Raw genomic sequence first — 209,800 nt, 5'->3', positions numbered from 1 at the left:
AGCATGGCCAGCCCTGACTCCAGCCTTCCAAGCTTCTCTGTGTACCAATAAGCACTGGCTGTATTAGAGCATGTCAACAGAGGACACATCTGTGAGTGTCCCGTCCAGTAGTGAAGGGACCCATAGAGCTCTAGGACTTCTTCCAGGCCCAGCCCCTCCTTCCTGTATAGCCCACCATTGTTGAGTGTTTGTGACATCTCCCCTTTGTGCTCCCAAATGCTTCTGTACCCAAGGCTGTATCCATGAGCACAGCCCTGTGTCTTCCCACTACATGTCCAGGGGCTCCTACATGTAAGTTTAAGTGTGCCTAGAGTAGGCTGTGTTGGCCTAGCTCACCCCTGTCTTGGTAGTCAGATTGGGGGGGTGGTCAGATTGCAGTCAACTCTGCATCCCATCGTGGAGGTTTGGACTCCTTCCCAGTCTTATTCTTCAGGAGCAGTGTGTATTGTCATAAAGATGTAGTCATGTCATTAGACATACGGACAGAGGGTTCAGGGCTATCCTGAGCTATAGAATTGGTCCACGGAGCTATAGAATTGAGGGTTGTATACAGTTTTATTTTGATGGTACCAGAAACTTTTCCAATGTGGTTACAATAGTTTACACTCTAACAACAAGACAAAAATAACATTTTCCACTCCTGCTGGGCAGGCTTTCCTCTAAAATACACCAAATAGTCGAGTACTCATATACATTTGAGGCAAGACTTTGGCATAGAAGACAGACTAACAAATTAGTTTCCACCAAAAGGAAAAGAGCATGATTTGCTATTAATCAACTAAATGGGGGTTCTTTCACGCTCTGCTTAGGGATAATCTGTGATAGATGAGGAGACGCTCCCCCAATGCTGACAGTGCAGGGCCCTTGAGTGCCAGAGGCCCAGGGACTAGGATGGCAGACCCAGAGGCCAGCAGCTGCTTTCAGGGCTTATTGTTGCAGACTATAGATGCTGCAGGCATGTGGGCCTAAACACTCTGATTATCACAGTGGGCTTAAACCACCAGCAGCTCCACATCTTGGCAGCAGTGAGAAGTGCTAGCTATACCCGCTGGTGTTAGAACGGTCCAGAGTGCTAGTGCACTCAGCACCACAGTGAGTAGTATCACAGCCTAGGGGGACAGACTCTTGGCACCTACAGTTTGTCAGCTCTCTGAAACTTCTAGCAAGCTAGGCCTGCAATTTCTCTTCTCTGGTTCTTACCAACCCTCTGCTTTTCGTGCATTTATTTAATGTATGTAAGTGGGGGTTTTTTTGTTTTGCCTACATGTATATTTTTGTACTACATGCATGCCTCATGCCTATGGAGGCCAGAAAAGGGAGTCAGATCCCTTGCAACTGGAGTCATAGACAGTTGTGAAGCGCCATGTGGGTTCTGGGAAGTAAACTGCAGTCCCCTAGAGGAGCAGCCATTGCTCCCAACTGCTGAGCCATCTTCCGGCTCCCTTCTCCCTTTCTTTGGCCTTAGCTCATGGCCTGCCCTCTCTTGGCTCCTCTTGCCTCTCCTCTTGTCTCTTGTTATCTTTACTGCTTTGCTCCCCATCATGTCCACCCAGGCTGCTCTCTGGAACTCTTCAGCTGCCTCGGCTCTGTGGCCACCGTTGCTCTGGTGGCTTCTGCCACTCTGCTCTGAGTTCATCAGCCCTCGCTTCACTTCGTGTTCAGCAGTTCCACTTTACTAACAGTATAAAGATGAAAACCAGGCACGGCAAGCTCCTTAGCTCTGAGCCATCCCGCAGCCTCTGACTTTTGGTTTGAGTTTGGCCAGGTAGACTCCCGAGTTTTCAGATATTTGGCTGTTAATCCCCTGCGCACAGTCAGAATAAACTCCTAAAGAACAAATCTAATAAAACGAGCCACTGGGAAGGGAAGGGACAGGTGTTAGGAGCAAGGGAGTGTTTGTGTGTCTTGTGGCTCCTAGGACAACATGTGGCCTCAGTTGTCAAGTTTATCCTCTTAAAGTCTCAGGGCAAGAAGTCTAAAATGTGCAGGACTGTTTGTCGTCCCTTCCCCCCCCCCCCGCCCAAAAAGCACCAGAGAGAGTCCTTTCTGCCTCTTCCAAGTCCGGGGAGCTCCGGGTAACCGTTGGCTTTTTGGGTGCACCTCTCCGATCCCCGACTCGAGACATGTGGTCTCCTTTTGGGTCTTACAAGGACACTTGTGTTTGGATTTTGGACCCACCGAACAAGCCGGGGTCATCTCCATACCAGACCCTTCTCTTAATTACACCTGAAAAGATCCTCTTCTCAGATAAGGTTCCCCTCACAGGCTTAAGGGGTCAGTGTGTACACATTGCATGGTCTGCGTTCTGTTCCCACAGATGGTGTGAGAGATGAAAGGGCCCTCATGGAAGGACGCTGGGGAACGATGTTGAAGGAGGATGCGGGGTGGAGCAGCCTCTGTTGAAGGAGGATGCGGGGTGGAGCAGCCTCTGTTGAAGGAGGATGCGGGGTGGAGCAGCCTCTGTTGAAGGAGGATGCGGGGTGGAGCAGCCTCTGTTGAAGGAGGATGCGGGGTGGGAGCAGCCTCTGTTGAAGGAGGATGCGGGGTGGAGCAGCCTCTGTTGAAGGAGGATGCGGGGTGGAGCAGCCTCTGTTGAAGGAGGATGCGGGGTGGAGCAGCTTCTGTTGAAGGAGGATGCGGGGTGGAGCAGCTTCTGTTGAAGGAGGATGCGGGGTGGAGCAGCCTCTGTTGAAGGAGGATGCGGGGTGGAGCAGCTTCTGTTGAAGGAGGATGCGGGGTGGAGCAGCTTCTCTTGAAGGAGGATGCGGGGTGGAGCAGCTTCTGTTGAAGGAGGATGCGGGGTGGAGCAGCCTCTGTTGAAGGAGGATGCGGGGTGGAGCAGCCTCTGTTGAAGGAGGATGCGGGGTGGAGCAGCTTCTGTTGAAGGAGGATGCGGGGTGGAGCAGCCTCTGTTGAAGGAGGATGCGGGGTGGAGCAGCCTCTGTTGAAGGAGGATGCGGGATGGAGCAGCTTCTGTTGAAGGAGGATGCGGGGTGGAGCAGCTTCTGTTGAGAGTATATGCCACACCAGCCCACTTGGAAGGGCTTGTGCAGGGAAGTAGCAGTCGCGGCTAGAGCAAGGCAGTACTGGATCAGTGGCTGTCAGGCTCATTGGTTTTTAAAGTGGACACACCGATGGCATTTACATGATAAGTAATGGCATATCCGGGCAACTGGGCTCCTTGGGAGGGGAGCTTGAGGACAGACCTGCCCTGACCACTGTCCTCCTCAGGCTTCAGAAGCCCTCTGCTGGTTGGTTTTTTGTCAACTTGACACGAGCCTAGACATTTGCTAAGAAGAAATCTTAATTGAGAAAATGTATCTGTAAGTTTGGCCTGTAGGCAGGTATGTAGGGGCGATTTATTTATTTATTTGGTTTTTGAGACACAGTCTCTCTCTGTGTTAGCCTTGGCTGTCCTGGACTTGGTTTGTAGACCAGGCTGGCCTCGAACTCATAGCAATCCACCTGCCTCTGCCTCCTGAGTGCTCGGATGGGGCATTTTATTAATTAGTAATTGATGTGGGAGAGCCCAGCCTGCTGAGTGGGGCCAGTCCTGGACAGGGAGTCCTAGATTGTATAAGCAAGCTGGCTGAGCAGGCTGTGGAAATCAAGCAGTGTTTCTCTTCCGCCCCCCCCCCCCCCGCACCTTTTTCCCCCAACCTCTGATTCAGTTTTTGCCTCTAGGTTCCTGCCTTGAGTTCCTGTCCTGACTCCCCTCTGTGATGGAGAGAATTGAGAGTTACAATCTGAAATAAGCCCTCTCTTCCCCAAGTTGCTTCCGGTCTTTATCACAGCGATGGAAGCCCTAGCTAAGACAGGTCCCTAGCTGCGGCCCCTACTCACCTACCCTGCCTCTCCTCTCTGCATCAGCTCCACAGCTGGTTCCTGCTCCTTAGACAACACCAGGCTGGAGGTGGCCCCTGCAACCATGCCTGTCACCCCCATGGCCACCAGAGAGAAGATCCGGTCCAGGTTCCATGGCAGCCATGACCTGATCCATCGCCTGTTTGTCTGCATCTCAGGTGCGAGATCTGGACCTAGGACGTGAGCTTGAGGACAGGTGGGGTGCGCCTCGAGAGAGAAGGAACAGCGGGGCTGGCCCAGTTCTCCCCGGCTAAAGTAGAATGCAATATAGTCTGAAGAGCAAGCCTAGGGGTGGGACTGGGCCTGTTTTACAGGGAGGAGGGAGTTCTGTAAGGGAGGCTGGGTTAGCACTTTCTTCTAGGGGTGGCTGGGAGTGATGGGCTCAGGAGAGCAAAACAGCCAGGCCCCAGATACCACCCCAGGGTGGGATTCACCCTGGCATCCATGGTCATGCCGAGCCTGTTCTGTGACCCTGTAGTCAAAGTTACTCAGGGCGGTGTATTGTGGGGTACTGAGAGATTGTGGCCATATCTGGATTCCCTTGTTTCTGTGATGCCCACAGGTGCTGCCATAGGCACAATGTAATGGCTATGAACCCTGGATAAGTCATATACCAGTGAGAACAACAATTGGGGGCTTGGGCAGGAAGCTTTCATCCTTTTACAACCTCTCTTGGTTCCTGAGTTTGTACTTCTGTCAAGGGAATCCTCTCCCAGGGGGTTGGGACCTGCTGATCCACGAGCGATGGGTACATGGGTACATCCTATATAGCACTTGGCAGTGTGGTCTCCCAATGTGGTTGGCTCAACCCAGCCTGCGTCTTCCTGTCTCTTCTCTATCAGGTGTAGCTGACCAGCTGCAGACCAACTATGCCAGCGACCTGAGAAGTATTCTCAAAACCCTGTTTGAGGTCATGGCCACCAAGCCAGAAACGGACGACAAGGAGAAACTAAAGAAGGGTGAGAGAGCCGCTGCAGGACAGGCTCCGGGGCTCGTGCCAGCCATATGCAGAACATCGCCCCACTCCGAGACAACCACATACCCCAGCATTTACCAGACCAAATGTGCCAGCTTGTGGACTGGCGGAGATGAGTGAATAGCTGGGAGAAGTGGCTCTCCGTGCCACTTTGCAGCTGTGTCCCTGGCTCTGGGCTCTCACATAGGCTGTAGCAGGCCGTCCAACATGTCACTGTGGATAGAGGTTGGGAACCTTCCTTCCTTCTTAGACTAAACCAGATGGCTAGATGAGGCACAGCGTTAGTTACACTCGCCTGTCAAATTATTCAGAGGCCAGCCCAGCCCAAGTGAAAAAGAGGGGACACGGGCCCATCTCTCTATGAGAAGGTGACAATATCCACTCCCTGCCGCCTCATATTCATATATATTCAGCTTACTCACACAAATTTGCTCTCACGTTTATATATAGGTGCATACATGCACACACTTTTATATGTATTCCTTACACACAAACAGGTAAATGGATATTTGGAAAGGAGGGGAGTTTGCCCTTGGTCCCTGTAGGGTTCCTGGTAGGAAATGGGGCTAGACCCCTTCTCTGACTCCTGGTGCTCATCTGAGGTACGTGTTTGGGGAGAGCTACATCTTTGTACAAGGGCTTCTGGCCATATGGGATAGCCCAGCAGGTCCTAGAAGTCCGGCCCAACCAGGCAGGAGGAACTTCTGCATCAACCAACTCTGCCGCCTGGCCAGATTCTGAGCGGCAATCTAGGCAGGACTGCCTGCCTCCTGGAAGTCATGAATCAATTTGGTGATGAGGACAGGCACTTTGGCCACACTCTGGGCACGGTTCTCAGATGCCGGGGCGTTAGATCCCTGCTTTAGGGACCACAGACCGGGAAATCTTACCAGTCAGTGTTGGGGCCTCAGGGCTAGATGCTCATGCAAGAGGGGCTACAAAGTGCCCCCAGGTCTACCACACTGTACAAAGAACGGACCCTTTAATAGGAAAGTCTTTCCTCAAACGTTTTGATAATAAGCAGGTTTGATCAGAAAAAAAAAAAAAAAAAAAAATAGGAAAGTCTTTGCCAACATTAGCATCCTACCTGCTGAGGTGACTTGCTCTGTGCGCTGAGAGATGGTGGGGGAGGCTTGTGGGAAGCTGGAAAGTTGGGGGCCACCTAAGTGCTCCCTAAGGACGATAAGTTACACCTACTGCATTGCTTACCAACCCCAGTGGCTTCCCTCTCTCTTCCAGTAACCCAGACCCTGAGGAGCGCGGCCTTGGAGGACTGTGCGTTGTGCCAGGAGACGGTGTCGTCCTCAGAACTGGCGGCCAAGACCCGGGATGGGGACTTTGAAGGTAGGTGGGAAGCTCTGGTATGGGCCTGGCATGCTGTATGCTGAGCAGAGGGAGCTGCTCTCTATGTATTCATCTGCACATCCCGGCCATCGGGGGACACAGATTCCCATGGGAGATCGTCTCTTTTTCTGTGCCTCCTCCCTTGTACTAGGTATATATAGCCCCTTTACTGCTGTGTCACCTTGGGCCTGCTAGTTGCAGCTCAGCCTGGGAGGTCCACGTTCAAGGATGGGAGCAAGGAGCAATACCCAGTACCCCAGCGCTTTACCTGCACTGAAGGAGTCTCACACGGCAGCCTCAGGACACTCTGGGACATTCATGGGGCCTCTGAGGAGTGCAGAAGCTTTCCTTGTGAGGAGGAGTGGGCCTCAGACTAATCTAGTCACACGGAGTCTTCCCAGAGTGGGCTGGAAGCTAGGCATGTCAGGAGAGAGGAATCCTGGCCTGTTTGGGAATCCTGCAGTGCATCTCCGGGAGAGGGCCCAAGGCTTGTGGAAAAAATATGCTAGTCAAGTGTTGAATGGGGTGCCCGGGTCATGGAGGTCTGGATTAGTGTGTAGCCAGATGGCTGAACAGAGTGACTAGAGATGACAGGGCCTGAGCTAGGGCATGCATGGCCATTGATTCTGCTGTACATCCTGAGTCCCGGTGCCGTGGCCTGGGGTCTGCAACTGGGGTGTGACTCTGTCCACTGGTATTGTAACTGGTTGCTGGCTGTGACCGACAAGTCTAGAGCAGGACCAGAAGAGCGGGGTGCCGAGGCATCTATCTGCCAGCCAGGCCTCTACCGTTCCCCTCCCCCCCCCAGCCCACCTGCTGCACACGCCTGATGTTCTGCTGCTCTCCTTGTGACAGACCCTCCTGAGTGGGTGCCAGATGAGGCCTGTGGCTTCTGCACCTCCTGTAAAGCCCCGTTCACAGTCATCCGCAGGAAGCATCACTGCCGCAGCTGTGGGAAGGTGGGTGGGGCCCCACTGGCCCTCTGCATCTTTGGGGGTGGGGTGGGGACTGTCCCCAGGTACAGCATCAGGGTTTAGAAGTTAGTGCTCAGGAACTCGGTCATGCTTTTGTGGCCCTTGTGTTTAGAGCCTTGCTCTAGGCTCTAGGCTCTCTGACTCCATGTGGCTTTAACCTGGTCCCTCCCAAGTGAGGACAAGGGTTTGAGAAGGAGTCTGCAATAGCTATGGTGAAGGGTCTAGTTGCTTTCAAAAGGCCTACCCAGAGTTCCCTGAAAACTCCAGCTCCATAGAGTGCAGGGTCTGGGCCAGGCAGACTCCTGCCCACAATTTCCCTTCCTGTCTTGGGTGAGAGAGCTGTGGAAGAGGGGCTGAAAACGGGCCTCTCTGCTCACTGCCTTCTCTCCCTCCTTGGCTTTCAGATCTTCTGTTCCCGTTGCTCATCACACTCTGCACCACTTCCGCGCTATGGACAGGTGAAGCCCGTCCGTGTGTGCACACACTGCTACATGTTCCATGTTACACCCTTTTACAGTGACAAGACGGGCATGTGACGCTGTGCCTGGCATGTCCCAGCCGAGCAGGCTGGAGAGTCTAGGACAGAGGCACCGTGTCTGCCTTGAGTCTTATCTATCCAGGGTCTCCAGGAAGGAGGTGCTGTGCCTGCTATGTGCCCTGTCCAGGCTATGCTGCAAGAGGGCCTCATTGCATCCTGTCAAGCCACAGCTGCTGCAAGCCTGCCCAGGCTTTAGATGTCCAGAGCCTCTGTCTGCTCTCCCTGGCCTCCCAGCTATGGAGACACCAATCCTGGCATGCAGCCAATGAGAGGTCCGCTTTATTCAGAGGAGGGATCCAGGGATGATGCTCACTCAGTTGCTGTTCCCAGGTCAGGTTACCTAGCCAGGCAGGGTTGAACTCTCCTCTCTTGCCCATTGAGCTTTGTCCCAGCTGTGCATACAAAGGCAGGAGAGGGCCAATTCTGTGTGTTCTCTTCTGTAGCCAAGAATCTGGAAGCAGAGGCTAGGGGGCACTAGGCCCCAACATCACAGCAGGACTCCCTGCTGTTTACCACCCACCTTGTTCCCTAGCGCCTCACCACCTGCCTCAGGACCCTCCTCAACAACATGCATCTCATTTCTTTTTGAAGAGGGGAGGGGATGCAGGAAGCAGACACAGTGGTCTCCTGGGGAAGCAGGCATGATCTCCACCATTGCCGCTTGCTGGAGGAGCAGAGGATGGCCCCTCTTACCGTAGGCTGAGCTCTCAGGTGTTTGGGACTGGACCCATCAGGCAGCTGCCCACTTGGCTAACATTTCCTTCCTCCTCTGCATCCACTGGGACTCCAACCCACTTCCTCAGACCTCAGTGCGGCCTGGACAGGCTGAGACGCACAGACAGCTCCTCAGGCTTCAATCTCAGGCTTCACGTTGCAATGATGATTACAGTTTTTATTTTTAGAGAGATGACACACCTACTGCTTCTTTTATAGGATGAAATCCAATCGCTGCTCAGCAGTGGAATACACATGCACAAAAATGGCTTCTGTGCGGGGGTCGGGCGTGGGGCGGGGAGAGTATATAACAGAGGGAATATTATGTATTGAGATTATTTTTATTTTCTAAATGCTGTAATTCGAAACCATTTCCATAAATCTATTTAAGGATTGCACATGCTCTGGTGTCTTCTATGAACACTGAGTCCTTGTCGCTGTTGGGTAGGTGATGGTGTTGATACTGATGTGGATTTTCTTCTGGAAGACTGCGGCATCTGTGCCTTGGGGAAGGTTGAACAGTGGAAGTTGTCCTCCTGTTATCACTCAGGAGGGGCTGGCTAGCCTCTGCCCCTGTATGCCTATCCTCCATCTTGGCATGGTACCTAGCTCCCTAGTTGTTCTGTTAGGTACCTGCCCATCCTGCAGCTAAGACCTCTGGCCTATGCTAGGGGAAGGGGGACGTCAGGTGCCTTCGGCCACTCCACCTTGGTGGTGTTAGACTTATATCTATCTGTACTAACTAGCAGCCTTGGGACTGCCTCTGTGACTACTCTGGGGAAAATACAAAAGGCTGGCCCAGGCCAGGATTGCCATGAGTCCTTGGGTCTTTTTAAGTGCCCAGTCCCTTGAAGGTGGCTGCCAGGATGACAACAGGTGGGGTGCACGACTGTGAGAGGCAGCAGTGGCTATCACACCTGCTCTCTGGTGAGAATGTGTTTGAAGTGAAGTTCCCTGAGTGGAACCGAGCCCAGCGAGCATAAGAAAGGAGAGTCCAGGTAGGTTGGTGACTCTCACTTCCCAAGGTTGGACCCCATCACTCTGCCCACCCGGACAGAATGCAGAAAAATGAGCCTTGCCTTATCCATGCCCACCCCCTATGTCTGTGTGGCTGGCTGGATAGCTGTACCACAGTGGCATTTCAAGCTGTTGAAGAAGGCTTTCTGCTGCCGCTGACCAGGAAGCCAGGCCCTGCAGGAAAGCCCGTGTGGAATATACCGCAGTGTGCACCTTCGTATTCACAGGCATTTATTTTCCAGACCTGAAACATGGTGACCTTTTCTTCTACCATGTCATAGGGAAAAGGGAGTGAAATTCAGAACAGAGCACCTGCCCTCCAGAGGGGCCTGAATCAGACAGTGTGTGTGTGTATGTGTGTGTGTACTCACACGTGTGTGCACACGTGCTTCCTCACATGATCTGCTCATGAGAGGCCTTATGAGGCAGCCTTGGCCTATCTATGTGAGTTGAACGAGGGATACTGCTCCGTGAATTGCTCTGTTGCAAGGCCTGGGGCTTCAGGTGCCCTTCAGCGAGGGTGAAGGAATGTTGGGCCTTCCGTGATAAACTTAGGATATCTGGCCACTCCACACTTCTGTGGAGCTATCCCCACATGAAGAGCAGGGCTAGGATTAAGACACTTCAAGAAGGCCCCAGAAGCCTCATCCATGGCTGGGGGTTGTGTCTGGGAGATCCTAGAAGAACAGGGACATGGAGTGTGTTCGGAGATCTAGGCATGGAATCAGCTCTTGAGCTAGGCTCAGGCCTGTCTTCATGTCATCCGTCCTGAGCTTTAGTTTCCCCACTATCACCACCATTGTCCTTCCAGATTTTTATATAATCCCTATGCCTCTACTTCAAGAGGGCACGATCCCTTGTCATGGACAGGCAGCCTGGAGCCCATGAAGGTCACACAGCAGCTGAGCCGAGCTGTGTGCTTCAGGGCGAGTCCCTCAAGAGGTAAACACGGAAGTGTCCGGTGAAGTGAAGGCCCAAAGACTGGTCCAACCTAGCTTTACTGGGAACCATCCTTGGAATTTGGGAGTTGTGCCAGCTCCTGACCACCTCGATACACTTGGCAGCTGGTAGCAGGGCTCTCACTCTCTGGCCACTCTCAGAGTCCTGGAAAGGGACCCTCAGCATTCCCCCAACACCTCTACCCCAGATTGCAGTGGCATGTAGGAGCCCACAGGCACTCAGGGACCAGACTGCTTACAGCTCTACCTGGGACGAGCTGGAAAGCTGAACAAGAGTCTAGAGCAGAGATTGCTGTGCCTGGTCTTCTTCACTAAAGAGTCCCACTTTGTCACCTCCATAGGGCCTACCCAAGTGCCCATAGAAGTGCTTCTGGGGCCCCACCTGTACCCATTAGATTTCAGAAGTCCCTTTGATACGTAGCCTCCTTTTTGTGTCTCATTTGTACAGCTAGCTTGTCCTCAGTCCCCATCTGCCTCTCCCCAGGACCCCAGGATAGCCCTGGCTGGGAGGAAGCATGGTGTCTCCACTGCACACTCAGCTGAGTCCTGAGGGAAAAGGTAGCCATAAGCCAGATGTACATTGACCCTGGGGCATATGGCATGACCTGGGATTCTGAAGGACTTTTGGTCTCCATGTGGCCATGATAGTTCTTGTGGCCAGGTGAAGCATGGCTTTGACGCTTGGTTCTTTTCTTCCTTCTAGGTCCTTGACCCAGGCAGAGTTCTGGCTGCAGCCCCTAATTGCCACCAGGGGGCACTCCATGCCTCTTCAGCAAAGCTTTACTTCTGGGAGTTGGGGGGGGGGATGGAGGGGTGGAGGGGGTTGTGCTTCCATGCAGGGGCCACCCCACTGTAACTAGCACCCCAAGAGCAGATAGAATCCCAGCACAGACAGACGAAATGGCCATGCCCTAGTTTTCAAGGGCCTGCAGATGGGTGCAGGGGCCACAGGGGGCCTATCGCTGACACAGCAATGGCAGACAGCAAGGAGACGGTGCCCTAGAAGCTCTGGGAGGCCAGGAGGAAGAGTCCAGGCTAGAATTGGGTACCTTTCACAGGGAGGGTTGGGGCAGGGCTAACAGCATCCTTGATTTGAGAGATTCTGTGGCCTCTGTGGGCCTGGTGCTGTCAGGACTTGCAAAGGAAGCTGGGGGAGTTAGGAAGGACCCAAAGTGCCACACTTGTGCCATCCCTAGCTCCAAAGCCTAGAATCCACGCTTCCTCTTAGGCTCACAAGGAAGCCTTGTTTGATAGCTGTCCTGACTCCCGTCCCCCAATGCACAAAGAACACAGCACAGCCCCTTGGGTTCATGTCTGACCTCCAAGAAGGAGGACCCCTTCTTCCCCAGTCATATGAGTCCGGGAACAGAAGCGGGGCCAGGCTGAGTCTTCCCTGTGCCTCTTGGCCAAAGCCCAGGTGCTTCAGCTGCCAGAGGTTCCGGCCCTCCAACTGTGGAGCCCCCATGGCAGTGAGGGAGCACACCCAGCCACATGCTTTGTTCATGGATTTCTTCTTATTTTTCTTCTGTGAAAGCATTGGAAAGATTTGGACCTTTGGGGCCACAAAATGTGTTTAAAATATAAATTGTTAACTTATGCATGGCCCATTAGTATAATGGGGGGATGCAATGAAAAAGAGAATACTCCACAACAAATCATTCACAAACACAATGAGCTGTTTTGTTTTAAATTTAAAGATGATGTTGACATATTAGTTTCCACAGACAGCTAATTACATCTTGGTGCACTTTGATTTTCCTGTCTTCCTTTGGTATTCTGAACACAGTGTTTTCTTGCATGTCAAACTTTCTGGAAGGCCTCCAAGTGCTCAGAGGCCAGGCCTGGTGCTTGTGATTGGCCAGCCTGGCAGCCTCAAGCTCCACCCCATCTTCTGACCGGCTGTGGCTGGGTGAGCCTTCCCCTATGGGCTCCATTTCCCCGTGGGTGTGGCCAGGGCTTTGCAGTACTTAACTGGGGTGCTGCTCATACCCCTTCTGTTTCCTAGGCACTATCTTATGCTCAGCCTGCTAGTACCCAGGGTTTTTCACGCATCCTTCAATGTGTCTCTAAGGCCTCCAAAAGCTAGAGGTCGCCATTCTTATTTTATAGTTAGGGAAACCGAGGCTCAGAAAGCCAAATTCTCACATCCTTACTTAGCATCCAGAATTGCCTTCAGTCAGGGACGGAAACAGAACCTTCGTACTCTCTTCCCTGCTGTGGGCACACCACGAGGCTGCCAGTGCAGGTGGCAGAGGCTTCTAGAAAACTGAGCTCATCATGGCTTCCTGTAGATCAAGCCCTCTCCTCCAGGAGCTGCCCACTAAGGGTCTGAGGAGAGGCAGGTGCTGGCTATAGGAATCTGACAAGTGAGGTAGGATGTAAGCAAAATGCAAGCAAAACGGGATGCTAGGGCTGGGGCCTGGTGGCTGCTGGGTGTCTGCTCCAAAGAGTGACCAGGCCAGAGGTGGAAGAGGAGCGGGCAGGGGCAGGTCATCAGACAGGGAGATGGAGTAGGCCTCACCAATCTTTCTATTCAGGCTCTGTGGGACACTCCGTGGTGCTCCTAAGGAGCCTGGGCAATAGTGCCATACCTGGATAGGGAGGTATAAGGGTTCTGCCTACTGTAGGCTGGTGACCCTGGTCCCAGAAAAAGGAAGCCAGAGCCAGGAAGGTGGAAAAAGACCTCAGAGCAGCCTTCTAGAGTTTTCTCAGCACTGGGGGGGGGGGGGGGGGGGTGTAGGTGAGGAGGGGGTAGGGGAAAGAATCAATCAGCCCCTTTCCTCCCTGGACCAAAAGCTCTTCAGTCAACCCTCTAAATGCTCCAGAAGTGGGTGCTAGCCTCATTCCTAGTCAGAGAAACTGAGGTGGGAGAGGCCACTAGGGAAAAGCCAGGCAGATTGAAGACTTGCTATCCCTGGTCACCTAACCCAAAATTGCGGAGGCTCTGTGACCTTTCTCCTGGGTCATGCTAAGTCCCCTCCGTGGGTGAAGGAAGACAGGGCTGAGGACTTAGGGGCCATGCACTACCAAGAGTGGAGGTATCTTCCTTCTTACTCCCCACCTTGGACTTTGCAGTTACCATTGGGAAAGTTGGGGCTCTGTCTAGAGAAGGCACTGGTCTCCTCTGAATGGGCCTGGCAGGCCACAGTGACCTGTGATGAGGAAGAGGGTCTTGGTCAGCCAGCCCGCTGCTTCCTTTTCTCAAATCCTGGGAACTTTCTGGGCACTGATGCACACAGGCATGACTGGTGCCTCTGCTCCATCGCATACACTGAAGTCAGCGGGTGTAGAGACCCCTCTGGTCTACACGGAACCAGCTTGCCCTTTGCACTTGCGAGTCAGTTCCTGTACTGAGCAGCGCCTTCCAGATCTCCTCTGGGGATCCAGATCATTCTGTAGCCTCCTTGAGCAGCGGGCTTGCTGTCCTGTCCCCGGGACTCCTCCACAGCTGACCTTCACTTATCAGCTCACCACTGACCACGTCTCCCAGCTTTTGCATCCTCACCAAGAGGGAGAGCTCTTCTGGCACCCAGAAAGAGCTTTTGTCCTGGATGCAGCTGGTGGGAGCTAGTGTCCTAGGGTGAGATTAAAAATTTCCCAGGCTGGGAGGCTGTGGTCACCCTTGTGCTCCACTTCAGCACACTGGAACATCCTGTCCAAAAAGCAGGAGGCAGCAGGCTGGGGAGGTCAGTCTTGCTTTAGCAGTTGGAGGTGATTCACCAGCCTGCCAAATCAAGGGTACACCCTTCAAAATGCTGCCTCCCCCCCCAGTGCTAAGATCAGGAGCCCCAAAGCTCAGCATGGGTCTCAATGCTCCAGAAAAAAATGCACATTCTTTTTTTTTTTTTTTTTTTTTCCACAAACCTGGCTAGCCAGTACAGACTAACTGGTTCTATCTGCCCTGGTTCTGAGATGGTGAGTGCTGGTCCAAGAGGCACCCCAGCCAACACCAAGGCCTTCTTTCGGTGTCTATACAGGACTGTTTATGGCAGCATAAGGTTCCTCTTTTGGTTTTACGTCTGAGCACCTGTTATTCTTAATCCTGCCCCACAGGTCAGACATCTGTGGCTCACACCCAGGCTGGGGAGGGGAGGTGGCTCTGGTTTCCACATTCCCAGATTGTTAACAGCCCTGAGTGTGGGAGCACTAATCTCCGTATATATTTTTTTTCCTATTTCAAGGGGACACTGCAAGTTTCCTTATCTGCATATTGGGCATATGGAGATCTACAAGGAAGTGCATATAATGCATCCACTTTGGTCCTAAAGTTCAGCATTGGTAATTTTTGTTGTTTGTTTCTCCACTTTCCATTTTTAGGGGCTGCTTCCAGCCACCTCGTGCCACAGAATCTCTCCTCTTCATCCTTAAAAAGCAGGGAGAATCAAGGGGTGGGAGGAGTAAGGTACAAAGGATAGTGTTAGGGCATCTTGAAGTGCCTGTCCCCCATGTGTCTATAAGCCAGCCTGAGGGGTCTAGGTCATTAGGGCTTAGGGCAGCCAAGACAGCCAGGTGCTTGCTGAAGAGCTCACCCTCTGTCTGTCACCAGCGCCTGGCTCTTGGAATGGCTCTAACCTTAGACTAAGCACCACAAACAGTCTACGCCCCCTCTCGCTCGTGGAAGCACATCTTGGTGACCCTCCCTTAGGCCTGGTGAATCTTCCTTTGATTCCTGATGACCTCCAGGAAACTGAGTGATCATGCCTACATTGGGTCTGACCATCTTCCGATAAACTTTTAGGTTCCAACCTTTTGCGTCCCTGCCCCAAGATTTAGCTTTCCCTGAAGCCACTATTCATGCGAGGACAGGTGCCTTTTGCCGTCCTTTAGTGAGATCCCAGCTCCCGTCCCAATCAGGCCCCACGCCGGGTCCTCCACCGAGACTGTGGTACAGCTGACTCTGGGCAACAGGTCGTTGCGCATGACGTGCATGGGCACGACAAAGCGCCGGGCCGCGTGTCCGCAGCGCATCCTGCCGGGTGTCTCCCGAGACACGGTCCACGTCCTCCTGGCCCCAGCGTAGGCCGGGCAGCGGTCCCACGGCTCTGTGCTTCCTCTCGGCAACGCGTCCTGCCCCGGCGCCCTCATTGGCCCCACGCCCCGTCGCCGGCCATTGGTCCGCGGCCCCAATTTACATAGACCGATCTGGCCCAATCGGTGTGCAATGCCTACTTAACATGCACGACGACCGCCAGTCAGCAAGCACTGGGGCCGGGCCACCACGTGCTGTTGCTAAGCTTGGGCTTCTAAATTGTTACTACTGGGGCCAGCCTATCCTAGCCAAGCTTCGCATCTGTCAACATTCTCAGCCCTGCCCGAGGCGTTCGGCCAGTCCTCATTGGCCGAGGCTACCCAAGGACCCGCCCCCTAGGCCAGAGCGCCCACACCCATTGGCTGCATCGACCGCCCCTCGCCGTATGTGTCAATTTGAGGGCCTGGGGCGGAGGGTGGCGGCCCAGCGCTGGAGTCCGCGAGTCGGGCTGGTGTGCCGCCAGGCGCGGGGCGTGCGGCGAGCAGAGCCGGCAGGAGCGCGCCGGGCAGCTGCCGCCGCCGTCCCGTGCGCGGGCGGCAGGATGGAGCTGAACTCCCTGCTGTTGCTGTTGGAGGCGGCCGAGTACCTGGAGCGTAGGGACCGAGGTAGCCAGCACCCCCTTTGTGCCAGGGTGGGCGGGTAGCGGGTGGGCGCAGGGGGCCGCTGACCGCATCGTCTGTCCCGCAGAAGCCGAGCACGGCTACGCCTCCATGCTGCCCTTCGACGGGGACTTCGCCAGGAAGAAAACAAAGACTGCTGGCCTGGTGCGCAAGGCCCCGAACAACAGGTACCGCCCCTACCCCCCACCTCCCACCCCCGCGCGCTGTGCCCAGCCAGCTCGGGCCAGCCCCGCCCGAGTGTCCCCGTCCTCTCCGCGTCCCCAGCGCAGCCCTACGCGTACCAGGGCGGACGGCCTGGAGGAGGTGCGGGCCCCGCCCGCGCGTCGCCATCTTCCCGCGGCCGCGCCTCCCGCCGCCGTAAACAGTGCCACGCGTACAGCGCCCGCGCTCGCCCAGAGCCGTTCTGGACTTTTCCAGACCAGAGAGGAGTTGTCAGTTGGTGCCTACCGCTACTCCCTCACTTGGGCCGAATTGGTGACTCCTCCCTTCCTTGCACTTCTCGGAGCTGGCTTCGCTTTTGGGCCGAGCACCTTGCCCCTAGGAGCCTGGACAGAGACCCTTCCCTGGGTACCTACCAGTCTTGCGCAGCCTACTGACAGGGAGACTCCCAACTACACGTTCATGGCTGGCCTTGTTGTGAAGAGCTGCAGGGAGCTATTTCTACTAAGAGTCCAAAGGCCCAACTCTCTTTGCCCTGGTCTTATGCCTGGAAGAAGCCCTGAAGCTGAGGTTTAGGCATGGCTAGGACTCCTAAGGGTTCCACCTTCCTGCCTTCAGTAGGGACCGTGGCACACCTGACACTGTCTAAGGAGACAATATTGGCCCAGCCACTCCTGCGTGGTCAGTCTGGGAGCTTCCCTGGCAGGCTGGGGGCTTCAGGGCCCCTTGGCAGAGGGTGCAGCTCATTCCTGTGGCCTGCCTCCTCTTGGGAAACAGAGAGGCTGGCACAAGGACCCATTTCTGTGGTGTCCTAGGCCTAGCAAGGAATTGGTTGAATTTCCAACTGCCCAAGCCCCAGTCCCTGGCCTGCTGCTTTGAACCACAGTTTGCAGCAGGACATTAAGTGTGTTGGAGGCCTCACTGCTCCAGGCTTCTACAATGAGATGGCCCGGCCCCTGCTTCTGTCTGCCCCTAAACCCCAGGTTGGGAGCTCAGGTTCCTGTGGCACGGAGTACCCACAGCTGAAAGGAATGGTAGCATTCCTGACCTGAGGCCCTTGAATACTCCTGCTTAGACACAAGTAAGCAATCTGACCTAGCCTTGTAAAAGAAGCCTTATTTTGATCTCCACTTTACAACTGAGGAAGCCAAGGCATAGACAGATTGAGTTACCTGCCTAGGGCCACTTAACCACCTGTTCCCGAATGAGGTTCTAGCTTCCATCTTCTGCTGGGATGGAGAACTGGGTACGAGGCGCAGGGGATGCAGAGGGCCTCCCTGACTTAGGTGCACCTCCCCTAAAGCTTCCTTGGACAGCATGTACTCTGTCAAGGCCTTAGAGGTGGTAGACAGCCCTTCCCTCCCTGGGCACTGCTCTGGAGGCTGTCCTCAGCCGGCTCAGTCAAGAAGCTGGGGTCTTTCAAGTGGAAGGGCAGTTCTGAACCTGTAAGGTGACTGTGCCCTGGCAAATTGAAGGACAGGCCCAGGTATAGCAGGCTCGGGTGGGCAGGAGGGAAGCACTGAGGTAAGGCAACAGAGGCCCTGTGATTAGTTCTTAGGAGTCTCTGTAGGTCTCTAATGGCAGCGACTCCATGGGAGAGGGCTGGAGCCAGCCTTTCAGGGTCAGGTCAAGGTGATGCCCAAACAGCATCTGGCACTAACATGGCCTCTCCTCGGGCACAGGTGCTTCTAGAACCTGCATGACAAGCTCCCCCACAGGACTACTGGACTCAGGAAAAGTTCCAAGAAAGGCCATCCCCTATGCTGCTGAAGGGTGGCCCTCTAGTCCAGAGCTGGGAGTAAGACAAATGTCACCCTTGGGTGCAGGAGGTGGGGGCTGTCTTAACACCAAAGGCCCCTGCTGACCTCAGCCTTCTACACAAACTAGCAGACCTACAGACCCAGTTGGGCTGCAGTTGAGGCTGAAGGACTTCCCCAGAGGCCAGTGAGGAGCTTCTACACTGCCTTCTTAGCTCTGGTTGGCCCATGAAGGGACTCTGACCCAGCCCCAGTGACTTGAAAGGCCCCCAGGGGACTACACAGGAGAGTGCAGGAATCAGCAGGCCCTGATGGGTCAGCTAGTACCCTGATGGCCTCAGTAGGTGACAGGGAAGGCAGAGTATGCATGTTCTTTCAAGTTCCGGAGCCTCAGAGGAAGGGCCCGGTGGGCAGTGGTCTGCAGAAGCACAGGTGGGACTTGGTCTGGGTGTGTCCTGAGCTTTCTGCTCGTTATGTGCAGCAATCTGGGGACCTAGAAGCCCTTGTTGGTTTGTGGCATTCCCTTAGAGTGCGAGAGATACCTGGAAACCTGAGTGGCACCTGTGGTGTTTAGAATTCTGAGTGAGTGGGCTCGTTCAGTAGGGTTCAAGCAGCCCATGGGAATTACTGTTTCCAGAGGAGGTAAACTTGGCCTCAGGGTAATATGTTTTAGCATAATATAGCTCCTGAGAGAAGTGGAAACGGCCATCTTCTATGTCCTGCTTGGTACCTACCAGCCCAGAATGCCTGAATTTCTTACAAATGCCCTGGTGAGATAACTTGGCTTTAACAGCTCTGTCTTGGATATTCCTATCTGTAAGACAGAGTGGCCATGGGACACAGGATTGTCTCATTTCAGACTGCCTTAGTGTGTGTGTGTGTGTATGTTACTTATTAGGACACAGCTGGACTCAGGGAAAGGGGAGCAGAGAAGGAACCTGGCTGGGCTCTTAGACATCCCCAATAACTACCCCTGTTCCTTAGGACTCTCCACTCATTTTGGAAGGGACCCTGTGTCCTCCTGCCATCTAGAGCCATGAAAAGCCTCACTGGTTGGTCTGTGTGGCCATGGACCCCTTATATCTATGTGTATCTCTGTGTCCTGCCACCCCTAATTCTCAAAGTTCAGAATAAGGTTACCTTAGCCTTTGGTAGGCAGCTGTATACCTGCCCTAGCTCTCAGCATTCAGAGATATCATGGACCTAGATCCTCCGAGCCACAGTGTAAGGAAGGGCTCCTGGCTCTCTACAAAGAGCCACTGTTACTTGTGCTCTGGTTGTTGGGCCTCCAAGTGAGCCCTGTCTTTCTATCTCTCTAAACAGGTCTTCACACAACGAACTAGAAAAGCACAGGTAAGTGGCACCCCTATTCCCATGTGAGCTACTGGATATGGCTTCCCCCAGCCCCCACTCTGAGGGGTTATTTTTGCTGGCCTGACCTGTCTGGGTTTCCAGGCTGTGCTCTAGCCTCTGAAAAGGCCAGTTCTAGAGGGGTGTAGGGTCTGTTCACAAGTATTTTTGGATTGACAGGCAGTGGCTGGACTCAGGCCCTATTCTTTGGTGTTCAGCCTGGGTGGGTACTAAGCACTGGAAGCACAGCACCTTGTGCTGGTAGCAGTTTGAGTTGGCTCCCTGGACGAGGACATGGGTGTGACTGGGTGTGCCTAAGCCCCTTTGGAAGCTTTGTTTCAGCTCTCAGGACAGTGACCTAGGTGCAGGATTCAGCCCTCTCCCCCCTTGCCTCTGTGTCTTTTGGAACCTGCTTTCTAAGGACCTGTGGTGTTCTGCATGGCCGAGTGAGCATCAGAAGGGCAGTAGGCCCAGGCATTCTCCCTGCACCCTGACTCTAGTCAGCTCCTGGTGTGGCTGTCGGCCATTGGGGCTGCTTCATGTTGTCTGTCATTTGTGTCTTCCCTCTGACAGTGGTGACAAGGTGTGGCTGAGCAGCAGCCTAAGTGGAATCAGAGGTATTTTAGGCTAGGCAGCCCCATAAGCAGTAGCCCCCATGCCAGGACAGGGAAAGCCCCTGAGACACACTAGGCAATAGCTCTATCCTGACCTCTGCTCCTATCTATAGAATGGACCAGTTCTATCTTGCTCTCTTGCTGTTTAAAGGGTGGGGTACATAACTCTGCATCCTAGATGAGCCCTTCTGGGTGCACTAGAAAGGTCTGGAGCCCAGCCAGTTCTTTCCCTCCCCCCTCCCCCATGTCTGCGCGCCCAGTTCAGAGCCAACTTCCGCTCTCCCGGGATTCAGGACTTCAGTTGGGGCGGGTGGCTGGGCAGGGACAGAACACCATGTTCCCTGAGGAGATGCATTTCCTGCACTGGCTTGTGTGTTTGGGGGGTTCCCAAGGGGCTAGGCCACAGGCATGGAAGCCAGTATGAGGCTGGCTTGGGGTTTCTCCTAGGTCAGAAGAGACTAACCCATCTTGTCCAGACTCAGGAACATTGGCCCAGCCTATGGTGAGGGCTTCCTGGAGGCGGCGTTTGGGAGGACAGCTGATAGTGAAGACAGATGGGGAATATGCCATTGACTGAAGAGTGGGTAGTAAGGTATGGAAACGTCTAGGGAGGATAAGGGTTGACCTCTGCAAACATCCACTGACCTTGGCCTTGGTCTCTGCCATCTTCCACAAGCCTATTGTTAGATTGGGTCTCATGGAGGCCCTTAATTTAAGACAGGGTGAAATAGGTTGGACATCTTGGGGCTGTCTGCCACCCAGCTCAGGGCAGGGTCTTTCCACCTAGCTGCTCAAGGCATACATATAGATAACCCTCAGCAGTCCACGGGCCTAAGGCTTGGGTCCTGGTAGGGACATCAGCCCTGCCCTGCCCAGCAGGCCATAAGAGGCATACCCTGGACCCTGCCTTCACTGGAAGTGTCCCTCAGAGAATGTAGGTGGGCCTGTGGGACTTCCCATTTTGGAGCTTTGAATAGTGCCCAGCCAACCTCTAGGCCCCACCACCTCTGTAGGTGAGTAGCTCTGCCACATGTGCCAAGGCTGGCACTTGCTGCTGACCTCAGGGTCCTTCTAGGCTCAGCTCTAGTCTTTGGTCTCAGCTAGTACTGATGAGAGCTCTAGGTGTTCATCCTGGCCCTTGACACTCCTGGAATGTTCTGGTACATTTCAGAGGTCAAGTCTAAGCCCTCAGCTAGGCCTCTAACCCTAACCCAGGCACAGGGATGGTTGTTCAGGCCTTCTATGGTACCCTTTGGCATTATCTTGCATGGATGCCCACAAGTGCCTGATGCAGCCATGTGGAACCACACAAGGAATACATTTGTTAGCAACAGCTAGAAGATGCTAATAAATAGAAAAAAAAATGGGACCCCCCCCCCCTTGCCCCATCCTACTGACTGGTGGAATCCCTCACTGCCTTTCTTTTTACAGTAGCCTGGCCTGGAACTTACATCTGCCATCCAGCCAGGACTCTGACCCACATGTTCTGACAGACCCTGGCATGGAGCCAAGTCTTTGCCCCCAGCTTTTGCGCCTTCCTTTGAGGAGTAGGGGGTGTTGGCAAGACAGTTAAGTGTGGCAGTGTCGGAGGCTTGGCTGTGAGGAGGCGGGAGGGGCTGTTGATGGTGGCAGTGAAGAAATTCCAGGGGCAAGTCTGCCTCTGTGAGAAGCACAGGGGTTTGACAAGTCTGGGATGCGTAGGGACAGTCGTAAGGATCTTGAGTCTGGTGTGCCATAGTGCCTTTAGAGAGGATCTAGTGAGATCCTAGGCTCTGGAGAGGGCCTTCCCCAGGTAAAAATTGCTCTCTGCTGTGTGACAAGTACACCTGGTGAGAAGGGTTTCTGGCAGCTTCACTTGCTGCATTCCAGAGATGGCTTCAGGACAGTGGAGTCTATCTCGGGAAGGCTCCCCTCACCAACTGTAGTCTCAGCCCTGGGTAGTGACTCTTCAGGGTTTGGGTTGACACATTGCTTTTACATTACTTGTATATGGTCAGGTGACTTTTTATCGTCTTCTTGAAGAAATACCTTTTTCTAAAGTATTATTCATGTACTCCCTGTACCCAACCCAGGGACCTTAGCCTGGCTCCTGGGAGGTCCCTGAGATGATAAAGGGCCTTTGTTACCCACTGTCCCTACCTGGCTCCTTCATCCAATAGCATGTAAGTGCTCCAGATCTGTGTCCATGTGCCCCCAGCCCTCCTGGCCTCAGAGCCTGTAGAGGTCCACAGCCGTATGTCCCAGGTTCATTCTGACCTGAGCATTGTTGAGCTGAATCTTCAGATGCCCAGGGATGGTTCATAGCACCCGGATTCTAGAAGTAGAAGTACTGCCCAGTGGCCTGAGCCAAAGCCGGTGGCGTTTCTCCCACAGGAAGCGTGACAGATCCCCGTGTGCCCCCCAAGTGAGTTCAGCTACCTCTTTACATTCCAATTGGTACGGGGGGGGGGGGGGATTTGAGTCGTCTGTTTGAGTCTTCATTTCCCGGTCCCTCGTGAGATGAGAGTCCGTCTCCATGTTAGATTTGCCCTTTGTTTTCTGCAACTCGCCTGTTTGTGTCCTTTGCTCATTGTTACACGGAGGCAGAATTCTTCATTTTTGATGTGTATGAGCTCAAAATATCACTAATACTAACCGTTTTTGTCTTTTATATGTATTGCAAGTGTGTTCCTACTGTTATTTGTCCTTGAGCTGTGTTTCTTTCTTGTACAAACATGTCTTTCTCTGATTGTAAAAAGTAAATGTGGGGTTTTTAAACAAGCATAGAAAACCTGGAAAATACAGAAGAGCACAAAGCTGACGAAATAAAAGTTGCCAGCCGCATCCCTGGAGATGCATGCTTCCTGTGCTTCATTGTGTTCTGTTGAGTCTCTTGTGTGCGTCTGCTCTTTTTTTTATTTTTATTTTTTAAACAAAAAGTGGGTCACTTGTCACATATGTGGTTCTGTATCCTAATGTTTTCACTTAACGCTCATGAACTGGAAAGGCAGCTACACTAAAGCAACAGCGTGGTCATCTCTGGGGCAGGGAACTTGGGAATACTTTTGTTTCTTGTCAACTTGCACTCTCTGTCAATCTCCGAAAAGCCATTGGTGCCGACATGATTAAGTGGTGGGTTGTAGGAATCGCTCTTTGCTGTGTAACAAGTACATCTGGTAAAAAGGATTCCAGGCAGCTTCGCCTGCCACACCCCAGCGATGGCTTCAGGACAGTGGAGTCTGTCTCTGGAAGGCTCCATCCCTTTCCCCAGCCCAGCTCTATTTTTTAGTCCCTTCAGTGCCTAGGGTTGGATGCTCACTGTGCTGGAAGCAATGAAGCTGAGGTCTGGACTCTCTGGGAAGGTAGCCATGCATCCAGTAGCATGGAGCCAGGAGCCTGACTATGTATGTATGGTAACATTGAAGGTCCTCAAGCCTTGCGGCAGAGTCTAGGACTTACACAACTCTCACTCACACTCTGCCTCCTGGCTAAGCCCACCTCAGTCCTGTGTCTAAGAAGTTCTTCCAAAGGTCTAACTCCAGTTCACCAAAAAGAACCTCTAGGCCTCAGGGTGCTGGGCCAGGACGCCAGGTGAGAAAGTGCTTTCTCAGCCAGTGGGTGCAGTTTGAAAGGCATAATGGCCATGGGTGGCACCCCAGCCCTCTGTGTGTGACTGTTAACATCTCTCTACAGTCTCTTCCTCTTCCCAAGGGCCCTCTCCTCTGTCTAAGAAATGGCTGTTCCTGCCTGCTGTCCTTTCAAAGTGTCCTTAAGACTGAGAGAGTCTGTGGGTATGCTAGGGCTCTGGCCAAGGAACAGATAGGACATTTTCAGCATGGTGCCACTCTTTTTTTTTTTTTTTTTTTTATTGCAAATGGATTTTTCTCATACACTATATTTTAGTCCTGGTTTCCCCCATCTCCTTCCAGATCTTTCCTCCCTCTTCACCCATCCAACTCCTCACCTTCTCTCTCCCTTTTAGAAAACAAAAACAACAACAACAAAACAAAAACACTGTTAACAGAGGAGTATGTGTAGATACTGGCCGTGAGAGGCCAGTTCGGCAGCAGGTTTTCGAAGTCCTAAAAACAAAATACTTTCCTTGATCTGCCAGTTACACTTCTAAGAATTTGTCCAAAGCAAGTCATACTGATTTGGAAACCACCTTGGCTTCCTCTGAGGAGGGTCTGGCTAGCTCCATAAGTGAGCTGTGGGCAAGACACTGGTTTCCTGCAGACACTGGTTGGGTGGAATGCACAGATGTGCAGCAGACCTAGCAGCAGTCCCTGCTATCATGGTAATGTCAGAGGTAGCTGTGGAGGGAAACTCAGCCACCCTTCAGGCCAGGTGGGAGAGCATTGCAGCACATGAACAGGTACTACAGATATGGTTCCATGTTTTGTGAAAAAAATAGATTGACACAAATGGATACAGGAACAAAAAATCTGGAATGATTCAATTTCCAGTTGAGACCACAAACTCAGCAGAGAGAGCTGGTCCTCAGCCTTCCCTTGACCTTATCAACTCATACTTCTGTGAGGACAAGAGTGAATAGAGCACACTGTGCAGGACCGAGTAGGGATCCCTGGGCTCTTAGGGCCTGTGCAATCATGTGGACACTATAGCTACAGAGGCACCTGTGACAGGTTGTTCCTGAGGAGAGAAGTATTATCCAGGCCAAGAGGCAATTCCTGGAGAGGGACCCAGATACTCCAGCCTTGAGGCAGAGTCTGGGGCAACTTCCAGGCCAAGAGGACGACCTATCCCTAGTAGTATTGCGGCCTGTGGAAGGGTCCAGCTGGCCACTTTCCACCTTGCACTAGCGACACTTGCCATACTTCTGTGGGATTTGCTGCCTAGCTTGATAGTCTGTCTCTGGCTCTTTCAGACGAGCTAAACTAAGGCTCTACTTGGAGCAGCTCAAGCAGCTGGTGCCCCTGGGCCCTGACAGCACACGCCATACCACTCTGAGCCTCCTGAAGCGTGCTAAGATGCACATCAAGGTAAGCACGCTGTGTCCAATCAGCCGCCCTGATGTCTCCCAGCCATCTCCACCCTCGGGCAGCATTGGTTCAGAGGACCTGGAGGTGGGTGGTGGAGCCACTTAACAGGTTATGTGTCAGGAGCTGATGGGTGGCGTGGAGGTTACATGGCCTGTGCTGGGTTTTGTTAAGCCGTGATTGCCAGGGAGACATTAGAGTGGGCTGGGCAGGTCAGTCTCCAGGCTAGTCCAGATAGTTTTCTATAACACTGGGCTATGAAGGGGCAGCAGCTGGAAGAAGAGGTGGCGTTAAGAACGGGGCAAGAGGTCACTGTATGCCTTCTTAGACAGTCTGACTTGGAGTAGGCGGCGTTTACAGGGGAGCAGGAGGGGTGATAGAGACTTCTTGGAGTTGGTGTTGGGCTAGGTGAGGGAGATAACTGCCTGAGGCAGTCCCCCAAGGCCTTCAGACCGAGAGCTATTTATTTCATGTTCTTGGGACACTTGAGTCAACCACAGTAGGTCTCTTTCCCCTCAGAGGAGCCCCTCTGTCTCACAGGTCATGTGGCAGTAGCTTTGAAAGAGTTATATCCAATGCCCTGGAGTTTTAATAGAACAACAGGGTCTTGGGCGGTCCCCCACACAGAAGGTTTAAGAAGGTGGGGAGGTCTGCTTTGCTGGATACACCAGGCCTGCTCGCAGGTGTCCTCACCATTTTCCCAGCACTGTCCCATTCTTAGGTGCTGCAGGTAGACTCAGTGAAAGCCCAGTCTGGAGTTCTCATGAGTCGGGCTAGAGGGAGGTGCCTGCCATTTCCTGGGGCTAGCCAGCAGCACTGGGCATTCTACAGCTCGGTCAGCAGGCTAAGAGTGAAAGACCAAGCTGAGTGTAAGTGGTCGTTTTGCTGGGGTGAGGAAGGGGTCTTTGGCTAGGTACTGTGTGGCTCTGTCTAGCTGGCCGTGCTATAGGTAAAGATCCTGCCTTGTAAAACTTCTGTGCCTATGCCCAGGGGAGCTTGCTTCTTGGCTATGGGCTCACAGACTGCCCTCTATCCCCCCAGAAACTGGAGGAGCAGGACCGCAGGGCGCTGAGCATCAAGGAGCAGCTGCAACGGGAGCATCGCTTCCTAAAGCGACGTCTGGAGCAGCTATCAGTGCAGAGTGTAGAGCGAGTGCGCACTGACAGCACTGGTTCTGCTGTGTCCACAGACGACTCAGAGCAAGGTGAGTCCCGAGGCAAGCAAGGCGTGAGCTGGGGCAGCCCAAGCCTGGCCTCTGGGTCTAGGAGTCACCAAAGTTCTAGGGAAAAAAGAAGTACCTAGGGTAGGAGTGGCAAGGGGCCCACAGCACCTGAGCTAGAGTTGAGCAGCACTACAGTAACTCCCCAGCCTTGCATGAAGAAGGGACGGGAAGAAGACAGTGAAGCACAGAGGCCATGGTGTGGCTATGTGAGGGCAGAGGATGGCTCACGGCTGGGCAGTGTGTTCATAACCCAAGACCAGAACCATCTTAGCATCTTCCTCCTCAAGGCCCAAAGGACCTCCTTTTCCTCTCCCAACCCCAGCCTCCACTTCCATAAAAGGGAAGCATGGACTCTAACTTGGAAGGAAGCCTCAGGCTAGCTCCCATGGTAGGAGCCACCCTGACCCATCTTCTCTCTGTTCTCTCAGAGGTGGATATAGAGGGCATGGAGTTTGGCCCTGGGGAGCTGGACAGTGTTGGCAGCAGCAGTGATGCCGATGACCACTACAGCCTACAGAGCGGTGGCTGCAGCGACAGCAGCTATGGGCACCCTTGCCGGCGGCCCGGCTGCCCTGGCCTTTCCTAGGCTCTGTGTTCTTTGCTTCTTGGCCCACCCGCCTGCTCACCTAGCCAAGCGTCTCAGCCTTCCAGTCCTCCCTTGACTGAAGCCAGCCTCGTCATGGGCCTACTGCTGTGCCATTCTCGAAGCTATAGCTGCTGCCTGGTCTGCCTGCCTCTGCCTGGTCACCCTTTGGTCAGGACTCAAGCTGCCTGCCCCTTCTCCGCGGGGCAAGACCCCATGCAGGGAAGCAGGGTCAGGCTCTCCACATCCTGGAGCCCAGCGTAGCCGCCCACGGTCTGTTCTCAGATTCCTAATCATTCCAGAAGTATTAAATATCATTGCTACAAATCTCAGTGGGATCCGTGTAGGGGCCTTAATGACTACCATGGGGAGCTTGGACCTCAGCATCGGATCCCAGGAGAGAGGAGTGGACTGAGGAAGGAAGAAGGAAGGCAGGAAGGCAGGCAGGTGCAGCAGCCCGTCCGTCCATCTGTCCATCCACCTGTTGGTTCACACGGGCTCCTGAGGTGTGGACAGCGGGATATGTGAAGGGCAAGACTTGGGTGAACATCTGGAACAGGTGGGTGGCCTCCTTTTCCATGGTGTCAGGAGCCATGGGGGATGGTCCTGGGGTCTGGCCGGACCACCTCATACCAAGTTGGGTGGCTTCTGCTCTTTGAGGACCATCAAATGTATGCACACATGCCTAGGCTCACACCCACAAGCCTGTCCGTACAGACACATGGGCATCAGAGAATGTATGTCCTGAGATAGTTGGCCTGAGGTCTTTAGAAATGATGGTCCCTGCCCTGAGCCTGCCTCTCACTCAGGCCCCTGCGTACCTGGGTCAACCCAGAAGGCTCTGGCTGGTCTGCACAGGAAGTAGAGAGGGCTTTTTCGTGGCAGGGGACTGGCATAAGCTGGGTAGCAAGCTGAAACCACTGGGTCCTCCAAGCTTTCTCAACTCCCTTTCTTAAAAAAAGAAAAAAGAGGAAAAAAAAAAAAGCGTGACAGGGAGCTCCCAGAAGGGGCCTCACAAGCCCTGCCCAGGGCAGCCTCAGCTGGCAGAGGCTTTACCCAAAACACAAAACAGAAACATTTTTTAAAAAGAGAAAAAAAGCTCTGAAGACTCACCAAGGGACGATGAGTGTGTGCCGTCTCTATTTCCTGTATGAGATTTTTGTACTCTATTTTCCTAACCATTGTTGTGTCCTGGTTTGCTGAGGGGTGGGAGCAACCCAGCGTCTCAGGGACCCATCCTCTGTCACATTGTCATAGTGTGCCTTGTGTCCCTTGTCTCATCCCACTCATTGCCACCAGCATGTCCCTGTGGCTTATGGGATGCACCAGGCCGGCTGGCAGGTGCACCCCACCCCCCACTGCTTTCCTACAGGTAGCCCCTCCCAGCAGCTGCAGCCTCCTGAGAGGGACATGCGCATGCCTATGTGGCCCCCATGGCTGATTTCTGTATCCTGTAGGGCTATGACCTGCCTCCAGCAGTGCCTCCATGGTAACTGGGAGGGTGGCTGTGCCTGAAAGTTCGGGGACAGCAGGCTGTTGGCATACAGCCTCTTTTTTCTGGGCTTTGGACAAGGGCCTGGGGAGTCAGCCATGGGCAGCTTATAAATACAGCTCTTCTGGAGGTGGTACAGGGCTGGCCAGGAGGCTTCTGTTGGCCTTTCAGTACCAGAGGACCTTGTCTCTAGGGGCACCACACAGCAATATTTGGGTAGTGGCTATGGGCTGGCCCACAGCAGCACCTGCCACCTCCTCTGGTGCATTTGTAAACAATTTCCAAACTGTGGGGAAGATTCTTGTTTATCTTCAGTCATGCCAATGAGCATCCTAGGGTGGGTGGTTTACTGTTAGGCAAAATGGGGTTCCTGGAAACAGCTCTGGTGTAGAACCTGCCCTTTGGGTCCTCAAGATGACAGGTGGACAGCAGGCCTGGGTGGGAGTCCATGAAATAGAAGGTTAGCCAACATCTTAATAAGCTGGTTCTGTTGGCTGGGGACTTCAGTGTCTGCCTGAGCATGTCTCTTGAGCATTTGTTTTGAGCACACTCAGCCTTAGCACAGGACAGAGCTGTGTTTAAAGGCCTTGCTTCAGGGCCCCAGAACTCCAGGGCTCCTGATATGCCCTGAATTCTTACAGCATCAGCTCCTTGCTCTGTCTCCGGCACCTCAGATTCTGCTTCCATCCCTGCCAGCAGAGTCCACTCCTGGTGACTCCAGCCCCCTTGGCTGAATTTTGTGGCAGCTCAGCCCTTTGCCTTTTCAGGCTGTGGTTTCCATGTAGCCTGGGAGTTGGCCTCCTTAGTCACCCAGGGGTGCTATCCATCTGCCCCTCCCACTAGCAGCCATGTGAGGGGTGGTCCATAGGCATGGAGGCTGGTGCTAAGAGTTACATATCCATTGCTCCTTTTCCTGCTCTCTACCATTTGCACAGTTTGGCCATTCTTGGGGGCCACTGGATTCAGCCAAGGCTATTGCGTATGTCTAGAAAGAAATCTGGACCAAAATAGCTGCTGCCGTGTCCTCCCCCTGCACCTGTCCATGCGAGCCATGTGGCGCTCCATAACAGAGTCCAGAGCTCTAAGCTCAGGCTTGCATCCCCTTACTGGGAGGTGGTCCAGACACACCAGACCCACCATCCTGCTGCAAGCCCAGTTGGTCTAGCAGGAGAGGGAAGAGAGGTTTTGTCTCTATATGGGCCCTAGGCCCACCTCTGGGGTTCTATCCTGAAGCTGCTTGAGCCTGCCTTCTAGGCTGATGGAGTTGTGCACCAGACTGTGGCCGCACAGCCCCTACCCTTCTGTGAGCCCCAAGCCTTCCTTGCCTCTGTGGGGTCAGTTAGCCTCTCACCCCTTGTGCCTGCACAGAGGATCTTGACCCCAGGCCAGCAAACAAGTTATCTCAGGCCTCTAAACTAGGGCACTAGGGCAGGTTCCGTGCCAGAGTCTGGGGCTACATAAGGGGCCTGGTGCCAGTGCAGTGGGTGAGTTATGAGACCTGAGCTGCAGAGTGGAATGGGATTCCCCCGTCCCACCTAACAGATGGGGCTGTGCTGTGTCATTCTGTCATTGTAATATAAATACAGATTTTTATACTTCGTCTTCTGGTTTCTAGTTCTTTCTATCTCCCTGCCTTGCTCCTCTCCCTCCAGCTTCAGCTAGAGGGCCTGACGCACTGGAGCCTGGGTCATCCTGGCCCTTGGGAACCAGCTTTCACATGTCCATAACCTCCATTTCCTGGTAAGCTGGCCAGATCTGTAGGTCTACCAACTTCTGAGTGAAGGCACGGGTGGGAGGTACCATACACCTTACTCTGTGCCTGAGCCTTGTAGTTTCACCCTATTGCTGGAACTAGGACACTTTGTTCCCCAAAACAGCTCAGTCCTTAGGGGTGCTATACTGGCCAGGTGCCTTCTGCAGAGAAGTTGCTGGTCTCCAGATTGCACTTCAAGGACCCCTCCTTGAGCCCATCCCAGCATCCTCAAGCTGACCCTCAAGACCTACTGGGCTGAGGTGGCAGTGTGAACTGCCCTCACAGAAGCAGCTGTAAGGTGGTTAGAACACACACACACACACACACACACACACTTTGGAGGGGAAAACAGGACAGTGTCCCTGACACTCCATTGTCTGTAGGGAGGCTCCAGCCCATTGCCATGGACTCCTGATCCTGGTTCTTAGAGGACTCAGTTTCCTCCCAGAGAGAGGAACCCCCTGAGGCTTGTCCTTCGAGGATTTGCCCCCTTGAATACCATAGAAGGCACGAATCAGGACTTCCAGAGAGCATGGGGTCACCACACTGAACCGGCTGTAGAGCCCATCTGGGATGGCTTAGTGGGACCTGCTAGGAAGTTTGAGGGTGGAACCAGGAAACCTGGGGAGGGATCAGTCCTCCCAGCAGGCAACAATTTGTCAATTGTTGAATTCTTGTATGGTTAAATTCTGGATTCTTGACTATGTGTATCCCTGCCTTTGGTTGGGTACAGGGGAAGGGATGGGCAGCCTTAGAAGCAGTTGAAAGTCACTCAGAGAAAAAGTTTTCTGATGTGAATACAATTAGAACCTCAATATTGGTATGATTTGGGTATTGATGTCACTGTGGGCATTTAAATCTCAAACACTGTGGTTCTGAGTCTTCCCTGCTGCCACTTCCTGTTGGGGGCAGTGGGTGCCAGCTTCTGTGCTAAGCACTTTGCGTAATTAGCACCTGCTATAGTCTTGCTGGGTCTATCTCATGGTTAGGAAATGAGGCTTAGAGATTTTTTTGTTTGTTTCTGTTTTTGTTTTTTTGAGGCAGGGTTTCTCTGTGTATCCCTGGATGTCCTGGACTCCCTTTGTAGACCAGACTGGTCTTGAACTCATAGAGATCCTCCTGCCTCTGCCTCCCAAGTGCTGGGATTGCAAGTGTGCACCACCAAGCCCAACAAGGCTCAGAGATGGTACTTCCTTCCATAGCTTTTCCGTCCCCAAAACAAGTCTCTCCACACACAATCCTCTTCCATCTCTATGTTCCTTCATGTTTGCCCACCAGTGAGCCCACTGCCCATACATCTAAACCCTTGTCTACTTCCCTCTTGGCAGCCAGAGTGGTTCCAAGCTGTCCCTACTGCTCCTTATTTGCTTTGTCTCTAGTGTTAAACTCAGGTGCCTGCTCTCTCCTGTCCCTCACCTTAGCCCAGCCTACCTTCTACTTAGCCCTTTGTCCTTACCTTCTCATTTTGGATCTCAGGGTGGCTAGTTCAAGCCCAGCCTCCTCTGCAAGTGGACCCTGAGTCCTTTGTCCCTTTTCATTCTATTGTGCTGAGATTATGACTGTATAAATTAGGAGCTGGGCTAATCTGGGCTAATTGCTAGTGAGACATTTTTTTCCTTTTTTTTTCCCCCCCTGATTTTCCAGACAAGGTTTCTCTGTGTAGCCCTGGCTGTCCCGGAACTTACTCTGTAGACCAGGCTGGCTTCGAACTCAAAGATGCAGAGATGCACTTGCCTCTGGCTACTGGGACATGGCTTCTTTTCCCAATCTTTAGCCAGACAGCTGAGACACAGGAGCTCTGGATTTTTCTAGGCTTAGGCCAATGGCCTGGGAAGAGAGCTACAGTGGCTCTCATCCTAGTCTTCCTCAACTGACATGAGGCTCTCAGCCACACTAAGATCCTGTGCTCCTCCCGGTCCTAAACTCTGCCAGGCCGCTTGTTACTGGCTTCCAGCTCCAAAGACCCCTTTCCTTACCCACCACCATGTTGACCCCTTCCTACTGGTGCAGATTCAAACACTCCTGAGTTTGGTACTGAGTTTTCACCTTTGTCACACGAGTGTAAATACAATGAAAAGCAAAGTCCCCTCCCCCAATTCCATGGTCTAAGAAAAGTCAACTTTCTTCTGGAAGAACAGGACCAATAGGAAGAAGTTGCCAGACCACATCTCACTGGCTGACGGCCCGGGGTTCTGCCAACTCCTGGGGCTCCCTTCCTTTACTCATTCCTGAGTTGTCCACTGCCAGCTTTCTCAGACCTTTTGTGACTTAAAAAAGAAAATTGCATAATCAAGCTATCCCATGCTTGCCTGAGGTGGTCATCCCCTTAAAAACAGCCCCTCTCCGTGTTGTTTGGAGAATAGATCTCTTCACTTCCCTTAAACTGCTTTTGAAAACGGCCTTTAACATCACAGTTGTATACAAAGTTTTAAAGCTGCGTGAAAAGATACTGTCTAAAACAAAAGATACTTTGTAATATTGATGCCAGGAGAATAAGGCAAACAGCAAAGACTTACTCATGGCCCTGGATTTAGGTTTGTTTCACCCATTATGTTCTCACAGGCTTGCTTAGGAAAGATTAGCTCCCGGGCTCCCTTTACCTTTTGGCCCCACTGAAACCACAACTGGTTTTGAGTAGAAGAAAACAAGCTTGTCTTGGAAATAAGTTTAACATAGTTGTCTTCTTAAGTTTCTAATCCAATACCAAGAAAATGTTCCCAGGTCTGTATAATTAGCCCCACTGTGTTTGCCATTTGTACTCAAGGGACTGATCCTGTCCTAATCTTTTTATTTATTTTTATTTTTTATTTTTTGAGACAGTTTCTCTGTGTAGCTTTGGCTGTCCTAGACTGGCTTTGTAGACCAGGCTGGCCTTGAACTCACAGCAATCCACCTGCCTCTGCCTCCCGAGTGCTGGGATTAAAGGCGTGCACCACCACCGCCTGGCTAATCTTTGTATTTTTATGGCTTCTTGTGGACTCACAAACACCTTTCAAACAAATAACTGTGGTCAGCAACTCCAAATAGAGAGTTGGGGTCCAGGAGTCAGAAAGAACAGTGGGTTTCCTGGCTGGTCTGGTGGGGTCCAGGTTGCACCTCCTGCTCTGGGGTGGAGGTGGGGAGACGGCAAACCTCATTCTGCAAAGTAGCCCTTTGTCTTTCTGGCATCTTTAATTCTGTCTCCTCTGAGTTCTTCCGCACAGTCTATAAATATCCCCCAAGTTCCTCCCACTTTAAAACAAAACAACACCAAAAATCCTCTCAACCCTGCATTCCCACCCCCTCATCTTGTGTCATTTGGCTCTTTTTCTCTCAGTCTTTGCCTCCTCAGCAAAATTTCCCAAAAACACTGCCTGCACTTCCTCTGGCCAAAACCCACTCAGCACCAGCTCCCTGCTGAGCCCCCACCTCCAGCCGGCCCTCCGGACCAATCCCTTGACTTCCTAACCCTGGATTATGCACCATTCTGAGAACTTTTCCCCCTGTAATGTTTGTTTTTATTTACTTTCAGGCTTTACTGACTTTCAAAGGGAGGATAAAAAGTCAAATAAGAGTAGTAAATGTCTTCAACTAGAATTTAAATTATCTAACTAGAACATTAGCTTTTCTTTCTTTAAAATCATCACAAGCGGAGCATGGTGATTCATATCTGTGACCCCAGCACTTGTAGACGCTAAAGTAGGAGGAACCTGACTGATTTCAAGCCCAGCGTGGGCCCCACAGCAAAACCCTTGTCTCAAAAAACAAACGGAGGGAAAAAAGATCCAGAAAGAATTCAACCTAGTAGTAACTAGACTAGAACCTTGTCTGATAAGCCACCTCATTTGTGACCAGAGGAGGGTCACAAGGAGTACTATTTTCTGATGATCAAAGCCCACACCTCGCATATGTATATGCCATCTTACAAGAGATTGGTAAATTGCAAATGCTGTCTGGTAGAAAAATGAACAAATTCTGCCCCATACAGACGCGTTGTTACCAATGTCAACTGTAACTCCAAAGGTCAGTTTTCTGGGACCATAGGACATTAATGAGGCTTGCATCAGCCTTAGCCTTAGTTCAGGAAACCAATTTAATAATTAATACTAAGAAATAAGATAATAAGATGCCAGGCAACAGATATTAGATTACATGAGGTTTATTGAGTGAGCAGGGGAAGAGCAGGTGAGGGGGGAGGCATGAGAGAGAGAGAGAGAGAGAGAGAGAGAGAGAGAGAGAGAGAGAGAGAGAGAGAGAGAGAGAGAGAGAAGAGAGTAAAAGAGGGAGCCAGGAGCAGGATTTGGCCTTTTATAATCTTGGGGAGGGCCACGCCCCCATGGCAGGTAGGCAATGACATCACAGGTAGGCGGACTGAAGCGGAATCCTAACTTTGGCTATCTTAGCATCCTCAGTGTCTGTACTTTAGAGTTGAATGCACTCCTTCCACAGCACTCCAAACTTAGGTACTTTACACTCTGACATTTTGAAGATCGGATCTTGGAGGAAGTCAGCTTTTGCTTGGAAATCAGTGAGGCCTTGGGAGTTAAGTGTTTTTTGCTCTATAGCCGTTGTAAAAGATTCTATAGCCAGCAGTCCTACTCTGCCAGAGACCTGCTGGGGACTCTACTGCTGATCTTGTTACTAGCACCACATTGGGTCACCCTACAGGGGGTTGGGGGGAGATAAGGGCTGCTGGGGGAGGGAGGGGTCTGTTTGGCCTCAAGCTTTCGGTCCCATAGCGGTGTCAAAGACTGCAAGCCATACTTAGAACAGGAGGCCTAACAGGATCGCTGTGCAAACGCGCTGCCCAAAGAGACCCATACGCTAATTAAGGGGCGTGGCGTGGGTGGAGCCTTCAGTGAGAAAACCAATCCTCTTGAGCCTAGCGGGAAGGACATTGGGGGGAAGGGGCGGAATGGGGACGGGGTTAAGGGGCGGTGCGTCTGGCAGGAAAGCCAATCACCTGGCTCCTGGTTCCACGATGTGGGCGGGTCAGCGGTTCGGCGTCTCGTTTCTTCGGAATACTATGCCTGCGCAGATATTACTGGCATCGCTATTTGCGCGTGCGCGTCCCAGCACTCCCGTGAGGCACTGCGACGCGCGCGCGCTTGGAGGCAGCTCAGAACGCCGGCGGGGGCATCCTGAGGTAAGGGGGTGTACCCTCCTACACCCAGCTTGAGGCACCGATAGAAGTCGCTGGGCCCTGGCGCGGGGTGACAGGTGAGGCTGAGGCTTCGTGCAGGGTGGGGGTGCTTGGGCAGTCATCCTGCTGGGGTTGGTAACTTTACTGAGGAGAAAAACCCAAGGCCTCAATCATACTAGCCAAGCGTTAAAATATACCCCTATCCTTTGTGCATTTTTTAAAAATAGGAATTCGGTGCTTTTGTGGGTACATCTTATTAGGGATCTTAAATGTCATAACTGGATACTATGTGTTTTTGTTTTTGGTTTTGTGTGTGTGTGTGTGTGTGTGTGTGTGTGTGTATAGGGGGCGGGGGTTCTTTTTTCCCTCCGAGACGGTTTTTTTTATAGTCCTGGCTGTCCTGGACTCGCGCTGTAGACCAGGCTGGCCTCGAACTCACAGCGATCCTTATCTCCCTCCCTGAGTGCTGGGATTAAAGGCTTGGCCACCACGTCCGGCTGTAGACTCAGAAAAAAAAACCAGCCCATAGATTTTGCTACCAGAGTGTTAGATGTATGATTTTAAGGCCTGCCATTGCCACTGATCTTCGTTTGGCTCAAGTCATGCTGGTTCAAAATTATACTTTTTACTTGATGACTGCTGGGTACTTTGAAACTTGTCAACTTGTCTTGGTTTTTTCTGCATTAGTCTGGTTATATCTGTGGATTGAGTCGTTTGGACCTGATGAATGCTGATTGAGGTGAATATTAATTGATTCTTCCTTTAAAATATTGGCATATTCCTCTTCCCTAACTAGAAGCGACAGGGGAGAACAACTATTTTACAAACTAGTGTATTTTAAGTAACTTCATCATTGGGAAAAAAAATCAGGTTTTTATTGTTGTGTCTTTGTTAATTAGATTCTTCATTACTGTTGTAGTGTCCCTAAGCAACACTCTGATTACTTACATTCTGTTTTATTTTCTTCAGATACTGCATCTGCCTTTCACTTATGCAGCTTCCTGATGTCATCTGATAAGATTATTTATATTTAAGATGCATTTGCCTTGTTTGTGGTCTAATATTTGTTTTCTCCCACCCCCCCCCCCAGGAAAACACATTACAGATTGTATTTTTCCCCTTCTTCTATGGACTTAGTGTAAACATATTTTTTTCTGTTTGAACTTAGTTTTTAAAAATCACTACCATAGATTCATATCAAATATAAAAAACAGGGTGGCTAAACCATGAGTTGTGGAAATGAGTTTGTGGAAACACTGAAAAAAATTGGTTATCCCAAAGCTGATATTCTTAATGGAGAAGATTTTGACTGGCTGTTTGAGGATGCTGAAGACAAGTCATTTTTGAAATGGTTTTGTGGGAACACGAATGGACAGAATGTATTGTCTGAAAAGGAGTCGGAAGCTTTCAGCGTTCTTCAGCAATCAGGCAAGCCCATCCTAGAAGGAGCAGCATTGCATGAAGTTCTTAGAACCTGTAGAACTTTTGATTTGAAGACACCTATTGTGGATGACAAGGAGATACAGAAATTAGAGGATGAGGTCCAAACTCTGCAGAAATTAAATAGCTTAAAAATTCAGCAGCGGAATAAATACCAGTTAATGGCTTCCGAAACTAACTACAAGTCCCTGACATTAAATGCTAAACAAGAGGAAGCCAACAAGAAGCTGAAACAGAGGCAAGGATTCCTAAATGCTGTGAATACTAAGCTCAGTAATGAACTTCAAGTTCTTACTGATGGGATTAATAATTTGATGACATTCTTCAGAAGTTCTAACTCAGGTCAAGGGGCAAATCCAATGGTGTTTCTGTCTCAGTTTTCCTTGGGAAAATACATAAGCCAGGAAGAGCAGAGCACAGCAGCCTTAACCCTATACACCAAGAAGCAGTTCTTTCAGGGTGTACATGAAGTCGTCCAAAGCTCAAATGAAGAAAATTTTCAACTCTTAGATATACAAACACCATCTATTTGTGATAATGGAGAAATTCTCGAGGATAGACAACTGGAGATGGCTAGACTGCAGATTGCAAGCATCTGTGCTCAACAGCAGATCATATACTTGAAAGCAAGTAATTTGAGCATGAAGTCAAGTATAAAATGGGCAGAAGAGAATCTTCATAGCCTAACCAGCAAGGTAAACATAAGAGATGTGACCTAATTCATACTGTGATTGTTAGAAAAACAGGGTTTAATATTGTTACTACCTTAGAAGGGGGAATCTGATTTTAATTTTATATTTGCTCAGTACTTATTTGTAATATGTGTTTCATACAAGTATTAATCATAGTACTAGAATTTAAATAGTTTTATCCTCAGTCATATTACTTGGTTGATTTTGAACAGAAATATCTTAATTTGCACTATGAATTTGAAATATGTGTCCTTTCAAATACAGGTTAAACTGGAGTTTCTGTTTTATGATATATGCCAAAGAGATTACTCGCTTGCTTATGGATATTCTGCCTAGTTTCCTCTGACAAGAAGATGGTGTTAATGAAATAAAAAATCTAGGATTCAATGGAATGAATTTCTTTCCTTTTGAGAATATGTAGATATCTTGCGTTGTTCATCTGCACTCTTTGGAAGGTTGCTTTCTTTTTCCACTGGATAGCTGAATAAAAATGTAGAGTTTTCTGAATCAGAATTAAATTAGTTACTACAACAGACAAAAATGCTTTGAAATAATAAAAGGAGTCTGGTAAATCTGTGTGCTATAATCAGCTGATGGACTAAGAAAATACTCATTGAGATAATTTATGAAAAATTAGAATCTTCGTTTCTTATAGTGAATAATATGCTGATAAAGTTATGATTAAGATAATAATGAGATCTAGTTTGTTTGTTTGTATATATTTATAATGTAAAAGCACTGAAGTTCAGTACTTAACAGTGGCTTTTCTCTGGACCTAATCCATATTTTCCCTTTTAAAACTAGTTTTGGGGGGGAAACCCCCATATTTTTGGCTTACACTAAAAAGTTAGTTTTCACTCATTGAATACGTTATCTGACCACTTAAAAGTGAAATTAATTTTAAAATAAAAGTTTAAATCTATAGTTTAAAATGTTATTGCTTTCTTTGTTTAGGCTATTGGCAAAGAAAATTTGGATGCTAAACTTTCTAGCTTGAACAGTGAGATTCTCAAACTTGAAGAACAAATCACTCATATAAAAGACAAAATTTTGCCTGCTGTGGTAAAAGAGAATGCCCAGTTATTGAACATGCCAGTTGTAAAGGGAGATTTTGATCTGCAGATTGCTAAACAAGATTATTATACAGCAAGACAAAAGTTAGTTTTAAATCAGTTGATAAAGCAGAAGGCATCATTTGAGCTTGTACAGTTATCATATGAAATTGAGTTGAGAAGGCATTGGGATACATATCGGCAACTTGAAAATTTGGTTCAACAACTTAGTCAAAGAAACATGGTACTCTGCCAGCGATTAGCAGTGTTAACAGGTCCATCGCCATCTGAGCAGTTAAACGCAAGGATTCCCATCGACACTAAGGACTATTCTACTCATAGGTATGTATGTCATTGCTTCCTTAGTATTTTTTCCTTTATTTGTGTGAAATACTCGGGTGTTGGAGCAGAAATTTTGAACTTTTAAAAAATTACTTGTATTCAGATTTAGACTTTCCACTTTTCTTTCCTCTTTTATCTTTCTGTTGTTGTTGGGTTTTGTTTTTGTTCCCTTTCTGTTCATGTTAGGTCTGAACGTAGCCACTCTACAGCCAAAGTCAATGAGTGGGGGGATGAACTGGTAAGACATTTCACTCCCGCTTAGACATCATTAGATACTTTATTTTAGCTTTGGGACAGGAAATTTGAGAGTAGCTTTGTACTGTAGGTATTGCTGGGCATGGTACTGATGGGATCTGGGCAAGGTAGTGTGGTGGGAAGACTGTTTCTCTGTCTGGGGAGGTAGGCCACGTGAAATGGAAGCTAACTTTCCTGGATAGCTAAGCAACTGATGATACCAACATAATAGGAATTAAAAGGCTGAAGTAGTAGATTTGAAAGTCTGTACTGTGCCTGGTGTGGTGGCTCATGTATGTCATCCCAGTACCTAGAAGGCTGGGGCAGAAATCTCTTAAGTCTGAGGCCTTCATGGGCTATATAACAACAATTTTCAGCAAACACTTGTGGTCATGGGATTACACCTTTAATTTCAACTTTCTGGAAGCTAGGGCGGAAGAATCTTGAATTTGAGGTCAGCTTGGGCTACATAGCAAGAATTCTAGGACAGCCTGAGCCGCACAATGAGACTTTGTATTATAAAGAAAGAAAGAACTGGCAGGGGCACAGGGCTGGGAAGATAGTTCAGTCACTGAAGTGCTTGTGTACAAGCTTGAAAACCTAAACTTGATCCCCCAGAACTACGTAAAAAGCCAGGTGCAGTGGCCCACTCCTGTCATCTCTACATGGAGAGGTAGAGGAGGAAGGGTACCTAGTGCTTGTTGGCCAGCCGGTCTCATGGAATAGCTGAGCTCCAGGTTCATGAGAGACTTTGTTAAAAAGTGAGGCAGAGAGTGGTTGAGGAAGACCCTCAGAATCAACCTTTGCCCTCCCTGTGCACATGTACACACGTGTACACACACACACACACACACATTTTGTATGCTAGTCCTTATTTTTCTGTAGGATTAGAATAACATAGATCATTATGTAGATGGTAACTCCTAAAATGAAAGCAATGAAGCAACCCTAAATCACTCATTATACTAATAAACAAAGTGATTTTAGAGTATGTTATTCTTTTTGGGCTTTTGTTTTGTTTTGTTTTTTGAAACAGGCTGGCCTGGGACTCAAAAGTTCTACCTGCCTCTGCTTCCTATGTGAATGTGCCATTGTGTAATTGTGTAGTTATAGCCCCTAGAATTACAATTGGCAGCTTTGGACTTCAGCCAGTTTTATAGTCTGTTAAGATTTGTCTGTAAGAAGAGAGAACAAGAGGCCGGGCGTGGTGGCGCACGCCTTTAATCCCAGCACTCGGGAGGCAGAGGCAGGCAAATCACTGTGAGTTTGAGGCCAGCCTGGTCTACAAAGTGAGTCCAGGACAGCCAGGGATACACAGAGAAACCCTGTCTCAAAAAAAAAAAAAAAAAAAAAAAAAAAAAAAGAAGAAGAAGAAGAAGAAGAGAGAACAAACTATATGTTGTGTATGCATGAGTAAAAGACCATGTCTTTTTATAAGGCAGATGTGACATGCTACTTAAGATTGTTCTTTTGTTCTATAGGCTTGTGGATTTTTTTGTTTTTTTGTTTGTTTCTGAGACAAGGTTTCTCTGTGTAGCCTTGGCTGTCTGGACTCACTTTGTAGACCAGGCTGGCCTCAAACTCAAAGAGATCCACCTGCCTCTGCCTCCCAGAGTGCTAGGATTATAGGTGTGTACCATAGCGCCTGGCTAAATTACTGCTTTTCAGTTGTTACTTAGGTATCACTATGTGTGACCCAATGAAGTGGGTTATAATTTTGAAAACTACTAACTTAAACATTTTTCTCTTTAATTTAAATTTTGTATTTTAGGCTTTATCAACTTTTAGAAGGAGACAATAAGAAAAAAGAATTGTTTATAACCCATGACCACCTGGAAGAAGTGGCTGAGAAATTGAAACAAGATGTTTCTCTAATAAGAGATCAGTTGACAGTATCTACACAAGAGCATTTTTCCTTTCTGTCCAAACTAAATAATGATGTGGACATGCTTTGTGATGCTTTGTATCATGGAGGAAATAAGCTGTTACTTTGTGATCAGGTGAGTGTTCACTGAGAAATTTAAAATGCTTTTCAAGTTATGTTTATTGTAAGGGCTAGAGAGCTGACTTAGTAGTTAAGAACACTTGCTGCTCTTGTATATGACTTATGTTGCATTCCTAGTACCCACATGGTGGCTCACACCATCTGTGACTCTTGATCTATTGGTTCTGATGTCCTTTGCTTTTGTGGGTGCCAGGCACACGTGTGGTACACATACATATGTGCAAGTAAAAATACTTATTCAAATAAAAAGTAACTTTAAATAAAAAAAAAATGTTTCTTATAGAAGAAAATATCATGAAGAAAAGATTACTCTATCCTATTACACCAATATAAAATTTACTTAACTTAAAGAAACAGGGCCTTGCCATGTAGCCTATACTGGTCTCCTTTCAAAATCTCCCACGTACTAGAATTATACACATATGCCACCATATAAAAATCGTATGATTTTTAAAAAAAAAGATTTATTTATTTATTTATTATGTATACAGTATTCTACCTGCATGTACACCTGCATTTCAGAAGAGGACACCAGATTGCATTATAAATGGTTATGAGTCACTATGTGGTTGCTGGGAATTGAACTCAAGATCTTTGGAAGAGTAACCAGTGCTCTTAACCTCTGAGCCATCTCTCTGACACTGCCCCCCTCCCCTTTTTTTAACCATATGATTTTTAACTCCGTGTGTGTGTGTGTGTGTGTGTGTGTGTGTGTGTGTGTGTGTGTGTTCAGATAATTTTTAATTTCCTGTAAGGAATTTGAAAGTTTATAAAGTTTTCAGCCACCATAAAAGAATACGTAATATTGATGCTGTGTTAAGGAAGAAAACTTGTTATTTTAGTAAATAGAGGATCACCTTTCTGTCTTTAAACTCTATGTGGACTTATTGTCACATGCTTCTTCTAGTAGAACTCCCTAACCTTTGAGGAGTACTGTCTTTGAGTTTTATTATATAAATAAATTCTTAGATAATATATTAACTTCTCTGTGTTTTTCAACTTTATATGCTCGGAACTCTATGTTTCAGTAACTCGTTTGTTTTCATTCTGTACCCTTAAACTTATTATTCACTCACTGAGGCTGAGGCTGTTGATGAAACCTAGGGCCGTCTACATTCTAGGGAAGGGCTTCCTCATTAAGGTATAACTGCAGTCTTTGGTGTTTGGAAACAGGTCTCACTATGCTCTCGGGTTGCCTTAAACTCACTCTGTAGCTCAGGCTGGTCCTGAACTTGCAATCTTCCTCCTTTTACTTCCAAAGTGCTGGAGTCACAAACATGCTTCTCAGTGACTAGCAGTTACTTGTTTCCATTTCAGTTTGTCTCTCTCTCTCTCTCTCTTTTATTTTTTATTTTTTTGTTTTTTGTTTTTTTGTTGTTTTTGTTGTTGTTTGTTTTTTTTGTTTTTGAGGCAGGGTCTCATTGTGTATTGGGACTCACTGTGTAGATCAGGCTACAGTCAAGCTCACAGAGATCTGTCTTCCTCTGCTTCCTCAGTGCTGGGATTAAAGGTCTGAGCCACCATACCCTCCATGTATTTGCTTCTTAACATTATTTATTTATTTTTGTTATGTTTTTTGTTTTTCGAGACAGAGTTTCTCTGTGTAGCCTTGGCTGTCCTGGACTTGCTTTTGTAGACCAGGCTGTCCTCGAACTCATAGTGATCCACCTGCCTCTGTCTCCCAAGTGCTGGGATTAAAGGTCTGTGCCACCTCTGCTTGGCCTTTCTTAACATTTTTTTTGAAACTCATCTATGTAGATACATACTTCAGTTTTTTTCCTTTATATAATTACTGTTCCATTATGTAAAACTTCATAATTACCTGTTTCTCATGACAGATGTTAAAATAATTTCTAGTGGTCTGTCTTTATATTAGTTAATTAGACATACTTTTATGTAGCCCAAATACCTAAAAGAAGCAACTTTGGAAAAGATTATTTGGCTCATGATTTCAAAGAGTTTTATTCATGGTCATTTGGCACCATATGCTTCGACATAATAGCATAGTGGCAGAGGAGGTTTTCGTTTTGAGGCCAGGAAGCAGCAAAACTCTCTTCCTCATTCTCTCTAGAAGGGGTCTTTGAGATGTAGGTAGACATTTTGTCTCCATATTCTTTTTTTAAAAAATACACTTACTTATTTGTGTGTTATGTGGGTGCATGTGTGCCATGGTGCACAATTGAGATCCAGACAATTTGTAGGAGTTGGTTCTCTTCTTTCTACCATATGGTCCCAGGGATTGAACTCAGGTTGTCAGGATTGGCTGTAGGTGTCATTATCTAATGAAGCATTGCTCTAGCCCATCATTGTCTTATTCTTTAACATATTTTAAAAGGAGAAAATAAGCCAATTAAAATGTGTAGGATACTTCTAAAGCCTCACACTTAATTCTGAATTGCTCTAAGTTGTTTTGTGATTCACAGTTGACTTCATTGTCTACACTGTACATAAGAACATTGTGGGGGCTGGGGAGATGGCTCAAAGGTTAAGAGCACTGTCTGCTCTTCCAAAGGTCCTGAGTTCAATTCCCAGCAACCACATGGTGGCTCATAACCATCTATGAGATCTGGTGCCCTCTTCTGGTATGCATGCAGGCAAAACACTATGAATATTTGATAAATAAATGAATCTTAAAAAAAAAAAAAAAAAAAAAAGAACATTGGGGAAAATTTGGTTTTGTTTGTCACAGAGCCTCAGCACGTAGCCCTTGCTGGTCTGGAACTTGCTACATAGACTTTGTAGCAGTCTTCTTGCTTTTGCCTCCAGGTGTTAGGATTAAAGGTCTGAGTCACCATGTTCATTTGAAAAATATTTAAGAGTCCTTGGCCATGAGCAGCTACCACATGATGGTCTCTATTATAAGTGCATCTTTGTTTCAGATAGTTGAGATCTGAAAAAAATGCATTGTAGATTCCCGAAAATAGTTTTACTATAATCTTGCTATTTGGTATCATTAATTTTTTTTTTTACTGCCTAATTAGGGTATTAAATGAGTCAAGTCTCAGGGCTGGAGAGATGGCTCAGCAGTTAAGAGCACTGTCTGCTCTTCAGGAGGTCCTGAGTTCAATTCCCAGCAACCACATGGTGGCTCACAACCATCTGTACTGTGATCTGATGCCTTCTGGTCGGCAGGGGTACATGCAGGCAGAGCACTGTACATTTTTTTTTGTTTTTGTTTTTTTGTTTTTTGAGACAGGGTTTCTCTGTGTAGCCTTGGCCATCCTGGACTCACTTTGTAGACCAGGCTGGCCTCGAACTCACAGCGATCCATCCGCCTGCTTCTGCCTCCCGAGTGCTGGGATTAAAGGCGTGCGCCACCACACCCGGCTTCATTTTTTTTTTTTTTTTTTTTTTTTAAAGTCAAGTCAGGCTGTGCATGAAACAGGTGGAGCTGTGTGAGTTTAAGACCAGCCTTGCCTACATATATCCAGGACAGCCAGGGCTACAGGATAAAAACCCTGTCCAAAACAAACAAGCAAGCAAAAAGAAAACAATAAAAGGAAATTTAAAAAGTCAAGTCAGTTTTATTAGTGAAGTTGAACATTTTTTAGTATCTGCTGTAGGAATATTTATTTTAGCACTATAAGATCATTAGGTTAACTAAAATTAACTGAGGTTATTAGTATACCATATTTTTTAAACCAAAGTTTTCTTAGAGAATATTAAAAGTGACGATAATGTCAAAATTACCTTTTTAAAAAAATGTAGTTTTAGAAGTACTAATCTGGGAGCTGGAGAGATAAATGGCTCAGAGGTTAAGAGCACTGGCTGTTCTTCCAGAGGTCCTCAGTTCAATTCCCTGCAACCACATGGTTGCTCACAATGGTCTATTATGAGATCTGGTACCCTCTTCTGGCAGGCAGGCACACATACATGCAGGCAAGCATTGATTGTATATATTCTAAATAAATCTTTTAAAAAATAAAAAAAAATAAAGTACTAATTTGTGAAATTAGCATATGTGACAGGTCTAAATGCAGTCATTTTTAAAATTTGTACATTGGAATCACCAGGGAGTGGAGTATTGAAATGTCGATTCTTGGCCGTGTTGCAGAGATGGAATAATTTATCCTGAATTAAGGCCCAGAATTGTATTTTCATAACAAGCACTCAGCTAGCTGCTTGTGAGCCGTGCTCTGGAATGTTGGTGGTAGTTAGAGCTGCAGACTTTGTGAGCACCTCTGCTGATAACTGGCTACAGTTTTGAAGACTAGAAGATTGGACAACTGTAGAGATTTGTTAAAATCCTTTAAATACAAAAAGTGAGGAAATCAAATTTATTAAACATTAAGCTTTAACATGTCTGAGGTTTTTAAAGATTGATTTATTTATTATTATGCATACAGTGCTCTGCCTGTATGTTTGCCTGCAGGCCGGAAGAGGCCATCCGATCACATTATAGATGGTGTTGAGCCACCATGTGGTTGCTGGAAGTTGAACTCAGGATCTCTGGAAGAACAGTCAATGCTCTTAGCCTCTGAGCCATCTCTCCAGCCCCCATGTCTGAGTTCTTAAGCAGAAGAATTATATGTAGTTAGCATGCTTTTCATTGAGTAGTCTGTGTGATTCCATTTTTACAGGATAGGGAAAAATGGGGGAGGGAGAAAAGGAGATTTTTGTTGAGGCAGGTTTTTGTTTGTTTTTAAGGTTAAAAAAAAAAGCACCATGCCACTGTGGATTTTTACTGTCAATGTGATTATATACTATAGACGAATAACCTGCACTACTATTTCTACAGACCCCAGAACCATTGTCCTTTAGTCAGTGTGGAGGCAGATGTAAGTCAGTGGTTGGTGCTGGTTGATGTCTCAGATCCACCTTGCAGATAGTTCTAGTTCCTCAGGTGATGTGAATAAGCCGTCTACTCACCCAGCTGAGGCTTTACCAATGACAGAATAAAGAATGAACAAAGGACTCCACCCAAGTCCAGCTTGGTGAACCAGTGAGTCTAACTGCGATAGCTAACAGGATTTGAATGAGAGGCCAGTTACAGGAGCATGGACAACTAATTTATTTGCAACTCCACTACCCAAAAGTCGCCCTTCCATATGTTAACTGCCTGTGTATCTTCTGGGAGAGACAGGAGGCGGAGTTTCTGAACCCCTCCCACTGCCATAACAAAGCATCTGTTGATCCAGACTGAAGCAGTTGTCTATTAGACTTCATATCAAGGCTTTTCCTGCATTTATATGTATCAGGCACAGATTAAGCTACAATAAAGTTTGGTTAATTAATATAATAAAGCTTCCATGAGAAAGGTTTTGCTGTTTTTTGTTTTGTTTGGTTTGGTTTTTGGTTTTTTGAAACAGGCTTTCTCTGTGTAGACTTGGCTATCCTACACCAGGCTAGCCTCGAACTCACAGAGATCTGCCTGCTTCTCCCTCCCTGAGTGCTGGGGTTACAGGCCTATGCCACCACACCCAGGTTTTTGTTGAAATAGTTACAAAACAGTGCTTGGTACAAGGTAGGCACTCAATAATATTTATTAATTATGAATACACAGAACACATCAGTTACACTTCAGGAAGTAGAGTTTGCATTAAGTCATTCAGAATTACCTATGAGATGTTATTACAGTTAATTGTGTGTTGACTATAAATCTGGTAGACACTTCTTACTTGCTTGTTTGCTTGATATAGGATCTCATGCTTCAGTATAGGCTAGTGTGGAACTCATTCTGTATCCCAATCTGACCTCAGACTTACAGCATCCTGCCTCAGCTTTTTCTACTGCTGGGCTTACAGACATGCCCAACTAGCTAGGCACGGTGGCACACACCTTAATTCCAGCGCTTGGGAGGGTGAGGCAGGCGGAGCTCTGTGAGTTTGAGGCCAGCCTGGTCTACAAAACAAGTCCAGGACATCCAAGGCTACACAGAAAAAACCTGTCTCAAAAAACAAAACAAAACCAAAAGACCAAGAAAAAAATTATTGCGTTTTTTTTGTGTGTGTGTGTAGAGTGGTGCACATGTGTCTGGAGACGAGAAGACAATTAGGACTCTATTGTTTCCTTCAAATATGTAGGTTTGGGGGATCAATGGGACAACACCTTTATCCATTGAGCTATCTCTTCAGCCCAGGGATTTGTAATTACAGCTTTTTGTCTTTCTTTAGTTGTTTTTTTTTTTTTTTTTTTTTTTTTTTAAAGACAGGATCTCACTATGTAGCCTTGGCTGGCTTGGAATTAATTATATAGATGAGGCTAGCTTAGAACTGAAGAGATCTTCCTGCTCTGTCTCTCAAGTGTCCTACCACGGCTTTTTATTATGAGGAGGTTTTTATTTGCGTTGTTGTTGTTGTTGTTTCTTGTTTTTCTTTTGTGTTTTTTTGAGACAGGGTTTCTCTGTGTAGTGTTGGCTGTCCTGGACTCTCTTTGTAGACCAGGCTGGCCTGGAACTTAGAGAAGTCCGCCTGCCTCTGCCTCCCAGAGGTATTTTGGGATTACAGTTGTGCGCCACTACACCCGGCTGAGGAGTTATTAAATCATAGAGTTTCATTTTAAATTATATTTTAAATTTCTAGTTGGTATTAGGAATAAAGTTCTTGAAATAAAAGCTTTTTTTCTCCCCTTTTTAGGAGTTAATGGAGCACTTTCATCAAGTTGAATCTCAGATGAATAAATTAAATCATCTCCTTACTGAAATTCTTGCTGATGTGAGGACAAAAAGAAAAATTTTGGCAACTAATAAATTGCATCAAGTGGAAAGAGAATTATATGTATATTTCTTTAGAGATGAACACTATCTAAAAGATGTTGTGGAAAATTTAGAAAACCAGTCAAAGACTTAGGCTTCTGGTCTTAAAGACTGAAGATCTCTACAAATGGAATCTTTACTGTGCCTGCTGTGTTTTACTTTTTAAGTATTAGTAGACTAATAAACTACTAATTTTTTTCCACACTAAATAGTGTGCAGGGAGGAATGCGTGTGTGTCTGTGTGGTCTGTTAGTGTATACCTGTATACCATAATGGATATTTGGAGATAAGCAAACACCTTGCAGGAATCAATGTTATCCTTTCATGAGAGCTTTGGGAATGAAAGTCACTTCATCAGTCTTGGAAGCAGTGACTACTAACCCATATCATCAGCCTCAGCACTACTAAGTTTATAAACTTAAGATTTTACTTTAGTAGACTTAGTGTCAAGTTGAACTTCCTTAATCTGAAATTTTTAAATGCTCCACAATCTGAAACTTTATGAACAACTGGGATGATTTCACAAGTGAAAAATTCTGCATCTGATCTTACATGACAGGACAGAGTTACAAAACAGATTATAAGATTACCATTTGTCTTATGTGTATAGGTTTGTCTGAAATATAAATGAATTTCACATTTCAACTTGGATTTTATTTCTAAGATATCTATTTGTATATGTACAAAATTTGAAATATCTGAAACACTTTGGTCCCACACATTTGAGATAGGGGATATTGTTTGTATCAATTTGGCTTTTAACCCATGTAACCATTGTTCGGAGTGGAGGTGCTGAACTTTTGTAGCACTGGCTGGCCAGACTGGGCTTGCATTTAGGAGGTCTGCCTGCTTTTGCCTCTCCAGTTCTGGGATAGGCATATCAGTGCTTTTCATAACAATTTGCTTGCTGTCACTTAATCTCGGTAGGAAAAAAGCACGTTATACAAATATTTAAATATAATCAAATCTAAAATTGGCATTTTCTGCTATTTCAAACGTTTGTAGAATGTTGAGTTTTGCTTTTTAAGGTTTTAGTTATCTGAGGTCAACTGTGATATGAAAAAAATGAATTTTAAAAATCCCAGAAGTTCCCAGCACTTGGGAGGCAGAGGCAGGTGGATCTCTGTGAGTTCAAGGCCAGCCTAGTCTACAAAGTGAATCTAGGACAGCCAGGGCTGTTACACAGAGAAACCCTAGTCTCAAAAAAAGCAAAACAAAATCCCAGCAGTAAAATTTTAAGTTACTGTGTATGTGGTTGACCCCACATCTCCTGCTTGGAATGTGTCATACCTTTTTTCAGTATATCTGTGCTACATAACTTTTTTATTACTCACTTAATACCTGATAGTTAGCAAATATATAGATTTCCAAATGAAAATGTGCAGTTTCATTTGGGCTTTGAATTTTACCTCCTCTGGGTATGATAATACTATGATATATTCAGTACCTAAATCTTGTTTTGACTAAATTAAGTTCTGTTGTTTGAAGTATTTTCCCCTAGTTCTCTAACCTTTGAGATTAAATGTTTCTACTTGCACCACAAAGTTTGAGGACTTGAGCATTTCCATTCTAGGGGCTGGGCTTTGGTGGCCCATACTAGAGTTTTAACCAGTGTGATGCAGCATAATTAATGAAATTTGAAATTTTTTAAGTTTGTACAAATGGTTGCTTAAAGGATTTATGATACATATTTAAATCAGTTTCTTAGAAAAGAAAGTGTTAAAACAGTTATTGTAAAAGCTTGAAGTAACTCTTTAATTTGATTTTTTAAAAAAATTTTTTTTTTTTTTTTCAGTTTTTTTCGAGACAGGGTTTCTCTGTGTGTAGCCTTGGCTGTCCTGGAATCACTCTGTAGATCAGGCTGGCCTTGAACTCACAGAGAGTTCTGCCTCTGGCCTCTGCCTCCTGAGTGCTGGGATTAAAGGTATGAGCCACCACCACCCTCTTAAATTCTTTTTTTTTTAAAAGATAAAGTCTTGCCTTGTAGCCCAGATTGGCACTGAATTCATGACTATGCTGGGATTATCAGCACACACCACCACACTGGTCTGCCTGTCGGTTACCAAGCACTCCCAAAGAGCTCATCTCACGATGTTTGTATTAAATACTAAATACTATAAGAGTTCTATTGTAGGAGATAACCCTAAGAATATTCTTTAACTTTGTTATATGGAATGCCAATTTTAAAAATACATATTTCAGAAAGTTTTATGGACATTTTCTATCTGTATATAGAGATATAAATGGACGTGCATTGTTAACTTTATAATTAAGCAAATACATTTTTGTCTATTGTATTGTGTTACATAAATTTATTTTTGTTAGGTGAACCTAATGTAGTTGAAAAAATTTTAACCTTAAATTTTCTCCTAAGATTTAACTGTCAGCTGTTTGTTTGAATGTCCTGAGTTGTTCTTCCTGCACAGGGGACCAATAGGATGTGTCAGTGCCAAGATAGCAGGTTGTTTGTCTGCTGTGATTACCCAAGTCAGTTTTAATTACTATATCAGAGTTGTATGCTTGAAGATTAATAATAGCTAGTTTTCAGAGACTGGCTTACTTCATATTTGGTTAATTAGAAAGTGAGGGTATCATCACACCCCCGGCCCCAGGTGTTTCTCTGTACGGCCCTGGCTGTCCTGGAACTCACTCCGTAGACCAGGCTCGCCTCAAATTCAGAGATCCACTTGCCTCAGCCTCCCAAGTGCTGGGGCTAAAGGCAAGCATAGCCATGCCTTTTTAAAAATCTGTTTATTATGATCCCTAAGATGTGCTTCTGGTTAGTTTTGTTTTAATTTGTAGCACTGGGAAATCAATTCTAGGGCTTACACATATCAAGCAAATACTTTATCACTTAGCCCTATCCCCAGCACTTTTTTTTTTTTTTTTAAGCTTTAAAAATATTTGAAGCTGGGTCTTGCAAATTGCCTAGGCTGTCCCTGAACTTGTTCTCTAGCCTAGGCAGGCTTGAACTGTCTTTCGCCTGCCTCAGTCTCCCAATTCAGCTTGTACCAACAGGCCTCATTTCTCATTTTTTTTTTTTGCCATATTATATAATCAAAACCTATCTCCTGTATTTATTCATACCTTTTAAATGGAAATATATGTAAGTCCTTTTTAAAGTCTTAAAATTAACATATGGGTACTTATCTTATATTTAGGACTTTATGAAAATGGAAAATTATGAGGCATGTGTAGGTTTTGATCTCTGTGAGACACCCCTCTCCACTGTTGCTCAGAAGATTATGTCTGCTATGCGTTCAGGTGATTTAATGGATTCTGAGAATGAGGGAGAGAGTACAAAGAGTAAGTAATTTTATGGGCCTTTTATTGTTTTGAATGTTAATTATTTTAAAGACTAAGACTTAAAAGTGAAATGAATATAATAAATTATTACATAGAACTTTATATTTTACAGGGATTTTTGTTGCCTATGAAAGAAGTGGTTTCCAGTGTGCTCCCCCACCCCCTTCCCCAATCACTGTGACGAAATTGTTTACTGGGTTCAAAGTCTTTTAATCACATTGTTTTAATACAACACACTCTTCCTTGTTCCAGGTGTTCTAGTATCTTCAAAGGAGATTCTAAATGCTTCTTGGTTGACTATCAGGTTATTGAGTTAGTACATAGTACTTTCTGTTCTATATGGTCATAAGAGAAATGCAGGCTTGAGCGGCTGAGTTTTGAATCCCTTGTAATCAGGTTTAAAAAAAAAAAAAAAAAAAAAGGCCAGCCAGTCAATGTACTGCCATAAGATATATAAACTTTGGGTATCAGAAAAAAATGGGTTTGTCTATATGGGTTTATGATGTTTGGTATAATAGTAAAAAGCTGTGGTATATATTCACAGGCACAGCTGAAAGGTTTGTAACATCAGAGTTTTTGAACCAGCAAAGCCAGTAATTTGTAGTTTATTTCTTTTCCTACAAAGTACGTTATAAATGATATTATGTTAGGATGTTGAGAAGTCATTGAAAGTATTGCCAAGTATATAAACACAGATGTCGTTCACAAGCCCAATTTCAGTTAAGAGACAGTGGTAGTTTGGGCTGGAGAGATGGCTCAGTGGGAAAGTCAGCAGGCTTGAGTGGCTGAGTTTTGAATCCTTTGTGGTCAGATTAAAACAAAACAAAACAAAAAAACCAGCCAGCCTAAATGAAAATTATTGCTTACCTTGGTAGAAGAATCTCACATTTTCTCAAAATCCTCTCCTGGCTCAAGAGTCACCACTGTCCTGACTTTTATTATATCTATTTCACAATGAAAGGCATTTAAATTGCTTCAAAGACCTTTTTGTCAGAGATTACTTATATCTATCCTATCTATAAGAATCCAGACTTCCCTTCTGAGGCACACAGATCTGTGTATGGCTCAAGTTCATTGCATGAGGTTCCTGTCAGCCAAGTGAGTGCCTCTTCCAGGCAGGCTTGAAGACAATTAACTCAAGATAATTTCTCTTAAGTCCTAGTCTTAATAAAAGTATCATGGGGGTGGGGGTGAAATAATGTGCCAGAAGGACCCTGGGCCTATGAGTGCATCATGAGACAGCTCTACCACTGTATTAGCTCTTTTGTGCCTTTAGCTTAGTTTTTTCCCCTTAAGTCACTTATTCAGAGTTTGGTTCATCTGTACACCTGGGGTCAAAAGAGGTTTTGTTTGCTTGTTTTGTTTTGTTTTTCAGTTCTGTAGCTTTATTTGACACTCAGCAGGTTAGTTCTCATCCACATTGACCGTCTGTAGACTCTTGACTGTGTTAACAGGCACGTAAGTTACCAATGTGTAGAGCTTCTTGGGTGAGTCCTCATCTTCATTACCTTTTCTGGACAAACGTACTCGGATGCGATACGGAACATTTCTTATTCCCTTTGCCCAGACAGCTTTATTGAGCCTGGTGTCTATGTGCACGTCTGGAGTCCACATCTTCTTCATGGCAAATTTCCTAATTTTCTTTCTTTCTTTCTTTCCTTTTTCTTCGCTTTCTTTCTTTCTTTCTTTCTTTCTTTCTTTTTTGTTTTGTTTTTGTTTTTCAAGACAGAGTCTCTCTGTGTTAGACTTGGCTGTCCTGGGCTCGCTTTGTACTTCAGGCTGGCCTTGAACTCACAGCAATCTGCCTGCCTCTGCCTCCTGAGTGCTGGAATTACAGGTGTGCGCCACCATGCCTGGCTCAAATTTCAGAATTTTCAAAGGAGTTCTTTAGTTTGTTTCTTTTTGTTTTGTTTTGGTTTTGGTTTTTCAAGACAGGGTTTCTCTGTGTAATAGCCCTTGGCTGTCCTGGAACTCTCTTTGTAGACCAAGCTGGCCTCAAACTCACAGAGCCTCTGCCTTCAGTGCTGGGATTAAAGGCATGTACCACCAGATCTGGCTCAAAGGAGTTTTTAAGGTGGTTAGCTGACTAGATGCTGTGTTATACTTGTTATTAAGCATGTTTTTATCAATATATATCTTTATTTTATCTTTGTTTTCATAGGAAAAAACAGGCCAGTGCACATTTATTAGCGCTTTTATTTTAAGTTAGAGTTAGGGAGATACAAAACATTTTGACAAACATAAATTTATAAAAGACTGACTCCCCAAAAGGTATTTGTTAAAATCCATTTAATGTAAAGCTTGTCTTTATTCCCAGTATCTAATAATTTAACAATTTCAAGGACAGAATAAAAAAAACTAAATATCCAGGCTGGAGAGATGGCTCAAGAGGTTAAGAGCACTGTCTGTTCTTCCAAAGGTCCTGAGTTCAGTTCCTGGCAACTACATGGTGGCTCACAACCATGAGATTTGGTGCCCTCTTCTGGCGTGCAGGCATCTATGCAGGCAAACACTGTTTATATAATAAATAAATAAATCTTTTTTTTTTAAATAAATAAATCTTAAAAAAAAAAAACTTTAAATATCAGAATAGACCTATGATGACTGTAGTCCTTATAATTAGGAGTAAATGAGGAAATATTTTTATGTGTTTAGATATTAGATATAAAATCCTTACTTTAAAATCACTTACATGACACTGCAAGGCTTCAGATTTTAGTTCCCCAGGCCACTGCCCTTATTCAGGCTTCCTGACTCATTGGGATTATTATGGTAGCCTCTAAGTTCCTTTTTGTGTTCAGTTGACTGCCACTTCAATTGTTCTTTGTACCATGGCCTGAGGTCATTCTTTGTCCTTGTTCTCTGGAAAGTTTGTCCTTAGAAATACTACCACACAGCCCTACGCGTCATCTGGCCCCAGCCTGCCCTTTATATTGTATTCTACTATTCATTATTTTCCATCTCTTTGTTGTTCCATTCACATTTAACTAGACTTCTAAAAATGTGACACTTTCCTGTCTCCCCGTACTCATGAATGTTCTCCCTGAGACAGGGTTTCTCTGTTATAGCCCTGGCTTTTCAGGAGTAGTATTGTAGACCAGGCTGGCCTCAAACTCAGAGATCCTCCTGCCTCTGCCTCCTGAGTGCTGGGATTAAAGGCGTGAGCCACCACCCAGCTCCATGATTTTCTTTTGGATGTTTCCTCACAGCTCATAATATTTTAGTGCTGGTTTCCTTTTTGAACATAGGTACATTTTTTCTCAATAAAATCCTTGCAAACTGAGTTTAATACCACATTAAATACATCATACAACATGATCAGGTTAGTTTTATTCCAAGGATGTAAGGGTGGTTCAAAACAAGCATATTAAAAAATTAATTTAGCACATAAATTGACTCAAGGACAGAAGTCACATAATCATCTCAACAGATACATTTGACAAAGTTCAATACTTTTCCTGAAGCAACTAGTTCTAGAAAGACCGTATCTTAACATAGTAAGAGAGTTTGTTGGGTAACAGCACTTCCCTCTAAGCTTGACCACCTGAGTGCAATCCCCAGGAAATACCTGGTGGACAGAGAGAACTCCCAAAAATGTAGTGACATTCTTAAAAATTCTGGAATTTTGGTTTCTTTAAAGAACAAATATTATAAGAATATGTTTTCATTTTAATGTCAGGTATGGGGACTTGGGGCTGATTTGGACTGTCTACAGCAGCTGACTATGATTTACTTTCTGCTCTAGCAGAGACATGGCTTTGCCAACTGCAGATAATTTAGAATTCTGGGAACTCGTCAGAGACTATATAAGTGCTAGAGCCCTGATAGTTGGGGGAAGGGGGAGGGGTCCTTTAGGAAGGTTGGTTTCAGTTTGTTAGTAGCCATGGTCAAAGAAGAAACAAAAGGAAAGAAATTAGGTTGATGGATTTTCCTAATTCTTCTATCCTTGTTTTTCTCCTATCTAGTGTTAGTGAAACTGACAGAATAAAGGGTGGAAAAAAGAACTCACAAAGTAGCAAAGATTAGTTACACCAAAAGTTGTCTGCTGACTACATGCATGGTGTGACACATGCACACACAAACATAAATGTAGTTTTAAACTTAAGGGTTGGGAAGATGACTCCATGGTTAAAGTACTTGTCATACAAGTGTAAGGAATTGAGTTCAGATCCCCAGAAGTCATGTAAATGATGTATGTACATGTGTGTATGCACGTGCATGTGTGTGTGTGTGCACCTGTGTATGTACATACATGTATGTGTGTACACATGTGTCTGTAGTGAGGATAGCCTTATAGCAAACTCACAATTTGATTGAGAGGTCTTGCCTCAATGAATAAGGCAGAAGAGTGATGGAAGATGATACCTTCTATCAACTTATCTCTACTTGCACGATCATTCCATATATCCACTTATGTGTGTGCCTATACATGCAAGCATGCATACATACACTTGCACACCACATGCATGAAAATGGAAAAATAAATTTTAAAATTGGAAAGAAAACCTATAGCAAACACTATACTAAATGGAGGGGGGAAAAAATGAAAGCATTCCCTGTAAATTCAGGAATAAGAAAACAATGTGTGGTTAGTGAGGTAGCTGAACAGGTGAAGGCGCTTACTACTGGTCCTGACAATTAAGTTCAATCCCTGGGACCCATGTGGTAGAAGAACAACCAACTCTTGAGAGTCGTCCTCTGACCACTGGCACCCGATGGCAAGCACAGGTCACCCCAAAATAAACATAACGAACAGTTTTAAAGAGAAAAATAGGTCTGTTCTCTCCACTGTTGTCCAACATAGTTCTTGAATTCTTAAGCCAGAGCTGTAAGGCAAGAGAGAAGTAAAGGATACACATAGAAAAGGAAGATGCCCAATTATCCCTATTTCAGACTGTGATCATATACTTAAAAAGACTCTGATATTACCAGAAAATTCTTATATCTAAATAAACATTTTCATCACAGTAGCAAGATACAAAATCAGCATCAGTTGCTTTTCTATGTACTGATAAAGAATATATTGAAAAAAATAAATCAGGCTGAATGTGGTGGTGCATGCCTTTTTTTTGTTTTTTTGTTTTTGTTTTTGTTTGTTTGTTTGTTTGTTTGTTTTGAGACAGAGTTTCTCTGTGTGTAGACTTGGCTATCCTGGACTTGGTTTGTAGACAAGGCTGGCCTCGAACCACAGTGACCCACCTGCCTCTACCTCCTGAGTCCTGGGATTAAAGGTGTGTGCCACATGCCTGGCTGCTGGTGTATGCCTTTAATTCCAGCACTTCAGAGGCAGAGGTCAGCCTGGTCTATATAGCAAGTTCCAGAATATACAGGACTACATAGACAGACCCTGTCTCAAAAAGAAGGACAAATAGACCTAGAAATAAACCTAAACAAGATGAGAGACTTAGCCAGACGTGGTGGCACTTGCCTTTAATCCCAGCACTTGGGAGGCAGAGGCAGGTGGATCCCTGTGAGTTCAAGGCCAGCCTGGTCTACAAAGTGAGTCCAGGACAGCCAAGGCTACACAGAGAAACCCTGTCTCGAAAAACCAAAAAAAAAAAAAAAAAAAAAACCAAGATGAGAGACTTTTAAGGTGACAAGAGTAGCACCCAATGAAGAAATTGAAGACACTAGAAGATGGGGAAAAATACATTCATTGACTTGCAGGAGGAAAATGACTATTGTCAAAAGCGATCTACAGAATCATTGCACTCCAGTCAACATTCCAATGGCATTAATGACAACTTACCTAAAATTAATATGAAAGCACAAAGACCTCAAGTTGTCAAAGCAATCCTGAGCAAGAAGTAATGCCACAGGTATCACAACACTTGATTTCAAAGTATAATACAAAGCAGTAATAAAAAAAAAAAGCAATTTGATACTGACACAAAAACAGAGACTAACAATGGCTTAGAATTGAGGACCCTGAAATGAACCCATAAGCTACAAACAACCAACCGATTTTTCAGCCGAGATGCCAAAATATGTTGGAGAAAAGACAGCATCTTCAGTTGGTGCTGGGGAAAGTGAAATTAATTTAACACCTAGAAGAAAAGAGGAAAAACACTTAATAATAGAGACACAGGACATTCTGAATAGGACTCTAGCCCAAGAAGTCAAGAAGTAGCCAGTGGAATTACACAGAATTAAGTTTGGGCATCATGGGGAAAAGTTAGCAGTGAAGACAGCCTACAACATGGGAGAAAATTTTTGCAAGCTTCTCATCTAACAGCATTGCCATCTAAACATTTTTAAAACTCAAGAAACTAAAAAGAAAAATTAGCCAATCAACAATGAGCAGGTAAATCAAACAGTTCTGAAAAGAAATACATGCAGCCAAATAAATACATGAAAAGTGTGAAGATTTTAGCTGTCAGGAAAACTCAAAACTACATTGAGATTCCGTCTCACTAGTCAGAATGTCTGTCATCAATAAGACAAAAGTGGGACTGGAGAATTGGCTCAGTGATTAAGAACACTTCTTGTGAAAGAAAAAAATGGCAGTTTACTGCCTGAACAGTCACCCAACACTCTCTATAATGTTGGCACATCATCTTTGGCCTTCCAGCCCTATATCTCTGACAGACATATTTTTGAGGCAGGAACTATTGAGGACTTGCTTACCCTGTTTTGGCAGAATTTGGCCGTTGACTCTACCTGCATCTAAGCTTGCCCATTTTAGGCAGGATTCTGGCTGTGGTAGAAATGAGGACACTTTGCCGGGTGGCTGGTTTGCCACATTTGAAGCCAACTCCATAAGGAGGTTCTTTGATGCTTATCATCTCCTTTGAGGAAGGCTTGGTGTTGCCAGGAATTAACTTGTCAAAGAATCTTTAGAGGGGTTGGAGAGACAGTTCAGTGGTTAAGAGTGCTCTTACAAAGGTCCTTAGTTCAATTCCCAGCAACCACATGGTGGCTCACAACCATCTATAATGTGATCGGATGCCCTCTTCTGATCTGCAGGTATACATGCAGGCAGAACACTATATACATAATAATAAATATTAACAATTTTTGAATCTTTAGAAAAACATCTTTAAATGCCATATTCTGTAAGTCCCTGAGGCTTTTAAAGACATTATTTAACTATTTTACCTTATATATCTACAGAATCATATCTATCAGTTAGACCTACGATATATATTCTTGTGATAAAATTAGACTAGTATTTGACATGACCATGATTTGTTCAACTAACAATTAGCTTGTATTACTTAATTATCCTAAATTGGCTGCAGCACCAGTTTCAAGGTATTGGAAGTAAACCTTGTATTATAATTGAGTTGGATGGGTATAATACCTCATATTAGAGTAGAAATATACATACATACGTTCATATGTATGTATATATGTGTATGAAGAATAATCTTAGATTTGAATTCTATACCAGTGTATCAGAGTTACACTTATTTTGCATCAATATACAAAATTCTATACTCAAGTCTCTGATGGGTTGAAGACCAGATAGTTTAATCATACAATTAAACTTAGTTGTTTAGGGGTTAAGATGTTTTTAGATCAAAATAGATGTTTTAAGTTAATAGAGATGAGATATGATAGATACTGATTTTCATTCAGAAATTTAGACCCAACAAGATAGGAAAGATTTTACTTCAAGTTTGCCAAATACAAATAGCCAAATCACTATGAATGTAACATTTATATAATTTCTAATTATCTTGTGGTTCTTTCTGCTCTATATAGTTAATTTTATTCAAGTGTAATAATATAAATGTATATATTAAAAAGAAACATAATTAAAATGGAAAAAAGGAAGGATACAGAAGGAGGAAAAAAAAGAACACTTGTTGCAAAAGTTTGATTCCCAGCACCAACATGGAGGCTTACCACCTGCTTGGGCATCGGGCATGCATATGGTGCACAGAGGTACATACAGGCAAAACACTCATAAAATAGTTAAGAATAAATTTAAACTTTAAATACTTTCTTTAAAAAAATATGCTGTTCAAGATGTGGGGGGAAAGAAACCCTTAAACTACAGTTTAATGGATATGTAAATTATGTACCAACTATGGGAATTAGTATGGAAGCCCTTTAAAAGAAAATATGGCTGGATGTGGTGGCACACTCCTTTAATCCCAGCACTCGGGAGGCAGAGGCGGGTGGATCGCTGTGAGTTCGAGGCCAGCCTGGTCTGCAAAGCAAGTCCAGGACAGCTAAGAATACACAGAGAAACCCTGTGTCGAAAAACCAAAAAAAAAAAGAAAGAAAGAAAGAAAAAGAAAATATGATTGGTGGTGGTGGAAGCACATATCTTTAATTCCAGCACTCCAGAGGCAGAGTCAGGCAGATCTCTGAATTCAAGACCAGCCTAGTCTACAAAGTGAGTTTCAGAACAATCAGGGCTACTCAGAAACCCTGTCTCCAAAAACCAAGTACATACATACATAGATACATGATCCAGCTGTACACTTCTGGGTATATATCCAGTGAAATCAAAGTCAGATACCTACACACCTATTCACAATAGCCAGGTTATAGAATCAGCATACACGCCCATTGTATTAGGGTTCTCTAGAGAAACAAAACTGATAGCAGAATCCTCAGTTCTGCAAGATTTCTCTATGTATGTATATACAGTGGAGGGGAGGGAGGGAGGGAGGAGGGAGGTTATTAGAATGGCTTACAGGCTGTGGTCCAGCTAGTCCAACAGTGGTTGTCTGCCAATGTAAGGTCCAAGAAACCAGTAATAGTTCAGTTCATGAGGCTGGGTGTCTCAGCTGGTCTTTAGTATTTGTTGGAATTCTAAAGATGTAGTCTCGAATGCCAGTGAAGGATGGGCTTGCAAGTGAGAGTGAGGGCAAACAGGCAAAAAGAGAGCTTCCTCCCTGCACCCCAAGACAGCGTCTCTCCTGCCTGTCTTGGGACTCGTTCTGAGAGTCCGCTATCTTCACCCTTACAGAGATCCCCCTGCCTCTGCCTCCTGAGTACTGGGATTAAAAGAAGCAGACAGCACTGTCTGGCTGCTTCCTCCTTCTGTGTCCTTTAACAGATTGCAGCAGATTTGGCTCAGACCTTCCACCATAAAAGATCCAATTTAAAAGTAGGTCTTTCCACTTCAAATTATTTAATTAAGAAAAAAATTCTTCACAGTTGTACTCTGTTGCTTGGATTTTAGTCAATTACAGATGTAGTCAAGTTGGCAACCAAGAATAGCCAGCACAAGTTCACCTTTTGTCAACTTGACAAATTATATCTCATTATGTTATGCTTAATTTCCAAATGAAAATAATAACCAGATAATAACTACACCTAACATGATATAACTATCTCATTTACAGTTGCAAACACATTATGTATTTAACTAGCCATAATTATGCCTAATGTGATATAACTATCTATCATATAACCACAAACATACTATAAATTTTAGAATAGGCACCAATGTCCCTTGAGGGACGTTTTTTTAATATCTCAAACTTGACTATGATAGCCACTGATAGTCTCTTAATTGATGTTACATTATATAGTAAATAAATTGAGGAAAGAAAACACAAATATCTGTACAAACACATTCTTAAAATATGGCAGAGCCGGTGGCTGGAGCTTGGGTCAGAGATAAAGAGCACTGGCTGCTCTTCCTGAGGTCCTGAGTTCAATTCCTAGCAACCACATGGTGGCTCACAACCATCTATAATGAGATCTGGTGCCCTCTTCTGGCCTGCAGGCACACATGCAGGTAGGATTCTGTATAAATAATAAATAAATTTAAAAGCCTAATAAAATAAAATAAAATATGGCAGAGCCACGTCACTTATAATCCTCATTTCTGCAACTGCTCATGTGGCCTTCCTCTGCTACACACTCAGTATTTCCTCCATTCTCAGCAAACACCTCAGCAGGTCTTGGCTCCTCTCCTAGAGCAGTGACCCATACCTTCATTCTGAAGAGTCCGTGCCCTTTGTTATCCTGTCTGGATTGGCTGTTGTAGTATCCCTGTGACTTAATCACAGGTCATAGCACCAAGTGACACCCTAAAGGATTCCTGAATTTCAGACACACTCCTTTTTACTTCAATTGGGGAGAAGCAATCCAATGTCATCATGGTAATCTGGATCAATCACGCCTCCTAACATTTCTTTCTTAGCCTGTTGGTTTAAGGGCATCAGAAACCCAGAATGGCCAGGGGGAAGTCTTAAGCTTTCAGGTCAACAGTATTTTTGTTGTGACTCCTGGCAAGAACACTTCCCTCTCAGAAACCAAAATTTCTAGGCCACCAGAATTCAAGGTTGAGGGAACGTACATTAACAGATGAGTAAAGAAAATGTATATATACACAATAGAGCCTTATTCAGCCATAATGAAACTATGCCTTTTGTAGAGAAAGTGATGGAACTGGAGATCATATTAAAGAAGCCCAACTCAAACAAATGTTTTATGTTTACTCTTCTGTTCATAATAGGATTAAAGTGGAAGAAAGACTTTTGGAAGGGGAACCAGAGTAGGTTGAAATGAAAGATAGAATGAATTATCAAAGTACAATTTGAATAGAGGGCAAAACCCAAATGGTACCAAAAGTGTGGTTCTAGAGGTTTTCCCATCCAGACACACAAAGAACCCAGAAGCTCTTTCCCATGTAGCTAATCTATGACCTGGCTGCCTGGATGGCTGAAAATCCGGGCCCTACTGTCCTTTTGCTTGAAATCAGTGCAGGGGCATCTGTCTTAGGAAAACACAGCATGTTTATTTTTGTAATATTTCAGGGAAACTTAAAACTAAACCTGATGTCTTATTACCCTATTTTTTCTTAATTTTTTAATGTACTCACATTTTATCTGAAGTTTTCAGAGCTTGTATGTACTTTTATAGTATATATATATATTTTTTTTCCCCTTCTTTCTTTCTTGGGTCTCCTTCCCCTTCCTGTTCTAGCAGAACTTGGCTTGCTTGTTAAGTGTGTATTTTCGTCCCCTCAGGGGACAGAAGTTACATAGTAATTTGAACAGGGGATGTTTAAGTCATTACTGGCTAGATGGATTTTAGCCACCAAGGCATATAAAGAAAACGCTAAAAAGATCCAAGTAGCAGATAGGGAGCAGCTTCCTCCCCCAAAGCTGGAATACTGAAAAAAGGAAAGGTGTCCATCCTCTGGCAGTGTTCCTGCAGCACCCTCTGCTGACCAAGTTTAGCATTGTGTCAAGTGTTTACAGGTCAGCTTCAGTATCGCAAGCAGTTACGAAATTTCTATCACTTGTATTTCTTTCCAGGTCCATGTTCATATATCTTTAATGATGTTTTTTTGTCTAAATGCATTCTCTTTATTGTGTATAACACATAATAGGATATAATAATTTGTAACAATTTGAGCAAATAAGAAGGAACAAAAATAATTGTTACTTATTGAGCATATTATATGTTCTACATTCTAGAGTAATATATCATAAAGTATAGGACAATTTACTTTTATCCTTAATGCCTCTGGACTCTAGATTATGCACTGTCAAAAAGTAAATAGATTAGTAACAATAGACAAAGAATACTGTTAAGCTAAAAGCAGATGAATTTATATACGAGAGATAATTACATAGATAAAATTGAACACTATGTTTAAAAATGTAATTGATTTAATACATTGTAAGAAAAAAAAAAGAAGTTCACACCCACTTAGGATGGACAGCGTACACCTTTTTTGCCTCGGGACTATGAGGAAGTGTTTTGATGCCATCATGCCAGTCCAACAGCACAAACAAGAAATGTTTTTAAATTAGAGGTCTAGTTATTCAATTCAGAAGCTTTAGGGGGTGTAATAGAGTGTCACCTTCAATTAAAAGACAAATTACAGCATTTTATATGTCCCACCACTAAGAAAGAGCCACAGAACCTGATAGAAAACTTTGTAGAGAATAAAGGTGTTTATTCCACATTTGGGAATGTGTTCTATCCCATACAGTGAATGATACAAAAGTCACCTGATTCATGTAGGGCCTAATGTAGCTGGGGTTCAGCCATATGCATTGCCAGTCCAACAGACCTTATGGTAGTAGAGGTGGAAGAATAGAGCCTTAACAAGAGAATCCTAATACAGACTCCAAGAACATGAAGCAAGGCTGTGCCATCAGCATTGGAGAATCATATGTCTTAAAATTAAACTAGAAATTACCCCTGCTATGGTACTAGCTCCTGGTAAAAATGGAGCTTGAGATTGTGAGGACATCAAGTAACCTTGAGTTCCAAACACCAAACATTGTCCAGTTCTGTCAGAGCATCAGTAAGAGGGTCTTCAGCAGTCCATCATATGCTAGAAGTGGTTTATTTGGTTTGGGTATAAGCAAGCTAGTAGGTACAACTGCCTACTTGAGCCAGTGGTTCAGAGATGTATGGCTTAGCATGTAATGTGTTGTCTCAGTGTGCAAAAAGAAAAGAAATGGATGCAGGTGTGCCATACTCTAGTTCAGGTACCCTGAAAGACATGTTGAAGATAAATCCAAGGGACAAAACTTTGGGAGATTAACTTAGACATCACATTGTATGGATGGGTAAGCCAAGGCTGGAAAACTTTGGACCTATAGACAAAGGTTGGCTAGTTGACCAATCTGGAATAAGAAATATCAGGAATCTGGCACAGAGAAATCTTGAGGTAAGGCATATGGCTAGGTTCAGGGCACAGACCTGAAGTATCTCTCACCTATGAACATCCACCACAGGCTGCACCAACAGCCATGTTATCAGAGGCAGAGGCTGTGTGGGGTTTATTAGCCAGGACTGATTTAACTGTTTGTTTGTCGAACATTCAACTTCCCAACAGCAGAGATTAGGCTCAGAGTCCCCAGTGCATGATCTTTTATGAACAGTCAGCTGGTGTTAGGTTGGCAACACTGAACTCACCATGCTCTGAAAGGTAGAGTGATAGTTTTTTTTCTTAGAGAATGTATTTTACTGTGTGGCCAAGGTTGGTCTTTACCAAGTGATCTTTCTACTGTATCCTCCCAAGCAACTGGACCACAGATATATGTCACCATGCCTACCTATGCAGTGACTCATTTGAATGACATGGTCCGAGCATTGGTTCACCTTTTCCATTTTCAGTGCCTTTGTCCGGTCTATTTTCCATGTGCACTCTGGGAGCCTTGAGATTACACATGAGCAAGTGGGGCCATATACACTGTCAAAGTGGCTATGAACACAGATGTCTAAGTTACATTCCTTGGGGTTGTGTTTTAGTTCTGCCCCTTTACTGTTCAGCTCAAATTAGTCAGTTTGTTTTTGTGGGTTTTTTTTTTTCTCTTTTTTTTTTTGAGATTGGGTGTCTCACTGGGACCTGGGACCCACGACCCACCTTAGGCTATTCTAGATGGCTAATGAGCCACAGGGATCCTATCTCCACATCAATCAGTACTGGAATTATAAACTTGCACCACACCTGGCTTTTAAAAAAAGATTGATTTATTTGTTATATATGTATACAATATTCTGCCCAAATGTACACCTGCAGGAGAGGACACCAGATTTCATTACAGATGGTTGTGAGCCACCATGTGGTTTGCTGGGAATTGAGCTCAGGATCTTTGGAAGAACAGACAGTGTTCTCTTTTTTTTTTTTTTTTTTTTTTTTAAGATTTATTTATTTATTATTATGTAAACATTGCTCTGCCCACATATGCACCTGCGTGCCAGAAGAGGCCACCATGTGGTTGCTGGGAACTGAACTCAGGCTTTTGGGAAGAACAGTCAGTGTTCTTAACTTCTGAGCCATCTTTCCAGCCCCAGACAGTGTTCTTAACCTCTGAGCCATCTCTCCAGCCCTCATTCCTCGCTTTCTACATGAGTTCTGGAGACCAAAGTGAAGTCTTCATTCTTACTCAGCAAACATTTTACACACTGAGCCATTTATGCAGCTCTCCAGCCCAGGGTAATTAAAACTAAAATCTAAATTAGGTGTGTGTATCAGTGATGTTTCCTGAGCTTCTGATACTATTCTATTGCAGTATTACTCAGTTTAACAATTTCTTCAAACCTTTAGAACTTATAAGGTGTTTCTAAAATGTGAACTTTGGGTTTTGTCCCTCCCATCCCCTTTGCTCCCTTCCCCTCCCCTCCCTTTCCCTCCCCTCCCCTCCCTTCCCCTCCCATCCACTTTGCTCCCTTCCCCTCCCCTCCCCTCCCTTCCCTTCCCTTTCTTTTGTTCCCTCTCCTCTTCCCCCCCCCCCAAACAGGGTTTTTCTCCATGTAGTGTAGCTGTCCTGGAATTAGCTCTGTAGACTAGGCTGGCCTCGAACTCATAGATCTGCCTGCCTTTGCCTCATGAGTGCTATAAGTAAAGGTATGCACTACTACAATCTGGCACTTTTGAGTTTTCAAAATAAAATATTCAAGTACAAGTTCCAAGTAACTACAAATAAACATTTCATAATTATATGGACATATCTTCTGTTTTGAAGACACTTTATGCAGCTACTTACTACATTGGTCTGATGCATTTTGATTGCGTTGATAGTGGTTAAATAGCAAATTAATCGTTTTCAATTGTTACCTAATTTTATTATTTGTTTTGTTTTCTTTGAGGTAGGGTCTCTGTATGCAGCCCTGGCTGGTTTGAATCTGGGTATGTAGCCAAGACAGGCTTCAAACCCATGAAGACTCACCTGCCTCTGCTTCTAAAATGCTGGGATTAAAGGCATGCAGTACCATGCCTCGTTCTTTAATTTATTTTTCAATGTTAATTTGTTTGTTTGTTTGTTTGTTTTTAAGCTTCAAAAATGACCAAAAAATCTGCTGCTCATTACTCAGTATTAGCTGAACACGAGAAGACTCAATCACTAGAAACAAAGGTAAGTATTTACAATTATGAATAATTCTAAACAGATGATCCTTATTTGTTAACAGATATTTAATAAGCATCCTAGTATATGCCAAAACTCCAGACGATGCTTTAAAAAACATTCCTATTCTCCAGACCACATGGGTTAACTTAGACAGAAAAGCACAGAAACATGGCACACATCTGCTCCGTGTGTGCAGTAAGTGCTGTGAGAGTGCTGAGTTTCATGTTCTCCGAGACCAAGAGGAAGGACATTTATCCAAGCTCTGTGCTGTTGCAATTTTCATTTCTAGGTAGTGGGGGCAGGACAGCTTTCTGAAGTGTGAACATTGTATATAAGTTGAAATGTAATGGATGGTCAGGAGTTGGCCAAACTGAAGCTCTTACCTTTACAGAGTTGGGAAATGATACTGAGAACTTTTTAAAGAAAAGAGTCTAGAATTTTAGTGAGCCAACCAGTTTTGACAATGCAGGAAGAAGAGGTTATGTCACTGAAGACATTGTGTAGGAACAGTGGAGGAACTCACCTCATAGTGGAGAGAATGGATACTGGAGCTTCTAACCTAATTTTTTTTTTTCAAGACTGGCTGTCCTTGATCTTGTTCTGCAGACTACGCCAGTCTTGAACTCACAGAGATCTGCCTGCGTCTGCCTACCAGGTCCGAGGAGCATGCACCACAACCACTGGGCTCCTAATTTTTAAAAAGCTATTTATTTATTTATTTAAGTTTTTGTTTTGGGGTCCCACAGTGTAGCCATCACTATGTACACTGGACTGGCTCAAACTCACAGAGATCTGCTTGCTCTGCCTCTTGAGTGCTGGGATTCAAGGGCATCATAGCACTACCCCTAGCAAAAGCTATTTTAAAGTGTTATTGAATTTTTATTTACTTATTTTTGTTGAGGGAGATATACATGCCATGAAGCACATGTGGAGGTCAGAGGACAGCTTGCAGAAGTTAGATTATTTTCCACCATGTGGGTCCCAGGGATCTAACTCATCTCTCCAGGCTTGGTGGCAAGTGAGTCATCTTGCCAGCCTCCAACCTAATTTAAAATTAAACTCCCTGTAGTAAAGTGGGAATAATGTCAGGACCTATTCTTGGTACTACTGACTGATTATTTGGCCCTAGGATTTTGAAAAGTCATATTCTTACTGATATATTTTAAAGCTGAAATTTAAAACATTCACCCTGACCTTCTAAGGTTGCAAAGAACATTATTTTAGTATATTGTTAATACTAATATTTTAAAAACTGTCATGAAATTTAAAATACATCCACTGTGATTCAATGACATGGTGGCACACACCTTTAATCTCAGCAGAGGCAGGCAGAGTTTGAGCCCAGCCTGGTATACAGAGCAAGTACTAGGACAGCCTGAGCACAGAAAAACCTTATCTTAAAAAACAAAACAAACAAACAAACAAAAAAAACCCAGACCAACCAAAGCAAAAACAAACACCACATGAACAAGATCTCTCTCTCTTTTTTGTTTTGTCTGTTTGCTTGTTTGTTTTCGAGACAGGGTTTCTCTGTGTAGCCTTGGCTGTCCTGGACTTGCTTTGTAGACCAGGTTGGCCTCGAATTCACAGTGATCTGCCTGCCTCTGCCTCCCAAGTGTTGGGATTAAAGGCATGCACCACCACACCCGGCAAGCAAGATCTTTAATAGTCTGAAATCTTATTGAATTCCTTTTCTTGAATACGCCTCCACAGAATTTTTATTTAATATAATTTTATGCCTAAAAGTATGTTCTTGGAACCATAAACTATTTCTCTGCAGTAAATTAAATTGTCTGTGGTATATGATCAAGTCAAGTGTTAAGATATTTTCTTTCAAGATTACTTTCTTTTGAGACAGTTGAGACCTGGTTCTCCTGGAGCTCACTCTGTAGACCAGGCTGGCCTTTGCTTCTCCAGTGCTGGGATTAAAGGCATGTTCCACCAGCACTCAGTTCAAAATTACTTTAAAAATACTCTTATTGTACAGATGTACAAAACAAGAAATAAAATATAAATTTTGATATGAACATTAAACACAAAGTACCATTGTAAACAAGTCTACTAAATGGGTGGAGATGTTTCTCTTGTCAGTGGATGTCTCTGTCTATATGGACTGCACATTGCTGGAGTGAGGACAGGATCGCTGAGCTGTGTTTTTCTTAATTTAATAGGTCAATTAACATTATCAACTAGAGTTTTTTGTTTGTTTTGTTTTGTTTTTCAAGACAGGGTTTCTCTGTGCAGTCCTGTCTGTCCTGGATTCACTTTGTAGACTAGGCTGGTTTTGAACTCACAGAGATCCACCTTTCCTTGCTTTCCCGAGTGCTAGGATTACAGGTGTGCACCACCGTGCCTGGCCATTATCAAGTAGTTGTTATGATTTCATTTTCTCTATGACTGGCCTCTGTTTGGAGTTGTAAGTCGAGGCTTCCCTCTCATTATCTTCTGAGATGAATGATTCCCAGTAAAGGGCTAGAGGAAACATTTTGAGCTTGTACCTGCTCTAGCCCCAGGATCTGGCTGTTCATAATCTAGTAAGACTGTCTAACTCTGTTGGAAAGTGTGGTTCTAAGGCTGGAGGGGTGGCTCAGTGGTAGAACACTTGTTCAGCATCCACCACAGAAAAAGAAAAGATAAAGATCATATATAATGTAAAAATCTTCATATTACTTTTGATAAGCCATATCAAAACTCACTTGGAAGCTGGGCATGGTGGCACATACCTGTAATCCCAGCCCAGCACTTGGGGAGGCAGTGGCAGGTAGATCTCTGTAAGTTAGAGGCCAGGCTGGTCTACAGAGTGAGTCCAGGACAGCCAAGGCTACACAGAGAAACCTTGTCCCGAAAAAAAATTAACTCAGTTTCTAGATCTGTCTTGTGATGAAATATTTTTCCTTTTTTTCTACAGAACCCTAAGTCATTAATAACCCAGATATCAAGAGGCTCCATTGAGCTCTCTTCTCAGCCCTCCATTACAAAGCTCACAAGTCAGCTCTCTGCTGGTCAAGTGCAGAACAACACCAGCTCCTTGGCTCTTTCCAGTTATTTAATTCCACCGTGTGATCAGGAAGCTTTGGTTTTACAGAAAATGGAGCATAAGAGAAAGCACTTTCTAAAGGAGAGCATAGTTAAAGAAGATAAGGAAAGCTTGAATCCTAAAAGAAAATACATTACGTGTAGTAATTCTCCAGAAAAAGTAAGGAAACGCACAGCACTGGGAGAAGATACTGATGGGACTGAAACCTCTCTAATCTCTGAGGACACAAGAGCTTTTGGAGAACAGCTTTGTGACGTTAGATATTTGGATGATGTGGCAAAAGTTCAGCTGACGGATAGCCTCAAGCAGGCAGCAGCCCTGGTGGTGACACTGATGTACAAGGACGGTTCCACACAGCTCAGAGCCAACCGGGTGAGTAAGCAGTAGTGTCGCATGCCTGTGGCACTAGCACTTGGGAGACTACAGCAAGAGGAGAACTTGAACTCTGGAATTCAGAATCAGCCTGGGAAACGTAGTGAGACCTTATTTAAAAACAAATCCTCTTTCTGGTTTTAGGAGAGCTAGAAATAAGATTTTAAGCCTACCTTCCTCTACTTTGGTAAGCGATTCTGACAATGTAGGGTTCCTGTCAGTTCTAAGCAACTGATAAACTGCTGTCTAGAGGAGGCACTCTGTTCTACCTTCCTCAGTAATGTGTAAGGGTATCAAATTCCCCACCTGCTAGAAAATATCTGTCCTTCTATTTTAGCCATTATTGTGGGTGGAAAGTGGTATTTTGTAGTGCTTCTGAAGTGCATTTGCTCAACAGTGATGATACTGAGCGTTTTTTAATGCACTTATTGCTCTTCATGATTCTTCTTTGGTAAAATTTAAGAGTTTTTTTGGCCTATTTCTGAATTAGGTTATGATATTTTCTATTTTGGATATGTAAGAGTTCTTCATATGTTTTATATGATTCAAGTCTCTAATAAGATATGTGATTTGAAGCTTTTCCCAGTCTGGCAGGCACACGTGTGGCCAGAGTAATGTACAAATAATAATAAAAGAACCTTTAAGAAAGTCTTTTTGTTTTGTTGTGTTTTGAAACAGGATTTCTCTATATAACAGCTGCCCTAGACTGTTATAGACCAGGCTGGCCTCAAACTCACAGAGATCCATCTGTCTCTGTCTCACAAGGGATGTGGTTAAAGGCATGTGCTACCATGCCTGATTCAAAGATGTATTTATTATTTATACACTGTTCTGTCTGCACGCCAGAAGAGGGCGCCAGATCTCATTATAGATGGTTATGAGCCATCATGTGCTTACTGAAAATGAACTCAAGACCTTTGGAAGAACAGCCAGTGCTCTTAACCTCTAAGCCATCTTTCCAGCCCCAAATAAATAAATCTTAAAAAATAAAAATAAAAAAAAGAAGCAGAGACAGATGAATAACAGATAAAAAGTCTCATCTGACTGTCTTCTTTTTACTGTATTCATTTCAGAATCCCAGTCCATGGGATGATGTCACCCAAATTCAGGGTAGGTCTTCTTTGCTCAGTTGAGCCTTTCTAAAAGCATCCTTATAGACACATTAAGGAGGTATGTTTCCCCTGTACTGCCAGCACTCAGGAGGCAGAGGCAGGTGGATTTCTGTGAGTTCAAGGCCAGCCAGATCTACAGAGTGAGTCCAGGACAGCCAAGGCTACACAGAGAAACCCTGTCTCAAAAAACAAACCAACGAGAGAGAGAGAGAGAGAGAGAGAGAGAGAGAGAGAGAGAGAGAGAGAGAGAGAGCATTGCATTGAATCTACAGGTCCTTTTCTAGCTGCGTCCATAACTGACTTTTCTATAGTATCCATATATCCAGCAACCTTGCTAATCTACACTTGAGATTTATAGCAGTTTTATTCACAATAGCCAGAATCTGGAAACAACCTAGATGTCTCTCAGCTGAAGAATAGATAAAGAAACTGTGGCACATTTATACAATGGAATACTACTCACCTATTAAAAACAAGGAAATATTGAAATTTGCAGGCAAATGGATGAAATTAGAAATGATCATCCTGAGTGAGGTAACCCAGACCCAGAAAGACACACATAGTATATATTCACTTAAAAGCAGATATTAGCCACATAATACAGGATAATCACACTACAATACACAGACCTAAAGAAACTAAATAACAAGGAGGACCCTAGGGAGAATGTCTAATTCTCATTCAGAAGGGCAAATAGAATAGACACCGGAAGCAGTTGAAGAGAAGGAACAGGAGAGGCACCTACCATAGAGGTCCTCTGAAAACTCTACCCAGGAGGGGATCAAAGCAGATGCTGAGACTCACAGCTAAACTTAAGGGTGGAGCACAGGGAGTCTTATGAAAGAGTTGGGGGATAAAAGGACCTGGAGGGGACAACAGCTCCACAAGGAGACCAGTGGAACCAACAAATCTGGGCAGAGGAGGCCGTTGCTGCAGAGGCTCATGCACCAACCAAGGACCATGCATGGTGTGGACCTAGACCCTCTGCTCAGGTGTAGTAGATAGGCAGCACAGCTTTTTAAAGTATCATTATAGATGTTACTCTTTTGTCGTATAGCTTACTCTCATAAAGTAATGTATCTACTTCATTTTGTGACCTTGTATTTACTATGTATTTACTATGTTTTCACAGGCTTTAACTTGTCCTGTTAAAGGAATTGTAGTGCTACTAAAAAGCCATGTAGACAGCAGCCCTTTGGTTCCCCCAGACCATGGTGGTGCTCTGGGAGAGGACTTCACATCCACAGATCATTGTATCTACTTACATACTGAGTGCTCCCCATTCTGGGGACCAAAGCAAGAAGCACACAGTCTATTTGTCAAGTAAGAAATTTTTATTTATTACATTAATGTAAAACTTCCCAAGCTCCAGTTTTAACTACTTAAACTTTTAGTTTTTTTTTTTATGAACACATCAAAATAATTTAAGGTTATCTATTTTATGCATATGGGTATTTTATCTGCATGTACACCTATCTGTATACCAGAAGAGATCAGCTGGTCCCATGAGACTACAGTTATAGATGGTTGTAAACCACCATGTGGTTGCTGGGAATTGAACTCAGGACCTCTGGAAGAGCAGAGCCAGTGCTCTTAACCTCTGAGCCATCTCTCCAGCCCATGAAAATAATTAAAAAAACAAAACAAAACAGAAATCAGTGGTCTCCTCTCTCAGAGTTTCTGGAATGGAGGATCCATCCTTGATGCCAGGGGAGCCTGCTTCAGTATTGTGACTACTTTGCAATGAGACGTTAGGGGGAAGGAAGCCTTGTCCTCTATCCTGAAATCTCCCTGGCCTTGAACTCAGAGATCTGCATGCTTCTGACTTCTGAGTGTTGCAATGAAAGGCATATGCCTCCCAACTGCTCACCCATCACCACGCTGTTCATTGTAACCCTAGGATTTAGAGAACAACTAACGTGCAGAGGTCACCTGTCTGCGGGGGTTAAAGGCATGGGCTACCACCACCCTGATCTTTTTTTTTTAATCTTAGCCCCAAATTAATCCAACTCTTAGAGATTTATAAACGAAGTTTGAACTGTAGTAACCTTTGAAGTTACTTAAAACATTTTACATCTCTGAACTATGTTTTCAATACCAAACAATAAAACTATCCTTTTTACTTAAGAAGAAAACTTCAGTCTTTATATATTAGTTTGAACTGAGTGACCAAGCTGTCTGATGAACTATCACTTCTCTTTATTCAGGAGAACTCTCCTGTTCAAATCTAATCTGTAAAAGTAATTTTATTCTCCTGGCTCAATTGTTGTCTGGGAGTATTACTTCTTCCTTCTGCTAACCTCGGCCTAGTCCTGGAAGCTTCTAGCCTCCATACAATCTAATGCAGGCCTAGAATGTTTTAGTCTCTGAGTCTTACTGCTTAATAAGCTCACCCTTACTTGTTCCTTCTGAGCTCTGGGCTGGCTGGTTCAACTCAGCTGTTCTGGCTCAAACTCTTCTCCCAGGTGACTTATTTAATCTGGCTTCTCTCTCGGCCTGGAATTGCTCTGTTTGGCCTCAAACTAACTCAGCAATCTGCTTAATCTGGCTTCTTTTCATTTTCTGTCTCGTTCTGTCTTCACCTGAGTTCTCTCTCTGCCACCCATCTCTCTATTACTGTCCAGGTAAAAACTGCCTCCTCCCTTTGTAAAACTGCCTCTTTTTTTGTTTTGTTTTGTTTTTTTTGATAAAGGGTTTCTCTGTGTGTATCCCTGGCAGTCCTGGACTCACTATGCAGACCAGGCTGCCTTGAAATCACAGGGATTCATTCACCTGCCTCTGCCTCCCAAGTGCTAGGATTAAAGGCATGCACCAACATGCCCAGCCTGTGAAACTGCCTCTTAAGTACCTTCCTTTTCTGCTCTTTTCTCGTGAGAGTTGGGCGTATTCCTATTCTGTCAAATCTCTGATTCATCAACTTTTCTGCCATTCAACTAGACATCACTTTCAAACATGGGTGCTTCCTTCCACAAACTAATTTTACCATTGTTTGGGATTAAAAGCATATATCACCATGCCTGGACTTAAGCTTTTCTTTACCTGATTCTTGCTCTATACCAGGCTGACCTTGAACTCAGTTCTGTTTGCCTCTGTCTCCTGTATTAAAGGTGTATTTGTAGTCCAGCAGGATCACACAGACCTACTTCTTTGGGTGTGATCTCTTGCAAGCTGGGTCACATAGACCTAGAAGGTCTATGAATGTGATCTCTTGCCAGAACAGCCATGTTCTGATTTAACATTCCTCTACACTAATCTTTATCAATTTTGATGGTATCCACAGATTTCCTTCTCCTGTGGAAACAGAGACAAAACCTCTTCTCCAATGTAACACATATCCTGGTTTTCATTCTGAGGTCAAGGTATCTTTAAAATATTCAGGCTGATTTAATTCTGCAGGTTATTTTTTTTTAATTACCCAACCTCTCTCTGTAGCTGTTGTTCCTTTCTTATTCTTATTAAGCATATTTTTTAAAAGTGTGATTAGATCTTTATTGAAAGATCTTGTCCTGTAGGATTGTGTGGTATATCTGTAATATGCTTTCTGTTATAATATGCAAAAACTATTTCATTTTACTAGAGACATATGTACAGGTATCACCATACTAGCCATAACTTCTAATAAATGTATAATTACAGAATCAGCCTTTTCAGAACTTGAAGCAGTTGCCCGCTGAAATCTTGAATATGTATCTATGTTATGGTACACATACTTTAATTTTCCAAACTATGAAAAATGAAACACATCCATTTGCCAAATTTCATTTTTTTGGATAACTTTTTGCAGGTAATGTAGTTTGGTTATACAAAGAATAAGAAAGATATTGCCTTATAATTTCCTTATCTTGTTGTCAAGTGATAGGAAAATCTTTCCTCAAACCTTTGCTGTTAACATGGTGGTTTTTTAAAATGACATTCTGAAGCTTCTAGCACATTTCCTATTAACAGCTGATCAATTTAATCAGTACCTTGTGCTAGAGGGCCTGGTAGACCCATATGATATCTGGTATGTGTTATATACAAGGGATGATTTCTATTTCTAATTACTTGTAGTTGAATAAATAGCAAAGTTAATTCTGAATCATCTGGAATAAGTTCAGCACTTTCAGTATGTAAAATAAGTCTTTCTCCATATTTCAAGTTATTAACTGTATATTAAGAGATTAATGAAAACCATATAATATCATAAGAATGGCATACAACTCTGATTTTTGAACTGAATCATAATGGCTCTGAGCCACTTTACTTATTTTTCCTGACTTATAACCTGCCTTTCCTGATTTATTTGCATCAGTATAGAACGTAGGTACTCCAGAAATATGTGTCCCTTTTACTATACAAAGGAGAATCTAATTAGTTCTTTTTATAAATTGAAGTCTCTTGTTTTGGGGATATTTTTTGTTAATCTCTCTCAAAACATTACTGCACATTCTTTGCCAATGTTTATTTTTCTATCCATAATGAGGCAATTTCAGCATTAGTAAAGGGAACCACAATTTCTGCTGGGTCTATTCCTGCTAATTTATGAAGTCTCATTTTTCCTTTCAGGATCAATTCGGAAATCTTTTCTACATTGGTCTTTAATTTTTTACTCTGTTTATGTGCTAAAAATATCCATTCTAAGATTCCATCTTCTCTTTGTGTAAAGATTCCAGTGGGAATGATTGAATTGAATTTGATGTTGAGGCCTTCAGGTGGCCCCCTTGTATGTTTCCTGGTGGCAAAGGGTTGTTGACCTACACTTATTAGTCCAATGACGGCCTTTGCCACATCTTCTTCATACTCCAGAAGGCTGGGGCCTTCTTTTTGGATTATCTCTAGAAAAACCGTTGTTTCTAGGAATGCCTTGCCTACAATCTTTTTCTTTTTCTTTTCTTTTCTTTTTTTAAGATTTATTTATTTATTAGTATGTATACAGTGTTCTGCCTTCATGTACACCTGCACATCAGAAGAGGGCATTAGATCACATTATAGATGGTTGTGAACCACCATGTGGTTGCTGGGAATTGAACTCAGGACCTTTGGAAGAACAGGTGGCGCTCTTAACCACTGAGCCATCTCTCCAGCCCCTACAATCTTTTTAAAATGGTCTTGATTACCACAATTAAAACCCTAACCCTGCCATTTTGATTTTTCCTAAGACTTTTAGAAATGATTCTTCTAACAGATTAGCATCATAGACATGAGATCAGCCTTATCTCTAATCTATTCCTCTATTGGTGCTGATCTTTCCTTTTGCATTCTGAATTAGCATTTGCAAAAGCCAAAGATTCAATTAGTATTTTTCTGACTTTCGAATCTGATATTATTATTATTATTATTATTATTATTATTATTATTATTATTAACAGCTGAAGTCAATCTTTGTAGAAAATCAATAAAGGCTTCTTTGGGGCCTTGTATAATTTTAGTAAATGGCTCAGACCTCTTTCCTGAGTCACCTTATCCCAAGTACTTAAAGCCTCTAGATGACATAGTGCCAACATGTGATCATCAAATTCAAACTGCCTTTGTAAATCAGCCTATTGACCTTCACCTAGCAACTGATCCTGGGAAATATAAATACCTCTGGCCTGATTTCATTGTTCTATGGTCTTAGCTTCATCATTCCATCATGATTGCCATTGTAACTGAGGATCAGGTTCTAATATTGCTGTTGCCAAGTCTTTCCAGTCTTGGGGGTTAATCCTGTTATGTATTGCCCATGAATTTAGCATCTGCTTCACATAGGATGAATGCGTACCATAGGAGATGACCACTTCCATAAATCTCCTCAAATCTAAGTTGTCCATATCATTTCCCTTAGTTTTATTATAACCTTGGGGTGCCTATCATCTCCTGGTAGGTCTTGTATAGTAACTGGCTAAACTAACATTGGTTATCTAACAACCTTAGCTGCCCCCTTTCAGTTTCATTTTGTTGTGGTGTGGTAGGCTCTTGTCTATAACCCACTGTTTGTGTCTGAGAAATTTCCTTATTTTCATTTATAGGATTTCCTAAGGCTTGCCTAAATTCCTCTGTCTGTGTCTATTTTTTTATTCTCATTTATAGATCTTTCTAAGGCTTATCTAAATTCCTCTGCCTGTATCTCTCTGAGTATTTTTCTTATTCTCCTTTATAAGTCTCTCTAATTATCCCTCTAAGGCTTGTATCCACTTTTTCTTTGAGCAAGTACAGAGAGCCATTATGAATATTAGGAATAAAGTATAAAATACCAAAATGATAATAATCATAATTGGTATTGGGACAATTTCTGCTAAGCCATTTCGCTTTTTCATTTTCTGCTTCCTTTTTCTTTCTTTCCTTTTCTTTCTTTATTTTTCTTTTTCTTTCTTTCTTTTTTTTATTTTTTATTTTTGGCTTTTCAAGACAGGGTTTCTCTGTGTAGCCTTGGCTGTCCTGGACTCACTTTGTAGACCAGCCTGTCATTGAACTCACAGCGATCCACCTGCCTCTGCCTCCTGAGTGCTGGAATTAAAAGCGTGTGCCACCACCGCCCGGCTTTCTGCTTCTTTTTTCAAGCCATCTAGAATAATACTATACAGGGTTCTAAAGCTTTATATTATGGTACCTTCCATCCTTAACTCTCTCCTTGATTACTTCCCAGATGACTTACCAAATCTGTTTGTCCGTTGCTGGAGTGATTGCTCTGTCTGTGGGGGTGTGCCACTAGTTGGAGTGCCAAAATGCTGTTTTAAAAACAGAAAATCCCAAATTGTTTGATTTTACCAATGAAGACTCAGGAGCCAAATGCTGGGGTGAAAACCTGCTATCCCAGAGAGGCAGAGAAAACATCCAGCTGATCTTCCTACTCAGCTAAAATCCCAAGGAAAAAGCCAAAACCCAAAAGCTAAAAACCAAAGCCCAAGGCCAAAAGCTTGCCAGCTCACCAGACAGCCCAGGAGGAAAAAGCCAAAAGCCCTTTCTTCTTCTCCACACTATCTTAAATACGCTTCACCTCACAGTCCCTCCTTTCTGTTTAATCCCTGTCAGCTGGTTTCTTGTTCTTCCTCTTGACCTAGGATTAACTTTATTAAATCCTGTGTATGTGAAGCTCTTGGGTTAAAGGTGTGTGCTAGGGCTGAGCCACACCACAATCACCTGTTTACAATAAACAGAAAGTTATTGGATTAAAGGTGTGTGTTAGAGCTCAACCACACCAAAAAACAAAAAACAAAACAAAAAAACAACAACAAAACAAGTTTTTACAGTTCATAATCTTGGAGTTCAAAATGGGATCAAATATCCTGTAACATATTTATCTAGCATCATTTTGAAGCATGTTAAGTTCTAGGAAAGATAGTCCCTCATATATTATAAAACTGGAATAATGGTCCCAATTTTACAGTACTATATTTAGGAATCAAAATGAACTTAAATCATACTTTATGAATATTCACATAAATATATTTTAAGAAATTTTGCATGTGTATGAGGTATATGTAAGTGTTTGCATGTATATATGCATGCACACATGTATGTGCATTTTATTTTATTGCATAGTGTCTCTTGCTGCATTTGGAGCTCATCTATCCTTCCTGGTCTAGCTAGCCAGCTTGCCATGGGATCTCTGTCCCCCAAGTGCTGGGATTACAGGCAGACCACAAGCATTTATATAGGTTCAGGGGACCTGTCATAGGTAGCTTTAGTTGCCAACTTGACACAAACCTAGAGTTACCTGGGAAGAGGGAACCTTAACTGAAGAGTTGCCCTGATCAGTTGGACTTTGACTATATTTGTGAAGCATTTTCTTAATTTCTAATTGATATAGGAGAGGCCAGTCCACTATGGGTGGTGCCATCTCGGGGCAGGTAGACCTGGGCTATAAAAGAAAGGTATCTGAATATGAGCTTAAGTGCAAGCCAGCAAGCAGTCATTCCTTTATGGTCTCTGCTTCAGTTTCTATGTCCAGGTTCCTGCCTTGACTTTTCCTGATGATGGACTATAACTTGTTAAGATTATTCTTCCCAAGTTGCTTTATGTTAGGGTATTTCATCTCAGCAACAGAAGCAAACTAGAGTAGAATCTGAATGCTAGTCCTCATGCTTGTGTGGCAAGTGGTTTTTCCACTGAGCCATCTCCCAGCCCACAAGAAGCCCTTCTGCTCTTTGTCTTACCAAGATAGATTTCAGCCAGCCTGAATTTCTCCCTAGGAGAAGGCATCATTTCATCCTGGACCTGTGTTTCAGCATTTGTCAAGGAAGTCCCCATACCTCATTTTTCTGTCATTCTTCACTTCTTCCTTTCTTTCCTGTATCCTTTACCAGTCTTATCTAAGCCAAGAGCCAGTGCTGTTGGCTCTTTGGTCTCCCTACCAACTTGGCCTCCTGTTCAAACAAGCCAAGACCAAACCACATAACTTTCAAAACACTATAGTGTCTGTCAATGGACCTAGACAAGCAAAATCCAACTACACATCACCCAGTGTGCATGTTTACTGGGCTCCTGGTTACTTCCTTTCTCACCCATCAAAGAGCTCTTTTAATGCATTATTGTATTTTTTCCATGAAGAGGAACTTATGGTTTTGTGGTGTAGGGCTTCTGTCAGTAGCAAGATATAATATCAGAACCCAACCTTACCATTTATTATATGTGACATCTATGAACCCAAGTCCCCTCATACTGGCTGGAGTGCCTGCCCGTCTTGCCACACTGTGATTAAGCTTCAGTGTGGCAGCCTTGTGAAATGTTAGTCTGGTATCTACACACGTATGATAAATATTAGATGTTACCCTATATTCAGAAGCCCAGGAGGTGATGGAAGAAGCTGTGGTTTAGCACATGTGTGTCCTTCTGTGAAAGGTATGTAGGTAGGATGCTTGCCCAGAACATCTCTTGAGCAGGTTGCACAAGTCATGGGAGGAAGAGTAGACAAGATGGAACATATGCCATCTCCAGCAGTATGGGTAGAAGTGGCACAGTGAAATGGCAGAAGGAAAGACCTGGCATGCTGAGAGGTGGGATACTTGGAGGGGCTTGGCCCAGGTCCAGTGTGTATACTCTGGAAGGAGCTTCAGGAGTGAAGCTTTGCTCAGAGATAAGCCCTGATCCAAGGTTTACAGTGTATAAACTGTACGTAAGAAGTAATGCTCACCTCACAGGATTCCTTAGTCAAGGTGTGTATATGCTGAATAAGGATAGCTAGATATTTTATATTACAATATTTTTCCAAGATCTGAATTATTATCTAAATGGTGAATTTCCTCTTGTCTAGGAACATGCTGCTTTGGACACTTAGATGTAAATGCCCCATTGTTTGTTTTAATGCGAAGGACTTTGTGAAAACAGTACTGCAGTTCTATGGTGAGGATGGCAGTTGGAAGCATGGTAAGCCACCATTCTCATTGTCCCTAAGACTTATAAAGATGGTCAAGCCACCATGTCACCTGCTTCAGGACTCCTGGTCACACAGACACTGCTTCTTCACCTGCCATGAGCAGAAAAAGGCATTTCCTCTAATGTGTCTGGGCTATACCTACATTTGTATTAGTTTATTCTCCTTCCGTGTAAAGAATGACCCCTGAAGCACAGTTGCAGTGGGCTTTGTTATTACCACCAATGCCTACAGACACTAAGAACTACAACCCAGATAGCATCAAGCAATGTAGTGCATCTAGTATCTTTAAGAAAGTAAGGAATAGCTGGGTGTGGTAGTGCACTCCTTTAATCCCAGCACTCGGGAGGCAGAGGCAGGCGGATCTCTGAGTACGAGGCCAGCCAAAGCTACACAGAGAAACCTTGTCTTGAAAAAAAATAAGAGTAAGGAATAATTGGTGTATGCCCTTAATCCCTGTACTCAGTAAGCAGAGGCCAGAAGGTCTCTAAGTTTGAGGCCAGCTAGGTCTACAGAGCAAAATAACCAACTAGAGACAGAGAGAGACTAAGGAAATAAAACCAAACATGGCAAAAGCATTCACTGTGGAATCCTTGAGATTTAACTGTATAACTTTTAAAAAAGTTTTCTACATTTCAAAATATTTATAAAAAAATGTTGAGGAAAAATTTTATTATAATCAATTTCTAACACATAAAAATTACTCATCAAAGTTTGACCAAGGTTAGATTTACAGCTAGTTTTTTTTTCTTTTGTAACTCTCCATTTTTCACACCACAGACTCCTCAGTATTTTGTAACAAATTCCAAATACCATAAGATTAAGCTCTGATATTTCTGTTGTGTGAGGATCCCACATACAAGGCAATGCCATTACCTCCCCCAGAGTGAACAGTAATCTCTATGTTACTGGCTGCCCTGACAGTATTCCATCTCCCACACTTGTCCTGAGATGCTCTTAGTTTCCTGTTTGTTTTTGTGATGTTAGAAGCTATAGATTGTCATTGTCTAGGTTCTTTAATTACAATCTGGGAAGATCCAAAATCTATTATATTTTCTTTCTTTTTTTAATTTTTCCATTTTTATATATGTATATTTAGAGGAACATGTGCATGGGGGTATATGTATACATATGTGCATACCTGTGGAAGCCTGAAGTTGATGCTGGGAATTATCTTTAATTGGTCTACCTTATTTATTGAGGTATGGTCTCAGTCAAACCCAGAGTTGGCATATGTGAGTAGCCAGCTTGCTCTGGGAACCCTGTCTCTGCCTTAGGAAGCTGGAATTACAGGCATGCTGCCACACCTATCTGACATTTACGTGGGTATGAGAATTTGAATTCTGGTCCTCAGGCTTGTAAGGCAAGCATTTTGACCACTGAGTTGTCACCTCAGTCCATTTTCTTTATTTGGTAACTAGATTATTTCTATAGAGAGCATCCCTTCATTGTCTGCCTACGTGAACTTGAGATGGAAGCTGCTGGATGGAAATTCAGTTCTTCCTCTGTAGGCTCAATTTTCTTAATAATTATACTTTATTATGAACTTGCTAACAGAGCGTACCTCGCTTACAACCCGACTAACCCAAACAATAGGAAAAGGATATTAAAGAACACAATAATAAAACCTTAAGGAGATCAGTTCTGAGTAATGATTCTCCCGGTGTAGTCAGCAGGATCTCAGCAAACCTACAATTCAACCAAGGTTGCTGCTGGAACCTGGAACAGCGGCTGAGGCTCTTCTTCCCTGGAGCAGTTGTCTATAGGAGCATCTCTCTAACTACAGGGATGAACAGCCAAAACAATGCCAAGTCCTCTTTCTTGCCTCCTGTTTTGGCCTCATATATATATCTCCTCTCAGAGTCTCTACTAGGATGTTTTCAGCTGGTAACATCCAAGCTCCCTCACAAAGTGGTTCAACTTCTAAGGGGAAAAACATCCTGCTCTCTTACTCATCTTTTCCCCATCCAACCCAAAAACATGTTCATCTCTCCTACATTTCTCTTTACTTACCTTCAAAATAATGAATTGCTCTGTAGAGTCAGCAAAACTTGATGCAAAATATTTTTTTTTCTGAGATAGGGTTTCTCTGTGTAACCTGGGATGGCTGTCCTGGACTTGCTTTGTAGGCCAGGCTAGCCTTGAACTCACACCAGTCCACCTGCATCTACTTCCTGAGTGAGATTACAGGTGGGCACCACCATGCCTGGCTGATACAAAATACTTTTAAACTATGGTCATCCCACCCAGCAGGGGATCGAAGCAGATCCTGAGACCTACAGCCAAACTTTGAGCAGTGCACAGGGAGTCTTAAGAAAGAGTGTGGGGATAGAAGGATTAGGAGGAGACAGGAGCTCCACAAGGAGACCACAAATCTGGGCCCAGGACACCTGCGGAGACTGATGCACTAACCAAGGACCATGCATGGAGAGGACCTCGACCCCCTGCCCAGATGTAGTCAATAGGCAACTCAGTCTTCATGTGAGTCCCCTAATATGGGGAGTATGGGCTGTCTCTAACATGGACTCTGTTGCCAGGCCACAAAGGAAGAGGATGCAGGCAGTCTGGATGAAACTTGATAGACTGAGGTCAGATGGCAGGGGAGGGAGGAGGGGTAAAGACAGAGAGAGGGTGGGATCAAGAGGAGACAAGGAAGGGGATTACAATCGGGATGTAAAGTGAATATTAAAAATAATAAAGTATTAAAAAGTAGATAAAGTTTATAAAGTATAAAATAATAAACTATGGCCATGATGAGCATGTGGGCAGGTTTTACTGTTATTTAGGTTAAGTATTAGTAATGTTTAAATAACATATACATATGTATGTACATTATTATGGTAACAGTTTCCTTGGGAAATGGATGAGTGTAGGGGAGGAACTGCTCAGGTGAGTATGTAGCAGCTCAAAGTCCTTCAAGTCAAGAAAAGTCAACTTTATAAACCATCAAAGATATGTGTGCCACAATAAAACATACCTATTATGTTTAAATAAATGGTGGAGTGCGCAGAAGGCAAATCTGTATGGCCACAAGGAAGAACACTATGAACAGACCTCAAAAAAACTAAAAATGGGGATTTGTCCTGGCAGGCTTCTGTTTGTCAGTTGCAAAAGTTGACAGGGATCAGCACCCAGAACATTCTGGTATTACCCAATCTCCCGAGGTCTTTTCAAAAGATCTTTCTGTAGAACTCTTACCTCTGGAATGTCAGAGGTCATTCAGTGTTACAGATAGTGCCATATGAAGTCAAGCATTGCTATCCTGGGTCACAAGCAGCCAAAATGACTGTTTCATCTCATCCAAAGTTCCAAATCTGCCTATATCTGTAGTCTTGGACATAATATGGAAAAGTCTTGACACTAGCTGTATGGTAAATAGAAATCTCTCTTGCTAGTATAATAATTTAAGAATGCCAGACAATCTGAAACTTAGTGTGATATGATCCAAGTTTATAGTTTATTTAAATTCCATCTCCCAGGTCTGGAGAGATGGTTAAGAGCACTGGCTGCTCTTCTAGAGGACCTGGGTATGATTCCCAGCACCCACATGGCAGCTCACAACTGTCTGTAACTCCAGTTCCCTCATACAGACATACATGCAGGCAAAACACCAATGTACATAAAACAAAAATAAATTATAAAAAAGTCAGCTCCTTTTTGTTTTTTAGCTGTCTCACTGGACTATCTTATGTCAGGGAATATCATTCTGCCTGGCCTACACTGCCTGCTTGCTCTGACACAGTGGAAAGGATACTATGTGAGTTCAGATGGCTCCTACCCTTATTCCTTGACTCAGAAGGCATGATTCTGAGACCATGATCAAGCATTATGAATGGCCTGGAAAGACAGGGGAGAAAGTGGAAGAGAAGATCTACTCCCTATAATGGCAGAAAAGCCTAAGTGGGGAGTGAACAGTTGAGGGGAGAGAAAAACAGAGACATGGGTCCAGTTTCTGACTTCAGTCTCTTGTATTATTGAGAAATCCATGTTCCAAGTGAGCTTGAACTCCATATTCCTTATTAGCTGTTTAGATTATATTCTTTAATGGTGATGCCTATATCAACCAGCCATGTAGGACTTGGGTGTATCCAGCTACCTTCCCACAAGGCTGACATTCTTGAAGAGGGCTGTGAAGATGGCTTGGCGGTAAAGTGCTTACTGTGTGAGTGTGAGGATGGGAGTTCTGGTCCCGAGGGCCCGTGTAAATGTTAAGTAGGTGTGATGATAGAGTATACTGGCACTTTTCCAGTATGCTCAGAAGGTGGAGACAGGATCTCTAGAACAAACTGGCTAGCTAGAGAGCAATATTGAGGAGCTATGAGTTCAACTGAGAGACCTTGCCTCAGTAAATAAGATGGAGAATACCTGAGGAAGACTGCTGGCTTCATCCTCAGGCTACTACATCCAAGCACCCTCATATATACAAATACATACACACAGATACAGACACACACACCACATATAGATACATACACAAATTCTCAAGAAATATAGTTATAGGGGTACTTAATTCTGTAATTTGAGAAGATAGAAAAATATTATTCATTAGAAAATTAATCTTTTTGTTCCTTCTTATTTATTTTTTCATACAATGCATTTTAATTATGTTTCTTCTCCCCAACCTTTCCTAGATCTTCCCCCACCTTCTTACTCACCCAATTTTATGTTTTCTCTATATCAAAAAAAACTCCCACAAAAACACAAAATGAAAAAAAGTAAACAAAAACACCTGTAAGATAGAAAGTTTGAAAACAAAATGAAACAAAAAATTCACCAAAAAAAGGAGTTTATTTTTTGTTGGCCTACTACTCCTGCCCATGAGGCTTGCCCTAGAGTGTGGTTGGTAAACCCAGTGACACTCCATTGTAGAAAACTGATCCACCCTCTGCTAACAGATATCAATTACAGATAGCTTTTTTGTTAGGGATGGAACCCCCTCTCCACTTCCCCCTTTCAGTGGTGGGGCACTGTTCGACTTGAACCTGTACAGGCATTGTGCATGCTGTCACAGTCTCTGTGAGTTCATATGTGCATCAGTACAGTTGTGTCTGTAACATACTGTTTCCTTGGAGTCATTCCTCATCTATGGTTCTCACAAACTTTTTGCTTTCTCCAACTCAAGCATCCCTGATCCTTGAGGAGAGGATTTGATGAAGATGTCCCATTTAGGATTGAGCACTCCAAAGTCTCTCACTCTCTGAACATTGTGGGTCTCTCTTAATTCCCATCTATTGCATGAAGAAGCTTCTCTGATTAGGGTTGAATGAGGCACTGATCTATGGGTATATCAATATGTTATCAGGAATCATTTTAGTGCAATGTTCCTTTAGCAAAATGATAGGTTTTCCACAGGGCCCATGGCCTATCTAGTTTTAGGTTGTTGGCACTTTAGCAGGGTCGGGTATGGGTTCCATCTCATGGAGTGCACCTTAAATCCAATCAACATGTACTTTCACAACTTCTGTGCCACTGTGGTACCAGAATATCTTCTAGGCAGTTTGCTGTTGTAAGTAACAGGGTTTGTAGCTGGGTGATTATGATGATTGCCTTCATCCTCTAGTAGAGTGCAGAATACCTTCCAGTACCATGAACACGGTAGGGGGTAAGCTTCTAGTTTGGCACCAGCTGCACTTCTCCGTGTTCAGTAAAATAAATATCGTTTTCAACAATGGGGCCTTACCATTCACTGTGGAAAGCAATCAGTGGGCTTGGCAATAGCCTGTGATATTTGGGGGAAGGGGTGATTCCATGGGACCTCTTTGGCCAACAACTCAAAAATTATGTAACCCATTCCCAACACTGGAAGTTTTACTTGGTGGCATAAGATATCTGTGGAGGAGACATTGTCTCCTCCATTATATGGTGATTCCATTTAGATTCCTTCCTTCCTTCCTTCCTTCCTTTCTTCCTTTCTTCCTTCCTTCCTTCCTTCCTTCCTTCCTTCCTTTCTTTTTTAGATTCCTTTCTTATGTGTATATATGAGGAAGCTTCTGCAGTAGTGGCTTTCCAAAGGCCTTTAGTGTGAGGTGTTTCTCTCAGTCCCTCCTTTACTCTGATTTTCCATCTTCCTTCCCATTTAATGCTTCTATTCTAGTTTCCCTTCTTTTTCCCACAACACTATATTCAATTTCCCCTTCCTTGGAAGAGCCTCTCCATCTCCCTGGCCCCTTACTAGGTACCCAATCTCCATGGTTATTTGAATTTTAGCACATATATAAAAAGTTAAAAATATGAACATCTACATATAGGAGAAAACATCTATTATTTATCTATTTTGGGTCTAGGTTACTCAGTTGGGATTTTTTTCTCTAGTTCCATTCATTTACCTGCAGGTTTCAACATTTCACTGGTTTTTAACAGCTGAATAATATTATATTATGTAAATATACTACATTTTAATTATCCATTTATCAACTGATGGACATTTTGGCTATTTCCAATTTCTGGCAATTATGAATAGTGCAGCAGTGAACATAATTGAGCAAGTAAGTAAGATACAGTAAGATGTAGAGTCCTTTGGGTATATGCCCAAGAGGGCATAGCTGGGTCCTGAGGCAGATCCATTCCCAACTTCCTGAGGAACCTCCACACTTGTTTCCACACTGGAAAAGCAACAACTGTTTGTGGCTTAAGAGAGTAGTAAGTGACCTTTTCCTTTGCAGTTGCCGGTTTTATAGGACTAGATCCCAGAATTGCTGCATGGCTCATAGATCCCAGTGACTCTGCACCTTCATTTGAAGATTTAGTGGCAAAACACCTAGAAAAGCCCATCAGAGTCAAACCAAGCAGCACATTTGGTGATGCCTCAAGAAATATTGTGGTAAGGTGTTTAAGATGAAGTTCTCTCTACCTTAATACAACCTTGATTTTTTTTTCCTACTTTGTAAATAATCTGATAGTAACAAGAATATTTCCAGCACCCATTCTCATTTCATTTCTTCCATCCAAATTCCTTTGACTGAGGTGTTCTGGTAGAGGTCAATGAATAAAGATGAGAGATTTCCAGGGACATCTCATTACAGTGCAATTCCTCTATGGATTCTCCAGTGTCAGTAACACCTCCTCTGTGAGCAGAGAACTGTCCTTTTGGAACTCTTTAGCATTGGTGACATGTCTTGTTGTCTAACTTTCTGGGAAAGTTCTAGGTAGAGAAGACGAGGTGAGTTCCCCAAGCCCTCTTGTGCTGTGGGTGCTCCTGGTCTTCAGAAGCTACTTCTGTAGGAGAGGTGTGGGGGAGCAGTGTCACTCAGCCATATGGTAGAACACTGCAGATGAGCATTCACATGGCCGAAGGTACAGCAGCAGAGCCTGCACACTCTGCCCTTCATTCTCCTAACTAACATGTGTAGAGTGGCAATCTGTGTCCCATAGGAATAGACTGTAAATACCAGAAACACTGTATCCTTGGGTTTAAAAAGAGGTATACCAAAAGCTCATGCACAATGGATATGCTTTTCTGTATGGACCTTGTCTATGGTGACTGGCACATAAACCATCAGGAGCATCTTTCCACGTCACTAGTAATTCTTTTGTAAGTGATATCACTTCCCAGACTGTGATGAGAATTTCTGCTAAGTTCATCTAAATTTTAATGTGTTCATTTTAAAGAGTCAGAATGTGTGTATGAACCTGAAGATACTCTACGACCTCACAATGGATCTTTGTTCCAAGTTGAAGGCAAGACATTTTTTATATTGTAATTTCCAGCTGCATAAGATCTATACTTTCATTTGTACCCACACTGACACTTAGTATTTTGAATAGGAAGTGAGTGTTTGTCTTAAGGCCAAGTTAACCAAGCCTCACTTGGGAAAGGAAAAACTAAACTGATAATTCTTGCAGTTTTAAAATGTGTTCTGTATATTGAAAACACTTGTTTCAAAGCCTCACACTTAACTAGAGTGTTTCATATGCCAAGCAAGATTTTGTTGTGGTTTGCAACAAGATGGACCCAGCTTGTTTCCATTAGGTTCTTATTAGGAAGCTGTAGCCAATAGACGGGCAACTGCAGAGTGCTGAAGGAAAGAAGACTATGTCCCAAGGCAGAGGTGAAGGAGACTAGCAAGATGAGAAGCTTCCAAGGACAGGCTGTAGCTGGAGGCTTTTCCATTCCTGGCTCTAGGGCAAGCTGCTTCTCTCCTCTCCTGCCCTTGGATGGATGCCCAAACAGGAAAACTGACTAAGGGTTAATGAGGGTGTGTCCTGGAAAGAACCAGTCTACCTTAGAGTGCAAGGACAGGTAGAGAAATTGAAGGGAACTAGAAGATGAGGCCCAGGACTCTTAGGCAACCGCAGGAAAGAGTGAATAGAAGAAAAACTCCAGTAAACAGGAAATCAGGAAATAAAAGTAGGAAGAAGTTCAAGGGCAGCCTCATCTACATAGAGAGCTTGAGTCCAGACTGGGCTACATGACACCTTGGTATAAACAGGGACCTATAAATAAATAAACAACATGGAAGGTGATATGAATAAAAGAAGAAGGATTTCATGCTCTTAAAACAGGTGACCTAACATAAAGACTCCAATGCTCCTAACTAGTCTACAGGTCCAATGCAAGATTGATGAAGACTAGGTAAAATGATTGGAATTTAGTAAAATTGGAAGACTAAAATCATACAAATAGTCCTAAAAGTGAAAAAACAAAGGCCTTGTGAAAATTTAGAATATCTTTACCAGATATTCAGATAGTAATGAAATAGTCTCTGTAATGGAAATAAGTGCACACCTTTAATCCCAGCACTCAGTGAGGCAGAGGCAGGTGGATCTCTGTGAGTTTAAGGCCAGCCTGGTCTACAAAGAGAGTTCCAGGGTAGCCAAGGCTACACAGAGAAACCCTGCCCTGAAAAAAACAAAATCAAAAAATTCTCTGTAATGGAATAAAAATTTCATTAAAAAGAATGAAAACCCCTCCAGAAGGGGTCCCTTTAACAACACAACAAAGTCATGTAGCCATTCAACAAAATGCAGATAATAACTCAAAGCCATATTGATATTATTTCTTCCTGTGAAACAGGTTTCTGGCTTATGGCAGCTATTTTGTACTTTGGAGCTTCCATTAATACCAATTTTGGCAGGTGAGTTCCCATAAAAACAAAGTATAGTCAATTTTCTGGAGAAAGTTTAAATTGTTTAGGAATGAATTTTCTTTCTACCCTATAATGGAGTGGGTACTGTATCTCACCCAAAGAGGTTGCTAGCACATTATTTTCTCTTATGTAACAAGAGGGTTTGGGCTGCATTACTTCCTGGTCTAGAAGGACTTGAAGGCCTGGCATTCAGCTATGGAGATCCCTCCTGTTTGTCTATCCAGAAGGAGGTCTCATTGACATTTACCCACCTGTGTTATCGTAACTTCAAGGTAATCCTCCAGTTCTGTGCTTTGCTCCCCTAGCACTTGAGTCCCTCCCTTTAACCACCCTTCAGGGCTTTTGCCTGTCTTTCCTCTAACCAGGTCCTGCTTCAGGGCCAGGAGTGACTCTCCATCCAGAGTCTGCAAAGGGCCAGGCTGGGACCAGTGTAGTCCCACATCCTTCACACCTGGGAACTGAACCCAGGGCCTGGCTTGTTCTGGGCAAATGCTCTGTTACCAGACTGTATCCTCAATAGTCCAGCTCTTATGATGCTCTGTTTCCTCATAGAACAGAGGTTGACTTACAGTGAGACCTGAGTAAATGCTCATTGCTATTATTAAGTCATCAGAGAGTGGGGCTCTTCAGTGTATTTAAAAGGATTGATTAATGCAATGAAAATAATATCTGCTTTTTACTTGACTCACAGTAATGGAAAACCATAAGATTCAAGTTGACAAAGAAGAAATGGAGAGGACATCGGCACTTCTTGGGGTAAGCTATTATTTCAGAATATGTACTTGTTATTTCTTTCAGTAGATTCTGACTTTCTTCCCTTCCCTATTGGTCCTACAGCAGTGTTGATAGTGTTCCTCTTTCTCCTGGACTCCTAGAGGGGAAGACTATGTAGTGACATCTACTGTGCTGTAGTAGTTTGAATAAGCATGGCCCTAATAGGCTTATATATTTGAATGCTTACCAGAAAGTGGCACTATTTGAAAAAATTAGAAGGATTAAGAAATGTGGCCTTGTTGGAGGAAGTGTGTGACTGGATGTGGGCTTTGAGGTTTTAAAAGCCCATGCTAAACCTGTGGATCAGGATGTAGAACTCTCAGCTACTTCTCCAGCACCGTGTCTGCCTGCACATGCTCCTCACCCTGCTAATAATGGGTTAACCTCTGAAACTGCAAGCAAGCCCCAATTAAATGTTTTCTTTTGTTTGTTTGTTTGTTTGTTGTTATTTTATTTTATTAATTTATTCATATTACATCTCAATTGTTAGCCCATCTCTTGTATCCTCCCATTCCTCCCTCCCTCCCACTTCCCCCCTACTCCTCTCCCTCTATGACTGTGACTGAGGGGAACCTCCTCCGCCTGTATATGCTCATAGGGTATTGAGTCTCTTCTTGGTGACCTGTTATCCTTCCTCTGAGTGCCACCAGGCGTCCCCATCAAGGGGACGTGGTCAAAAATGGGGCACCAGAGTTTGTATGAAAGTCAGACCTCACTCTCCACTCAACTGTGGAGAATGTCCTGTCCATCGGCTAGGTCTGGGTAGGGGTTTGAAGTTTACTGCCTATATTTTCCTTGGCTGGTGCCATAGTTTGAGCAGGACTCCAGGACCCAGATCCGCCCATCATAATGTTCTTCTTGTAGGTTTCCAGGACCCTCTGGATCCTTCTATTTCCCCATTCTCCCATGCTTCTCTCACCTAAAGTCCCAATAGGATGTCCTCCCCTCTGACCCACTTTCCTGGTAAGTAAAGTCTTTCATGGGACATACCCCTTGGGGCTAGTGTCTCGATATAAGTGAGTATATACCATTTGTCTCTTTTTGCTTCTGGGTGAACTCACTCATTATGATAATTTCTACTTCAATCCATTTGTCCACAAATTTCAGGAATTCCTTATTTTTAATAGCTGAATAGTATTCCATAGTATAAATGTACCAGTTTCTTTATCCATTCTTCTACTGAGGGACACTTAGGCTGTTTCCATGTTCTGGCTATTATGAATAAGGCAGCTATGAACATGGTTGAGCATATGTCCCTGTTGTGTGGCAGAGCATTTTCTGGGTATATTTCAAGGAGTGGAATAGCTGGGTCTTGAGGAAGCCCTATTCCCATTTTTCTGAGAAAGCACTAGATAGATTTCCAAAGTGGTTGTACTAGTTTGCATTCCCACCAGCAATGAAGGAGTGTTCCCCTTTCTCTACATCCTCACCAGCATGCGGTGTCACTTGAGTTTTTGATCTTAGCCATTCTGATGGGTGTAAGATGGAATCTCAGTGTTGTTTTGACTTGCATTTCTCTGATGACTAACGAGGCCGAGCATTTATTTAAGTGTTTCTCAGCCATTTGATATTCCTCTGTTGAGAATTCTCTGTTTAGTTCTGAGCCCCTCTTCTCAATTGGGTTATTTGGTTTGGTGGTGTTTAATTTCTTGAGTTCTTTATATATTTTGGATATTAGACCTTTGTCAGATGAAGGGTTGCTGAAGATCTTTTCCTAGTCTGTAGGCTGTCGCTTTGTTCTATTGACAGTGTCTCCTGCCTTACAGAAGCTTCTCAGCCTCTAAATGCTTTCTTATATGAGTTGCCTTGATCAGCCAGGTGTGGTGGCGCACACCTTTAATCCCATCACTCTGGAGGCAGAGGCAGGTGGATCCCTGTGAGTTTGAGGCCAGCCTGGTCTACAAAGTGAGTGCAGGACAGTCAGGGATACACATAGAGAAACCCTGTCTCAAAAAAACAAAAAAGAAGAAAGAAAAAAAGATAAGAGTTGCCTTCATCATGGTGTCTCTTCACAGCAACAGGACAATGACGAAGATAGAAGTTGGTAAGAGGGACTCGGGTATTTCTGTGACAGACCTGACCATGCTCTTTGTTTGGTGGAAAGTGGAAGACTTTGGGACTTTGGACTAGAAAAATAGTTGAATGCTTTAGCAGGGGTTATTGAGTAAGATCATTGGGATCCAGTAATGGTAAGAGCGATGTAAACTGTAATGGCTGAGCTCAAGAGGGAAAGAGTAGTAGCAAGTAGCCTAAAAATCATTCTGCTATATTTTGGCAAAGAATTTTGGCTGCTTTTTGCTTTTGTCCTAAAAATATGCCTGAGGCTAAATTGAAGAGTTTTGGATTAATGGCATTGGCAGAAGAGATTTCAAGATAGCCTAGTATTGACACTGTATTTTGTGCTTATTTGTAATTGCTCTTACATAGATCTGTAGTGAAAAGGAGCAAACTGGACAAAGGGAAATACAAAATACAGTGTGAGGAGAAAAAGTATACCAGGAAAGGTGGTTTGGAGCCAAGACCTGTGCTCAAGGAGTTAAAAAAAAAAGCTTAAAGAAGCCAGGCTGTACTGGTGCAAGCCTTTTAATCGCAACACTCAGGGGCAAAGGCAATTGGAACTCTGTGAGGTTGAGGCCAGCCTGGTCTACAGAGTGAGTTCCAGGACAGCCAAAACTGCACAGAGAATCCCTATCTTGAAAAACAAAAAACAAAACAAACAAAACAATTAAAAGAAAAGCCTGGCCGGGCATGGTGGCGCATGCCTTTAATCCCAGCACTTGGGAGGCAAAAGCAGGCAGATCGCTGTGAGTTTGAGGCCAGCCTGGTCTACAAAGTGAGTCCAGGACAGCCAAGGCTACACAGAGAGACCCTGTCTTGGAAAAAAAAAAAGAAAGAAAGAAAAGAAAAGCCTGATGCTAAATGAAGTAAACGGAGAAGTGACCTCAGGACAAGACCCCACCTAGCTAAGCTTCCAATTTGTGAAAAGGACTTGAAAAGACTAAGACATGGAGGAAATTATAAAGAGCAGAAAATTGATATGAGTGTAATTGAACAAGGAGCCCATGTTCCAGCCCCGGCAAGCAGCAGAACTTGGCAGCTTTGGCCATAGCCATGTTTTTCTGGCTTTAGATTCAAGGATACAAGAAGAGGTTGTGGAATCTCCCTCCATGGCTAAGGAAAGCCACTGAGGCCAGACATGTGTCAGAGGTGTCCTTTCATGGAGGCCCACTGTAACAAGAGTTTCTTTGAGTCTGCCAGTAGATGGAATAATGTCATGGACATCTTTTATATTTATTATAAGCTATGGCACTATAGCTGGGCAGATGCTCAGCTATTTTAACCTGACTATACTGGCCTGGCCTATGCCCTACCACATGGCAGGTAATCTGTCCAACTTAGTCTCTAGACCTGGCTCTTGCTACTTCCTCGATATCTGGCTGGAGACTGCTGCCCCTGAGATTCCTTTCCAGAGACCCTGTCTCCACTGGGAGTCAAGCCTCCCTCTCTTGCCTCAGCTATTGGCTGTATAGCTCTTTGTTTAATCAATTAGAAGGTGAGGGAAGTATATGCTTACAAAATATGTTGCAGCCAACAAAGCTAAAAGGAGTTGGAGATCTGGAGTGTTTTGACATTAGACATAGAGATGCAGAGTTTGGAGTTTGTCCTGCTGGTTTTCAGTCTTGTCTGGTCCAGTATTTCCTCACTCTGCTCCTTTTCCTCTCTTTTGGACTGATAATATATATTCTGTGCCATTTGTATGTTGAAAGTATGTGATCTGCTTTTTGATTTTGATTTTATAGGGGGTTACAGTTAAGCAATTGCCATGAGTCTCAAGACTTGAATTTTGGACTTTTAAGCCCTCTTGAGATGGTGATAGACTCTGGGGACTTTTGAAGTTGGACTGAATGCATTTTTGCATTATGATATGGCTGAAGCCTTGGGGACCAGGGACTGGAATGTGATTGTTTGAATAAGAATGGCCCCAATAGGCTTATATATTCGAATGCTTAGGCACTAGGGAGTAGCACTGTTTTAAAGGATTAGAAGAATTACGAGGTGTAGTCTTCTTGAAGAAGTATGTCATAATGGCGGGGATGGGCTTTGAGGTTTTAAAAGCCCATGCCAAGCCCAGAATCTCTCTCTTTGTTTGGCCTGTGGATCAAGAGTAGAACTCTCAGTCAGGTCATCATAGGCCAGCCTTTAGTCCCAGAATACAGAAGGCAGAGATGGGCAAATCTCTTGAGTTTGCAGCCAGCCTAGTCTACAGAGTTAGTTCCAGGACAGACAGGGCTACACAGAGAAACTCTGTCTTGAAATATCAAATAAAAAAATATATTTTATAAGAGTTGCCTTGGTTGTGCTCTTAACAATATAGAACAGCAACTGACATGCACTCATGTAGGGGGGACAAGCATTGTACTGTGTGTGTGTGTGTGTGTGTGTGTGTGTGTGTGTGTGTGTGTGTATGTAGAGGTCAGAGGACAATTTTGGGGATTCAGTTCTTCTTCCACTAATTAAGTTACAGGGATGAAGCAAGACAAAGGACTTAAAAAATATGTTTGTTTGGTTTTGATTTTTCGAGACAGGGTTTCTCTGTGTACCCCTGGCTGTCCTGGACTTGCTTTGTAGACCAGGCTGATCTTGAACTCACACCACCTGCCTCTGCTTACTGAGTGCTGGGATTAAAGGCACCACACCTGGCTCATCCAAGTCTTTACTCATGTTTATATTTCCTATTACTGACTTACAGGTTGTCTTGATCTATTATGGGTGTAAACCTGGAGCCCATGCCTCCTCTTTTTTCTTTCTTGTAGTATTGGATCCCTTCTAATAGTGCTGAAAAACACATTCTTCCTCTCTTTCATTTTGGTGTACTTTTATTTTTGCTTCTTTGGGAAAAGGTGATTTATGAGCCTGAAAATTCCACCACAAGTCAATATGTATACTTTTAAATGTTCATTTTGGTAAGTTATAGATGACCTTTTTTTCCATTAAGTGTTTTAGTTGAGAGTTGCTTGATGAGCAGGTTAAATTATTTTAAATCATAAAGTCTGTGAATGATAATGTTTCAATTTTTCAGGCTCGCCTCAAGGAACTAGAGCAAGAGGCCCATTTTGTTGCAGGAGAGCAGTTTCTTATAATGAGTAATAATCAGCTTCGTGAGGTAAAGCTCAATTTCATTTATTCGTTTTGAGGCAGAATCTCATTCTGTAGCCCAGGCTTGTCTAGAACTCACTCTGTAACCCATGGCTGTATGCTTACTCCAACTCATTACAGTCCTCCTGTCTCACCTCCCAAAGTACTGAGGTTACAGTTGTGGGCCACCATACCTAGTTGGTAATGTTAAATTTTGTCCTTTCAAAAAAGAAATGTCTTACTTAAGATCTTAAAAGATGATTTATTCTGAGTTTATAATTTTGTCTTAAAATGATGTAAATGACTCATGTTCTCACAAATGATGAACATTTTGAGATACATTAAGTCAGTCTTTATAAATGAGAGCTAAGCCTCTTATACTATTCAGGTGTGTGTCTTCAGACTAGTGGATGTGGCTGTGATGGTTGTGTTCAGTTTCTCAAATCGGCATCTTTTCCACACTTGTACATTGCTTTTGTTAAAGATCCTCTTTGGCAAGTTGAAGCTGCACTTGTTGAGTCAGAAGAAGCACCTTCCCAGAACTGGACTGCAGAATCACCTGTCCACATCAGAAGCCATGGTAAGAGCCCAGCTTCCTTGTCCTTCTGGCATGTTCGTGTATCTGCACCAGGTATAAGCTGCCTTCCATGCTGGCAGCAGACCGTGTAGGCATGGTGCTCCCACTCAAGGCTATGCTCCTGGCTCAAGGTAGCTGCCCTCCAGGAACATCTGGCTGGCTATACTTCTTGAAAAGGATAATTTGGTGCAATTTTGTTCTCTCTCTCTCTCTCTCTCTCTCTCTCTCTCTCTCTCTCTCTCTCTCTCTCTCTCTCTCTTTGCTTTTGTGTGTTTCTGTGTGTTTCTGTGTATGTGAGAGACAGAGACAGAGAGAGTATGTGTTTATGTGTGCGTGTGAGAAAGAGAGTATGTATGTGTGTATTTTGTGTGTGCACATATCTGTGTGTCTGTGCACATGAATGTAGATGCCTGTGGAGGCCAGGAGAGAAAGTAAGTGACAGGACAAAAGTGATAAAGTGAGGATGGGAGGAAACAGGCAGATTCAGGACACATTTTGTAGGGGGAAAATGCACAGGACTCGCTGTGAATAAGGCTGGAAGAAGGTCAAAGATGATTCTAGATGTTACTGATCTTTTGGCAATCGATTCTGTTAGACCATCTTTAGCAATGTTGGACATACACAGGCACACATAACCACTTCCTATGTGTTTTCTCTACTTAGATGTTTTTACCTGGTTCAAAAGCTTATGACAACTTAACTGCTGTCATGACAAGAAATAAATATTCCAGTTTCCTACTCCTTTTTCAGACCCCGAGCTCTCTCTACCACTATAGGCTGCTTTTTCTTCTTTTCAGCCTTCATCTAGTCAAATGTGGGCACTGCTGTAGCATGAATTTTATGTTTGGAGGCCCTTGACTTACTCCTTTGTATGAGATTTAGATTTTTGTCTGAATAAGAGTCTGAAGAAGCTGGGTGTGGTGGTGCACACCTTTAATCCCAGCACTGGGGAGGCAGAGGCAGGCGGATCATTGTGAGTTCAAGGCCAGCCTGGTCTACAAAGCAAGTCCAGGACAGCCAGGACTACACAGAGAAATCCTGTCTCAAAAACCAAAAACAAACAAAAAACACAACAACAACAACAAAAAGAGTTTCAAGAATACTCTTCTTTCTCAGCTCATATGAAGCAATTTTAGTTCCTGGTTGGATGTCAGAATGACTTTGTAAGGGGTTGGGATTGAGATACTTGATAATCTGAGTTTGTTATGAATTTTCATTTTGGAAAATATGTTAAAATTACATCATTTTTATTAGTACACATCCAGTTGAAAGTAAAAATTTTAGATGAATTTAAAATCAATATTTTGATTTTTAGTTAAATTCTTTGCAAGATCTCCACCCATTACCCAAGATCATTTTGGAATATAGACAGGTAAGTTGACATTCTCTCTCTCTCTCTCTCTCTCTCTCTCTCTCTCTCTCTCTCTCTCTCTCTCTCTCTCTCTCTCTCTCTCTCTCTCTCTGGAAATGGTTTGTGATGAAGGAGAACTATCCAACCTTGTCTCTATTCACAACCCTATATTTGTTGACCTGTGTTAACAGTATTCTAACTTTATGTCAGCCTTGCTTCTTCATATTCTGATGTCATCTTAATCAAGTCTCAGTCTACTTTTCCCAACATTAGGAGCCTAAGGAGTCAGGTGTGGAAGGAGACTGATGGCTTCAAGTGAGAATGAAACTTCTACCAAGTCTCACAAAAGTCTTGTTATTCCCATGATTTCCAGGCTCCAAGACAATGAGATTTACTGGTAGTTTATTGGCATGCCCCTTTTCTTCTCTTAGCTAACCATGTTTTCTCTGTTTACATACTTGCCCTTTATTTCATGTTTTCTTTTATCCATTAACCACATTCACAACCCAAACAACAGTGCTATTATTTACTGAGCTCTTGTCCTGCAGAAATATACTGGTATAAAACTAGCCTTCTGAAGGATGGGGTAAGGGTGGGGAAAGAACCAGAGGGGACCCACACTGGGGGCACTGAGATGAGTAATTGAGAATCTGCGCAACTTTGCAGCCTCTCTGTAGCCTAAACTATTGCAGAATGGCAGACTGGCATCTTTCTTTGTGGACCTGTGTTATTTAATCCTGGCACCACTTAAGGTTGTGCAGGGTGAGTTCTGCAGCACATGCCCATCCCTATGTGAACTGCTGCTCTGCAGCTGGACTCTTGGAGTACTTAAACAAATTTAAGAATGTAACTATTCTTTTCTTTATGATGTAGGTTCACAAGATCAAGTCAACTTTTATAGACGGATTACTAACTTATATGAAAAAGGTAACTAAGGCATAACAAAAATAAATTGGGATTAGTAATAAGGTTTGTTTTGTGTTCAGATACACATACCACTTTTACAATCCCAGTAAAGGAGGAAAGGTCCAACATTCTTGGAACTATGGACTGTGGTTGTATTATTCAATATCCATACAGTGCAGGTTGGTTTTTAGGCCTTCAGATCCTCCATATATGAGGCAGTCCAGTGTGGGCCTGTTTTCACATCAACTGTCATGTCTTTTTCTGGGGCTGAGGTAGTTTTCTTTTTTATGATTTTTTTTAACATATACATTTATATTATTATACATATATAAACTAAAGTACATAGAGCAAGAAGAACCACAAAACAATCAGGAATTATACAAATAATACATTCATAGTGTTTTGGCTATTTGTATTTGGCAACCTTGAAGAAAACATTTTCATATCTTGGTGAGTCTAAAATTCTGAATATAAGTCAATATCAATCTTATCTCATCTCTATCAACTTAAAACATCTATCTAGACCTAAAAACATCTTAACCTCTTAACAACTAAGCTTAATTGTGAAGCCAGAGTTTTCTAGAGGAACAGAACTGATAGGATGAATATACATTTTACACACACACACACACACACACACACACACACACACACACACAGACACACACACACACCGGATGTATTAGAGTGACTTACAGGCTGTAGTCCAGCTAGTCCAACAATGGCTGTCTACCAACAGAAAGTCCAACAATTCAATAGTTGCTAAGTCCATCAGGCTGGATGTCTCCCCTTGGTCTTCAGTACATGCCAGAATCCCAGAGAAGGAGGCTCTGATGCCAGTGAAGGAATGGACTTGCTAGTGAGAACAAGCAGGCAGAGAGCAGTTTTCCTTCTTTCACACCCATTATGTAGGCTGACACCAGGAGTGGCCAATATTTAAAGTGGATCATTCCACCTCCAAAGATCTGGATTAAAGTTGTCTTCCCACCACAAAAGATCTGGATTAAAAGGAGGTCTTCTCACTTCAAATTATCTAGTTCAGAAAAAAAACAAACATCATATGTGTACCCAGCCATTTGGGTTTTAATTAGTTACAGATATAGTCAAGTTGGCAACCAATAATTTCCATCACAGGTAAACATTACTGTTTTAATTTGCACATGAGAAAAATCATAGTCGGGGTGTCTCTGACTTAAAAGACTGCACAAAAGTAACAGAACCTGTGGCATAATTCCACTTTGAGGCATTCTGCAGCCCCCATAACCCACATACAGAGTTAATAACTGACATGGATCTCCTGTTTCTGTTTGGGTTAGAGGGGAACATCCTTTAGCTGTTCCTGATCCCAAGGCTGTTTTGTAACTTTCAGGAGGAACAGGGAGGGTTGTAGGTGAAGGGTCTGTGTGTTCTTCCTCACACCGTATTGCCTAGGTTTGAACTGATTTTCCTTAACTGATCAAGGGCTCCATCTCTTCTACGTGGAATCAGACTGGAACTGTGACAGGGAGACTTTCAGCCAAGCATCCTGTAAGTTACTTGCTTATTTCCATGCCTCAGTGTACGTTGTTTGCTTCTGCACATTTTGTTCCTAGAAAAGGACCTCATGTGTTGTAGTCTATGTGTTGATTTCTCTTTGGTTGCGGCATCAACTCTGTGCTCTGAGAAGAAGAAAGGCCGAGTTTTCCACCCAGAGACTCAGCACTTCGATGGTAAAGGTGGAAAGGACACTCTTCCCTCTCTTCATCACCCTCCTCAGATCTGTCCTGGGAAGGTGGCTTCCAAAAGTGCTATCTGATGAAGACCATCTCCATTTTGTAATTACTAAGGACTGTTTTTAATGGAAAGTTATAAATGCCTTGCATTTATGATGCAGTTTTAGTAACTTTTTTTTTTTTTTTTGGTCCTTTTAAAAGATAAGGTCTTCCTTTGTAGCCCAGGTACAGACTCCTGAGTGCTAGGGTCACAGGTGTGCACCACTCGCTGATAGCTTTCTAAATAGCTTTGTATTTCTGATGTAAAGGAGTCTTGTTGAACTAGATGAGACCTGAGTTCAGTCACTAACATCCAGATGAAAATGCTGGGTGTGGTCATATGTGTATAGTTCCAGTATTGGAGAATTGGGGACAGAAAGGTCCCTGGGGCTTGATGAGTAGCCAGCTTAGCCTATTTGTCAAGTTTGGGGCCACTAAGAGACCCCATTCAAAAAACAAAGTAGATGGCTCCTGAAGAATGTCACCCAAGCTTGTTTTCTGGTATTCTCATGTACACAACCATACATACATGTACACACATACAGATTTGTTACTAATTTCTCATAGAAAAGTTCAAGTATAGAAAAGAAATACAAACTAACAAATGTCACCTTTATTCAAGTTGGAAAGTCACCTGTCTTCTTACACTTCCTACTAGACGTGTATATTCATAAAATACGTTTCCGTATTTGTTTTTTGAGATAGTTTTTCTATGCAGCCCTGGCTGTCCTTTAACTCCCTCTGTAGACCAGGCTAGTCTCAAATGCAGAGGTCCATCTGCCTCTGATTCCCAAGTGCTGGGTTAAAGGCACCTTGATTTTTATTTTTAACATTTCTTGCTATTATACATCAATCTGAGTCCACTTAGAATTAAATACAATAATTACATATATGAATAATTCAAATATAAATGAAATAATGTATATAGTTTGAAATGTTTGATATAAAATGATGTGCAAGTTTAAAGAATAAGAAAATATAAATCATTTTTCCCTGTCTGTTCTTCCCATGAGTCCCTGATTAGTAGCTAAGGACTTTGCCACGTATATTAGTCAGGGTTCTCTAGAGCAGTGGTTCTCAACGTTCCTAATGCTGTGACACTTTAATACAGTTCCTCATGTTGTGGTGATCCCCAACCATAAAATTATTTTCATTGCTACTTCATAACTGTAATTTTACTACTGTTATGAATAATAATATAAATATCTGTGTTTTCTAATGGTCTTAGGCAATCCCTGTAAAAGGCAACCCAAAGTGGTCATAATCCACAGGTTGAGAACCACTGCTCTGGTGGAACAGAACTGACAAAATGAATCTATCTATAGATATAGAAAGTTGATTCATTATGATGGCTTACAGGCTGTGAGCCTGCTAGTCCAATAGTGGTTGTCTACCAATGGAGAGCTTAAGAATTCAGTAGTTATTCAGTTCAGGAGGTTGGAGGTCTCTACTGGTCTTTAGAATATTGAAGAAGTAGGCTCTAATGTCAGTGAAGAAATGAACGTGCCAGCAAGAATGAAAGCAAACAAGCCTCTATGTCCTTTATTATATATGCTGCCACCTGAAGGGGTGGCCTAGATTAAAAGTCGATCTTCCCAGCCGGGCGTGGTTTAATCCCAGCACTCAGGAGGCAGAGGCAGGTGGATCAATGTGAGTTCAAGGCCAGCCTGCTGTACAAAGAAAGTCCAGGACAGCCAAGGCTACACAGAGAAACCCTGTCTTGAAAAGAACAAAACCCAAAAAACAAACAAAAAAAGTAGATCTTCCCATCTCAAAAGACTCAGACTTCCCACTTCTAATAATTTAATTAAGGAAAAAACCCTCAAAGGTGTACCCTGACACGTGGGTTTTAGTTGACTGCAGATGTAGTCGAGTTGTTGTATGCAGTGACATAGTCAGAAGCGGCTCCTGCTGACCTAACTCAGGTGACTGTGCGAGGAGGAGGAAGAAATTGGCATGGTGCGGGTGTTCTCTTGGGCACAGGAGCCTGCTCTGGGACTATAAGCTCTTGGCTCAGTTGTTTCTCAGGTCTCTCCCATTTGCTCCAGGAAATGATCATGAGGACATCTACTTTTTAGAGCCCTCTGCAGTATAGATCCACCTGGGTACCCTTCTACAAGTTCAGGCCCTTTGTGGGTATCTCTGGCAGTTTGGTTTTTTTGTTTGTTTGTTTTTCTGTTTCTTGCTTTTCTCTTAGCATCTGCTTGTAATCACTCTTGGATTGTGCAGATTCCTATAAGAGTAAATCATGAGCATGTGTCTCGCTCTGCACTTCATGAGTTCAGGCTCCATTGCAACAAGCATTCTGAGCACGTGTCCTGTCAGAAGATAGTCAAGTTTTTCTTTTATACTTTTTTTTTTAAAGACAGGGTTTCTCTGTGTAGCCTTGGCTGTCCTGGACTTGCTTTGTAGAGCAGGATGGCCTCAGACTAACAGAGATCCACCTGCCTCTGCCTCCCAAGTAAGTGCTGGGGTTAAAGATATGTGCCACCACACCTGGTCCTTTTTTACACTTTTGTGGGACTATCTTCTGACTATGTTTAGCCCTCATTTCTGCTATGACTCATGTATGGTGGTGCTCCCTACTATTAATGGTCCTCTCCCAAGCCTGTAGTTCCTGATCACTTAGTTATGCCTTCCAATCTTCTCAGACAGGTTTTTCTCTGTCCAAGGTTAATTGAATGTTTGCCTCTGATTTCCTATAATATTATCATGTTTTTTTACACATAAAACTTGAATCCATTATTTAACAGTTACTATAGTTTATACACTCACATCTGAAGACTGAGCGCTAGAAAACAGAGATGAGAGAGAACATGTGACATTTGTCTTTTTGAATCTTAGTTACATCTCTCAATATGACATTTTTTAGTTCCATCCATTTATCAGCAAAGTTCATTATTTCCATTTTCCCTATTGCTAAATAATCTGCCCTGGTATATAGGTATCACACTTTACTATCTATTTATCAGTTGACAGGCAATTAGGTTTTATCTATATCCTAGCTGTTGTGAATAGAGTAGTAGTGAACATAGCTGAGCAAGTATTTGTGGAGTAGGGTGTTGAGTCCTTTGGGCATATACAAGAAGTAGTATATCTGAGTCATACGATAAATGAATTTTAGCTTTCTGAGGGTTTTCCACATTGATTTCCAGTGGCTGGCCCAGTTTGCAATCCCACCAACAGTGATCAAAGGTTCTCTTCCCATCCAGGTCCTCTCCAGCATTTGTTGTCGGTTGTTTTGTTGGTCTTTGCTATTACGACTTTGAGATGAAATCTCAATGCCAACAACTGCTATTAACTGCTGAGCTAACTCTCCAGTCACTGATTAATATCTTTTAAGATTCAGTTAAAGCTGCAGTATTTTCAGAAAACTTTTTTTTTTCACATATTCCCCTCCCAAGAGAAAGTCCTTGCCACCAGCTAAAGTTAGTCCTACCCATTTCTGTGCTACTCTGCTTCTCGTGACAGAAAGCATAAAGTGTTTTGCCTTTTGGTCCCCCTGAATTTTCCCTCATATCTTAACATTTCAATGAAGTAATAATAGGTTATGGTTTATTCAAAATTATGAAAATATTGACTTAATTAATTAGCTGAAATTTCATCAGTATATTAAAGTAATCACATTGGCCTTTTTTTTTTTTTTTTTTTTTTTTTTTTTTTTTTTTTTGCAGTAGCTGACTAAAAGTCTTTGTTAGAAAATACTGACAGGTGAGGTGACATACACCTTTAATCCAAGCACTTGAGACATAAAGGCGGCAGATTTCTATGAGTTTAAGGCTAGCCTGGTCTACATAGTGAGTTCCAGGACAGCCAGAACTATGTAGTGAGGGCATGGGTGTGTGTGTGTGTCAGAGAGAGAGAGAGAGAGAGAGAGAACACACCAGTGTTTGTACCCTCCTAGTGCTATGTGTTTGGGTTAGTCCCTGCTTCCTCCCCCATGTGACTTGAGATTTTCTGACTTCTTTGTGCCAGGGAATTTGAGGTTGTTTACTAGACATTTTGGATATTATGTTTTGAAAGTTTGAGTCTTATTTTTAAATCTACTAAAATCGTGATACTTTTGTGTTAGTGGGCAGTTGGCCTGCTTAGGCTCAGGCTACAAGTGTGGTGCCATTGTATACTGCTTCAAAGTCTTTGAGGCACCATTTAGATAGCTCCACATGACAGCCACCCAATGGCCAGTCTAGGAATTAACTGAGAAGGATTGGATGAGCTCAGACAGGTACAACTAGAAGCTGATCCGGTGTTCTGTCCTCTTTCTGGTGGATTCTCCCATTGTATTTGTGTCTTTGGCAATTCCCTTTCTTGGTCTTCTAACCAGAAACCTGAGGCTTTAATAATCTGTCGCTACCGTACATTCTCTGCCACTGAACCACATGAGTACCAAGCGTGGGGGGCTTGTTGCCTATCTGCTAGTGTTTCAGATTATGTGTCCTGTTCTATTTTACCCACATCTTCAGGTTACTGCCCTGGGCATTCTGTCTAGTTTTCATAGCTGTGTTCAGTGGAATGTACTCACCATATCTTACCAGGAGCAAAAACTTCACCTTTACTTTTTTCATATTTTTATTGACTATTTGGGATTTTCACATCATGTATCCTGATTAAACTCACTTCCCAATCCTCCCCGGTCTGTGTCCCTACCCTTTGACCTCCCTGCTCCCCCAAAAGACACAAGTCCAATTTGTGTTGCCTATATATTCACTGGAACATGGTTAAACTTCCAGTAGCCAGTCTCTAGAGTCTTTCCCTACCCCTACCTACCAGAAGCTCTCAACTCTAGAAAGCTAGACTTCAGCATCCTTATCACAATTTTTAAGAGATCTCTTTGATGGCTGTTACTTTTTTGTGGGAGGAGTGAGTTGTCACCAAAGCCTTCTATGTTCCTCTTTCTTAATGTGAGTCTGCAGCCATCAATGCCATGGCAAAAGTAACTTCCTAGCCCTTTAGAGTCAGCAGAAACCTGGATCATGGACTTCCACATGGTTTCTGGCAACAACACAGATCACAGACATCAAAATGACCTTAGATGGCTGCACAGGGTCATGGAGTTTTACCACATCAATAGAAACTCCCCTACAAAGACAGTAAACATGATAGGTAATAGATCTTTACAGTTTTTCCTCTAGGATGAGATGTTTGTAAATAGTTCAGTGCTGTCTGATTTTGTTTTCATGGGTTGTCTAGAAAGTCCAAAGAAGTGTTCCAACTAAAGCTAATTATTCTTCACCTCTGAGGAAAGACTCTTAAAAGTATTCTTATAAATGTCTATGAATTCTGAGCTCTTCACAAATACCTGTTTGAGACAGGCACAATTCCTGGCTCTTTATGACCACCGAATCTTGTTCTCTAGTCCCATGGGTGGCTACCTGCAGGTAGTGATACTTTCTTCACATGTGTGCAAGGATCAGCTCTCTGCTGAATACTTAGCTGGGTGGTGGGCTCAAAAAGTGATGATTTTTTAAAAATTATCTGAATCTTTTCATTTTGGGAACCAATTTTATTTAATTCATATATCTCCCAAGTGGGAGTAGAACTACCATCTAGTACATTTTAATTTGTCTAAAATGCTGTCTTATGTTCTGAATTGAAATGGCTTCTCAGTCACTCTTCACTCTGTCAGAACCAGTCTTCTGTCCTTGGGTTCTTCCTGGTCATGGTGCTTATGGCACCGGTTTCTAGAAGCCTGAATACTTGTTTTTGTCTTGCTAGGTCATAAATTCCATGTGAATAGAAGCCTTTTCAGCCTGCTTCTCTGTTTATGGAATGTGTTACCTGCTCTTGTTGCTCTGGCATGGGGTCATCACTAGAATTTCAATGTGATTAAAAAAAAATATGGCCAGGTCTCATCCCACCTGAAGCACAAGCCGTGAGGTCTTTAGTTTTCACCTAAATTCTTCTTTCCCCTAACTCAGGCCTCGGGACTCAGACCTTTTGGTCCCCTTTTTAGGTCCTGTTCAGAACCACTATTTTCTCCACAGAGGCCCTCTTATGGGAAGAGTGGAGGACCTTTGCTCTTATGTGCTTGCCAGGAGCCACATTATTCCATCCAATACCTCTTATCACACATGGCTTAGATGTCCCGTCTAGTATTTCTACATCCTCAGGGCCAGTTTTTGTCAATGTCCTTATTTCACTGCAGTACTACTCGTGATGCTGGCTCAGAATCTATCAATGTTACAAAATTCAAAATTTCTGACCTTTCACATTGTGTTTTTCTTTAATGTCCTGAGTCCTTGGTTTTCCTCTGGCTTTTTAAAGGTTACAGCTGAATTAATTTGCACTATTAACAGGTATTATTAATTAGGTTTTACTTTGTTTGTTTGTTTTTGTATTTGTTTTTTCAAGACAGGGTTTCTCTGTGTAGCCATGACTGTCCTGGACTCATTTTGTAGACCAGGCTGGCCTCAAACTCACAGGGATCCACTTGCCTCTGCCTCCTGAGTGCTGGGATTAAAGGTGTGTTCCACTACGCCGTACTTTCATTTCTTTATGAGTACTTTTTCTTCCCAAGTGTTCTTTACCTTTATGACTATTTTGGTGCCCTACTGGCATGTTCATACAGCTTTTTAGGAGCTGGCTAGGTCATGATCAAATCAACTGATATGACCTATGGTGCCTTGGCATTCCAGCCACTGCTCTGTTACCTGTTACTTTTCTGTCCCTGAATCCCTGAACATGTCCTCCAGACCAGTCTTCTTTCCCAGTCAGTGATTCTGATATTGAGGCAAGAGACCTGACCTCAGGAAGCTTTGGGTCATGTCTCCATCCAAATTTATTTTGTCCCCTTTTTCTATACACAAGGAACGAAGCCTGCTATTGTTAAGCATACCACTCAGTCAGCTTAAGAGCTTAAATGTCACTTGGTGGCACTGAAATCCTGTTTATCCTTTCCTAGATCTCTTTTTCCCCAAGTCATTGTCCTTTTCTATCTCAAATGCAGTGTGCATTGTCCCATATATATGTCCCTAAATAGTAATGTGCCGGTTAAACACACCAGTAATCACCTCAGAGAACCCCCAAATGCATCAGTGTCACATTAAGGAAAATAAAGCAGACACTTTCCCTTGGAGTAGTTTTACCAAGAGCAAGCCCAGATTTGAATCTCTGCTTCTCTCCCTGTGCCTTCTGTCGTCTCTCTGTAGCATATGGCTTCTGTCCTATCTGTAATCTGTCTGCTTTATGAGTTGAATCTGTGCCTGCTTGAATGTTGTTTTCTCTTGTCTGTCCCTGTGTCTGTGTGTATCACTCACAAAGGCCTTTGCTCTGTATTCATTGACTAGCACAGAAAGCACCACATAAGGAAGGAATAAGGAATACTTTACAGAAATCTGTAATAGTTTTACAAGGAATGAAACAGTACTGACTCCAACTGACCACAGTTGATCCCCATTACAAATAGTACTGCAAATAGACTTATCAATCTATATTCATGTTGCTTCTAACATTTGTGGTAGATATTTGTTTTATAAGGTTGATTTCATCATATTTGCTATTTTCAACATATTACTGTATTAGTCAAGGTTCAAGAGAGGGAGAGAGACACACACACACACAAAGAGAGGAGGGGGATTTATTAGAATAGCCTACAGGCTGTGTTCCAGCTAGTCTAACGATGACTGTCTATCAAGAGAAGTTCCAAAAATCCAATAGATGTTCAGTCCACAAGGCTGGATGTCTCAGATGGTCTTTAATATACACCAGAATCCCAAAGATCCTAATCAGTGAGTTCTGATGCCAGTGAAGGAATGGACTTGCTAGCAAGAGCGAGTAGGCAAAGAGAGCAGCAAGCTTCCCTCTTTCCTGTTCTTTACATAGGCTGCCACCAGACAATGTGGTCAAGATTTAAGGTGCATCTTCCCACCTCAAAAGATCTGTATTACAGGTGTATCTTACTACCTCAAAGATCTGGACTAGAAATGGGACTTCCAATCCCAACACTCCAGAGGCAGAGGCAGGCAGATCGCTGTGAGTTCAAGGCCAGCCTGGTCTACAAAGCGAGTCCAGGACAGCCAAGGCTACACAGAGAGACCTTGTCTCGAAAAAGCAGAAAAAAAAGAAATGGGACTTCCCATTTCAAATGATTTAATTAATAAAAATCCCTTTTGTCCTCGTGGTGGGAACATGGCACTGTGCAAGCAGACATGGTGCTGGAGAAGGAACTGAGAGTTCTATATCTTGACCTGAAGGCAACAGTGTGAACCACACTGGGTGAAGAACTCTCAGCTCTTTCCTTCTCCAGCACCGTGTCTGCCTGCATACAACCATGGTCCCTCCATGACAATAATGGACTGAACCTCTGATACTGTAAGCCAGCTCCAATTGAATGTTTTCTTTTATAAGAGTTGCTGTGGTCCATTGGCACGGAGACAACTTCCTAAACAGAACACCAACAGCCCAGGCCTTAAGGTCAACAATTAATAAGTGGGACCTCATGAGGCCAAGAAGCTTCTGTAAGGCAGGAGACAACCTACAGACTGGGAATAGAGCTTCACCAACCCTACATCTGACAAAGGTCTAATATCCAAAATATATAAAGAGCTCAAGAAATTAAACATCACCAAACCAAAAACCCAATTAAGAAATGGGGATGAGAACTAAACAGAGAATTCTCAACAGAGGAATATCAAAAGGCTGAGAAGCATTTAAAGAAATGTTCAACATCCTTAGTCATCAGAGAAATGCAAATCAAAACAGACTCTGAGATTCCATCTTACACCCATCAGAATGGCCATGATCAAAACCTCAAGTGACAGCACATGCTGGTGAGGATATGGAGAAAGGGAAACACTCCTTCATTGCTGGTGGGAATGCAAACTTGTACAACCACTTTGGAAATCACTCTGGTGCTTTCTCAGAAAACTGGGAATAGGGATACCTCAAGACCCAGCTATTCCACTCCTTGGAATATACCCAAAAAATACTCCATCACACAACAAGGACATATGCTCAACCATGTTCATAGCAGCCTTATTCATAATAGCCAGAACCTGGAAACAACCTAAATGTCCCTGAGTTGAAGAATGGATAAAGAAACAGGTACATTCACACTATGGAATACTTCTCAGCTATTAAAAACAAGGGAATCCTGAAATTTGTGGGCAAATGGATGGAACTAGAAATGGTTATACTGACCCACACTCAAGAAGACTCACATGGTATATACTCACTTATAATTGGACACTAGCCCAACAGGGATATCCCCTGAAAGTCTTCACTTACCAGATTGGGATAGATGTGGGGACCTCCTATTGGGACTCTAGGTGAGAGAAGTATGGGAGAATGGGGAAATAGAAGGACCCATAGGGTCCTAGAATCCTACAAGAAGAACATCATGACAGACAGATCTGGATCCAGGGGGTTCTGCTCAAACTACTGTACCAACCAAGGACAATACATGCAGTAAATATTGAACCCCTACTCAGATCCAGCCAATGGAGAGTGGGGACTGACTCTGACATGAACTCTGGTGCCCCGTATTTGACCACTTTCCCTTGGTGAGGAGGCCTGGTAGCACTCAGAAAAAGAATAGGAAGGCTACCAAGATGGGACTTGATAGGCTGTGGGGGAGGAGGTCCCCTTCTGTCACAGACATAGGGGAGGGGAATACAGTGAAAGATGGAGGGAGGGAGGAATGGGAGGAGACAAACAAGGGATAACAATTTAGATGTAATATGAATAAATTAATAAAAATTCTTATTGGTAAAAAAAAAAAAAAGTTGCCATGGTCATGGTGTCTCTTCACAGCAATAGAAACCCTAACTAAGACAAATCTCCAGCTGGGCATAGTGGCACATGCCTTTAATCCCAGCACACAGGAAGGCAGAGGTAGGCCAATCACTATGAGTTTGAGACCAGCCTCGTCTACATAGTGACTCCAGGATAGCCAAGGCTACACGGGGAAACCCTGTTTCGAAAAACCAAACCAAACAAACAAACAAAAAAACCTAAGACAAGTTTCCTTGCTATTGTTGCCTGACTGTTGTTGGGTATGTTAGTGTGAAAGTTTCCTACTTCTAAATGGTGTCCCAGTTCACTATTACAGTGTGGATGAGGTCTCATATCTGACAGCATAGCACTTGCGTTTTTAGATTCTAATTTTAACCAGTCTGATGAGTGTGAATTGGTATTTTATTGTGGTTTAATTTGTCTTACTTTAATTGCTAAGTAGAACAAACATGTACCTTTGTTTATTGATCATTTGAGACTTTTTATTTATTTGCCCACTTAGTATTTTACCTAATTTCATTTTAGAAGTTTGTCTTATTAATTTGTAAAAGTTCTTTGTATGTTTGGGTATTTTCTTTGTTTGTTTACATGAATATCTTTGGCCTATGGTTGGTTTCATATTATGTAGTCTTTTTTTCCAGTATCAAATTTATAATTTTTATAGCTTATATATTCTTGGGGTTTTTTTTTTGTTTGTTTCTACTTTGAGACACATTCTCAAATTCATAAGCTCAGGTGATCCTTCCTTCTCATTCTCCCATGCAGCTGGCACTGCAAGTGCCAACCACAATATCTGACTTACTTGTGTCATTTAGGGAATCTTTTCTGCATGGCAATTACAAAGGTGCTCAAATTCTGTATTTTGCAATGTGTCTTTAATCCCACTAAACCTATCTTTCTACATGTGTGGGGTAGAGATTTGGTTACTTTCCATTGGATAACTGCTTGCTATAAATATTGCCATTTTGACAACTCATTTTGTAATCCCTTTTTATACAGGAGCGCTGGTATGCATGGCCTGATTCTAGGCTCTTTGTTCTATACTCTTGTTGTATTTGTCTCTTCTGACTCTGGGCATGATATAGTCTCATTGGAGACTTTACTCTGTGCCTCCTTCATGCATCCCTCATTCAGAACTCTCATCCTTCCCCCAGTTATCTCCTTCATGCTCAGCATTTTAGCCCCAGTAGTGGGCATGGTGTCCGTCAGATATCCCACATGTCACTGAAGGAAAAAGTAGTATTGGGAACTTGGGTCTTAACTTTAAGGTGCTAGGTATTGCTGATGTATCATGTCAGGGAAGCATTTTTAAGGAAGAATATTTAGTATTAGCTCCTACTGTTCGTACTCATTATTAAAGAAGCTTTCTCCAGCAGCTTGTGTATTACACATCAGTGTCAGTTATTTGGAGCTTGAATGCAGGAAGAGCTTGAATGCAACATTTTTCACTGTAGCTCACACATGGCAGGATTCTGATAATATGTTGAATAAATTCTAGTTAAAAGTCCTAAATATATTTTTGACTGTGACTATATGTTTTATAGAAGACCCTTTTACACTTTTAAGAAAATAATTTTTAAAAAACAATATAGTTAAAAGACTTAATGTTTTGACAAAAGATATTATGTTCTATGGGCAGTTTAATCAACACTTAAAAATCTGAACATGACAGTTTTCATCTGAGAGACATTTGGATTCTTTCCAGTTTTCAGCTATTACAAATCTATAAACATCAGTGTTTTTTATGTTAGCTTACATCTCCATTTCTCTGAGATAAGTGCCTATGACAGCAATTTGGATCAAGTGTTTTAAAATATACACTTGAACTCTATATGTTGATATCTTAAAGGATTTTATGTGTATATCCATGAAGGATATTGAACTGTATCTGGTTTTGGTATCAGGGTAATACTAGTGTTATAAGATGAATTGGGATATATTCTTTCTCCTATATTTTCTGGACAATAATGTGTGGTAGACTCCTCTGATGAAATAGCCTTAGTATAGGGACAATATTCTCATACTGGCTGGTTTTGTTTTTCTTTTTCTTTTTCTTTTAAGATAGGATCTCACTATGCAGTTCTAGCTGCCCTGGAAGTCACTATTTAAATCAAGATGGCCCCGAACTTACAGAGAGCTGCCTGCCTCTGCATCCTGAGTGTTAAGATTAAAGACAAGCACCCCCATCTCTGGCCTTTAACAGGGATTTTCTTTTCTTTTGTTTTAACTAATTAATTTATTCATTTTACATCCTGGTCATAGCCCCCAACCCTCCTCTTCTAGTCCTACTCTCCCTCCCTCTCCCCTCCCCTAGTCCTCAGATAAGGGGCTCCCCCCTTACCATCCACACCAGATCATCAGGTTTCATCAGGACTGAGGGTGTCCTATTCCCCTATGGCCTGGCAAGGCAGTCCCACCAAGGGAAAGTGATCAAAAAGCTGGCAACAGAGTCCATGTCAGGCACATCCCCTGCTCCTCTTACTAGAGGACCCATATGAAGCCCGAGCTGCCCATAGGCTGCATCTGTGTAGGGGACATAGGTTCAGCCCATGCATGGTCCTTTGTTGGTGCTTCAGTCTCAGCAGGTCCCTCTGGGCCCTTGTTAGTTGGTTCTGTTGGTCTTCTTGTGGAGCTCCTGTCACCTCCAGGTCATTGTCTCCTCCCCACTTTTCCATAAGACTCCCTATGCATCACCCAATGTTTAGCTGTGAGTCTCAGCATCTATTTCGAACCACAGCTAGGAGGAGCCTCTCACATGACAACTCTGCTAGGCTTCTGTATACAAACATAGCAGAGTATTGTTAATAGTGTCAGGGGTTGGCTCTCTCCCATGGGGTGGGGCCTGAGTTGGGCCAGGCATTGGTTGGACATTCCCTCAATCTCTGGCCTATCTTTATCCCTGAACATCTTGTAGGAAGAGTAAATTTGGGATAGAAGTTTTTGTGGGTGAGTTGGTGTTACCTTCCCTCCACTAAGAGTCCTGTCTAGTTAGAGGGTAGGCTCTTCAGTCTCCAGACCCCTGATACTAGGAGTCTCTGCTAGAGTCCCCCTCACATCCTCCTAGATGCCTACAATGACTTAGGTCTCCAGCTTGTCACAGAGATGCCACCGCCCAGTTTTTCTTTTCTCTATAGGCCTTCTGTCCTTCTGCCCCCACCCTTTCAAGGTCTGATCTCCACCCTCATCTCTCTGTGCTCCCTCTCCTACCTTGTTCCCTCTCTTCAACCACTACCACTGTCTATTCTGTTTCCCCTTCTGAGTGAGATTTAAGCATCCTCCTTGTTAGTTATCTTCTTTGGGTCTGTGCATTGTAATATGTTTGAACAGGGATTTTCATGTTATCCATTTCATAGTGTGGTTTTGTCCAGGCTGTGAAATTCACACTTGTGTTGCTGATAGAATTGTCTGCATCTTCTGTGCATGAACCAGCCTTCGATATTGATTTCTCCTCGTTCTTTTTTATTTGTCAGTCTAATAAGAGTTTTGTTGATTTTGGTGATCTTTTCAAATAACCAAATACTCACTCCATTGATTTTCCCATCTTTAATTGGTTTGTTTCTCTTCCCCATTTATTTCTACTCTTCTGCTTGATTTGGAATGAAATTTTCTTTCCTTCTAGTTTCTTGAGCTTAGATTATTTCTGAAGATTTTATTTTCTCTTTTCCCTATGTCTGATTGTGTGTGTTTATGTGTGTGTGCGTGTGCGTGTGTGTGTATGCTGTGAACTTCCCTCAGTGCTACTATAGCTAGGTTCTACACAGTTTGATACATTATATTTTATCAAAGACAAAATGGATTAAGCAGAGTTAAACAAGCCACTTTATCTAAGCCTACTGCAATAGAATGGAAAGGCTGAACTCAACTCCAAATGCAATAGCAATGTCTAGGGACTTAGTGCACACAGGCAGGGTGAGGGGTTGGTGCATGGAAAATTAGAAAAAGGAATTTGGCTAGGTGTCTAGGTGAAAGGAGCCCAGCTAAACTCAGCCATGAATGTTTTCTTTGGTGTTTGACAGGAAAAAAATATGTTTGTCTAAAAGTTTTCTGTCTTGCAAGGCTGCACATAACATTAGTCTTTTGTTGATAGTTTTTTTTTATTTTTCTTTGGTTTTTGTCTATGGTTGTTGGTTTCTCTAGCACCCAGTTTAAGACATGTTAGACACAGAAAAATTGTTGACTTTGGTTATGTCTAATTCTATGGACTTTGTAGTCTCTGCCCAGTCTTCTTTCTATCTAGCTTTCAGAGTTCTTTATCTTTCCTGTATGCCTAGTGCCCTGGGTTTTAGTTATTCCAAGTGACAGAAACAGGGAAAATATGTTTACGCCACTTTCCTGGAAACAGAAGCAGCTTTAACTGAACAAAACACTTCATAGTACAAAGATGGTTTTGAAATACCATCTGATATGTATTCATTCCTGTCCCTTTTGCTATTGAGAGGCTGCCAGCCATTGGGGCTGAGCCTTTGTCTATCCACAGAGAGAGGAGATACAGTTGAGAATAAAGGAATCCTGCTCAGCTCTGGCTCTCAATTAGAACTTGAGAGAGAGCACAGGAGAAAGAAGCACATCAGGCACTAGAGACCTATCAGTGTTTTACTCTGCATTTCTAAGTTGAATTTCAGGAGTTTTCCTGCAGCACCCAGACTCAGCCTGGCAATTTTCAGTTTAACACAATAAGGACACACTGGAATTTGCAGCTCCCACTTCTTGGGAGGATGTCATAGCAGCCCCTTTGGACTTGAGAGAGGTTCTGAGAGGGAAGAGACAGTAGAGTTCAGAGTTGAGCTGGGTGGCAGGGACAAGGAGAGCTCTGAAAAGGTCCTAGTCCTGCCTCTGGGGGGAACAGCCCCAGCGTGGGGAACAGCCAGAGAAGAACACAACCCTAGCAGTGGTGCTATCTATGAGTGTGAAGCAGTCTTTGCAGCAGCATCGAGTTAACAACATAGTGTGGGTTTTGCAAGTAAGGCCTATAGTTATTCTTCTGCACAGTCTCTACCAGAGCAATAAGCTCCTGGGTCCTGGGTGCTCTAGTGTAGAAATGAAGACCCTACACCTTTCCACTTCTGTCTGCACCCTGGAAAGGAGCTATGGCTTGTACAGTCCAAGGCTGGATCTAAAAGGAAAGCACAACTGAGTTTCAGAACACAGAGATGTCACCAGGATTAAATACAGGGCCATGATGGTAGACAGGGACATCAGGCACTTGTTGCAGTGAGTTCTCAGTCTGTAGTACTGTTGTGGACACTACCCTGGGCGGGAACCCCAGGCAGACATCATCAAAGCCAGAAGGATGAGGGTAGCCCCACACTGGTGGTATGGGAATCTTCCTGCTAGTGTCATGGAGTCATATGTATTCTCCTACAACCAACCACCACCAATACCACTTTGGGAAGGAGGAGCACAAATAGAGGGAGAATGATGGGGTGGAGTGAACTACATACATTGAGTGTATGCTCTTTCCCCAAACCCTAACCTGAATTTAAAGTGCTGCCAATCTATGTATTAATTCAGCTGAATCAACACAAAACTAAATTCAAACTGATTTACTCAGTTAAGGGCAATTCTCACCCTACCTGTGCCAGATGCCTTAGGAAGGGACATTTTCAGGTAAAGTCTAATTAAAGGAGCAGGCCCAGAAGAATTTTTGCCCGTTCCTCATTGCCACTGCTGAACATGGTTCTAGTAGAACTTGAAAGCAGTTGCACATTTTCTCTCTGTGCAACATCTACTAAAGTCTGAGGAGGAGTCTTTTGCAGCTATCCTCAACAAACAACATTGTCTGCCCCTTGATAGAGTGTGGTGTGGTGTGTGTGTGTGTGTGTGTGTGTGTGTGTGTGTGTGTGTGTGTGTGACCATATGTGTGTACAGGTACTCATGAATATGTGCATGTGGAAGCCCAACGCCAATAGCAGAAATATTCCTCATTCTTCTAGTTTATTCTTTGAGGCAAGATCTTTCACTCAAACTCAGAGCTCACCAATAAAGCTAGTTAGTCTTCTTACATAGCTTGTTGTGTGGGGTCTCCTTTCTCAGCTATCTGAACCTGAAATTCGAGATGGGCCACCATGCCTACCCAGTATTTATATGGGTTTTAGTAATAGGAATTCTAGGAATTGAAATCCCAGTTGTCATGCTTGCATGACAAGCCCTTTTAGCCACTAAGCCATCTCCCCAGCACTTATAGCTGAAAAAATTTTAATTTGATATTTGTGTGTGTGATGTGTGTACACATCACAGCACATGTGTGGAGGTCAGAAGACAACTTTGTGGAATCTGTTCTCTCCTTCCACCTTTACGTGGGCTCCAGGAATCAAACTCAGGTCATCAGGTTTATGTGGCAAGTGCTTAGCCACTGAGCCATCTAGCCAGTCCACCTGGTAGTTGAAATATTTTTTAATTAAAAAAAATTACTGGTGAGGATTGGAAAAATCAACATTCTTATTTGTTACTGATGAGAATTAAAAATGCAGTTGCTTTTTATAGCTGATCTTGGCTATTTTGTGGGTTCTTTTTTTTCCCATCTTTTATCCCCCTAACAGTTTTGCCCCCTATTACTAGATAGGAGAGAAAGAAGGATAGAGGGGAGAGACAGAGATCCTTGAATCTAATTTGTTTCTTCTTTGAGCATTACTACTAACAAACTTCAACCAACCCTCTGAATGACTAACAACCCCACCTCTCAGAGCCCTAGCATTTATATACCTTCTGAAAAGTTCCCAGAATCTCAAATGTCACACAATTGCAGAAAATATCTGCAGCTGACAAAACCACACCTCTGCTAGAGCATGAGGTAAATCATAGTCAGCTGCTAAGGACAGTCCAAATATCTCCACACCTGGGATTAAAACGAAAACATATTCTTACAGTATTTTTAAAGAAAACAAAATGTCAGAATTGTCACTATATTTCGCCCTTCTGTTTTAAGCCATTAATTATTCTGGGTGTAGTGGGAAATTATAAACAGAGATATTTTCAATGAACTAAGAGCCAAGGTTTTTAGGAGCCCTCTCCTGCTCAATTCCAATCTTTATCAGTTTTGATGATATCAACAGCTTTTTATTTCCTGTGGAAATATAAACAAATCTGTGTCCCCTACACAAAACTTTCACTGACTTCCTTCCTGATGTTAACACATCATTATAGTATATAGGTAGATTTAATTCCACAGTTTTTTTTCCATAACCCAGCATCTCTCAGCTGCTGTTCTTCCTTTCTCACTAACATTCAGAAAATTTAAAGTTAACAGAGCACTATTTAGTTTATCTCTGGGGATCTTTATTCTTTCTTTTTGTTTTATAAGAATTTCTTTTAAGGCATGATTAGATCTTTCTACAACTGCTTGTCTTATAGGATTGTGTGGTATACCTGTAATGTGCTTTATATTATAATACACAACGAATTGCTTCATCTTACTGGAGACATATGCAGGGGCATTGTCAGTCTTAATTTGTACAGGTATCTCCATAATGGCCATTACTTCCAGTATATGTGTAATTACAGAATCAGTGTTAAGGTTATTTTTATAAAACTGTGTCTGTTACTCTTAACCTGACTAGCATACAAATAATTAAGACTCTTTTATATTTGTTTATAAAGCTTTACAACACAATCTTGAGTAGTTTAAGTCTGTTCTTACCCCTCTATGTGATTCTGACTCCATCTTTGCTAAAAATGCCCAAGTTACTTGCTTTTTAGTTTTTTCTTTGTTCCAGGTGAATCTTCTTCATCTCTCTTGCACTTCTACCTGTGGCTGAATCTCCCTGCTCAATCACATACTGTAGGCATAAGGTTATTGTGTAGTTTAAATGCTGATTTCTGTATTCCCCCCCCCCCAATCTGGTTGCAAGCTTTACTCTGAGAATTTACTGTCTAAATGTTGTATACTCTGCTCCCCAGTTGTCCCCCTGATATATCAATAAAGCGGCTTACAGCCAATCTATGAGAATGGGAGAGAATAGGGCTAGACTTCCTGCTGGCCAAGGACGAAAGAGTTAGGAGAGTAGGCATTAAGCCAAGGGATTCATCCATGGGTAGAGGTCTAAGGAAGATCAGGAGGAAAGAGCTGAAGCCAAAGAAAGCTACAAAGTGCAAGTATTGCTGAGATGTTTTCTGGGAGTAAAACAAAATAACATAGAGGGTTAAAACTAGACATAAACTGCTCAAGATTGTATTGAATAGCTAATTTTTTTAAAATATAAAAGAGTCTCAAGTATTTGTGTGATAGCTGGGTTAAGAAATAAGCTGAGACACAACACAGTTTTATAAAAATAACTTCAACACCATACTTCCTTTTCTAATTTCTCTTTTGGCTGGCAGGAAGTCCAGCTTTATTCTTTCCCCTGCTTCTTGATTGGCTGTAAGCTGTTTTATTGATATATCAGGGGGACAATTGGGGAACAGAGTTCATACAACATTTAGACAGGAAATTCTCAGAACAAGGCTTGCAACCAGATATGGAGGGGGGTACAAAAATCAGCATTTAAAGTATATAGTAACCTTATGCCTAGAAATCAGCCTTCTCAGAATTTAAAGAAGTTGCCAATTGAAGCCCTAAATATGTATTATGGTATGGTGTGCAAAATTTAGTTTTCCAAATTCTGTAAAATGAGACACATCCATTTCTTTTGATACCCCTAGGGTTACCAATGGAGTTTGGTTATACAAAGAACAAGTAGGAAAATTTCTTTTAATTTCTTTAGCTTGTTGTCAGGTGATTACATTTTTTTTTTAAACCTTTACTGTCTTTTTTTAAAAAAGATTTTATTTTATTTATTTATGTATATGAGTGCTCTATTGGTATGTACACCTACATGCCAGAGAGGGCGTCAGACCCCAGTGTAGATGGTTATGAGCCACCATGTGGTTGCTAGGAATTAAACTCAGGGCCTCTGGAAGAACAATCAATGCTCTTAACCACTGAGCCATCTCTCTAGTCCTAAACCCTTATTATTTTGGGGGGGAGTTTTTTGTTTTGGTTTGTTTTTTGTATTCTGGGGTTTTTTTTGTTTTTGTTTTTGTTTTTTTTTTTTTGAGACAGGTTTTCTCTGTGTAGCCATGGCTGTCCTGGAACCCTCTTTGTAGACCAGGCTGGCCTTGAACTCACAGAAATCCGCCTGACTCTGCCTCCAGAGTGCTGGGATTAAAGGCGTGCACCACCACGACCAGCCTAAACCCTTATTGTTTATATGTTATTAACATGAAAGTTTGAGGTTTCTAATACATTTCCTATTAATAATTGGTCAATTTCTTCATTTTCTTGTGCTAATGGACCTGGCAAACCTGTATGAGACCAAATATGGGTGATATATAATGGATAGTTTTGACTTATGATTGCCTATTGCCGTTGTATAAATAACAACAAGGTTAATTCTGAATTATCAGGAACAAATTCAGCAGTTTATACATACAGAACAACTATATTATATTATTTTAAGAGACAATAAAAGAGAGGAAATGACTAAAAGCTAACCGAGTGCTGACATCCTCTTTGTGAGCTTCCTGCCTGATCATGCTGTGAACTGTCAGTTCCAGTTCCACCATGCCCTTTCCAACATGCCATGATGCAGTGTACACTCTGAAATTGGGAGCCAAATTAAATCTTTTCCAAAATAAGTTTTCTTTATATATTTAAATTGGGTCTTGTGGTCATGGTGACACAGAAGTAACTAATACAGTGTGAATGCCTTACCTCTGGGTTCTGCTTAGTGATCTACTCTTCAAGTGTATAGCATAGAAAAGGGGAAAATTTCAAAGTAATTTTATAAAATGAGGGCTAGAATACTGCCTTATTCAAGTGTAGATATCTGTGCCAACAGCAAGAAGGTCCTGGGGATTGCCTGTGTCCTGACACAACAGGGTAAGCATGACACCTCACTTGAATGATCTTCTTCCTCCCACCGCTACCATGAAGAAAGCATCAGACAGATACCAACTTATTAAGGGGTGGAGTTTTCTACCTGATAGGCCCTCCTCAAAATTGTAAAGCATGCTAAGAAACCAACAGCTAAGAGAACACTAAGGAGACATGATGACTAACTGACATATAAAAATCAAGATTAGGTTTTTAAAAATGCAATGAGAACAAAGCCCGGAGCTTAGAGCTGTGACAAACTTCAAGGTGCTCACTGGGTGAAACTAGATGGGGACATGTGACAACTCTTTATAATTTTATAATGTCTCTATAATTTTGCTCTTTTTCTTTAAAAGCCATGCCACACAACAGATGATTCCAGGGATGTTTCTGGTCTTCTTTATTAAACAACAACAACAAAAGCCCTGTTTTTATTTTAGGTTTTGATTTATTTAGGTTTAATAGGTCTGTTCTGTAGACATATTGGGAACATTTCATAGAAGCAATTCTGGTTGAAATGATTTTCCTTGTGCAGTGATTTCATATTTCCCCAGCATCAGTTGGAGGGCACAGAGTTTCTGTGGCTTGTGCTCAAGGCTGACACTGTTGTAACTGTTCCTGCCCTGTCGGCTGTAAATGCAGAATACTGGCTGAAGTCCTCTGCTAAAATGGGTTCCAAATTTCCCATTCATGCCTCAGCAAAACATGGTATCAAAATATAAGACACCATTCAATTCATCTTAGTACCTGTTAGCAGAAGTGGACGAGGAAAAGCTACAGTCTTGTCTTTCCCAGGGAAGAAAAAAGTTCCTTCTCAGGATGCTAACCTTTCATATGACCAAAGGACAAGAAGTATGTTTTAACTTTTCTTGAGGTGGTTAAAGTGCACTATGTAAATTAAATATCTGGTGAGTTTTCTATCATCCTGTTACTTGATATATTATAAAGACAAAATTTGATTATCAAAAATATTCCTTTACAATTCATCTAAGCACACTAAACTTAACTTAAAATTACTACTTTCTAAGAACTAATAGAAAACCCATGTATTACCTTTATTTTGGCAAAACAGCCATGCAAAACAAAAACAAAACAAAAATCTACCATGCTGCATTCTGTGAGACATAATGTTAGGACCTGAGCCCTTGTTTGCTGGTTGGTCTTAATCCTACAGTGCTTTCTAAGAGCTGCTAACTGCAGTTTGGCTTGATGCTGATCTGACTCTGATAGGTGGGGAGCACAGGCCTCCTTAGCACAGCTTTAGACAGTGAAATTACTCAGAATGAGTAAGAGTTCTACACAATATTTATGTTGAAAAATTCCCTTTTCCTAGTTAGATGAGCTACCTCAGCATGTATTTGGTACAGGGTTAGTCTGAATGAATTTTGGGTTTTGCCATTGCCCTTTTCTGCTCTGTTATGATGTCACTGTGTTTTAAAGCCCTCTATTTCATGAATACAATGTATTAATTGTTTTGGGTTTTTAAACCAACCTTGCATTTCTAAGACAATTCTCTCTTGGTCATGATATACAATCCTTCTTCTGTGTTACTAGGTTTGGTTTGATAATAATTTGTTAAGAGTCATTATGCCTATGTTTAAGAATGTTGGCTAGCATTTTCTTTCTCCTGCTGCCTGGTTTTAGTCACCAAGGTGTCACTGATTCCATATGGTATAGAAGCACCTTATTATTCTACTCTGGAAGTGCCATTTATTGCCAGGTGCTTTTTTGTTTGTTTTGTGGGTTTGTCTAAGTAGTTCATATTTTGTGTCTATGTGATTGAAACAAAATTCCAATATGAGATTTATCTTTACATTACTTTAAATCAAATGCTGTCTTAAGTATGTTTGTTTATCATTTGAAAAATTAATGCATGTATACAATGGATCTTAATCATATCCACACTCCACTTCCCCAATCTAAATTCTCCTAGGACTCTCCCAACATCTCTCCAATTTTACGCCTCTTTTTTTATTTTGTTTTTAACCCACTGAGTTCAATTAGTGTTGCTCATATGTTCATGGATATGCGATCATCCACTGGGGTATAAGTAACCTGCCAACAGCCACTTTTCCAACAAAGAAAAATTACTCTCTTCTCCCCATCCATCAGTAGCTGCCAAAGGCTCCTCAGCTGAGGTGGGGCTTCAGGGACCTCTCCCTAATCCGAGCTAGGATGTTTAACAGGTTTGATTTTGTGCAGGTTTCAGTAGCCTCTCTCCTATCCAAACTAGAATTTTAACTTGCTTGATTTCGTGCAGGGCTTGTGCAGGTAACCACAACTGTAGTAAGTTCACATATGCAAGGGAGGTGAAATACTTGCCCCACACCTCTTGTGTTTCTGTGAGATCTAAAAGGGTCACCTGAAAGATGGGCTTTGATGGGCAGCATTTGGCACCTATAATTCATCATAGCTAGTCAGTGGGCCAAGACTGACTAGTACCCAGAAAATTACATTACCAAAGTAGCCTGCTGTTCACTGTCCTGCCAAGCATATGATAGCATGATGACAGAAACACTCATGATTTGAACAGTGGAGACAGTATGGAACATGGCTGTTATTATTATTATTATCATTATCATCATCACCACCACCACCACCCTGGTAAAGGTGGAAAGCAAAGGCACTCAAAAAAAAAAGTCTCTTGAGGACTTATAAATGATACAGCCACTATCAGTCATAAGCTAAGGCCGAAGCAGGTACCAAGCACCAGGAGGAGCAGGGAGGGGCTGTAACAAAGTTGAGACCAGAATTTTCATGTTAAAGCATGGTGGGGATTTTGTTTTCCTGTGCTGTGGGCAGTTCAAGAAATGAAGCATGATCATCCAGTGCTACATTTCAGCTCAAAAGTACTTTTAAATTAAAAGTATAATGGACAGTTTTCTTAGAAATCTACCTTTAGCATATTATAATTTTTACAATTAAGAAAGTTCATAATTTGGGCTACTTTCAAGTCACTGTATGTACACAGGCTTATACAGGCCAGAGTCAAGGCAGTTCTCACACTTGCTGATTGTCATTTGTGGTGTCTGCATTGAAACTTTCATATTATGCAGTTGTATTATGTGATAATATGCTTTTGCATGAATGTTGGCATTATATATTTAATAAAATACTATGTATTTTAAATAATCTTGAATGGTACAAATTAAGAGTAGACATTTCAACTAAAGCTATTATCTTATTGACAGAATATCCAAGGTATCTCCAAGCACCCAATTCAGATTTCTAAGCCTCGGAATTTAAAAGGTAAAATATTACTTCCTGTCTGGTTAAAATCTTGTGAGCATTTCTCAAAAACCAGGAGTGTTTATAATTACTTTCTTACAATATAACTGCTTTTTTCTAAAAATCTTCCCTATGTTTGCATGACCAGTATTTAAACCTACACTGAAAAAATAAAAAGCAGCTGAAGTGATATAGCACCTCCCTTTTAGCAGTTTACACATTAAAATAGATGGTAATTATACCAGGGAAATATCTCTCTTCCCACTGTCCTTCCCCCACCAACTTCCCAATAAAGAACAAACAAATGTGCACACAATAGCACTGGCTTTTAACAAAATCTAAAGTTTTCTGGGGATGTCTATAAAAGCATCTGAAAATTCTTCTTTATTTTGAGCTGTTCCACTGTAATACTGATGGTCACATTTCTTAAACAGAAAACTCTAGTCTGGTAAAGGGTACTGGGATGTCCACACCCATTAACCTGTGGCCAGGTCAGTGCTGCTGCTTTGCTATGAGCATTGACCAAGGAGACACAGTAATATCACCAAAGCCATGAGCCCTCCTTTGTAAAAATGCAGTCACCGTGAGCAGGACCAAGAGAAAGCCGCAGTACCCGTGTCTCTGCTACCGTTTGTGCTGTCTCCAGTGGGAACTGCAGGTGCATGGCCTCTGCGTAGATCCTCTAGTCAGTGAATCTCTGTCTCAGTGGTTTGGGGTGTCAATGTCTGAGTTCTTCCTTTCTTTATTATAATTCTAGACAGAGCAGAGAATTTTGTTAACAGAAAATTTGTTATCTTCCAGAGGTATTTATTTTTTATTTGTTTTATTAGATATAGTCACAAAATTTAAAATCTAGGCTTTTGTTTATGGATGATATTGAAATAGCTCTGTATGAAGAATTATTGCAAGTCAGCTGATAGTGAAACTCATTACATGATCTTGAAATGAGAATTCAGGTAAAGAAGAAGAGACTGTCACCATCTCTCCAAGAACCCTGTTTGTTTCCTCTGAAGGCCACACCTTCCTGGCAGCAGGTACATGTATAGGATGGTGGAGGAATGCCACTTGCTTTGGGCATTTTCATGTAGTTCAAATATTTAATAATTAAATAATGCAAAAATACATATAGAACTCATTCTTGCAAATAAATCTTAAATCAAGCATCTTTATGAAACAAAGATTTCTTACTCACATTAAAGAATAGCAGGTCTTTGGCTTTCAGGGCCTCATTTTGCTGTACTTTGATCCCAGATAACCCCTGCATAACTCCTTCAATCTACTTTCTCCTCCTTGTTCTCCCCCTATTCCCTCCCCTTGCCAACTCAAGCAGCCCTGCTAGCCCCTGCACCCCTGAACTTCAAACCTCTGGAGCCCTTCCTTTTTCCTCTTCTGTCTTTGTTCATTGTAATTTTCTTGAGGTCTAGAAGCAGAGGAACTGACTACAACACCATGACACCAACTTTCTGCATACACAGTGCTCTCTCCCAAACCATACCTTGACCCATGTTTTCCATCTCTCTCCCTCTGACATACCAAATGATTGACTCAGACTATCTCCTAGAACGTAAGTGCTATGGAGGAATGGTTCTGTGTCTGTATTGTTCACTGGTACATCCCAAGGGGATCCTGGCACACAGGAGGCCTTTGTAAAACTCATGAATGTAAAGAATGAATGAACACTGCCAGTCCTAGAGGCTTTGTTGACCTTGTAAGAGGAAGAACAGGTCTTTGGGATTGCTGACATAGAAAAGAGCCAGCAGTCCTAAGGCTAAGGGAGCCTGGCAGATGGGAAGAGGTGTGTTGACCTTGAGCCCACGGGGAGGCCTTCTGAGAGTGGCTTGGGGTGAGCCAGTGACTGGTGAATTCAAAATTGACCCAGAACTCTGTCTCACAGACTTTTCACAGATTGAATTACGCATTCTTGCACATTTATCTGGGGATCCAGAGCTTTTGAAGTTATTCCAGGAACCTGAAAGAGATGATGTATTTTCTACCCTGACTTCACAGTGGTAAGATAACAAGGCACAATAGTATCAGATCTGCAGGAATGCTGACATGATTTTAAAAGTCTGAAGTTATTCCAAAGCCATTTTCATAAAAAAGAAGTTAAATTTTTCTCTAGTGGCTTAATCATTTTGGAAATAAACATAGAATGACTAGAATGCCAAATGCTTCCTAATTATGAAAGAACTGATGACTTGTCCCTCTAAAAACAAGTGTAAGAGGAATGAAAAAATAGCAAGTGCAAGTCACAGAAGGAGCTCAGGTGCTGCATGTGTGATCTATGAGCCTCCTGTTGGAAGGCCATCGTCCTTTTCATACCTGCCCCAACCCCTGCCATTCAATGGGCAGCAATCTATGGGCTCAGGTGGCAGCCTCCAACACTATGGCTCACTGTTTGGGAATTCCAGCAGCCAGTGACTTCAGGTTTTATTGAGGTGTGCCTCTCTACCGTCAGAGTCCACCTGTTTTTCTGAATCACCATTCTTGGGCACTAACTTTTCTTCCTTCTAGTGGAAGAACAGCTAGCTACCTGCTAGGTGGGTGAAAAGATCGGGTGCAGGGTTCTGATTTCATATATTCCTCTGGTCTGGAGTAACAGGGTGCTCCATGGAACCCACTGCAATCATCTGCTATACCTCACTTTGCAAGCAGAATTGTGCTGCCCAGTTAAAGGGAAGCCAGCTGGCTCTGCTCTGATGAGGAAAAACTAAGAAACTGAAACTGGCTTGGATCATGAGGGGTGCTCACTTAAACAGATATGTCACTGCTAGCACAGTCAGGACTCTGCTATAATAGAAGGTACAGGGTTCTGGTGGAAGGTCCCTGTCTCAGCTGCCACTGTCCCCTCTCTTCAACCACAGGTATTGACTTCCTCTCACCTTGAGCTTCTTCCACCAGCTTTCTGTGACTTCCTCCTTTTCCCTCACCTTCATCTCACCTCTTGAAAACTGATTGTGTCAGGAGCCTTCCAGAAAGGATGTCCCTGGCCCCCACACATGGTCCTGCACTTGCCTCTCAAGTACTCATCTTTATGGTCAGTTTTCCCCGGGGCATGTGATCATCATGGGGGCAGGACTGCATACCTCCAGCTTAGGCCCCAGCTGCAATGGCCTACTTACTGGTCTTCTCTGGCTAGTCCCCAGCACAAATGGTGTTCACTTCACTCAAGCCTCTCTTTACTTTGTACTCAGGAAGGCTCTTCCCCAATGTCATCCAAGCATGCCCTGCACTCCTGAATCCAAGGGTGCTCTTTGACACCCCAACCTGACTTTTTCTAGCTTAGTTGCTCCCTGCCCAATGCACAGATGCACTGTAGCACCAACTCTGTTCCCTGCTGCACCGCACTGAGCTCTGGCACTTGCAGAACATCTGCTGAGTGAGTGCAGGATAAGTAGAGAACACAGAGCCTAGGCTTCTTGTGCATTCACCAGAACACCAGCACCACAGACTCTTATTTGCATAATAAAAGTCAGGAACTATTTTATGTCAAAGAGCTAGGGTTGGGAGTGAGAATATAGTACTACTGTGTGCTAAGATGAACTTCAGAGTGAGTAACCATAAAAATTGTGTTTGGTGGGGGCAACAGGGAAATAGGCAGATACAAGGAATGAACAGTATGGTGGTTTGAGTAAGAATGGCCCCTCCATCATCTGACATATTTGAATATTTAGTCACTTAAAAGGATTAGGAGTTGTGGCCCTTATGCAGGAAGTGTGTCATTGAGAGTAGGCTTTGAGGCTTCAAAAGCCCTTGCCAGGCCTAGTCTTTCTCTCTGCCTGTGGATCAGGGTGTAGCTCTCAAGTACATCTCCAGCGTGCCTGCCATGCTCCCTGCCATAATGACAATGGACTAAACCTCTGGAACTATAAGCAAGTCACCAATTAAATGCTTTCCTTTATAAGAGTTGCCATGGTTATGGTGTCTCTTCACAGCAATAAATCAGTGACTAAGACAAACCAAATCTATACAAAGAACAATAAGAGGGTTCTGGATGGAAATGAGGAATTTTACATCATAGAGGCTATGATCAGGAGCCAAGTCTAGATTTTAAGCATCATCTCAGAGTCTATCCACTTGTCGTCTTCCAGGGACTATCTTTCCTTCTGTCCCATCTTCTGCCCTCCTTCTTAGCTTTACCCTCTGTAATGCTGCCCTTTAATACAAGTGGCCTCTAACTTGACCGTGGCCCTCTCTCAGATTCTGCCTTCCTGAATCTTCATACCACCAGATGCACATTTAGTCCTCAGTGGCGTGCTCCCATGCTCAGCTGCCCAGCACCTATCTGTCCTGTGCCTGTCATTCATGTAGTGATGTCGTTTGTCTCTTGTCTTTACCACAGGTCTTGTTGACACTTAGTCGGGTTCACTGGATATAAGTGTAATCACTTGGAGCCTCTCCTTTTACAGTCCTAGCAGCTGTCCTTTCAGGGATGAGGGTGCCTTTGCCCTCTCTTTTCTGTTTGCTGTTTTGAGCTCCAGGTGATACCCACTGCCGCATCTTATCACACAGCCTAAGCACTAGAGAAACCTAAGCAGTGGGAGTGATTGGATTCATTTGAATCTATGTTCTTTTTTTTTAAGTTAAAAATTCCTTAATTTTTTATTCCTGGTACCACTACCACAATTTACAGGGCAATATACCTGATGTGATGAAAGAAAAAGCTACAACAGATAAAAGACCTCAGGACTGTACATCTAAGTGACACTACATTGCATTAATCAATAGTTGCACTTTTTGCAAACTGGCTATGACAGTCCTGAACAAGAAGGGTTTCCTGTTTAAGCTGCAGTAACTTTTCTGACTATGGATCATCATTCCTTCTGTGGTAGATTTTTACAGTTCCTTTAATGCATTTGGGACCACTGTCTCAAAATAACCTGCAGCTTTCCTGACAACTCCTTGTTTTCTCTCCTGCCTTTCTCTCTCTCTCTCTCTCTCTCTCTCTCTCTCTCTCTCTCTCTCTCTCTCTCTCTCTCTCTCTTCCCTTCTTTGTGTGTGTGTGTGTGTTTAAACCTTCTGCTACCATAGCCACCACTTCCACCACCAGATCCATAGCCACCACCATAGGGACTGCCTGAGCCTCTTCCACCAGAACTGCCCCCCTTCATGGGTCCATAATTTGATTGCTGTTGTCCACTATAATTTCCAAAGTCATTATAGTTCCCACACCACCATAGTCACCACCACCAAAATTTCCTCCTTCGTGGTAACCATCATATCCTCCTCCTCCTCCACCATATCCACCACCTTGGTTTCCATATCCTGGTCCACCACCACCATAGCCTCCTCTACTACTGTAACCAGGACCTCCACCATAGTTGCCACTGTCACCTCCAAATCCATTATACCCACCATCCCACCTCCGTAACTACCTCTGCTGCCACCACCTCTACTACCATAGCCTCCTCTTCCACCAAACTTCCCACCATGACCAAAGTTACCTCCACCACCTCCAAAGTTTCCCCCACGACCCACAAAGTTGCCAGATCCACCTCCATGACCTCTCTGTGATCCCCCAGACTGCATCTCTTGTTTAGAAAGAGCCTTTTCACTTCACAATTGTGCCCATTAATAATAGTGTAGTATTTCTGAACAACAATTTTATCAACTATGTCATGATCATCAAAAGTTACAAAAGCAAATCCTCTCTTTTTTCCACTATCTCTGTCTTCCATAACTTCTGTGGTTTCAATCCTGCCATACTTTTCAAAGTATCTCTCAGATTATATCCTTCTGTATCTTCTTTAATACCACCAACAAAAAATTTCTTTACTGTTAAATGGGCACCAGGCTTTACAGAATTCTCTCTAGAAACCGCTCTCTTTGGTTCCACCACACGCCCATCAACCTTGTGTGGCTGAGCACACATTGCAGCATCCACCTCTTCAGCACAAGAGTAGGTCACACAACCAAAGCCCTGGAACATTTTGTTTGGGGATCTCTCATTACCACACAGCCTGTAAGTGTGTCCAATTTCTCAAAATGTTCTCTTAAGCTATCATCTGTGGTTTCAAAGCTCAGACACCAATAAACAGGTTCCTCAGCTGTTCTGGTTCCTTTGGATCATGGCCCTCCATTTTGAGACTGGACTCGCCTCTTCCACCTTGAGTTCAATATGCGGAATCTATGTTCTTGACATCTCATCATCAGCCTCTCCAAAGACTCCTCATATCCCACAGAGGCCTGCTGCCTCTTTTTCAGAAGTGGTGTCCTCTAAAAGGCTAGAACTCTGAAAAGCCACTCTGCCCATGTGCTATGTCTTTCTGTCCCCACAGCTCCCTCCTCAGAGTAAAGGGCACACAAGAGGCAACTTCATTCTCAAAAAGACTGTGTCTTGACCACCCCAAACTACTAGAAACTAACTAAAATGAAATTGGTTCTTGATTATTCCCATACTATTAAACAATTATATTTGTAACTTGAAAGCTCCTGAAAAAGAAACCTCCATGCCTAGATGGTTTTGCTGAAAATTTGTTTTATTTTTTCGAGACAGGGTTTCTGTGTGTAGCCTTGGCTGTCCTGAACTCACAGCAATCCACCTGCCTCCACCTCCTGAATGCTAGGATTAAAGGCATGCACCGTCACACCTGGCAGGTTTGCTGAGAATTTAACCAGGTCTATAAAAGGAGACGTGACATTAGTTTATACAAAATAGAAAGAATCCCTTCTGTGAAACCAGTACCAGATGATGAAAATTTAAAACTAAAGCAGAGTGAAGACTAATATTACTAGTGAATTTAGTGGAATTTAGACATAAATAAAATTCCATAAAAATAATAGAAACTCAAATGCAACAATTATAAAAATTGTACACCATGTCCAAGAGAGACTTATCACAGCAGTGAAACAGTGTTTCAACTTGCAAAAATCAATCAACATAATGTAATAGGATCATGTTAGTTGTTGCAAAGTAAGTTCAAAATTCATGATAAAAATCATGAGTAAGGCCAGGCATGGTGGCACATGCCTTTCTGGGAGGCAGAGGCAGGCGGATCTCCATGAGTTCAAGGCCAACCTGATCTACAAAGTGAGTCCAGGCCAGCCAAGGCTACACAGAGAAATCCTGTCTGTAAAATAAAAATAAATAAAAATAAAAAAAGAAGAAAGAGAGGAGAACAACCTGAAAACCTGAATTTGATAAAAAGAAATCGTTTGATTTTTTTTTTTTTAAGCTAAATTGTACTTAATGGGGGAAGGTAGATCAGTTTCATTTCCCTGGAATGAATAACAACTCATTAGAACTTCAAGATAAGGTAAAGAAGCAACAGATATACTGGAAAGGAAGAAACAAAACCTCCCTGTTTGCAGATAACATGATTGTTATCCAAAGACTATAACCCTAATAGGTTTTCTTTTTTTGGTTTTGTTTTACGAAACAGGATTTCTCTGTGTAGCCTTGGCTGTCCTGGATAGCTTTGTAGACCAGGCTGGTCTTGAACTCAGAGATCTGCCTGCCTCTGCCTCCAGGGGTGCTAGGATAAAAGGTGTGTGCCACCATCACCTGGCTCTAAACACGTTACTGTTGCTATTGTTGTTGTTGTTGTTATTATTATTATAGAACTAATATGAGTTCAACAAAGTCAAAAGACTCAAAATCAACATACATAAATCAAATCACATTCTTTTAAACTAACAACAAACATGTAGAAAGTGAAACTAAAAACAACATCATTTGTAGTCTCTGTAGTGAGACTACACAGACCTCCACATGGATGTTCTTACTTTACCCTGGTGTGAAAACTATGTAGTTATAGCCGGACATCAAATAGCTTTCCTTGATAGTGATACACAGTATGGTGCTCTCTCCAAGTAGGCAGTGATGAGATGCTGTCCTCAGACAGGCCTTCAGTCACAGGGACAAATAGCATTCTGCAGTGTGCTATGCTGTAAGCCATGGTGTGCAGCAGTTTAGCTGTACTAAGCTCATTTTTGACTTAAAATATTTTTCAGTTTTAAATTGGCTTGCCAGGATAAAACCCGTTCATAGTCAGGGAATATCTGTTCTTAATTATTCAGTCAGCAAACATTTATGCCTAAAATTAGAAAATGCTAAGGAAAAGAACCACAGATCTAATAAATCAAGAGGCATATTGTGTTTGTAGTATGGAAGACTCAGTATACACGTGTTAGCCCTCCTAAATAGATCCATATGTTTATAATGCAAATCTTTTAGGGTCCAAGTCGTGTGTTTATACACATAGAGGAGCTTATTCTAAAATGTATGCGGGACGCATGGGAAAAAAACACTGGACCAGCTAAAACAGGTACTCTACCTGGTAAAAAGATTTAGTATACAGTGATCAAGGGATAGTGATGTTGTGGAGGGCTTGAGACATAGATCAACACAACAGAAATGAGGTGTCATAATAGTCCCTTCCAGACATGCTTAACTAATCTTTAGCAAAGGTTTAATGTGAGGCAGAAAATCATCCTCTTCTGATTTGTGTCAGGCTTATCACACATAAAGCTGATGTGAAAAGTTCATGTTTGCCTTAGATATTATATGTCTTCTCTGCATTTTATTAGCTTGTAATAGCTCAGGGAAGAACTTCCAAAATAAGAAGCTTTTAGTATTTGCATGATGGTTGCTTCCAACCTCCACAGCAGTAGTAATCTGGCATTTGTGACTTATACTATAATTAGTTGCTGTGGAAATGATTTTTATGTTCTAAACAGAGGACCAGAATAGCACATGGTAAAAATGCAGATCAAATACACTTAAAAACTCCTGTGCCCTGCAAATGCTTTGTTGTTCTAAATGCAACAAGCCAAAAAGAAAAAAAGAAAAGAAGCAAGTAATCAAAAAAATGTAGTAACATTTTTTCTTTTGTTTTTGTATTTCTGTTTTTCTTTTTTTTCCTTTTTTATTATTAATTTATTCATATTACATCTCAGTTGTTAGCTCATCCCTTGTATCCTCCCATTCCTCCCTCCCTCCCACTTTTCCCCCCATTTCCCCTCCCCTATGTCTGTGACTGAGGGGGACTTTCTCCCCCTGTATATGCTCATAGGGTATTGAGTCTCTTCTTGGTGACCTATTATCCTTCCTCTGAGTGCCACCAGGCGTCCCCATCCAAGGGACATGGTCAAATATGGGGCACCAGAGTTTGCGTAAAAGTCAGATCTCCTTCTCCATTCAACAGTGGAGAATGCCCTGTCCATCGGCTGGTCTGGGTGGGGGTTCAAAGTTTACCGCCTATATTTTCCTTGGCTGGTGCCATAGTTTGAGGAGGACCCCAGGGCCCAGACCCGCCTGTAGTTTTCCAGGACCCTCTGGATCCTTCTATTTCCTCATTCTCCCAGGCTTCTTACACCTAAAGTCTCAATAGGATGTCCTCCCCTCTGACCCACTTTCCTGGTAGGTAAAGTTTTTCGTGGGGACGTACCCCTTGGACTAATGTCTCGATATAAGTGAGTATATACCATTTGTCTCTTTTTGCTTCTGGGTGAACTCACTCATTATGATAATTTCTACTTCAATCCATTTGTCCACAAATTTCGGAAATTTCTTGTTTTTAATAGCTGAGTAGTATTCCGCAGTGTAAATGTACCACAGTTTCTTTATCCATTCTTCTACTGAGGGACACATAGGCTGTTTCCATGTTCTGGCTATTATGAATAAGGCAGCTATGAACATGGTTGAGCATATGTCCCTGTTGTGTGGTAGTGCATCTTCTGGGTATATTCCAAGGAGTGGAATAGCTGGGTCTTGAGGAAGCCCTATTCCCATTTTTCTAAGAAAGCATCAGATAGATTTCCAAAGTGGTTGTACTAGCAATTAGACCCCTATTTGTCACCATGCACAAAACTCAAGTCCAAGTGGATTAAAGACCTCAACTTAAAACCAAAGACATTAATCCAGTTAGAGGAAAAAGTGGGGAAGAGTCTGGAACACATAAGCACAGGAGACAACTCCCTGAACAGAACACCAACAGCCCAGGCCTTAACGTCAACAATTAATAAATGGGACCTCATGAGGCTGAGAAGCTTCTGTAAGGCAGGTGACACTGTCAAGAAAACAAAGCGACAGCCTACAGACTGGGAAAAGATCTTCACCAACCCTTCATTTGACAAAGGTCTAATATCCAAAATATATAAAGAACTCAAGAAATTAAACACCACCAAACCAAATAACCCAATAGAGAAATGGGGCTCAGAACTAAACAGAGAATGCTCAACAGAGGAATATCAAATGGCTGAGAAACACTTAAATAAATGCTTGACCTCCTTAGTCATCAGAGAAATGCAAATCAAAACGACACTGAGATTCCATCTTACACTCATCAGAATGGCTAAGATCAATAACTCAACTGACACCACATGCTGGCGAGGATGTGGAGAAAGAGGAACACCCCTTCATTGCTGGTGGGAATGCAAACTAGTATTTCTGTTTTTCAAGACAGGGTTTCTCTGTGTACCCTTGGCTGTCCTGGACTCACTTTGTAGACCAGGCTGGCCTTGAACTCACAGAGATCCACCTGTCTCTGCCTTCCTAGGAAGGGCTGGAATTATAGGCATGGGCCACCAAGTCCAGTTTTTGTAGCAATATTTTTTAAGTGGTAAGAATTTCCTAGGAAACCTTTGGAGGTTGAATAGTTACAAATAAAGATGAGTTTAGAAGAAATCATGGAGATTACCTGTGAGGCCACAGCCAGTGATGGAATGTAGTAAAGATGAAGAAGAAACTGTAACAAACTATTCTTGTGGTGAAGCAGAACGGCTGTAGGGTCCTGCCTATCTGATATATCAGGAATCAGTCCCTTAAATGCTACGGTAACAAATCCTAAAACACAGACCTAGCTTAGGGCCAGGTGCCCAGCAATGAGGAGCCATCCATTGGACATGAAAGCCAGAACTGGGTAAAACTGTCACCTATGATAGCTAATAAAGATTATCGCACTAATACACATGTGGCCTTTGCTCAGGCAGAACAAGGCAACAGATGTCGAGAAAATGCTTTGATAACTGTTGTCTGCTGTTGACAAGGTACTGTGAGAGAGAAGCCAACTCAAGAAACAAGTGGACAATGGACAGGTGAATATGAAAGAGAAATGTGAATCCTGCTAACTTGAATATAGCAATGATTCTCATCTTCACCTAGTAAAAGATAAGCCTTAAATCCCCTGTGAACAAGAATTCATACAAACGGTGTACCCTTGATGTCTGTCGCTAGTTCATGGAAAAGAGCTGGGTGACAGCTCTGGGAAGAGGACAGTAGAGAATAAACTTTTATGGCTCTCCCATAAATCTACAATGCAGTGTGGTGCCCACAATATCTAGAGAGAGGCCATCTCTTGCATTGTGTTTTCTGGGTACATAGAGTAGAGTAGACTGGAGTTAAGTGGAAGAAGCTGATGACATTTCTGAGAGCTGCATTTCCTATATAAACATCAATGCTTGCTAAGATATTCTGTGATTATTTGAAACATAATCCCTGGGTTTCTAGATGTCTGTGGATAAGAAGCAAGCTGAGCTTCATCACTCCACCCCCGTATTTATACATCCCATGTCTTTCTCCAGGGCCTATCCTGGTAAGTACTCACTACCACTCAAAACTTACTTTTCTACAACCTGCAATATCTAGCTGGAGTCCATCATGCTGTGCCCCTACTTAGTGCCACCACCTCCTCCTATACCACAGCAATTATCTAGACTTCTGCCAGAACCTGTATCCACCCACAGGACCACTACATACACACCTCTTACACAGACTTCTCATTCCCTCCTTCAGGGTCTAGCCTGCGAGTACCCCCGATCTCTCCATCCATGTATTTTCCACAATCTGCCAGATTTATCTAGCCTGTGTCCCACAACCAGTATATCAACATACTCTGCGCTTCTCAGTTCCACTGCAGAGGAGTTCTGGGCTGGACTAGTATCCTCCACACCTGTCCACTCTAATACATGACTCTCCTGTGTCATAGCTAGCTTTTCCACTCAGCCATATCTATCCCCACACTCCCCAACTTGTAAACCTAACTGCATTCCACACAAGACACTTCTAACCTCTATATACACACCCACACACCCCCCACATTGTTTCTTTTCCCTACCATGATATATTCATAACAAACAAGCTAAATGAAATCAAGGAGAAAGAACTTAAGGAGAATAAATGTCTGCTTGGTGCCCAAAAAACACAAACATAGACTTATGAAAATGGTGAATACAATCCAAGACTTGAGAACAGAATTCAGTCAAGAGATAGAAACATTGAAGAAAACTGAAGCTAAAGTGAAGATGGAACTGAAGAACCCAGTAGCCCAGCTAGAAAACTCAAAGGAATGAATGACTTACAGGTAGAATGAATCAAACAGAAAACAGACTGTCGAGTCTCAAAGATAAAATAGATGAGCTAGATCAAATAATCAAGGAACATGATTTTAAAAAAAAAAAAAGGGGGGGGGGGAAATGTGAGACACCATGAAAAAAACCTAACCTTCAAATTGTAGGCATAGATGATGGATAAGAATCCCAAGTGAGTGGCGTAGACCTGATCTTCAACAAGATCATAGGAAACCTCCCCAAACTAAGGAAAGACACATATACAAAACAAAACACAGAACACCAAATATACAAGACCAAAAAAGAAAATCCCCACAGCATAACATGGTTAAAACACCAAGTATACATAACAAAGAAAATGTATTGTAAGCTGTAAGAGAAAATAAAGATAAGTCATATATAAAGGAAAATCCATCAGAGCAATAGTTTTTTTCTCAATGAGAACTTTGAAAGCCAGAAGAGCCTGTAGCAATGTACTCCAAATCCTAAAAGATGATGACAACCAACCTAAAATAATATATTCATCAAAACTATTTGCCATTATTGAAGGAGAAAGAAAAATTTCACATGACATAAACAGTCTGAAAAAAATTATATCCAACAAACCAAACCTAAGAAAAATATAAGAAGCAGTGTTTGGGACTGAATAGAGGTATAAACATAGGAGAGAGACTGTGGAAAGAAATATAGGCCCAGTGTCCCTGTCTGCTGGATAGCCAGAGGCTCTCAGACCCCAGAGGACTGTACACTCCTCCCTACTTTCCAGGAAGCAGTCAAAAGAGTAAAATCTTCCTCCACTGACTTTATGGAATCTGTATTGCCCCACCCACCATGCCAGCCAGGTTTGATGGCGGATTCATTCTCTGTTGATGCTCATTTCCACCAAGGCTAGAGAGTTGCTCTGCTCATGGAATGGTGCTTTTCTTACTTTGCTTGACTCATCCTTGTCTCTACTTCTCACACATACTGTAAGATCTTAATAAAACAAGAATTCCACAATCACACATAAGGGTATATAGCTTAGTTGCTAGAGTGCTTGCCTAGCATTCATAAAACCCTGGGTTCAGTCTTCAGTAAACTAGGCAAGGTAGTTTTGTGTAAAATCCCAGCACTCAGGAAGGAAAGACAAGAGGATCAGCAGTTCAAATTCATCTTCAGCTATGTTGTGAGTTTGAGGCAAGGTTGGAATACATGAGACTCTCTAAAAAAAAAAAAAAGGCAGCAAAGTCCAACAGCAGCAGTAACAATTGTGTGTGTGTGTGTGTGTGTGTGTGTGTGTGTGTGTGTGTGTGTGTGTATTCAGTTTTTGTAAGAGAGAACTAGAGTCTGGCATGTTAATGGAAGCTTATAATTCCATCACTTGGGACATGGAAGCAGGATATCAGAAACTCAAGGTCATCCTTGTCTACATAGTAAGTTTTAGACCAGCCTAAGCTAGAGACTGGGATTGGGGGGTGCAGAAAATAATGAATAATTTTTATTTTTCATATATTTTTATTAAACAAATTTTAGTTTTTAAAATTTATTTATTATGTATACAATGTTGTGTCTGCCATGTACACCTGCAGGCCAGAAGAGGCCATTAGATCACATTATAGATGGTTGTGAGCCACCATGTGGTTGCTGGGAATTGAACTCAGGACCTCTGGAAGAGCAGTCAGTGCTCTTAACCGATGAGCCATCTCTCTGGCCCATTAAAAAAATTTTAAATGTGAAACAGAAATTGTCAAGTTGGATAAAAAGACAATACCAATTATAGCACTCATTACAAGACAAGGCATAATTTGAAAATAAATACTAAACATAAGAAAGCTAATATGATTCCAAGATGGCAGTGATGGGGATGCATGGTATCTGATCTTCAGGGAAGAGACCGCAAAAGCCACAGGGAGCCACAGACCACTGGGGGAGCTGGAGATCACTGAGTGAGAGAAATCTGCACAGTGTGGACCATGGTCCCACAGGCGGGTCTGATCTCCTGCCATCCAGAGGCACACAGAGGAGGGCAGACCAGTCCTCACAGTCCGGACCAGAGCCTGACTGAGAGCTGGGAGCTGTGGCCTTGCTCAGCAGCGCAAATTCGGTCAATGTGACTGAAATCATGCCAGCAGTAAAGATTCAGAGCTCCTGGCCTAGGGAAATCTCAGGGAAATGGATGGATCTGTCCTCAGACCCCCCTCCACCCGCCCCAAACCAGTCCACAGAAATCTCCGGTGCCACAAGGTGGCCCAGAAGGCTGTGGTCACTTTCACCAGACTCAGCGGGTGGTCTGAGACCCGAGTTGCTACCAGGAGCCATAGACCAGGGGAGTGGGGAATCACTGTCTGAGAGAGACCCTCATGGGTGGGTCTGATCTCCTGCCAGTCAGAGGCACACAGAGGAAGGCAGACCAGTCCCCAGAGCCTGTCTGCAAGCTGGGAGCTGTGGCCTTGCTTGGCAGCATGAACTCAGTTAATAGAACAGAAATCATCCTGGCAGTGAATTATCAGAGCTCCTGGCCTAGGGAAATCTTGAGGAAATGGGTGGCTCTGTTCTCAGACTCCCTCCACCTGACACCAGAAGCTACCTCCCAACATCAGAGATGGCAAAATGACTAAAGGCCAGCATAAAAACATAAACAAAAACAGGAGCAATATGGTGTCTCCAGACCCCAGCTATCCCAAAGACACAAACCTGGAGAACTCAAACACAATTGAAATATAAGAAAATGACCTCAAATCCTTAATAATGAAGATGATAATGGAGGAAATTAATAAAATCTGTAATCAAATGCAGGAAGACACAGCCAAACAGGTGGAAGACATAAAAGAGGCCTATAGAGAGGCACTGGAAAAAAAATTCAGGAAAATATAAACAACCAGATGAAGGAAATCAATAAAACAATTCAAGATCTGAAGGCCAATAAAGAGGCAATGGGAGAAACTTAGGAATATACAATCAGATGAAAGAAATCAATAAAACAGTTAAAGATCTGAAGATAAAAATTAATACAATGATAAAGACACAGATAGAAGAAAAACAGGAACGAGAAAGCCTAGAGAAGAAGGCAAGCAACACAGAGGCAAGCTTCTCTAACAGAATCCAAGAGATGAAGGAATGAATCTCGAGGCTAGACGATACAGTCGTAGATCTTGAAGCAACAATTAAAGAAAACACTAAATCTGAAAAATACCTGACACAAAACATCCAAGAAATCAAGGACACCATGAAAAGAAGAAGAAACCTGAGGATACTAGGCATTGAGGAAAGAGAAGATGCCAGACTCCAAGGCCCAGAAAATATTTTCAACAAAACCATAGAAGAAAATGTCCCCAATTTAAAGAAGGAGATGCTTATAAACATACAAGAGGCATATAGAACACCAAATAGAATAGACCAGAAAATAAAAACTTCCCGCCACATAATAATCAAAACACAAAATATACAGAACACTAGCCCAGGAGGCATGTCAATGAAAGGTTTCACTTACCAGGAGCTTGGGATAGTTGTGAGGACATTCTATTGGGACTCTAGGTCAGAGAAATATGGGACGTTGAAGGAAGGTATAAAAAATGTGATGCTTGGGGAGCAAATTAGTGAGTGTAAAGTTGGAGACAAGGCAAATACAAAGAAAGCAGCTGTAACTGATAGTGTGCTAATAAAGGGAAATCCAAGGTTCCACACTGGAACAACAGGAAAGAAGCTCTGAGGGCAAGTCTCCACCAATCAAAGACACCAACTTCTGAGAATACACATACATCAGAAAGGAGAGAGTGAGCTGAGCAGCTGAAGGGGTTCTCTACTGGAAAACAACAGGAAGTGTTTTCCCTGTACCAAGGCACACAACAAAGGGAGTCCAGGACAGCCATACTGGGGGTGCATCACAGTACACACCTTGCAAAATACTGGATCACTTCCTAGAAAGCCCAAAAACTCCTTTAACTGGATGGCTCTTGGCACTTTGTAGACCAGGCTGCCCTCGAACTCACAGAGATCCCACCTGCTTCTGCCTCCTGAGTGCTGTGATTAAAGGACTGCGCCACCACGCCCAGCTTAGGTAAGAAACCTTAACAGTTACAGAAAGCTTTCAAGACAATTTCCCCAGGACATGGCAACATATTTAACATCTGGAGTCTTTCCAAAAGGAACTGTGTGACTACAGGAACAAGAAGGCCTCAGCAAGTATAGCACTCACTACTGTAGGGCAGCAAAGCAAGGTTTCACTCAGCTTGGATATGTGAACCATGTTCCCTTCTTAGCTACAGGCCAGAGGAGCATCTCCTTTGTTTCTTTCCTAACTGCCATTTTTAAACCATTAAGACAAGTTTTGAAACCAGACTGAAGTTTTATAAGTTAGTATTAAAGCAAAAGACAAAAGTCACAGAGATCATTCTTATAGGAGAAATAAAGAAGGGCCTGAGAACACCCTGCTGTGTCTGCTCACATGAATGAGCAGCACATGAAGCTTCCCTTCTCTGGGAACATTTTACGTAGGCAGAGGATGTGGAGTGACTTTGAAGCTCATTGGAGGAGTTTGTCAAACCCTCAGAAAGAGCTCTGGCTCACTTCATGATCACCATCATCATCACTGTTGGGCACAGGGAGAAGTCTAGCTAGATCCATGTTTTAGGTTAAAGATGTAGAGGGACAGGTAGTTAAAAGACTCTTTATATATGTGCTAGCCACTCTGTACACATCTGTTGAAAGCATACCTTCCCCAGTTCTAGCCCTGCTGGGCCAAGTGTTCCCATAGCTGCCACCCAAAGGCATGCACACACATTCATGCTCAGGTACACATGAACCCACATGCTGTGTGCACACGCACTCCTGCACATACACAGCTATTCTTTCTTACCTTTCATAGGTGTGTGGAACTCTCTTGTTTGCTGAACATCCCCCTCCTCTCTTGTGCTCACATAGTTATACTTTTTTCCTTTGCTTTATTTTAACAATATATCAGAAGGGGAAAAGATAGATGTGTCACCTTTAACCAAAGGTCCACCAAGTAGCTTTCAAGAAGGCACTCTGTGTTGCTCTGTGGTTGCTGGCAAAGTGTAATATCATGGAAAAGGCTGAGAGATCCTTGTCACTATCAAGTGAGGGCTAGGAAGGCATCAGTAGAGATGGTGGGAAGGTCCAGACTCCAGTGATATTAGACGATGGAACCAACAGGAGCTAGGAATAGACTGATGTGTGAGTGCAGGGAGAGAGTCATGCAAGATGAGGCACGAGCACTGGTGAGGGAGGTGAGTCTAGCCAGCATTCTTGCTCTACCCTCACAGAGAAGACAGATAGCTGTGGTGACAAGATTGGAGCTCAGAAAAAGACCTCTGGGAGAGAAACTGCAAGATAACCAAGTGGTGAATACCAGGGGTTGCCATCAGGCTGGGCAAAGCAACTGCATATATATATATATATAGGCTGTGCACACTTTTGAAGGAAGCGAGATGGTTGTTCTGGTTCTCACCTGAACATGGGTGTCAGCACATGAAATAACAGTGAGGGCCATAATCTATGCATCAGCCACTTCCTCCCATGGCCACAGATGCAACTGTCTCTGCTCATGTGATCTGATGGGCAGGAGTGGCCTTGTGAAGTGCTCAGCTGCACAAGAGAGACAGAGACTACTGCCTGTGTAGCTCCCTCTGGGAGGTTTATTATTCGTTAAGGACTCCAGGCCTGGATTTGATGGGGGTGAGCACTGAGAGAACTCAAAGGTGGTTCTTCATTTTTGCTTTCCGGCAAGATGGAATAAGCACATTTATCCACTACCAGTAGATAAATGGGACTGTCCCTGTAGAAACATTCTGGAGGTTCCTCAGAAAGTTAAAGTTCCATATGACCTGAGGGAAATAAAAACGTCCATACAGACCCGTGTGTGGATATCTGTAGTGATATTGTTTATTCTGTTGGCTTTGGCAGTGTCAGTGGGTCCTGGCCAAGTATTTGTAGAATGTCCTTACTTTGCCACTTGTCTGATGACCTTCTGGTTCTTATGCTAGGGTTATGAAATGTGAAGGAAGACCACGGTCTCATGACCTTACCTGAAAGACACTCTTCAACAGATTTTATCACTGTTGATGCTCACCTTTATCAATGGGCTGCAGTGGTGTCTATATGCTATGGGAGAAAATGTATGCACAGCCTATAACTGAGGGGTAGGCAATGAGGCCCATTCTTCTTCTTAAGTTCATAGTACATACATAATTTGTCTGTTCTTGTTTATTAATTTACTCAATTATTTGGCAGCCTGGGTTCATATTTTATTTTGGGTTATAATACAGGAATACTTTGGTTTTTTTAAAGATTTATTTATTGATTATTATTTACACAGTGCTCTGGCTGCATATACACCTGTAGGCTGGAAGAGGGCATCGGATCACATTATAGATGGTTGTGAGCCACCGTGTGATTGCTGAGAGTTGAACTCAGGACCTTTGGAAGAGCAGGCTGTGCTCTTAACCACTGAGCCATCTCTCCAACCCAGGAATACTTTGCTTTGTTGTTTTATTTGTTCAGCTGGCTCCTATGTCCCTTTGACTATACTTCTTTTTGTGTGTGTGTGTGTGTGTGTGTGTGTGTGTGTGTGTGTGTGTGTGTGTGTGTGTGTGTGTGTGTGTGCCTACTTTCTAGCACTACAAGGTTTCCCAGGCTCATCTAGTATATTTCCTGCCTCAGTTCTAGAACCAGCCATTTCAACACCCATTATCTTTATTAAAAAGTGGCGTTAGAGGCCACACTCTGGGTGATGGATGTATGCTTTGCTGCTGGGGAGTCATTGCTTCTATTTTTTACTTAAATAATTTATTCAGATTACATCTAAATTGTTATCCCCTCACTTGTATCTTCCCGTCCCCCCGCCTCCCTCCCTCTTTCATCCTGTTCCCCTCCCCTAGGTCTGTGACAGTAGGGGACCTCCTCCATATGATCACAGCCTATCCGGTCTCATTCTGGTAGCCTGCTTACTCTTCCTCTGAGTGCCACCAGGCCTCCCCACCAAGGGGAAATGGTAAAATTGGGGGCACCAGAATTCATGTCAGAGTCAGTCCCTGCTCTCCACACAACTGTGGAGAATGTGCTGTCCATTGGCTAGATCTGGATAGGGGTTCTAGGTTTATTGCATGCATTGTCTTTGGTTGGTATGAGTCATTGCTTCTAAATCCTCTCAGCTAATAGTGGAAGTGTGTGTGTATATGTGTTCCCTGTACATGTCTATAAGTATTTTATATGTAAATATCTCTAGCTATGTAGGAATTGAGAAGCATTTACTAGAGATTTGGGGTCTTTTGGCATAGAAACAGTAGAAATGAGACCAAGGCAAATATGCAGGGAATTCTGACAAAGCTTTAGGGCAGTGGTTCTCAACCTGTGGGTCACAACCCCCTCGAGGATCACATGTCAGACATCCTGTATATCAGATATTTGCATTATGATTCATAACAGTAGCAAAATTACAGTTATGAAACAGCAATGGAATAATTTTATGGTTGGGGTCACCACAACGTGAAGAACTGTATTAAAGGGTCACAGCATTAGGAAGGTTGAGAACTACTGCTTTCGGGGGCTTCAGCTCTTTGCTGACATAGTAGGCAGTTTTCTGAAGAAAGGCTTTTATTGATGTGTCAGGTGGGCTACCAGCACTCATCATCTTGCCTGAGAGTTTCCAGGTGCTGAAAAATGCCAAGCAAGGCAGAGGGTGAAATATAGAAAGACCCTGTCTCAAAAACAAGCAAACAAATTAACAGACTGAATTGAGTCTCTGTTTAGAAATTAAAATTCACAAAAGAGGTATTTTGGGGTAAAGAGTCTATATATACTGTGAGGATTTCTTTCAGAAAGGTTCTGATTTGGTTTTTTTTTATCAGAAGTATATCTGAATCTGTATCAGAAGCCCCCAACCATTGCTACCTGGACACATTTCAAGTTTAATTAGCATTTGTCAGCTTGGTGGGTAAGACAACTCTTAGTGCATATATTTGCATTTGCCTAATTGTTTCAAGCCAAATTTTTACTTACAATTGATCATTTATTTTTCTTCTGCTAATTGCTTGTCTATAATTTGTTCATTTTGTCATTCTTGGTTTTCTGGCATCTTCTGTGATTTATTAACCCTTTGGCAGACATGATGCCTGTACTTCTCCCAATTTTTATTGGGAGAATATAAATTATTCACCTCTTTTGAGGAGTGAGAACAGTTCTGGGGATTGAACCCACACCTTACACATACTAAGCAAGTGCTCTATCACTGAGCTATATTCCTAGCCCTTTAAAAAAAATTAGTTTTTGCCATTGTCTCACTAAGTTGTCCAAGGCTGGCCTCAAAGCCTAGGCAGGCCTTGAACTTGCCATCAATCTACCTGAGCATTCTAAGTAGCTGGGTAATAAGAATTTATATACTCAAAAAAAAAAAAAAGAATTTATATACTCAAAAAATTTTATACCATCAAATATAGTGGCTTTTTGATACTGCTTTCTTGTGCTGAGGGCAGGCAGGTTCTCACTGTATTGCCCAGGATGAGCTTAAGTGATGATCCTGCAGCTTTAGACTTTCAAGTAACCACCATGCCCAGTGTGTTGGTTAGTATTGATTGTCAATGCTACAGGATTTATCACCCAAGATACAAACCTCTAGGCATGTCTGTCAGGGACTCTCAGTTCATTGAGGTAGAAAAACCTATTATAAATGTGAATACCATTCTGTAGACTAGAGTCCCGGACTGAAAAAGGAGGAAAAAGTAAGCTGACACCAGCATCTCATTTCTCTCTGCTTCCTGAATGCAAATGTTTCTCAGTAGCCCTGGCTGTCCTGTAACTCAATATGGAGACCAAGCTGGCCTCAAACTTACAGAGATCTGTCTGTCTCTTCCTCCCGAGTGTTGGGATTAAAGGCATGTTCTACAATCCTCCCTGCCATGCATGCTATTTTAATGAGGTAGTTCCTTAAACATTTTCTCTATTTCTTCAATAGATACTGATCTGTTTAATATGTTTCTAAAAGAACTAAAAGTTGAATCCAGGACCTTATGCATGCTAAGCAACTGCTCTCCTAGTGAGCCAACCTCATTAATTTTTATCTGTAATGAGGTCAGTTTTTCTTTTTTTAATAGTCTTGATATATTCCCTAGGCTGTTCTAGAATTCACAGACTTCTTTTCTCCATCTTCCAAATTCTGAGATTATTGGAATATGACATTACATTTAGCATGAGGTCATTTAAATTATTTTTCCCAATGCTAAGGATGGAACCCAAGATCTTGTAAATGCTAGGCAAGGCCTCTGCCAGCAAGCTGCTTCCCCTAACTCCACAACCAATTTGTATTCTTAAATTTTCTCAAGATAGTGTCCATCTAACCTAGGTTTTCAAATGAACCTATATGAAGTTGCACAAGGTAATTTCCAAGGTGTTTTTTTAAACTTCCTCAATGCCAAAAGTTACTTTCCTTTGTAGTTTCTTATTTTATATATTTGTGATTTGTCTCTTTTTTGATGAAATTAGCAAATTTAATTATCTCTTTTATTTGCTATAAGAACAAAGATCCACACTCGGGAGGCAGAGGCAGGCAGATTGCTGTGAGTTTGAGGCCAGCCTGGTCTACAAAGTAAGTCCAGGACAGCCAAGGCTACACAGAGAAACCCTGTCTAGGGGGGAAAAAAGAACAAAGATCCTACTTGCCAATTTGATTTTCTGTTTTCTGCTCATTTCATTAACAAATGCCTTGTCTTTATCATTTCCTTTCACATTACTTTTATTAGCTTTGTTATTGTTGTTTTCATTGTTTTTTAACTGAAAATATTTTTAAATTTTCATTATTTCTTATTTATTAAAAGAGGGATTTAGGGCTATGAATTTTCATGGGTGTTTCTATGTAACCCATTAGCAGATAGAAACTGTTTCCATTGGAAACTATGTAATTTCTGCTTCTATTTCCAGCCACAGAAAATGTTTTACTTTGGCAATTGTTGGTCTTAATGCCCATGCTACCAAGGTCCTGTTCAGAAAGCCCTTTCCTGGGCCTGTTAGCTCAAGGGTATTCCTTACTCTCTCCTCTATCAGGTAACCGGGCTTTGTGTTGAGATCCTTGATTCATTTGGAGTTGAATCTTGTTCAATGTGAGAAATAAGAGATAAGGATCTAGTTTCATTCTTCTACATGTAGCTGCCCAGTCTGACCTGCCCATTTGTTGAAGATGCTGTACTTTCTTCAGTGTGTATCATGGGTCTCCTTATGAAAAATCAGGTGGCTGTAGGACTATGAGCTTATATGTCTAATTTTATTCCATTGGTCAGTGTATCTTTTTTTATGCCAGTACCATGTTGGAGTTTTGTTTTTTGGTTTTTTTTTTGTTTGTTTTTTGTTTTGTTTTGTTTTTTTTTTTTTTTTTTTTGTTTTGTTTTGTTTTTTTTGGTGTGTTGACTACCAAATATAACCAGCCTTTCTTGAACCACCAGCTCCCAATAATGACATGGAAACCTTTTATTAATTACTAATGCTTGCCCTTAGCTTAGGCTTGTTCCCCAACTAGTTAATTTAAATTAACCCATTTATATTAATCTACTTTCTGCCACATGTTCTGTTACCTTTTTGCAGTCTCTCAGTCCCAGCATGTTTCCTCCTCCACGTCCGGCTGGCGAATCTTCCCCAAACCTGATTCTTCCCAGGGTGCCTATCTCTGCTGGAAATCCTGCCTTCCTCTCCTGCCTTTGCTATTGGCCATTCAGCTCTTTATTAAACCAATCAGAAGGTATTGGAGAGAGTTTTCGCAAAATATGATTCTGCCAAAGAATAACAGTGCCAAAGTCCAACTGTACTGAGCTCTCTGGTACAGAAATCAGCATTTGAATAATGGAAAGGCAATCTTTATACAGTTAGCAAAAAGATCATCCCAACAGGAGTTGTTGTTTTGGTTTTATTTCTATCACTTTGTAGTATAGCTTGAACTCAAGGATGGTGATACCTCTAGCAGGTTTGGTTTGGTTTGGTTTGGTTTTAATTAAGGACTGTTTTAGATATCCTAAGTCTTTTGCGTTGCCACATGAAATTTAAGATTTTTTTTCAATTTCTGTGAAAAAATTGAGTTGGAATTTTGGTGTGGATTGCATTGAACTATAGATTGCTTTTGGTTAGATGGCCATCTTCACAGTATTAATTCTACCAGTGCATGAGCATGGGAGCTTATCGCACTGGCCCCACAGCTTGTTATAAAACCAAGATTAAGGATGAGATAAACACGTACATAAAACAACAGGAAAGAGGGAAGCTGAGGATGCACTGTTACTTAGAAATGAGGTGGTCAACTGTAACGACATCTAACATGTGGGTGGAAGTGCTAGAGGAGGCAGCACCATGGAGATATCCCCCACAGAAAAACTGAAAAACTCAAGCAACAGTTAACAAAACCAACTTATCCAGAACCTTGAAGAATAGGCAACAGTTTACTCCAGGCAGACAAATGCTAAGAAAGGCATGTTGAGAGTGGAAGGAAAGCTTTGTGGTCTCTTCTGCCTTTTCTTTGCCTCAGTAAGCCCACCTGTGGCAAGTGCATAGTTTGTTCCTGCTTAGAACCTGATCCCTGGTTCTGAAGGGAGTAACGTGCACCTCTTTTGCAAAGACGTATAGTGGTTTCTATTCTCATTTATTGGAGCTAACTGAAGGATGGACTGACAGGATACTCATCGTGTGTGTGTGTGTGTGTGTGTGTGTGTGTGTGTGTGTGTGTATGTGTACACGCGTGCTCTCACACAGTGGGCACTCTCAACCACATCATAAGGCAAACAACCTGCAGCTGCCTGAGGCAAAAATAACAGTTGAGGTGAACAAGAGAGCCCAAGAATAGGGTGTCTAGGAGAGAGATGCCTTGTGAAATCAGGCCATTCAAAAGCAGTTGTGTATGCTTGGGAAATCTAGAAAGCCTCGGGTATGCCAGGGAAGGTGACATACTAGGAAAAAAAAAACAAAGAAAGAAAGACTGAGTCCTCACCTTGATGTGCAGCGCAAACAGGACATGAAGGCTAAGACAAGACGGGAAAGCCTTGATCACAAGAGGCTAACACAGATCCACAATCACAAAGGCTGAGAGAGGCCTCTGTCTTTGGTGCTTGAATCTGCTTACTCCATCACTGAGGCTGGATGTAGTTGCTAAGGATGTTTTCAAGAGCAGCAATTAGGGGAATCTCTTCTTCGGCACATGCACCTGTCACTGGGAAGTGCCTAGGCAGGGAGGAGCAACTTCTGGGGCCCTGTGCTTCTTGGCTATTTCAGCTTTCATCTCTGAGACACTGGTTCCCATGCCCTCACACTGTCTGAATGTTGTAGCTGCAGGGTAGAACTCATCCTGCTCTCTGTGGGAGATCAAAGCAACAGCTGCTTATCCAGTCCTGTAAGGGACTACAAAGGACTAAACCCAGCTCACCCCTGTAGTGACCACAGCTGTGGCTCAGGACCCGTCACACAGGCTCCCCTAAAGCTGGATGGACATCCTTTTGTGAAAGCAGTATTTAGTTTTGATTTATGGTTACCTCCAGAATTTGAGGGCCAAGGCCTCACTGTTGGTGTCTCTTTGGGAGCCCCAGGAGAGCTGAATACTGCATTCATTACAGTCTCTACTGCCTACTGGACAATTCTGGCTTGAAATGGTAAAGGACCTCAAGGGAAGGTGACAGGATGCATGTAATTTGGAGTCTGTCCTTCTGCAAACAGTGCCAACAAGGCCAAATAACATGCCATTTTTCCATGCAGGAAGAACATCCCCATAGAGCATGTGACACACATGGACAGAGAGCAGACCAAGAAAGTGGTGTACTCTGTGGTCTATGGAGCAGGTGAGGCATTGGGAAAGACTGGGTCTTGGTGTCATCCATCAGCCAATGGCTGAATGCCTCAGAGAAACCACTGTGTGAGTCCCTGTGTGTTATTTACATAAACACTGCAGCTGTATTTGTGTCTCAAGATATTAGTCAAATTACTCCATGCCATAGTACCATAGATCCTGTAAGACAATGGTTCTCAACCTTCCTAATACTGTGGCCCTTCAGTACAGATTTTCATGTTATGGCCCCCGACCATAAAATTATTTTTGTTGCTATTTCATAACTGTAATTCTGCTACTGTTATGAATCATAATGTAAATATCTGTGTTTTCTGATTGCTTAGGCTACCCCTTAAAAGGGTCATTCACACACACCCCACCCCTGCCAAAGGGATCACAACACACAGGTTGAGAACCACTGCTTTAAGAGCAGCAACAGAGGTTTGGAGTATGACCAGACCCTACCCCACATCTCACAACAATAAGCATCATCTTTGTGCTTAGAAACTCTCATCCCTAAATAGATACCACTCCAAAATGGGCTCTCATTGGATTTGGTTCTGCTTCTTAGCACATATTCAGTAATAGCCTGTCCTTCTCTTTCTCCTCTTTCCAGAACCAGGAAATGTAATCCTCTACTTTCATCCTCTCTCCCTCTTTTCTTCTCTCTTCCACTCCCCTGCTTACTCTGTCAGTAGTGTGGTTTTTTTTAAGAATGTTTTGTTTGTATGTATGAGTGTTTTGTCTGCATGTACATTTGCACTCCATGAAGTGCATTGTCCCTCAGAGGACAGAAGAGGGTATCAGGTCCCCTGGAACTGGAGTTACAGATGGTTGTGAGCTGCCATGTGGGTGCTGGGAATCAAACCCAGGTCCTCTGGAAGAACAGCCAGTGCTCTTAACCACTGAGCCATCTCTCTAGCTCCTGGAGTGTTTTCTTCTCTCCCTTTGAGTCATGCTAAAATAGGGACTAATTGCCCTTCAAAAAAGGCTACGAGCCCTCCATTCCTTCCTTGAGGGGCAGTCTGTCTGCTGTCACAGATCCAGGCCTGCGTGGATCTCCTTCTCCCTTTGGTCTATACTTCCTGACAACTGAAATCCTATGTTCAGTCATGGAAAGCCAACAGAATTACATAAGCCTGAGTGTAAACTTCAGCACGGTGCATGCATGTCCCTGCTAGACACCCCACAGTCTCCGTAGCTGCAATGCTTCTTCTGGATCACAGATACTGTCTTGTCCAGATCCCATCCAGTACTCAGGGCTTTGCACTTGCCCCTCCCTTCATGGGAATGTTTGTCCCACATGCACAAAACCCATCCGTCTTTATTCAACTCTCCCTTTCTCAACCATCATGCACCACTGTACTAGTTACTCATACCTAAGCAGTAAGTTACCACAGAAAGCCTATCTGTTATCTCATGGTGGTGCCTGCCCCTCAGGCTACACTCAGTCTGCTAACTGGGGCTGTGGTATCATCTGAGGCTCCTTTACTTTCCTCAGCTTCTGTTTCCTGCTGGCCCTGTGGGTCTCTGGCATGAACAGCCTGCATTGTGACCACTTTACACTTCAAAGCCAGCTGGCTGCAAAGTACCAGCTGTGTACCCTCTCATCTTGTTCAGGATAAAATGCCCATCCTTAGCATGACTCCAGGAAGCCAGGAGTGCACATAAGTTCTTCTCACTAACTAGCACAGAGGCACAAATCACTCACTGAACAAGTAACAGTGCTCTGAGGCTATCAGACCTTAGGAAGTGTCTAGAAAGCAACGTGGAAGCCAGGGATCAAATTTAGGAGAAGGGTACAGTAGTGGTGATGATTTCTCCTCAGAGTTAGCTGTCCCATTCCCTTCTCGGCCTCCTCTCTACTGTTCCCCCAGGCCTCAAGGTTTCTGCCCTGGGGGTAAGCAGCATTCTGTCAAACAGATTAGAACTGGATGTCTTTGATCCTTCTGCAGATCTGCCATATCTTCAGCTCTGCGGGCCCAATGTTGTTCCATTCCTCCTGGGGCTCAAATCTCAGTTCTGTTACCTCTCAACCTGGTAGCCTCACAAGAAACCCTGTGCCTCTTTGCCTGTCCCCTTCCCCTTCAAGGCTCTCATAGGGTTGCTGGAGCTACAATTGGCACAGTTAACTTGCACCTCTGTCATCTGCTTCCTGTTTATCTGGGTCCCATCTCAGGGGTAGCTGTGTCACTAAGCTTCCAGAGGTCTCCTGGCCCTCCAGGCTGGAGCTAGCTCAGGGGGGAGGGATGCAGGGTGAATGTGTGGTTCTCCTGAGTGTTGCCTGGCCCTGGCCTCTCCAGGAGTAGGGTCACCCGTACCACAATAGTTGTTTCCCAAAGAAAGATGGCCTCACAGCACGCCTGGCTCCTTCTGAGCTTGCACTTTATGTTTTCTGGAGAGGAGGAGCGCCTCACTGTAAATAAGCAGTGAGTCATTAGCTGTTGATGCTGGTGAAGGGAGTAATTTGCTGCTTTTAGCCCTGGTGGTGACAGGGGCTCCCACCCTGAGCTTCTATCTCTGTTGCTCCATTGTTCCTGCTCCACCTGACAGCTGGAATTACTGTGTGTCTGCTATTCAGTTCATGTTGTCTCTATCCCTCTTTATTCCAGCCAGAACCTTGCTGATGAGCAGCCTGGGGGCATAAGAGAGCCACCAGACTCCAGTGCTACTGGGGCCTTGGGAAACCCAGTGGAGGGGCCTTGGACAGGCAGCTGGTGATGGGATACAGGGGTGTTTCCACAGAAACCATCTCTGAGTAACCCAGAAGCTGCTCATAGGATACCGAGCTAGAGAGAAACAAAGTTCCAGTGCAACCTTCAGAAAACAGTTATGTGATCATTGCGAAGACTGATGCCAACAGAAGGGAAAGCCGCAGGGCTATGAGACAAGCAGAGAAGTCACTTGGAAGATGTAGGTTGCATCCCCAGGCTCCTGCAGCAGTATGGCAGCCCTGCCTGGCCTCCTATGAATCTAAGATTTATGTATCCCATGTGTTTTCTGGGATCCAGATAACCCAAAGCTGGGCTCACAAGCCCACTGTTTCTCCTGTATCCAGCTGATTCAGCATCTTCCAGCTTACTGGGCCTTCTTATAGCCATCTGCGCTAGTTGATTTTTGTCAATTTGTTACAAACCTACACATATCCAGAAGAAGGGAAGCTTAATTGAGAAAGTGCCTCCAAGAAATTGAAGGCAAGCCTCCGGGGTATTTTCTTGCTTAGCAATTGATATAGGAGGCTCCAGCCCATTGTGGATAGTGCTGTCCATAAGCAGGTGGTCCTGGGTTGTACAAGAAAGCAGGCAGAGCAACCATTGGAAGCAAGCCAGTAAACCAGCACTCTTCCATGGCCTCTGCTTCTGTTTCTGCCTCCAGGTTCCTGCCCTGATTTCCCTCAGTGATGGATTGTTACCTGGAAGTGTAAGATTAAATAAGCTCTTTCCTTCCCCAGTAGCTTTTGGTCATTGCTTTTATAACAACAATAGAAACCCTAACTAAGACACCATCTCTGAGCTCAGCAGGACTCAAGTCCCTACTGGAAATCACTCCTAATCCCCAGGCTTGCTGGGCTCCTGCATTCTGAGGGCTGGCCTAATGCTGAGTCCTCTCCATGATTCCTCAGTAAACTCTGTGTTCATGTTGTACAATCAGCAGGTGCAGAATGGCAGGCCCGCCCTGCAGCAGGAGGACAGTGGGTAAGGGCTCGTGCCTGCTCTCAAGGGGCCTGGTTCTGCCAGGAGAGTCAAAGTGCAGCCAAGCTGTATACTGATTGCCCTGGGGACTGTACTTGTGATAGAGCCTCAAAACCTGGGAAAATGCGCAGAGCTGCAATACCTGGAGTGCACGGGGTGTCCTGTTCACGTAGACCAGGTGACATTCCTGGGGCTCTCTGTGGCTAGGCACTTGCTCAGCCTAGAACAGAAATAAATGCTCTAGTTACATTTCTGTTGCTGTTGTAAAATAACCTATTGAAAAGCAGCTTAAGGAAGAAAGGGCTTATTATACTTCCAATTCCAGGCTATAGTCCATTATTGCAGGACAGTCAAGACAGGAACGTAAGCATCACATCCACAGTCAAGAGCAGAGAGAAGAGACACACGGATCTTGCTTGCTGTTCTCATACTATTCAGGAGCCCTGCCTAGGGAATAGTGCTGTCCACAATGAGCTTGGTCTTCCTACATCTCTGTAGACATGCCCACAGTCCAACCTGATCTTAGATAATTCCTCAGCTGAGGCTCTCTTCCCAGGTGATTCTAGTTTGTCAAGTCAACAGTTAAAACTAAGGAGCATAACCTGCCCCTTAACTTGACATGCAAACACTGAAACTTTCTACTCCCTGAACTCAAAGTCTCATTTACTGTTTTAAAAAGTTTAATGGCTTATTTATTTTATGTTCATTGGTGTTTTTCTTGCGTGCATGTCTATGAGGGTGTCGGATCCCTTGAAACTGGAGTTACAGCCAGTTGAGAGCTGCCATGTGGGTGCTGGGAATTGAACCTGGGTCCTCTGGAAGAGCAGGCAGTGCTCCCAGCTGCTGAGCCATCTCTCTGACTCTGATGTTAACTTTAAAATGTAAAATACAAGCCAACTCCCAAAACCTCTCAAAGTCTTCAAAAATTCTAGCACTTCAAAAGTCCAAAGTCTCTTTTAAATTCTCTTAACTATATGTTCCTCTAAAGACAAAAACATTTTTTTTAACCTAAATGTTCTTCTTCCAAAAGGGAAAAGCCAGCAAATGAACAGTCACACTTAAGCAAACTCAAAATCCAGCATAGACACAAATCCCATTGCTCAGTACCTGACATCTGAGATTTACTCTTAGTGTTCTGTGCTCCAAAGGGCCTGGGCAGCCCCACTTCTCCGGCTTCGCCATCTGCAGCACACAGACTTTTCCTGTTAACTAGCTCTATTTCATACCTACAGCTATTCCTAGGGAAGACATCTGAGAGTTCTGGATTATCCAGTATCTTGAGATCTTCATTGCAACTGAGGCTTCACCTTTACCAATGGCCAGTCAACTCTGTCACAAGGTGCCAAGCCTCAGATGTTCCTCTCAAGCCCTTCATGCCTTCAAAACAAGTACCAAATGGACAGCTTTTACGTTACCAAGTTCTGCTGAGGTGTAGCATGCCCTACTTCAGCCACAGCTCATTAGCTCTTGTTTGCTGATGCTGAGAAAATACATTTCTGTTGTTCCAATGAAACATAAAAGGTTTTACCTTCAGGGTGCTAATCTGGTTGACAATCAAAGATTAGCTGATTCTTCAGACCATGATAAGCACATGCAGTTTTTTTAGCCAGAATATTATGCAAATAGCCTTAGTCCAGTTAAGAGCAAAGTCCTCATTTCTCTCTAAAAGGCAATCTGGGCCTCTTCTGTCTGTATTACTTTCAACAGTCTTCCCTTCAAAACTCCCACAAGAATGGCCCGTTAAAGCAGCTGCAACTCCAGTTTCCAGGGCACCTAACACCTTTACCTGCTCTTCTGATCTTCACAGACACCCAGCATGCATGTTGGCAAAAGTCACACACATAAAATAAAATAAAACTGAAAAAAAAGTTTTTAAAGAAGGACTCATTAAGTTCTTCCCAGATAACTGATTGGCTTTCTCTAGCCCAAAGTAACAAATGCTTCTACAGTCTTCCCATTAAAACAGCCCAAGACATAAAAGCTTCATGGCCAAGTCTATTACAGAGCACTCCACTTCTGGTAGCAGTTTCTGTCCTAGTTGCACTTACGTTGCTGCAGTGAAATACCCTGGAAAAATAACTTACTCATTTGGAATATAATCCAGAATTCCTAAACATATAAAGAAACGGGACGCCCCGACCACAGTCATAGGCTTGAGACAACCCTGATGTTAGAGCATAAAGAAAAACATACTCATGGCAAATGGGGGGAAATAAACCTGCCAAGTAAAAAGAGGCAAATGGTAACTCTGGAGCTGGAATTAGCAATATCTGAAAGTTAAAGTTCCCCAAATTAGTTTAACAGCACATGGGAAATTAGAACAGAAGACAGTTCCATGTCCCTATGACTGACTTGGGTGAGGGTCAGCCTCTTGATTCCTTTCTTTTTTTTTTTTTTTTTTTTTTTTTTTTTTTTTTTTGGTTTTTCGAGACAAGGTTTCTCTGTGATAGTTTTGGCTGTCCTAGACTCACTTTGTAGACCAGGCTGGCCTCGAACTCACAGTGATCCGCCTGCCTCTGCCTCCCAAGTGCTGGGATTAAAGGCGTGCGCCACCACGCCCGGCTACTTGATTCCTTTCTTAAAGCCAACGGGCTTGTCTATTCCAGTACTGTGGCTGAAACTGATGGTTAGAATTTGATGGAAGAAAGTATTTTTTATTAACTTTTTCAGTAAAATGCAGCAAAACACATAACAACTTTATTGTGGAGACACTACCCTATCTTCAGTAAGGCCTAAAGAGAATTTAAGAGTTTTTTTCCCAGCAAAAGTCAGGACAGGAAGGCTTGTACATTGACAGAAAGCCAAGGACTCTGGGTGTTTGTCCCTCTCTATTGGGGAAAAACCTACCTCTCCACTCTTCCAAGCAAAACATCACTGCCCCAAGTATTCAGTATTGCTGCATTAGAACTCCTGAGGGGTTCAGCTGGCTAAGGCCAGGCCAGCTGGCTAAGGCCACTTAAAGGGTGGGATCAAAAAGAGATTCTGAGAGGTCAGATAGCTCCTCTGCTAAGGAACCCCTCCTGTCTTCACAGACCCAGAGCTCAAGCCCTGAACCATGCTTCCTAGGCCAAGTATCTGAAGGTCTTTTGGGTGGCTTTTGTGAGCCACAGTTGGCTAGTTCAGTGCTCAATGAGCCTTCCCTGTGCCCTAGTCTGACTCTCCCAGGAGTGATGTCTTGAAATCCCTCAAACCCTGCTACCCCTAGAGTCCAGGACTCTTCCATAATACTACTGTTAGTCAAGGGCCCTGGTACCCATTCCTGGAGAAAACACAAGAGAATGGTTATACTTTAAGCATCAAGTGGAAGCCACACTTGGCATAGAGTTTGGTTCATAGGATCCTGATCAATCCCAGAACTAAAGATTAAGCTAAGGCCTGTTGTTTCCAATTCACAAAAGAAGACACAGATTTATTGAGAGTTAAACAACTTCCCCCAAGACCACTAAAAACCTCCTGTGGATGACAGAGCTGAAGTTCTACCCAGGTCTTGTATATCCTGTACTGGAAGCCACCAAACAGAAGGCTTATGTGCTGTGCTAAAACGTGGTGCCACCTCCACCACAGACCTTCACTACTTCACTACAGCTGCTTCACAAGAAATTTGCGCCTCTGGGGAGCAAACTACTGAGCTAGGTCAAAAGCATGTATTCTAAAATAAGAATGCTAATAAGCATAGCATGTTTCCACATTTGTCATCAACTCTGCCTCCCTTGTTCCTGTGGGCCCCATAGTGTCTCCCAGTCCTACAGTCAGATCTCCTGTTGGCAAAGCTAAGAGCAGCACCAGTCTGCCTATTCCCAGCTTCATATGCAGCTCCTGGCAGACAGGAGTCGGCTCAGAGTACTCTGAGCCATGTTGTACCTGAGACCAGCAGTTGGCTCATCTCCACACACCGTGTTCTCACATGATGTGGGTTAGGCCTGGACTCTGATGGCACATCTTCCTGATTTACAGGGAAAGAGCGTCTTGCCGCTTGCCTTGGAGTCACTGTTCTGGAAGCCACCCACTTTTTGGAGAGATTTTTACAGAAGTACAAGAACATCAAGGACTTCACCCAGACAGCTATTGCCCAGTGTCACCGTGCAGGTAAGCCAGCTGCAGCCAGGCCCCTCCTCCTCCAGCAGACAGCAGTATCCGCAGCCTCTCATTTTGTTGCTGAGTGGATGGGCAGTTAAATGAGTGTCTGTATGGTTTGTGTATGGGTTAGTGAAGTGGTAGAGGTGGTTGGGAGAGCCATCGGCCCTACTGGATCAACAGGGCTAAAGACTCCACTTAGAAAGGAAGGGGCTAGAGCTAGGTTCTACCTATAGCAACAAAATGAACAAGCTCGAATTAAGATGATACGATAGCTACACATCTAGGTAAAAATAGACAGATAAAACGCTACTGGGCTGGCCAGTGGTGGCCCACACCTTTAATCTCAGCACTCGGGAGGCAGAAGCAGGCAAATCCATGTGAGCTCAAAGCCAGCCTGGTGTAGAGTGAGTTACAAGACAGCCAAGGATACACAGAGAAACTCTGTCTCAAAAAGCCAACAAACAAACAAACAAAGCAAACCCCTATGCCTGAAAGTGAAGACCATATATTCCTGCAAAAGGCATGTAGCCCATTTATATAATATCTCCACAATAGAACATGTCAGCACAATATGGATATAGCTTTGCACATATTCTGTGAGTATGGTTTCTGTCCACACATTTGTTTGGAAATGGGTCATAAGCCTCTGAACTTAAGATTTAAAAAAAGCTATCCCAACAAAACAAGTCTCGCCAAAAATGTGAGACTTGGGCACATATATGCTTTAATTGGAAGTAAGAGGATAAAGAGTATTTTATTTTTTAATATTTATTTATTTTAACTTTTTATGTGTATAAGTGTTTTTGCTTACATGTATGGTAAGTGTAGTCATGTAGCTGATTTGTAGAAGCCAGAAGAGAACATTGGATGCCCTGGTTGTGAGGCACCATCTGGGTGTGGGAACCAAATGCAGGTTCTCTGCAGGAACATCCAGTGCTCTTAACCACCAAGCAACCTCTCTACCCTAAGAGTATTTTTAAATAAAAGAAATCTGTAACCTTATATATACACATACATACATGTATATATGCATATATACATGCACATACATAGATATATATGTATATATTATATACACCTTAGGAAAGAGCAACAGAGGAAATCACAGAAGGAAGGAAATAAATGGAGGAGCAGATATTAACAACAAGCAACAGGGTTGCTGGGGGTGGTGACACACACCTGTAATCCCAGCACTGGGGGAGGCAGAGACAGGCAAATCTCTTTGAGTCCGGGGCCAGCCTGGTATACAGCGGGAGTTCCAGGACAGTCAAAGCTACACAGAGAAACCCTGTCTCTAAAACAAAACAAAACAAAACAAAAGCAACAGGGTTAATAATTGATTCTGAGATAGCATTTCACAAATCAGTACTACTAACTGGATGAAAATGAAAATTAGATTGGGCTGTCAGAACTTCCAAGTCTAGCATGTGCCCCAGGGCAAAGCAAACATCTGTAACCCCTCATGCTGTCAGGGACTCAGGAGATTATAGCCTGGAGCCTGTGCTCATGCTCATAAATTCTGGGCAGCCACCACAGGCTTGTCCTTGGCCTGCTGCAGACAGCATGGGTGCCCAGCCACCTCCTATTGGTCAAGGGAAGCCTCCACAAACCCGCAACACACAGATCCCAAGGCTCACTGCTCATTCAGACCATGGTCATCCCTCCCCCAATCTAGCAGGCCTCTGTCTGCCCAGCCCACTGTCTGCCCAGAAGTCTCAGCAGCATTAAAATACTGTCTATTTGAAGTGCTGCAAAAGTGATAGTGCCTAATGTTGATGAGAACATAAGAAGCCAGCATCTTCTCACATGCTATAGATAGAAATACAATCACAATACAGACTTTTGGGTAGCATCAACTGTACCCTGGGAATGATTTTTAAATATTGTCCATAAAGCTGCTCACGCAATCTTCACAGTATTTAAGAAGTAGGTGATAGTTTGCCTCCGTTTTACAGCAGAATAAAATGAGTCAACAGGAAGTGCAGTCAATGCCTGAGTCACATGGCCACACATAGAGTGAGCACAGTTTCAGCACTCTTCCCTGGTACAGGCATCACCTTTCCTCCTTCTATTTTCCTTTCTTAAAGGGATGTGGGGTGATATATACCCAAAGCATATTGGAATAATCATTTGGTTATTGGCCAAGGTTTGCTGGTAGCTCAATGTTTACCTTATAGTGAAAATTTGAGGTCTTTTTTTTTTTTTTTAAGATTTATTATTTATTTATTATCATGTATACAGTGCTCTGCCTGCATGTACACCTGCAAGCCAGAAGAGGGCATCAGATCACATTATATAGATGGTTGTGAGCCACCATATGGTTGCTGGGAATTGAACTCAGGACCTGTGGAGGCGCAGTCGGTGCCCTTAACCTCTGAGCCATCTCTCCAGCCCTTGAGGTCTTTTTTTTTTTTTTTTTTTTAACCCAGTTATGTTATGTGAATATGTTTTTGTTTTAATCCCAGCTGTGGGATAAAAGGCTGTTTCATAGCAGGTGGTTATGATTTGCCTTGTGCACTAGCAGGGGAGTGACTTTTGTCAGCTGCAGATAGTTTACATTTGGAATACTGGGAACTCTGAAGACGGTATAAATGGGGAAAGCCCCAGGAGAGAAGGGGGTGCTCCAAAGAAGAGGAAGGATGTTGCTCCCCCTGCTGCTCCTGGTTGCTATTGTTGCAATCTGATGAGGAGTTGAAGATAATCCTAGTAACTAAGATTAGACTTGCCCCAAGGAGCCCAATGCCCCTAATCAGCAGAAAGTAGTCTAAAGAGGTGTCCAGGCTTGTGGACTGAGCAGCTAATGGATTCCTGGACTTTCTGTTCACAGCCAACCATTGTTGGATTAGCAGCCAGTAAGTCATTATAATAAATCATAGATAGATAGATAGATAGATAGATAGATAGATAGATAGATATTCATTCTATAAGTTCTATTACTCTAGAGAACCCTGATGGATACAGATTTTGGTACCAGAATTGGTTCTAGAGCAACAGAAGTATAAAGATGAATATTTTTAAGTATCTGTAATTGCCTATTCAATTTGACAACTACAATTACCGAAGCCTCTCCAGTTACACCCTCTCCTAGGAGGTTGGAGAGTACTGAAAGCCCATGGTATGAACTATATTACAAAATGCATTTGATTATCCTGATCTACCAATTGTGAGTGTCAGGGGATTTAGTGACTCTGTATATAAAACTTTTGACAGTTTTGAGGAAGATAAGAGAAACAATGCTGCTGGTCAGTTACACTTAGCATCACTGGACAAATTGACAAAGGATAGGGATGAGTTTCATGATAAAGTTAACCAACTTCTAGCATCTCAGAATCTGGTGAAGGAGAACAATGAGCTCAGTGATAAAACTCACCGGTTCCAGACGGCCATAAACAATCTGAAAGTCTCTAAGTGTGCTCTGGAAGAGAATCTTCTTCCCATCAGCCACAGAGCTCAAGCTGCAGAAAATCAAACGGAGCCCCTCATTATAAGGTTACTTAAATTACAGTGAAAAATTCAAGTCTTAGCCTCAGAGGTAAAGAATAAGATCCTGTAACTTGGGATGAGGGTGTGTGAGGACCCTGTTGAAGATGAGAGTTTTGAACCCTCAGATTCTCAAGGGTTTATCTCTCCTAAAGAAGAGGGAGGAAGGAACAGGAGGATACAAGTGAGAGGATAACAACTGAGATGTAATCTGAATAAATTAATTAAACAAAAATAAAAAGAAAGAAAGAAAGAGGTAGTCTCTCTACCCTGAGCCCTGCCCCTTGAAATGCCCTTTTCACCTTTGACTGAGGAAATTAATCATTCATTATCTGCTGCTAAACCAGCAGTGGCTTTTTCTGAAGGAGATACCAGGCAAGACAATACCAATGTCCCTCAGGGCCTACCAACAGTTGCTTCTAGACCAATGGTTCTCAACTTTCCTGATGCTGTGACCCTTTAATAAAGTTTTTCATGTTGTGGTGACCCCCAACCATAAAATTGTTTTTATTGCTACTTCCTAACTAAAACTTTGCAACTGTTATGAATGATAATGTAAATGCCTGTGTTTTCTGATGGTCTTAGGTGACCCTTGTGAAAGTGTTGAACAACCCCCCTCAAAGGGGTCGTGACCCACAGATTGAGAACCACTGCTCTAGACTATAACCAGACTTAAAGCAAAGCAGATTCCTAGAGGGGACATAGGAAGCATGGTCCATGAAGCGGTGCACCACACTAGTAAAGAGCTTAGTGAGTTTGCTAATGGGAATGGATTTTAAGGGTGGAAGAAGCATGAAACTGGATCAGGCTGGGTTTACCCTCCCTCTGAGTGCAAATTCTAGGTTTAATATGGAAGTTCCCACCGTTTTGTTGTGTTTTTTAAGTGTCAAAACTCTAAATGGTTGGCTGAAGCATTTGTCAAAAGATGGTCTACTGAAAAGGAGCTGAAGGAGCCTGATATCCCTTGGCTTAGTGTTGATGAAGGGATTTTAAGGCTCAGGAAAATTGCAGTGTTCGAGTGGGTGGGTACACTGGGTAAAACCTAAGTCTCCACAATGGGCAGGCCCGGGAGACATGCCCTTCGCTAATCCTATAGGACACAAAATGGTAAGGGTGCACCAGCGCATTTGAATAGCCTCATCAGACCTTAGGGCTGGAGATGCTGTTGCTCAGCGGGATGTTTAATGTAGTGGGTTTAACTGGGCCCTGAGGTAGTAGGGGCCAGGTGGCAGCACTGATCACCAAGGCAAGGTGAGCATAGTTACTGTAATGGGCAGCACAGGAAAGTGAATTCAATGGTGTCATGACTCACATGGATCTTTGGTACTGACTAATCAATCATGGTGTTTCCAGGCATGAAATAGATTAAAAGGCCTACTGAATTTTTGTTTAATCTGTATAAATGGAAAATTTCTCAAACAAATGAAAGAAATGTTACATTAGACTGTGGCAAAAGGGACTCTCTGCCCATGAACCAATTTCCAGGCTTGAGCCAGTTTGCAGACCCAGGATCCCTTTAGTAAAGGGATGGCAAGGCTCCCCTGAGGAAGGACCTTGATAAAATACCTGTAAGTTTTACTGTTAGCCTATCTCCAGTCCTTCCCAGAGGGACCTTCTGCCTTTACAAGGATAGCTGTACAGTGGGGGAAAGGGAGCAATCAGACTTTCCAGATCTATTGATTCTGAATTAACGCTGCTCTCAGGAGATCCCAAGAAACACTGTGGCCCTCAGTTAATGTAGGCACTTATGGCAGTCAGGTTATTAACAGAGTTTTGGCTGAAGTTTGACTCACAGTAGGTCCAGTGGGTCCCCAGACTCAACCCATGTTTATTTCCCCAGTCCCACAATGTATAATTGGGATAGGTATACTTAGAAGTGAGCAGGATTCTCACATTGGTTCCTTGACTGTGGAGTGAAGGCCATTAGCATTGGAAAGGTTAGATGTAGTCTCTAGAGCTGCCTCTGCCAGGGAAAATAATGAATCAAAACATGGACCGCACCCCTGGAAGAACCACCATCAAGGGCTTGAAAGACACAGGGTGGTGTTTCCCACCACATCTCCCTTTAACTCTCCTATCTGGCGAGCGCAGGAGATCATAAAGAATGACAGTTGACTATCGAAAATTCAATCAGGTAGTGACTGCAATAGCAGCTGCTGTGCCAGATGCGGTGTCCTTACTTGAGCAAATGAACATATCCAGTGCATGGTATGCAGCTGTTGATCTAGCAAATTCCTTTTTTTCAGTGTCTGTCCATAAAGGCCACCAGAAGCAATTCGCTTTCAGTTAGCAAGGCCAACAATATACCTTTACCTCACAGGTATACTAACTCTCCAGCCCTGTGTCATAACTTAGAAGAGATCTCTTCCACAAAATACCACATTGGTACACTATATTGACAACATTATTCTGATTATTCTGAGCAGGAGGTAGCAACCACTTTGAACTCATTGGCAAAACATATGCATATCAGACAATGAGAAATAAATCCAACCAAAAATTACTACCTCAGTGAAATTCTTAGGAGGCCAGTGTGTGGGGCATGCAGAGCTATTCCTTCAAAGATGAAAGATAACATATTGCATGTGGCCCCTCCCACCACCAAGAAAGAAGCACAGTGCTTAGTTGGCCTAGTTGGATTCTGGAGACAGAATATTCCTCACTTGTATGTGTTACCCTGGCCCATATGCCATGTGACTTGGGAAGCTGCTAGCTTTGTATGGGGCCTAGAACAGAAGAAGGCTCTTCAACAGGTCCAGGCTGCTGTAGGCTCCTTGACCACTTGAACCATATGATTCAGCAGACCTGATGGTACTCGAGGCGTCAGTGCAGATAGGGATGCTGTTTGAAGCCTTTGGCAGGCCCCCTATAGGTGAGCCACAGAAGAGAGCTTTAGGATTTTGGAGCAAGGCTCTATCATCATCTGCAGACAACTATTCTCCCTTCCCCTTCGAGAGACAGGTCTTGGCCTGCTATTGGGCCTAAGTGGAAACTGAATGTTTGACAAGGAGCCACCAAGTTACCATGTGACCTGAGCTGCCCATCATGAGCTAGATGTGACCAAGTCATAAAGTAGGATGAGAACAGCAGCAGTCTGTTATCAAATGGAAATGGTATATGTGTGATCAGGCCCAAGCAGGTACTGAAGGCACAAGCAAGCTACATGAAGAAGTTGCCCAAATGCTTATAGTTTCTACTTCTGTCACAATGTCATCTGCTGCCAAGTATTCACTTATAGCCTCTTTGTGATCGGTTGACTGAGGAAGAGAAAACTATGGCCTGGTTTACTGATGGTTCTGCATGTTATACAGGCACCATCCAGACATAGACAGCTGTAGCATTACAATCTCTTCCTGGGACAACCCTGAAAGACACTAGAGAAGACAAATCTTCATAGTAGGCAGAACTTTGAATAGTACACATGGTTATGCATTTTGTTTGGAAGGAGAAATGGACTGGTATACATTTGATTCATAGGCTGTAGCCAGTGAGTTGGCTGGATGGTCAGGGACTTGGAGCACCACTGGAAACATGGTGAGAAAGACATCTCAGGAAGAAGTTTGTGATTCTACATCTCCAACTGGGTGAAGGATGTGAAGATGCTTGTGTCTCATGTAAATGCTCACCAAAAGGTTGACTACAGCTAAGAAGTTTAGTAATGAAATAGATATGATGACCCATTCCAGCGATAGTCAGCCTCTTTCCCCAGCCATTCCTGTCATTGCCCAATGGGTCCATGAACAAAGGGTCCAGGGTGGCAGAGATGAGGTTATACATGGTCTCAACAACATGGACTTACACTCACCAAAGCTGACCTAGCTACAGTTGCTGAGTGCCAGATCTGCCCACAGCAGAAACCAACGTTGAGCCCCAGGTATGGCATCATTCCCCAGTATGCGCAGCCAGGGACCTGGTGGCAGGTTCATTACATTGGACCACTTCCTCTGTGGAAAGGACAATGCTTTGTCCTTACTGGAATATACACTTATCCTGGTTATGGATTTGCTTTTCCTGCATGTAATGCTTCTGCTGAAAAACTACTATGGAACGCCTTATCCACCATCATGGAATTCCACACAATATTGCTTCTGACCAAAGCATTTACTTTACAGCCAGCGAAGTGTCACAGTAAGCCCACAATCATGGGATCCACCAGTCTTACCTTGGGCCCCACCATCCTGAAGCAGCTGGCCCAATACAAAGGTAGAATGGTCTTTTGAAGACAGCATTACAGCACCAATTAGGTGGCAGCAGCCTGGAAGGTTGGGGCAGGGCTCTACAGGAAATATGCTTTGAATCAGTATCCAATATATGGCAGGGTTGCTCCCATAGCCAGGATCCATGAGCCCAGGAACCAAGGGATGGAAAAGGAATCATTCTCCTCACCATCACTTCTAGTAACCCACTAGGAAAATTTTGCTTCTTGGTGCCTCAACCTTAAGTTCTGGAGCCTCGAAGTTTTGGTTCCAGAATAGGGAATGCTCCTGCCAGGAGCCACAACAAACATCCCATTGAGCTGGAAGATCAGACTTCCTTCCCCCTGGCCACTTTGGACTAAGAAAAGAATAACAGAGCCGGGCGTGGTGGCGCACACCTTTAATCCCAGCACTCGGGAGGCAGAGGCAGGCGGATCGCTGTGAGTTCGAGGCCAGCCTGGTCTACAAAGTGAGTCCAGGATGGTCAAGGCTACACAGAGAAACCCTGTATCGAAAAAAACCAAAAAAAAAAAAAAAAAAGAATAACAGTCTTATGAGGGTTGGTTGATCCAGATTACCATAAGGGCATTGGATTGGCTCTCCACAGTGAAGGTGAGAAAGATTATGTCTGGACTGCAGGTGATCCTTTAGGGTGTCTCTTGATGCTGCTAGGTCCTGTGATTATTACAGCCAATGGGAAATTACACCAGCCTGATCCACAGATCTGTCGGGAATGAAGGTATGTGTCACTCCTCCAGGAAAAAAGCCAAGACCTGCTGTGCTTCTTGCCTGAGGGTGGAGGAAATACAGAGTGGGTAGCAGAGGAAGGTAGTTATAAAGACCAGCTAAGTCCACATAGCTAGTTACAGAAATAAGGATTATAATTGACATGGGTGTTTCTATCCAAGTTTCTTAAGAATGCATTTGTACAGATATTTGTGTTTCTTTCCTCAATTTCTTTATCATGTAATGTAATATCAAGAAAATATTAATGGCTGTCATACTTAAGTTAAGACAGTAAAAGAATGTTCCTCAGGGGACATTGCCACCTCTTCTAAATTTACAATGCATTTGTGGTTGTGTAAGGGATGGTTATATCATATTAGGTGTAATTATGACCTGTTAAATAGATGATGCATTTGTGATTTATGTTGGATAGTTATATCCTGTTTAGGTATTATTATGACCTGGTTACTTTTTCATTTGGAGATTAATCATAACATAAGGAGATATGGTTGTGTGTCAAGTTGACAAGGAGTGGGCTTATGATGATAATTCATAGTTGTCAACTTGACTACATCTAGAATTAACTAAAGCCCAAAAGTGGAGGCACACCTGTAAGAAGTTTCCTTAATTTGAAGTAGTAAGAACCACTTTTTTTCCCTTTGGTTTTTGAGACAGGGTTTCTCTGCATAGCCTTGGCTGTTCTGGACTCACTTTGTAGACTAGGCTGGCCTCAAACTCACACAGACCTGCCTGCCTCTGTCTTCCCAAGTGCTAGGATTACAAGCATTGGCCACCGGCTCCTAACTGTAAAATCCACTTTTAATCTGAATCTTTGAGATATGAAGACATGCCTTTAATCTAGATCATTTGAGCTGGAAAATCTCACCTCTAATATGAGCCACACCTTCTGATATATATGTGTGTGTGTGTGTGTGTGTGTGTGTGTGTGTGTGTGTGTGTGTGTGTGTGTATCATATGTATATGTATATCAGCCTTATATAGGCCTATATAAGGACATGGAAAAAGAAAGCTTTTGCTCTTTACCTGCTTGCTCTGGCCTTGTTGGCACATACATTCTCTCGCTGGCATTACAGCCTACTTCTTCCAGACTCCAGCATATACTGAAGACCAGCTGAGACATGCAGTCTTGTGGACTGAGCAACTACCAGATTCCTGGACTTTCTGTTCCCAGCCAGCCATTGTTGGATTAGTTGGACCACATCCTTTAAGTCATTTAATAAATACACGCACACACACATACACACGCACATGGGCGGGACAGAGTTGGGAGGGAGAGATTTATCCTATAATTTCTGTTACTCTAGAGAACTCCAACCAATACACCAACATAGTGGAGTTTTGTGTGCTTTTATTATTTATTTATTCTTGGTTTGTGTGTGTGAGTGTTTTACCTGTCTGTGCACCACAAGCATGAAGTGCCCTTAGAGGCTAGAAGAGGGTGTCAAATCCTCTAGAACTAGAGTTCCAATGGTAGCTGTCTTGTGGATGCCAGGAAGTAACCCCAAGTGCCCTGGAAGAATGTGTTCTTAGCCATTAAGCCATCTCTCCAGACTCTTTATGTATTTCCTAAGAGGCCCAAGCCATGTAAGCTTTGGGACCCAGAAGATCTCAATCTATCTTCATGTGAAGACATATCCACTACTCCCGCTCTACACTCCAGCTGCCACACACTCTAGAATGGCTCCTGTGCCCACGCCCTACATATGGCTTTGAACTTCTGTAGAACAAAATTACCTTCCCTTGTTCTGTGTAAGATCTTAGTGCAGCTAGAAGCCAGAAAAGAGTAGAAGCTTGACATCTGGCCAGCAGAGGCTATCCCACTGCAAGCCTTCCTCCCCTGCATAGGAGCCATCTGCCCTGGAGCAGCCCTGTGAGAGGTGGAGGGGAGTGTGAGGAGGCACGACCCACTGGGTGATATGCCACTTGTTCCTGCCTCTTGTCTGCTTCTCTTCCTATTTCCTAGGCTATGTGACATCCTTGTTGGGTAGAAGGAGGCCTCTGCCAAGGATCTGTGCACAGAACCAGCAGCTTCGGGCACAAGCAGAGCGACAGGCAGTAAACTTTGTTGTACAAGGTACCAGAGCCTCAGGCCTGCCACTGCCTGTGGCTCCTTCCCTGTAGGTTCATGCCCCCTGCTCCTTGGGTATATGGCAGTTTGCTGTGGTACTTCATGCTCTGGAAACTCTCCTGTATAAGCCTCATAGCCCTCACCTGTCCTGCCCAACAGTGTCATCACAGCTACTAATGTGGTGGCAGGGACATGTTTGTGTTTAAGACATATTTGGAAGGACATGGTGAGGCGCACCTGTAATACTAAGGCTGAAGCAGAACTGCCCAATAATTGAAGCCATCCTGAGCTACATAAGCAAAACTTTATTTTTAAAAAAATGAAATAAAGAGATGGCCTCCCTAAGACCCATAGAGGCCATGCTGTTCCCCTCTGAAAGTAGGAATCTGAGTTCCCAGGAGCAGCACCAGCAATACAGCCAGTTCTAGAGATGGGTTACTTGACATGGGCTGGCATCCTGAGTGTCTGTCTGGGGTCAGGCTTCCTCAGTAAGGTATCCAAACTGCGTTCCCCCAGCACTGAGAAGGAAGCAGCTCTGTTGCATTGAGATGTGTAGTTTGCTTCCAGTTGCAAAAACTCCTTTATTGTTAAGCCAGTAGAGTGAGCAGTGTCCATGGGAAATGTCTCAATAACAGCTCAGGCACTGTGTGCCAAACACCTCAGGCCCTGAAACAGAGCCCTTTGTGTCCACAGGCTCAGCTGCAGACCTCTGTAAGCTGGCCATGATTCGCATCTTTGCTGCAGTAGCCACATCTCCAGCCCTGACAGCCAGGTCAGTGAAGTCATTTTCTCTAGGCCCAGCCCAGAACTCCTGCCAGAGAGGTTTGTGGGTACCAAAAGGCCTTTGCTCTTTTTACCCACCACACATTTTCCCATCCTACCCTATGGACCCTGAGCCCCTCTCATGGGCCTCTGCACACTAGGGTGCCCATATCACTGCCTAAGTGGGTCAGCACCTCGACTCCAGGGAGGAAAGCTCCTACAGGAAGAAGACAGCTTCCCTAGATCCTAAAGTATGAAATGGGTCCCATGGGACCCTATGCTGCAGCCCCAAGAGGGCTTTGGGGACATAGGAACCTGCTTGCTGTGAGCATTCCTCACCAACATTACAGTTTTCTCTTGGCCTGAAATACAATTCATGCTCAGGGCATAAATTTTTCTTTATCAGCAATCTCTCATCTTTCTCTTGAAAACTTTACTTCTTCAAACATTTCCCTTGTCCGTTTTAGCCTCGTACCTGTGTTCTTGGGTGATTTTCACACCCCTGGACAGGAATATGCACTGCAGATTGGTGTCACGCAGAGCTTAGGGCAGGAGGCTCAGCTCCAACCCCTTCTGTCCACTGCCTTTTGCAGCCCTGTTCCAGATACTTCCTTACAGAAAAGATATAGGTTGTGAAGCTAGCTGCAAACTCTCAGGGAAGAGTACCAGAGGAAAATGCAGAGACCACAGCTGAGCCCTGCTCCAGGCGTGGCCAAGAGTTAGCTGGGAGCAGACTATGCAAAGCTTGAGCCTACCTGGTTTCTCCTGTCACCCCTCTCTGTCTTCCACTTTGTAATCCCAACGATTTCCTTCCCGTTTTATAGAATTCCTGAACTCTGTACATCTGCCCACTCCCACTGTTCTAGGGATAACCTCTGGTTTCACTTGGGTTGTACACAGCCTGTGTTGGCCCATCCTGGAAACAGCTGAAAGCACACAGCGCTCTGCATCTGCCAATGCAAGGCTAGCAAGTTGCCTCTCTGTTGCTGTTTTTGGAATTGGTGAAAGATGTTGGCAGTGTCTTACCAACGTGTGAGCATAAAAAAGCTGACTCGGGGATACAGAGAAGAAGAAACTGAGGCAACATGCAGCATGGGCCTTGTCCAAATTCAGGCTGAGCTGAGCTAGGGCTGGGTGTCCTCCCAACACTGCATAGTCTCCTACCTTGTCCCACCACACAGATGCATGTCTAGGAAGGAGCCACAAAGACTTCAGCATGGCTAGGGTGCTCTGTAGGACAGAGCTGCCTGGCAGGCTCTTGGCAAAGGGAAGAGGTTAGGCCCTTCTGGAAAGCTCTCTCATAGGAGCCAGGATCTGTCTGACTGTGTCAGGTCAACCAGATACAAATGCAGTGGCTCTGTGTCCTCTGTGGGACATGGCTCCGGGTGGTCTAAGCCTGCATTCTTCTGCTTCTCCTGCTTGTCCCTGTGCCCCAGCTTCCAGTGAGAAGTGCAATGTCTCTGTGGCTGTGATGGTGATGTGTGAGTGACTAACAGTCACACTTATTAGGTCCTGCCACACTGGCAGCTCAGATTGCATGGTGTGATTTCAAGAAGTGTGAAAGTACTTCTGCTAAATCTGGAAAGAGTTATAAGTGCCTCTTCTGAGGTTTCTGCCCATTTGAAAAGTAATCCCCTTGGGAGCCAAGCTTGATGTTAGTTTAAGAAAACATGCCCGTGTTACAGCTTAGTCCCTGCTGTGTCCTGCCACAGTCTGCCTTCTGGAAGGGCAGTGCTGATGCCCTACTCAGAGGCAGTACATGAGACAAAGACATCCCTCTGTGAATGTCTTTGAGAATTCATATTCCACTATTCCTTAGTCTGAGCCCAGCATGATATGCCCATTTCCTGCACACTGTTTAGGGTGTGCATTTGTTAGCCTCTAGTAACAGTGGCCTGGCTACAATAGCCCAGGCCCCAAAAGGTGCCTGAGAAGTCCGAGGCACAGAGGTTGCTGACGTTAGGGCTCAGGCCCTTTCCTTTTGGTGTCATGATAGAAGTAGCTGCTCTGATCATCACAGCACCTTCCAGGCAAGAGAAGGGTAGCGATGGTCAAGCCTTTACAAGCCATTCTGGGAGCTGGAAAACAGATGACTTTTGGGTAACCCCATCTTAGAGGAGATGGTGTGTATGCTGGAAGCATAGCCAACTCTCTTCCTCACCCAACAGCAAAAAAAAAAAAAAAAAAAAGAAAAGAAAGAAAGAAAGAAAAAAGAAAAAAGGGTGACAGAGAAGAAAACAGATGAACAGTTCACCATAGACCTCTGCTGTCAAGTGCCACCACGGCCACTCTACTCAGGCATTTGAAGACTGGTTCTTTCTTTCTAGCCAGGGTTCACCATTAGATCCCATTATCACTTCTGGGGTTGGGCTCGCCACAGCTTCCCTCTGAAGCCTCGGCTTCCAGGTGTCACAGGGGAACCCAGAGAAAACAACAGTGGGGAGCACGTGACTGTAGCCCTTCAGATTCCCATCCAGGGGGCAGAGCACATGGGACCCGTCTGTGCCCTCTACCTTCCTTGGGGGCTATAGGTGCTGGTGACCATCCTTATCATGCATACCACATACTCCATCCCTGAGTTGTAGGACCAGCTACCCCTGTGCCCACAACGGTGCTAACACCAGGTCTGGGGACCACACATTCACAAGGAGTCTGAAGTGGCATCTCCCTGGGGAGCTTGGCCACCAGTATTCCACCCTCCAAGGAGCCTGTGGGTCTGTAGCAAGCTGGCACATGTGCTTCCATAGATCTATGGGTTGAATACTCGGATGTCCCTAGCACTCCATCTCTCATCCTATATACACCTGCACCTGTTCCCCCAACAGGCTACCCAGCAGAGCGTGGCTTCTTAGATTCCTTTTCCTACTAGTGCCAGAATGGGCTAAAGGGGCAATAGAGGACTGCAAGAGAAAGCCTACAAAGCCATGTTCAAACTACCACATATCTGATGTGGTTTTGTACCTTCAAATTTTTACATTTTCCAAGTTCTGTTGAGTTTTGTTTGTTTTCAAGACAAGGTTTCTCTGTTTTATCCCTGGCTGTCCTGGACTCACTTTGTAGACCAGGCTGGCCTCGAACTCAGTGATCCACCTGTCTCTGCCTCCCAAGTGCTGGGATTAAAGCATGTGCCACCTCAGGTCAGGGGCTGGACAGCTCTCCAGAAGTCATGTATCCCTCTCTGTGGCCCTTTCTGCCCACTCCCTGGAGCTGTCTGATGGTAAGCAACCAGACCACGGTGCTAGGATGACTATATCTATTCCACACAGAGCCACACTTTTCGTAAACCAGATGCCAAACAACCTACCATGAAGTTTGTTTTGTTTGTTTCATTTTTGGTTTTTCAAAACAGAGTTTCTCTGTGTAGCCTTGGCTGTCCTGGACTCTCTTTGAAGACCAGGCTGGCCTTGAACTCACAGAGATCCTCCTGCCTCTGCCTCCCAGATGCTGGGATTAAAGGCGTGCGCCACCACTGCCTGACATCTACCAGGAGCTTTGCAGGATAAGTTTATGTCCCATGTGCAGATATCCACACACAAGTGACTTCCTTCCTCTCCAGGTTAGTTGCCCAAATCCATGATGAGCTGCTGTTTGAAGTAGAAGATGCTCAGATCTCTGAGTTTGCAGGTTTGTCCATGGGAGTACAGCGGGTTGTTTTATCCCACAGTCAGCACGTTTGCCATCTCCTTGAAGCCTCTCCCCTCTGCCCTATAAGGCCTCTCCCACTGGCAGCTAATTTGGTGACCTCAGTAAGGGAATGTGTGTATCTAGTGCTCCAGATGAGCCATGAAGCTTCTGTGCACAGACATTTATGGCTAAGCCTCTACTAGACTGCTGGGCAATCTGGAGGGAATATGACAAAGCTCCTAAGATGGGTCATAATATCAGGGCCACAAAGCTACCTTCAGAGGCATGACAAGAATGCTGGACTTTCTGAAGAAGCATCAGGGGTTGTGGCCCTCCATGCCCAGACTATTTTGACTAGGAAGGATAACCTGGTGCCTCCTCCTAGTCCTAGCACCACAGCCAGAACTGCTGGTGTGGACCTAGTGCCTGCCCACCTCAGCTGCTCTGCCTTTGCTGTGAAGAGCTGGGGTGGAAGGAAGTATGGGCCAGATCAGTCAGTACAATGACCAGAAGACTGGGCTGCGGGTCCTTTAAGCTGTATCCCCTGAGCCATGGATGTGGACACTGAGAGTTGATTAAGCTATGAGGTTGCATGAGAGGTTCAAGGGCCCTGGCCAAATGGTTTGAGTGACTTGTAGACCCAAGAAACAACCAAGTAACTTGAACCAGGTAACACTGAGCCTAAAGGTTCCTCAGCCCTCGGCCCTTAGGACCTGAAAGCCAGAAAGCTGAGCAGACTTTGATCCATGCAGCCTGTAAGCAGCTGTTTTCTGTTCTAGCTCTTGTCAGAAGGATCATGGAGTCCTTGCAGCAGGTACAAACCCTGGAACTGCAGCTGCAGGTGAGGACACACACACCTACCCAGCATCACTGCTAGCTATATCCATCACAACTGGAGTCAACTGAGGGTGGGCAAGAGGGTCCCACTCCTCAGAGGTCAGGAGGCCAAAGAAGAAGGCCAGCTCCAGTCTTATGCACTAACTACTGCCCTCCAAGCCTACATTTGTCCCTGCCTTGCTTGAGGAACCCTTCCCCTACTGAATGACTGAGCTGCTACCTGATAAGAAGCCACCACCATGGATGTCTGCTGCTGTTCCTACCAGCCTCTGACTAAACCCCTTCCCTGAGGTTCACCATTACTGAGGGTGTGAGCACTGGCCCCACCTACCCCAAGTACACCACAGGGCCTGTCTAAACACGGGCCCACTCTGCACCTACCTAAACACTGCTTGGAGTTAGTTCTGGGTTCTTGCCAGGAAAAGACCTCTAGGTGTTTCAGCATAGGTTCCCCAGAGCAGTATGGACAACTGGTCAGCCTCAGAACCACCCAAATGGTACCAGAAATACATCTTGTCACTTAGTAAAGAATCCAGCCCAGTGGTACTTCCGAACCAAGCAAAGCCACAGAAGCTGGCTGACCACCTTTCAGAGTAGTCTTGACTCTGCTCACAGAAACCTTCCTGGAAAAGGTGTTACCTGCTCACTTTTCCCTTTATGCAAGACACAGGGCATTGCATGCCCCTAGACAGGTGGCAGCTTGGCAGGGTCAGGGAGCAACACATGTATTTTACCCAGTTGGTGACGGGATTCTTGCCTCCTGAGGTAGTCTACAAAACCTATGCCTGTGGTGAGCAAAGAAGTAGGTGCTGGGGGAGGAGCCTGAAGCCCAGGAAACTAAATTTAGCTGCCATCAGGGGGCCCTCATGAGGCAGAAGACTGTGGGAAACAGCTAGGGGCCAGCCCCTTCTGAGAAGGTGGCTTTGCCTGGTGCCTTGGGGGAAAGCCCACTCAAATAGGGGTCTTCTGCCCCCTAGCATCTCTCCAAAGTATGACCTTGACAGGGTGAGCATGTGTTGCACTAACATTCTTACCCTAAAGCACCTTGCCTAGGAGCCCTGCAATCCTACACACTGGCTGAGGCCTCATAGACAGGGAGCTCCACCATGGTAGGTGCATGTGATGTGAGCTTGCAACAGGGAAAATGTGAGTATACACGTGTGTGTCCGTATGTAAGCAGGAATATGTGGCTGCTGTCTGTGAAAGTGCTTGTCCCTGTACACTGGACTTCTTCAACCTGCATGAGGGCCTGGGAGGTGGCTGGGTTTCTCTTTGAAGCTCATTTCTGGTTGTCACCCCACAGGTGCCCCTAAAGGTGAACTTGAGTGTTGGCCGCTCATGGGGACACCTGGTCCCACTACAGGAGGCGCTGGGCTCAGCCTGAGCCATCTTCCAGCAACAGTCCAACAACCAGTGAGGTCCCTCTTCAGTACCTACACCCATAAAGTCCTTTTTTTTTCCTCTATGTAGCCTTTGCTGTCCTGGAATTACTCTGAAGACCAGGCTGGCTTGCCTCTGCCTCCTCAGTGCTGGTATAAAAGGCATATGCCACCACTTCCTAGTTCATAAAGCACATTTTTTCATCCTAAATTTCTCTGTATCACTGGGCAACAGTGGGAGGAGTAAGTTGGTTTCCACAAGTCTATCCTGTAGCCTTTCCCCAGGTCATCAGCTTGCACTCTGTGAGAGCTAGATCATGTAGGCTACATTAACCCTTCGTGGGCCAACTGGGTCACTAACCTAAAGTAAGTGCCTAATAAGACTCTGTCTTCATCCTTGCCTGAGTGGCTTCTTGCTATGGATACACGCATATATCCAACATACTGTCTGCTCAGCAATAGGCTGATCTGGGGACTACCTCAACACAACTTGGCCCTTGATGAGTGTCCACTCAGGTCCTGTTCTTCTTTGTGCCAAGTATAAACTAGTATTGCCCATGTCCAGTAAGGAAGCTGACATCTGGCACTGGAGAGGGCACCACAAGGTTTAAGATGAAAGGCCCCATTCCATGGCAGGTAGCCCTCTGGCTATGTTTCGCCTAAGACTTATCAGAGGTTGGTTTTGTCATGTCACCCGAGCCCAGGCAGAGATTACCGACTCCCTCCTGCTGGCTGAGAAGGTAGCCCCTCACCATGCTGTGGTTACATTCCTCCTGGCTTCTGGGCAAGAAAGAAGGGAGGTGGGGAGGAAACGCCTAGAAAGCTATCCAGGGGCTGAGCTCCGTGTCTGAGTTTTGGAAGCCCTCCCCCAGCCTCCAAGGGTCTCCCTGCTGACAAGGCTGGCTGTTAACCTGCACTGGGGCCTGAAATATGTCTGCATTGACCATGATGTCTACCCCAGTGCTGATACCTGCATAGATCCAGATCTTATACCGTCACTAAGATGCTTGTCAGTAGACAGGTAGACAAGCATCAGGGCCCACAGCCTGTGGTGGAGCCACCTAGCAAGAGCTGCCAGCACCATCAGAGCCCAGAAGGGTCCTCAGGAGAGTGAGGCTCTTCGTGGATCCTGCCCCCATAAGCCCAGAGGTCTCGGCCATGTAAATACTCAGATCCCAGAAACAGGCAGAACAGTGGGGCTTGGGAGCCTGGAGACCACACCAAAAGTGTCTCAGCTGTGCCTGGAGTTTAAGTGCCCAAGAACTAGGGAACAAGCATAGAGGTAGAATAAATCCGTCAGGTTGCTGCTGGGCCTGAGCCAGTCCCACCCCCAGAACCCCTCCACTCCACAGCCAAGTTATCCTATAGTCTGGCTTCTGCCTCTATATCTACTACACTTAGGAAGGCGTGAAGGGCTGCAGAGCCCCTAACCATCCATGGCCAGAGGAGTCCAGGCCTCTCTTTCCTGGTGGGGGAGAGAGCATCATGGGAGGTTGGGCTTGGTGCAAGTTTTGGGAAGGGGCCTCAACCCCACAGGGACACCAAGGCCCTACCCCTGCCTCACTGATTCCACTCCTGGTCTGGAGTCCAGCTCAACCAAACACAGGCAGAAATAGCCCAGACGGTGGGAACCCAGTATATCCACCCCAGGAGGTGCCTCAGAAAAGCACAGAGCCTGGTTCCTTCAATTCTGGTTTTATTGAAAAAACAGCAGCATTGGGGGCCGTGCAGGCAGGGGCACACACCCACTTGGGCCCCCAGCCTGTCTTCTTGGGAACTCGGCTCGTCACCTGGCCCTAGGGGCTATTTTGGCACATCCTGGGGTCTCAGGACACCCCCACCCCCACCCCCATCATGGGCTCACAGTACAAACTCTGGAATAGACCACAACAGTGAGACCTACCACTGTGCCATACCCTGGCCAAACCCAGTCTGTGTCCTGTCCAAGGGGCCTCCAGCTCTTCTACCCTCAGCTGAGAGGAAGATGGACAGAGGTGAGGGCTGGCCGAGGCTCAGCTGGCCTGGTGGGGTTGTGCTACATTCACATGGAGCTGGGCAGGGCAAGGGAAGGAATGGGCATAGTGAGAGACAACCACAAGACCTGCTTCTCACCACAGAGTGCCTCCAAGATCAGAGACCGCCCCACTGGTTCCCTCCCACTGCTACACATGTGCACATACAAACACACCCATGCACACATCCATACATGTATGGAGATGCCCACACATACACACATGCACACACAAATAGTCGCACTGCTCACACACATGCAACACATGAATATGATTTCTTGGGCACATATAGTCACATGAGTTCATGATTACAGGTGGCATGTGCTTGTGCACACACACACACATAGTCACACAGATGCTCACACATGCAAACACATACTCTCAGATGCACATGCTCACACATGTGTGCACAGATGCACATACATAGATGGGCATGCACATTTATGCAGGTACACTCCTTCTTTAAAATGGCTAATTATTGCTGTTTTAAAAAATACATCCAACAGTGGTAAGTCAAGGCTCATCTTTCACCCAGTCTGAGGCAAGCTCTGCCCACCTTCCAAGGACCCCACCCTTGCTGGAAGCACAGTGATGGCAGCACCAAAGAGCAGCATAGCCCAGGGTCTGCCCTATGCCCAGCATAAGTGTAGCCAAGAGCCAAGGACAAGACCATCGCTGAGGCAATAACTGACCAAGAGAGCAGGTAGCAATGGATGCCAGCAACAATGCTACCATGGATAAGGAGACATTACCGCCTCAGGTCAACTCAGGCTGCCCCTTGGGCCCTGACAAGAAGATGGCCTCATGGATGCCGCAAGTTCCTACCCAGCTAGGAAGCCACATCCAGCCACCAAGAAGCCTGGGGCACCAGTCAGACTAAAACTTTTGTGCCCAGGCCTTTAGCCTCAGGCACAGCCCTGGAAGCCAGCTCCAGGAAACTGTGACTGTGGGTCCACCTGGGGCTGGCAAAGGCAAGAGGGAATGGGCAGCATGCTTTCCAATAGCAAGTGATGTACTATGGCCTAGCAAGTCCCAGGCACCAAACCAAAGCCCAGGGCCTCTGTCTTCTGACCTATCTCCTTCTCTGAGGAAGGGTACCACTGCAGGATGGGAACTGCCCAAGCCCCTGGGAGCCCCAGCCTCCCAGCCAGTCTTCTTCCAGACCCATCTACCACCTCAGCTAGGTTAGCACATCCCTCAGCTGCTGCCCAACCCCAGGCAGTGCTAGGGTGAAGGGTGAGCACAGGGATAAGAGCAGGACACGGAAGAGGCTGCCATGGCCACCAGGGCTTGGCCTCACTACACTCAGGAGTGTGCCACCACACCCTTCAGGGGCCAGAGCTTAGTACATGCAGGCCAAACTCCTGGCCATACAGCAGAGACTAAACATCTGCAGAGACACATACCTGGGCAGTGGGAGCTGCCAGGGGACAGTCAAGCAGTAGTAAACCAGGCCTATGCTGTAGGATATTCAACGCTGACATTCTGGAACACTCCACCATCTCTTCCACCCTCCCTACTCTAAAACAGAAACTTCCAAGCAAACAGTAGGACTCCTGGAAGCTGCAGATCCTGAGCACAGAGGCAGACCCCAGGCTGGCCTTCTGAAGCCCAGAGTACAGGTGCTGGCCACCTCAGGTGCTTGGAGGCCTGAGGGAAGAGGAGATGGCCAGCAAACTCAGAGAAGCTGCACCAAGCACATGGCCACCAGGTGGAGCAGGGAGGAGGGCCTCCACAGAGGTAGAAGAAACATCAATCTCAACAAACAGAAAATTCACATCAGTGCACATGTGCAGAGCACTTACAGCTCTGGCTGGGATGATGAAGCAGACAGGGACAGACCCAGTCATCAGCATACTCAGCTTCCTCCATCCCAGCGAGACAGGTATGTCACCAGGGCTTCAGGCCCTGCCAAGCTAACATACTGCCTGGTGAGGCTCCATCCTGGAACAGCTGAAACCTACCCACCACCCATTTCTGGCATCTCTACCAAGGCTTGGCAGCAACAGAAGGCAAACAAAGAAAACTCAAGAGCCCAGCACGCTTCCTTTTATCCTTGGGCTGTTCAACAGGGTGAGATCCCCTTGGACAGGCAGGCGCCAAGACACCAGAAGGGCCACGCCTCTTCCCCCCCCCCCCCCACTCCTGGGATAAAGGAATCTACTATGAGCTCATGCCAGGTCACTATCAAGGAAACATGGGTGGCTGCAGGATCCCCAGGCTTGCCTGCAGGCTATGCCCTGGCCCAAGTGATCCCAGTGCCCTGCCATACCTTCCAACCCCAAAGACTGCAGGTCCCAAAGGCACAGGATCAGAGAAGCCATGGCAGCTGGTGCTAACCAGCAGACCTGGCTCCCACTGAGGCCCACCCAGACCTCAGACCCACCAGCAGCCTCTTACCCCCAGGCCTCAGACAGCAGAAGTCCCTATACCCCCACAGCAACTAAGACTAGCCCCGAGCCGAGACCAATCCAAACAGAAAAGAGGAAAAAGGCACAACTGTTTGTTTTCCATTTTGCTAAAACACTTTACGTCTGTCTGTATAATCCAGATTAACAAAATCTGAGAGCTGCAAGAAAATAGGGTGCCAATTTCTGTACAGTCTACAAAACTCCCATCCCCGAGCGGGGACTGGGCACCACCAGGGAGGAATGTACAGGGGAGAGCGGGGTCTGTACAGTATTCTGCAAATGCCTCAATTGCTAACAGGACAAAAGGCCCCTCAGGAAGCTGGGCTTGTACCACCATTCACTTTAAAGAGCCTTTTAAAGAATGTAGCCTTGGTACCCAGGGCCCAGCTCAATGGCCTACCTAGCCTGCCACTCCTCAGCCCAGGCCCCACACACAGGGGTGTGAATGGGCCTTTATGTCCTCCCTGCACTGGCCACATGAACACTGGCAGCTACTCCCTTTCTCTCCCTGTCCCAGGCCACCTCCACCCCCATCCAGGCTGGACCCTAAATGGGACCTCAAAAGGAGAGGCCAGGAGCACAGCTGGCCCAGTAGAGTACTCTGTAGTGGGGTGGCTAGATCCACCCTCAACCACCAGGTCCTGCCCCCAAGGCAGTGCCCAGCCCTTCCTATGAGGCTTTAGGACCTCCCCACCTCCAGTCCCCTCAATCTTGCCCACAGGAATCAAGGGGCAGCCTGAGCTTCACAGACTAGGAGTGTACTTTGAGGGTGATTACACTAAATTAGAGTCTCCTTCCATACTTCAGACTGAAATCTTCCACCACTCGGGCCACCCACCCCCATCAAATGGGGCCAGAGACCGTGCGTACGCTAGCACCACACACATGTGTGTCTGGAGGCTCAAACTAACATTTTGTCCCAGGAATTAAAGTCATGCAGAGTGCTATTCTGTCTACGTAACTTATTAGAGAATGGGTTGTTTCAGGCTGGGAGAAGCTGTGGCAGGCATTGCCAACAACAGCTTGGGCTAGTTACATCCACAGGGCAGACCCCACAAACAGTGAGGTCACAGGACCTCAGGCAGCTGGGAGGTAGCCACCTGATCTAACAGGTGTTGGGGGAGGTATCCCCCCACCCCCATGAAATGCCCACCATGCTGTGCAGTGGATTGCTACAGGAACCAAACCCAGGTGACCAGCCAAGTCAGCCAGAGCAAGGAGGCATTGGGACCAAAAAGGGAAAGAGGTAAGATGATTTCGAAGCAAAGCAGGAGTGGACAGAGCCAGGTTAGGCCAGGCCAGGCCCCACCACAGAACAGACAGGGTCAGGCAGGTAGGCCCTCCAGAGGCCAGCTCAGGACAGGACAGGGAAGCTCACCAGCTCAGGCCTGAGGTCCAGGCTGGTCAGGGCAGCAGAACAGAGAGAGGGCTGTGGCATGCGGCATGCTGCAAGCCAGGCCATGTCCTCAACATGCACAGGGCAAAGCAGGGCCTGGGGCCAGCTTGGCCTCCCACAGGGCAACAGCTGGCCAACCCAGCAGGCCACTCTTCCAGAGGCCAATAGCTGAGCCTTAGCCTGGTTGGGGGCCAAAGGTCTGCTCCTTGGGGGACTTGATGTAGAGGTTCTGTGCTTGACGGGCAAGGCTAGTCCTTCCCTGATGGAGGCAGGCTGCACAGCTTTGTGGATAGTCCAGGTGGTCCACAATGCTACTCTTCAAGGCATGACGAGCCACTTGGATGCGCTGGGGAGGCAAGGACGGTAGCTGCAGACAATCCACCCCACCAGAGTGTGGCAGATGAACAACACCTTGTGGCCCCAGAACCAGCCAGGTGCTGAAAAAGGAAAACCCAAACAAATGCCAAGGTGAGCATTGGAAAGCAGGGCCGCACTGGGCAGCGAGCAGGAGGGCAGAGGTGGACAGGGGGGCAGACAGGGTGGTGGGCAGATGGTGGTGGTCACTCCTCGCGTAGCTGCAGGCGGTAGCGGTGGTAGCGGACCTGGAAGAAGAGGCGCTCGGCCAGCGAGAGGGTCATGCCAGGCAGCACGTAGTGATCACTCGCGCCCATGTGTCTGAAGCCCAGTGACTCATAAAGCTTGTGGGCGGCCACCTTAACAGCTGTGGTGCCCAATACCACTGCAGAGTAGTTGTGCAACATGGCAAACTCCAGCACCCTCCGGCCCAGAGCCTTGGCGATGCCTTTGCCACGGAAGCGTGAGTCCACGGACATGCGGAGCAGCTCCACTGTGTTGTCCTCCTCATGAGCTCGTGCGGCCACGATGCCCACCACGTTGCCATCTAGCACAGCCACCCAGAAACAGGAACCTATGAAGGACATGACAGTCAGGGACATTTTGCATGGATGACTGGATAGACTTGAGAGCAGCCCAATCCTCCAGTGCCCTGGGCTACCTTTCAGCTCTTTTGGACACCACGGGAGGCCATGGTGTAGGATAAGTAGGTAAGCTGCTTCCTCCAGACCCTCTGAGTAGCAAGAACAGGCCAACAGCCTCAGTCCAGGCCAACCTGCCCAACACTGCATGATGGGACCCCACATCACAGGTGGGTCCAGCCTGAGTCTGTACTCTCCTGGAGGTCCCTAGGAGCTGGGAAGGCCAGGATGATATAGGTTCCTACCCCTAGACCACCTGAAAAACTATAGGCAACCACAGCCAAAGCCACAGGACCAGCTGGCATACCCTGAATTCCCAGCCCCTGGCTCACCATACTCCTCCCCTAAGACTTTTGCAGGGATAGAACTGAGTGAGACCCCGGAGGAATGTTTTGTTAGATGCCCCCAAGTGACCCAGTGACTGGGCAATGAACCTGACACTGGGCCAGCCATCCCACCTCCACTCCTACAGGAAAGGCAAAGGGAGGGAATAAGGAGCTGGGAGAGGAGGAGTGCTGAAGGGCACAGGCCACTGAGAATCCAGTCACCTTCGTCAACCAGAGGACCATGGTCAAGGGGATACCCAGAGACCATTCTAAAAGACAAAGGCTAAGGGACTGTAGGAGAGAGTGTCTGGCCGGCCAAGAAAGTAGGAGATCTGGCCTCCCTGGCCTTACCCCACCCCAGCCTCCCTCAAAAGGCCATACTTCCCCCAGATGCTCTGCCCCTGTACCCGCCATCACCAGGCAGTAGGAAGCTCTTCTATTCATCTCTTGGGGGCTTTGGGGAGGCCAGTTCCTTCAGTGCAGACTCTGAGCTCTATAGCTGAGGTGCTGCCTACCTACTCCACCCCCACCTAACTCATGGAGAGCCCTTATCCCAGAGCCTCTGGGACTTACAAGGGGACTCTATGGGCCAATCCCCATTACTAACTGCCCCACACCCACCCTCACAAGTCAGACCAGAGGTCAGAACAGCCTCCAGCACTGAGTGTTGTCACTCTTCCCAGGTCTTGTTTCCCCATTTGCATGAAACTCCCATAAATCTAATACAGCCCCATTAGCCGCTGTCCAGCGCTAGCTCTTGTGAGGGCCTGTAAACCCAGCAGACATCCAAGGGTTAGCAAGGACTGCCACACTCCCACCCTGGGGGAACTGCAGCTAAAGACTGAGCACACAGCAGTAGCCTCTAGCCACACCCATGCCATCTACTCATACCATCTACCTAAGCCCTCTTCAGCCACTTCCCACCTTCTCTTCCCAAGAAGAGCCAGGTAAGTAGAGGCCTACAGAGGCCAGGAAACTATATTTGAATGTGGGGAAGGGCCAGCCAAGCAGAAGTTGGGGTACAAGATGGGACAGCTGGGGAGGGGCTGCCAAAAATTATAGCTGGCTGAGCCAGAGGGGCTGCCCTTCCTTGAAATAGACCCAGCTCCTGCTGGTCAGTGCCCTGTGCTCAGCCCCTCACTCCACAGAAAACCTTGGGATCTGGAACAATACCTTGTGGTCCACTAACCTAGTCAGGAGGACACGGACAAGGCCTGGACCCCTGCCTGATCTTCTGTCCCCTGAGACAACTTCCATGCCACCCAGGATTCCTCCACTCTGAGCTGGCTTGGGATCCAGCCAGGACTTCACCCCACACACACCCCCCCACACACACACATACACTCACTCACTCACACTCTGATACCAAGAAAAGTTATCAGACAGTGGACATAGTGGAGCCAGGCCACCAAGGAAAGGGCTTCCTCCTGACTCTCCCCTGCTGACACTCCATCCTTAGCTAGAGGTTTCCGTCATTCACAAGGCTCGGAACATCAGAATCTCCCAGTCCAGGCCCTCTTGTGCCTGAAGGAGAAGAGGGAGGGAGTAGCAGAGCTGGAGAATTCCAGAACTTACCAGGTGGCTTCATGTAGTACTGCTCAATGTCAGCCATGTCCGTGTGCAGCGCACACTCCAGGTAGGCCAGAATCACCTTGCGACTGTAGTAGTAGCGCAGGGCCAGGAGCCCAGCCGGCACCAGGCACGTCAGCAGCAGTGAACGGGTCACAGCAAAACAGAGGGCTGCAGGCAAGGGAGCACAAGTGAGGTGGCAGGTGCAGAGGGGTACCCAGCCAGGCTGGACATGGGTAGGTCCCACAGTACCCGGAGTCCAAACCACCTTGGTAAATCAGTGCTTAGGGATGCGCCCCACCAGGGACTGTTTCTCTGTGTAGGAGCAGTCATGGCCGCAGTCCCTTTCTACGCTTCCTCATTTCCAAGCTCTCTGGCGTAAACACCTGCTACCTTCACAACCTGAAACAAAGGTCCACAGTACAGCCTAGGCCAGGGCAGTGCTGGTCAGCCCTTGGTGCCCCCAGTTTCCAAAGGGGCTCTTGCCTACTCCCCCTATCCTGGTGCTAAGTCAGAGCTGGACAAAGACACCAGGGCACTGCCTAAGCAAGCAGGTTATCCCACGCCCGGGTGTGAAGGGATCCAACTAGAGCCTTCTCTGGCCAGCTTCCCGGCCCACTAGGCCTACAGAGTCAGGCAACAAGCACCACACTGCTTCCAGCTTCATTTATGATGTGGAGGAGGAAGAGGAGCAAGAGCAAAGGTTGCCTCTTTTCAATGACCTTGGGAAAGTCGCCTCAAGCTCCTCATCTGCAGAATGGGATGACAAGGAATGGGGCGGGGGGGGTGGGGGGGGGGGGGTGATGGGGAGAGATGCTTCAAGATAGCACAGGGTATCCTCCCTGCGGCCCTGGCTCTGGCGAACAGCCTCTCTGGCTCCCCGCGGAGCTGGCTGTCTTCCCGTCATAAATTAGCACTTGAGCCTCAGGCGGCCTCCCCCGCCCGCAGATTATATATAGTTGTCGCGCCGGGCCGCAGCTGCAGCGCTACCTGCCCTGTCACGACGCCCCCACCCCGGGATGCCCCGAGACAGGGAGAACAGGCCTGAGTCGCCGACCCAGTGCTTCCCGGTCCGCAGCGCCTGCACTCAGCCCGCGCCGGTTCCCACGCCCGGCCCAGGCGCCTTGGCCGGGAGCCTAGAGCGCTGCGCCGAGGGTGCGAGCGGGTCTACTCCCAGCCGGTCCAGTGCACCGACGCGGTTTAGGGACTCCGAGATAGGGACCCAGGAAGAAGGTGGAGTCAAGCGCGACGGTCCCCGGAGGGGTCCGTAGGACCCGGGCCCGGAGCGGGACTGCGGCAGCCCCGCCGGCCCCCCGCCCCCCGCGGCGCACTGACCCGCCAGCAGGGCGTAGAGCAGCTGGGTGCGCGGGTGCTGCCGCAGGCCACGGAAAGCCGTGTTAGGGATGCGCTCCAAGATGCCGTCGTAGAAGATGCGGCGCGCAGCCTCCTGCTCGGCTGCGCGGAACTCGCGGATGCACACGCCGCGCCCCTCCGGCGGTCCCGCGCCCCCGGTGCCTCCATGGGGCTGGGGACCTGGCGCCGGTGGGGGTGCGGCGGCCGGTCCGGGCGCGGCGGGCAGCGGGGGCCACATGGCTCCGGCGGCGGCGAGCAGCGCGTCCTTCTTGGCCCCCGGCAGTGTCTCATGGTCCTCCGCAGCCACGATCTTCGTCTCGCAGACCATGTCGGGAGGCCCACAATGCATGCACCCGGCCGGGCGGCGCAGCGCAGGGACGCGGGCCGGTGGCGGCGGGCAGAGCCCGGGCCCAGGGCAAGGGCGCGGCGCCCTCGGACCCGCGGCGGCGGAGGCGACGGCGGCGGCGGCGGCTGCGGCGGCGGCGGTAGAGGCTCAGGGGCGCAGGGCGGAGGCGGCGGGCGGCCGGGGCGCGCGCAGGGAGCTGCGCCGCATTTTGGAGAAGTATTTATAATGCAGCGGCGCCGGTGCAGTCGCGGCGCCCGGGGTCCCGCAGGGTCCTAGCGTCCACTGCATTGGCTGCCGAGGGTCACCATGTGATCTCGGGGGTGGGAGCAGACACCGCCTCCGCGCCCGCCCGATGGCACACTTGTGCTGCGCGGCTGGCAGACCGCGGGAGCACAGCGGGGCCGGGCGGCGAGCGTGCGAGGAAGTTGTTCTCAGAGAGCGCGCGGGCGAGTAGCAGCAGGGACAAGGTGCTCAGGCAGGCACTGTGTGGGGGGCTTGAGGCTCGCCTAGAGGACAACGAGTGATGGACGCCTCCTACCCCGCCCTTAAGCACCCGCAAAGCAGCCGCTGCGCTCGGGCCGCCCTGCCCACAGCAAGGAGTCCTCCTCCTCCGCGGCCTCTGGCAGCAGTCACGGAAGCATCTCCATCTCCCACCCTTTTGTCTGAACGCAGTGCCCCGCCGAAGTCCTAGGGAGGGGCACCGTGCTCCCCTGGCAGCGCCCTGCGTGCCTGTGGCTGCGGCTGAAGCGGGATTTGATGCTCGCAGCGCCTGACGCAGGGCCGGACCCCACCCTATTCCGATCTGACACCCGACTGGTCCTGGCAGCAAGCTTGCGGGATTGCAGGACCCCTCCCGGTTCGGGCCCCCGCCTTCCGCGGCCCGCGCATGCGCCCCGTGGCCTTGGTGCAGGTGCAGCGGGGGCTTGCTCGCATCTGAGCTGAGTCTCCCGGTTGGCAGAAGCAAGACGTGCAGACGCAGCAGACTCGGCGCGCATGGTAGCATCCAGGTTGAGGGACAGGTAGTGGCATATCGTCTTTCTTAGGTCACAGGGTTGGGCACCCCAAAGTAGAGTTCACTCATATCTTTGCGGAGACCCTGACGTCTCCGGGCCTAAGGACCTTCAATCTGTTGTGCCGCATCAGAGTTGGAGCCAGCAGAGCGGCTAAGGTCACCTAGAGGCTGAAGGGGCCTACCCTGAAAATGGAACCTAGGAGTAAGAGGTGGTGAATCCACTACCTAGGGTCCTAGGGTCGTCAGTGCAAGGGTGGTGAGGAGGAGAGGAGCAGGCTAAGGAGGATTTCCCTTAGTGTGTTTTCAAGACACGGGTTTACCTGAGTCCAGGCTGTGACCTTCCAGAACACAGAATCTAAATCTCTCGAAACAAAAAACAAACAAACAAAAACCCAACAACAACAACAAAATCCAACCTGATATTACCTGAACAGGCTGAAGCCCCTGGCAAGCCACATTGGCCTCTCCTGGGTCCTGAGGTTGCCTGAGGGCTGTCAAACAGAGCCGCTCAGGGGAAGATAAGGCTGGACATTGGGGACCCATTTGGTAGAGTCAAGTAGGTCTGACTCAGTACTCTAGGCTTGATGGTCCCTGGGCCCCGGAGGCCCTAAAAGTAACAAAGTGGCCTAGCCTCTACAGGGCCTCACACCACACCCTGAGCCAGAGCTTCTCCTTCGTTGTCCTGCAATGCCAGGCCTAGGGGTCTTGCAAGGCTCACATCAGCGCGACCTTGATGGGCCCTCTCAGTCCTTGCAGAGGTCCCTTCCCCTGGTCGGCCTGACCAAGTCCTTCATTGCCTCAATCCTCCTGTAACCATGTGCCCCTGAAGGCCATGGTGAGGGCCTACGCTTGATGGAGAACCATCTGGAAATGTAGAAGGGCCAGGACTGAAGACCAGGCACAGCCACTTAGAAGGGTTTGGGGAGCTGCCCAGACAGCAGGACAGTTTGGGGGGCCCTGGTTAGCTCCTTCCTGTCCTGGGGCGCCCTCTGCCGGTTTCCCTTAGATTATGTCCGGTGGCATCAAGATCCTCTTTAATAAAGACCCAGCCTGGAGCCACTATCTCTCCAGGGCCCCTCACGAAGACCTACACTCCCCTCTACCTGGGTCTCAATGAAGACTCTGGAGACCTAGCTTGGCTTCCTCATACCCTGCAGCTGAATGCTCCTTCCAGGAACCCAGAAACACTTGCCTACAGCTTGGCAGGGGTGAAGACTTCAGCGATAGTAGTGGGGGTTGGTGCCCCAGACCTTACACCTGAACATTCATGGGTAGGAATGCTTCCTTAATAGAGGAGAGCCCTCTGTCCATGGTGTGTCCTTTAAGGATGTGGGGACAGAGGATTTATCCTTGCCTGGCATGGTTACCCCCAGGGTCTGTCAGGGTGGCGGGGGGTGGGGGAGGAAGGAGGAAGAACCAAGTGCTGAAAATGTAGAGGAAAACAGCGGGCACTGGAAAGATCCACAGCCAAGTTAGTCTTTGGAAATGGCCCTGGGCTAGCCTGAGGGCAGAGGGGGTACGGGGACACACGAGACACCCACGGACAGCAACACAGGAGCCTTTAAGAGGCTCGCACTTGACCTGCCTAGCACTGAGTGGGGGGAAAAAAAAAGTCTACACAGAAGCTCACAGTCTGTCCTCCTTAGAAAAGACACCCAGCCAAAGCACCCACCCTTAAGAGTTAGCTGATGCAGGCACATGGCATTACTGCAGCTGCGCTAGGAAGTGGACAGTCTTAGAAACGACCCCATCCCACCACTCATCCTTCCACTAAACACAGACTGAGAGTCCCCCAGCCTGTATTGGGCATGACCAATTCAATTCAATCTCAGCCATGGACTAGAGTGAGGAAATACCCTGATAAAAAGAAAAACAGCCTAGCGCCCCACGCCAGGAACCAACCCTACAAAAAATAAAACAAAATAAATTTTAAAAATGATAAAATAAAATAAAATAATGGGGGCTGGAGAGTTGGCTCAGTGGTTAAGAGCACTATCTGCTCTTCTAAAGGTCCCAGGTTCAATTCCTAGCACCCACATGGCAGCTCACAACTGTCTGTAACTCCAAGATCTGACACGCTCACACCAATGCACATAAATTAAAATTAAATAAAAATATTTTTAAAATAAAATGGAGGAGACAGGCATGGTGGCTCCCAGCACTTAGGTGGAGACAGAAAGATCAGGAGTTCAAGCCATAGCTACATAAGACTGGCCTCAAAAAAAGGAGGGGCATAAGGGGCTGAACTGGGAAGCAAGTCACCAAGGCCAAGGGGTTAACCTGATGGAGAGCAAACAGTGCATGGCAAAGCCTTTGAGGTGGGAGGATTTCATTATGAATAGAATGTGTCAAGAAAATATTTTCAGCCTGGTGGTGGTGGCGGCGCATGTCTTTAATCCCAGCACTGGGGAGGCAGAGGCTGGAGGGTCTCTGAGTTCAAAGACAGCCTGGTCTACAGAGGGAGTTCCAGGACAGCCAAGGCTACACAGAGAAACCCTGTCTTGAAAAACAAACAACAAGTGTTTTCAGGTAGACCCACTCAGTTCTTCTCTCAACACTTTCCTACACAGGTCCAGGGAGAAGAGGACATAAAATCTAGGAACAGATGGTTCTAATAGAATAGTGAAAAGTGACCAGTGCTGCAACTGATGGCTTAGGTCCCAGAACCCTGGCTAGGACTGGCAAGGGACGGAAGGAAGGACAGATGCGCAGACAAACCAGTGAAGCTGAGGTCACATTGGGTTCTTTAATCACTATCACAGGAACCTGGCACCTCAGTGCATTTATTAGGTACAGCAGAGAGGGCAGTAAGTCTCTGAAAGTCCTGGGCTACAAGTATGCAGGAGGAGGAAGCTACAGCTGCTGGTCTTTGCACTCGCCGATCGGTCGCTATAAACGCTCATACACAAACTCCATATGCTCATTCAGCCCTTCAGTCACTAAGGGCTCCCTCTGCTCCCCAGCGGGCATTTGGTGTGGGGATGTGCAACTGACTAGGAACAGGGACGGAGATCCTGGTAAACGTGAGGGTGTCCTGTGCCCAAGGCTTCGACTTTGTGCTGGACAATAAGCAGGCAACAAGAAAACGAAAGATATCTCAGAAAGGCAATGCCTGCCATGTGCTTGACCATACCCTGAACTATGTTTTGTCACTCCAAAAGCCATATTGAGCCAGTGACAAACAGGAAGGCTGCAGCGTGGCTCCAGGACAATGCAAAGGCCACTGGACTCATGAAAGTCTAAACTTGCCAGGTGTCTGTGCTGGGTCCCTCATCTCTGCTCCTTCCAGGAAACCCAAGTCAACCTTACCTATTTTGAATATCTTTGGTCAGACCATCACTTAGCCAAAATACCAAATCTGTTAGTACAGCCCTGGTGTTTGCTTAACCACAGTAGTATGAAACACAAGCCCCTTTCTTCTCCTTAAAGCCCTCAACACACCACCCAGAACATGCTTCAGCTTTCATCCGGCCTCATGGCTGGTCCTTCTGCTCTGAGGTCCCTCACCTCATCTCTGTCTTCTCAGCTCCTCTCTCCCATCCACACTCAGGCACAGAGAACTCAATGGTACAAACCCGTTCCACCCTTCTGGTCCAAGTATAGCCTTACGGCGGCATTGACCTGCCTCCTCCCCAAATCCTCCTGGTTCTATTTCTTTTTCTTTTCATTTGCTTGTTCCTTTGTTGTTGTGAGGTCAGGGTTTCTCTACATAGCACTGGCTGTCCTATAACTCACTATGTAGACCACGCCAGCCTTGAACTCACAGAGATCTGCCTGCCTCTCCCTCCCGAGTGCCAGGATTAAAGGCTTGTGGCACTACCCAACCCCACTTCTATTTTCAAATAAATCTGAAATCTAACCACTTCTCATGCTGCCATGGGGGCCACTGCCTAGCTAGTCTCCATCCATGATGGCTGCAACAGAGTCATCCTGTTCAATCTGCTGCTCAAAATCTCAGAAGTCTGGAGGGATGACTCGGGGCGGGGGGGCGGGTAAAAGTGCCTGCCAAACTGAGTTCAGTCCCTGGAACCCACAGTGGAAGGAGACAAGAATCTCCACAACTGTACACAATGCACACACACACACGCATGTGCTCAATTTCCAAGGATGCTCACCCATCAATCTGCCTCTGCTCTTCCCTCTCTCAGCTCCCACCAGTCCCAACATTTGAGGGTAAACTACACCTTTAGTATATCTCAGCTGGGTGGGGATCCCAGAAAAGGCAGCCGAACCTCTATGAGTTTAAGTCCAGCCTGGTATACAGTGTGTTCCAGAACAGCCAAAGCTACACAGAGAAACCCATGCAGGAAAGGGAAAAAAAAAAAAAAAAAAGAAAGCCAGTCATGGTGGCCCAGGCCTTTAATCCCAGCACTCAAGAGGCAGAGACAGGTGGATCTCTGTGAGTTTGAGGCCAGCCTGATCTATAAAATGAGTTCAGGACAGCCAAGGCTACACAGAGAAACCCTGTCTCAAAAAAACAAAAACAAAGTAAAAGCACATCCCATGATCACTGTACAAAGGTACTAAAAAACTGTTGTTTCTATATTCAACTTGCTAAATCTGGCAACCTATACCTAGAACAAGGTTACAGTCCTGGTCTCTCCTGAAATTAGGAATGGCCAGGACTGAAACCAACCAATGTGATCTGAGTACTCAGGGAGAACCCAGAATAGAAACTTGGGACAGTTCTCAAGCTGGGCAGCCAGCAATGGTCTCAGCAATCCCCTGGGGGGTGCTCTAGCTCTTTGTGGGACACGCGGCAAATCAAGGAACCACAACCCCAGACAGGCCGTTGTACCTAGAGCAAGGAGGTTACTTAAGCCTCAACCCTGATGTATTCCTGAGAGTGTTCCCGATGGTGTGTGTGCACGACCTACCTTGATTGGGGAATGGGACAGCTTTAACTTCATTTGCACAAACTTTCCAATAAGAGAGCTAGCCTCACCTTGCCTGAGGCTTGCCACACACATGCAGATGGAAGAACCACCAACTCCCATGCAGAGGTCCTTAGTCCCCAGGGGCCACACTTGGAACCATCCTAGCTCTCCCTCCCGGAAGCTACACTGACCCACTGTTGATTCCCTCTCCAGAAGCCCCAGGTTAAGGGTTCAGAGCTCAGCTTCCACAAAGCCGTGCCTACCCCAGTACAGAGAGGCCTTAGGAAACTCAGAGGGGACAGGTCTAAGATGGCCAATTCACTTCCATGTTGGTGCCTGTAGGGCCACATGTTTGGATGGACAGGCAAGCACAGGTCAGCAGGATGCCTCTGGGGAACAGTGCCAAACAGCTTCCTACTACCTGTAATAGGGAAACCAAGCCCTAGAGAGGGTCCTAACAGGACAACATGGCGGGCTCCGGTGGCAAGAACAGAGACACAGGACACAGGCATGCTATCAGGCATTTATTAACAGGGAACATCACTGGCCAAGGATCTTCAGCGTCCAGCTGGCCAGCAGGCACACAGAGCCCGGCGCTCAGCCTGCAGTAGGAGGGTCTCCGTCTGCAAAGGAGGCAGAAACATGAAGGGTTTGTTTTGTTTTGTTAGAGACAGGGCTTCTCTGTGTAACCCTTGTACTTGCTCTGTAGACCAGGCTGGCTTCGAACTCACAGCGATCCTACTGCCTCTGCCTCCTTAGTGCTGGGATTAAAGGTGTGTGCCACCACTGCCTGGCTGGGACAGAGCTCTTCATGGACACCATCCCAGGCTTTCCTGGCTCCTTCACCTTCCCTCAGGTACCCTACTGAGACTTCCAGGCGTCCTCATCTTGCCCCTCCACACCCCTAGGTGTCCTCCAGAGCAGCTCCCATTGCTGGGGTCCCATTTCACACTCATCCCCCATGCCAGAAGGACCACTCCAGCCATCTTTCAACTCACACCCATACTCAAAGCATCTCCATCGTGCACTGCCTCCTGCCCACAAGCCCTTGCGGAGGCCAGCTCCCTGGGAAGTTGGGAGAGGCACCAGTGTGTGTGTGTGTGTGTGTGTGTGTGTGTGTGTGTGTGTGTGGTGTCTTTCTGACTGTCCCAAAAGGACAGATGGAGTCTTTCCTTCCTCCTGCTTTCAGGAATTCTCTTTACAAGAAGGTCAACTCCCTGGGCTATGCCACAGGGATTGAGAGATACAAGTTCACCCAACCTGTGAGGACCTAAGACTCCAGAACACACACCCAGATCTCTGGTTCAACCTAGCTTTCCATTCCTCACACACCACAGCCATTATGGCCAGCCTCAATCTCGTCTCATTGGAGATCCTGGTTTAGGACTACACATCCCTGGAGTACACAAGTCACAGGACAAAGTGCTCTGAGACCTTGGTAGAGGCTGGATGGTGTGCCTGCAAGGCATGGGACGTTTTTGTTTTGTTTTTTCTTTCCACGTGAGACCTGGGCCCAGACTCCTAAAGTGGCTAGGTCTTGGGATGCCTACAGACCAAACCCAGACCTCCCTGACCTTGTGTACTAACCCTCGCGTCCAGGCTGTAGGCGGTTTTCCGTAGGTCCTGAAGGGCGCGCTGCATGAATTCAAAAGCGTGGCAATCCACGCACGGACGGCCTGCGGGGACACGAATCAGCGTCACGTGAAGGTGGACACCCCCAGACCCAGCCAGGCCACAGCCGAGCACCCAGGAGTATCTCTGTCCCTGTCGCCCGCCCTCCAATGCCCACCCAAAGAAGTGACCGCGCAGGGAACAAAGACGCCTCCCGCACGCCCCCTCCGCCGGCACCTACTCTGCGCGGGGACAGCGCTCCCGGCGGCGGATTCGGCGCGGGCGCCAAGCAGCGCCAGGCTCAGCAGCAGTAGCAACAGCAAAGTCGAAGGCGACAGCAAGGACCTGGGCGCAGGGGCCATGGCCGAGGAGGGAGCCCGGGCCGCCCTGCAGCAAGCAGCAGTCAGTGGCTCTGCGGACCCGGCTGCACCCCAAACCGATCCACTGGTGACGCCGCCGGCCCCGCCCACCCCCGGCCCTCGGCCCCCGACCCCCAGCCCAGCCTCACTCACGTGTCCCGCGAGCTCGGGTGAGCGTAGCCCGGTCCCACCTTGCCCTGGGCCTCGCGGACCCCACCTCACTCACCCTTACCGCGGTTCACGGAACCGCGACTAGCAGCGCGGGCGACTCGGGAAGATGCACCGCGATCCGCACGCGCGCGCATGCGCCCATGCGGACCCCACCCGGGGCCTCCGACGTCGTTGTCATGGAAATACCGTGGCCGCGCGTGCCAGGCGCCAGCTGCCTCCCGCCTCTGCGCGGAGCTTCGTGGCGCAACCGCGTAGAGGCGCAGCGGAGGACACCGGAGACTAGCTGGGGGAGCCTGCCGCGACCTCCTCACTCTGGCCGCGCGCTAGGTCCTCCTCAGCCAGCACCTACCCAGGCCCTGCAAACTCCATCAGATCCTTCCTGCCGCTCTTTCTCCAGCTTGATCGGACAGTTGCTAGCCGCCACCGAATTCCAGTCCATGTAGGAGATCGTGGAAGCCTGGCCCCAAGCGGCCGAGAACCCGGCGCCCAGGCTGAGGGAGTGTCCTGACTGGAGCCTGGGAGCCTCGCGATGGGTGCAGGGTAGGGGTGGGGGTCAGGAGTGGGCCTGGGGCGTTGCACCACACTGGTTTGTCACTGTAGTGGCCTGCTCTGTCACAGAGTCTCCACCACCGTGCACAGCCGCGCCCGCGCGCCCGAAGAGCCTTCCCTCAGAAAGCAAGGCTCTGAATAGACTGCGGGTTTGGCACAAATGAGCCTTATAGTGAAGTGGGGTCCCCTCCCATCTCCTCCGGACCTCACTCACACTGTTCTTCAGCTGTTTCATTCCAGGATCTAGGTTGACCATGACCATGAGCCACGCTGGAGGATCTAGGTGAGCCACCACGCACCTTGGCCTCAGTTGCTCCTTCCCAGGCACACCACACACACACACACACACACACACACACACACACACACACACACACACACACACACACACACACACAGTCTTCAGCAAAACAAAACAAAAACCAAAAACGCTGAGATTCTATTCAAACCATGCAAAAGTGACCCCAAAGGTCACCGGTGACAGGAAGGAACTGTGCTCTTATAGGAAAGACTGTTTGTTACTCTAAGCCACGTGAGTGCCCAGGGCTGAGAATGCAGATTGGCACGGCATCTCCCAGGCGGGATCTCTTCCGTGAATTTCAAATGTTATCTTGGAGGCTCTAGTTTTATGTTTGGGGGACACTTGATGATAAATTCTGAGAAATATATTGGTCACCAGGATGCCAAGTCAGACAGACAAATGAAGACTTAAGCAAGCCCGAGATCATTTTGGCTCTTGGTTTCCCCAATCTGCACCGGGCTCCACAAGGGTTGCAGTCGAACTAGGGCAGTAAACTGAGACACTGTCTTCAGCGAACTTTAGTTCACACACCCCTGACTCCCACCCTCCTCTGTCCCCACTCAGCCTTGCTGTGGACGTTTTTGGTTTATATATAAACACGTTTTTGTTTTAATCCCACGTGTGGGATATGGGGGCTGCTCCAGTTTTTCTACAGCTGATAACTGCCTGATGAGAGGGCACATGATGTTTGTCAGCTGTGAACTGCCTCGTGCAGGGGCGTGGTCTAGGGCTCTAGGGATATTAATGAGAACAGAGAGGGGGAGGGAGGGCGAGAAAGAGAGTGGGGGGAAGGGGAATGGCGCCGTGCTGCGCGTGGTTTTGGTATGTGGCATGTAGTCGTTTGAAGAGACCAGAGATGGATGCTGTAGCAAGTGAGAGCAGACAGACGAAGAAAAGCGCTTCAGATGATTCAGGGTGGACGGGCAAGGAGGAGACTGCTGGCTGCATCTGCTGTTGACAGAAATTGGTATAGACCCAAAGACCCTTTAACTTTAAACAGCCGAGAGAAGTAAAGGGGTCCCCTCTCCCCATTAACCTTCCCTCTCCTACATAGGGTTGGGAAGTTGGAAGGGAGGCTGAGGTGTTTCCAGCTGACAACCCTTTACCCCCAGGATTTTGGCCCTGGCTGGGTCTCTCTCCCTCTGACCCATCCTTCTCCAGAGCAGCCGGGGCTCTGCACCCCACCCCCTATCACTTACACATCTGGACTTGAAGAAGGTGACCTCCCCCAAGATGGTGCTAAGCAGCTCAGCTCTGTCGGGAGCCTTGTTGTCCTCTGGGAGGCAGCTCCTGGGGCTGGCTGTTGGGCTCAGTTCCTCTAAGGACAGCCACTCAGGACTAGTCAATATAAAAGTCAGTTGGGACACACTTAGATTTAACTGAGACATAACTGCTTTTTTTTTTTTTTTTTTTTTTTTTTTTTTTTTTTTTTAGTTTTTCAAGACAGGGTTTCTCTGTGTAACCGTAACCATCCTGGCTTTCCTGGACTCACTCTGTAGACCAGGCTGGCCTCGAACTCACATCAATCCACCTGCCTCTGCCTCTGCCTCTGCCTCTGCCTCCCGGGTGCTGGGATTAAACATGTGCGCCACCACCACCCAGCTCATAACTGCTATTTTTTTAAAAAGATTTATTTATTTATTATTTATACAATCCTCTGCTTGCATGTATACCTGCACGCAAGAAGAGGGCACCAGATCTCATTCTAGATGGCTGTGAGCCACCATGTGGTTGCTGGGAATTGAACCCAGGACCTTTGGAAGAACAGACAGTGCTCTTAACCTCTGAGCCGTTTCTCCAGCCAGACATTACTGCTTTTGAGTTCTTGATTTTTATGTGGGAGTTGAGAGCTTTGGAGGCTATATTGTTCATCTATATCTTGGGTTAAAAGACTTAAATGTTTTTGAAGCTTTTTGCCAGCCAGGCATATGGCTCAATGGCAGAGCACTGGCCTACTACGTGTGAGCCCTGGGTTCAGTTGCCCCATACTGAAAGGGAGGGAGAGAAAGGAGGAAGAGGGGAAAGAGACATACATCTTGACTTACTGACCCTAATGACACATGCCCCAGACTCATGAAACTGAGCCAGGGAGCCTAGCCCCAAATTCTAGAACCGCCTGAGCTATGGTGAGTCCCCTCCCCACAAAAAATTTTGGTATTAAAAATAAATTTTTTTTAAAGAAACTTCCTTTTGCAAGGTTATACATGATTTGTGGCCCAGCGTGGTGGCCCGTTTCTTTAAGTTCAGCACTCAGGGAGGCAGAGGCAGGTGGATCACTGTGAGTTCAAGTGTAGCCTAATCTACAGAAGCCTGCTGCTTGTAGGAGCTTAGTATGGCTGGGCCCAGCAGATAACATAGATCACCAGGCTGTTAGTCACCTCCAGTTCCCAGCTTTCTGGATGGAATAACATACCTTACATCTTTCCCATTGGAAAGACAAGCTGACATGTTTAACATTCCCGGTTCCTCTGGTAACCTGTGAACACACGGACCTTTGCACTATACGTCAGCACATCTGCAGTTCCTGTCCTGTTTCTAGAAGCAACAGTCTCTGACGTGGGATCAAAGCTTCAAGGTCACCCACTGTGCAACATCTCTTCCCACACTCCCCTCTGCTCACTGCACACAGCTAAGGTCACCATCTGCCGACATCTCCCACATCCCTCTGCCCACCCCACACAACCACGTGGCACCCGTAAGGACACTAATCCTACCAGGTCACATCCTCTGTATCCTGGGTTCCTTAACTACTTCTTTCCTTAGAGGCCTTGTTTCTGCTGCTGTAACAAAACATAGGGCTGGGTGCTTTTTGAAGGAAGGAGGTTTGCTTGCCTCACAATTTTGAAGGCCAAAGAGCATGGCACTAGTGTTCTTTGAAGTACCCCTGGCATGTGACATCACAGCAAAGAAGCCAAAAGGGAACCCATTGGATACAGAAAGACCAAGTGTAAACTGTGGCTTCACTTACAGCAACGGTTCCCGTGACGTCTCACCCAGGCCTCTTGCCACAGACCAGCAAGTGTCCCATCCCAGGGTGGAACCCCAGACCTAACCAGCTTGCCCTAAATCCTAGAAGTTCTGCCATCTGAGACCAAGACCTCAGTCAGGGACTGGGCCTCCAGCACATAGACTGTTGGAGGGTGCCAAGCTGTGTCCATGCCATAGCAGGGTTATTTGGGCAAGGGATGGGGAACCTTCACATACAGCCACGCTGAGGGCGAGGGCTTCCCTACTGGAGTTTGTAGTTCACAAACATCAGTCCATGGTGTCCTTGTTCTCTTACCTTTCCGTTCGTTTGTTTAGACAGGGTCTCACTCCTGCCTGGGCTGCGTCTCATGCCTTCTTGCCTCTGCTTCTCCAAGTGCTGGACAGAGGCCTGTGCTGCCACACTCAGATTCCCCTCACTTTATGGGATAAGCTGGTACTTGTATCCAGTAACTCTCAAGGCCTGGGGGGGGGGGGGGGCGACAAGGATGAGATTGGTAGCAGAGACAGTTTGGCGCTCAGGATGTTTGCCAGTATCCAACACATACAGGACTGTCATGGGGTCTTTGGGGACTGGGTGTGGGTGTGGGGCCACCTGCCTACAGAGAGTGCCCCGTAGTGTGACACCCTCGTTGGGGGCAAGAGGATGAGGCTGTAGTGACAGAGGTTTGCCATTCTACACTCATTCAGGAAACTGCCCTTTTGGGCTATTGGCTGTGTGTCTGCCTGGCTACAGGATGTGGACCTATGAGTCTGGAAAGCATGCCACCTATGGTACGACAGGGAGTCCTGGAAATGGGTCCTGCCTGAGAAGCAAAGCCCCGGCAACCTTCTGCGCTCACTGTGTAGCCTTGGCTGTCCTAGACTCACTTTGTAGACCAGGCTGGCCTCGAACTCACAAGCACTGAGATTAAAGACGTGCACCACCACGCCCGGTGAGGCCTCTAACTCTTTTTATTTTTATTTTAATTAATTTATTTATTTATTATTTATTTATTTTGCTTTTTTGAGACAGGGTTTCTCTGTGTAGCCTTGGCTGTCCTAGACTCATTTTGTTGACCAGGCTGGCCTTGAACTCACAGAGATCCACCTGTCTCTGCCTCCCGAGTGCTAGGATTAAAGGTGTATGCCACCACCATGCCCAGCCCTCTAGCTCTTTTGTATGGGCAACATGTGGGACATCTGCTCCGGAGACCCAAGGAAGGCCAGATCAACTCGTAGGTGGTGCTTTGTTTAGTCAGGTACTGTAACCCAGGGATCTGGTCGACCTTGAACATACTACACTGTAGCTGGTCTTTGCTATTTTGTGGGTTCTTCTTTTTCTCACCCCACCCCCACCCCCACCAGTTTCAGCCACTAACATGAAGTAGGAGAAAAAAAAAGATGGAAGGGAGAGAGGAATTAGGAAAATCCCTGAATCTTAATTTCTTTCCCTTTGTTTCTTCTTTGACCATGGCTACTAACAAACCACAACCAATCCCCCTAAACAACTAACAACCACCCACCCTGCCTCTCAGGGCCCTAGCATTTAGGTACTCTCTGAAACCTTCCCAGAATTCCAAACATCACATAACTGCAGAGATTATCTGCAGCTGGTAAAACCATGCTTCTACTAGAGCATGAGGCAAATCATGGCTAGTTATTGTGGACAGTCCAAAGCAGCCCCACATCCCTACATTTGGGGTTAAAATGAAAGCATATTCTTATAGCATTTTTGTGTCTTTTTTTGTTTGTTTGTTTGGTTGGTTGGTTTTTTGAGACAGGGTTTTTCTGTGTAGCCTTGGCTGTCATGGACTCACTTTGTAGACCAGGCTGGCCTCAAACTCACGGTGATCCCTCTGCCTCTGCCTCTGCCTCTGCCTCTGCCTCTGCCTCTGCCTCTGCCTCCCAAGTGCTGGGATTAAAGGCATGCACCACCACGCCTGGCTTTTTCATGTCTTTTTTAAGAAACCAAAGCTCTGGAATTCTCAAAATGTCACTACACACACACACACACACACACACACACACACACACAACCATTTCCCCAGCTGTGTCTGGGATCTCATCTTACTAACCTCCCTGGATTAACTTTCTCAGAAGGGGTCTGGTATATGCGGGGAGCTACCTAGCATCAAGATTTTGTTGGAGGTTCTGGTAGCTGTGAACTTAGATGCTGAGTTCTGTGCCCCGAGATCTGGTTGCAGTCTGGACATGGGCACTGTCACATTCAGTGATCAATCTTGTGTAAACTTTGCTCCCCAAATATCTCCGAGGTTAAGAAAGAAGCTAAACAGCCAATAACTGGGTAGAGAAGATAGAAAGGTTGGACTTCTATTCCCAGTTGAGGGGTCTCAGGTACCACAATGTGCAGGAGAGAGAAGAAAGAAAGAAGAACAAAGAAGAGGCAGAGGATGGCCATGGCCATGGGAACTGACCGGTGGAGCAGAAGCAGCCCAGGCTGGACCAATATGGCAGCCATGGCCATGGGGACTGACCTGCCTGATGGAGCAGAAGCAGCCCAGGCTGGACCAGTATGGCAGGTAATTCGGTGTATATGGCTGGGAAATAGCAAGACTTTTATTCTCGTGTACTTGTCCTTTTGGACACTTACTGCTGTGATGGAAGTTTTGGTTTCTTTGTAAACTCAGTTATGTTATGTAAATATGTCTTTAATCTAATCCCAAGTGTAGGCTTTAGTTTGTCCATAGCTGATAATTGTCTCATGCAGACATGGTCTTTGTCAGCTGGTAGCAGTCGTCCTCTGCAGCAGGGAGAGGGGTGTGGACTAGGAGGAAGGAAATAGTAGAGCACAGAGAGAGGAAGTGTGGCATGGCATGTAGTGGTGGCATGAGACGTGTGCTGGTTTAGAAAAACCAGAGACCAGTGTGTCAGACAGAAAGAAACATTTCAACCCAGCATCTTGGAGGAGATTGCTTGCCACATTTGCTGTTGACAGAGATTGGCATTGCCCCAAAAGAACCTAACTGACCCTAAACAGCCAGGAGAAGTAAAGGGGTCTGCACCCCCTCTCCCCACTAACATTGTTTCTTAATGCCAGGGTTAAGGGCTTGCTGGAAGGGAGGTAGAGGCTTCAATACCCCAAATAAAAGAGAGTTTAAAAAACTAACATCAACATACTGTCTCTGCCTTCTAATCTAGGCCTAGTCCTAGAAGTGTCTAGCCTCCGTACAGTCTAATCTAGGCCTAGAATGTTTTCAGTCTCTGAGACTTATTGCTGAGGTTTCCATAGCAGCCAGGCCCCCTCTAGTGAGTCCCGAGCTCACCCTTACAACTCCTGCCCAGGGTGCTCTGTGTGCATGTTCTAACAGGCCATGAGGCAGTGTCTGTCCCCTGAATAGTTAATCACTCTCTGACATTAGTTAACAGTTCTGTATATTAAATACCCTATGTTTAAATTAGTGGTGTGGTTCCGGTTTGCTGGATCCTAAAACTAAACAAAATGGGGTCCAGAAAGACTCCAAGATATGTTCACTTGATTCATGACAGAGGTGTCACTGGGGTGAATGAGTCCAGAGGCTTAGGTCAGGAAGAGAGAGAGAGAGAGGGTTTCCTCAAATTTCCCTTGAAGGTTAGTTCCACACAGATGACCAACTCAAAAGAGAAAAGCAATAACAATTCCAGAAGAAAGCAGGACACACACATGCCTTATGACCTTGGCTAGGCAAAGACTTCTTAAATAGAATACAATAGCACGGCAGAGCCAGTCAGGCTGACTGTGTTAAGTTAAGAATTGAAGCTTCCAGAACCGGCAGCAAAGTGCACTCAGGGTGTTCTTCAATGGCATCGTCTGTGTTTCTGTTCTTGGTGTGCAGTGAATTCTTAACAAAACCACCACAGAATGCCATGACCAGCCCAGCAAAAGCCAAAACGTGGAGTTCCCGGAAGAGAAGAATGAGGCAGCACACAGAGGGATAACAGACTCTGGGCTTCTTTTACAGTGAAGAGAAAACAACTTTATTTTAAGGTTTGATGTGTTTAAAAGGCAGAACAGTGTCAGCAGTCATATAGAGCTTTAGAAGTCAGAAGGGCTCGGGGCTCCCTCCTGAGCATACTCCCCAAAAAAAGGGCACCAAAGGCATTTCTCCCTTGCCTGTCAGGTCACCCTGCAGGTTTCTGTACAGACACATGAGAGCCAAGAGGAAGAATAACTGAGTCACATGTTGCCCTTGGGTTTAGGTTTGGCCCAGATGGAAGCTCTCCGGGCCTGCGTAGAGCACAGAGTAAGAAAACAGACATCTTCCTGTTGAGACTCAGTCCAGGGATTAACAGAGACATGGGAGCACAGACTGCGTTTTACAGGTCCCTGGAATGGCACACCTGGGTGACACTTGGAGGTTAGTAGGTGTGGTGGTTTGAATAGGTATGACCCCCATGGACTCAGGTGTGTGGATGCTTGGCCAAAGGCAGTGGCACTATTAGGAGATGTGGTCTTGATGGAGTAGGTGTGGCCTTTTGGAGGAAGTGTGTCACTGTGGAGGCGGGCTTTGGCATCATATATGCACAAGCTATGCCCAGTGTGGCACACAGACTCCTCCTGCTGCCAGAAGATGATGATGTAGAACTCTCAATTCCTCTACCACCCCGGCTGCCTGCATGCTGCCATGCTTGTAAAAGTAACTTTTGTTCTCCTGGCTCAGTTGCTGTCTGGGAGGATTACTGTCTCTTTCTGCTAAACTAAGCATAGTCCTGGAAGTTTCTAGCCTCCGTACAATCTAACCGAGGCCTAGAATGTTTTCAGCCTCTGAGACTTACTGTTGAATAAGCTCATCCTTACTGATTCTTTCTGCGCTCTGGGCTGGCTGGTTCAGCTCAGCTGTTCTGACTCAATCTCCTCTCCCTGCTGACTTAATCAGGCTTCTCTCAGCCCAACATTGCTCTGCCTGGCCTCAGACTAACTCAGTAATCTGCTCTAATCTTCTGGCTTCTTCTCATTTTCTGGCTTCTTCTGTCCTCACCTGAGTTCTCTCTCTCTCTCTCTCTCTCTCTCTCTCTCTCTCTCTCTCTCTCTCTCTCTCTGTGCAACCCACCTCTTTATTACTGTCCTGGTAAAAACTCCCCACCCCACCCCCAGTAAAACTGCCTCTTAAGTAGCTTCCTTTTCCTCTCTCTTCTAGTGAGAGTTGGGCATATCCCATTCTGTCAAATCTTCTCTGACTCATCACCTTTTCTGCCACTCAATTAGGCATCACTTTCAAACGTGAGTGCTTTCTTCTATAAACTAACCTTACTTTCATTTGGAATTAAAGGCATGTACCTACCATGCCTGGACCTAAGCTTTTCTTTACCTGATAGTTTCTCTATAGCAGGCTGGCCTTGAATTCAGATCTGTTGGCCTCTGTCTCTTGGATTAAAGATGTTTTTGTATTCCAGCCAGATCACACAGACCTAATCTTTGAATGTGATCTCTTGCCAGAGCAGCCATGTTTTGAATTTAAATCTTTGGATGTGATCTTTTGCCATCTGGATCATGTAGACTGTTAATGCCCGGCTGGTGCTCTGCAGAGGGTCCAGGGTAGGGTCTCTGGTGCTGGATGCGGATGCCCTTCCAGTTCGGTTTATGTCTTGGGTGGTCAGAGCTGATGGCTCAGGCAACCAACCAGGATTGAAAGAGAAAGGAGGGAAGGGGAAAAAGAGCCCAAGGTTTCTTCTCTAGGGACTGGCTGTACTGTGGCCGAGGAGGACAATTTAAACTGACCACAAATTTCCTATGGCTGAGGCTAGAAACTGCACCGGGGTCGTAAAAAATGGCTCTTTGATCCGTAGATAGGCCTCTTTGCAGAGATCTCCAATAAGCTGGTGTAAACTTAGGCTGGGTAAAAGGCCCTGAGTCTGCTAACTTATTTGCGAATCTACAGCGAAGTGAGAAATACAAGAGAAATAGAGAATAAACCACTCACACACATTCAAGAGAAAAGGCAGATGGAATTAGGCATCTTCACTTCAACTGAAGTTACGCTTCTCAATTTTTCCAGGATTTACTGTAGAAGACCGTACTTATGCTTTTGAGGAAAGGGAGTTACCTCATAGTCAAAAGAGTACAATTAATCACAAAAACAGGTGAATTCTAAAATATAATGGGTTACATGTTTTAAATCTAAACATTTCTTATCTATGTATCCATTACATAAGTTCATGGTGAGTTCAGAATGGTGAAGATTGGCAGGGTCTAAGGTTAATAGGGTCTGAAACTTACAAGAGTATACAACTTATCAGTTAGGACGGACCTGACTATACATTATCCAGCTATCTCTTAGTTCATTATGAATTCAGGACAATAATTTTTATCTGTCTCTCATTTTATGAAACAGTAAATTCAGACATATCTAGGTAGCTTCATTCCACTTAGGTCATGAGAAGTTTAAACAAACTTGCCCATATTTATGGTGAAAATACCAGGATTCATGGTGCCATCTGCAGTGGAGGCTTATCTGAAGCCACAAATCTGCTAGTAGGCCAACCTTAGGCATCTGGAGGTCCACAAAGGTATTTATTGCAGCCATAAACTAACTTTAACTTTAAAAACTATTTGAATCAAATCAGGAATTCCATAATCAGGGATTAATTAATCTGAATAACAAAAAGTACATCTTCAATAAGATCCTGTAGGAACTTTGCTCAATCAGAGCTGGTCAGTGCTCAGATAATAACAATTCACACCAATGCCAGATGTATTTACTTTTGGTTTTTTGAGACAGGGTTTCTCTGTGTAATCTTGGCTATCCTGACTCGCTTTGTAGACCAGTCTAGCCATGAATGTAGTCCTGGCTGTCCTGGACTCACTTTTGTAGGCCAAGCTGGCCTTAGCCTCACAGTGATTCACCTGCCTCTGCCTCCCTGGGTGCTGGGATTAAAGGCATGCACCACTATGCCTGGCTCCAATGCCAGATTTCAGAGAGATGCAGCAGTGCACAATTGACAGGGTAGTCAGAGGTTGGAAGCAATTCTGGGGTGCATCACAGTACGGACCTTGCAAATACCAGATCACCTCCAGAGATCTCTCATGCCTCCTGGACTTCCCCAAATCAATGGCTCCTGACAGCATGTCAGAGGCTGGAAGCAGTTTGGGGTGCATCCTGGTATAAGACCTTGCAAACATCAGATCACCTCCTAGACAGCCCAGGTGCCTACGGAGCGCCCTTAACAGGGTGGCTCTTGGCAATAGACCTAGAAGGTCTTTACCAGATCTCTTGCCAGAATAGCCATGTTCTGAATTAACATTCCTCTACACTTTCTGCTGTGACAATAATGAATTAAACTCCTGAAACTTTAAGCCAGCCCCAATTAAATGTTTTCCTTTATAAGAGTTGCCTTAGCCAGGTGTGATGGTGCACTCCTGTAATCCTAGCACTTGGGGAGGCAGAGGCAGGTGATTCTCTGTGAGTTCAAGGCCAGCCTCGTCTACAGAGCAAGTCCAGGACAGTCAAGGCTACACAAAGAACCCTGTCTTGAAGCACAAAAACAACGAATAGTTGCCTTGGTTGTGCTGTCTCTTCACAGAAATAAAACCATAACTGAGACAGTGGGAGAGAGAAGTGAGGGAGGGAAAAACTGTAACTGAGAGGTGGTCACTATAGTGTATCTGCTGTACATCTGTTCTCTGTCTCTTACTCCCACACTATGCTCTGTTCTCTATCTCTTGACATTCCACTATCTCCACTGTTCTCTCCCACTTCCTCAGCCACAGCCAAGGCCACTCTGCTGGCCATGTCCAGTCTACTTCTTTCTCTCTCTGCTCTGGACTCTTCCAGATGCCCCTGGTTGTTCTCTTGCTCATGTCTAAAATAAAAACCTTTAACCATATCATAGATGGGTCATGCCAGCATATCTCCCCCCCCCCTTTCTTTTTTCAAGACAGGGCTTCTCTGTGTAGCCTTGGCTGTCCTGGACTTCCTTTGTAGACCAGGCTGGCCTCAAACTTAGAGATTTACCAGTCTATGCCTCCCTGGGTGCTGGGATTACAGGCATGTACCACCACATCTGGCTATGCCAGCAATTTCTTTACCATTCATATTGGCAATTTCTTTACTGAGATGCCTCCCATACATCTGGTATTGAAAGGGAGCAAAGAATACTTAAAGATAAGAAAATTGCAGGCAAAGAATGCTTAAAGATAAGAAAATTTCAGGCTGGATGTGGTGGCATGCCCCTTTAATCCTAGCACCCTGGGAGGCAGAGGCAGGTGGGTCTCTGTGAGTTTGAGGCCAGCCTGCTCTACATAGTGATTTCCAGGACACCAAGGGATGTGTAGAGAGACTCTATCTCGAAAGAAAGAAAGAAAGAAAGAAAGAAAGAAAGAAAGAAAGAAAGAAAGAAAAGAAAGAAAAGAAAATTGTTTTGAGAGTGGAGAGCAGAGAAAGTTTAGAGATAAGAGTTGTTGGGATCATTTGCTCGTGCAGTGACAGAACTTAAAATCTTTGAGAATTTGGAAATTAAGTGTACCATCTTTGGCCATGAGCTGTACCAATGCCAAGTGGTTTGCAGTAAGACAGTGAGGCTTTAAAGACCCCTCTGAGTCTGAGGAGGCAAAGAGATGAAGAGCCTGTGGAGCTCAGGCTCCAGAAGGCAAGCAAGAGGGGCAGAGCAAGCTCCAGGAGAAAGCTGAGAGGTAAGTAGGAGTGTTGGCTATTCACACCAACTCAGGCAGCAGGGAGGGCTCACACACACACACACACACACACACACACACACACACACACACACACCTCCTTGTAAGTCCTGCCCATGGAGGACCCCTTGAAGCAGTGCCTAGCTCTTTGAGGCTCCTAGTGGCCAGGCCCCAGCCTGAGGAGCTCCACTAGCCCAAAACCAGATTTCCCTAGTGAGAAAACTGCTAGTCCCAGTCCCTCCAGGGAGAGTAGTCAGGCCCCCCCTCTACAGAAAAGAAAAACTCACCAATCACTGAGCTAGCACCAAACCTTGGTTTTCCCTCCCAATAAGTGTCTTGTGTGAGGTTTGCTGTGCAGTGTGAGTCTGTGGTATTCCTTGGCTCCTGGCTGCCAGGATACACTTGGAGGGAGGGAGCCAGGAGCAGAGCAAGGAGGAGCTGGGAGAGACTTTAGGAAAGGGGGGAGCAGAGGGGAAGGGAAACAAAGATAGGAGAGAAAAGGAAGGATACGTGTTCTGCGGCAACAATTTCAATCTGGAGTGTCCCTAGGCCAAGTACCAGGAGACTTGTCAGAGTGAAAAGTTCCAAACCACAGAGGAGAGGCTTCCCTTCCCATGTGATGAGTGGCCAGCTGGGTGAGAAGCTGCCTGACCAACAGGCGTGACTTGTAGCAGTAGTAGACATCAGGAGTCCAAGGAGGCAGAAACATCAAGGTGACACCCGAGAGTAGAGCAGGAGAGACAAGTGGTTAGAGCAGATGGAGGGAAGATGCAGTTGAAAATGGTGGGTGGCAGAAAGGAGTGATCTGTGCCTTATGTTGGCTATTCACATCAACTCAAGTGGCAGGGAAGGGTCTCCCTTTGTAAACTTTATAAACCATCAAGGCAGGAAAGTGGCCAGTCTGAGGAGCTCCAGCAGCCATGCCTGGGGCCCAGACATCCCTATCAGCTGTAATCACTATTTTCTAACAGCTGTAACATCTGTTCCAGCCCCAACATGGGAGAGTGACCAGGCCCCACTCTACAAGAAAAGTATCCTATCAATCCCTGAGCTTGCCCCAAGGTTCGGGCCACATAATCCCTCCAGTCCCAGGCCACCCTGGAAAGCTCCCCCTCCCTCTCTCCTAAGAAACCCTATATAAACCCTGTGCTCTGCCCAGTTCTCTGCTGCTTCTCACCTGAGCAGAGGTAGCCAGCCTCCTTGGTTCTTCCCTCCCAATACATCTCTTGTATGAGGTTTGCTGTGCAGAGTGACTCTGTGGTATCCTTGGCTCCTGACTGCCAGGACACCTTTAGGAGCAGAGCTGGAACCATTTCCCTGGGGAAACTTTCCTCAGGTGGAGCAGAGCCTTTACACTTGCATTACAGAAACTTTCTTGGGAGCTGGAAGGAGAAGCCTTTTCTGTCAGAGCTGCAACACTTACACCTTAGCAGAGTCAAATCAGCATCTTTGTTCAGTTAGGAGAGGCCATGTGACAGGAAAAGACAATACAGAGGTTCCTCCATCCAGTAGTGCCAGACTTTGATCTTACCAGCAGGGTCCAACAGGCGCCATCTCTGTGGCACCAGTGTATAAACTAGTCCTCAAGGCAGGAAGCTTTACATGGTCTGGCACTGCCAGCCAGGGACCAGGGCCAGGAATCTGACCCCTTAGTATTGTTGGGTGGCCTACCTTCTGGTACTCAGGTGGAAAGGTGCCCACAACTCCAAGGGCTGGGAAGGTATTTCAGCCCTGAGGAGGGACAGTGCCCCAAGGGTAACCTGAGGCACAGGAGCCCAGGAACCTCGCAGCTCTGAGAGGAGGCCACAACAGAGACATTGCAGCTCAGGGAAGGGTCCCCCAAACCCTGAGGAACTGAGAAGCCTAAGCTCTGCTCCTTCATTTCTTGAGTCACAGCAGCCACTAAAGCTTTTAAAAGAGATTTATTAAAGGGACAAATCCAGGAGAGGAGGGACAAATACAAGAGTGGCTGCCTCTGCTCCTGGGAGAAGATAACAGGGAACTGGGCAGGCACAGCCTTTATATAGGGCTTTTTAGGGGGCGGGGCTTTCTAGGGCAGGGATTTCTAGAGTGCAGATGGATATGTGGAATTTCAAGTCCTGAATTTGGTGGAAGCTCGGGGAGTGGTGGACTTTTCTGCTCACAGATTGGTCAGTTCTCCTGCTCAGAAATTGGTAGGTTTTAGTGGTAAGCTCAGGGATTGGTCAGTTTTTCTGCTCTGGGATTAGTGGGTTTTTGTGCCGAATTTTCATTCCAAAATTACCATAATCTAGGATGAATCCTACTGTGGGGCTGAAGATAGCAGTTAGAGAGGTTGGGAGTTGGAGCTAGGCCGCTGGAGCTTTCCCAGGCAGAGATCTGGCCATTTTTCTACCTTGAGGGGTTATAAAGTTTACAGAGTCCACTATGAAGGCAATAGCTGAAGCAGGAAAGGCTGTTGTCATCATGGACAGGTCCCATGGCAGCAGCAGTAGGCATTCTGAGGCAGGAAGGTGTCAAGTTTCCATAGCAGTCTGTTGAGGCGGGAACACTCACCATGGACACCTCCCACTGAGGCACAGACTGGAGGGGCCATTCTGTCTCCATCTCCACAGCCCCAGGGCAGAAAGGAGGGGCTGACTGCAGTGAGCCACTTGAAATTTTAGTGGAGCTACTCATAGCTCTTGTGGGGGGTGGGGTGGGGAGGGGACAGTGGGCCACTTGGATTCCCTGCTGCCGCAATGGGGGAGGGAGGTGGCAGTGGGTCACCACAACTTGAGGGGCATCAGAGCAGCTTGGTGTGGCAGGCCAGCTTGGGGCATGGCATGGAGATACTTTTCTGCCTGGGGCTGCTGCTGTGGGCTGCCGCTGAGGTGACGGTCTCTCAACTGTGGTGACAGGCCACCACGAAAGTTTAAGTCTCTGCTGCAGCAGCTGAGCTGTTGTCATAAAGACTGGCCACCTTAGCTCTTTCTGCTGTGGTAGGCTGCCACCACTTTGATCCTGCCACTGCCACCAGGGGAGCCTTGTGGTGGCCTCTGCTTTGATCTTGTGTTGGTGGCTGAGGGGTGATGGCTCCACTACTCTGGGGGCCGAGGAGGCTAGGGAAGGTGAAGAATTCCCTACAAATAAGTCCACAGTTTAGTTAAAGAAAGTTGTTTTGTTTAGCTTAGAGTTCAAGTCTCTGTAAACCACTTAAGGCATGAGTGAATAGGCCTGTCGCCCACACCTCTATAACTGTCAAACTGGCAGTTCCAGCCTCTGTCACAACAGCCATCTCCAGCCCCTCAGTGGAATCCCTCCCAGGTATGCTAATTTAAGGTGAAAAATTTAAACAAAACCCCACCAATCCCTAAGCTTCCACCAAGCTCAGAACTTGAATTCTCTTCAACCCTCACTCTGGACACCTCTACCCTAGAAAGCTCTGCCCTGCCATTAAAAAAAAAAAAATCCTATATAAAGGCTGTGTTTGCTCAGCTCTCGGCTGTCTTCTGGGGGCAGAGGCAGCCGCTCCTGGATTTGTCCTTCCAATAAACCTCTTTCAGGAGCTTTGCTGCCTGGTGTGACTCTCATCAGAAGAAGAGCCCAGAAGCCCAGAAGAGAAGCAGCAAAGGAGCAGGGCTGAGGCTCCTGAGTTCAGCTGGGGATACCCTTCCTTGGGAGGCGCAACTTCTCTGTTGAGGAAGCCTCCTCTCAGAGCTGTGTGGCCCCTGTGCTCATGAGTCTCCCTGGGGACACTGGCCCACCTCACAGCTGGAATACCTTCCCAGGCTTCGGAGTTGTGAGTTTCCTGGACACCGACCCACCCAGGCAGGAAGGCCAACGCTTAACAGCAATAAAACACTAAGAAATCCAAAGTATTTCAGCAAAATGTGTAACAACAGTCCATACCTATGGATAACCAAACAAGTAAGCAAGCTTGCATCTTTTTGCTCCTAATGCAAAGCAGTACTGCTCCTCACTCTGAGTGGCCAAAGTTTAAACTCTCTCTCTCTCTCTCTCTCTCTCTCTCTCTCTCTCTCTCTCTCTCTCTCTCTCTCTCTCTCTCTCACACACACACACACACACACACACACACACACACACACACACACACACAGAGGAGCTGGGCATGATGGCGCTCATCTTTAATCCCAGCACTTGGGAGGCAGAGGCAGGCGGGTCACTCACTGTGAGTTCTAGGCCAGCCTGGTCTACAAGAGAGTTCAGGCCAGCCAAGATAACACAGAGAAACCCTGTCTCAAAAACAAACAACAACAAAATTTTTTTTTTTTCTTTTGAGACAGGGTTTCTTTGTGTAGCCCTGGCTGTGCTGGAACTCACTCTGTAGACTAGGCTGACCTATTTCCACTTGCCGCTGTGTCCTGAGTGCTGGGATTAAAGGTGTGTGCCACCACTGCCCAGCAATATTTTTGTTTTACATGTATTCACAAGGCAGAGGCAGGTGGATCTACAAAGCAAGTCCAGGGCAGCCAAGGCTGCTGTATTTGTGTTTTTCCTGCTTGTGTGTCTGTGTACCACATGTGTGCCTGGTACCCAGAATGTTGGTTCTAAACCTGCAGTCACAGATGTTTGTGAATCACCATGTTAGATGCTGGGACTTCAACTCAGGTCTTCTGGAAGAGCCATCTCTCGAGCCGCTGGCCTCACATTCTTCAGTGATTGGCTGATTTAGACTGATGCAGTTTTCTTTTTCTTTCTTTCTTTCTTTCTTTTTTTTTTTTTTTTTTTTTTTTTTTTTTTTTTTTTGAGACAGGGTTTCTCTGTGTAACAATCCTGGCTGTCCTGGACTCACTTTGTAGACCAGGCTGGCCTTAAACTCACAGAGCTCCACTCCCGGGTGCTGGGATTAAAGGTGTGAGCCACCACGCCGGGCGAGGGTGATGCAGTTGATAAATAAATAACTTCGAGTACATATTTGATCTTGGAAAAAATGCTGATTAGGGAGGAACTTATGTCAGATGGCAGCTTCACAAAGATCCATTCAGAGATGGACCTTCTTTTGCCTCATGAGCGTCTTTGGTTAGTTTAAGATAGGGTCCTTCAACATAGCCCTGGATGTCCTGGAACTATGTAGACCAGGCTGGCCTTGAATTCCAAGTGCTCCTCTGCCTCTGCCTCCTAAATGCTGGGACTCAAGCCCTTGGAGCAGCTTGGCTTACAAAATCACTCCCCCAACCCAACCCCACTCCAAGACAGGGTTTCTCTGTGTAGTCCTTGCTGTCCTGCACTAGCTTTGTAGACCAGGTCTCAAACTCACAGAGATCTGGCTGCCTCTACCTCCCAGAGTCTGGGATTACAGGCAGCACCAACGTGCCAGGCTTGCATTCACTTTTAATGGACTTCAGTCTTACTAATAAAGCAGTGCTGGGCACTACTGCAAATCTTTGTATGACACATGGTCTAGGCTTTCCTAAGTAATCTCTCTGTGTAGCTCTCCTGGAATTTTCTCTGTAGATCAGGCTGGGCTCAAACCCAGAACTCAGAGATCTGCCTGCCTCTGCCTCCTGAGTGTGGCCATCAGCACCCTACACCAAGCCTCTTACCTGACCTAGGAGTTGTCGGAAGGAGCCATTATCTAAGCAACTCTCAGCCGTAGGAGACTCCTTGGTTTGCCAGTTATGTCTGGGGATTAAATTATGCAAAGGCTCTGTGAATCCTTCAGAAGAACAACCCCATAAACCTCCGATAACAGTCACTGACTACTTACAAAAGGCTACCTCAAAGCCTAGGTGCCATTACTCCAAAATGCATGCCAGATACAGTGGCTTTGCTAAAATTCTGCTATGCTACATAGTGAAACCTTGTCTTGAAAAATCAAACCAACCTGGGCGTGGTGGCAAATGCCTTTAATCCCAGCACTCGGGAGGCAGAGGCCAGCCTGGTCCACAAAGTGAGTCCAGGACTGAAGGAGAGATAAACCTGTCTTTTAGGATTCCAAGTGTGGGATTGGAACGGTCTCGTGAGAAAACAGGTGAGGTTAATTCACTAGAAGAGCAACTACCTCGTGCAAGAGCTTAATTGTTGCCAGCTGAAAAGATCCCGTGAACAGATTCTGGGAGGATATATATAAATGAGCCCAGAACTAGAGGCAGGGCATTTTGGAGAATTGGGATAGATTTGGCTGTTGATTGCTGCACTTCAAGACGCTCCTAGAGAGAACCGCTCGAGGGAAGGCTTCGGGGCTCTGGCTCCTGCTGAGGTTCTGGGTTCTGGTTACCCCAGATTCTAGCAGAAGAAATCCTGCAGCTCACGCCCAAAGAATCGTTCCTCGGAACTGATATCCTTAAGGTTTTGTTATTGTGTCCATTAATCCTCATTTCCTATTGTTTGGGTTAGTCGGGTTATAAGTGGCGTATGCTCGGTCACTAAGTTGTTAATAAAATATATTGGTTAAGAAAATTGAGCCTACACAGGACAGCCAAGTCTACACAGAGAAACCCTGCCTCGAAAATATGAAAGAAGAAAAAAGAAAAATTCAAAACAAAAACAAAGGAACACAGGCCAGGTGGTGCCTGCATTTGCTCCTTTGTGGGTTTTTCCTTCTTCCACTCTCCACCCCTTTTCTTCCACCCTTTCAACCCCCTAACACTAGAAGAGGGGAGAAAAAAAAGGATAGAAGGGGTGACGTCATCATTAGACTGCTTCCTGCTGATTAGGGGCACTGAGCTCCTAGGGACAAGTTTGAGTCAGGATATCTAATTTCTTCTTTGCACAAGACTACTTAACAACCGCAACCAGCAACCCCCTTCTCGGGGGCCCTAGCATTACACCCTCTGAAAACTCTCCAAAATTCCAGATGTCACACAGTCTCAGAAATTATCTGCCTTCTGCAGCGGCTTCGAAGCACCCCAATATCCCCACACCTGGAATTAAAAAGAGAAGGTATTTTTATATTACTCTGTGTTTATGTGTTTAAAGAAACCAAAATTGCCAAATTCTCCTCAGCTGAGGAGGGGAATGAACAGCTGTGGGCAAGCCTAACACCGCCCGACCTGTCTCGGGGTAGGAGTCTGCATTAACCGCAGGCATCGTGACCTGGGGCATGTCCACACACTCAACGGACGTGTATCCGACCCCGACGCAGCACTGTTTGCAGGATGGGCAAGCCGAAGAGGCAGAGGAGCCAAGACTGCAAAGCGAGGC

General features: G+C 45.1%; 6 protein-coding genes and 1 pseudogene across 10 annotated transcripts in view; 4 read left to right on the top strand and 3 right to left on the bottom strand.

Annotated features, from left to right (window-relative positions):
- Positions 1 to 8,225, top strand: part of Zfyve28 (zinc finger FYVE-type containing 28) — a 92,341-nt gene extending 84,116 nt beyond the window's left edge. The window contains exons 9-13 of the mRNA XM_051164893.1: positions 3,871 to 4,022; positions 4,707 to 4,823; positions 6,080 to 6,184; positions 7,040 to 7,143; positions 7,563 to 8,225. Of these exons, the coding sequence (XP_051020850.1) occupies positions 3,871 to 4,022; positions 4,707 to 4,823; positions 6,080 to 6,184; positions 7,040 to 7,143; positions 7,563 to 7,694 (610 nt within the window). The 3' untranslated portion in view covers positions 7,695 to 8,225. The remainder of the gene's footprint in view (positions 1 to 3,870; positions 4,023 to 4,706; positions 4,824 to 6,079; positions 6,185 to 7,039; positions 7,144 to 7,562) is intronic.
- A 7,635-nt stretch (positions 8,226 to 15,860) lies between these two features.
- On the top strand, positions 15,861 to 27,136 carry Mxd4 (MAX dimerization protein 4). 2 transcript variants are annotated; one of them, XM_051165361.1, is made up of 6 exons: positions 15,862 to 16,020; positions 16,103 to 16,202; positions 19,275 to 19,304; positions 24,783 to 24,897; positions 25,936 to 26,098; positions 26,545 to 27,136. In XM_051165361.1, exons 1-6 carry the CDS (start codon positions 15,957 to 15,959, stop codon positions 26,700 to 26,702), a joined length of 630 nt encoding a protein of 209 aa, XP_051021318.1. In that variant the 5' UTR covers positions 15,862 to 15,956; the 3' UTR covers positions 26,703 to 27,136. The 2 variants fall into 2 exon arrangements, with proteins under 2 accessions (XP_051021319.1, XP_051021318.1); XM_051165362.1 differs by lacking the exon at positions 19,275 to 19,304 and having other exon boundaries at positions 15,861 to 16,020.
- Positions 27,137 to 34,994: 7,858 nt separating this feature from the next.
- On the top strand, positions 34,995 to 47,642 carry Haus3 (HAUS augmin like complex subunit 3). 2 transcript variants are annotated; one of them, XM_051164857.1, is made up of 5 exons: positions 34,995 to 35,143; positions 36,036 to 37,201; positions 38,153 to 38,592; positions 40,598 to 40,826; positions 47,407 to 47,642. In XM_051164857.1, the coding sequence occupies exons 2-5, from the start codon at positions 36,293 to 36,295 to the stop codon at positions 47,617 to 47,619; spliced, it is 1,791 nt and encodes a 596-aa protein (XP_051020814.1). In that variant the 5' UTR covers positions 34,995 to 35,143; positions 36,036 to 36,292; the 3' UTR covers positions 47,620 to 47,642. The 2 variants fall into 2 exon arrangements, with proteins under 2 accessions (XP_051020814.1, XP_051020815.1); XM_051164858.1 differs by having other exon boundaries at positions 35,024 to 35,069.
- Positions 47,643 to 50,405: 2,763 nt separating this feature from the next.
- Poln (DNA polymerase nu) lies at positions 50,406 to 171,868 on the top strand. 2 transcript variants are annotated; one of them, XM_051165014.1, is made up of 24 exons: positions 50,406 to 50,831; positions 65,544 to 65,623; positions 68,526 to 69,026; positions 71,271 to 71,461; positions 79,350 to 79,462; positions 86,132 to 86,289; positions 87,078 to 87,146; positions 88,483 to 88,543; positions 89,247 to 89,311; positions 94,410 to 94,493; positions 94,950 to 95,045; positions 96,358 to 96,414; positions 97,267 to 97,320; positions 98,761 to 98,826; positions 121,824 to 121,881; positions 122,817 to 122,894; positions 123,755 to 123,869; positions 146,863 to 146,945; positions 154,579 to 154,710; positions 165,088 to 165,198; positions 165,886 to 165,964; positions 169,511 to 169,578; positions 170,358 to 170,419; positions 171,719 to 171,868. In XM_051165014.1, exons 1-24 carry the CDS (start codon positions 50,693 to 50,695, stop codon positions 171,797 to 171,799), a joined length of 2,601 nt encoding a protein of 866 aa, XP_051020971.1. In that variant the 5' UTR covers positions 50,406 to 50,692; the 3' UTR covers positions 171,800 to 171,868. The 2 variants fall into 2 exon arrangements, with proteins under 2 accessions (XP_051020971.1, XP_051020970.1); XM_051165013.1 differs by lacking the exon at positions 97,267 to 97,320.
- On the bottom strand, positions 126,488 to 127,940 carry LOC127205481 (heterogeneous nuclear ribonucleoprotein A3-like; annotated as a pseudogene).
- Positions 171,869 to 176,595: 4,727 nt separating the features above from the next.
- Nat8l (N-acetyltransferase 8 like) lies at positions 176,596 to 182,261 on the bottom strand. The gene is made up of 3 exons (XM_051164837.1): positions 181,839 to 182,261; positions 180,510 to 180,674; positions 176,596 to 178,541 (listed from the first exon to the last, which is right to left on the bottom strand). Exons 1-3 carry the CDS (start codon positions 182,203 to 182,205, stop codon positions 178,174 to 178,176), a joined length of 900 nt encoding a protein of 299 aa, XP_051020794.1. The 5' UTR covers positions 182,206 to 182,261; the 3' UTR covers positions 176,596 to 178,173.
- A 6,314-nt stretch (positions 182,262 to 188,575) lies between these two features.
- On the bottom strand, positions 188,576 to 190,383 carry C22H4orf48 (chromosome 22 C4orf48 homolog). Of its 2 annotated transcripts, none has more exons than XM_051164904.1 (4): positions 190,288 to 190,383; positions 189,944 to 190,089; positions 189,679 to 189,767; positions 188,576 to 188,714 (listed from the first exon to the last, which is right to left on the bottom strand). In XM_051164904.1, exons 2-4 carry the CDS (start codon positions 190,062 to 190,064, stop codon positions 188,649 to 188,651), a joined length of 276 nt encoding a protein of 91 aa, XP_051020861.1. In that variant the 5' UTR covers positions 190,065 to 190,089; positions 190,288 to 190,383; the 3' UTR covers positions 188,576 to 188,648. The 2 variants fall into 2 exon arrangements, with proteins under 2 accessions (XP_051020861.1, XP_051020862.1); XM_051164905.1 differs by lacking the exon at positions 190,288 to 190,383 and adding an exon at positions 190,215 to 190,233 and having other exon boundaries at positions 188,595 to 188,714; positions 189,666 to 189,767.
- Positions 190,384 to 209,800: the final 19,417 nt, after the last annotated feature.

The sequence above is a fragment of the Acomys russatus genome, chromosome 22 (assembly GCF_903995435.1).
Source record: "Acomys russatus chromosome 22, mAcoRus1.1, whole genome shotgun sequence".
NCBI classification, from domain to species: Eukaryota; Metazoa; Chordata; class Mammalia; order Rodentia; family Muridae; genus Acomys; species Acomys russatus.
The sequence above is the reverse complement of the archived record's forward strand: the minus strand, read 5'-3'. Positions and strand labels throughout refer to the sequence as shown.

Coding starts and splice junctions, on each gene's coding strand:
- Nat8l (XM_051164837.1), bottom strand. CDS start 182,205: ATGCATTGTGGGCCTCCCGACATGGTCTGCGAGACGAAGATCGTGGCT. Junction 180,675..181,838: donor GCTCTACGCCCTGCTGGCGG/GTCAGTGCGCCG, acceptor CCTTGCCTGCAG/CCCTCTGTTTTGCTGTGACC. Junction 178,542..180,509: donor GTACTACATGAAGCCACCTG/GTAAGTTCTGGA, acceptor TGTCCTTCATAG/GTTCCTGTTTCTGGGTGGCT.
- Mxd4 (XM_051165361.1), top strand. CDS start 15,957: ATGGAGCTGAACTCCCTGCTGTTGCTGTTGGAGGCGGCCGAGTACCTG. Junction 16,021..16,102: donor CCTGGAGCGTAGGGACCGAG/GTAGCCAGCACC, acceptor TCTGTCCCGCAG/AAGCCGAGCACGGCTACGCC. Junction 24,898..25,935: donor GTGCTAAGATGCACATCAAG/GTAAGCACGCTG, acceptor CTATCCCCCCAG/AAACTGGAGGAGCAGGACCG.
- Haus3 (XM_051164857.1), top strand. CDS start 36,293: ATGAGTTGTGGAAATGAGTTTGTGGAAACACTGAAAAAAATTGGTTAT. Junction 37,202..38,152: donor TTCATAGCCTAACCAGCAAG/GTAAACATAAGA, acceptor TTCTTTGTTTAG/GCTATTGGCAAAGAAAATTT. Junction 38,593..40,597: donor AAGGACTATTCTACTCATAG/GTATGTATGTCA, acceptor TTTGTATTTTAG/GCTTTATCAACTTTTAGAAG.
- C22H4orf48 (XM_051164904.1), bottom strand. CDS start 190,064: ATGGCCCCTGCGCCCAGGTCCTTGCTGTCGCCTTCGACTTTGCTGTTG. Junction 189,768..189,943: donor GAGCGCTGTCCCCGCGCAGA/GTAGGTGCCGGC, acceptor GTGTCCCCGCAG/GCCGTCCGTGCGTGGATTGC. Junction 188,715..189,678: donor CCTACAGCCTGGACGCGAGG/GTTAGTACACAA, acceptor CCTCCTTTGCAG/ACGGAGACCCTCCTACTGCA.
- Poln (XM_051165014.1), top strand. CDS start 50,693: ATGAAAATGGAAAATTATGAGGCATGTGTAGGTTTTGATCTCTGTGAG. Junction 50,832..65,543: donor TGAGGGAGAGAGTACAAAGA/GTAAGTAATTTT, acceptor TTTGTTTTTAAG/CTTCAAAAATGACCAAAAAA. Junction 95,046..96,357: donor TGTCCACATCAGAAGCCATG/GTAAGAGCCCAG, acceptor TTTGATTTTTAG/TTAAATTCTTTGCAAGATCT.